We start from the raw sequence: 288358 nt of genomic DNA, 5'->3' as shown, positions 1-288358 counted from the left end.
TCCTCCTAACTCAGGAGAAGCTAACGTTCCCCCTATCACTGCCAACCCAGGAGTCCAGGTGGACACACACAATTTTTCCCTGATGGACTTTTTCCACTTAATTTTTGCCGAGGACATGCTTGAATCAATTGTGGTCCAGTCCAACCTATATGCCTAACAATTTATTGCAAGCAACCCAACGTCCTATTATGCCCGTCCCTACGAGTGGAGAGCCCTAACAGTGGAGGAGTTTAAAAAAATGTTGGGCCTCACATTCTGAATGGGACTAAACAGAAAAAATGAAATACGTTCATATTGGTCATCCCGTCCCATCTATCACATGCCCATCTTTTCCTCAATAATGCCCCGGACCAGATATCTCATGATTATGCGATTCCTACACTTTAACGACAATACCCAGTGCCTTCCCAGAAATGACCCAAATTTTGATAAACTTTACAAAATTCAGCCGCTAATAAATTATTTTTCTGAGATCTTCCCCCAGTTGCTTACCCCAGACCAACACATATGTGTGGATGAGTCCCTGATCAAATTTTCTGGCAGGCTGGGCCTAAAACAATTGTTCATGGGGGGTGTCGACTTCAACGACCAGATGCTCGAACCCTACCTTTTCACAAGAAGAACATACCAGTGGTATAAAAAAATGTCAATTTATTTATTTAATTTGGCCATGTACAACACGTATGTAATCTATCGAAAATCCACAGAAAGACCCATACCCTTCCTTGGCTACCAGGAGGAAATCGCCACTACCCTTATATAGCCAAACGGCCCACCAAAAAACATTTGATCCGATGTAATTAGCAGACTCTCTGAATGCCACCTTCCTGATAAAATCCCTCCCAGACCAACAGGCCAAAAACATCAGAAAAAATGTCGGGTATGCAGCAAACAAGGATTGAGAAGAGACACCACTTATCATTGTGCCCAATGCCCTTCCCAACCAGGCCTCTGCATAGGTGTCTGCTTCCGCCGTTACCATACTTCAGTGAATTATTAGTGAAGTATGGTAACCATAACCCTCACTTCCTGCCATTTACCTTCACACCCCTTATGCCTCTGCTTTCTCTGTAACTGACCCTGGCTTGTTATTCGACCATGCTTCTGCCTACTGATTCTGTACATACCTCTGCCTGATCTGGAACTGACTCTGGACTGTTTGACCATGCCTCTTGCCTGCCTCTTGGACTGATCTTGTACCCTCCCAGTGGACTAGTGGGATTCATAACATGTTGGGCCTCTGTATGTGGCCAGGCTGTGTAAAAGTCTCACACATTTGGTATTGCCATACTCAGGAGGAGTAGCAGAACGTATTTTGGGGTGTCATTTTTGCTATGTACATGCTATGTGTTGGAAATATCTTATAAATGGACAACTTTGCGTAAAAAAAATGCGTTTTCATTTTTTTCCACATTTTCCCCAAACTTCTGGAAAAAAATCAACCATTCAAAAGACTCATTATGCCTCATAGATTATACGTTGGGGTGTTAGGTTTACAAAATGGGGTCACTTTGTGAGCGTTTCCGGTGTCGTGGTGTTCCAGGGCCTTCAAAAATGTAATAGGTGGTTGAGAAATGAGATGCGTAATTTATGCTCCTAAAACGCCTGATGGTGCTATTTCAATATTGGGCCTCTGTATGTGGCCAGGCTGTGTAAAAGTCTCACACATTTGGTATTGCCATACTCAGGAGGAGTAGCAGAATGTATTTTGGGGTGTCATTTTTGCTATGTACATGCTATGTGTTGGAAATATCTTATAAATGGACAACTTTGCGTAAAAAAATGAATTTTCATTTTTTTTCCACATTTTCCCAAACCTTCTGGAAAAAAAATGAACCATTCAAAAGACTCATTATGCCTCATAGATTATAAGTATGTGGCCAGCCTGTGTAAAAGTCTCACACATGTGGTATCGTAATACTCAGAAGGAGTAGCAGAATGTATTTTGGGGCATCATTTGTGGTATACACATTCCATGTGAGAGAAATAACCTATTACATTGAAAATTTTGTGAAAAAAAAAATCTTCATTTTGCAAAGAATTGTGGGAAAAAAATGACAACATCAAAAACCTCACCATGCATCTTAGGAAATACCTTGGAATGTCTACTTTCAAAAAAGGGGTCATTTGGGGGGTATTTGTACTTTCCTGGCTTGTTCTGGTTGCAAGAAATGAGATAGGCCACCAGTACATCAGGTGTGATCAATTTTTTATGATTCGCACCACAGCTTGTGGACTCTCTAACTTTCACAAAGACCAAATAATATCCACTAATTTGGGTTATTTTTACCAAAGATATGTAGCAGTATAAATTGTGGGCAAAATTTATGAAGAAAATTCATAATTTGCAAAATTTTATCACATAAACTAAGAAAATGCGTTTTTTTTCCAAATTTTCTGTCTTTTTTAATTTATAGCGCAAAAAATAAAAAACTCAGAGGTGGTCAAATACCTCCAAAAGAAAGCTCTATTTGTGGGAAAAAAAGGACACAAAATTAATTTGGGTACAGTGTTACATGACTGAGTAATTGTCATTCAAAGTGTGAGAGCACCGAAAGCTGAAAATTGGTCTAGGCAGGAAGGGTGTTTAAGTGCCCAGTAAGCAAGTGGTTAAGGAATCCCAGTAGATCTGTAAAGATACAGATGACTTATTAACAATACCATAAGCCAAGAGGCCAAGCAATATTTTCTGTTTTGAAGGAAAAAGGTTGAACCAATAAGGATTAACCTTCCATAAAGTGCAAATCTGTGTTGAATTTAAAATGAACTGAAGAACCAATAGGGAATGAACCGATAATACTCTTGCTGCATAGGTCACTTCAGATATAACAGGTAGCTTCACAGAGGTGACTAATGCCAAGACTATTCTAGACAAGGTCCCATTGGCGCTAGAGAAACAAGAAAACATTTTATCATTAGGATTTTCCAGATATCCATAAGACCAATCTCCTGAATAGAGCCAGCAAAGGAAATGCATACAGAAGTCACTAGGGCCATAGCCAAATACATTTTTTCCAAAGAAGGGTCAAGGTAGTTATTAAAATCTCCTTTTTATCAACTAGGGGACATCAGTTTTGTCAGAGGTAAAATGTAGTAGTTCTTTAAGTACTGAGTAATTTGGGGGTGGTATATATATATATATATATTAGCTAATACATATGATTTTCTATACATTGTGCAATATAAAAAGATATAGCGACCTTTCTTTTCCATTTGTACTTGTCTGCAAGAGAAATCAACATCATTTGCTATCATTATAGATACACATCTAGAATATGTAATATAAATAGAATGGTATTGCCTACTATATTGTAGTCACTTCAAACTGTTTAATTTATGTATATTTAAATGGGTTTCCTGTAGGCAGATAATAGACTGAGAAAATTGTTTCAATGTAGTAAACATTACTTGTCTCTTTAGTGGCTCTAAACCCTCTAACATTTCAAAATACCAAAACTTGCTTTAAAGTTGACATATTTCTATATTATCAAGTTTTAGAGCCATAACACTGGATCAAGTAATCCCTGCAATTAAAGTGTCATGGTTATGCAATAGAGTTCGTCTGCTTACCTGTCTCCATGTGTTCATTTCTAAAGACCAGCTGACCCTCACCTAACTGCTTTTTTAATCCATCCTCTGGCATGGCTCCACCCTAGCACCTATCAGAGAACTCTATATTAACCTGTGCACTGCAGGCCAGCCCTGCTGATCAACCTTTGTGTGTTAGCTTCCGTGTGCTCTGCTGTTATTCCGTTACCGACTTTGGCATGTCCTTGACCATCCCTGTTTTCCTGTGATCCTGACCTTTTGGCGTGTCCCTGACTATTCCTGTCTGCTTGTGGCCCCGACCTTGGCTTTGTCCCTCACCATCCCTATCCTCCTGTTGTCTACTGTGGGTGTGAGCTGGGGCACCCTGGGGGTCGCGACCTGGAGCCAGTTGCAGCCAAGTCCATCCTCACCACTCGAGGCTCTGGTGAACACCTGCTGAAATCTTACGCTCTAACCCCGGTGGGATCCATCTTGGTGTTCTGGCGGCCCTGCCTTCCTATCACCTTGACCCCCATCCGCAGCAGTCAGCCGTAGGGTCCACGACCTTGCGGTGCACTCCTAATCCCTACGGTGTGCATCTGTCACCTGGCCTCAAGGTGACCTGACAGTTTGATCAGCCATGGACCCGGCTGACGTTGCAGGGCATAGTGCGGAGACTCGAGACCCAGGAATCTAATCAGACTCAGGTGATGCGATTCCTTCAAGATCTGGCTTCCCGCTTTGAGCAGCTACAGGCTTCCTTGGGAACCCCGAACCTGCAGCCTCAAGTAGAGTAAGCAACTGAACCCATCGCACCAGTCGCATCCACGCATGCAATATTACTGCCAGCTCCGTCCCGTTTCTCTGGGGACTCCAAGGCCTGCAGGGGCTTCCTCAGCCAATGCACCATTCATTTTGAGCTCCAGCCTCAAAACTTTCTGTCTGATCGGGCAAAGGTAGCCTATATCATTTCCCTCCTCTCTGGTGAAGCTTTAGCCTGGGCTGCTCCCCTGTGGGAAAAAAATGATCCGGTGGCTAGTGCCCTTTTACGCCTTCGTCAAGAATCTTGTTCTGTGGGACAATATGCACTTCAGTTCCGTATCCTCACAGCTGAATTGAGCTGGAACAATGAGGGTCATTTTCGTGACTGCTGCTCACTTCGTCCGGGAAACGCTCGGGTAATACATTTGGAAGGTGGAGTATTGGACACAGAAACATCACCTTCTCGTCTTCTTCTTCCGGTGTTCCTCCATGTAGGCACTTCTCCCCAATCGGTCCTAGCATATCTGGACTCCGGAGCTGCCGGCAATTTTATGGACTGGAGAACTGCCTCTTCTATGAAGCTTACCCTTTCTCCCCTCGCTACGCCACTGGTAGTCTCGGCAATTGATGGCACTGTGCTCCCAGGGGGTCCTATCCATTTCCAGACGCTACCTATTAGGATGTCGGTAGAGATACTCCACCAGGAGTGGATCTCCTTCCTCATCCTTCCCAAGGCCTCTACCCCCATTGTATTGGGCCTTCCTTGGCTACAGCTCCACTCGCCACATGTGGACTGGGTCTCTGGGCAGATCCTGGCTTGGGGTTCTTCGTGTTTCTCATCCTGTCTTCTCAAGGTGAGCCCCAAGGGGAAACTTCCCATTGCTACCACATCCGTATCGTCTAATCTTCCCACGAAATACAGCGATTTCCGGGATTTGTTCTGTAAGAAGTCTGCTGAGGTGCTTCCTCCCCATAGATCTTTTGACTGTGCTATTGACCTTGTCCCTGGAGCAACCCTGCCCAGGGGTCGTACCTACCCTCTGTCCATTCCAGAGACCCAGGCCATGACTGAGTGTGTCGCCGAGAATCTGGAGAGAGGTTTCATCCGGAAATCCTCATCGCCTGCAGGAGCAGGGTTCTTTTTCGTTGCCAAAAAGGATGGTACCCTCAGACCCTGCATCGACTATAGAGGTTTAAACGCAGTGACTATTAAAAACCGATACCCCTTACCTCTGAGCTATTCGACAGGTTGAAAGGGGCTTCCATTTTCACTAAGCTGGATCTCAGAGGTGCATACAATCTCATTCGAATATGGGAAGGTGACGAATGGAAGACTGCGTTTAACACTAGGGACGGGCATTACAAATACCTAGTTATGCCTTTTGGTTTGTGTAATGCTCCAGCTGTGTTCCAGAACTTCGTCAATGAAATATTCAGGGACCTACTGTACCAGTTTGTTGTCATCTATCTGGATGATATTCTCATCTTTTCCGAAAATCTGCCTGCTCACAGAAACCATGTACACACCATACTTCAGCGCCTTAGAGAGAACAATCTCTATGCCAAGATGGAGAAATGTTCCTTTGAATGTTCCGAGGTCCTGTTTCTGGGATGTTTTGTTTCTAGTGCAGGTCTTCGCATGGATCCCAGAAAGGTCTCAGCCATTACCAACTGGCCCCTTCCCGCTAGCCTCAAGGCCATACAGTGCTTTCTTGGCTTCACAAATTATTATAGGCAGTTCATAAGGAATTACTCTTCCATTGCCTCGCCTATTATCGCTTTGACCAAGAAGGGTGCAAATGCCAAAGACTGGCCTCCCGAGGCTGTCTCTGCGTTTCACGATCTGAAACAGGCCTTTGTCTCTGGACCTCTCTTGAGGAGACCAAATCTTGAGGACCCTTTTTTATTGAAGTAGACGCTTCTTCGATGGGGGTGGGAGCTGTGCTTCTTCAGGACTTTGAGAAGAAACGTCAACCATGTGCTTTCTTCTACAAAACATTTTCTCAGTCAGAGAGAAATTATGCCATTGGTGATTGGGAACTTCTTGGAGAAGTGGCGTCATCTCTTGGAAGGTTCCCCTCACTCCATAATGATCTTTACTGATCATAAGAATCTACAGTACCTACAGAATGCTAAACGTCTGAACCCCAGACAGGCCAGGTGGAGTCTCTTCTTTTCCAGTTTTAAATTCACGATTACGTACAAACCTGGTTCCTGCAACAGTCGAGCTGATAAGCTCTCTAGGTCATTTGACACTTTGGACGAAGAGTCCAACCCTGATCCTGAGCCGATCATTCCTACTTCATGCATTGTTGCCCATTCTACCACCCTGGAATCTAAAATTCCTCCTGGTAAGACCTTTGTTCCCACGGAGCTAAGAACTAAGATCCTTTGTTGGGGACATGATTCCAAGGTGGCAGGTCATGCTGGGTTCCTCTGATCCTTCCTGCTCATCAGTCGTCAATACTGGTGGTCTAATCTCTGCTCGGATGTTAAAGACTATGTTAAGGCTTGTCACGTCTGTGCTTAGTCTAAATCTTCCACTCAAGCCCCTGCTGGTCTTCTCATGCCCTTGCCCATTCCTAAGGAGCCCTGGTCTCATATCACCATGGATTTTTTTCACTGATCTTCCACTGTCGCAGAATAATATGGCCATTTGGGTAGTAATCGATCGGTTCTCCAAGATGGCTCATTTTGTTCCTCTTCCTGGTCTCCCTTCTGCCCCTGCCTTGGTTCCCATTTTTGTATGAGAGATTTTCCGCCGTCATGGTGTTCATTCTCATGTCGTTTCGGACAGGGGTGTGCAGTTTACTTCTCGTTTTTGGAGAGCCTTTTGCAAATCCCTCGACATTATCTTGGATTTGACCTCTTCTTATCATCCCCAATCCAATGGCCAGACTGAGAGAGTTAATCAGGAGTTGGAGGTCTTTCTCCGTGCCTTGGTCTCTGCCCATCATGATGATTGGGCATCACTATTACCGTGGGCTGAGTTCTCCCACAATAATCATGTTAACGTCAGTTCTCAGAAAACACCCTTTGTCACTGTTTATGGAAGACATCCTCAGCTTCCTCTTCCTATGACTTGTTCTTCTGACATTCCAGCTTTGGCTACTGTTCAGGAATCATTCAATTCCATGTGGGCTGACGTTCATGATTCCCTCCAGAAAGCTGCCAACAAATTCAAGAGTTTTGCTGACCGTCGCAGGCGTAAGCCACCTTCTCTTCAGCCAGGAGACAAAGTCTGGCTCTCCACCAGGAACATCAAACTCAGGGTTCCTTCCCTCAAATTTGCCCCAAGATTCATTGGTCCATACACCATAATTTCTAAACTGAATCCGGTTTGTTTCAAGCTCCAGATTCCCTAAAGCCTCAAAATCTCTAACTCCTTCCATGTTGCCCTTCTAAAGCCTTTAGTCCTCAATAAGTTCTCTCGTCCTCTCTCTACTGTAGCACCGGTCTCTGAGGATGATCAGGAGTATGAGGTTAGCCAAATTTTGGATTCCCGACTCTGTAGAGGCATTCTCCAGTACCTCATGCACTGGAAAGGTTTTGGTCCTGAGGAGAGGTCGTGGATATCAGCTTCCAAGGTCTTTGCACCTCGTCTGTTGAGGAAGTTTCATTTGAAGTTCCCCTCTAAACCTGGTCCCAGGCGGGGAAGGGGGAGGCCTCGTAAGAGGGGGGGTACTGTCATGGTTATGCAATAGAGTTCGTCTGCTTACCTGTCTCCATGGGTTCATTTCTAGAGATCAGCCGACCCTCACCTGACTGCTTTTATAATCCATCCTCTGGCATGGCTCCACCCTAGCTCTTATCAGAGAACTCTATATAAACCTGTGCACTGCAGGCCAGCCCTGCTGATCAACCTTTGTGTGTTAGCTTCCTGTTACCTGCCGTGTGCTCTGCTGTTATTCCGTTACCGACTTTGGCATGTCCTTGACCATCCCTGTTTGCCTGTGATCCTGACCTTTTGGCGTGTCCCTGACTATTCCTGTCTGCTTGTGGCCCCGACCTTGGCTTTGTCCCTCACCAACCCTATCCTCCTGTTGCCTACTGTGGGTGTGAGCTGGGGGACCCTGGGGGTTGCGACCTGGAGTCAGTTGCAGCCAAGTCCATCCTCACCACTCGAGGCTCTGGTGAACACCTGCTGGCTCTTAGACTCCGCGCCCCAGGAAATCTTACGCTCTAACCCCAGTGGGATCCATCTTGGTGTTCTGGCGGCCCTGCCTTCCTATCACCTTGACTCCCCATCCGCAGCAGTCAGCCATAGGGTCCACAACCTTGCGGTGCACTCCTAATCCCTACGGTGTGCATCTGTCACCTGGCCTCAAGGTGACCTGACATAGAGGATATAAGATGGAAAATAGTCCCATCCAATATCCATTTTAATAATACCATCAGGTCAAGATCTCTAAAAGGTTTTTTTGTAAGAAAAAGATTTCTATATTAATTTTAATTCTCTGGTGAGCGCACCCCCTCCCCCCCCCAAAAAAAAATACATCCCAAAACTTGTATAAAACCCAGATAGACCCCTAAAAAAATTGCCACTCTCCTCAATAGCCAAGTTCCAAAGGCTCCCGTACAGAGAAACATCACAATATACACCTGATGCAGTTAAAAACAAATATTAAGAACTATTCAAAAATAATTCTCCAAAAAATTTACATCTGCTTATGTGCATTCCGAAAGGAAAAAAAAATTGCAAACATTTCCCGAAGGAACAACATATAGAGTCCATTCTGTATTTTTTTTTCACTGAACTCTCTACCCCAGCTCTATATAAGGAGGAAAAAAAATAAATTCCAAACTGGCCACCTCCCATCTAGCAAAACAAGAGAAAAAAAAAGTAAGGAAGAGGGAGATTGTCTAATTTTATTTATAATGTCTGTCCAGCCATTCAATAGCTGCTTGTGGTTTATCAAAAAAATGTGCAACTTCATTTGCCATCACTCTAAGTTCAGCAGGGTATAACATTGAATATGGCAGCTGCAAGATCTGCAGTCTTTTTTTTACATTTTGAAATTTAACATGCTGTTTTTGTACTTCTTGAAAAAAAATCCGGAAAGAAAATAACTTTAGTTCCATTAAAGAGAACTTCCTTCAATATTCTGGCTCTTCTGAGAATAAAATAATAAAAATAAAACTCTATCTCATTGATTAAGCAGTTGTATTAGAAATGGCAGTGGTTGAGCTCCTGCTGGCAAAGGCCTACTGGGTACACGGTGTGCTCTTTCAACCAAAAATGACATAGACAGATATTCTTTCCCAACTTTCTCTCATAACCATGTTTCCGCAAATTCTGTATTTTTTGCACCCTCAGAATACTCTGGGAGGCCTACCAGCCTAATGTTATTACGCCAGAGGCGGTTTTCAAGATCTTCTAACTTGCGAGCATAAATGTCCGATTTTTTCATTGTCTCTTTAATATCCATGCCCAATGGCTGTGTAGTGTCCTCTAATTCTTCCACATGACCTTCCAAAGCAGACTTTCATTCCCTTATCTTCTGTACATCTGGCCATAGTTTCTGTTTATTTGCTAGGCATTTTGCTTGTTACAGATACCTGTCAGTCGTGATGCTGTATTTCTAGTATTGTAATAGTTTTGTATGTTCAGCATTTTTTGTTCAGTAAAAGCACATTTACACACTGCAGAGGTCTCAGCTTCCTTGCTTGTACTGCAAGGAAACCTTGCTAGATAGACACAAGCAAAACAATTACCTACAAATCAGTTTTTCCAACCGCAATAACCTCAGGCAGAAGAGTATCGGAGCTCCAGGTCCTTGGAGATATCGTATTCTTCCCGGACAGAATAGAGTTGCAACCTGTAAATCTTTTCGTGCCAAACGTGGCGACTATTTTTCATATAACTTTCCAGAGGATCAGTCAGAAAAATTACATCAGCTGGACGTTTTCAGAATTTAAAAAAATGTATCTGTCTATAACTGCTTCTTTCAGGTCATCTGTTTTTGATTCCAGCTGGGAAACATTGAGGGAAAGAAGCTACTGTAAGGATTCTAGCAAGCTGGATTGATGAACTCATTTTGAGAGCATACAGAGAGAGGGGTTGTGTGTCTCCTTCAGCGGTGACTGTGCACTCTACCAGGAGCGGTGGTGGCCTCATGAGCAGCCAATTCGAGAGTGCCTACAGAGACCATTCTTAGAGTGGTGTCAGGGTCATCCCAGCATACCCTTTTTAAGGTGTTATAGAGTATACCCGGGTGCCTCATTGACTTCAAACTTGGGAAATTAAAAATTTAATTGGCAAGCAGAACCCACTGTCAGCTACTTATTTATTACAGGTATGCTGCCATGTTGGCATCAAGAATATGGAAAATTGTATAAAATACTTAGCTTAATTTTCCTTTACTAATGTCAAACCATGGCAGCAAACATGCCCACCCGGTTTTGGTATGTAGCTTGTTGCAAAGAATAGGGGGGCCTAACTATTCATGCCATGGTTTGGCATCAGGAAAGAAAAATTACGGTAAGTATTTAATACAATTTTCCGTTATTTAGACCAATTCTTTTTTGCACTGCAGCATCTGTTCATTCAACTCAGGTGCCGATATTTAGTTCCAACAGATTTTTCCATATTTGATAATGAAAAAATATTTTATAGACAGCCTTTAGTAGACGCAGATCTTAACTTTTCCTGTAGAAAATGTCACGTCTAAGTAAAAAAAACTACATCCATATGATCTGCAGTATTTCTAAAAGTAGAACATTGTTTGACCTTACATATGCCACATGACTGGTATGTTTGAGTGGTCTTAAAATATAATTTCCCAACCATTTGGTTGGTTTGTACACTACATCTTCTTGGCAGTCAGTATTATGCCTTAGAGCAGTTGTATTGTGTAGTCTACATTCAACACATCCAGAATTGTTATTTGTTATAATAAATTGTTATTAGAAATTTGTATTGGACTTTATCTTCTAAAGGGTACCTAGTCACATTTCTGTTTTCTCTATGTACTACAGTTATGCCTGGATAAAACAATGGGGGGAATTCAATAAAGCTGCTGCACCACTTTTTTTTACATTAATCCCTCATGTTTATGTATTGAATCAAATTCATAAGCATTTGCAACACTTTTGTTTCCGACTCGTGCACCAAATTCAGAAAGTTCTAAAAATTGCCACTTTTTCGCATTGAATGCCCCAAATGTAAAATTGGGGCTAATTAGGACTAACTCTCTTGTGGCATACAGAAAGAAAAAGTGTCACAGATATTTTGCAAGCGTTTCTCTCATGCATTCTAAAAGTGGCCCAGCATGAGCCAAATTCAAGTACAAATTCTAGACAGGTACATGAATTTGTTGCATTCTCCACTTCTCCACTTGTGCAAAATCTGTCTGTGCCAGTCTTTATGAATTTCAGGGAGTGAATAATTGTGAGTATATTTAAGGATTAACGCAGAACTTTACCCATAACAACTTGATAAAAAATAATGTTATTTAGTAAGGAACATACGGTCAATCATTGTGCTACAAAAATTAGCGTGTGCTGTGAATTGCCTCCAGCATTGCTCCTGTTTCTTCTTGCTGACCAGCTTTAAATCTTTAGGCTGTCAGCAGACCAGCCTCTAATCGCTCAGATTTTCAGCACAATCCCTGAAATTGCAAAAATGTAGAGCGACTGTGCATGTGTTGAGCAGGGTGAGATAGTGTGTTACTAGATTTAAAACAGTAAAGGCACTGATTTTAAACATTTTATATAGCTATGCCTGAAATGAAGCCAGTCTGAAGTCATCTAGCAGGACTTCATTTTCTGACTAAAGTTCCACTTTAAGTGCATTTTATTTGAAGTGGAACTATACCCACCAATTTTAACTATTCCCTAAAACAGTTACATTCAAAGCATGTCTCTGATGATAACTGCCACAGCTACTGATGTGCTTATGTCATCTCTGAGCTAAATTTTTAAACTCCTGATTGTTTGGTGTCTTAGCTGTCCACATGTGCACCACCTTTGCAACTGCGGATCTAAACAGAAGCTAAGACAGCGCCATCTTCAGCTGCTGTCAGAGAAGTGCCCGTAACAGACATGTGACTGGGTGCCCTGCGGTGCGCCGGTGTGCGCCGGTGCATGCTTGTGCACGCTGGTGTGTGGGTGAGCGCATGTGCGTGCGCCTGTGTGGGCACGCGCGGGTGCATGGCGCTTGGCGCCAAACGGCCTATTTAGGTGTCTTCCGCAGTGTGCTTGGTGCTGTCCGATCTGCAGCTCCCAGTATCCTTGTACCGCGATCGCGCTTGGAATTCCTGACCTCCTGACTACCCGGCTTGCCCCTTGGATCGTCCTGTCTGCTGCCTGCCCTTGACCTCGGCCTGTCTGTGACACTGAATCTACCTGCTCCTTTGTACCGCGCTGCCCGTGGGGGCCTCTTCTCCTTCATCCAACCCGCCAGGCTCTCATACCAGTCTGTGCTCCCGTGCTTCCTGTCCATATTACCAGGGGCCGCAAATCAGACACGTAAGGGAGACCTTCCCCTGCTATCTCGGGCTCACCTGTCAGGTACGTAAAGTCTGACAGCTGCAAAGGGTAGGAGGGTTTATTTCCACTTTACCAATCCCAACCAACAACCACCCCAAAACTCACTAGGAATGATCTCCTTAAGACCCTCTATCTCTGCTTTCCCCAGTTCTTAGTTATGTTTCTTGCCCACAACCAGTGACGTCCAGCTAAATTTTGAGATCACATCTCTGAATGTGCAACAGATAGTGACCGGAAATATTGTCTTTCCCCTCCTGCGCTGTAGTGAATGGCTATTATGGGTGTTGGTAGTTCTCTTTCGTCACCCAATGTATGCTACATGCTCACACATAGGTGTCTTGTAGTAATACATAACATGTACTTATCTTATAAGTGTTTGGTGTATTTTAACCTATAGCAACATCTAAGCAATAAGCCTTCAGTAGCTTAGAGTCGGTGGATTTATGTAATGAACTTGATTTTGACTGACTGTGCTTTGTGACAGATTAAAGAAAACCATTTGGCCTTATCCTTGATGCATTTCTAATTCCTGGAAAATGTTGTTCTGAAGGGATTTAACAGTACAGTTTCCTGTTTAGTTTCTATATTGTTTCTAAATGTTCTTTTGTGTTTCTCAGGGGACCATCTTTCTCACTAATGAAGACTGTCACTTGTTTGACCTCATCTGCACTTGTCTTAATTCTGTTACTAATCTAACATCATTAACTTTACTCAATATACCACTTCTGTTTTACATAGCCAGATCCTTGACCTTGTCAGTCAAATGACAGTGCGCATCTCTTGTAAAGAGTTTGCATTCTTATTGTGTTTCTGGCCCACAAATATCTTTGGTTGCTGATTATCAATTCTACATTTGGAATGTCTGTGTAAATACCTGAAAATCACTAGTAAACAAAAAAAAAACATACACAGCCCAGTCAATGTAAGAGATTCTTCGTCCAGTTTGAGCACTACTTGCAACAATCAATTTATTGATTGTGAGAAGGCATATGAGTGATAATGAATGCTTCTGACTGTTGGAAATGTTCAATATCACAGAAAGATTTTCGGACTTGTTGTATGGAATGGAACACATAATTGACCATGTGTGTTCAACTAACACAGATCTGTTGAGTAGAGAAGAAGATTGTGGTGATTCCCAACTATAGTCAGCATGCAAGGAATCCTAATAAACTATGTATAAAATATTTAGTTCAAAACAGAGGTCTCTGATTTAATATGTTTATATAGGGAGAGAAAGATATGTCAATGTCAGGTCTCACTTTCTGCGCTGTATAGTCCCTACTCTAATCTTCAGAAGTATATATAATGCAACAAAAACACGTCAGGTTAAGTCCTTATAAGTGTATGCAATCAATACAGCAAACACACAAAATGGCAAATGCTAAATTAGTTTATAACCATTGGATACCTGATAAGAGGGGCTGCTTTTTTTTGCCCATTATCTTTTTCACAAACCAATATGTTTGCTTGCAAATATTACAGTATTTTGTTTAAATAAAAAAGGCCCCCTTTTTTTTTTTCTATTAATACAGGCAGTCCCAAGGTTGCAAACAAGATAGGGTCTGTAGGTTTGTTCTTAAGTTGAATTTGTATGTAAGTTGGAACGGGTACATATTGTTAGCATAACTCCAGCCAAAGAAAATAAAGAGGAACTGCAGTCTGCTCACATAATTTGTAAGAAAAACATCTTTGCCATTCTGAAGCTTCCCTCCAACTTCTTTGCATATAATTTTATATATATACTGTGATTCTGTACTTGCCAAATATGCTGCAGAAATCTCTCTCCACTGAGTCTGGCTGCAATCATTTTAACTGTGGGCAGCTGAAGCTGCTGCCTGTTAACTTCCTGGATTTACACACAGGGGCACACCTCTAGCTCTTAAGCTCTGATTGGCCCTCTTATGACTCACCCCCCTCCCCCCTCCCTTCCTGGCAAAGTCTCACGAGAGTGAGAGAGCTGTGCATGATGTCAAACGCCTAGGCATTTTTCCAGGCAGGAAACAGGAAGTGTGCTGTATAATGTATTTACTAGCAGAAAAAAAAATGTTTTACTATCCAAAGTTAAAACAACAAGGGCAGATGATTTAATAGCTGGAAAGATGAAAAAATTACTGAAGTTCCGCTTTAAGCATTTTGGATAGGATAGGGAAGGGTTAACACCCCTGTAACATTTGTTTTGCTGTCTGTGCCCCTGTTCAGAAGATTTCAGCTCACTTTCTGCCCCTGTGACAATTGGATTTTGAAAATTTTGGGTTGTTGTGGAAATAAACATTGGTGATAAAGCTTCAGTGGAGACACCTTTTTCCCCATGATAACTCTAAGCCCCTGTACACATGGTCGGACATTCCGATCACCAAATCCGTCAGATAATTTCAGACGGATTTAGTCCGGAACTGGTGTTGCCTACACACGGTCGGACAAAGTACGATGGGACTAGAAAAGGGAAGTTCAGCACCACGTGTGGCACCCTTTGGGCTCCTTCTGCTGATCTCATGTTTATCGCGTGTTAGTAGAAGTTTGGTTAGATACGATTCACACTTTCCAGATTTGTGCTTCAAATTGTTACTGCTCTACAGTTTGTGCTTGCGGGTGCGCATTTGTTGGTCATTGCAAACTATATCTTGATATAGTACGCTTTGATTTTCAGTGCTTATTGTCCGCTCGTTTCTGGTTTTCAGTTCGTTCTTTCAGGCCTTTCTGTTTATCTGTGCTTTCTGTTAGTCCGTTCTGACCAGCCGACCATTTTGAAGCCATGTTTTGTGTACCTACTTGTCGTAGAGTTCGTGCTGTGCAGGGGCTTGGTGTTGGGCTTTTAGCTTTGACACAAGCCCAGTCCATGAACAGGGCGAGGAGGAGTTCATGGAGCAAGAATTGGTTGCTCCAGCGTGACCAATTCTCGCACATGCCTTTGCTTTGTGAGATCCGGGAGAATAATCCTGATGATTTCAGGAATTATCTCGGGATGACGGACCCCATTTTTCACTGTCTGTTGGCTTTGCTGTCCCCTTATATCAGTAGACAGGATACCTGCATGCGGCAATCCATCACTCTGGAGCAGAGGCTAGTTGCCACGTTGCGGTACTAGATGACATGGAGAAGCCTTCAGGACCTCAAGTTCTCCACAGGCATCTTCCCCCAGGCTCTGGGGATCATTATTCCAGAGACCTGTTCTGCCATCATACAGGTCCTGCAGAAAGTAAGATTTTTTCTTTAACATCACATTCTATGTATTTAAGGTTTTCTAATGTATTGTATTTCTTTCATTATTCCCTAATTACCATGATTGTAATATGCTATGTCCCTTTGTCCTCATGTATGCTGGAAGCTTTTAAAGTTCCTTTTTTTGTTCTTCATGCATATTTGACTTCACTAACCTCCCCAGCATGCTCTTCTTGGCCCATACACCTCTAGCTTAGTCGCTTAGCAATTTCTTTTGTCAGCTCCAAAGTATTGCTTTACCCTAAACAGTAAACACCCCCTAAAATGTGTACAAATGTTAAAATGTTATGTGTGTGTTTAAATTAATGCACAGTGCCGGAGTTTTTTTTTTTGGTGGGCCAAACTCATTAGGAACCCCCCTCCCCCAACTGCTAGGTCAGCTGATAGCAATCCTCTATCTGCTGACTTTGTCAAACCTAATACACACTATACCTTCCTCTTTTGTGGTCAGATTTATGGATGAATTCACCACAGCATGTAGTGCAAGGGCTTGCCTCAATACTTTCAAATGCTACTGTTTTAAGTTTTTTTCTCCTATTATTATCTTGATAGGTAATAGCAGAATGTAAAAATGTGCTTCCATTCGTTCTTTTTTGTTTGTTTTTTGTATTATGACACTTCTTACCTGTCCGGTGGGCTGCCAATAGTGTAAATAAGGAGGGTCTGGCCAAAGTATCACACATTATTTATGCATTCAGCTCTCAATGAAGTGGAGAGGGTTACCTGTCCAAAACACCCCCCCCCCCTAATTTTTTGCAATGGCCCACCAGATGGGGGGGAACGGGGGGGGGGTGAGGAATCTTATAAGGGGACCTTATACTTTTGGCTTTAAATACTCATTTCAAAAAATGTTATACTGATCTTGGGCAAAAATATTTGTGTCTAATCTGCTTGCAATGTTGATGTGCAAAATTCCTATTTTTTTTTCTTGTTTGACTCCACAGTTTCCTTCAATGCCACAGGAATGGCAGACTGTGGCCTCCCACTTTGCCACCCGTTGGAACTTTCCCAATTGTGGAGGTGCAATTGATGGGAAACACGTCCGCATCATCCCATCCCCAACTCGGGGTCCTACTATTATAATTACAAGGGGTTTAATAGTATCGTGATGTTGGCAGTGGTGTCAGCGACATATGACTTCCTGTATGTGGACGTGGGGAAAAATTGCCGGATGTTGGATGGTGGAGTGATCGCACAGATGGAGTTCTACTGGCGTCTCCAGAGTGGCAGTCTGGGCTTGCCACCTCCAGAGGAGAATGTGGAAGGACTCCCCTTCATGTTAGTGGCAGATGAAGCATTTTCTCTGGCAAACCAGCTGATGCGGCCTTTCCCGATGAGGACCCTCACCCCGGATCAGAGGATCTTTAATTTTCAGCTGGCAAGAGCCAGAAGAGTCGTGGAGAACACTTTTGGAATACTGGCCAGCCGGCATTTTTGACGCCAATCCACATGGCAGAATATAAACTCAATCATATTGTGCTTGCCTGCTGTGTTCTGCACAATTTTTGAAAAAAAACATTCAGCTAACTATGTGGTCTCAGTTGGCCCAGATGCAGACTTGCCTGAAAATGACAATCTCACGTCCCTTGAAGCCGCTCGTCCTGGCTTGCCCCCCCAAAGCGTCCGTGGGGTCAGAACCAAATACATGGAGTACTTTGTGGGTAGGGGGGCCATTGATATGCCAGACAATTCCTGAGAGGCATTTTTTTTAATAAATTATTCTTTGAAACTACAATAATCTTTGTTTTCATTTACTGCTTGGCTTGGTTTTAGGTGTCTCATAGGTATTTTTGCTGTTTTTTTTGGGCCTTTTTCTACAACAGGGCAAACCCAAGTTCTGAGAGAGATGAGGTGACAGTCTCTTCTTCAGATAATCTTATTATGTTGTGGGTCTGCTACACACACACCTTGTTTTTGTTGATAATGTATGTAGTGCATTACTGACAAAAATATTGCTCATTTTCAGCACCATGGCCGAAATATGTGGGGTCAGGAAAATGGTGTGATTGGGGAAATGTAAACATCACTGTGGGTGTTATTTACTAAAGGCACATCCACTATGCACTACAAGTGCACTGCAAAAGTGCACCTGAAACTGCACTTGGAGTGCAAAGTGGATTTGCCTTTAGTAAATAACACCCATTGCTACAGAAAACAACAACTTTACTCCAAATACTGCTTTTGCGCATGGAAAAAGGAAGCCACACATTGTTGATAATTTCACTTTTTAATCAAAGCACATTCACATGTGCATTTAGAAAAGGGTTTTACAACAAACCAACATATTGGGTGTATAGAAAACATTATTTTCGGTAACATTTTTGTAACTTGGCGTTTTTGTGTAAACAGGCATGTATCAAAGCCACACATTGTTCATAATTAAACTTTTTACTCAAAGCACATTCACATTTGCGTTTATAAAAGGGCTTTACAACAAACCAACATATTTGCTGTATATAACATTATTTTTGGTAACATTAATATAACTTGCCGTTTTTTGTGTAAACAGGCATGTATCAAAGCATAACATACAGAACACAGGAACTTACAAAGTTCAACTTTGAAAAGTGAAGAAAATATCAGACATGAGAATGTACAAACTGTGTTGATATTGCCTTCATCACATGGGGTGTCACCCCTGTAAAAGCCAAATTTGGAAGATGCACACAAATTGTGACTCCAACTGTGCATGATTCCATGCTTAATGACAACATGTGCTATCTCCCATCATGGGGGATCAATGTACGTATTTTGGGGGTACAACCCCTTAAACTCAGCAACTTTAGTAGCAAGGAAGGGGTTGCACTAACAAAACGCATACATTTATCCCCCATGATGGGAGATAGCACATGTTGATACACTGTGTGTATCTTCCAAATTTGGATTTTCTAAAAATATAAAAGTGTTTTTTTTTAATTGAAAATGGATTCTAGCTAGTTTTGGGTGTTTCAGATTCTCCCTACAACATCATTGATGTTTTTCTTGATATTATCTAAATTGCGATTGCACCCCATTATCTCCCCAATGATGATCTGGGCACTTTCACTGGTAAAATGCGATTCTTCTTCCACAACATCCACATCACCTAAAAATAAACCAAAAAAAAAACACTGTGTATTATAAATATGCAGGCATACATTGATTACCTTACCTGAAGCTGTGGTCTCAGACACTCACCTGTTGTGGTGCCAATTTCTACAATTTCTACAATCTCTGCTTCCTCCTCCTCCTCTGCTTCTGGTGTTGGTATTTTCCCTTCTTTGGGAGGTGTGGGGTCCCTGGCGTCCTCAGACATCCCGAGTCTTCTCTCCCATATGAGAATGTAAAAAAGGAATATTTAGCACACAGATATTTGAGGCCAGAAATAGAAATATGAAACATTGCTTGAAAGTGTCGTACAATTGTGTTTTTTGGCAGAGTTCAAAGCTGAAAACATTATTTTTGACATTTTCCAAAGCTGGAATACTTACCTGTTTTGTGAACAAATGTAGTCAAGTGCAACTTGCCAAAACATTGTCTTTTGAGTGGGTTAATGAACGATGTTTATTACTAACGATTGAACCCATGAACAGGAAAGTGGCCATTTTAAACTGGACAACATTAAATCAAAGCCCATGGAGCAGTATGCAAGCAATAATAATAATATGAACACACGACAACTACTTAATTTTTTGAAGAACTCACTTAATCCTTCTGTACTGATCGTGCTCCCTCAGTTTCATGTCTGACCAGCGTTTCCTCAGTTGATCCTTGGATCGTCTTGCAGATAGAATGGATGGGTTTACTGACCACAGCTTCCTCCCCCTGTTCATCGACAAGTACAGGGAGCTGCCCTGTCTGTGGCAAGCTAAACATCCCCACTGCAGCAACAAATTAAAGAGGCAGGCAGCGATGGAGAAACTGCTGGAGTTGGTGAAGCCGGTGGTCCCCGGGGCAGACATCAACTATTTAAGAACGAAAATCGGTGGCCTGAGGAGTATATATCTGAGGGAGCGCAAGAAGGTGCAGAAGTCCATGAAATATGGAGCTGCAACAGATGAAGTTTATGTCCCCAGGCTGTGGTACTATGAGAGGCTGAATTTTCTGGCAGAACAGAGTGAGGTCAGGGAATCACTCTCCACTCTTCCTTCCACGCTTTCTTCTACGCTTTATTCCACCCCTGCTGAGGCTTCCGATGCCCAACCTGGGCCTTCCAGCCAGGAAGAAGTGGAGGAGCCCAGCTTGAGCCAGGTATAGTATTGCTCTACATATTTTTAGAGTAAAAATTAATGATGTTAACTTGATTTTTGCTCACTAATTGCTGATTTTATAAAGTGTTTTACATATCAATAGACAGTAGTGGTCAAAATATTTGGGCCAAGAAAGAAAAATGCTGGGCTCAGAATGATAGTCTTTTCTATTTTTGTTAACAATTTGCAAGAGCTGAAAATTGTGTGTTTGATGAACCAAAAACTAAAACTATGTCCCTTTTTCATACACAGGAAGACCTCAGTCAGGAGGAGGGTGTGGAATGCGGCAGCCAGGAGGTGGCTGTGGAATGTGGTAGCCAGGAGGAGGCAGGGGTAAGTGGCAGCCAAGAGGTGGGCAGGCCTAGGAGCCTGACTCAATCACAAGTCCCTCCCCTCCACCTTTCACCCAAAAGGGCTAGAAAGGGGGGAATGTGGAGGAGTCGGCGCTCAAGCTAATTGGGGAGGCTTCTGCAGCCCTCAAAGCCACCCCCACATATCAAGAGGCCTTTGCCGCCTTGGCTGTGTGCAAACTGGACCAAATGGAGGAGGGGCAATGCCTCATGTGTGAGGAAATAATTTTCAAACTTTAAATAAGGGGTTGAAGGGCCAAATGACACAAAAAATGCACTTGTGTGACTTGAACCATGCTCCTCCTCCTCTTTCTGCCACACCTCCAGCACCACAGCCACAGCCTGGAAGGAAGCGTGGAAGGAATACCAGAGAGTGATGGCCTGGGTTCAGTCTGGTCTGACAATAGATGAAGGCTCTTGTATGACCACAGCCTAGGGACATAGATGTCATCTGCTGCTGTTCCTGATTTCTTGGACTTCTGGACCAGACTGTTCTCCCTTAGATATGTACTCCTCAGGCCACCAATTTTTGCCTTTAAATAATTGATGTGTGCCCTGGGGACCAAAGGCTTCGCCAATTTCCCCAGTTTCTCCAGCGTTGCCTCCCTCTTTATTTGTTTATGACACCTAAATAAAGGTTTTTTTTGGTTCAAGAAATACTTGCCTATGTGTTTTACTTCAAAAAGGACAGTTTATTTGTGAGTAGGCAGGTACATTTAAAAAATACCAAGTCATATTAACAAGGGGTACTAAACAACCTCCTAGAGATGAAAAAAAAAAAACAATAAAATAAAAAGTTAATAATGATGTTTTGGTAAGTTGACACAAAACACACCAAAAAAATTACGAAGATGAGCACAATGTCAAAAAAAGGAGATCTTGATTAAAAAACCAACCACAAAATTTAAACAAAAAAAAATTTAAAAATGATTCGGGAGATCTGATGAATAAAAATATTCTATTCATGAAATCAGGAAAAAGAATAAAGAAATATGTTTTGGAGAAGTGTGTGTGAATATGAGCAGCAAAACAACTTCATTCTTCTAGCATTATAAAGAAAAAGAGAATGTGCGGCATTAAACAATTTTTAACATTGCAGCGTGACGAATGTGCTATATCGATTACAAACGCTAGTTTTACCTGACCGAGCGCGTCCGTCTCAGAATTTATTCTGAGCATGCATGGCACTTTGTCCGTCGGACTAGGCTACAGACAACTGGAATTGGCACGCATCGGATCATGTTGTCGTAAAATTTTAGTCCAGCTCTCAAACTTTGTTGGTCGGACATTCCTACAGAAAATGTCCGATGGAGCCACGTGTACAAGGCATAACAGGAATGAATTTCCCTTCCTAGGGGTAGATTTCCTCTCACTTCCTGTTGTCTCCCTCCATTTTTAGGTATGAGTCATATGTAAGTCGGATTTTTGTAAAGCGGGGACTAATTGAAGACAACTCATGTGGACTCACAAAGTGATAACCTGTACTATACGTTTTGTGAACTGACACATAGAAAATAACACATACTTTATTTATATTATGTGCATGCAGTATATTTAACTGATCAGTATGACGAACCATTAACCTTTATGTAAAAAAATGTTTTTTATGGTAATGATTACAACATAATGTAAAGTAAGAAAATATCATATGTGTTATGGTTTGCAGAATTGATCCCAATGTGCTTTTTTCTGAACAGGAGCTATAAAACTATAGGTGCCATGCAGAATGTGTACTAGCAGTATAAATAGCTAGGCAACCACAGTCTCAACAGCTACTTATACCTGCATAATGCAATTCCACAGAGGCATTCAGTTCTTTAAAGTGTTGTTGTGTTTACTATGCAGTTAGTCTAATGGCCTTCCAGAAGGGAAATTGATCAATTTCAAACAATCAAACACTTGGAAGGTCTTCTTTTCATCAATCTTGCATATCTGTCCTTCAATGCAGGTCGATTAGTTCATACAAGCTCTCAGCTGCCGGTGTCTTATGGATGTAGCTTATCTTTGGAATCTCAGAGTACAACAGAAAAGCATGTAAACCCAGAAATTAGAGCTGCTGCTTTTACTGTGGTATATGTTTGCCAACACCCTCTGCTGTGAATGTTTATGTTCCATACTAAGAATATGCTGGGATCTTTTTAGGCATAGATGGTCAAATGAAATAAAAAAAAAAGATTTAAAAATAACACCCAATATTTGTGATAATACGTGACTTTAACACAGAAATATTAGCCAGTCAGTGAGAATTGAATTCCTTCCCTTGTCAGCAATACTGAGAAACAATTGCCCTGGCATTCATGTCTGATGACATCACAAAGCTGGGTCTGCTTACTAGCTGTACAGCAGAGGCAGCCTGGCAGAGGGGCTTTGCAGTGTGATAGTGACATTGCTATATTGACATAGACATTGCTAGCTGACAAGTGGCATATAAGCAGCATGGCAATCCACATTTTTTAATGCCTTGTAGTCACATTCTCCACTACAACCACATTTTGTAGCTTTGTGAGATATTTATTTTATTTTTTGTTCTCCCCGCCTCAAAAGCCACATTTTCCCTACAACATACAGCATTATTTTCTGCTTGTCTGCCTTTTAACAGCAGGGTGCATGCAATGCAGTAGAAAGGCAGTGCATTGTTTAGGCACTCAATCTACTTTCATACCTGCCAGAAACAAACTGGGAGCACCTATAAGCAACCATCTGATATCACTCTGCTGGAACTAACCCTCACTCTAGAGCAGAGGAGCAATAATTTTACATTAGACTGGAGGTATCCAGGATAGGACATTCAACTGTTGGACTTCATTACTATAATGGGCTCTTTAAAGCCTAAAGTCTAGTATACACTATTTTTTTAGTTTTTTTGTTTTTTTTAATTCAATAATTCATACAGAAACCCCCCCTGCTGTTCTATTGTGTTCTGACAAGGGGACCGGTCCCCCTGCCAGAGTACTCCAGCCAGCACTCTCAGCCATTGGCTGGAAGCACTAATCAGGAGCCGATAGGCAGACATTTTTTGGTCATGGCCCTTCGACAGAAGCCCAGCTAAACTGTTATAACAACTTGCAATACACACGGGCCAAATCTTGGTTGGTTTCTATTGAACCAGTCGATGCTACACGACATTCAGCCTGTGTGCACTAGGCTTAAAGTAGAACTATAGGCAAAGGTTTTTTTTTTCATTTTGGATAGAACAAGGGAGGGTTATAACCTGTCAGATTTGTTTTCGCCATCTGTGTCCTATGGCAGAGATTTTTTTTCACTTCCTGTCCCATAGCCGAACAGGAAGTGAGAACAAAATCCCTGCAAAGTAAGGGGAATTCCTTGGGGACCCCTAGGTCACCAGAACTAGTGTCCCCATTGGAAGTTTTCCCCTCTATTACTTTTCTGGGGACAACCCAAAATTTTGGATTTTCTTTTACTTTCGATGATTATCTTAAACGGGACAAATAGAAAAGGTGACTCCCCTTAATGGGGGCACAGACAGCAGTAAAAAATGCCAAGCATTCTAATCCATCTCTACCCTATCCAAAACTAAAAAAAAAAAAAAAGTTTTACCTTTAGTTACACTTTAAGTTTAGTTAAAAAAAAAAATCTCCAAAGAGCCTATATCTTTCATCACTCCATGCACATACCTCCTCTTTACTGACATAGTAGGTTTAAAATGCCCAAGCTTGTCCAAAAATGTATCAAGGTATAAAAACCCTCTATTTTTGTCTAATGTAAAACACTGAGTATAAAATGCATGTGATTCATAGATTACCAGTAGGAATGAGCCGAACACCCCCCGGTTCGGTTCGCACCAGAACTTGCGAACGACCCCCGCGTTCGGTACGAACGTTAGAACCCCATTGAAGTCTATGGGACTCGAACGTTCGAATTGGAAAGTGCTAATTTTAACGGCTAATATGCAAGATAGTATGCTAAAAAGGGTTTGGCGATCTGCCTCCTGCCTCAGGGGACATGGGTCACTGCAAAAAAAAGTTTTAAAAACTACCGTTTTGGCGGGAGCACTGATTTTAATGACGATTAAAGTGAAAAAAAAAAGTGAAATATTCCTTTAAATATGGTGCCTGGGGGGTGTCTATAGTATGCCTGTGAAGTGCCACGTGTTTCCCGTGTTTAGAACAGTCCCTGCACAAAATGACATTAAACGGAAATAACACCATTTAAAACTGCTTGCGGTTTTAATGTTATATCTGGTTCCTGCAATATGGTTGAAAATCATTCAGAAAAATGGCATGGGTAGCCCTCCCTGCCCATTACCAGCCTATTTGGGTCTTGTACGCACATTAAGGGGAACCCTGTACCCATATTAAAAAAAAGGAAATGCGTGTGGCCCCCAGGCCCTATATACTCAGAACAGCAGTATACAGGCGGTGCAAACAAGACAGGGACTGTGTAGGTTTGTTGTGTTAAGTTGAATCTGTTTGTCATTTTCAACCGGTACATTTTTAAAGTGTAGCTCCAGTCAAAAAAAATATCTTTAAGCTTTTTGGAAAACATAGGGAAGGGTTATCACCCCTGTATAATTTGTTTTGTCGTCCATCTTTTTTCATCTCACTTGCTGTTGTCTCCTTCCGTTTGCAAGTAGGAGATGTTTGTAAATTGGATGTTTGAAAGTAGGGGCCTGCCCTATATGCTCTGCAGAAATGGCGGAACAAGGTGTTGGTTTTGCAACAACATTGTAAGCCCTCAAAGTGACTCTTGGTGGCCGCTGGAGCGCCCTGCTGTGAACGATTATATCAAGAATTGTAATTACATGCCATTGTTGAACAGTGGTAGAAAAATTGACCTTTGGTGGTTGTGGTGCTGGTGCCACAACACTATAAGTCCTCACAGTTACTCTGGGTGGGCACAGGAAGGGGCCCTCCTGTGAAATATTATATCAAGAATTGTAATTACATGTCCCTGTTAAACAGGGGCAGAAAAATTGGGCCTTAGGCACTGGTGCCATCACACTGCAACCTCTGCCATACACTCTAGTTTTTTTGCAGGAATTAGCCCTGCTGCAAAGCATTGCATCAAAAATTTTACTTAAACGCCCCTGTTAAACAGGGGCAGAAAAATTGGGCCTTAGGCACTGGTGCCATCACACTGCAACCTCTGCCATACACTCTAGTTTTTTTGCAGGAATTAGCCCTGCTGCAAAGCATTGCATCAAAAATTTTACTTAAACGCCCCTGTTAAACAGGGGCAGAAAAATTGGGCCTTAGGCACTGGTGCCATCACACTGCAACCTCTGCCATACACTCTAGTTTTTTTGCAGGAATTAGCCCTGCTGCAAAGCATTGCATCAAAAATTTTACTTAAACGCCCCTGTTAAACAGGGGCAGAAAAATTGGGCCTTAGGCACTGGTGCCATCACACTGCAACCTCTGCCATACACTCTAGTTTTTTTGCAGGAATTAGCCCTGCTGCAAAGCATTGCATCAAAAATTTTACTTAAACGCCCCTGTTAAACAGGGGCAGAAAAATTGGGCCTTAGGCACTGGTGCCATCACACTGCAACCTCTGCCATACACTCTAGTTTTTTTGCAGGAATTAGCCCTGCTGCAAAGCATTGCATCAAAAATTTTACTTAAACGCCCCTGTTAAACAGGGGCAGAAAAATTGGGCCTTAGGCACTGGTGCCATCACACTGCAACCTCTGCCATACACTCTAGTTTTTTTGCAGGAATTAGCCCTGCTGCAAAGCATTGCATCAAAAATTTTACTTAAACGCCCCTGTTAAACAGGGGCAGAAAAATTGGGCCTTAGGCACTGGTGCCATCACACTGCAACCTCTGCCATACACTCTATTTTTTTTGCAGGAATTAGCCCTGCTGCAAAGCATTGCATCAAAAATTTTACTTAAACGCCCCTGTTAAACAGGGGCAGAAAAATTGGGCCTTAGGCACTGGTGCCATCACACTGCAACCTCTGCCATACACTCTAGTGTTTTTGCAGGAATTAGCCCTGCTGCAAAGCATTGCATCAAAAATTTTACTTAAACGCCCCTGTTAAACAGGGGCAGAAAAATTGGGCCTTAGGCACTGGTGCCATCACACTGCAACCTCTGCCATATACTCTAGTTTTTTTGCAGGAATTAGCCCTGCTGCAAAGCATTGCATCAAAAATTTTACTTAAACGCCCCTGTTAAACAGGGGCAGAAAAATTGGGCTGCTAGCATCACCCAGAACCAAAAATGTTCTTCCAACATATCAGCGGAGGAGGAAGAGGATAGACAATCAACATAACAGGACAGTCACTCAGCATCAGCATAGGCAGTCTTGAAGGGATGTGGTATTTCAAAAAAAATTATTCGGTTACATCAGCTTCAGGTGCTTGGTAGCTGTGGGTGATCCAAGACTGATTCATCTTGATGAAGGTCAGTCGATCAACTGATTCGGTGGACAGGCGCACCCTGTGATCGGTAACGAAGCCACCAGCAGCACTGAAGGTGCGTTCCGAAAGAACGCTGGATGCAGGACAGGCCAGTAGCTCAATTGCATACTGTGCAAGCTCTGGCCAGTGATCCATCCTCAAGACCCAGTAAGCCAGAGGATTTTCAGTGGGAAAGGTGTCCAAGTCTGACCTTGCCCCTAGGTATTCCTGCACCATGTAAATTAGACGCTGGCGATGGGTGCTGGAACCAATCATACCTTGGGGCTGCGGACTAAAAAATTGTCTGAAAGCATCAGTCAGACGGCCACCTTCTCCACCGCTCCTTCTGACTGATGCCTCAGCAACACGTTGTCCAGGACCAGGAGTTTGTGACCTCCCAGTCTCTGGGAACGCGTTGCACAGAGCTTTCTGCAAGGCCTCCCGGAGATGTCTCATCCTCTGCTCCCTCTGCGATGGCAAGATAAGGTCGGCAACCTTACCCTTGTACCGTGGATCAAGGAGAGTGGCCAGCCAGTAATGGTCCCTCTCCTTGATCCGAAGAATACGAGGATCCTTCCGCAGGCTTTGCAGGATCAGGGAGGCCATGCAGCGTAGGTTAGCTGAGGCATTCGGTCCGGAGTCCTCTGGGTCACTAAGGACAACATGATCCGCAGCTACCTCCTCCCAGCCACGTACAAGTCCACGTGTTTCTTGGGACTGTAAATCATCCCTATAAGACTGCTGCTGCTGATGCTGAGTGCCAGCCTCCACCTCCATGCTGACACAATCATCCTCCTCCTCCTCTTCCTCCTCCTCACCCTCTTCCTGTGTGATGGGTGGCACAGCAGGAACACTGTCTGGATAAAGGGGGCCTTGAGAGGCAAGGAAGTCCTCCTCTTCCTGCCTCTGTTCTGCCTCAAGTGCCCTGTCCATTATTCCACGCAGCGTATGCTCCAAGAGGTGGACAAGAGGTATAGTGTCACTGATGCATGCACTGTCACTGCTCACCATCCTTGTGGCCTCCTCAAACGGTGACAGGACAGTGCATGCATCCCTGATCATGCCCCACTGGCGTGGTGAGAAAAAACCAAGCTCTCCTGACCCTGTCCTGGTGCCGTAGTCGCACAGGTACTCATTGATGGCCCTCTGCTGCGTGTGCAGCCGCTGCAGCATGGCCAATGTTGAGTTCCATCTGGTGGGCATGTCACATATAAGGCGGTTCTTGGGCAGGTTCAACTCCTTTTGGAGCTCAGCCAGCCGAGCACAGGCATTAAATGATCGGCGGAAATGCACACAGACTCTCCTGGCCTGTTTCAGGACATCCTGTAAGCCGGGGTACCTGCCCAAGAACCGCTGCACCACCAGGTTAAGGACGTGAGCTACACAGGGCACATGGGTCAGTTGGCCCTGTCGGAGGGCGGAGAGGAGGTTGGTGCCATTGTCGCAAACCACCATTCCTGGCTTAAGCTGGCGTGGCGTCAACCACCTCTCGGCCTGCCCCTGCAGAGCTGACAAAACATCCGCCCCAGTGTGGCTCCTGTCCCCCAAACAAACCAGCGCAAGCACGGCATGGCATCGTTTTGCCTGCGTACTTGCGTAGCCCCTGCAACGCCTACGGAGCACCGCTGGTTCTGAGGACAGAGCACTGGAAGAGGCCATGGAGGAAGAAGAAGAGGAGGGGGTGGAGGAGAGAGGTGTGTCACAACCAATAGTAGCATTTTGGAGGCGTGGTGGCGGAACAACCTCCAATACTACTGCACCTTGTCCTGCATCCTTCCCAGCAGCCAGAAGAGTGACCCAATGGGCCGTGAAAGACAGGTAACGTCCCTGTCCATGCCTGCTGGACCATGAGTCAGCGGTAATATGCACCTTACCGCTGACCGCCCTGTCCAGCGAGGCAAGGACATTGCCTTCCACATGCCGGTAGAGAGCCGGAATTGCCTTCCGTGAGAAAAAGTGGCGTTTGGGGACCTGCCACTGAGGAACCGCACATTGTACAAACTCACGGAAGGGGGCCGAGTCTACCAACTGAAAAGGCAGCAGTTGAAGTGCTAGCAATTTAGCCAAGCTAGCATTCAACCGCTGGGCATGTGGATGGCTGGGAGTAAATTTCTTCCGCCGGTCCAGCAGCTGGGGCAGGGACATTTGTCTGCTATAATCGGACGTGGATGTACCACTAGCAGAGTTCCCGGAAGCACTTGGCTGTGACACACCTAATTCTACACCTTCATTCCTCTCAGAGCAGGTTTCAGAGAGGACTGAAGGTCTAGTGGGGTTGGAGATGCCAGCTGATGAGGAGCAAGGAGAGGTCCGCTTTGTTCTTTGGTGTGGGTCTTTGAGGTATGCTTGCCAACGAGCTGCATGGCAGGTCAACATATGTCTGGTCAAGCATGTGGTGCCCAAGCGGCTGATTTTTTGGCCACGTGAGATACGCTTGAGACATATGTTGCAAATAGCAGCAGTGCGATCTGATGCACTCGTCTCAAAAAAGGCCCACACCAAAGAACTTTTAGAATAACGCGCAGAGGAAGCGCTCTGCGCAGAGGAAGCGCTCTGCGCAGGCGGAGCTCTGCGGTGTGATTCAGTCGGTGTGCTGCCCCTAAGCTGGCCCCCGGAGGGCATCCTGCCTCGTTGGACATGTGCCTCCTCCTCCTCCTCCTCCTCCTCCCTCCTTCCAGGCACCCACGTGGAGTCAGTGCCCTCATCATCCCCTCCCTCTTCATCGCTGTAGCAAACCTGGCAGTATGCAGCAGCTTGTGGAACATGACTGCCAGATTGCTGTCCTTCTTGAGCATCCCCTCTCTCTGTGCTCACGCTACTGCCTTCCTCTAGCTGAGTGTCATCATCAGAGCCCACCAAACACTGGGCATCCTCCTGGAGCATGTACCCAACACTGTGCTCAAAGAGTTCAGGAGACTCCTCAGGAGGACGTGGTGGGTCTAGGGAAGGAGTCACTGATGATGACATTGAGAGGAGGGACGACGATGTGTTGGCAGCTGCTTTTCTACTACCCTGAGACTGGGTGAGAGAGGATGAGGAGGATGAAGAGGGCTTGGTCATCCACTCTACCAAGTCGTTGGCATGTTGCGGTTCAACATGTCCAGCTGCAGAAAAGAAGGACAAGCATGTCCCATGGCCACGTGCTGATGACAATGCACCGCGTCCCCGACCAGCACTGTTGTCTCTAGACACAGAGCCTGCTTGCCCTCTTTTATCGGCTCGCGCCTGTCTGCCTCTCCTTGCTGGCCTTCCAGACATGGTAATGGCCTGAAGGGAGTTGGGTAAAACAGTAGTTGGGTAGTTTATATTGTGCTGGAGGCACACAACACCCACTAACTCCTGCAGATGCCTTTTTTATAGAACAGCAGAGTTAAAGGGGTATATACAGATGTATACTGTGCTGTGCTGGAAGCACACACAACTTCCAATAACTCCAGCAGATGTCAATCGGGCCCAAATAGAGAACAGCTATGTAGGTGGATAATAGCGGTATGTACTGGGTACAGAGCAGGCACACAGCACGCACTATCTCCTGAGTGACACTGCTGACTGCAAGCTCTATTGTTAAAGATGGACCACTAGCTATATAGGTGAGGTGAATATCACGGTGTATACTGCGGTCAGGGCACGCAGACAATAACCAGAAAACAGCAGAGTTAAAGGGGTATATACAGATGTATACTGTGCTGTGCTGGAAGCACACACAACTTCTAATAACTCCAGCAGATGTCAATCGGGCCCAAATAGAGAACAGCTATGTAGGTGGATAATAGCGGTATGTACTGGGTACAGAGCAGGCACACAGCACGCACTATCTCCTGAGTGACACTGCTGACTGCAAGCTCTATTGTTAAAGATGGACCACTAGCTATATAGGTGAGGTGAATATCACGGTGTATACTGCGGTCAGGGCACGCAGACAATAACAAGAAAACAGCAGAGTTAAAGGGGTATATACAGATGTATACTGTGCTGTCCTGGAAGCACACACAACTTCCAATAACTCCAGCAGATGTCAATCGGGCCCAAATAGAGAACAGCTATGTAGGTGGATAATAGCGGTATGTACTGGGTACAGAGCAGGCACACAGCACGCACTATCTCCTGAGTGACACTGCTGACTGCAAGCTCTATTGTTAAAGATGGACCACTAGCTATATAGGTGAGGTGAATATCACGGTGTATACTGCGGTCAGGGCACGCAGACAATAACAAGAAAACAGCAGAGTTAAAGGGGTATATACAGATGTATACTGTGCTGTGCTGGAGGCACACACAACTTCCAATAACTCCAGCAAATGACAATCGGGCTCAAATAGAGAACAGCTATGTAGGTGTATATAGTGGTATGTACTGGGTACAGAGCACGCAGACAGCACGCACTAACACTACTGACTGCAAGCTCTATTATTAAAGCTAGATCACTAGCTATATAGGTGAGGTGAATATAGTGGTGTATACTGCGGTCAGGGCACAGACAGTAACCACTACACAAGAGCAAAATAGTAAATCAGCCAAAAACGATTGGTGTGTAACTGTGTTGAAGGTACACAGAACAACCACTGCTTCAGATGCTAACAAACACTACACGAGGCCGCCTGAAAGGCAGCTTTATATAGTGTGGGGCGTGCACTACACAGTCTGAGCTATGATTGGCCACAGGCAGGATGCCTGTGGCCAACCATTGCTCTTCCCGCTACTGGCGCTGCGATTGGCCAAGCATGCGGGGTCACAGTGCATGCTTGGCCAATCGTGAGACAGCAATGCATTGCGCCATCGCAGTGCATTGTGGGCCACACGAATTTTGCCGCGAACGGCCCAAACGTTCGGAATTCGGCGAACGCACGAACGACCGATGTTCGAGTCGAACATGCGTTCGACTCGAACACGAAGCTCATCCCTAATTACCAGTTTTAAGATAAACAAGCTGATATCAAAGGTCTGCTAAATGTTATCAGTTTAGTCAATCTATTCACTGTTCCTCGTCTTTTTATTACCAGTTTATGTACTCTTTTCTGCAGGAAGAGTCCGTAAAAATGCCCAGTGATTATCCACAATAGAATCCAATACCATGAGCCTGGTGAACAAGATGGGTGAACTAGAGATACTGTTGTACAAGGAGGATTTGGATTTTGCGGGAATTTCAGAGACCTGGTTCAACAGCGCTCATGATTGGCTGGTAACCATTCAAGGGTATACCCTTTATAGCAGGGATAGAGGGTAAAAAAGGGGGAGGGGTATGCATATATATATATATATATCAAGAATAATGTACAAGTGAATGTGAGAGATGACATCACTAAGGGAGATAGAGAGGAGTTGGAATCCTTATGGGTAGAGCTCCAAAGGGATGAAGCTAAGGGGAAAATATTACTGGAAGTATGCTATAGGCCCCCTAACCTGAGGGAGGAAGGGGAGATGGATCTCCTAACACAAGTTGGATTAGCAGCAAGGATGGGACGTGTTATCATAATGGGGGATTTTAATTATCCAGACATAGACTGGGCGGAGGGGAACCACGCATTCGTCTAAGGCTCACAAGTTCCTAAATGCCTTGCAGGACAATTTCATGGTTCAGATGGTAGACGCGTCAACTAGAAATAACGCATTACATTATGTATTACACAAATGTGGAAATAAGGGACAATTTAGGAAACAGCATCACAGGTCAATTGGCTTCAGTATAAATCACACAAATAGGAAACATAAGGTGAATACAAAGACACTGAATTGGAAAAAAAACTCTCAGGAACAAAGAACACGGAGGAGAGATGGGTTTGCTTTAAGAGCATATCAAATAAGGGCATTAGCCAATGTATCCCATTGGGTAATTCATTTAAAAGAGCGAACAAAAGTCATGGATGGCTTAACTCCAATGTAAAAATGCATATAAAAGCAAAGGAGAAGGCCTTCAAAAAAAATACAAAGTTGAGGGATCATCATCAGCATTCAGACTTAATAAAGAATGCATCAAGAAATGTAAGGGTGCAAAATTAGGGCGGCTAAGATAGAACCCAAAAGACACATAGTGGATGAGAGCAAAAAAAAATCCCAATCCCAAGTATGTAAACAGTAAAAAAGGAGGACAGACCATATTAGCCCCATAAAGAATGAGGAAGGACATCTGGTTACAAAGGATGGGGAGATGGTGAAGGTATTGAATTTATTCTTCTCCTCATCTTCACAAGAGAATCGGGGGGCTTCCGTAACCAAAACTGCATTGTTTATCCATATGACACATTACAGGATGCACTTCCATGGTTAACAGAGGACAGAATTAAAATTAGACTTGGGAAACTTAAAGTGGAAGCAAACCCATCGATTTAAACAGTTACATTCCCGGCATGCCGGGAATGCTAACTGCACATTGGCTATGCTCTCAACCAAACTGTCAAACCATATAATGGCTGGTGTCATAACGGATCACATGTGCAGTACTGCGGCAGTTGAAGATTAAACAGAGGCAAATATGGCAGCTTCCTTGGCTGAAAGCGATAGGGGAGTTTACTTCCACTGTAACATTAATAAATCACCAGAACCAGATGGCTTGCATCCGAGGGTACTTAGGGAACTCAGTCAAATAATTGACAGACCATTGTGCCTACTTTTTACTGACAGTCTACTGACTGGAACGGTACCAGATGATCCCATGATTAAGTCAATTCTATGACGAAACATGTCGGGCATGGCTACAGAGTGATCATTGAGGTAGACACGGAACACTGACCAACATACATAGAGTGGATACTGACGGGGGCTGGGACGAGGAGTGGTGAGCCTTACAGCTGCTATCTTGCTATTTCCTAAGTCCTGGGTCTGCTGCGGCTATCCATTATCCAGCTACTTTGGTCTTGGAGTGCTGTGCAATTTGTTTATGGTGTGCCTTTGATATTCCATATGTGAGTGCAATACAGTGAAATTTTATGAGATTAAAGTGTGTGAAAGTTTTACACTATCGGAGGCTGTGTTTTTTTCATTTACATGTGGAGTGTGTAAAGAGGATTAATTGGAAGCTGTGCATTTGCCTCTGACTGACACCTGAAGATCTGTCACTCTTCATCCCTGTGAAAAATGGGTTTAAGCCTCTATAGCCAAACACGGCAGTGTGAGGCATAAACAGCTGTGTGTGAAGAGGATTAATCAGGAGTTGTTTATTTGCCTCTGACTGACACCTGAAGATCTTTCACTCTTCATCCCTGTGAAAAGAGGGTTTAAGCGTCTATAGCCAAACACTGCAGTGTGAAGCATAATCAGCCGGTGAGTGTGTGCACATAAGGGGATTGAAGTCACAGTCACTCATTAATTGATTTACTGGTCACTATCTAATGAACGTTGGACTCTTTGTGTTTTAAAACTGGACACTTTATTTATTTATTTACTTATTCATAGAATTTATTGCAACTATTCACTTCACAGGGTGTTGCTATTATAGTTTAAAGTGGTAACAATCAATGTTATTTATGTTATGTGTATACTTTATTGGATACATTTGAGTTGAGATTGTGTATTATTAGCATATTCACTGAGTATTTAGCGCCGCTCATTCTACACTGATTGAAGAAAAGTCAAAGTAGCACCAATATTTAAAAAGGGCCCAAAATACATACCTGGGAATTATAGACCAGTTAGCCGGACATCAATAGTATGCAAGCTCTTGGAGGGGATGATAAGGGACTATATACAAGATTATAGTAACAAGAACGGTATCACTAGCAGTAATCAGCATGGATTCATGAAGAATCATTCTTGCCAAACCAATTAACCTTCTATGAGGAGGTGAGTTGCCATCTAGATAAAGGAAGGCCCGTAGACGTGGTGTATCTGGATTTTGCAAAAGAATTTGACACAGTTCCCCATGAATGTTTACTGTACAAAATAAGGTCCATTGGCATGGACCATAGGGTGAGTACATGGATTGAAAACTGGCTACAAGGGCGAGTTCAGAGGGTGGGGATAAATGGGGAGTACCCAGAATGGTCAGAGGTGGGTAGAGGGGTCCGCCAGTGTTCTGTGCTGGGACCAATCCTATTTATTTTGTTCATAAACAACCTGGAGGATGGGGTTAATAGTTCAATCTCTGTATTTGCGGACGATACTAAGCTAAGCAGGGCAATAACTTCTCAGGATGTGGAAACCTTGCAAAAATATCTGAACAAATTAATGGGGTGGGCAACTACATGGCAAATAAAGTTTAATGTAGAAAAATGTAAAATAATGCATTTGGGTGGCAAAAATATGAATGCAATCTATACACTGGGGGGGAAACCTATGAGGGAATCTAGGATGGAAAAGGACCTGGGGATCCTAGTATATGATAGGCTCAGCAATAGCAGGCAATGCCAAACTGCTACTAACAAAGCAAACAGAATATTTTCATGCATTAAAAAGGGTATCAACTCCAGAGATAAAACAATAATTCTCCTGCTCTTCAAGACTCTGGTCCGGTCGCACCTAGAGGGCAAGTCCAGTTCTGGGCACCAGTCCTCAGGAAGGATGTGCTGGAAATGGAGTGAGTACAAAGAAGGGCAACTAAGTTAATAAAGGGTCTGGAGAATATTAGTTATGATGAAAGGTTGCGAGCACTGAACTTATTCTCTCTGGAGAAGAGACGCTTGAGAGGGGATATGATTTCAATGTATAAATACTGTACTGGTGACCCCACAATAAGGATAAAACTTTTTCGTAGAAGGGAGTTTAACAAGACACGTGGCCACTCATTAAAATTAGAAGAAAAGAGGTTTAGCCTTAAACTACGTAGAGGGTTCTTTACTGTAAGAGAGGCAAGGATGTGGAATTCCCTTCCACAGGCAGTGGTCTGTGGAGCATCGATAGTTTTAAAAAAAATATTAGATAAGCACCTGAATGACCGCAACATACAGGGATATACAATGTAATGCTGACATATAATCACACACACATAGGTTGTGATTATATGTCAGTTTTGTGTCTTTTTTCAACCTCACCTACTATGTAACTATGAACTAAAAGGCAACATGTGTCAATTAAAGCCAAAGTGTTGCATGTTGTATGGGAATACGCAATTTTTTTGGCTGACAAGACAGAGTTTATTGTGGCTACAGAACTTCAGTAGAGTAGAAGAATTACTTGTCTGTAACCAACATGTCACAGATCACACCATAATATCTGTATTGTTAATGTGTGTTTCAGTTGCATCACTTAATTAGCTTTTTCTCTGCTGTCTTCTGTCATTTCTCTTCTTTTTTTTTTCTTTTTTTTTTTTTAAAGAATGAACGAATGGATGTAGCAAAGAGTTATCCGCTCAATAAGGTCCTTTAAACCCCAATCTGCTAATAGTGGCCACTTTTTTAATATAAAGCTGGCTACCCTTCCCAGTCAAAATCTGTGTTGAACAAGGATGGTGGAAAATGTGGTCATCATTATATTGCTTCTTATGTGACCTGATAATGTGGAATTTTGGTATTGCTGCATACCCTGGATACGTTAGATGTGCCTAGAAGTATAAACATAGGGCCAAAGACTACCAAAGCCTGGCTTGGATACCTGTTCTGTATTGTGGCCATAGGTATAGATTTCAGGCCAGGATGAGGAGGTATGTAGAGTTAATAGAAAACTATAGAAAAAAACTCTTAAAGTTTTCTTCTTCCAGGCCTTATTCCCTAATGCACTTGGCACAATACTAAGCACTAATGCAACCATTATAAAGTCTCTCAACAATGAAGAGGTTTACTAAAACTGAACACACCACAGGCTACTAGCATTTACGTGAAATGTTTGCCAAAAGAATCATCATCATTAATATGGATGCCAAGCAGTTCCAGCCAAGTCATGATGCTTTCAGTGTGCAGCTGTTTCAGATCACCCAGCTGGTCAGATGTTTTCCAGGCTAATGACTTGGCTTCGGTTAGGAAAAGTAAGACTTCTGTACTAGAAGTAAAATGGATTCATCTACACTTTATGTCATAAAAGATAAGAAGGATGTGAGTTGTTGAAAGTCATTTGCTATTTACTCAAAACACTGTCAGTTATGGTTGTAGAGATTGCTAGCAGCCCCATGAACAAAGTATGACAGGAAGCTAAAAGAACTAGAATGGGCAGCAATATTTTCACCATGGTGGCAGGCAGATGCTCTTGTAGGAAACATTGACTGGCTATCTCAGAAGAACTGTTCTAACTCCTTCTTGGAAATAAGTGGCCCCAACATTTTCTGCCAGTGCCCTTTCAATAGTAAGGACCTTACTATACTGATTAAAATTTTAATTATCTGGAGCAATTAATTCTCTCCAGGATATGCTGCCCTGGGGATGGTTGGCTCAACCTCCAATATTAAAGGGCTTAAAGTATATCTAAACCGAAGAACAAAAATGTAATATATTGCAGCTTACCAGTTGTTAGCTGCTGTGAATGCATTAATTTCCTTTTTTCATGCTAAGTATTTTTTTCTGCAAGTACAGAAAAATATCTCTTCATTCTGAGAGAAATCAAGTGTCTTTGTAACTTACTGTGAGGTTACTGTCATGATCAGCAGATGTAAATAAAGAAAAAAAGTTTCTTAAAAACAACTAAAGCATCCACCTATTCTAAGAATTGGAAGCTACAACATAATATATGTTGGTTCTTTGGTTTAGATACATTCCAAGGCTACATATAAACATAAGACAGTGCTAAGCAGACTTGTGGCTGAAATGCATACTATTTGTAATTGTCTGATTGTGGAGGTATAGACTCCACAGAGAGAGAGAGATATCATTTTGCCCCTGTACAAATCATTAGTAAGATCTCATCTGGAATTTGCAGTTCAGTTTTGGGCACCAGTTCTCAAAAAGGGTATCGGGGAACTGGAGAAAGTGCAGAGAAGGGCAACCAAACTGATAAGAGGCATTGAGGAGCTCAGCTATGAGGAAAGATTAGAGGAACTGAATGAATTCTCTCTTGAGAAGAGGAGATTAAGGGGGATATGATCAACATGTATAAATACATAAGTGGTCCATATAGTGAACTTGGTATTGAGTTATTCACATTAAGGTCCTCACAGAGGGCAAGGGGGCACTCTTTATGTCTGGATGAAAGGAGATTTATTCTCTAAATACGGAAAGACTTACTGTGAAAATGTGGAAGAGCTGGTCCTGGCCAGCTCAGTAGACTACTTTAAAAAAAAACCTGGATTATTTTCTATATGTTCATAATATAACTGGATACTAACATTTATAGGTAAAGTTGATCCAGGGAACATCCCATTGCCTCTTGGGGGATCGGGAAGGAATTTTTTCCCCTACTGGAGTAAATTGGAGCATGCTTTGCTGGGGTTTTTTTTTTTTGCCGTCCTCTGGATCAACTGTGGGTATGGGATTGTGTATATAGGATTGTAAAAAATGTTTTTGTTTGTTTGTTTGTTTGTTTATTTTCCCCTTTTTATTTGTTGAACTGGATTGACCGGTGTCTTTTTTCAACCAGACTAACCATGTAACTATCTTAAGGTGGAAAAGCAGTCATGTGAAAAAAAAGAAAAGAATTACAACAGAAAAAAATTCAGTTCCACTTTTTCTATTTATGTTATGTTACAAGGACTGCCTTAGTATCAATTCAAAAACAACAACTTCTCCTGCGCTCTGGTGTCTTGGTCTTTGAAGTGTGATATCGACAGTTTAGGATGGTATATTCAAAAGGTCTTGCAGCCCACCTTTAGAACATTGGGTGTTCAGATACTGGAGAGAAACAACACAAAAGAGGGGAAGGCGCACTGACCTAGTGCATTACCATAAAAAGAGCTTTATTTAAAGACAAAACAAATAGCAAAATGGCTACTCACAAACGAGTATTGATCAAAGGCAAAATCAATACAAATGGATCCATCGCACCGAACGGTGCAGTTTTCGTTGAGGTATTTACCAATTCATCTGACATCTGATCTGGATTCGCCAATGTTCAGTGCGATGGATCCATTTGTATTGATTTTGCCTTTGATCAATACTCGTTTGTGAGTAGCCATTTTGCTATTTGTTTTGTCTTTAAATAAAGCTCTTTTTATAGTAATGCACTAGGTCAGTGCGCCTTCCCCTCTTTTGTGTTGTTTCTCTTTAGTATCAATTCACCCAGTCTTTCAAATTTTTCTTGATGAACAACCAAACAATTTAAAGGGCTTTGAAAACCTTTTCCATATTTCACCTGTAGACCAAATAAAGCTCTCCATATAAGGGCTAATTTATGTCAGCCTCAACCAAGGGGCAAACTGACATTTGGGGGTTTCTGCAGAAAGGAAATATGGTATTATGAGCATACTGTACTGGATATCCAGAGCATAACTGAACTGTTACTCACTTTGGGTATTAGATGTGCAGAAAAGGAGATGAGAGCATATCTAATACCTAAGGAGAGTTATGGAAATTAGGTGGAGTTGAAAATGAACCATGCCATTACCTTGAGGCATTGGCATTTAGGAGGTTAAACTAGGCAGACAGAAAATGAGATATCACCTCCTCACTGCCTGTCAAATGCCTCTGAAAAGTGACCTGAACATTGATCACTTTTCAGTGGAGTGACAGTGCCCGCCTTTGGATTTACACTGGTATGCTGTGCTTTGGCAGCAGTTTACTTGCAGTTTTCCTGCATGTTACCCCTGGTTTTAGCTGCGGTCCCATAGACTTCTATTAGGTTGAACATTTTTGCAGGGTTTTCTGAAAGCGCACCAAAGATGCAGCGTGCAGGACTTTTGGTGCCCTTTCAGAAAATGCGGCAAAAATGTGCCACCTAATAGTCTATGGGACCGCAGCTACAATTGGGGCTAACATGCAGGAAAACTGCGAATATACCACCACTGTCACCAAAACACAGCATACCAGTGTGAACCCACTTAAAAGCACATAGAACAAAGTACCGTTAAAGGCTGCAGAAATGACCCTGCAAAAACGTGCAACCTAATAGAAGTCTATGGGACCTCGGCCAAAACTGGGGGGTAACATGCAGGAAAACTGTGAGTCTCAGTTAAAGAAGGGTTTTGCTGGGGGACAACATAGGAAAGAGGGGGAGGTAGAGAGATTTGGGAAAGAGATGGCAGAAAGGGAGGGAAGGAGGAGGTAGAGAGTACGGTCACAGCGCTCAACAGCTCACTCATTTCAGTCCCAGGGGGCTCAGTCAGTGGCTTCATATTTCGGCTGTTTGATTTAAACTTTCCCACCCACACATCCTCTTCACATACACAGTGCACAGGCTGCACAGAGGGAGGGGCGAGGCACAGGGAGGGAGAGCAGATCCAGTATCTCACATTCATGTGGAGTGGGGGAATGTGCTGTCTGGGCTTAGTGAGAATGAAAACAGACACTCCTGTGACAGATGCAGCTAACATCCCTATATTTACAGAAGGATGGTAACATTGATAGAGTCTCTACTGACCCTGTGCCCCTGCTTCCTATTTAAAGGTGTCACCCTTCTTGTGGCCGTCACCCGGGTGCAGTCTGCACCCCCACACACCCATAGTGACACAACTGTCAGTTCATACAGTATAAGCTTGACCTGGAGTTAAGGTTCATGATCCTTTCAAGTAATGTAGTAAAGGCAGTGCATGTTTAAAATCTCTATTAGCAACCAAAGATTATACATGTCTCCAGAAGGTGGCAGGAGACTGTCACCAAGGTGCAGGCTTGCAAAGCCCATGGCCTTTAGCAGGGCTCCTGATGATGGTGATGGTTTTAACTTTAGAACAACTTCTAGTCTGATGCCCTGTTTGTCTTATTGGTGAAAGTTGACAGAATCTGAGGCAGAATGGTAGTCAGGTTTAGGCTAGGGTCAATATAGTGGGCAATTAAACATAGTCAGTGAACCAGTGCTGCAAGAGAAGAAAGTATAGAAAGAGCAGATAGGTTTAGTGGTCTCCCTGACCTCTAAGAGCCCGATGGTGACTCCCAGAGTCAAGGAGAGCTGACATTCCTCCTCAGGGTGCAGGTTACTAGGCATGGTGGGTGTAGTGCAGGTTGGAAAGATGGGCACCAGTCACTTTTAAAAATGAACAAAGAGAGCTTTTATTTCTCTTAACAGGAACAGGGGAGAAAGGGTTAGGGCACAGGACACCCTTAGTCAAATGCAATAGCAACTTGGCAAACTCCACAAACAAAAATAGAACCAGGCAGACAGCAATACAGAAAAAGGGTCTTTAAGCTGAATGCAGCGATCTGTATCTTGTAGCAACTGCTGTCTCCTATGACAACAACTTCACTCCACAGCTTCAACCACGCTATCAGCTGGGTTCCTTGGACTCTCAGCTACCCGCTGGATTCTTCAGGCTTGATTCACAATTACCCACTGTACTTATTTTCAAGTCTCTGCTGAAGTTTTTCCACTTACTTCACCATCCCCAGCTAGTGAAGTGTCTGCTCTGGTCTTCCCTTTGACACCTGCCTCCGGCAACAGGAGTGGTTGACTTCTGGCAACTTCTTCTTCTATGCCTCCTGGCAATGATCAGACTCCCCTCGGGCTGAGCCCCTTTACATGTGGCTAGGCCTCATGCTTCAGGCCTACACCTCTGCTGCTGCTCCACACACAACCACCTAGGCAGCAGTCCTGGTGGAAAGAACCTCCAATCACCTGACTCTCTCCAAATAAATAGACTATCCCAGCAGCCATAGTGGCCAAAGAAACTCCTGCTGATTGGCTGAGAAAAGCATATTCAATCATAACTTGAATTCACTGTAATTTATTATTCTAATGCAAAAGGCAGCAGTGCCATCTATTGACAGAAGAGAAAAATCACAGTTAAACTCAAGCTTAGGGGAAAACCATTTGATTAAGACTACAAATTAGTTAGGCTTAGTTACCACCTAGCACAACTAAATTTACTAGCAGCCCTGTTTAGGACAAGGGTGCTACATAAGATAAAAACCTAAAGGCCAGACAGGTTAGGAATCAAGCAAGCTCAAAAGACAAAAACAAACATAGCAACATAGAGGGCTGGAAAGTGATGTCAGATTGTACTAACACAATTAAACTAAAGCTGTTAATTTTATTACATCAATGGAATTTTATTAAAAATCTTTTTGTTTTGAGAATGTTTATTCAATTTTCAAATCTTTATGGGGTCAAATAGACATTCGCTATTTACTGAAATTGCATTCATTCCAAAATCAAATTTTTAAAGCAAACTAAATGTGGAGGTACATGTACTTTCAAATGAAATTTATGCAGTCACCATATGTACAAAGAATATTTTGTAAGAATATTTGTAGGATCGTTTGTTAAAAATATCTACTAAAGTAAAGTCAGCTTAAAGCGGTGTTTCAGCTGTAAAAAGATTTTTTTTAAAGTCAGCAGCTAAAAAAAAAGTAGCTGCTTACTTTTAATAAGGAGACTTACTTTTCCAAGGCGCCCGCGATGACGGCCCCTCGAGGCCGACATGACCCTTGGCTCTCGGGTCCCAGCGCCGCCATTCGTACTAAGGGAAACAGGCAGTGGAGCCTTGCAGCTTCACTGCCCGTTTCCTACTGCGCATGCGCGAGTCGTGCAGCGCTTTGTGAATGGGACGCGCTGTGTTAGGGAACACACAGTTCCCAGAACACAGCACGCCCATTACCCAGAAGACCGAAGATCACCAAGGAGCAAGAAGAAGGCAGATTAGGAAGACTGCCTAGCAACAGGCATTTCTGACCAGGTAAAAACATTTTTTTTTCATATGTTTTTTTTTACGTTTTTTAAATAATATTAATGCTCTTTTTTTTTCAGGGTGGCCCTCTACTTTAAAGGCTAAGTTCAGCTCTTTTTTTTTTTTTTTCAGAATTCCAGCTTCCCTATGTACCAATATATAATGAATGTACCTTGGTTTCAGAAAAATAAAAGCTTTCTTTGATTTTGAGAACAAGGCCTTACGTTAGCTCTTTTTTTTCCCCCAAAGTTTTTTTATTTAAAGACGTACTCAGATTTACAGAATTGTCATACAAAGGATAAATGAACAGAAAGCATTATTAATTATAGATATGACAGTTGCAGTTAATGCATACAAGCATAAACAATCATAGTAGTTACCGAACCTGAGATCCAGTGGGAGATTAAGTATCAGGTAAGACACAAGGGTCATCTATAGTAGGGCATCGTTTAATAGACATATGCATTTGTTTTTGTCCGAATGCATTTTCGTCCGAATTTCAGGTATTTTTGTTGACAAACGATAACGAAAGCACAGAATCCAAAAAACGAAAGATCTGACATAAATAAATGCTTTATTTAAATTTTCCTTGTTACAACAGTTCGATATAGAATAGTAAATTCAACGTGACTCTGACAATAACAATTTGTGTCTATTGAACCTGTGATTGATTGTCTATATAGAGAAAAGATTCGACAGCGAGAAAATGTTCGACATAGAGAGAAAAAATTCGACAGAGAGAAACGATTCTGGAATTGGGCGGGGGAAGTAAAATAAAAATAAGGATGATGATGAATGTTATTGGCTGATTGTAACCAAAGAGGAGGAGCAGTAAAATAGCTAGAACTAAGTACACACGTACAGCCAACTTACTTTCACTTACGATTGCTAGCAGAGAGAGACACAGATACTGAATCATTTCAGAAGACAGTCAATCTTAGCTGGTCCATTTGGTGAAGCAAGCTACAGTTCAACTTAGCTTTTTCCTAATAATCTGCTGCTATTGTGTTAGTGTGAGAACCTTATAGTGATACTAGTGTTGCTGCTAGTGTTGTGATAGCCTCAGAGGCTGCCTGTGTTGTGGGGGGGGATTTATTATTATAGAATCTTGTTACCTGTCTGATCAGTGATCGCTATCACCAGTCCACCAGTTTCTGTTTGAACGAGTAAATAATATATACAGAAACACTTGTAGATGGCCCAGGAACGTCCTCCAATGCCTCCATGTCGTTCTCACAATGGGTTGCCGCCATATTCGTTATTATCAGTCACCTACTATCTGACACCTGACACTGTGAGACTTAGACCATTCATTCAACATGAACGGTGGAGATTCGACAAAGCAACGAAAAACACACGTTTATAATAATATTCAATGGAGCATCGAAACTGTACGACGCTGCAATCGTACATTTCCGTGGTCAAAAGCTCCGCCTATAGGCTATATAGAGTTTAGCAGCTCCGTCGAATCTTCTTTATACATTCGACAGACACCATAAGCCGTCAAAGACAGATTTGACAATAATTCATGTGGATTTTCGGACGAATGCAATTTTTGAATGAAAAACAAAATAAATAAAAACGAATTTCGGGAGTAACTAAATAAATTTATTTTTTGGTAGAAAACTAAATTCCGAAACAAAATCTTTCTCTCTGCACATGTCTATTGTTTAATACAATAACAAGTCCACTGCCTGGTGCTGAGAAAAATTAAGGCAGACTTTGTATACTTAGTTGAATATTTACATGTTTGTATGACAAATATATCACTAACCAGGCGGTAATAGGTATTGGTACGGGGGTCTAGTAATTGAACTAAGGTAGTTAGAGAGGTAAAACAATAGGGGGAGGGGGGAAAGGAAGGCAGGAGTAGGGGGGGTGAGGGTGAAAGGCATATGGGAGAAGGGGAGGAGAGGTACTCTTCTCCTCAGTCTCTGCTAAAGGTCGAATATTGACTGCATAACTGTGCAGTTGGAAAACCTGAGCTCCTAGTTGAACACATCGACAGGGGTCCCCCCCAAACTCATCCCTTGAGTAGGGGTGTGAGCCCTCATGTCTAGTGGTAAAAAAGAGGGGGCTGGGTATGAAATGCAGTGATGCCCTATACACATGACCGGTTTTCCGGTCGGAATAAACTCTGAAGGTTTTTCCGATGGAGTTCTGCTGAAACTGTCTTGCTTGTACACGATCACACCAAAGTCCGATCATCAAGAATGCAGTGACATAAGGCCCGTATGATGGGACTAGAAAAAGGAAGTTCAATACCCAGTGTGCCACCCTTTGGGCTCCTTCTGCTAATCTCATGTTAGTTGAAGTTTGAGACGATTTGCGCTTTTTAGACTCCAGTTTTTTCAGATCGTTTTACTGCTGTTCAGTTTGTGCTTGTGGGTTTGTATCCGGTCTTCAGTGTGTGCAGTCAGTTCGTATCTGTTTTTCAGTGTGTTCTTGTGCGCTTGTTGCTGATTTGCAGCTCGCTCTTCACAGGCCTTGCAATTCTTCAGTGCGTTATGTTAAGTTCGTTCTGACCAGCCGACCGTTTTGAAACCATGATGCGGGTACGTACTCGTCGTACTGTTTAAGGTGTATGGGGGCCTGGCATTGGGGTTTATACTTTGACCCAAGCCCAGTCCATGAATAAGGTGAAGAGGAGTTCATGGAGCAAGAATTGGTTACTCCAGCGTGCCATCACTCCAGAGCAGAGGCTAGTCATCACATTGCAGTACTTGGTGACTGGGTGAAGCCTGCAGGGCCTCAAGTTCTCAACAGGCATCTTCCCCCAGGCTCTGGGGATCATTATCCCAGAGACCTGTTCTGCTATCATTCAGGTCCTGCAGAAGGACTATATTAGGATAAATTTTCTCCTTTAACATCACATTATATGTATTTAATGTTTGCTAATGTATTTTATTTATTTCATCATTCCTTAATTACTATGATTGGAATATGCTGTGAATGTCCCCTTTATCCTCATGCATGCTGGAAGCTTTTAATGCTCCCTGTTTGGCTTACATGCATATTTGCCTTCATTAACCTCCCCAGCATGCTATCCTGGGCCCATACACACCTATAGCCTAGGCACTTAACAATGTATTTTGTTAGCTCCATTGTAGTGCTTTACCCTAAACACTCCCTAAAATTTGTCCAAATGTTATTTGTGTCCTTAAATTAATTTATATCCCCCCCCCCCCCCCCCAAAAAAAAATGTGTACAAATGTTATGTGTCCTTAAATTCAGAGTGCTGGAGGCTTTTTTTTTCTCTTGGCTCCCAAAGTCACCTCAACCCCCCCCCCCCCCCCCCATACAATTTTATTAATGGGCCATCAGAGGGGGTGAGGAATCTGATAAGTGGGCCTCATATTTTTGTCTTTAAATACTCCTGGAGAAAAAATAAAAAGGAAGGAAGGCAGGCCTCCACATAGTGCAGATGAATCCAACATTTAATCATGTATTTAAAAAAAGAAGAATAAAAAAGTACAAACGTTACAACAGATGTGTGCAAATAGTGATCACAAAGCCGATAACAAGCGTGGTGTGTAGAGCTGAGCAAGCTATGTACACGACAAGTTTCGTACAAAAGTACTTCAACTGGGCCATAAATCTGCTGACATACGCCATGCAATATTTATAATGATCGATACAAACATCACATGTTCAATTACAATTTGAGAAGGAACAGCTGTTATTATAATTTTATTATTAGTATAATAATATTAGGATTATCATGTACTCTCTTATTCATCAAAAACTCCAAGTCCTTCAGGACTAGGTCTCGAAAGACTTTAATTGAAGGTGCTGTAGAACTTGAAGGATTAAAAAGAGAGGGATTAGATAGGCCGGGATGAACCATGCCAAAATTCAAACCCTTTGGACCTTAAATTCCAGGTCATTGATAAATTCGTCCCTCATTGGAGAGGGGAGTCCTGTCTGAGAGGTGTTTCACAATTAGAGACGTTCTGGATCCATCAACTCAAATGTTACTCCCCTGAATATTGACTGGAATATTAATGCCTTCATCAATAGTCAAGCTTAGTTCCTGGCTTCATTTTTACTGGCCATATTTTTATATTGATATTTTTTACATCAATAGCACTGTGTGTCTCTATACATTTGTATTTATATTATTAGATACCATGCTATGAACAGTGTGTTTACTTCTGTATGTTTCGAGACTGTTTTTAAAACTTCACAACTTATTCACAAGCTTTTTTATTAATGGTTCACACTGTATAATTATTTATTTTAGTATAGTTCATTTCTCCCTATTTGTTAGATACCATGGTGAGCTGTCTGCGCTCCTTGAGCGATAATGTCTGTCATGGGAATAGATGAGTGTGTTCCCCTGCTATTGTGCTATACCGGACTTCGTTGCCTGGTGACACGGGGGATGAAGGTGGATGACACTCCCCGGACATGTGATATTGGACACGTGACTTTGGAGTAGCCGTTGATTGGTTTACCATCATGGTGACCCAGGTTGCCAGGTTATATTGTGTCTGATTACAGACCGCACATTTCGGTCACATAACACCTTTGAGCTTCCTGAAGGGGAGGCGCTAACTAGTCACCATACGTTAGCCAGCCTATCACATCATCCCAATTTTGACTCATACATTAGTGTATCAATGAGAGGCTTGAAAAGCAAGCCATGCTCTGTATTACTGTGATAGTCACGGCGCATGATGACGATTGTTGTTATCGGTTTTGTGATTATTATTTGTACACATCTGTTGCAATGTTTGTACTTTTTTATTCTTCTTTTTTTAAATAAAATTTGTGGAGGCCTTCTTTCCTTTCTTTTTTTTTCTCCATGATCCATATTGTTCCCCAGATGTAAAGAGCATCATATATACCAGGAACATTGCCATTGTAGACGAGGTTTACATGTCACCCTCGGCTTGACGTAAGCAGATGTATGCACATACCAGTCCACGTGTGGGAGTTAGGGTTGGAGATCGAGTTCCTGACTGCTGTCCATGTTTGTTTGACCCACCGCTGCTGGCGTGTGTGTCCACAGTTTAGGGTAAGAGTACCCATCCCCTGCCCTTGGTGTTGGAGACACGTCCCTGGGTGCCATGTGTGAGCATCACTTTGCATGAATTGGCTTCATTTTTTCATCTGATGAATTTTAATATTCTGGGATCATGTTTAAGGGATTGAACATGGCATTTTTTATTATTCATTGACTTTTAGGTCGGTACTTACTTTTCCTGCATACATTATGTTTCTTTGCATGGATCATTCTATGTGCAATTTCAGATGCAATATTTTCTATACACCTTGAGTCAGCCCATTTTATCTGTATAGTTTTATTATTTTGAATGTTTTTCTTCATTTTCAGGATTATTTCATGAATTTGCACCCAGCACTTTATTACATCACATTCAAAAATATTACTAGGTATTCATAATATCTGAACCTTGTTCTAAATGCTGTTTTACACTTGTCCCCCTTCCGGATGCGGACAAGATTTTAGGCTCTGCGTAGGTCTAGTTTAGTGAAGATATGAGCTGTACGAAACCTCTGGAAGAGTTTGGGGACCAGAGAGAGTGGGTAGCAATTCTTAATGGTGATTTTATTTAGTTCCCGGTAATCCGCACATGGTCTTAAGCCGTGTACACACGGGCGGACTGTCTGGCCAACTAAGTCCGTCAGACAATCCGACGGACAGTCCATCCTACTTTCGAATGAACGGACTTGACCACACCCGATGAACAGACAGTTCGTCGAAAGCTTGCGCGATGACGTGTACAGCACGTACGACGGGACTAGAAATAGGACGTCCAATACACAGCAATGCAACCTTTCGCCGTGTAAATCCTTTCTGAGCATGCGCCATACTTAGTCCGTCCAACTAGCCTACTCACGAGCGGACTGTCCGCTGAAACCAAAGTTGGACGGACAATATTACGGAAATTCCGAAATACTTAGTCCGCCAGACTGCACGCTGAAAAAGTCCGCTGAAGCCCACACACGAGTGGACTTTCCGCTGAAATGTGTTTCGGCGGACTAAGTTGGACAGACAGTCCGCCCGTGTGTACGCGGCTTAAATGTCTTATCTTTCTTTTCAATAAAGAAAATGCCAGCGCCAGCAGGAGAGGAGGAAGGGCAGATAAATCCTTTTTCTAGCTTCTCATCCCTGTACTGCCGCAATGTTTCAAGTTCAGTTTCAGAAAGGGGGAATATCCAGCCAAAAGATAACTCAGCCCACGAAAGCAGTTCACTTGGACAGTCATAGGGACAGGGTGGTGGAAGGACATCTGCCTTCTTCTCGTCGAAGATGCCTAGGAATTCCAGGTAGGCTGCTGGTATATTGTGGTCCACACTGGTTGTTGGTAGAACTGTCAGGCAGCTAGTAAAGTCTCTGGATTCAGGAACAAGGCAATGCTGCCAGCAGTAGGAAGAAGTGAAGAATGCTTCCTCTTTGGACCAATCAATCTGACGGTTGTGCGCCTGTAGTCCTGGAATCCCCAGGATGACAGGGAACATAGGTGAGCTCAGGACATCGAAATGTATAAAATCCCTGTGACCTGAGTCGGTGGAGGTAAAGATAGGTGCCATTTCTTGCATAACAATTCTGGAACTAGGCATTGAGCCATCAGCCAGTTGGACTGTCAGTCTTTGCTTCTTGCTCTGGAGAGGAATAGCAAGTCTTTTTTAGCCAAGGTCAGATCCAAGAAATAGCTACATGTCCCAGAGTCAAGTATTGTCTGAAGCTGGAATTCCTCTCCCGCCACCTGTAGTGAGACAGGGAGAACAATATGAGTTGGGAAAGACCCTGAAATATGGAAGCAGACTGGTGTGCATGAGATTGACTTACTAGGTCTTATGGGGCAGTTTCGTATGAAATGTCCAATACCCCCGCAATACAGGCAAAGGTTCACCTGTCGACGACAAAGTTTCTCACCTGGAGTCAATACTGGATGGACCACGCCAGTCTGCATGGGCTCAGCTTCAGGTACAGGTACAATAGGAGGCATGGGTGCTGGTGTAGGTGGAGCTTTAGGCAGCACCCAGGTGGGACGAAAGATTTCAGCACATTCAGACCGGCGTTCCTGCAGGAGTCTGTCTAGCTGAATAGCCAATTCGATGAGGCCTTCTAGAGTTGAGGGGGTTTTCACTCTGGCTAACTCAGCTTTGAGGGTTTCAGACAATCCCAGCCGATACTGGTATTTCAAGGCTGCCTCATTCTATCCTGTGTCTGCGGACCACTTGAGGAATTCCACTGTGTAATCTTCCACAGGGCGCTGACCCTGCTGTAGAGTATGCAGAGTAGCTTCAGCAGTGGCCATACACTGGGGGCCGTCATATAATTGTGACATGGTTTCAAAAAAAAAGGTCCACAGAATTAATGCCTGGACTCTTCTGCTCCAATAAGCCATGGACCCATGCTTGAGGTTTATCTGTCAGTAAGGAAATGATGAACCCTACTTTCACTGTTTCAATAGAAAAAGTCCACAGTTGCAGGGCCAAGTACAGGAGACAAGTGTTTTTAAAGGATCTGAATTTCTTTAGATCTCCAGAAAATCATTCCGGTGTTGGCACTCGTGGTTCTGAAACGGGTAACACCACAGTAGTCATGTTGCGTTCTTGTGCAGGAGCAGCAGCAGAAGAAATAGTGGAGGATAGGCTTTCGTCTGTGGAAGCAGGTGTCACTGACAGGTGTGGCAGACAGCCCTCTAATTGGAAATTACCTTCCTGAAGTCTTCGGACAGCCTTAATGAGTGTGGTGACTTGTTGACATAAGGCTTCCAATGTGGAGAGACCTCCTTCGTCCTCTGACATGGCTGGTTTATACTGTCAGAACTTGGTATGAGGCCAAGATGCTGGGAGGGCTACCCTTGCAGCGGAGTGCAGAACACTCCCGGAGGTGGCACAGGGGGTGTGGTGCCAACAGAAACACGGGTTGTCTGGTTGCTGACACTGGTTGCCAGGAACTATACTGCAGGGAAGGCATTCTTGAATGGTCCAGGAGGTGCGGACCAATGGAGCAGACCAGATAGCCAAATAGGGAGCCAGGCCAGGGGTCATTCACAGTAAGACAGTCCAGGATAAGTGTAAACAGGAACCAGCTGGGTTTATGCACAGAAAACAGGTAAGGTAAAGTCTGTAAGTCAGGCTGGGATCAGATGCAGGGAGCAAGCAGGAACAAATCAGGATACAAGCCAAGAGGTCAAGCCGGGAGATCAAGATGAGCAGGTCAAGACAAGCCTGGTCGGTACACAGGAAGTCTGATGAGCAGGATAAACAAGGCACAGGAACACAGAGGAAATCCAACCATAAGCCAGCACTGCACCATTGTCAGCAGCAGGTTTAAATAGGCAGTGGAACTGCTATCACGCTATGCATGTGCCGCCCCACATGGGCGTTCACCTGTTCATGCGCTGCGCGTCCTTGTGTGTTAATTTGCGCCGGTGTGCCTGTTACCAGGATATCCATCATGAAAGGATATGTGACCTGTGGGAACAGCATAGAGCATGGGCGGATGTCAGCATCTTTAAACTGGATCAACATGTGCCTGTTTATTGCTACCTCTATGTGAGTTTTAATTGTACTCAGCCCTCAAATTTTCCACTTGCTTATACATGGAAAATGAGGGTGCAGGGGGGCGAGTACCACCGGTAGGCAGAGTTGAATGGGAGCCCTTCTCCCAGCGATAGCCCAGGGGAAGAGAGAGGAGAGCAGCCGGATCATCAGAGAGTGAGGACATCGTTGTAACAGCTTTCACAAATGTTCCCCGCAATCGCGGTCACACAGCCCCGCCTCCTAGCCCGGGTACTTTGATAGATAAATCACACGTCCCAGCATTGGATGGGTGATCTATATCAAAGTACCCAGGCTAGGAGGCGGGGCTGTATGTGATTGCGAGCTGTGGGAACACTCAGCAAATCAAATGAAAACTGATGATCACGGGTAGGCTGCATTGATGAACACAGATAGGCTGCATTGTTGGGCACAGGTGAGGCCGAATTGATAGACACATGTAGACTGCATTGTTGGGCACAGGTAGGCTGCATTGTTGGGCACAGGTGAGACTGCTTTGATGGACACAGGTAGGCTGCATTGTTTGGCACAGGTGAGGTTGCACTGATTGTCATTTCATGAGATAATTTATGAGGGCGTGTTTAGGGGCAAAATTAGGTGCGGGGCAGGGTAGGGGTTGGGTGGCGAGTAACCCTAAGGCCTGGTTAGTAGTTTAGGACTTGGATTTTTTTTTTCAAGTATTTTTTTTCAACATTTTCAACTTACAAAGGTGAATGAATGTCAGGTGACATACATTTGAGCAGTGGGTAGTAACATATATGATTACAGCTAACAGAGATGTACATCTATGAAGTATTGTCATAGTTTCAGATATCATAAGCAGTGCAAGAGGATCCACTTCTCTCTACTAGTCACCCCTTTGGGAACTTACTGTGACTAGAGGAGGAGCGCATTTCTCTCCCAAGACTGTTCTTCTAGTGTAGCAGTATAACAAAGGTTTAACAAGGCATTTCTATTACTAAAATTAATTGCTTAATGGAGTCATTTTCAGTCATATTTGGTTTTCTGGGTTTTGTGGCAGTTTATCCATGGCTGCCAGTGAGTTCAAAATGAAGTGTGTTTTGTTTTCCTTCTATGTGTGCCAGCATACTCTCATAGGTAAAATGTGTGGATAGTGTCCGTATCGCTTCTATCACTTTAGGGGGTTCTTGGGATCTCCAGAGTCTAAGCCCTTGTACACACGGTCGGAGAATCTGTCGGAATGAGTCTTATCGGACCGTGTCGTCAGATAATCCGACTGTGTGTGGTATGCATCGGACTGATTCCGTCCGAATTTCCGTCCGACCCAATTTTCCAACATGTTGGAAATATTTCCCGACCAACTGGGCCGGACGGACCTAATCCGATCATGTGTAGAGCATTTTGATCGGACCAAGTGCCACGCATGCTCAGATCAAATTCCTACATCAAAGCTATTGGCTACTAGCTGGAATGTAGTCCCATCGTAACGAAATTACGTCATCACGTTCTGAAAGATCGGATTTTTCGCCAACTTGGCCCAACCATGTGTATGCAACAGTTTCGGACACAATCCGTCGGACTAAATCCGACGGGCAAAATCCGACGGATTTGGTTGGCAAAATCTCCGACCGTGTGTACGTGGTCTAAGAATCACTAACTTGGCTGCTAGGAATAAGTGAGTGGTAAATTTTCTGAGCGGTGGTGGAATCTTATCAATTCCCATGTTTAAGAGTGCTAGCGAGGGGGAGTGTTGGATTTTTAGTCCTGTCACATGGTGGAGAATGGTGACAGCATAATGGAGATGTAGAAGGTTTAAACTTGGCTATCCTGTATGGTGTCAGGTACCATCTCTGTATGATTTTGTGGGAGGGTTCCCACAGATTGGTGCATTTGGTAGCAGTGTGGGTGTACTGCATTGCTTTGAGCCATTGTTTATCTGAGAAGGATTGTTTTAAATCTCTTTCCCATGCTATCATAGAATTTGCTTTCTTAAATATGGATTTGTCATTGAGAAATTGGTAGAACAGTGAAATGCCTCCTTTACGGTATTCTTTACCAGTGAGGTATATTGTTTGTTGTTGAGATAGGATATTACTCGGGTGTGGGTAAATTGTTCAAAAGTGGGTAGGCCATATTCCTTTTGTAAATCTTGGAACTGTTTTGCTATCTTATTCAAATATAAATCTGATATCCAATTTATTCCTCTCTTCTTCCAGTTCCTTAAATTGAATTCAGGGATAATCAGTGTCAGGGTGGATAAGGGTATAGGAAAAGGAATGGTGGAAGATGACTTGGATTTGAAAGTTGCCATGGTCTTCCATGCATTTAAGGATGCTATTATTGGTAAAGGTAAATTCAGTTTATTGTTTTTAAGTTGGGTGTGAGCTAGTATATAGTGATACAGGTTCCCTTCTGGTATTAGAGCCTGCTCAATGCTGCCCCATAGTGTTGTAGGATGAGTAGAGAACCATTCTATTTAGCTGCTAGGTGATAGTCTGCTAGATCTGGTAAGCCTACTCCCCCTACGTTTTTTGTCTTTTTAAGTTTAGAGAAAGCACTTCTAGCTTTCTTGCCTTCCCAAAGATATCTGGAGAGTATAGTTTGTAAGTTTTGGAAGAATTTTCTAGTGACTGGTATGGGTTCAATGCGGTATGTGTATAAGAGTTGGGGTAAAGTTAGCATTTTGAAGGCTGCTAATCTATGTGCCCATGACAGAATGTGTTTGCTTAAGTTTTGAAGTCCTTGTTTAAGATTGTATTCTAGTGGTTGGTAGTTTGCCTGGAATAGAAGTTCAGGTCATGCAGTAAGTTTAATTCCTAAATAGGTGATATTGTGATCATTCCACACATATGGGAAATTGTTTTTCATGTCTAGTCTGTCATGAGGTCTTACACCTAGATCTAGGATATAAGATTTGGATTCATTTACCTTGTAGTATGACACCATTCCGTACTTTTGCAGGAGATTAGTCACTTTGCTCAGAGAAGAAACCGGTTGTGTTAGCATTAAAATTACATAATCTGAAAACAGTTTTATGGTACTGGCACTGGCGGCTAGTGGTTCAATTAATAAATTAAAAATGAGAGGGGACAATGGACAACCTTGGCGTGTACCATTTGTTATTGAAAAGGGTTTAGACAGCATGCCCGGCGTAAACACCCGTGCAGAAGGGGAAGTGTAGAGGGCTATAATTGCTGATAGCAGCTGTCCTTTAAATCAAAATTTTCAAATGTTTTTGTGAGATAAATCCAATGTACTCTGTCGAACGCCTTCTACGCATCCAATGCAAAAAGCAGAGAAGGCGTTCAACGTTGTTTAGCAAGATGGATTATATCAATCGGTCATCTAGTGGCGTCAGATGTTTGTCTGCCTTTGGTAAATCCAGATTGATCCGGGTCAATTCTGGTGGGTAGAATATCCATTAGTCTTAGTGCTATTAGTTTGGCGTAAATTTTAAGGTCATTGTTTAGTAGGGATATTGGCCTAAAGTTTTGTCTTGCCTGGTTAAGGCAGAGTGACTATTAATGCTTCCAGCATCTCAGAGGGGAAGGAAGCAGAAGCAGCAGCTTTCTCTGAGTAGATAGGGGCCTAGAATTAGTTTAAATTTTTTATAGTATTTCCCCTTAAGCCCGTCTGGCTCTGGGGATTTGTTGTTAGAGAGAGTGTCTATGACCTTCACGATTTCTGTTAGGAAAAAGGGGGTATTCAACTGTTGAAGTTGTGAGGAGGAGATTTGGGGCAGGCAAATGTCTGATAGAAAATTCATTATGTCCAAATGAGAAGGTTGTGTAGTGTTACCGTCTCATAATGTTCGCTAAATGGATCTGCAATGCTTTGGGATCAATTATTCGTTGTTTAGATTTAGGGTCAATGAGGTGGGATATTTTAGTTTTAAATCGTTGGCCCTGTAGCCTGCGAGCCAGTGCTTTTCCTGCTTTGTTGTTGGATAAATAGAAGGACATTTTCAATCTCCTTTCGTTTTGTTCAAAGTATCTGAGAAGTTCTATTCTAAGGTCATCTCTTAGGGTATTGAGTTTTGTACTCATTAAAGGGGTAGGATTCTTTTTGTTTTGATATTCTAGGAGGTTGATTTCTGTAAGTAAGGTATCAAGTTTAATCTGGGTATCAAGTTTCTGCTGCCTCTGCTTCTTAAGCTTCGTACCTAATTGTATAAACATTCCTCTGATGTATGTTTTATGGGCATTCCATAGTTTGAACGGGTTTTCTGTAGAGAAGGAGTTTATCTGGAAGTACTCAGACAAGTGGCCTTCCAAAGTTTTTTGGTAGATGGATTTTGTATTACCTAGGGGTTGGTGCACCATACATAGGCATTATTATTGGGGTATGTGTCTCGCAGAGTTAGTAGGACGGATGCATGGTCCGACCTTGTTATGTTGTTTATTTTGATGTGAAGTACCTTTGGGAGAAGCCACCTCTGTTAGAAACAGACCAATCCTTGTATACGTGCAATGTCTATGAGAATAAAAAGTAAAATCCTTTTCGTCAGCATGGGTACATCCCCATACGCCATACAGTTCCAGGGAGTTTAAAAAGGGAGCCATAGCGGATGTCTTTTTAGAGAGTTTCGATGTGGAGTTCATTCAGGGGTCTGGAGTAATGTTAAAGTCTTCACATATTATGAGGGGGCCTTGTTGAATCTTAATTTTTTTCATCAAATTATTCAGAAATCTGATTTGGTGTTTGTTAGGAACGTAAATGTTCACTAGCGTATATTTAGTAGTATTAATGTCACATAATATTATGAGATATCATCCCGAAGGGTCAGAGATTTCTGAATGAAGTTGAAATGATATAGAGTCTTTGACTGCTACGAAGACTCTCCTTTTTTGCCTTCATATTGGAGAAAAAGTATTTTTGAAAATTTTTAAGAGAACATTTGGGAGGAGCATTCTGGTGGAAATGAGTCTCTTGTACACATAAAATGTCACAGGGGAGGAATCGGCTTCTCTCCACAGAGATGTTTTTTTGGCTGGGTGGTTTAAGCCATGTGCATTAACAGATAGTATTTTAAATGGCATTGTTCATTGTGAGGGTTTCATTGAGTGACAGATATTGGTTATACTTACAATTGAAGTGGAGATCATGTATCTCCATTATAACAACCCTGCGGTGGTATATTGTGATTTCAAGGGTTGTTAAGGTGCGCTTTGGGTTTGTCCTCTGTCGCTGGTGTAGCTCGGTGATCTTGTGGATTAGGTAGCTGGTCTTTAGTTTTCTGCAGCGGCGAGTATGGTCGGTTAAGATGTATGTGAGGTAGTCTCTAAAGGTAGTTGTTGATCCAGAGAAGTTAATAAAATAACAAGACAAAATAAACACAAACATAAAAAGAAAAACGGTTGACAGCTTTAAATGAGAATCCGTTAAGGGATTCTTGCACAATGTGCACTGTTCATTGTGATTGAGGGGAGATGGAAGAATTTCAATGTTCTAGTTTTCCTGGGGGGTAGGTGGGTTAATATTAATGCATTCTGTTGAGGAGCGTTCATTTGGGTGTTTGGCTCTTTGGCTCTTCCAGGGTGGATATTGTGGTAGTAGAACCATTGTGTGTAATGGAAAGAGTGGCTGGGTATTTCCATTTATGCATAATATGGTGGTTGCGTAGTGCTTTGGTGATAGTGGCTAGATTGCGGCGCCGTTGGAGAGTCTGCCTAGATAGGTCAGGGAGTAGCTGTATGGAGGACTTATTGGTCCGGGCGTTGCTCATATTTGCAAAAGGTTTCTAGAATGCATTTTTTAGCCCTGTAGAAGTGTAGTCTCAGCAACACGTCCCTTGGAACATCATCTGCTAGGAATGATGGCTTGGGAACTGTATGTATTCTATCAATCGTGAGCTCCAATGCTGACATATTTGATGAGATAGCGGAAAATAACTCTTGGACATATTGCGGAAGCTGTGCTGGTGGTATTGATTCCGGAATACCCCTTATCTTTAGATTATTTCTCCTGGATGTATCTTCAAGATCTGCTCATTTATTTTTGATCCTGGAGATGTCATCGCTGTGGGCCTCATGTGCATCCACCATTTCATTAAAGGAGCTGGTGTATTCCCTCATGATGTGTTCCACCTGGTTTACCCTCTATCCTATTATTTGGACCTCTGCTTGGCATTTGTTTACAGTATGGAGCATGTCGTTGGGAATGGAGGATCTGAGGGGCATTAACATGTCCTTTGGTACTGTGTCAGACACTGGTTGTCATGTGGTTGGGAATCCTGCAGTAGGGTCTGGTGCTGCAGGTGTACTGGGCCTTTGCGAGGAACTATTGGCACTCAACTCCATTTCCTGATTATGCAGGCCATCTTGTGGTGATTCTGTGCATTGCCTGCTTTTAGCAGGGCTTCTAGTAGTGGGGGTGGAGGATGCTGAGGAGGATCCACTGTGGGGGTTCTCTTCCCCATTATCCCTTCGGTCTGATGACGGGACTGTCACTGAGGCTTTGCCGTTCTGTTCTTTCATACAGGCTCCGCCTCCATTTTTTGTGGCCACGTTGATTGTGTGAAGTATCCCGGCAGTTTGTGGAGCTGTGGCGGCGGTTCTTTCTGTCTTCTGGGCATCCCTGGTGTGTCTCTGGGTTGTGCTAGAGTGGATGCTGTCCGCTGGACTGTCGCTCGGCTCCGATGGCTGTTGATTCCCCCGGGAGTGTGGCAGAGCTCTTAGGCTAAGCAGCCATCTTCGGGCTTGGACACCACGACCCTCCCTCAGGACTTGAAATTTTGAGCCCTGATTGTACTTATACTCTCTTAAATGCTTACAGTCTACGCTCAGTGGTGCCTGTTTTTCACTTCTTTTTCACATGTTTGGAGTCTGCTTCCACTTCCCTTACAAGGCTGGCCCTGGTGCAGTGGACTGTTTATTCTCTTCTACACAGAGTTGTTAGCTCAAAGGACTATTCTGATGGACTTTTGTCTTTATTTATTGTATATACTTATCTCGTTGCGCCGCTACTCAATATTTGTGCTTTGTCCGTGAGCGGACACCCATTCTGAGGGATGTTCCTGTACATCCACTCAAAATGATGAAAGGCTGACCCAGTCATTTATGTGCAGTGGCCAGGTGGGAAGAAGTTAAAGCCACACAGAAACATAAAATTTCAATCTCTTTGTGGATGAGGTGAGAGATAAGAATATTGAGATTGCTGGGCCAGAAATTATATTACAAAAGTATTCTATTTATTATGAAAATTAAAATTCCACCCAAAAAGGTGAGCTTAGCCTGTAAGCTAAGACAGCACACTATACTTGACTGGTAGAGAAAAGGTCTCTAAGCAGTTGCAATGAAACAGTAGACGCAATACAGTTGTGGCAAGTTAGATACAAGTGTCAAAACATCCATATCATACACAGGAAAATGTAAAGTGTGTGGATGTGGCTCTGGTATAACTGTGTTTCACATCCCAGCCATTTAATAATGGAGCAGATACTTTCCAGACTGGCACCTGCTCATACATGGGCTAGTTGTAATTTAACCACTTCCCTCCCTTAGGACATACCCGTACATCATCAGGTTGTTACAGCCGCAGCCATCATCTCAGTATCATAATTTGGGGCCAGCAATGGGATTTCCTGTAGAAGTGATCCAAGTGTCTCTACAGCCACCTGATCAGTTCTACGGGGTTGCGGAAGGGGTTTCCCCTCCTGCCGTTGCCTGCCATTGTTCCCAGGTTCTCCAGTGTGATTGGGGAGCTGAGACTTGTCCCTGCACATGTTATCCCAAGGGATGTTGTTTATCCCTAGTGATAGCCAAAAAATTGCTAAAAAATAAATTACCTTTGTACACGAGCAACCGCGAACGCCTACGTAGGTCCTGCATGCATATGTAAACACTAATTGCACCACACATTTGAGGTATCATTTCAAACATCGGAATGAGAGCAATAATTCTAATACCAGACCTCCTGTTTAACTCTAAACTATTAAGCTGTTAGGGGTTTTTAAAGCATGGATAATTTAATGTACCATAGTTTGCTGCTATTCCACTCAGCATAACATCTTTTATATTTGACTAGAAGCGTAGGTATTGTATTGTGCGCTTGGTGCACTAAAATTAATTAAACAGTAATTTTTCCTGAATATTTGTGTTTTAAAAATGTCTGTGAAAATATTGTGTGATGTAAAAAAATGCAACAATCACCATTTTAGTCCTGAGGGCCTCTGCTTACAAAATATATAATGTTTGGAGATTCTAAGTAATTTCCTATGCAATTTTTTACATGTATGTGAGAAATGTCAGAATTTGCTGGGTTTTGAAGTGCTTAACCACTTGCCGACTGCCTCACGCAGACATACTGCAGCAGAATGGCACAGGCAGGCAAAGTAACGTATGGGTACGTTACTTGCTTACCACAGGCGGAGGGGCGCATCGCCCGGTGCCCAAGGCAGTCGGTGTCATCCTGGGAGCGATCCATGCTGAGGGGGAGGCCACTGATTCGTGCACCCCCTTGCGATCGTTCCCAGCAAATTGAATCCTTCCTCTGCTCCTGTAAACAGGGGCAGAGGAAGTGATGTAATCTCCCCTCGTGTCGGTCTTTTCGTCCAGCACCGAGGAGAAAAGACATCAATGTGAGTTTGCATCAACACTACACTTACAGTAGAACACATAGGCAGACTTTTCACCCCCAATCACCCCCCCTGCACCCCCTGTCACAGTGACACCAATAGCAGTTGTTGTTTTTGTTTTTTTTTACTGATTACTGCATTGGTGTAATTTGTGACTGTTATAAGTGGTAGGGAAGTTCGTTTTAGGCCCCTTTAGGTCTAGGGTACCCCCATAACCCCCCAAAAAAGGTTTAACCCCTTGATCCCCCCCGTCGCCAGTGTCACTAAGCAATCGTTTTTTCGATGTTTTTGATCACCCCCGTCACTGTATTAGTGTCACAGGTGACGCTAGTTAGGCAGGTAAGTATTTAGGTTTGCTGTCAGCTTTTTATAGCATCCGGTACCCCCCTACACTATCTCATAAAGGTTTTAACCCCCTGATTGTTTTTTATAGTGTCAGGGCACCCGCTGTTTATTACCTAATAAAGGTTTAACCCCCTGATCACCCGGAGGGTGATATAAGTTAGGTTTTAGTGTCAGTTAGGGTCTGCGTCGCCCCAGGCGGCGTCAGGTTAGTGCCAGTACTGCTAACACCCACGCATGCAGCATACACCTCCCTTAGTGGTATAGTATCTGAACGGATCAATATCTGATCTGATCTATAGGGTCTTAGGGTTCCCAAAAATGCAGTGTTAGTGGGATCAGCCCAGATACCTTGTAGCACCTGTGTTTTGCCCCTCCACCTAGCCCAGCCCACTCAAGTGCAGTATCGATTGATCACTCTCACACTTACAAAACACTAAACACATAACTGCAGTGTTCGCAGAGTCAGGCCTGATCCCTGCGATTGCTAACAGTTTTTTTGGTAGCGTTTTGATACAATCGCTGACAGCCTAGAAGCTTTTTTACCTCACTAGTGTATCATTAAATTTAGAGCCCAAAATGGCAAATCGAAGGTACACTAGTTAAGAGGCCTACAGGTTTCTGAGCATGACAGATAGTGAAGAAGAAGAAGCCACTCATCTGTCAGATTCAGGCTTAGAATATGATTCTGTAGATGACAGCAGCTCCATGACAGATAGCTCTGACAACGGAGTTGTGCTCCCTGCCAAGGTCAGGCGTACCAGGCGCTGATCTTCTTCTGTTGTTGAGGTGCAAGAACCGCAAGTCCCTCATAGGGAGCAGAGAAATACTACTGCCACTCATCCTTCTGGTGAACTGGCAAGCACCAGTGGCCTAGTACACCCTGGTCATAGTCAAGCCAGTACTGCAGTATCACGTGGTGATGTGGCAAGTCCCATAAGTGCAGTTCAAGCTGGTGAGGTGGCAAGCATAAGTAGTGTCCCGCTGCCACCAAGAAGACCAACACAGGCCTGTTTCTGCCCATAGTGCCCTTCCTGCTGAATTCTCCAATCCTAATTGGGAAGCCACCACTTCAGCAGCACCTGTACTCCCCCCCCCCCCCCCATTCACTAGCCAACCCGGAATTCAGGTGGAAACAGTTTATTTTCCGTCACTTTTTTTTTATTCACAGTTTTTCACCAAAGATGTCTATAGATCTATTGTGGAACAAAGCAATTTGTACGCTGGTTAATACATCGCCACTATTCCCCAGTCCTTCCTTGCCATAGATTGGAAACCAATTACGGTTTCCGAATTTAAGCTCTTTCTGGGCCTATCCCTCCTCATGGGCATAACCAAAAAGAGTGAGTTGCGGTCATATTGGTCCACTGACTCAATTCACCATTCTGCCTCCATGACCAGGGCACGATACAAGCAGATTTTGCGGTTCATGCATTTCAACAACAATGAACTCTGTCGTCCTCGTGGAGACCCTGGATACGATCAGCTCTACAAAATTCACCCCTCGTAAACCACTTCAACCAACGTTCTTCGGACTTGTTTACTCCCCATCAATTTGTCTGCGTTGATGAGTCCCTGATTACGTTTTTTGGCCACTTGTCATTCAAACAATACCTTCCCAACAAGGGTACCAGACAGGCTATACATGTAGTTTTATGGTTTACGAGGGCAAAGATAGTCACGTAAAGCTGACAAACTGCCCTGACTACATAGGAAGCGCTGGCAAGATTGTGTGGAACTTGGTGTCAACCTTATTCGGAAAGAGGTACCACTTGTACATGGACAATTATTACACGAACGTGCCACTTTTTAGTCACTTGTTTGATCAGCATTTTGGAGCATGTGGCACCATGTGATCTAATCGCCGGGGCTTTCCCCATCTGCTTGTAGATTCCCGACTGGGGGAGAGAGCCTGCTTGAAGTGCAATAACTTGCTTGCTATGAAGTGTAGGGATAATAAGAATGTTTTCGTTCTTATCTCCCTTCATGCAGGCACGACAGTCCAAATTACTACGGTGACTTGTGTTGTGGAGAAACCCCTCTGTGTCCACGAATATAATCTTAACATGGGAGGGGTGGACCTCAACGACCAGTTTTTGGCGGCGTACCTAGTTGCCCATAATGCCAGACGCTGGTACAAGAAAGTGTCTGTTTATTTATTTCAATTGGTTCTGCTGAATGCTCATGTGCTACACAGAGCTTCAGGATGGACTTAATCCTTCCTTAAATTCCAGGAAGAGATCGTCAGAGCCCTTCTGTTTCCAGACGGTACTCCACCTCACCATTCCAATCCAAATGCAGTAAGCCATCTGCATGAGAGGCATTTTCCTTATGTCCTCCCAAATACCCCTACCCAACGAGCCCCCCAAAGAAGATGTCGTGCAGCAAGCTCGGATATAGGCGTGACACCCGTTATTATTGTCCCCGCTGTCCTGACAATCCTGGTCTTTGCATTGGTGAATGTTTTGAACGCTACCATACACTAGTTGGTTATTATCATAGGGTACAGCACTGCACAGACTAGGCACACTTTCACAGGGTCTCCCAAGATGTCATCGCATTTTGAGAGACCCCAACCTGGAACTGTTACAACAGTTACAGTTACAAAAAAAGTGTAAAAAAAACAGAAAAAAATATATAAAAAAAAAAAAAAATAGTTGTCATTTTATTGTTCTCTCACTCTGTTGTTCTGCTCTTTTTTTACTGTATTCTATTCTGCAATGTTTTATTGTTATTATGTTTTATCATGTTTTCTTTTCAGGTATGCATTTTTTTTATACTTTACTGTTTACTGTGTTTTATTGTTAGCCATTTTTTTGTTTTCAGGTACGCCATTCAGCTGCAGCGCGGATTTATTTATCTTGATAGCAACAGCCTTTGCTCCCACGATACATAAAGCCATCACTCCAGCACTGTCGGAGGTTATTTCACCACCACAGTTAAAAAAAGAGCATATATGCCGAAGCATGGGGGGAGCAGGGGTGGAGAAGCGATTTGCTCCTACCTTTTGGGGCGGATGCCCCCATGCTTCGGCATATATATATTTTAGGCACAAATTGCATTAAAAAATTTTTTATATTTTACTATGTCTTATGCCGCATATACACAATCGGAATTCCGGCCAGAAAAAGACCGATGAGAGCTTTTCATCGGAAAATGTGACCGCGTGTATGCTCCATCGGAATTTAGCTGTCCGAATTTTCGCCAGGCAAAAATTGATAGCATTATCTGAATTTTCCCGACCGAAAAACGTTCTATTGGAAATTCCGATCATGTGTATGCAATTCCGACTCACACATGCTCAGATTCAACTACAAGACGGAAGCTATTGGCTACTGGCTATTGAACTTCCTTTTTCTAGTCCCGTCGTATGTGATGTACGTCACCGCTTTTTAAACTATCGGAATTTGGTGTGACGGTGTGTAGGCAAGACAGCTTGAGTGGAATTCCGTCTGGAAAACCATCAGAGCTTTTTCCAACGAGAATTCCGATCGTGTGTATGTGGCATTACTGTTATACTGTAATGTTACTTTGTTTTATTATTAACCATCATTTGCTTAGCAGGTATGCCATTCAGTTGCAGTGTGGATTTATTTATCTTGACAGCAACAGCATTTGCTCTCACGATACAACACCACCACCATTAAAAAAAGAGCATACAATATATACCCAACAAGGACCAGCAACGTACTGGTATGTTGCTGGATTTTGAGTGGTTATACCAGACAACAGGGAACCTGAGAATGCAGCCGGTGGCTTGGCCATCTGACCATAGAGCTAATCAGAGACCAAAATGGCTCCAATCATCTCTATGGCCTATGAAACCGGAAGCTACGAGCATTTCATGATTTAGATTTCTCTGGATGTAAACAGCGCCATTGGGAGATTGGGAAAGCATTTGATCACATTGATCTTGTTGTGGTCAAATGCTTTGAGGGCAGAGGGGAGATCTAGGGTCTAATAGACCCCATTTTTTTCAAAAAAAGAGTACCTGTCACTACCTATTGCTATCATAGGGGATATTTACATTCTCGGAGATAACGATAAAAATGGTAAAAAAAAATAAGAAAGGAACAGTTTAAAAATAAGATTAAAAAAAGCACCCCTGTCCCCCTGCTCTCACACAAAGGTGAACGCAAACGTCAGTCTGGCGTCAAATGTAAACAGCAATTGCACCATGCATGTGAGGTATCACCACAAAGGTCAGATTGAGGGCAATAATTTTAGCAGTAACCTCCTCTGTAAATCTAAGGTAAAGTAGTAACCTGTAAAGGCTTTTAAAGGCTTTTAAAAATGTATGTAGTTTGTCACCACTGCACGTTTGTGCGCAATTTTAAACCATGTCGTGCTTGGTATCCATGTACTCAGCCTAAGATCATCTTTTTTTATTTCATCAAACATTTGGGCAATATAGTGTGCTTTAGTGCATTAAAATGTAAAAAAATTTGTTTTTTCCCCTAAAAATGTGCTGGAAAAAAATAAAATGAAACACCCACCGTTTTTAATCTGTAGGGCCTTTGCTTTAAAAAAAATATATAATGTTTGGGGGTTCAAAGTAATTTTCTTGCAAAAATAAATGTTTTTTCATTTAAACAAAAAGTGTCAGAGGGGTTTTGTCTTTAAGTGGTTAGAAGAGTGGGTGATGTGTGACATAAGCTTCTAAATGTTGTACACAAAACGCCAGGACAGTTCAAAACCTCCCCCCCCCCCCAAATGACCCCATTTTGGAAAGTAGACAACCCAAGCTATTTGCTCTGGAGTCCATGGAATATTTTATATTGTGACATAAGCTGCAGTAAAAAGACAAATCTATTTTTTATTTTTGCACAAAGTTGTCACTAAATGATATATTGCTCAAACATGCCATGGACATATGTGAAATTACACCCCAAAATACATTCTGTTGCTTCTCCTGAGTATGGGAATACCACATGTGTGAGACTTTTTAGGAGCCTAGCCGTGTACAGGACCTCAAAAACCAAGCACCGCCTTCAGGCTGTCTAAGGGTGTAAATTTTTTATTTCAATCCTCACTGCCTATCACAGTTTCGGGGGCCATGAAATGAACAGATGGCACAACCCCCCCCCCCCCCCCCATCCAAAGTAGACACCCCAAGCTATTTGCTGAGAGGTATGGTGAATATTTTGCAGACCTCACTTTTTGTCACAAAGTTTTGAAAACTGAAAAAAGAAAAAAATATATATTTCCTTTCTTCATTTTCAAAAACAAATGAGAGCTGCAAAATACTCACCATGCCTCTCAGAAAATAGCTTGGGGTGTCTACTTTCCAAAATGGGATCATTTTGGGGGGTTTTCCCCATCTGGGCATTTTATTGCCTTCAAAACTGTGATATGTAGTGAGGAGTGAAATAAACACCCTTAGAAATTTACACCCTTAGAAATCCTGAAGGCGGTGCTTGGTTTTCGGGGGCCCCGTATTTTGGGGTGTAATTCCGCATATGACCATGGCATGTGAAAGCAATATATCATTTATTGGCAACTTTGTACATTTTTTTATTTTTGTCATTATTCAATCACTTGGGACAAAAAAATGAAATATTCAATGGATTCACAAAAATTATTTACATTTAAAAACTATCTAAAGCAAGACAATATGATGTGATATTCACAGGGCTTGCATGAAAGCAGTGTGTACAGCAAGCTTTTGGAAAGTTAGCAAACTTCAAGTAGCTTTGTTGAAAGGGCGTTTGTTTTAGTTTGAGAATAATAAACATAGATGTTAATAGAAGTGCTGACTACCACGCTCAACAATCTGCTAGCAGGCTTCAGCAGGCTGTTGAATAACAGGCTTTCACATTGTGCTGAAGCTTACTGAAGCCTGTGAGCAGCTTATTTAAAAGTGACAGTCAGCACACCTATTAAGATCTGTCTTAACATTTCTAAACTGAAGTTGAATGATACTTTAAGAGCCCTTTCACACTGAGCCGTACTGGGCGTTAGCGGTAAAGCGTTGCTAGTTTTAGCGGCACTTTACCGTTGTTTTGCATTACACACAGAGTAATATATTTCAAGCATTTCTTTCTTTTAATTTGGATGATTATGGCATAGTTAGTGAAAACCCCAAATTCGGTATCTCGGAAAACTATAATATTACATAAGACCAATAAAAAAAAGGATTTTTAATACAGAAATGTTTGGCTTACTGAAAAGTATATCCATGTACAGTATAATATTCACTCAATACTTAGTCGAGGCTCCTTTTGCATGAATTACTGCATCAATGTGGAGTGGAATGGAGACGATCAGCCTGTGGCACTTATGAGTTGTTATGGAAGCCAATGTTTCTTTGATGGCGGCCTTCAGCTTGTCTGTATTGTTGGATCTGGTGTCTTTCATCTTTTTCTTGACAATAATCCACTGGTTATCTATGGGGTTTAGGTCAAGCGAGTTTGCTGGCCAATCAAGCACAGTTATAGTCCAAAGTCAGCGCAGCCCTCTACCAGGAAATTTCAAAGAACTTCATGCTTTTCCTCTGCTGATGGAAGATGCTGATTTAATTTTCCAGCAAGACATGGCACCTGTCCACACTGGCAAAAGTACCAATACCTGGTTTAATGATCACTGTGCTTAATTGGCCAGCAAACTCGCTTGACCCAAACCCCATAGATAATCTGTGGAGTATTATCAAGAGGAAGATGAGAGACACCAGACCCAAAAATGCAGCTGACACCTCAGCAGTGCAACGTGCTGATCGACTCCATGCCATGCCACATTTCATAGTTTCATAGTTAGTAAGGTTGAATAAAGACACCAGTCCATCCAGTTCAACCCAAGTGTCAACAATTGTCCCTATCCCTGTACTGTACACACTCACATTGGTCCCTACCCACAATCCAAGGTCCCTATTCATATACTAGGGCCAATTTTGGACAGAAACCAATTAACCTACCTGCATGTCTTTGGTCTGTGGGAGGAAACCGGAGTACCCGGAGGAAACCCACGCAGGCACAGGGAGAACATGCAAACTCCAGGCAGGTAGTGTCCTGGTTGGGATTCGAACCAGCGACCCTTCTTACTGCTAGGTGAGAGTGCTAGCCACTACACCACTGTGCCGCACAAATCCAACATTGATGCAACAAATAATGCAAAATGAGCCCCGACCAAGTATTGAATGCATACTATACAGTACATGGACATACTTTTCAGTAAGCCAACATTTCTGTACTAAAAATACTTTTTTTTTATTGGTCTTAAGTGATATTTTAATTTTATGAGATACTGAATTTGGGGTTTTTACTAGCTGTAAGCCATAATCATTAAAATTTAAATAAAGAAATGCTTGAAATATATCACTGTGTATAAAGCATTTATATAAAATATGTGAGTTTCACTTTTTGAATTGATATACTAAAATAAAATAAAAATTTGATGATATTCTAATTTTATGAGATGCACCTGTAACCATGGAACAAGGATGGAGGGAAAAAAAAAACAGCAAATACATTGAAATGGCCTACTTTAATAATTGCACAACAGAAATGGGTTAGGATCTGCAGTAAAGTGGCTTAAAATCAATAATATCTATGTAACTGACAGGTTCTGTAATGTTTTTCTTAATAAAGTTTTTATTTTTTATTAATAAAATTTGTTTCACTTTAGATATAGAACAGGAATGACATTCACATGTTCCTTTCAACAAAATATTAAAAACTCATTTCATATAGTATCAAGAAAATAGTTCTAGTTTAGTTTTCCAACATCTCTATCGAAAATAAAACAAGATGTTCTTGTCAAAGGACTTTTTCATAGTAAAAAATATAATCTTATTAAAAATGCTTGGTAATTACAGCACTTTCTTCATACAAACATAAATTATGTCATAAACAAACAGGTTTTAAGGAAATTACTAATCAGGAAAGAATTCTAATAAATCAATCAACATTAAAGTTTGCTCTTCATCAGCTAAATTCATGGTATCTAGACTTATTTACATTTTAAACTGGCTCACCTGGCTGAGCAGTGCTATTCAGTCAATTATCATAATGTCTACTGACATAGCAGAAGTTGCTGATTTAATTATGTTATGGACGGTGAATAAAAAGTCAGCGCAAGAGATGAATTCTAATAAAAAAGGTGAAACCACATATGTACCACAATAACCTCCAGATTTTTTATTATGGCAAAACAGTCAATTGCAGTTGGGATAAATCCATTAACTAAAAATGCATTCTAGTGATTTTAATTGCTGCCATTGGTCTTTGCCTCTGCCCCTCTATGACAGCCTTGTTGCAGGAACTTAATTTCTTAATTATTCTTGACCTAAACTGGACTATTGACAACTTTTGAGCTCCTTTTCTGCAGTTTTGGTGATCAAATTTTTTCTTCTCTTATGCAAGTAGAAATGAGTGATCTTGTTATCATTAAAAATGGTACATTAGTGATATTATTAGTAATATATGAAGTTAGTTATCACATGGGAGAGCATGTTCTCGTAAACATAAAAAGTCTTTATTATTAAGGCAAACAAAAACAAAGCTCCTAGCAGCATACTTAAAATAGCTTGACTTCAACAACACAAAAGTCCACTTGACTTCAGTACAAATGAAACATAGCACATGCAAAATTCATAAGGGATTTACCTAAACTTAAGAAAGTCCAGATTCAATCATTTAGACAGACAAGTGTCTTCTCTCCAAACTCCTACTACCCCGCACCCTGCACTGGGAGCTTCCTGTCTTAAGTGCTGCTTCCAGAAGGTTACCTTAGCCCTTTTGAGTCCCAGTAATCAGGAGTGGAGGTTCTTCCCACCTGAATATCTCTCTGAACCCCCAAAATTCTGGATCCCAAATAGGAAATTGCGAACGTGGAGAGAACTGTAAGTCAGTCCTTTCCTTTATGATTGAATTGTTTCAGGGGGTGCATGCGTGGCGCAATGCTGGACGGAAGCTTGTAGCTGGAGCTCTGAGGGCAGCATAAACTTTCCTAACTTCCCCAGGGCCATATCGCCTTGGATTTCTAACTTTTTTCACCCCTGGGGAAACAGTTGGTACATGCCAGCACCCAAGAATCGCCATAAGAAGACAGCTCAGTGATCCCTCACAACCTATCTTCTCCGGGTTTGGAAGCAAAGTAAGATGTCCCAAGATGGTGCCCCACCACCGCATGCTCAGGCCGACACTCACTGTACTATGTGCCTCACCGACACGCTCCTTGGGAGGCAAAAGCAGAGCTGGTTGATAGTTTGTCTGCCATGTATGAGAAACTAGCAGAGAAGTTTCAAAATGAACTGCACAAATCCAACACCCTACACCCTAACACAGGAGCTGGTGACTTTGGGAGGCAGAACAGATCTGCTTGAAACCAAGCACGATGAGCTGCAGTTAGCATACACCGATCTCCAAAAAGATCATGAGGCCCTTTCTGATACCGTCACCCAGCTTCAAGCACATTTGGAAGATTTGGACAACAGAAACAGGTGCAACAACCCTAGGGTGCGTGGGGTCCCAGAGATGGTCACACCTACCCCCAGCTGTTCAGAGACTTTTTCAGTCCTGCTTCCTAACACCCCGGTCCCCTCTTTTGCTTGGGACAGGATTTATAGGGCACTGCTTCCCAAACCACCTGATGACAAGCCTCTGAGGGATATTGTGTTATGCCTTAGGGACTATGTTATAATTGAGGAGATACTCAGGGCCTCTCGCAATACTTCTAATATACATCTTAATAGGACCAAGATAAAAATATATCCAGACATATCTCCTGCTACCCTTGATAAGCATTGTAAGATGAAAAAAAAAGCCACCGTGCTTCAAGCTGCAAGGAATCGTTATCAATGGGGATTCCCCTTTAAATGGCAGTTCCCTCCTAATTCTACCATGTACACAGTTACCACACACCCAGATGGGAAGGAGCTGCTCATCAAGCTGGGACTATTGGCCCCAGAAACATTGCCAGGGATGCCATCTACTCCCCACCTGTTACTTATAAGTAGGCCCCGCGTAGATCCAATTTTGTGAAGATAGTGGCAGATCTGAGTATCTGGAATAGTTCTGACACCAGGGGTAAAGGGTAATGATACTTGACCGTGATTTTGTTCAGTTCACGGTAGTCCACACATGGACGAAAGAAATGGTCCCTTTTTTCTACAAATGAAAATCCCTGCTCCAGCTGGAGATGTGGAGGGACGAATAAAACCTTTCCTCAGGCTGTCATCAATGTACTCCTTTAGAGCAGAAAGTTCAAGTTCTGTAAGAGGAAAGTTTCGCCAAAATGATAGTTCAGCTCCAGGAAGAAGCTCGGGCAGTTGTATGATCTGTGAGAGGGTAGAGTCTCAGCTCCTTTTTACTAAAAATGTCCAGAAAATAACGGTAAACTGCAGGAACCGATAAACATGCCTCAGTATCAGAGTCAATACACAGCAAAGTAGGCGGATGAATAGATGGTGAAACAGTGTCGCTGGCAGTAAGGTGATGAAAATGAGATTCCTCCCATGCCTCAGTTTATGCGGGGGTTGTGCGCCTGTAGCCAAGGCATACCCAAGAGGACAGGGAACAGAGGTGCAGCTATGGCATCCAGGCTTAAAAATTCTTTATATATTCCATATATAGTGGCAGGTAACGGAACAGTTTCTTAAGTAACAGGGCCAGATTTAATGCATGACCCATCTGCCAGATGAATAGATAATCCATGAGGCTTTGCTTGTAGGGAAATCTTGTGTTGTGTTGTGAATCAGATCAATGAAGGCTCGAGAATCAAATATAGCGGGTGCCTGGATGACCCCTTCAGGAAACTGCAATGAGATAAGGATAGCCAGGTGAGAAGCGTTGTTCGATAGTGACAACTGATTTTCAGAAAAGACAGTCAGACACTTTACGGCTCTTGGATGTATAGGTCCTAACATAGTGGACACTTACAGTATAGACACAGATTGTTCTGGCATTGATGCTGGCCTTCCTCAGGAGAGAGGGAAGGGTGAAGCACGCCGAGCTGCATAGGTTCTGATGTATCGGGAGCAGGTGTGACTGGGGCTGATGGTGCTGGGCCCAGAGAACTAGCAACACGTGGCATCATCCAGAAAGGACCAGAAATTTTCTCTGACCTGCATCAATGGATCTGATCCACTAAGTTTATTAATGCTTCCAGAGAGTTTGGCACCCCCATTCAAGGCAGAGCATCTCTTAACAGCTCAGAGAGGCCCAACTGGAACTGGTCGTGGAGGGCGGCATCATTCCAATTGGTATCAGCATACCAGTATCTAAAGTCTGTTAGATAGTCCTCTGCCGATATGCGGCCTTGTTGGAGCACATGGGGAGCAGCCTCTGCAGTTGTAGTATGCTGGGGTTCCTCATACAACTGTGCCATGGCATCAAAGAATATGTTCAGGGTTGACAGGGATGCATTTTTTCTGTTCAAGCAAGTGATGGGCCCAAGACTGGGGTTCACCTTGCAGTAGGGAAATGACTTACCCCACCTTGGTAGCTTCAAGTGAGAAGGTTTGGGGCTGTAATGCAAAGTACAGTTCACAGGCACTACAAAATTTACTGCAATTGCCTGAAAATCTTTCTGGAGTCAGAACTCTAGGTTCTGGCGGTAACATCACCACAGCAGGAGAAATCCAGTAATCCAGTAATTACAGTTGGTGTATTGTGTCATCTGCACAATGTACACCTAAAGCTACTCCAATTGCTGGTGTTCTGCTAATTCTATCCGCAGGCAGCTGTAGCAATTACAGTCGGTGTAATGCGTCATCTGCACAGTTTGTACCTAAAGCTACCCCAATTGCTGGTGTTCTGCTGATCCTATACCGCAGGCAGCTCCAGTAATTACAGTTGGTGTATTGTGTCACCTGCTCAGTGTGCACCTAAAGCTACCCCAATTGCTGGTGTTCTCATAGTAATAATACTACAGGCAGGCAGTTGATTCTGCTAGGTTGGAAGGCTGGAAGGAGGAGTCTGAGGGCTTTAAATCCCTCCTCCTCCATCAGAGCCTTCGTCGGCTCATTTCTGGGTTGATGCACGTCACTTCCAGCCGCAGTTTGGTGTCGGTTCCTCTCCCGGGCACCATCGAGGGACCACTCGCTCATTCCCCCTGTCAGCCCCGGGGTTCTACCGGCCTGGGGGGGGCAGTCAGCCGCTTCTCCCGGCATCCATGCGGGGGGGCCATCCATCATTCCACCCTCCACCTCCTCATGCACTTCCGTGCGGCCCGCCCGCTTCTCCCAGCGCTCGTGCCGGGGGGGAGCGGGGGGGCCATCCATTATTCCTCCCTCCACCTACTCATGCCGTTCCGTGCGGCCCGCCCGCTTTTCCCGGCGCTCGTGCCGGGGGGGAGCGGGGGGCCGTCCATCACTCATATCGGGGGGGGCGTCTTTCATTCCTCCCTCCACGTCCTTACAGTTTCGATGGCGCCCGCCCGCTTCTCCCGGCGCTCGTGCCGGGGGGAAGGGGGGGCGTATTTCATTCCTCCCTCCACTTCCTTATGCACTTCCGTGCGGCCCGCCCGCTTCTCCCGGCGCTCGTGCCGGGGGAGCGGGGGGGCATCCATCTTACCTTCCTCCACCTCCTCATGCAGTTCCGTGTGGCCCGCCCGCTTCTCCTGGCACTCATGGGGGGGGCGGGGGGCCATCCATTCCATCCTCCACCTTTTCACTCAGCTCTTTCTGGCCAGCGTGCGGCCTGCCCATTTCTCCCGGCACTCATGGGGGGATTGGGGGGCGTCTGTCCTTCCAACCTCCACCTCACAGTCTCCCCACAGCCATTCCTGGCCAGCGTGCAGCAGCCCCTCTCTCCCGGAGCTCATGCGGGGGGGTCCGACTTTCTCCGCAAATTTCATATATATATTTAAATCTGCGATTTTCCTCATGGTGGGGGGGAGGGGGAGGTGATCGGCCACCGTCGGCTCCCCCTCTCCCCTCACATGTGCGGAGTGCCAGCTGATTCTCTTGGTGGGGGGTAGAGTGAGGTGATCGGCCGCCAACGGCTCCCCCTCTCCCCTCGCATGTGCCGTGCTCCCGCCGTTTCTCCCAGTGTGGGGGGGGTGGGCCGCCCGACAGCTCCTCTCTCCCCATGCACTTTGCCTGCCCCTGGGGGCCTCCGGCCGATTCTGGGGGGGAGGGGGGGATCAGCATCTGTCCCCACATCCATGCCGCACACCTGGTGGGGAGTCAGTGTTCTGTCCCCTCCTGCTCCTCTCCTCTGGCTCCACCAGGAGGGGGGGCGACGGTGCTCTGGGGGTGAACGGTCACTGACGCCTCTACTGCTGTGACAGAGGATGTCAGATCACCCACAGCTATTATTGCTACGACAGGTCTGCCAGGGTTGCTGCTGTCTTGTGAATCTTGCTTCTTTGGTCTATGTGTCGATCGCAGCCTCGTTCTGTCCAGGTTTTGGTCGTAAGCATTTTCTGTCCAGCATGATCTGTCAAAGCGTTTTCTGTTCTACATTTCGGTCAGTATTTTCGGTCACAGCGTTTCTGTCCAGCATTTTCTGTCATAGCGTTTTCTGTCCAGCGTTTTCTGTCATTGTGTTTCTGTCCAGCTTTCAGTCATAGCGTCACCCCACACCCACCGCTTGCCAGCCAGTTCACCTCCCGGGAACTCTGGCCATGCTCCATGGAGGGGATGCCCTCACGCTTCATCACGGCGTTCGGCCCCAGGTTTCTGTCTCTGCGTTCTTCCGTCGTTCGGGCCAGCATTTCTGTCTTATCGTTTGTCCAGCATTTCCGTCTTATCGTTCGGTCCAGCATTTCCGTCTTATCGTTCGGTCCAGCATTTCCGTCATATCGTTTGGTCTAGCATTTCCGTCATATCGTTCGGTCCAGCATTTCCGTCAGATCGTTCGGTCCAGTTTTTCTGTCATATCGTTCAGTCCAGCTTTCGTTCGGTCCAGCTTTTCTGTCATATTGTTCGGTCCAGCCTTTTCCGGCATAGCGTTCTGTCCTGCTTTTCCTTCATAGCATTTCTGTCATAGCGTTTCTGTCCGGCATTTCTGTCGTAGCGTTCTGTCCGGCATTTCTGTCGTAGCGTTCTGTCCGGCATTTCTGTCGTAGCGTTCTGTCCGGCATTTCTGTCGGATCCATACGGGCTGGGGTTCGTTTCATTTTGTTTGTCGTCCCATTTTCTCTCCCGTATAACACACGTCATACGATGCACGCTCATTTCTTTGCACTTGTATGTCTACCCACCACGGTTTGTGGGTACACTAGGCCGCAGGGTTGTTTGCTACCTGTCTGCTTTCTGTCATGGAGTTTTGTACGTAGCTTTACTGTTAGCCGGGGCTCATATCCTGGTCTGTCACGCCTACGGACCATACGGGCTGAGGTTTAGTTTTAATTGATTGCCATTCCGCAATCTTCTCGCCCCCATACCATAAGTCATACGTTGCTTGCTTTTCATCACACTTTGTATGTCTACCCACCACGGTCTGTGGGTACGCTAGCCCTGAGGGTTGTTTGCTATCTGTCTTTCTTGTTCTGTCATAGCTTTTCCATTCATAACTTATTGTCGTTCGTAGTGTATGTTAGCTGGGGGCTCACTTTCAGGGTCTGTCACGTCTACGGACCCTTACGGGCTGAGGTTTCGTTATTGACTGTCGTCCCACAATTTTCCCGCCCGTATACCGTACGTCATACGTTGCACGCTTATTTCTTCACTCTTGTAAGTCTACCCACCACGGTCTGTGGGTACACCAGCCCGGAGGGTTTGTTTGCTATCTGTCTCTGTTGTTCTGTCTGAGCTTTTCGTTCGTAATTTTCATGTCATAGCTTTATGTTCGTAGTATGTCTGTTAGCTAGGGCTCACATTCAGGGCCCGTCACGTCTACGGACCCATACGGTCTGAGGTTTCGTTTTTTAATTGATTGTCGTCCCACAATCTTCTCGCCCGTATACCATACGTCATACGTGCACGTTCACCATACCTTTACTACTACCCACCATGGTCTGTGGGTACCTCAGCCCTGAGTGTTCGTTTTTAATTACCTGTCTTGGCGCTGCAGGTTGCTCGGGCTCGCTCACTACATACACTAGGGTTGTGTCAGCATTAGGTTCACATTCACGCGCTGTTGGTCTTGTCATTTCTGCACTTACATCCTCATGCTTGTCAGGTACGTAGGGGTATTGTTGTTGTGTGTGTTGGTTGTCTGTTCTCTTTTCGCTTGTTGTGTTTCTCTGTTTGGGGCTTGGGGTGGGTTGCGGAGCAGGCCGGTGCACATGCATCCCTCCACCGTCACATGGGGGTTCAGTGCTTGGTAGCACCCCATGTTTAGGGGTGGGGCCATTCCAAACTCTTAGCTCAGTTTATCGCCAAGGTACCCCTTTCCCGGCCTCTGCTGGGGGGGGGCAGTGTTCAGGTAGTTATCCCCAACTCTGTTCAACCTCTTCCATCCTCCAGTGCGGTGCATGTTTCGTGCAGGATTCTTCAACCCAGTTCCTGCGGTTTCTCCATGCGCTCTTATTTGTTAGTCAGGATGGGGGGTTCATAGCCCGTTAGGCTTGCACTGAGGTTTCAGCTGCAGCTCCTGTTCTTCTCAGTGCGCCTTCAGATGATGTTGGTATTTTTTCACAGTGGCTTGTAGAACTGGGGGCAGTGTGGTCTCGGGCATCAATCTAGCCATGGTTCTTATCCAGATTGTGCAGTGGGCTTCTCACAAGGCGGGATGGTCTCATAGGTTCATGTTTATGGCTTTTGCTGGGTATTGCATCGGCAATTTGGCCTCTGTTGCCAATTCTATGAAGTATCTATCAGGTGACCAGTGTTCAGGACCTATACACTCCTGTCAATATGTCCATTTTTACGGCTTACCCTATCTATCCGTCAAGGGAGGGAAGTCAGGGTTGTTCTCTTTGGCACGGCTACCAGTTGCCGGCCAGGTTTAGGTGGTGTTTCAGACTTCCTGGGTCCTTCCCTTGGCAGTTCCCAGTTAGTGCTCTAGGTAGTTTCTCTCTTACCACTCACAATTTCCCCTTCATTGGTATAGATGGGTAAGCTAGGGGTTTGTGGTCATATTCCTGTACCTTAGCCTTGGTGTCGGGTAAGTAAGTTGGCCTTCTCTGCATCGTTCCTTGGGTCTGCACTTTCTCCATCCTCTCACTACAAACAGTTTGTTCTCACGTCCAGGTTACTTGCCAAACCAGGCTGGTATCCTAACCCCTTTCTGTTATTCATTGGGTTCCTGGGCAATCTTTTGTAGGTCCCGCAGGGGGTCCTTTCTTTACATCAGGTTCATGGGGCGCTGGAGATCCTCCATGTTAGCAGCGACATACGTAACCCCCCTTTTCTGTAGCCAGCTGGGCATTCGCATTTTCCGCACTAAACGGTTGTTGCGGGCCATCTTTGTAGCTTTCACAACACACCTACTTTGTGTCTTTTTGCCCTCTTTTAGGCATACTGTCGAGCCAGGCCAAGGCACACCTCAGGCCTTGGTAGTTAGGGTAATCGTATTTCCGAATGAAGACTCTGACTACAAGTTGGAAGGCTGGCCGCAGGCTAGCCTGAATTTGTAGGAGGAGTCTGAGGGCTTTAAATCCCTCCTCCTCCATCAGAGCCTTCGTCGGCTCATTTCTGGGTTCCCACCCACCCGTTCCCCCATTGCTTTCATCATTTCATTTACATTTAATACAACTTCATTCAGGGTATGCCCTCTTTTAGGCATACTGTCCAGCCAGGCCAAGGCACACCTCATGCCTTGGTAGTTAGGGTAATCGTATTTTCGAATGAAGACTCTGACTACAACTGCAGTATAATCAGTATACATGTCCCAGCTTTATGCAGCTACATCTCCCTGCAGGCCGTTAGTATGTCTGGAAAGCCAACAAGAAGAGGCAGACAGTCTTGAGCCAATAAAAGAGGGCAAGCAGGCTCTGTGTCTAGAGGCAACAGTGTTGGTTGTGGATGCGGTGCATCCTCATCAGCACGTGGCCATGGGACACTCTTGTCCTTATTTTCGGCAGCTGGACGTGTAGAGCCGCAACTTGCCGAAGACTTGGTAGAGTGGATGACCAAGCCCTCCTCATCCTCTCTCACCCAGACTCAGGGTACTGGCAAAGCTGCTGCCAATGCGGCCTCTTCCCTTGTTTCAATGGCATTAGTCACTCCTTCCCTAGCCCCACCATGTCCTCCTGAGGAGTCCCCCGAACTGTTTGAGCACAGTGTTGGGTACATGCTCCAGGAGGATGTGCAGCGTTTTTAAGGCTCTGATGATGATACCCAGCTAGAGGAAGGCAGTAGCGTGAGCCCAGAGAGAGGGGATGCCCAAGAAAGACAGCAATCTGGCAGTCATGTTCCAGCAGCTGCAGCATACTGCCAGGTTTGCTCCAGTGATGAGGAGGGAGGGGAAGATGAGGTCACTGACTCCACGTGGGTGCCTGATAGGAGAGAGGAGGAGGAGGCACATCTCCAATGAGGCAGGATGCCCTCCAGTGGCCAGCTTAAGGGCAGCACACCGACTGATTCACACCGCAGAGCTCCGACTGTGCAGGGCGCTGCCTCTGCGCGTTATTCCAAAAGTTCTTTGTGTGGGCCTTTTTTGAGACGAGTGCATCAGATCGCACCACTACTATTTGCAACATATGTCTCAAGCGTATCTCGCGTGGCCAAAACATCAGCCACTTGGGCACCACATGCTTGACCAGACATATGTCGTCCTGCCATGCAGTTCTTTGGCAAGCATACCTAAAAGACCCACACCAAAGATCAAAGTGGACCTCTCTTTGCTACTCATCAGCTGGGATCTTCAACCCCACTATACCTTCAGTCCTCTCTGAAATCTGCACTGAGAGGAATGAAGGTGTAGAATTAGGTGTGCCACAGCCAAGTACTTGTGGGCAATCTGCTAGCAGTACACCGATGTCCGATTGTACCAGGCAAATATCCCTGCCCCAGCTGCTGCACCGCCGAAAGAATTTCACTCCCAGCTATCCACATGCCCAGCATTTGAATGCTAGCTTGGCTAAATTGCTAGCACTTCAACTGCTGCTTTTTCGGTTGGTAGACTCTGCCCCCTTCCATGAGTTTGTGCAGTGTGCGGTTCCTCAGTGGCAGGTTCCCAAATGCCACTTTTTCTCATGGAAGGAGATTCCGGCTCTCTACCGGCATGTGGAAGGCAATGTCCATGCCTCGCTGGACAGGGCGGTCAGCGGTAAGGTGCATATTACCGCTGACTCATGGTCCAACAGGCATGGACAGGGACGTTGCCTATCTTTCACAGCACATTGGGTGACTCTTCTGGCAGCTGGGAAGGATGCAGGACAAGGTGCAGTATTGTTGGAGGTTGTTCCGCCACCACGCCTCCAAAATGCTACTACTGGTGATTGTGCCACACCTCTCTCCTCCACCCCCTCCTCTTCTTCTTCCTCCATAGCCTCTTCCTGTGCTTTGTCCTCGGAACCAGTGGTGCTTCGTAGGCGTTCAAGGGGCTACGCAAATAAGCAGGCAAAAAAGATGCCATGCTTGCGCTGGTGTGCTTGGGGGACAGGAGCCACACTGGGGTAGATCACGTCACGCCACGTCAACTTAAGCCAGGAATGGTGGTTTGCGACAATGGAACCAACCTCCTCTCCACCCTCCGACAGGGACAACTGACCCATGTGCCCTGTGTGGCTCACATCCTTAACTTGGTGGTGCTGCGGATCTTGAGCAGGTACTCAGGCTTACAGGATGTCCTGAGGCAGGCCAAGAAAGTCTGTGTGCATTTCTGCCTGTCATATAATGCCGATGCTCATCTGGCTGACCTCCAAAAGGAATTGAACTTGCCCAAGAACTGCCTAATCTGTGACATGCCCACCAGGTGTGTCAGAGAAGTTACCTGGTTGGTCATGGGGCTGGGCGTGCTGGTGTGCGGCGATGTGCGACGGTGCGTGCTGGTGCGTGTGTTCCTGTGCGCGCTGTGGTGTGCACCCCTGCGGGCCCTGGTGCGCGCCAGTGTGCGCCTGTGCGCGCTCCTGCTGGCGCCGGTGCGCGCTGTTGTGTGCACTCCTGGTGGCACTGGTGTGCGTGCTGGCGCTCGGGCGCGCGTGCGTGCGCATGTGGGTGCACGTGCGCTTATGCACGCGCGTGCACGGTGTCTGGCGCCAATCGGCCTATTTAGGTCTGCCGCATATTCCACTCAAGTGCTGCCTGATCATCAGCTCCCCCAGTCCCTGCTTCATTGCCTGTATCCGCGTTCCTGTATCCCCGATCTCCCGACGACCCGGCTTTCTCTTGGACACCCCTGATCTCCGCCTACACCTGACCTCGGCCTGTTCTGACCTTGCTCCTGCCTGTTCCTATTGTACCTTTGCTGCCCGCCTGTTGCCGAATCCTGCCTGTACCCGGTCCTGCCTGCTCAGCTCCTGCTCCGCACCCCAATTGCCTGTGTTTCTGCCTGCTCACCTGCTGCTTCGGAGTTTCTCCTGCTTCCAGCTCCTGGGCCCTCATCACAGGCTCTCATACCACTCCGCACTTCCAGCCACCTGTCTACTCTACCAGGGATTGTAAGTCAGACACATACGGGAGACCACCCTCTGCCCAAGCGGACTCGCCGGTCTGGTAAGTGGAAGCCTGACAGTATCAGGCAGCCATGACCGAGTCCGGGCAGGGGGCCTCCCCCATGGATGAACTATGCAGACATTTGGCTGGTCTGACTCAAGCCATAAAGAACCTCCAGGAAGGTTATTCAAGTTTGGAGGAACAAGTTCAAGCCTTATCCTCTTCATCTAATCCCCAAGGAACATCTTCAGCCGGCCTTTCACCCGCACCCTCCGTAGTGATGCTTCCTCCAGAGCCACGAGTACCTACGCCCGAGAGATTTACCGGAGATCGCAGCAAGTACCGTGCATTCCGCAATTCCTGCGAGCTTTATTTCGCACTGCAACCTCGGACATTCTCTCTTGAAGCAACTAAGGTGGGCTTTGTGATATCCCTGTTGTCCGGCGAGCCACAGACCTGGGCTCACCGCCTACTGGAGCAGAAATCTGGGTCAATGGATAGTCTTGATAACTTCTTCCTGGCGGTTTCCCAGCTATATGAGGACCCCCAATTGACTGCAACTGCAGAAGCCGCACTGCACTCTCTCCAACAAGGTCGCAGAGCGGCCAAGGACTATGCGGTTGAGTTCCGCCGCTGGAGTTCCGACACGGATTGGAACGACGCGCCCTGTGCCACCAATTCCGGATGGGACTATCTGACCCACTCAAGGATGAGTTGGCACGAGTGGGGATACCACAAACCTTGGATGAGCTTATCAATCTCTCGATCCAGATTGATCGTTGCTTAAGGGAGCGTCGGTTGGAGAGATCTTCCAGCCATTTCCGTCCCACTTGGATGCTCCCCAAGGTTCCAAGTTCTGCTGGTCAATTTCCTCCCACCTCTACTGCTCCAGCTCAAGAAGCTCCCGAACCAATGCAGCTTGGTTTGCTCTGGCCCTCGCTGACCCCTGAAGAAAAACAGCGCAGACGTACCCACAACCTGAGGTTGTTGTAGGGAAATTCAGCTTCTAGGACCACCCAGATAGGTTCAGGTAATGCAGGAAGACTTCCGTAGACCCCCAGGCCCGGAGATATCAATAAGTGAAACAGGAAACTGGTTTGCTATGTTCACTTGTAATACCTGTTTATTCAATACCAGATACCGGCTTATATGTTGTCTAGGGATAACAAGGGAGGAGTTTCTGAAGTGTTACACGTATACAGAAGAAATAGCTTCAGTCAATATTTTACTTATTAGCTGATGCCATGAGCCAAATTTTTACATCATCTTTACTACAAAATATATGTATTCTTGAACAGATGTCGTTATCTTATCTAAAACAAACGTAAGCCTGAGCTAAATCAAACTCCACAGTCTTTATATATATATGTCAAAATGACCTCGAGAACATTTCTATAGATAACACTAGAAACATGTGTGAGTTTCAACTTAAACTCATATCTGAATTCAAGAGTGGTCATGTAACACATAAAATCTAATACAAAATGGAGTCTATCTTGCTATCGTTCCTTACAGTTCCCCTCTTTGAGACATTTATATGACTCACTACCTTTCACAGTTATGTAATCTTTCTTCTATCATAATACATACTAAGATAAACTCTATTTGCAGCAGCAGGATCAGGGGTTCGGGATGCCTTAACAATTATGCACATTATAAGCTTATAACAGGCATATAGGAACAAAACAAAAAGAATAATCATAGTTATAGTTATGGCAGCACTTTTTAACCATGTAAGTATTCCTATTCCAGAACTTAGGTTTGCAAAAGGATCCCATGTCTTAGCAATGTTTCTAGCTTCATCTTGTAATTTGCTTACTTCTTTCCGGTGTTGTGCAATTATATCATAGTAATCCGGTACCTCAATACTTGTGTTATGAAACCAGGTACAACACTCATAATCTTCTGTGTTTTCACATATCCCTGTTAAAGCAGCACTCATGCTTTCTATGGCTAACTCGTGTAGTTCTAATTGTTTTCTAATTGCCCTAGTTTCTATATTTAAATTAGTAATATCCTCAGAATTCTTTTCCATTACTTCATCAATGATTCCAGTGTATTTATTCAACCTTTTCATGAAGTCTATTCCCCACCCAGTCCATGAGGGGAACCAAGCCCATGCCATATCTTTTTCAAGAAATAACTCCCTTTTATTGCGGTGTTTGAGGGGGTACCTAGGATGCATGCTTGCTTCAAGGAGGTGTCTTCCCTTGCTATCTCCTACTACACCCATGATGGGGACTAGGGCTGCGAGATAACACCATCCTTGGGGTTCAGTGGGGATCCAAGGGTGACAGATTTTTCCACAACAAATATAAATACTGTTCCCTAGAGCTAAAGATCGTTTGTTGAATATTGTCATCATTTCATCAGAAAGACTGGAAAAGGTTAAACTCGACAATAATTGTCCTACTGTGGAACCGGAACTGGAGCTAAGAAAGTTTATCAGAGTGGTGTTTAGGTCAGATTCTGAAGTGTGAAAGAAAGGACTTTCAATTGATGTCATTGAAAAGTTAATGTTAGCTTGTTGGCAAACTTCAGCTCCGTTTGTGGAGTTTCCCAACCTAAAACACCAGTCTGGGAAATGACTTCTACCAATAATCTGGAAAGTAAGGGTATTATTTGAAAGCATTCTTGTGACAGTTGTAAGAACGACAGGAGGAGTGCCATTAAGGAGAGGGGTGAAGTTTAGAGGTACGGCCATTAAGGGGATCCTAGCCGTGCTAGGATGGAGTTTACTACATATCCAACATTTTTCAAATCCAGACTTCTGGGCGTAGCTACATTTAAACTTCAATAATAACATTTTATCGGTAAAACTTTCTGAGTATTCATTTCTCTTGTGTCTGTCATGTGTGTTATTCATATTATTCTGTTGTAGAGTGTTAGAGGCTCCACAAATACTCTTTATGGGTCCCAAATCTTCAGGATGATAAATACAGTTAGTTATCAGCAAAGTTGGCAGGAACACAATCAGGGCAGCCCAGCATAAGAGGCACAAGGCCTTCCCAGAAGTCAGTGGTGAAATAAGCAAAGTCATCTTGTTCAGAGTCTTGACTATCTGCTTCACTTCTCTGTGCTTTATCTTTGTCTTTGCCTTGCTTCTTAGGCTCCTGGTTGACCTTCTTTACACGACTTGCATGAATCCAGGCCTGTTGTCCCTCTACCAGAATAGCTGTGCGGGTAACTGCGATCACTGTGGTTGGGGGTCCAAAGGGATACTCCTGTTTCTTGGTGCGTTTCAATTGCTGGACCACCACGGTGTCACCCACCTGAAAAGGGTGTGTAGGTTCCTGTGAAGAAGAAGGAGAGGTGCGAGCAACGTTCCTTTCAACTTGATCCAAAGTTTCAATAAGTTTTTTTACATATTCTTCCTGAATAAGATCTAGGTCCCCTCTTTCTATCATAAGTGGCTGTCTGGCCCATGGGGTGGGGAATGGCCTACCCATTAAGACTTCAAAAGGAGAGTATCCTGTCTTTTTAGAGGGTGTCATTCTTATCTCGGCTAGTACAGCTGGGAGGACCTTCTTCCAATTTGCATACGTACCTCCAGTGGCCTTCCTGATCTTATCCTTAATGGTTCTGTTCATCCTTTCCACTATACCTGAACTCTGGGGGTGGTAAGGAATATGAAATTTCCATTCTATTTTCAGTGTTTTTACCAGGTCTTGACAAACTTTGGCCACAAATGCAGGACCATTGTCAGAATTGATCTGTAGTGGGCAACCCCACCTTGGAATAATTTCTTGTATCAGAATCCTCACTACTGTTTGTGCATCTTCCTTTGTAGTTACAAATATCTCCAACCATCTCGAAAATACGTCCAAAATAACGAGCAAGAATTCTTGTCTTTTACCTAGTTTGGGCATGTGTGTGAAATCTATCTGCAGGTGAGTGAATGGTGTAGATGGATATATCAGATGTTCATGTTTTACTTTGTGAGGGTTCCTAGGGTTATTCCGAATGCATGTGATGCATCTGGAAACATATGCCTTTACAAGAGAGGGAAGACCTGGAATGTAAAAATCCTTATCCAAAAGTTCACATGTGACTTTCCACCCTCTGTGACCTATCCCATGGTATTGTGAAATAAAAATGGGTGCGCTGGCTACAGGGATACATGGTCTCCCCTCTTGGCAGACAAGGTCAGTTTCTGGGCTTGTCTGCACACCTATTGAGTTCCATTGCTGGATGTCTTGGTCTGTGGCATATGCTTGGAGATCACGCAATGTTTGATCCAAAAGAGGAATTTCTGGTGAGAGTAATGGCATTTGTGTGTTTGCAGGCTGTGTGAATGCTGCTTCTCTTGCTGCTTTGTCAACTAAGGCGTTGCCTTTGGCTATGGCATCCTGTTGCCCTGTATGTGCCCTACAGTGTAATATAGCTATGGACCTTGGCAATTGTATAGCTTCTAGCAAACTTGTGACAAGCGTGGAGTGTGAGATGGATTTACCATCTGCTGCTATGTAGCCCCGCCTTTTCCATATAACTCCAAAATCGTGTGCAACGCCGTAAGCGTACTTGGAGTCTGTGTAAATGTTGACATCCTGCCCTTCAAAAAGCTGACAAGCTCTAGTAAGAGCTATAAGTTCTGCAGCTTGTGCTGATTGGAATGGGACAGGGTTTGCTTCCAGTATTTTATCAGGCAGCTGAACAACAGCATACCCTGCATGGTATGTATTATCATTTGGTCTTGAACAAGACCCATCCACGAAGACATTCTGTGCTCCAAGGAGAGCAGTGGAAGACATGTCTGGTCTCGGGGATGTGTCTTGGTGGATGAGGTCCATGCATTCATGTTGAGGCACTACCTCATCTTCTTCACCTTTCAAGCCTAGCAAGGCATTTAGGATTGGAACTGGGCCAGAAGTGGGAGAGGCATATTTTATCTCAAGTTTTGGGTTAGAAAGTAAAATGACTTCATAACCGCTCAGCCTCTGGGCTGACATGTGCTGGGTATGGATGTTTTTTAGTAGGATGGATACATTGTGAGTGGTATGCAGTGTGGTGGCATGTCCTAGAGTGAATGATGTAGCCAATTCCACGACCATCGCACACGACGCAAGAGCTCTGAGACATGCGGGCATGCCCTGTACCGGCATAGGCACAACCTTTGAAAAAAACGCAATAGGGCGGAGTTTGCCCCCATGCTCCTGGGCCAGGACCCCCGCCATAGTTTTACAATTGTCCCTTGCAAACAAGTGAAACATTTTCCCATATTCAGGTAGTCCAAGTCCAGGAGCTGTGACCATTGCAGTTTTAAGATACACAAAAGCATTGTACATTTCATCATTCCATTTCACACAATCTGGCATGTCAGTACCTGTGGCTTGCCTCAGGAGATTATCATAGTAGGAACAATCAGGTATCCATTGGCGGCAGTAAGCAATCATACCAAGAAAGGATAGCATGTCCTTCTTAGTAAGTGGGCGGGGCAGACCCACAAGAGCCTCAGCTCTCTTGTGACTGATTTTCCTTTCTCCTTTGGAGAGGACAAAACCAAGGTATTCAACAGTTTCCTGACACCATTGTAGTTTTTTCTTAGAAACCTTGTGACCATTGTCTGCTAACCAATTTAACAGATCTAAACCATCATTTTTACATGCTTTCTGGCTTGGACTACACAACAACAAATCATCAACATATTGAAGTAGGACGGAACCATGGCGGGGTGCCCAGGACCGCAGGGTTGCTTGGAGGGCCACTGTATATACTACAGGGGAGTCTACATATCCCATTGGCATTCGACACCACGTCATTTGCCTTTTTCTGAAACTGAACGAGAAAATAGGTTGTGTCTCTTCGTCAACAGAAACTGAAAAAAATGCATTACAAAGGTCAATGACCGAAAAATACTCTGCATCGGATGGTATGGAGGTTAGGAGTGATGGCACGTCAGGCACTATGGGAGCAATGGGTACCACTAGGTTGTTTATAGCTCTGAGGTCTTGTACAAACCTGTAAGAGCCATCCGGCTTCTTTACTGGGTTAATGGGGGTGTTGTATGGTGAGAGTATCTCTTTAAGAATTCCTTGCTGCAGGAACCTTTCTACCATTGGAGCAACTCCTTCCTCTTTTTCTTTTGAAATGGGGTATTGTTTGTGATAAACCGGCTGTGCCCACGATTTTAAAGTTACCTTGTATGGGGTACAAGAAATAAGACCTACATCCAAGGAGCTTTTAGACCATACCGGATCATCTGGTGGAGGGAGATCACTATCCTCAGTGTAATATATTGGTATTACCTTGGAGTGTACGAAGACCCCTCCTTCAGTGGTCATTTTCAGTGTTATACCCAATCTTCCCATCAAATCTCTTCCCAAGAGGTTCACGGGACAGTTTGGTATAATCCTGAAACAATGATGCAAGACTGTTGCACCTTCCCCTTCACCATCACTTACTGGTAAAGGCGGTGTTTTGTATGTTTTGGTAAGTATCCCATTAATTCCCATAGAAGGTTCAGCAATTTTGGTCTCACCTCTGTAGTAGTCCTCACTGAGGGTGCTCCGAGTCGCTCCTGAATCGGTTAAAAACGGAACAGGCCTATATTTAACATATAAGGTCACAATTGGTTGCTCATTGTAAGAGTGTGAGATCAAGGGAAATGCTGGGATACTACCTTCTGGGCAGCTTCATTTCAGTTGCTGTTGATTCCACTGTATAGGGAATCGGGGACCCTGTTGTTTTGGGGCAACTTGATTCTGTTGGCTAGATTGGGGTCCCTGTGTATGCATTTGATCTTGATCTTGAGTATTCGGGTCATTCCATTCATAAGGACATTGATTTCTCCAGTGCCCCTCCTGTCCACAGTTAAAACAACATGTGCGTGACTGCTGGGGGGGTTTGGAAAAACCATGCCCTTTCCCTCTTATTTTTCCTCTTCCTCTGCCTCTACCTCTATTTCCACTGTCCCATTGTCCACCATTAACTTGGGGAGGCTGGGCTTGCACTCCACCCTGATAATGGGTACTCACTGCTTTCTCTTTTATTACATCGAAACACCCTGCTGCTTCTTTCTGTATTAAAGTTTCCTGAAATTGGTCAATCGTCTGAGTGGTCCATTCCGATATCATCTGTTTGACCACCAAGGCGAACTGGGGTTTTAGATTATTCATATAAGTTTGAATGAACAAAGCTCCCACATCAGTAGTTGTAGCTAATCCAGCTTCTGTTGTCCAATTTTCATGAAACCTTTTCCAGAACGCAACTACAGTCTCTCCTGACTTTTGTTTGCATGCTATGGCAGTAGGGAGGGAACTTTTGTTTTTAAATACTCTCATCATTTCAGTCTCTAATTCCGTCCACATGGTGTTCCTACCTGGTACTGTGTTTAACCCATATGTTCCCGCATTTCTAGTGTCAATAGTGTTTATAGTTGCAACATTTGCCCAGTTCCAGGAACTGGTGTGTCCTATGATGCCATCAATGATAAGACGCATATCTTCCTGTGTGTAATTTCTACCCTTACAGGCCTTTTTTTAAGTAAGTTAAAGTACCTCCTGCAGAGGCGGTGGGTTTGGGGCAATGTTTTACTAACCTGTCAATGTCCTCAATGTCCATTGCCTTTTTCAATATTTCATTTCCAATGGTCATGAAAGGCGCTTGGAGATTAGGGTTACAATATACAGCTCCACTCTTTGTTTTAGGGGGACTGAATATTCTATCCCTATCAGCGTTTTCCTGTTCTTCCTCCTGCTCTTGGCCAGGTGGTGAAACTACCTCTCCTATAGCTCCCTGATCTTCTGGTTCAGCTACCTGGACTTGGGCTCCCGCTTCTCTCCTCTGTGGGTGCTGTCTATCTTGTTGTGGAGCAGGAACGATCTGCTGTTGTGGTTGTGGAGCGGGAGGGACCTGCCGTTGTCTGGTTGCATAATGTCCAGCCAGAAGATCAATATCTTCCTTTGCTAAACTTGGATAGACATGTACATATGCGGGTGGAGGATGACTGACTATTGGCAGGGATGGGGCTGTTGGGGCAGGAAAAACTCTCTTTTTATCGGCTTCTTCTCTATGTTTCTGGTCATAATCTTCCTTACTTAGACATTTGGTGGGCTTTTTCTGTTTCTTATTTTCCCTCTCAAACCAATATGGGGCGTATTTTAACCAGTTCTCCCCTCCCTTTTCCATATAATCCATATCCCATTGGGGATCCCCAGGGTACCAAGGGAAAGTTCTCTTATCTCCTAAACACAATCCTTTAATCATATCCATATGAAAATTATCATTGTTACCATTCCGGGAAAAGGGGTCTACACTGTGCATGGTTTCGGTCCATCCCGCTAAATTTGAAACCCATGGGACTATAAATTCATAATTCGTACCACAAACTCTGGCTACAAAATCTTTACATGTTTCTCCTGGGTTGGGAAGAGGGGGAGGATCTTCTTTACCTTGTTTCTGACCCATATTGACAGTGGGAGCCGACTGTTTTACCACGCAGCCTTCTGACCCACACAACAGATAATCTTATAGTTTTTAAGCAATAGAAAGAATAAGCAAAAGATTTTGGGGTCACCGGAGTCTATTTCCTCATTAACCTTCTCATATTTCTTCCCAAAAGAAATGTATCTATATATGTGTATGCAGTACTGCTTATCTTTGTGGATTTCCCAAAAACCCTCCAATATTAACCTCTGGCATGATCCTATCCCCTACTAATTTACGGGTCTAGAAAAACATTAAATCAGAGCTGGGGTAAGGAATATTTTGTCAATAAAGACAAATTAAAAACTTACCCTTAAGCTGATGTTTGCTTAATGTTTTCTAATCCCGGACGAGCCCCCAGTTGTAGGGAAATTCAGCTTCTAGGACCACCCAGATAGGTTCAGGTAATGCAGGAAGACTTCCGTAGACCCCCAGGCCCGGAGATATCAATAAGTGAAACAGGAAACTGGTTTGCTATGTTCACTTGTAATACCTGTTTATTCAATACCAGATACCGGCTTATATGTTGTCTAGGGATAACAAGGGAGGAGTTTCTGAAGTGTTACACGTATACAGAAGAAATAGCTTCAGTCAATATTTTACTTATTAGCTGATGCCATGAGCCAAATTTTTACATCATCTTTACTACAAAATATATGTATTCTTGAACAGATGTCGTTATCTTATCTAAAACAAACGTAAGCCTGAGCTAAATCAAACTCCACAGTCTTTATATATATATGTCAAAATGACCTCGAGAACATTTCTATAGATAACACTAGAAACATGTGTGAGTTTCAACTTAAACTCATATCTGAATTCAAGAGTGGTCATGTAACACATAAAATCTAATACAAAATGGAGTCTATCTTGCTATCGTTCCTTACAGTTGTCAGGGCCTGCCCCAACAAGACACGTAAGTGTGTAACCACTTCTTCCATGTGTGCATCTGTTCTGCATAAACCCAGTTCTCACCTTGCTCTTCTCATCACATTACAGCTTCCAGGAGGGAATATTCCAGTGTCAGCTATCATTGACTCCGGAGCATGCAGCTGTTTTATCAATCAGACCTTCGCTGCCAACCATCATATCCCGCTTCAACCCAAGGCCCAGGGGCTTGCTGTACACCTTGCAGATGGCTCTGCCCTTAGTTCCGGTCCAATCACACAAGAGACCGTCCCTTTGTTGGATACTATGAGCACCTGTCACCAGGAGCATCTACGTCTGGATGCCATCTCTTCCCCCCTTTTTCCCATCATCCTGGGAATGCCTTGGCTGCAGACCCACAATCCCAGCATAAACTGGACCACAGGAGAAGTCAAATTCCTTTTGGAGTATTGCCAGCAACACTGCTTAGGCTGACCATCCGATGATCCCTCTCAACTTCTCTGTTTGGATGTTGATCCAGAACTACGTCAGTCCATCCCCGAACCTTATAGAGACTTTCTAGACGTATTCAGCAAGAGAGGAGCAGAGACACTTCCCCCTCACAGGCCTTATGACTGCCCTATAGAACTGTTACCAGGCACCGAAGTTCCTTTCGGGAGAATTTTCCCACTAACGGAGCAGGAGCTAGATACGCTGAAAGACTATATCGATGAAAACCTGAAAAAGGGGTTTATCCATCCTTCCACCTCCCCAGCCGGTGCTGGTATTTTCTTTGTCGAAAAAAAAGACCATTCCCTGCGTCCTTGCATCGACTATCGGGAGTTGAACAAGATAACTATTAAAAACCGTTATCCCTTACCCCTAGTACCCGAATTATTTCAAAGGCTTGGGACCGCAGTCATCTTCACCAAATTAGATCTTCGCGGAGCTTACAATTTAATCCGTATCCGAGAAGGAGATGAGTGGAAGACGGCTTTCCATGTCATGCCCTTCGGATTGTGTAACGCCCCTGCAACCTTTCAACATTTTGTCAACAACATTTTTCGTGACTACCTGGACTTATATGTAATCGTGTACCTGAACAATATCCTAACCTTCTCCTCGTCATTAGATGATCACCGTAGACACGTCCGTAATGTTTTAACCCGACTCAGGATACACGGGCTTTATGCAAAACTCTAAAAATGTGAGTTTGAACTCCAGTCTATCCAATTCTTGGGCTTGGTCATATCGGTCGAGGGCATCAAAATGGATCCCCAAAGGGTGTCTGCCATCCTGGACTGGCCTGCGCCTGTGGATAAGAAGGGGGTACAGCGCTTCATTGGCTTCTCTAACTTTTACCGGAAGTTCATCAGAGGCTTTTCTGCAATTATTGCCCCCATTACCGAACTGACCAGGCAGGGTACCCAATTCTCTTGGACCCCCAAGGCCCAGGCGGCCTTTGAAAAACTTAAGGCGTTGTTTACTTCAGCCACTATTCTGAAACATCCAGATCCAGCTATGCCCTTCGTCCTTGAGGTTGATGCTTCAGAAATCGCTGTTGGGGCAGTGCTCTCTCAGCGGCAGGGTGCCAAGGCCCTCCTCTATCTGGTAGCGTTGATGAAGTCACGGCCGATCACAGATGGTCACCCCCCACTGTGCACGGCGCATGCGCGCGATCGTGAGCGCGCTACTCGTGCATGTCGGTGGCGGCGTGTTCCCCGGGAACACTGCTCGTCACCGACGCTGGTAAACAGCCATTGGCCGGCTGTTTACCCACGTGATCGGCTTTGATCCTTTCACAGCCGATCACTAAAATGTAAACAAACCGCGGTAACGAAATGTTACCGGGTTCTTCTCCTCACACACCGATCATGTGTGAGGAGGAGATTGCGGTAACATCTCGTTACCGCCTATAGTGTACACCAATCATACTGATTGCGCCCCCCCAATAAAGAGGACCTGTCACCACCCCTCATAGTACCTGTCAATCACAGTCCATCAGAGTACCTGTCACAGTCCATCAGAGTATTTGAGTACCTGACACAGGCCATCAGAGTACCCGAGTACCTGTCACAGTCCATCAGAAGACCCGAGTACCTGTCACGGTCCATCAGAGTACCCGAGTACCTGTCACGGCTCATCAGAGTACCCGAGTACCTGTCACAGCCCATCAGAGTACCCGAGTACCTGTCACGGTCCATCAGGGTACCCAGGTACATGTCACGGTCCATCAGGGTACCCGAGTACCTGTCACGGTCCATCAGGGTACCCGAGTACCTGTCACGGTCCATCAGAGTACCCGAGTACCCGTCACAGTTCATCTGAGTACCCGAGTACCTGTCACAGTTCATCTGAGTACCTGTCCCAGTCCATCTGAGTACCCGTCACAGTTCATCTGAGTACCTGTAACAGTTCATCTTAGTACCCGAGTACCTGTCACAGTCCATATGAGTACCCAAATACCTGTCACCAGGCCATCAGAGTACCTGAGTACCTGTCACCAGGCCATCAGAGTACCCGAGTACCTGTCATCAGGCCATCAGAGTACCCGAGTACCTGTCACCAGGCCATCAGAGTACCCGAGTAACTATTTCCAGCCCATCAGAGTACCCGAGTGCCTATTTGCAGCCCATGTCTGATAGAATATATACGTTGGGGTGTTTGCTTTCCAAAATGGGGTCATTTTGTGGGTAATTTCACTGTCCTGGTGGTCCAGGTGTGATGGGTAGGAATGAAATGAGATGTGTCATTTATGGTTCGGTTCGCACCAGAACTTTCGAACGGACCCCAAATTCGTACGAACTTTAGAACCCCATTGAAGTCTATGGGACTCGAACATTCGAAATTAAAAGTGCTAATTTTAACGGCTAATATGCAAGATACTGTCCTAAAAAGGGTTTGGGGACCTGGCTCCTGCCCCAGGGGACATGGGTCAATGCCTAAAATGTTTTTAAAAATGGCCGTTTTGGCGGGAGCACTGATTTTAATGACGATTAAAGTGAAAAAAAAAAGTGAAATATTCCTTTAAATATCGTGCATGGGGGGTGTCTGTAGTATGCCTGTGAAGTGCCACGTGTTTCCCGTGTTTAGAACAGTCCCTGCACAAAATGACATTAAACGGAAATAACATCATTTAAAACTGCTTGCGGTTTTAATGTTATATCTGGTTCCTGCAATATGGTTGAAAATCATTGAGAAAAATGGCATGGGTAGCCCTCCCTTCCCATTACCAGCCCCTTTGGGTCTTGTACGCATATTAAGGGGAACCCCGTACCCATATTAAAAAAAGGAAATGCGTGTGGCCCCCAGGCCCTATATACTCAGAACAGCAGTATACAGGCAGTGCAAACAAGACAGGGACTGTGTAGGTTTGTTGTGTTAAGTTGAATCTGTTTGTAATTTTCAACTGGTACATTTTTAAAGTGTAGCTCCAGTAAAAAAAAATATTTTTAAGCTTTTTGGAAAACATAGGGAAGGGTTATCACCCCTGTATAATTTGTTTTGTCGTACATCTTTTTTCATCTCACTTGCTGTTGTCTCCTTCCGTTTGCAAGTAGGAGATGTTTGTAAGTTGGATGTTTGAAAGTAGGGGCCTGCCCTATATGCTCTGCAGAAATGGCGGAACAAGGTGTTGGTTTTGCCACAACATTGTAAGCCCTCAAAGTGACTCTTGGGGGGCGCTGGAGCACCCTGCTGTGAACGATTATATCAAGAATTGTAATTACATGCCATTGTTGAACAGTGGTAGAAAAATTGACCTTTGGTGGTTGAGGTGGTGGTGCCACAACACTATAAGTCCTCACAGTTACTCTGGGTGGGCAGAGGAACGGGCCCTCCTGTGAAATATTATATCAAGAATTGTAATTACATGTCCCTGTTAAACAGGGGCAGAAAAATTGGGCCTTAGGCACTGGTGCTGGTGCCACGACACTGCAACCTCTGCCATATACTCTAGTTTTATTGCAGGAATTAGCCCTGCTGCAAAGCATTGCATCAAAAATTGTAATTAAATGCCCCTGTTAAACGGGCAGAAAAATTGGGCTGATGGCATCACCCAGAACCAGAAATGTTCTTCCAACATATCAGCAGGGGAGGAAGAGGATAGACAATCAACATAACAGGACAGTCACTCAGCATCAGCATAGGTAGTCTTGAAGGGATGTGATATTAAAAAAATATTTTTTTCGGTTACATCAGCTTCAGGTGCTTGGTAGCTGTGGGTGATCCAAGACTGATTCATCTTGATGAAGGTCAGTCGATCAACTGATTCGGTGGACAGGCGCACCCTGTGATCGGTAACAAAGCCACCAGCAGCACTGAAGGTGCGTTCCGAAAGAACGCTGGATGCAGGACAGGCCAGTAGCTCAATTGCATACTGTGCAAGCTCTGGCCAGTGATCCATCCTCAAGACCCAGTAAGCTAGAGGATTCTCGGTGGGAAAGGTGTCCAAGTCTGACCTTGCCCCTAGGTATTCCTGCACCATGTAAATCAGACGCTGGCGATGGTTGCTGGAACCGATCATACCTTGGGGCTGCGGACTAAAAAATTGTCTGAAAGCATCAGTCAGACGGCCACCTTCTCCACCGCTCCTTCTGACCGATGCCTCAGCAACACGTTGTCCAGGACAAGGAGTTTGTAACCTCCCAGTCTCTGGGAACTAATTGCACAGACCTTTCTGCAAGGCCTCCCGGAGATGTCTCATCCTCTGCTCCCTCTGCGATGGCAAGTTAAGGTTGGCAACCTTACCCTTGTACCGTGGATCAAGGAGAGTGGCCAGTCAGTAATGGTCCCTCTCCTTGATCCGAAGAATACGAGGATCCTTCTGCAGGCTTTGCAGGATCAGGGAGGCCATGCAGTGTAGGTTAGCTGAGGCATTTGGTCCGGAGTCCTCTGGGTCACTAAGGACAACATGATCCGCAGCTACCTCCTCCCAGCCACGTACAAGTCCACGGGTTTCTTGGGACTGTAAATCATCCCTACAAGACTGCTGCTGCTGCTGAGTGCCAGCCTCCACCTCCATGCTGACACAATCATCCTCCTCCTCCTCTTCCTCATCCTCTTCCTGTGTGATGGGTGGCACAGCAGGAACACTGTCTGGATAAAGGGGGCCTTGAGAGGCAAGGAAGTCCTCCTCTTCCTGCCTCTGTTCTGCCTCAAGTGCCCTGTCCATTATTCCACGCAGCGTATGCTCCAAGAGGTGGACAAGAGGTACAGTGTCACTGATGCATGCACTGTCACTGCTCACCATCCTTGTGGCCTCCTCAAATGGTGACAGGACAGTGCATGCATCCCTGATCATGCTCCAATGGCGTGGTGAGAAAAAACCAAGCTCCCCTGACCCTGTCCTGGTGCCGTAGTCGCACAGGTACTCATTGATGGCCCTTTGCTGCGTGTGCAGCCGCTGCAGCATGGCCAACGTTGAGTTCCATCTGGTGGGCATGTCACATATAAGGCGGTTCTTGGGCAGGTTCAACTCCTTTTGGAGCTCAGCCAGCCGAGCACAGGCATTAAATGATCGGCGGAAATGCACACAGACTTTCCTGGTCTGCTTCAGGACCGCTGCTTCAGGACCTGCCCAAGAACCGCTGCACCACCAGGTTAAGGACGTGAGCTACACAGGGCACATGGGTCAGTTGTCCCTGTCGGAGGGCGGAGAGGAGGTTGGTGCCATTGCCGCAAACCACCATTCCTGGCTTAAGCTGGCGTGGCGTCAACCACCTCTCGGCCTGCCCCTGCAGAGCTGACAAAACATCCGCCCCAGTGTGGCTCCTGTCCCCCAAACAAACCAGCGCAAGCACGGCATGGCATCGTTTTGCCTGCGTACTTGCGTAGTCCCTGGAACGCCTACGGAGCACCGCTGGTTCTGAGGACAGAGCACTGGATGAGGCCATGGAGGAAGAAGAAGAGGAGGGGGTGGAGGAGAGAGGTATGTCACAACCAATAGTAGCATTTTGGAGGCGTGGTGGCGGAACAACCTCCAACACTACTGCACCTTGTCCTGCATCCTTCCCAGCTGCCAGAAGAGTGACCCAATGGGCCTTGAAAGACAGGTAACGTCCCTGTCCATGCCTGCTGGACCATGAGTCAGCGGTAATATGCACCTTACCGCTGACCGCCCTGTCCAGCGAGGCAAGGACTTTGCCTTCCACATGCCGGTAGAGAGCCGAAATCGCCTTCCGTGAGAAAAAGTGGCGTTTGGGGACCTGCCACTGAGGAATCGCACATTGTACAAACTCACGGAAGGGGGCCGAGTCTACCAACTGAAAAGGCAGCAGTTGAAGTGCTAGCAATTTAGCCAAGCTAGCATTCAACTGCTGAGCATGTGGATGGCTGGGAGTGAACTTCTTTCGCCGGTCCAGCAGCTGGGGCAGGGACATTTGCCTGCTATAATCGGACGTGGGTGTACTGCTAGCAGAGTGCCCGGAAGCACTTGGCTGTGACACACCTATTTCTACACCTTCATTCCTCTCAGAGCAGGTTTCAGAGAGGACTGAAGGTCTAGTGGGGTTGGAGATGCCAGCTGATGAGGAGCAAGGAGAGGTCCGCTTTGTTCTTTGCTGTGGGTCTTTGAGGTACGCTTGCCAACGAGCTGCATGGCAGGTCAACATATGTCTGGTCAAGCATGTGGTGCCCAAGCGGCTGATGTTTTGGCCACACGAGATACGCTTGAGACATATGTTGCAAATAGCAGTGGTGCGATCTGATGCACTCGTCTCAAAAAAGGCCCACACCAAAGAACTTTTAGAATAACGCGCAGAGGCAGCGCCCTGCACAGGCGGAGCTCTGCGGTGTGATTCAGTCGGTGTGCTGCCCCTAAGCTGGCCCCCGGAGGGCATCCTGCCTCGTTGGACATGTGCCTCCTCCTCCTCCTCCTCTCTCCTACCAGGCACCCACGTGGAGTCAGTGCCCTCATCATCCCCTCCCTCTTCATCGCTGTAGCAAACCTGGCAGTATGCTGCAGCTTGTGGAACATGACTGCCAGATTGCTGTCCTTCTTGAGCATCCCCTCCCTCTGCATTCACGCTACTGCCTTCCTCTAGCTGAGTGTCATCATCAGAGCCTACAAAACACTGGGCATCCTCCTGGAGCATGTACCCAACACTGTGCTCAAAGAGTTCAGGAGACTCCTCAGGAGGACGTGGTGGGTCTAGGGAAGGAGTCACTGATGATGACATTGAAAGGAGGGAAGACGATGCATTGGCAGCTGCTTTGCTAGTACCCTGAGACTGGGTGAGAGAGGATGAGGAGGATGAAGAGGGCTTGGTCATTCACTCTACCAGGTCGTTGGCATGTTGCGGCTCAACATGTCCAGCTGCCGAAAAGAAGGACAAGCGTGTCCCATGGCCATGTGCTGATGACAATGCACCGCGTCCACGACCAGCACTGTTGTCTCTAGACACAGAGCCTGCTTGCCCTCTTTTATCGGCTCGCGCCTGCCTGCCTCTCCTTGCTGGCCTTCCAGACATGGTAATGGCCTGAAGGGACTTGAGTAAAACAGCAGTTGGGTAGTGTATATTGTGCTGGAGGCACACAACACCCACTAACTCCTGCAGATGCCTTTATTATAGAACACCAGCAATAAAGGGTAGATAAAGGGGTATACTGTACTGGAGGCACACAAAACCCACTAAGCCCGGCAAATGGCTCTATTAGAGAACAGCAATAAAGGGTAGATACAGGTGTATATTGTGCTGGAGGCACACAACACCCACTAACTCCTGCATATGCCTTTATTATAGAACACCAGAGATAAAGGGGAATACTGTACTGGAGGCACACAACACCCACTAAGCCCTGCAGATGGCTCTATTAGAGAACAGCAATAAAGGGTAGATACAGGTGTATATTGTGCTGGAGGCACACAACACCCACTAACTCCTGCATATGCCTTTATTATAGAACACCAGAGATAAAGGGGAATACTGTACTGGAGGCACACAACACCCACTAAGCCCTGCAGATGGCTCTATTAGAGAACAGCAATAAAGGGTAGATACAGGTGTATATTGTGCTGGAGGCACACAACACCCACTAACTCCTGCAGATGCCTTTATTATAGAACACCAGAGATAAAGGGGTATACTGTACTGGAGGCACACAACACCCACTAAGCCCTGCAGATGGCTCTATTAGAGAACAGCAATAAAGGGTAGATACAGGTGTATATTGTGCTGGAGGCACACAACACCCACTAACTCCTGCAGATGCCTTTATTATAGAACACCAGCAATAAAGGGTAAATACAGAGGTATACTGTGCTGTGCTGGAGGCACACACAACTTCCAATAACTCCTGCAGATGGCAGATGGCTCAAATAGAGAAGAGCTATGTAGGTGGATATAGCGGTGTGTACTGGGTACAGAGCACGCAGACAGCACGCACAAGCTCCTAACACTGACTGCAAGCTCTATTATAAAAGATAGATATATCGCTAGCTATATAGGTGAGGTGAATATAGCGGTGTATACTGCGGTCAGGGCACGCAGACAACAACCACTACAGAAGAGCAAGATCGAAAAATCGGCCGATAGCGATCGGTGTATACTGTGTTTAAGGTACACAGAACACCCACTAATTGCTTCAGACGCCAACACACTACACAAGGCCGCCGCGCTGGCGGCCTTATATAGTGTGGGGCATGTACTACACAGCCTGAGCTATGATTGGCCACAGGCATCCTGCCTGTGGCCAATCATGGCTCTCCTCGCTGCCGGCGCTGTGATTGGCCAAGCATGCGGGGTCACAGTGCATGCTTGGCCAATCATGAGCCAGCAATGCACTGCGCCATCGCAGTGCATTGTGGGCCGTGAGCGCCACATGAATTTGGAGCGAACGGCCCATAACGTTCGGAATTCGCCGAACGGGTGAACAGCCGATGTTCGAGTCGAACGTATGTTCGACTCGAACACGAAGCTCATCCCTAGCAATGACGTATCTTTCTGTATAAAATATCAACACTGCCCACAAATAAAGCAGAATTTAGAAGTAGCCTGAGCTGAACGTATCTCAGAGAGTGTTTACTTCTAATGTGCATGCACATTTATACTTTTTAATTGGAAATAGCAGCAGATAACCTTGAACTAGTTTGTAGTTCTTATCCATTTCAACAAAATCACCAGGCCCTTCTTTCGGACCAGCCACAGATACAAACGAGTCTGACCTCCAGAAAGGAGCTGTAACAGACAGATACACCCGCATAGCCCGGACCACGTCCAGAGAATGTAAAGCAACCTCTTTAGGATGTGACGGCCGAGGACATAAGGACGGAAGCACAATGTCCTCATTTAGATGAAAAGCCGAAACAACCTTTGGAAGAAACTAAGGCTGCGGAGACTTGCAAGACAAGGCTGCCAACTCAGAAACCGTCCTGGCATGTAATAGCCACTAGAAAGACTACTTTCTGAAAGATAGAGTCAATAAGGGAATCTCCCTAATGTTCTCAAATGGCGGTTTCTGAAGCACCGAGAGTACCAGATTCAAATTCCATGGAGGCAGCAGTGGTCGAACCGGAGGGGCCACATGTCAAACCCCCTGAACAAACATACTCACCAATGAATGAGCCGCCAAAGGTTGCTGAAAAAGGACAGCCAAAGCCGATACCTGCCCCTTAATGGTGCTTAATGCAAGTTTCTGATCCACTCCTCGCTGCAAAAACAGGAGGATCCTGGAAACTAAATATGTACGCGGACGCCACCTCATCTCCTCACACATGGAGATGTAAGCCTTCCATGTACGATGATAAATCTTCTGAGAAGAGGACTTCCGTGCCCTCAGCATAGTGGAGATCACCGAATCCGATAGTCCTCGGTCACTTAGCACATGGCTTTCAACAGCCATGCCGTTAAAACTAGTGAGGGTAAAGCAGGATGAAGTATTGGACCTTGCGACAAAAGGACCTCCCGCATCGGCAACTGCCAGGGAACATCCCCCACCATTCTATGTCGGCGTACCAAGGACGTCAAGGCCAATCTGGGGCAATCAGAATTACCAGAATCCCCTCGGCCTCCACTCTAGGTAGCAGACGGGGTAGAAGTTTTAGTGGGGGAAGGCATAAATCAGCTGATAATGCCCCCATGGAGCCACCAATGTGTCTGACACGTCCGCCCAGGGGTCTCTTGTCCTGGTACCTTCCGATTGAGCCGAGAGGCCAAGAGATCCACATCTGGTGTGCCCCACCTAAGGCAAATGACACGAAATACATCCGGATGCAGCGACCATTCCCCTTGGTCCAGCATCTGACGACATAGGTAGTTCGCCTGCCAGTTTTCTACGCCCAGAATGTACACGGACAAAAGAGCCGGCATGCGCGCTCTGCCCAATGCAGGATGTGAGCGACCTCCAGTGCTGTAGCCGAGCTCCTTGTTCCTCCTTGATGGTTGACATATGCCACTGCGGTGATGTTGTCCGACTGGATCCTGACTGGATGCCCCTGCGGCCCCTGCACCCTCTTTGACCATGTGGAGAGGCACTGCCTGATCGCGTGAAGCTGCAGCACATTGATTGGCAGGCGGGATTCTTCCTGTGTCCAGCGACCCTGGCCAACTGTATGCCCCAAACTCCCCACCCCAGCCATTTAGACTGGCGTCCGTTGTGATCACCGTCCAATGGAGAGGAAGGAAATCTCTGACTAGCTGACTCACCCGAATTTGACAATCCAGGGATGTCGGAGATTTGTCCCATCTGGACAGGATCTCTTTCTGCAAGACTCGAATGTGGAATTGAACATACAGTTCTGCCTCAAAGTGGCTACCACGAGACCCAGAACTCGCATGCAAAAACGCAGTGACGACCACCTGCGGGACATCAACAACTTTACTGCAGATTGAAGAGTCTGCAGCTTGTCTGAGGGGAGAAAGACTCTTGCCTCTGAGGAGTCCAGAATCAAGCCCAGGTACTCCAGGCATTGAGTCGGCACCAACACTGACTTCTGGAGGTTCAACCCCCAATCAAACTCCCAGAGAGTTTGTATGATGATTGCCACATCCTCCCTTAATTCTGAAGCAGAAGCTGCTCTCAGGAGGAGGTCATCCAGGTAACCCACGATTGCGATCCCTCGTTGTCTTAGCAACGCCAGAATTGGGGCTAGCACCTTGGTGAAGACCCTTGGCGTCGTCGCTAGGCCAAAAGGGAGAGCTACAAATTGATAGTGCTCATCCCTGACTCATAGAATCATAGAAACCTCTGATGCCTGCCGCAAATTGGCGACATGCAAGTATGCGTCCTTGATGTCCAAAGACGCCAAGAAATCCCCCTGGTGGAGTGCAGTGACCATGGAGCGAACTGATTTCATCCTGAACCTTTGCACTTTCACAAATCCGTTGAGGGCCTTGAGATCCAAGGCCGGACGGACCCCTTCCTTCTTTGGGACTACGAACAGATTGGAGTAGAATCCCCGAAACCTTTCCGGCGTCGGTACAATTACTATCACCCCGTGCTGCAGCAGGTCCTGTACTGCCCCAAACAGGGCCTCCCGACGAGCCGGAAGATGAAGGTTGGAAGAAAAAAATCTGTTTGGCGGACAAGAAAGAAACTATCTTGTAATCAGATGAAACCAGTTCGCAGGCCCACTGGTCAGATAGAAGGGAGGTCCACCAAGCTGCAAACTCCCGAAGGCGATCCTCCACCTGAGAGAGTTGGGCGGGGGCAAACCTTCATGCGGCAACAGATTTTCTTGCAGGCTTGTTTGGCTTGCGAAACCAGGATCGCTTTTGTCCCTCAGCAGGCGCTTTGTCAAACTGGGAGTGCTTACTTGCCGACCCGGGCGGACGAATAATCTGCTTCTGAACGGGAAAGAAGGGCCCTTGCCTACGGCGTGGCTCCTTACCCTTTCTGTATTGTGGGAGCAAAGTACTCTTCCCCCAGTAACATTCTTAATAATGTCATCCAGTGAGGCTCCAAATAGCCTTTCCCCCTGGAAGGGCAAATCTGCCAGCGCTTTCTTAGAAGTCGGGTTCGCAGACCAGCATTTAAGCCAAATCAGGCTTTGTAGCACCACTGCTAATACAGAGATCCTCTAGAAAGCATAGGGGCTGTATCTAGGGCCGCATCACAGACATATATCACGCCCTGCACCAACTGGTCTGCCAGTTCCACGCAGATCAGGGAAACCTGTTGCTTCTCCAACTCGTGGTGCAATAATTTAGCCCATTCAGTAAGCGTCTGCGACACCAGGGCCGTGGCTAACACTGGCAGCAATGCTGACCCCACAACCATAAAGATGGACCGGGCAACCGCCTCAGCCCTTTTGTCGGCTGGGTCCTTGAAGGCAGGAGTCCCTTCCACCGAAATCGTGGTTACCTTATTTAACCACTTGCTTACTGGGCACTTAAACCCCCCTCAGTCCCAGACCAATTTTCAGCTTTCAGCGCTGATGCACTTTGAATGACAATTGCGCAGGCATACAACACTGTACCCAAATGAAATTTTTATCATTTTTTTCCCACAAATAGAGCTTTCTTTTGGTGGTATTTAGTTACAGCTCGGAGTTTTATTTTTTGCTAAACAAACAAAAAAAGATGCAAAAAAAAAAAAATCATGTTTAATAGTTTGTTATAAAATTTTGCGAACGGGTCATTTTTCTCCTTCATTGAAGTGCGCTGATTAGGCGGCACTGATAGGCTGCACTGGTGGGCACTGATGGGCTGCATTGGTGGGCACTGATAGGCTGCATTGGTGGGCACTGATAGGCTGCACTGGTGGGCACTGATAGGCATAGTTAAGGCGGCACTAATAGGCACAGATAAGGCGGCAAAGATGGGCACAGATGGGTGGCACGGATGGGCACTGATAGGTACCACTGATAGATGGGACTGATGGGCACTGATGGGCGGCACTGGTAGATGACACTGATGGGCACGGATAAGTGGCACTGGGGTGCAGCACCTTTGAGGCAGATTGTGGGCACTGTGGGTGGCACTGTGGGCACTGCTGGGTGGCACTGACAGGGGCACTTTTAAAACATTTGGCACTGCAGGGGGCAGGTGGGCACTGGCAGGGGGCAGGTGAGCACTAGCACGGCTGGCCGTGATCGGGACAGACTCCGTTATATCACATGATCAGCTGTCATTGGCTGACAGCTGATCACGTGATAAGGGGTCGGGATCGACCCCTTGCACGGATCGGTGATCAGGCGAGTCTCATGGACTCGCCGATCACAGGCCGCTCGTGCACGGGATGACGTCAATAGACGTAGTCCCGGCAAAGGAGATCCGTCATTTGGCTATAGCGCGGATCTCAAGTGGTTAACCTGGATACCGGTGGGTCAATAACCGGAGATGTCTATTTTTTCAGGAGACTCTCCTCAAAGGGGTAACGCACCGACATCCGTCTCGGGACTGAAAAAGCACGCTGCAGGCTTTCCCACTTGTAAATAAACGTATCAAAATAAGTTATGTAGGGAAACACCTTAGCAGTGCGGACCGGCTTGTGGTACCGAAAAGGGGCCGACACCTCTGCAGATGCCCCTGCCGTATCCTCTATCTTTAGGGTATCCAGCACCGCTGTGATAAGTGCTCCTACTAGCGCTTTTTCCTGCGCTGACCCGGAAGCATCCTTGCTGTCCGAACGGGCCTGGTCCGCATCCTCTGAGACATCAGAAAAGGGGCCACCTGTCAGAGCGGGGCCCGAGTCTGAATCAGAGCTTTCCCCAGAAGACGGTGGGGGCGTTTTTCACCCCCCTTGCGCCCGCACGCAGCTTCCACCCTGGCAACAAAGGACTCCAGGACCGCTGACAAAGCATCCATAGGCAGCGCAGGTACAGATGAGCCAGTTGCAATAACAGGGATGTCTGGGGAAGAAGTGCCAGCTTCTGACACCATGCTGACCCACTCTCGCCTGTCACCGCTTAGGGACCTAAGGCAAGCCACAACAAAATCCCACCCTCCCAGCTGCCACAGACTGAGGGGCCCCCTGCAGGACTCATCACCCTGACTTAGGTACTGCGCTGTGCTGCCGCCATCTGCTCTCCCCTGTGCCAGCCATGAGGTGTTCTGTGTCAGTTTCGCACTGTTCCAGACAAATGGCCACCCAGCGCTAGAGTGAAACAAAGCTGGGGCTACTAGAAAATGGGTGCCGGCCGCCTCAGTAAAAAAACACTGAAAGCACCGGGAAAATGTCCGCCGGACTTCAAGAAAATGGCCACGCCCCCCCAGAAAATGGTCGCGGTTGGCGCAGCGGCCAGATACCACATGGCAAACACACAGACATGCAAAAAATGGCCTAAAAAAGGTAGAAAACAAGTGGACTACCAACCACCCAGCGCAGCGCCCTGCCAGGACTCAGAGACCCCCCAGAGGCCCCCCGGCCAGGTACGTGCCCCGCACACCCTATGCCCAATAGGGTGTGCGGTCCATAGCATGGGGAGGAGGGGAAGGGACAGGGAGAGAAGAAAGGGAGAGTGAAAGACCCCCTAGTTGACCTTCCAGGGAATGCCCAGCTGCTCCATCCTGCCGAGACAGGTGGAACCGTACTTAGTCCTCTTGCAGGGACTGCTGAATGCATTCCACAGACAGACCCATGACCTGAGCAGTACAGGGTGGCTGTCGGCACTGTGACTCAGACAGCAGTAGCCTGGTCATGTGTGCCCGGAGCCTATAGCTCACTGGCCGCCCCTGGACCAGACAGGGCATGCCGTGGCCAACCCAGCGTGTAGCTAGGGTCTGCTCATGCTCAATGGCCAGGCTGGGGAGATTACCAGGATCTATATTATCCAGCCTGTCACCCAGCCTGGCTGTTGATTGTAGATCACAGGAATAAAAAAGCAGAAAAAAAAATAAAAAAATCCCGAGGACCAATGGTCCCCACAGGGAGCCAGGTCCTTCTCCTACACTAGGCAGAAAGAAACTGAGCTGCTGGAAGCAGAGTGAGGGGTTATAGGCAGTAGGACCGCCCCCTGGGTGGTACGGTGCAGTTTTGCTGTTTTTACATGTTCTGCCTAGTCCTCTCCTGAAAGTGGCGATATAACCCTAAGGTCAAGATTAAAGGTGCTGTGTCTGTCAATGAACAAAACAGAAAACGTTTTTTTTTTCTTTTAACAGGAATTCCAACTTTATTTGTTGGGTGCCTAAGCATTTGAGCATTGTCTGCCGAATAACAGCTCTTATTCACAGAGGATATACTGCGTTAATTGCTAGTATACCGTACTTAGTGAATTTCCTCCACCATAGGATAAAGTGTAAAAACTTTCTTAGGAAAAAAATAACATTTATCTGGGAGATCTTCTCAGATACAAAAAAGCCTTTTCCGACAATAAATGGACAGGAAAAAGTATGCAGTTTGAGGAGGCGAACCCACTCAGTTAAGGGAGTATAAATGTGGAGTGGACCATTTAGCAAGACATTGAAACCAGCTGGTTCTCCCACATTTGTCACCTCAGAAGAGGAGTCATCAGCCTCACCACGGTCCCCTGAGGGGATTCGTCTACTCCCGCCCCTAGTTCCGCAGTTTGAGGGTCTTGGGCAATGAAAGAGAACCTGTGTGATTAAAAGTTGCTAAATCTTTTTTTTTTTTAAACCCATCATGGCTGAGGGAAAAAAGAACCTTTGGTAAAATACACAGGGGCTGCAGTGTTGAAAACAATTGCAAACATTTCATGTCACTGATAGACATGTGCATTTAATTTCGTTCCAAATCGAAATTCGGACAAATTTTCATTATTCGGACATTCGGATGCCTCCTAATTACCAAATTACAATGCTAACGAATTCAAACGAAATTTGAATCAAATTTGAAAAATTACATTTTGCGACCCGAATTTGGGGCCACGTATCTCGGGGCCACTTATAGCTAGAAACCCCAAATTTGGTATGCAAACACAGTAGAACTAGCACTACAACATCTCCAATTTGGGGTTTCTATCTCCAAGTAACCCTGAGTTACGGGGCTCCAAAGTCATTTCGCAAAATGTCAAGCACTTTTCTGCAGCAGAGAATTACATTTTGCGACCCGACTTTGGGGCCCCGTAACTCGGGGTCACTTGGAGATAGAAACCCCAGATGTTGTAGTGCTAGTTCTACTGTGTTTGCATACCAAATTTGGGGTTCCTAGCTATAAGTGGCCCCGAGATACGTGGCCCCAAAGTCGGGTCGCAAAATGTCATTCTCTTCTGCAGAAAATTACTTGACATATTGTCCATATCTCGGGGTCACTTGGTGCTAGGAACCAACTTGTGGCAGGTGACGTGGCAAGTGGACAATCCACAACTTGGTCATGTGGCACTCATGGCAGGTCACCTGGCACTAGTGGCCGGACACGTGGCACTCGTGGCAGGTGTCATGGCAAGTGGACAATACACAACTTGTGGCAGGTGACATGGCAAGTGGACAATGACATACAGCATATGTACTTGCCTTGTGATCAACATCTGTGACTTCTTCAATTGGGTATGCTGACAACTTCATCGATGTGATAAATATAAATGAAATAAGATGTGTGTGTTTTTTTGCACTGGTACACTGCAAGTATGTGAAGTTGATGTGACAGATGTATATAAGTAACTAACCATCTTCCAAAATTTCTAATTCAAATAGAAAAGATTAGAAAAAAATATAATTTAATAGAATAAAATAGAAAGAATATACAACCATCTTCTGAAATTCAAATTTCAAATAGAATAAATTTGATTTTCCAATAGTATGAATTCAAATTTTTTAATTAATTAATTTTAAATTTGGATAGAAAAGATTATAATAAAATAGAAAATAGACTAGAAAAATGATAGAACAGAACAGACTAGAATATATTATATTTTATTCTGTTCTGTTCTATTGTTTTTCTAGTCTATTCTTTTATATTCTATTAAAATCTTTTCTATTAAAATCAAAATCATTATATACTAAATTCGAATTTTGGAAGATAGTGGTTTTATAATATATATATATTTTTTTTTTTCCGACATTCAAATTTCGTATAGAATGAATTCGAATTTGAATAGAAAAGATTAGAATAGAAATAGAGAAAAGACTAGAAAAACAATAGAACAGAATAGAATATATTATATTTTATTCTATTCTGTTCTATTGTTTTTCTAGTCTATTCTTTTATATTCTATTAAAATCTTTTCTATTAAAGTCGAAATCATTATATACTAAATGTGAATTTCGGAAGATGGTTTTATATATATATATATATATATATATATATATATATATATAATATAGAAAAGATTTTAATAGAATATAAAAGAATAGACTAGAAAAACAATAGAACAGAACAGAATAAAATATAATATATTCTATTCTATCGTTTTTCTAGTCTATTTTCTATTTTATTATAATCTTTTCTATCCAAATTTAAAATTAATTTAAAAATTTGATTTCATACTATTCGAAATTCAAATTTATTCTATTCAAATTCGAATTTCAGAAGATGGTTGTATATTCTTTCTATTTTATTCTATTAAATTATATGTTTTTTCTATTCTGTTCTAATCTTTTCTATTTGAATTTGAAATTTTGGAAGATGGTTAGTTACTTATACTTACTTTTATATATCTGTCACATCATCTTTTCATACTTACAGTGTACCAGTGCAAAAAAAACACACACATCTTATTTAATTTATATTCATGGTATCAATGAAGTTGTCAGCATGCCTGATTGAAGAAGTCACGGATTATCGATCGCAAGGCAAATGCATATGCTGTATGTAATTGTCCACTTGCCACAAGTTGTGTATTGTATTTTTCCACTTGCCACGTCACCTGCCACAAGTTGTGTATTATCCACTTGCCACGTCACCTGCCACAAGTTGTGTATTGTCCACTTGCCACGACACATGCCACAAGTGCCACGTGACCTGCCACGAGTGCCACGTGACCTGACACGAGTGCCATGTGACCGGCCATGAGTGCCACGTGACCAAGTTGTGGATTGTCCACTTGCCACGTCACCTGCCACCAAGTGACCCCAGATATGGGCAAAATGTCAAGTACTTTTCTGCAGCAGAGAATTACATTTTGCGACCCGAATTTGGGGCCACATATCTCGGGGTCAATTATAGCTAGAAACACCAAATTTGGTATGCAAACACAATAGAACCAGCACTACAACATCACCAATTTGGGGTTTCTAGCACGAAGTGACCCCGAGATACATGGCCCTAAATTCGGATCGCAAAATATTTTCGAATCCGATTGAAATTGTCTCGAATGCGGTTGAAAGCATTTCGAATCATGTTGAAATCATTTCAAATTTGGTAGAAATATTTTCGAATTTGGTTGAAATATTTTCGAATGCGACTGATTTTTCGAATTCGTCAGAAAGCGAATTTAAAGAGGAGCTGCACCTAAAAAAAAATATTAAAAGCCAGCAGCTACTAATATTGCAGCTGCTGACTTTTAATAAAATCACACTTACCTGTCCCAGGGTCCAGCGATGTCGGCGGCAGATGACGAGCGATCGCTCGTCTCACTGCTGCCACCGCCGCCATCCTCTGTCAGGGAATCGGGAAGGGAAGCATGACGGCTTCACTGCCCAGTTCCCTACTGCGCATGCGCGAGTCGCTCTGCGCGTCTCTTATGGTTCCCCGCTGTGTCTCTGGGAACTGTGTGTTTCCCAGAACACAACAGGGGGGGGGCGGGGTGTCTGCGGGGGTCTGCGGCGGCCTGGCCGGAAGTGGGTGCAGTTACCTGGATTATCCAGGTAACTGCACCCCCCTCCCCCCTGAAAGGTGCCGATTGTGGCACCGGAGGGGGGGAGGGATCAGATGAGTGGAACTTCCCATTTAGGGTGAAGAACCGCTTTAACGAATATAACTAAACGAAATTAATTCATTAACGAATTAAAACAAAACGAAACTAAACAAATTTTTTCCTTTTGCACATGTCTAGTCCCTGATGCTCACTCTAACCAGCCACTCCTTCTCTGGGGAGGATCCCATCTGCAGAGATGAGTAGGCTTACCAGAGCTATAGGGGGATTCCTTTAGCTCTATTTCTGGGGGTGTTTTAACCCCCCCTTCTGACCTTAGCCCAATGAACAAAGCAGAGGTACCATCAGAAGAAATCACATGCACTGCTTGAGCAATAGTTCAGCTTCAACACCGCTATAAAGGCTGAGCCTGATGCAGCAGTAAATGTGTCAGAGGAAAAAACCTGTGTCACCAAAATCTTAAATGCACCGTTGCCCTTGTGTCCCTCCATAGTTTTTACAAAATACAAATGGAGGCTCAATGAACAGATTTTACGGTGAGTACAAAAATCCTATTATCTCTTTTGTTCATTGACTGACACAGCACCTTAATCTTGACCTTAGGGACGTCCCCAAGCAGTGTCAAAAACGAGGGGTGGGAACAGAAAGAACAAACCCCACCCATAACAAAAAGAACTCCTCCTCAGAGGAGTCGCAACCTCAAAAGGCCACCTGCAAAACCTTTGCGGCCGAAGCACGCATCCGAAGATGCGCCCACATCGAGCTTGTAAAATTTTGTGAAAGTGCGAATGGAAGAGACCAAGTCGCCTCCTTACGCACCTGGGAAACGGACGCTTGATGTCGGAAAGCCCAGGAGGCACCAATTGCCCTGTTAGAATGTGCCGTGACAGGAAAGGGAGGCACCCTTTCCTGTCCACCGAGAAATGGTGGCAGACGAGACCGTTAGGTCCTTCTTTGGACCAGCCACCGATACAGAGTCTGACCTCCGGAAAAGAGTCGTAGCAGAGAGATACACTTGCAGAGCCCAGACCCCATCCATAGAATGTAAAGCGACTTCCTTGGAATGCGATGGCAGAGGACATAAAGATAGGAGCACAATGTCCTCATTTAGATGAAAGGCAGAAACAACCTTTGGAAGAAACGAAGGCTGCGGACACAGCACCGCCTTATCCTTGTGGAGGATCAAGTAGGGAGACTTGCATGACAAGGCCTCCAACTCAGAAACCTGCCTTGTAGACGTAATAGCCACTAGAAAGACCACTTTCTGAGAGAGCATGAATAAAGGGATCTCCCTAATGTTTTCAAATGGCGGTTTCTGAAGCACAGAGAGCACCAGATTCAGATCCCACGGGGCAGTGGCGGCACACCGGAGGGGCCACATGCCGAACCCCCTGAACAAACTTACGCACCAATGAGTGAGTCGCCAACGGTCGCTGAAAAAAAAAACTGCCAAAGCTGATTTCTGCCCCTTAATGGTGCTTAATGCAAGTTTCTGATCCTCCCCTCGCTGCAAAAACAGCAGGATCCTGGAAACTGAATATGTACGCGGCCGCTACCCCATCTCCTCACACATGAAGATGTAGGCCTTCCACGTGGGATGATAAATCTTCCAGGAAGAAGACTTCCGCACCCTCAGCATAGTGGAAATTACCGAAGCCGACAGTCCTCGGTCCCTCAGCACCTGGCTTTCAACAGCCATGTCATTAAAACCAGCGATGGTAAAGCAGGATGAAGTATTGGACCTTGCGACAGCAGGTCCTTCCGCATCGGCGACCATCTGCCACCATTCGTACTATGTCGGTGTACCAAAGACGTTGAGGCCAATCTGGGGTAATCAGAATCACCAGAATCCCGTCGGCCTCCACTCTGTGTAGCAGACGAGGGAGGAAAGGTATAAATCAGCCGATAATGCCCCCCATGGGGCCACCAACGCATTCTCCCAGGGATCTTTTGACCTGGCCACAAACCTCTGTACCTTCCGATTGAGCCAAGAGGCTAGAAGAGCCACATCCAGCATGCCCCACCTTAGGCAAATGAGCCGAAACACTTTGGGTGCAGCGACCATTCCCCCTGGTCCAGCAACTGACTGAGGTAGTCCGTTTTCTACACCCAGAATGTATACGACTGACAGAGCCAGCACGCACCGCTCTGCCCACTGTAGGATGTGAGAGACCTCCCCCCAGTGCTACAGCTGAGCTCCTTGATGATTGACATACGCCACCGCCGTGGTGTTGTCCGACTGGATCTTGACCGGACACCCCTGCGACCATGTGGAGAGGCACCATCTGATCCCCCGAAGCTCCAACACATTGATCGGCAGGCAGGATTCTTCCTGCGTCCAGCGACCCTGGGCCGACTGGATGCCCTAAACTCCCCCCCAGCCGGTCAGGCTGGTGTCCGTCGTGATCACCGTCCAATGAAGAGGAAGGAACGACTTCCCGGACTTGGGATTTGTCCCATTTGGACAGGATCTCTTTCTGCAAGACTCAAGTGTGGAATTGAGCATACCGTACCGCCTCGAAAGCGGCTACCATGAGGCCCAGAACTTGCATGCAAAAACGCGACGACCACATGCGGGACATCAATAACTGCACCACGGAGTCAATCAACCCCAAGTACTCCAGGCGCAGTTGGCACCAACACCAACTTCTGGAGGTTCAACACCCAACCAAACTCCCGGAGTCTGTATGGTGATCGTCACATCCTCCCTTAATTTGGAGGCAGAAGCTGCTCTCAGGAGGAGGTCGTCCAGGTAACCCACGATCGCGATTCCTCTGTCTCAGAAACGCCAGAATTGGGGCCAGCACCTTGGTGAAGACCCTTGGCGCCGTCGCTAGGCCAAAGGGAAGAGCTAAAAATTGGTAGTGCTCGTCCCCGACCGCAAATCACAGAAAACTCTGGTGTCTGACGAATATGGGGACAAGCAAGTATGCGTTCTTGATGTCCAAAGTCGCCAAGAAATCCCCTTGATGAAGTGCAGCGACCACGGAACGAACCAATTCCATCCTGAAATTTCGCACCTTCACGAAGCAATTGAGGGCTTTGAGATCCAGAACCGGACGGATCCCTTCCTTCTTTGGTACTACAAACAGATTGGAGTAGAATCCCTGAAACCTTTCCGACGTCGGTACAAGCACTATCACCCCCCACAGTAGTAAGTCCTGTATTTCCCCAAACAGGGCCTCCCTGACAGGCTGGAAGAAGATGAAGGTTGGAGGGAAAAAATCTGTCTGGCGGACAAGAAATTATCTTGTAGCCTGACAAAACTAGTTCGCAGACCCACTGGTCAGAAAGGAGAGAGGTCAACTGGACTGCAAACTCCCAAAGGCAACCCCCCACCCGAGAGTAGGGCAGGGGGCGAACCTTAATGAGGCAGCTGATTTGCTTGCAGGTTTGTTCGGCTTGCGAAACCAGGGGCGCTTTTGTTCCTAAGCGGGCACCTTGTCGGACTGGGAAGGCATAACTGCTGACCCGGACGGACGAAAAAGCCGATTCTGAGCGGAAAAAGCTTTCTGGACTGCAGGAGCAAAGTACTCTTTCCCCCTGCAACATTCTTAATAATGCTATCCAGCGAAGTGCCAAATAGCCTTTCACCTTGGGAGGGCAAATCCGCCAGTGCTTTCTTAGATGCCTGGTCCGCAGACCAGCATTTAAACCAAATCAAGCGACGCAGCACCACTGGTACGCATCACAGACATACTTAAGGCTGTGCACCAACTGGTCTGCCAGTTCCACAGACTGGGGAAACCTGTTCCTTACGCAACTCGCTATGCAACAACTTAGCGCATTCAGTAAGCGTTTCTGACACCAGGGCCGTGGCTAACACTGGCCGAAATGCTGACCCCACCACCATAAACATGGACCGGACAACTGCCTCGGCCCTTCTATCGGCAGGGTCCTTGAAAGAGGGGGACATTTCCATCGGAATCTGGGTCACATTATTTAAACTGGATACCGGGGGGGGGTCAACAACTGGAGATGTCAATTTTTTCAAGAAACTCTCCTTAAAAGGGTAATGCAGCGCCATTCGTCTCGGGACTGAACAGGCTCGCTGCGGGCTTTCCCACTCCTTGTAAATAAAATTATCAAAATAAGTTAAATAAGGAAACCCCTTAGCAGTGCGGGCCGGCTTGTGGGACCAAAATGGGACGACACCTCTGCAGATGCCCCCGCCTTATCCTCTATCTTTAAGCTATCCCGTACCGCTGTCATAAGTGCTCCTACTAGCGCTTTTTCCTACACTGACACGGATGCGGAGTCTTCCTCCTCACTGTCCGAATGGTCCTGGTCTGCATTCTCTGAAACGTCAGAACAGGGCCGTCTGCCCCAGCAGGACCCGAGTCTGAATCAGAGCTCTCCCCAGAAGACCGGGGGGGGGGGCATTTTTTACCCTCCTTGCACCTGCACAGCGCTTCTATCCCGGCAACAAATGATACCAGGACTGCCGACAGAGCATCCATAGGAACCGCAGGTGCAGGGGAACAGGTTGCTATAACAGGGGTGTCTGGAGAAGAAGCGCCAGCCTCTGACACCATGCTGACCCACTCTCACCTGCCACCCTTAGGGACCTAAGGCAAGCAACAAAAAAAGTCCACCCTCCCAGCTGCCACAGACTGAGGGGGCCCACCGCAGGACTCACCACCCTGACCCAGGTGCTGCCGCCATCCGCTCTCCCCTCTGCCTGCCACGAGGTGGTGTCCTGTGTCCGTTTTCACGCTGTACCAGTCTAAACCAGCCTCCCAGCGCTAGGGTATAGGGTGACAGAAAATGGCCGCCGGCTGCCTCAGCTAAGGCATCTGAAAACGCTGAGAAAATGTCTGCCGGACTCCAAGAAAATGGCCACGGTTACAAAGAAAAGGGGAATTTTGGCACTTTAAATGAAGTTCTAGACCAGGTGGGAACATAAAAGGAAATGCATGTTTATGAACACGAAATGTGCTGTGATAAAATATATGCATTCTGGAACCGTACATAATGATACATGCATGTCATGGACACTAGGCACACATATTCATATCAACTTGGAAACTCATGGTAATATGTCAATATGTCAAATACATACCGAGCATGGACATCAAGAGTACAAAGTAATATCAACTTAGAATACATGGCAGCATGAACATGTAATGAACAGTTCCCATAATCACATACATATATACACACATAACATTCCTTGGAGCGGCTCTGTGCATGACAAACATGAAGTAAAAAATGTAACCGAATAGTTACGTTTTCTGATGTGAGAAAATGCTGGCATCCAGGATTGCCCGACGCGTTTCGTGTTAGTACACTCGTCAGGGGCGGATGCTCTCAACTAAAAGAAGAAATAATAAATTAATTAAATAAAAAAAATAATAATATAAGTCTAAAGCGACAATGGATATAACAGGAAAGGACATGTAAGCCAGTCCCCCCCCCTCCTTTTTTTTTTGCATTTCAAATGGGATGGAGGTTCTGGACTCAGTTGGTAGTTTTCCCCTGCTACCTGTGTGGGTGGTCCGGGTTCCCCCTTTTTGTGGCATTGCATCCCATCTGGGTCCCTGGTCTATACTCTGGACATGTTTATCATGTCCATGAGTTGAGCGGCAGTTGTTTTTGTAGTTTGGTGGGGACTATATATGGTCTGGTACCGGAAGCCTCCTTTTGTTGTCATACCCGGAAGCTGCGATGCGCCCTGTGGATCCTCCCTCCTGACCCTCCCCTCCACCCTTATTGGGTGTGGGGTTGTTCAGGGGGGGGTGGGCGGGCCTCCATGTCGCATCAACGACACGTGTCCCGCGTCTGACATCATTTTGGAGCCATGATGCGTCTTTCCATACCAGCTCTCACAGCACATTGAGGTTAGCGCCTTTCGTGGGAGGGTTTACCGCCCTGATCGGAGCCCCTCCTTGCATGTGATTAGCCAGGCGGGAGTCCACGTGCAACTATGCGTGCAGGGGTATATTACGTCCGTCCGCACACGCTTTCTTTTGTCCTAATATGAGTACGCCATATAGGTCAGGGACCTGCCTGTCCCTTGACGCTCTACATCCAGGTAATTCTGGGAGTGTTCAGATATGCTACTGGACACTACCTAAAGTGACCTTACTATTTAAAACATACCCCATTTGTTTATTTAGATTTTATGGCGCTCCAATTACTCGACTATTACTTCAACGTTTAACCATGTGTGGCTAATTGCCCTTTGGATAAGTTTTATGCTTGTGTCCTGGCATACACGTGGACTTATCACCTCAGCTTCCAGGACGGACACCCTCTAGTTGGCCCCGGTTTATCATTCCATCTATCCCCACCAACTTTACATGTAAGTATTTCAGGACTGGCTTACATGTCCTTTCCTGTTATATCCATTGTCACTTTAGACTTATATATATATATATATATATATATATATATTATTTTTTTAATTTATCTTTTTTTAGTTGAGAGCATCCGCCTCTGATGAGTACTAACACGAAATGCGTCGGACAATCCTGGATGCCAACATATTCTCACATCAGCAAACTTAACTATTGGTTCAAAAGTAACTTTGGGTTACATTTTCCTCTTCATGTTTGTCATGCACAGTGTCGCTCCAAGGAATGTTATGTGTGTCTGTATATGTATGTGCTCATGGGAACTGTTCATTACATGTTCATACTGCCATGTATTCTAAGTTGATATTACTTTGTACTCTTGATGTCCATGCTCTGTATGTATTTGACATATTACCATGAGTTTCCAAGTTGATATGTGTCCATGACATGCATGTATCATTATGTACGTTCCCAGAATGCAGATATTTTATCACAGCACATTTCGTGTTAATAAACATGCGTTTCCTTTTACATTCCCACCTGGTCTAGAACTTCATTTAAAGTCCCAAAATTCCCCTTTTCTTCTTATATGTACCAGGGATGGAGGCACACAGCCTGTGCCTCATTTAAAGTCCCACCCGTGTTTATACACAGCTCCCCCCCCACTTTTTTTTTTTTTTTTTGCGGTTACAATAAAATGGCCACGGTTACAAGAAAATGGTTCCTGTTGCAACCATCCCCCCCCCCACATGGTGGCACAGACACCCAAAACAGCACCAAAAACAGGGGAAAAAAAAAATGAGCGGACCGCCAACCACCCAGCGCAGCCCCCCCAACAGGACCCAGAGACCCATCACCGGAACAGTAAGGGGTGGGTGTCAGCCACGGCACACTCGGACTCGGACAGCAGTAGCCCGGTCATATGTGTGCCCCCCCCCCCCCCCCGCAGCATATAGCTCCCCAGCCGCCCTTGGACCAGAACGGGGCCTGACGCGGCCAACCCAGTGCGTAGCTAAGGCCTGCACACGCTCCATGGCCAGCCTATCAGGATCTATATTATCCAGCCTGTCACCCAGCCCGGCTGTTGATTGTAGATCACAGGAACCAAAACAGCAAAAAAAAAAAAAAAAAAATTACAAGGACCATTGTCTCCCCCCCCCCCCCCACAGGAAGCCAGGTCCTTCTAGACTAAGCAGAACAAAACTGAGCTGCTGGGAGCAGAGTGAGGGGTTAAAGCCAGTAGGACCACCCCCTGGGCGGTACTGTGCTTTTATTTTATATGTTCTGCCTAGTCCTCTCCTAATGGTGGCGATATAACCCTAAGATTAAGGTGCTGTGTCTGTCAATGAATGAAAGAGAAAAAAAATAAAACAAACACTGTTGGATTCCCTCCATACCAGGCACTTTAGAGCCGATAAGGATTTCAAGGAGAACCTCACACCACATAAAATAAAAAATAGGATTTTTTTTTGTACTCCACGTAAAATCCCTTTCTCTGAAGTTCATTGACGGACACAGCAGCTCTTCTTGACCTTAGGGTTATATCGCCCCTTTAGGAGAGGACTAGGCAGAAAATGTTAAAAACCACAAAAACTTGGACAGTACCGGCCGGGGGGGGGGGGGGGGGGGTGGTGGGCCTGCTGGCTATAACCCCTCACACTGCATCCAGCAACTCAGTTTGTAAAAAGCAGTACAAACAATAGGAGGGTGGGTGCTGTGTTCGTCAATGAACTTCAGAGAAAAGGATATAAGGCTGAGTACAAAAATCCTATTTTCTCTATCGTTCATTGACAGACACAGGAGCTCTTCTTGACTTTAGGGACATCCCCAAGCAGTGTCAAAGAAACAAGGGGTGGGAACAGCAAACAATAATAACTCCACCCATAACAACCAGAGCTCCTCAACGGAGGAGTTGCAACCTTAAACAGTCACCTGCAAAATGTTGTGGTTGAAGCAAGCATCCGAAGATGCGCTCTCACTAAATTTTACAAGGTTGATGTAAATGTGAACGGATGACCAGGTTGCCGCCTTACACACCTGGGAAACAGACGCTTGATGTTGGAAAGCCCAGGAGGCCCCAATTGCCCTGGTAGAATGTGCCGTGACAGGAAAGGGAGGCGACCATCCCCTTATGGCATAAGCCTGAACTACAATCTATTTGATCCGCCGAGAGATGGTGGCCGATGAAACCGCCAGTCCCTTCTTCGGACCAGCCACCGATACAGTGAGTCCGATCTCTGAACAGGAGCCGTAGCAGACAGATACACCCGCAGAGCCCGGGCCATGTCCGAGTAATGCAAAGCCACCCCTTTGGGGTGTGACGGTGGAGGACATAGGGACGGAAGCACAATGCCCTCATTTAGATGAAAGGCTGACACAACCTTTGGAAGAAACGAAGGCTGCGGATGCAGCACCGCCTTATCTTTGTGGAGGATCAAGTAGGGAGACTTGCAAGACAAGGCCGCCAACTCAGAAACCCTCCTGGCAGATGCAATGACCACTAAAAAGACTACTTTCTGAGAGAGTGGCAATAAGGGAATCTCCCTAATGTTTTCAAACGGCGTTTTCTGAAGCACCAAAGAGCACCAGATTCAAATCCCATGGAGGTAGCGGAGGTCAAACCGGAGTGGCCACACGTCGAACCCCCTGAACAAACGTACTCCCCAATGAGTGAGTCGCCAAGGGACGCTGTATAGGACAGCCAAAGCTGATATCTGCCCCTTAATGGTGCTTAATGCAAGTTTCTGATCCACTCCTCGCTGCAAAAACAGCAGGATCCTGGAAACTGAATCTGTACGTGGATGTCACCCCATCTCCTCACACATGGAGATGTAGCCCTTCCACGTACGATGATAAATCTTCCAAGAAGATGACTTCCGTGCCCTCAACATAGTGAAAATTACCGAATCCGACAGAACTCTGTCCCTTAGCACCTGGATTTCAACAGCCATGCCGTTAAAGCCAGTGATGGTAAAGCAGGATGAAGTATTGGACCTTGAGACAGAAGGTCCTCTCGTATCCATAGTCGCCAAGGAACATCCGCCACCATTCATAGCAGGTCGGTGTAGCAAGGAGTCGAGGCCAATCTAGGGCAATCAGAATTACCAAAATCCCCTCAGCCTCCACTCTGCGAAGCAGACGTGGTAGAAGTTTAAGTGGGGGAAAAGCAGAAATTAGTCGATAATGCCCCCATGGAGCCACCAACGCGTCTGCCACTTCCGCCCAGGGACGATTTGACCTGGCCACAAACCTCTGTACCTTCCGATTGAGTCGAGTAGCCAAGTGAACCACATCTGGCGTGCCCACCTTAGGCAAAGGAGCCAAAATACATCCGGATGTAGCGACCATTTCCATTGGTCCAGCATCTGACGACTTAGGTAGTCCGCTTGCCAGTTTTCTATGCCTGGAATGTACATGGACGACAGAGCTGGCACGCGCTGCTCTGCCCACCGCAGGATGTGAGCAACCTCCAGTGCTGCATTCAAGCTCCTTGTTCCTCGATGGTTGACATACACCACCGCCGTGGCGTTGTCCGACTGGATCCTGACCAGACACCTCTGCAGCCTCTGTGATCATGTGGAGAGGCACCGCCTGATTGCCCGAAGTTCCAGCACGTTGATCGGCAGGAGGGATTCTTCCTGGGTCCACCGACCTTGGTCTGAATGTATACCCCAAATTCCCCCCCAACCGGTCAGGCTGGCGTCCATCGTGATCACCGTCCAACGAAGAGGAAGGAGCGACTTCCCGGACCGAGGTGCTGGTGACCTCAGCCACCAGAGCAGGGAGTCCATGATTAGCTGGCTCACTCGAATTTGACAATCCAGGGACAACTGAGATTTGTCCCATCTTGACAGGATCTCCTTTTGGAAGACTCGAGTGAGGAATTGAGCATATGGTACTGCCTCAAAAGTGGCTACCATGAGACCCAGGACTCGCATGCAAAAAAACACAGCCATGATCACCTGCGGAACACCAACTTCACAGCTTTGCAGCTTGAACAGTCTGCAGCTTGTCCGAAAGAAGAAAGACTCTCACCTCCGAGAAGTCCAGGAGCAGGCCCAGGTACTCCAGTCGGCACCAAAAGTGACTTCTGTAGGTTCAGTACCCAACCAAACTCTCAGGCCGCGTACACACGCGGGGACTGTTCGGCCAACTTTGTCCGTCAAACAGTCCGCTCAAAATTAGCATGGACGGACATGGCCACACACGACGTACGAACAGTTTGCTGAAACCGTGCGCGATGACGTGAACGGCACGTACGACGGGACGAAAAATACGATGTCCTATACACTGCATTATAACTTTCGGCGTGTAAATCCTTTCTGAGCATGCGCGGAACTTAGTTTGTCGAACAAGCTTACACACGAGGGAACTGTTCGCTGAAACAAGGTTTCAGCGGACAGTTTTTCGGAAATTCCGAAAAACCTTGTTCAGCGGACTGTTCGCTGAAACTGTCCGCTGAACGCCCACACACAGACGGACTGTCCGCCGAAACACTGTTCAGCGGACAAAGTTGGCCGAACAGTCCCCACCTGTGTACGCGGCCTCAGAGTTTGCATGGTGATTGCCACATCCTCCCTTAATTCTGAGGCGGAAGCTGCCCTCAGAAGGAGGTCATCCAGGTAACCCACGATTGCGATCCCTCGCTGCCTTAGCAAAGCCAAAATTGGGGCTAGCACCTTGATGAATGCCTTCGGTGCCGACGCCAGGCCAAAAGGGAGAGCAACAAATTGGTAGTACCTGTCCCCGATCGCAAATCGCAGAAACCTCTGATGCTTGATGCATATGGGGACATGCAATTATGCGTCCTTGATGTCCAGGGATGACAGAAAATCCCCCTGGAGTGCAGCCACCACTGAACGAACCGATTCCATCCTGAACCTTTGTACTTTCACAAAGCTGTTGAGGGTCCAGGAACGGATGGACCCCTTCCTTCCATTGCAATAATTCCGACGACAGATTGGAGTAGCATCCCTGAAACCTTTCTGGTGTCAGGTACTATCTCCCCGCGCAGCAGCAGGTCCTGTACCTCCCAAAACAGGGCCTCCCAATGAGCTGGAAGAAGATGAAGGGTTAGAGGGAAAAAAATATGTTAGGCGGACAAGAAAAACTATCTTGTACCCTGAAGAAACCACTTCGCAGACCCACTGGTCGTAAAGTAGGGGGGTTCACCGGGCTGCAAACTCCCGAAGGTGACCCCCCCCCACCCGAGAGTCGGGCGGGGGCAAACCTTCATGCGGTAAGAGATTTGCTTGCAAGCTTGTTTGGCTTGCAAATCCAGGGATGCTTTTGTCCCTCAGCAGGCACCTTGTCAGACTGGGAGTGCTTACCTGCCGACCCGGGCGGACCAAAAATTCACTTCTGAGAGGAAAAGGAGGGCCCTTTCCTTCAGCGTGGCGCCTTCCCTTTTCTGGACTGTGGGAGTAACGTAGTCTTACCCCCAGTAACATTCTTAATGTCATCCAGCGAGGCTCCAAACAGCCTCTCTCCCTAAAAGGGCAAGTCCGCCAGTACTTTCTTAGATGCCTGGTCTGCAGACCAGCATTTCAGCCAAATCAGGCGACATAGCACTACTGCTGATACTGAGGCTCTAGAGAGCAAGGGGGCCGCATCAGACATACTTAAGGCCCTTCACCAACGGGTCGGCCAGCTCCACGCAGACTGGGGAAGCCTGTTGCTTCTCCAATTCATGGTGCAACAATTTAGCCCATTCAGTAAGCGTCTGCAACACCAGGGCCGTGGCTAACACTGGCCACAATGCTGATCCCACCACCGTAAACATGGACCGGGCAACCATCTCGGCCCTTCTGACAGCAGGGTCCTTGAAAGCAGGAGTTCCTTCCACCGGAATCGTGGTTACCTTATTTAACCTGGATACCGGGGGGGTCAATAATCGGAGATGTGCATTTTTTCAGGAGACATTCCTCAAAGGGGTAAAGCCCCGCCATCCGTTTCGGGACTGAAAAGGCCCGCTGCGGTTTTCCTCACTCCTTGTAAATAGACGTATCAAAATAAGTTGGGTAAGGAAACACTTTAGTCATGCGGGCCGGCTTGTAGGACCCGAAAGGGACCGACACCTCTGTAGATGCCCCCGCTGTATCCTCCATTTTTAGGGTATCCCGCACCGCTGTAATAAGTGCTCCTACAAGCGCCTTTTCCTGCGCTGACCCAGACACGGAATCATCCTCACTGTCCGAATGGTCCTGGTTTGCATCCTCTGATACATCAGAACAAGGGCCACCTGTCACAGTGGGGCCTGAGTCTGAATCAGAGCTTTCCCCAGAAGACGATGGGGGGAGGGGGTGTTTTTTACCCACCTTGCGCCTGCACGCCCCTTCCTTCCTGGCAACGAAGGCCTCCAGGACTGCAGACAGAGCGTCCATAGGCACTGCAGTTGCAGGGGAACCAGTTGCAATAACAGGGATGTCTGGGGAAGAACGCCATGCTGAACCACACTCGCCTGTGACCACTTAGGGACCTAAGGCAAGTCACACAAAAAGTCCAACCTCCTAGCTGCCCCACCAACCCCCCCCCCCCCCCCCCCCAGGCAGGACTCACCACCCTGACCCAGGTACAGCGCTGCTGCTGTCCGCTCTACCGTGTCATCCACGAGGTGTCTCTGTGGAAAGCATGCTGTTCTAGAAGTAAATAAGCACCCAGTGCTAAAGGCAAAACTACCTGAGGCTACTAGAAAATGGACATTGGTTGCCTCAGCAAAAGCGTCTGAGGGCGCCAAAAAAATGGCCGTCAAACTACTAGAAAATGGCTGAATGGCTACAAAAAATTGGGCGTGGCCCCAGGAAAATGGCCGTGGAGCACGCGACGGCCTCCTCACGTCTCCCACAGCACAAACACCCCACCGTAGCCCAGAAACAGGGAAGAAGATGGGCGGCCCCCAACACCCAGCGCAGCCCCCTGCCAGGACTTAGGCCCCCCGGCCAGGTATGTGCACCGCACCCCCTATGCCCAAACAGCAGCCCACAGCATAGGGAGGAGGGAAGGGACAGGGAGAGAAGAAAGGGAAAGTGAGAGACCCCCCTAGTCTACCTCCCAGGGAATGCCCAGCTGCTCCATCCCGCTGAGACAGGTGGAACCATACTTACCCCTCCTGCAGGTACTGCTGGATGCATTCCACAGACAGACCCATCACCCAAGCAGTACGGGGTTGCTGCCGGCCACGGTACACTGACACAGACAGCAGTAGCCCGGTCATATAGCTCACCGGCCGCCCCTGGATTAGGCGAGGCATGTCGTGGCAAACCCAGCACATAGCTGGGGCCTGCTCATGCTCAATGGCCAGGCTGGGGAGACTACAAGGATCTACAATTATGCAGCATGTCACCCAGCCCAGCTGTCGATTGTAGATCACAGGAATCAAAAATGCAGAAAAAATAAAAAAAATTCCTAGGACCAATGGTCCCACCGGTAGCCAGGTCCTTCTACACTAGGCAGAAAAAAAATGGAGCTGCTGGATGCAGTGTGAGGGGTAATAGCCAGTAGGACCACCCCTTGGGCGATACTGTGCAAGTGTTGCTGTTTTTAACACTTTCTGCCTAGTCCTCTCCTAAAGGGGCGATATAACCCTAAGGTCAAGAAAAGTTACTGTGTACGTCAATGAACGATAGAAAAAATTGCCATGATGTTCCTTCCCAAAATCCATTTCAGACGATTATCCATGGAAAAGGTGGACTCCCACTTCTGAACCATACCAGGCTACATGCCCTCAACATGGGATGCCCTTTCCCCCAAAGCACCTTGTCCTCATTTTGAAGACAAGGGCCTCTTTCCCCACAACCCTGGCCTGGTGGTTGTGGGAGTGCGGGGTTGACTTATCGGAATCTGGAAGACCCCAGAGCCCCCCCATGTGAACAAGTATGTGGTACTTGTTCACATGGGGGGGTTCCGGCTCTGTAAAGAATAAATTTACCTTTTTGAAAATGTTACACCCGTATTCAGGGTGTACCATGTTACTGTTGCAGCAGCCCTCCCCAATGTGACAGCGAGTAGAGATCTCAATTTTTTTTTTTAAACACAGCCGTCACTAGCTCATCCATGTCTTTGTGGACTTTGCTTTGTGCACTGGTCCAAATAGTTTGGTGGAGAGGGGATTATGGTGTGGGGTTGTATTTCAGGGGTGGGCTTGGACCCTTAGTTTCAGTGAAAGGAGCTCTTGCACAGAGTCCTAAACCTCAACTCAATAGAACACCTTTGGGATGAATTAAAGAGAAGACTGCAAGCCAGAAGATTGATCAATCATTCCCATAGACACACTCCTAAACCTTGAGAACAGCCTTTCCTGGTAGAGTTCAAGCAGTTACAGCTGAAAAGGGTGGGCCAACTCAATATTGATCCCTACGGACCAAGACTGGGATGCCATTAAAGGTAATGTGTGTGTAAAAGCCCCAATACTTTTGACAATATAGTGTATGCAGTAAGAAAAAAAACATTTAGCAGAAGAATAACTCATTGTTGTGATGTTGCTGCTCCATCAGAGTCCAATCACAGCCTGGATGGGTTACCCAGGTTGTATTTGCTTAACTGCAGACACACATCTAGCTGGTAGGGCTATGTATATCTCAGGACAGGATGAGCAAAAATACAAATTCCTTTATCTCATTTATTTATTTTTATAGACTACAGCTTTAAAGTTATCGGTAAACCATTTCATGTCTCTCCCTCTGAAAATGAATTTAAAGCATTAATAGTATGGAGTGAGAAAAGTCTCAGTATAATCCAGGTATTTGCTCCCACTTCTAGCGACAGAGCGCTTCAGAAGCCGCGGCGAACTATGCCATGACCGGCCCCTCCTCCGCCCCCTCACTGTTTTCTGGGAGACACACAGGTCCCTGAAGACAGCAGGGACCATTCAGAACACGCAGTGCTACTTCCACATGTGCAGTAAGAAACAGGCTGTGAAGCCGCAAGGCTTCACTTCCTGATTCCCTTACTGAAGATCTCAGCCCCTCCACTTGGAGCAGAGGAATGGGTCAGCTTCGGGTGAGGACATCACGGGCGCCCTGGACAGGTAAATGCCCTTATTTTAAATGTCAGCAGCTATATTATTTGTAGCTGCAGACTTATTTTTTGCAGGCAGAACTCCGCTTTAAACTTCTTGTTTATGTTTTAGAATGTACTGTAGCATACTGATTGTGGTCATGAAAATATTTATAAAAAAAAAAGAAAAAAAAAAAGAAAAAGTATTCTTCAGGTGCAGTTCCATTCTACAATTGAGACTATAATGCACTCAAAATAGCTGAACTAATGTAAGGACTACAAAGTAAATATTTTCATAAAAGTACCAGATAATGATGTGACTGTTTTCCAATCTAAATATAGCTTCAGCAGTTTCAGTGGTGATTCAAACAAATGTTTCTGAATTATAGGAGAAAACAATTTGCTGCAAATCGGAAGGTAGGTACATCTACCTTATAGTGCAGATGTGCTTTCATTTTGTCATATATATTTTAGGCTCAAGAGAAACAATGAGATAGAATGTAGGATTAGTTTGCAACAGCGAAAGAATTATAGAAGCAGTACAGAACTGAAAAAGATATAAAGCATAGAAGGAAATAGTGAAGAAAAGGTAAGACTGCACAAATGTAAAGACTAAGGGATTAACAAAAAAAGTTTAATATGTTTCTAATGGGCCAATGTATTAAACACTACAGATTTATGTTTTTGTATACAAAATAAGGATATGGCCCTATGCATCAATTTAGGCTACAGTAGGGAACATTTTTTTTTTTTTTAATCGGGCTCAACTAAAATTTGTTTTATTGCATGGTATCAAATTTTTAATCTCACATAAAATTAACAGAAATGCAGGTGCCTTCATACTATGTGGAGTAAACAAATTTGCTTTTGATTAAACTAATGTGTTCCAAATGTAATACCATGAGCTCTTTGAAAAGGGATAAGTCACCTCTTAAGGCAGCCACATGCTTGATGAGATTGAGAAATTATACAAAAATATTTGGCACAATTTCAACATACAGGATGTACAAGGCAGCCGAGCAATTTGTAGAACTAAACATCCTAAGGTCTGTAGATCGGACTTGTGCTGCACTATCAGGGAAAAGGAGCTTGCTCAACATGTTCAGAATAAGAATTTTGTATTCATTGCTGAGAGAAAACTTCTCTTGGAGTGAGGGACACAAGAAGTGTTTCACCTTTGGATTATACTGCTGCCTACAGGAGAATTGGACACTGGCAAACTGTAGGCCAGTCTAACATTTTCCCTCATACTACTAACATTTCTCAGTAGCAAAGTAGTTCAAGAGAGGAAAAAGCAAAAACAAAAAAAAAAAAAAAACACGAAACCACCACACAGAACTGGGGACTACCTGCAGCTCAAAGAACTGCCTGAAAAACCTTATATATGAAGTTTGCAGGTAAAGCCACTGGTGGAACTTGGAAAACATTTGTACAGATGACAAGGTGGCAGCCTTGAAAAATCTGAGAAACAGTTGCTTGATGTCAAAGACCAAAAGCACTCAAATCTAGTTGACGGTCTGAGCCACCTGCTGTTCATGAAGGAGAAACCGATGCACCCTTATGGGGTTCATTTGAGATCATCTTCTCTAAGCAGTGGCGAAGAGTAGTTTTTGTGAACTGAGGCTAAGCAGAGGAACAGGAGTGTTTCCTGGTTTAGGTTTGGTTTAGTTGATAACCCAACTTAGGAAGAAGGAAGTACTGAAACTTACCACCATCAAGCTATCCTGTTCAGACACCAACATCAGAGAGAGAACAGAGGTTTCTAAGGGGTGCAAATGACAGTTTCTGAGATTTAGATCACATGAAAACTCTGTACAAAAGGTCTTAATCAAGGGGTGAGAAGCCAATGGTTTCTGAAAAAAAAAAAAAAGGACAGAAACCTGACACTTAATAGTGTCGAGAGACAAATGCTGGTCTAAACACAGCCAAAGGATAGAAAGGAAATGCTCCCATGGAGAAAATTCTAGGTTGGAAGTGCCTAGACTCTCACCAAGTAAAGAATGCCAACCACATCGGATGACGGACCTTGCGGGAGGTAGCATTCCTAGCCTTTAGCATCAGAGGAATCAGATTCTGAGAAGCCTTGTCTCGCAAAATCTGGACTAAAACAACCAAAGGTCCTGGAAAACTTCTGGATGTAGGGTCCACTCCCCCAAGTCCGGGCACTGTTGACTGTGTAGAAAATATGCAGGCAGATTTCCTCATAGTATGTACATGGCAGACAAGGCAGGAGGAACGTGAAATTCTGCCCAGGAAAGGATCCATGGTGAGATTTTAACCCCAGATAGACCACTGTGACGTTGACCAACAACCTGATCGTATGGCTTAGAATGATCCAATGCTCCAGAGACATCCAAATCAACCAGAGTTTCAGAGTGTTGATCATGAGACAAGACTCCAATTTCAACAAGGTCCCTATACCAACAGGCTGGCACCCAACAGGATTCCTCAGCCATCAAGCCAGAGACAATGTGGTCCTAGATATCAAACATATCAGTCTGGCTTGGACTTATCAGACAATCACAGAATTTTCTGTTGTAGAGTTCTGGAGCAAACTGGTCAAATTGGATTGCCTCAGGACTCCTGAACTGGACAGCCATGAGTCTGAAGTTTCTTCTGTGGAAGAAACAAACACTCTGTCCTGAGCTGTGTCTAGGGCTAGACCCATATTTCTCTTAATTAGTTGGTTACAGCATCGATTTCTGAGGGTTCAGGAAGCATCCAAACCACTGCAGTGGCTGAAAGGTTAACAAATGCCACCACCCCCTCCCCTTGTGGGTGGACTGGGAGCAAAACTGTGGGGGGGGGGGGGGGGATGCTTCAATACGCAGGGTGCAGTAGCAGAGAAGCAAAAGGGATGTTAAAGAGTTAGAAGACTTTCTTGACCTTTTCCTTAGGCTTCTTGAGGAAGACCGGTTCTCTTGACACCAGTAGTAACCCTGGTAATGGCACTAGTAGTTCTGGAAAATTATTCCTCTAAGGCCACTTTAAGGTGGAACACTGCTGGATACAAAATGAGGGTTGACCACTTTTGTATAAAATCCTTCCCAAATTGACATAATGCTAATAAGGGCTTAGGGGAGTAAACAACTTGTTAGGGTGTTTCCAAGGTCTGTAGCGACATTGGAGTAGTGGGTGCAATAGGAAAATCTTTGCTTACTTAGGGGCTCTAAAAAGGACAACACTAAAAATAGCACTGAAAGATAGATCTTCAGGAGGAAAGCTCATCAGTCAAGACTGGAGAGACTTAGAATCAGCACCTGATGGCTCAGAAGTCACCAATACCATGCATAAAATGGGCCATAGAAATTTTAGGAATGTAGGAAAAACCGCTTTAAAAGGGCAGGGGAACCAGGCCCTGACCAAACTAGGAGGCAATGACAGAATAGAGAGTTTAGGTGCAGAGAGCAACAGGATTTTAGGCTGCAGACATCAGCAAGTATAGTGCAAGGAGCACCAGAGTCAATATGAGCGTTGAGCTGGGACATCGGTTACAGTGGAAGCCACCCCTGGTTTCTAGAATCATGTTGTGACTGCATGACAGCAAGGCTACGTAAGGCTCAGGCAAAAGCAAGGGCGCAAGCACTCATGAAACCCAGAAAGCTAGTAGCAGGTGAGAGTTGGGTGGCTTTAGGTGATGAAAGACACTGTTTTTAAGGTGTAATGTAACTGCTCAGAAAGCAGATCTTAAAATGGAAACGAAAACTTTTTAACAAAGTATGAGCAGGCAGTCTATTATCACAGAATAGACATGCAATGACCCTTCTGAAATAAAATACACCTACCTGCCTTCTCGCAGCCTGCAACCTAAGCTGTGCATGCGCAGCTCAGGTTACATGCCAGGTGGGTGCCAGGAGGACAGACTCTTGCACATGAGGAACTCAAGGTTTCTTCCAAACTACCTTGGTATCATCCAGTCCAGTGGGTTCCAGATGCGGAACTCCAAGAGCCAGGTTGAGGACAGCCATACCAGATGGCTGCAATGTAAAAAACTAGCAGCTTTGTAGAGAAGAGTGCTGAAGAAGAATAATCTTGACTAAGAAAAAAAGGTTCTAATAAAATTAAATTAGTCCTTCGCACATCAGAGCTGAGAGATATCCACAGCCTACAGTTTTTTTTTTTTTGCAGGTCTCCAATTCTCCTGTAAGCAGCAACATACCTAAAAGGTGAGACTTCCTGTGTGCCTCAGACAAGAATATCAGTGTTCAGCTTAATTGAATTTGGGTATATTCAAGGGTATGATCACCAGCAAAATTAAAATGATATCCTATTGTTTAGATCACTTCCTTTGTTCCTCTACCAATCAGATGAAACAGAATACAACAAATATATAATAATGTATTTTTTAGTCTTAGTTATTTATTCCGTTTTTGAGGGACTGACTTTTAGATACAATTTTCATGTTACCTACATACAGTAAATACCTTTCAGTAAAAAAAATCCTATATACACTCTTTTCATATGCTTAGGAACCTGTGCCTTAAGCCACCATGCCTCATGCTGCAGTGGTCACCAAGTTTTAGAAAACTTGTGGTCTTTATGCAGGCTAGGGCACAGTTCAATAATTACTGTATGCATTCTTGTCATGTCTCTAGGAACTGATGTCATAGGCTACTGTGCATTGTGTGCAATGGTAACCAAATTCTGGAAAGCTTGTAGTCTTAAAATCACAGTTCAGACTTTTTGTTGTATATAAGTGATGGTCAAGCTTTACAGGCATGGTAGAAGAATTGTTTGCATCGGCTTGGGTATTATAAATGTAATTTTCAATGTCTGGGTAACTGAAAATCATGATCAGCCATTTTGGCACAAAGCATGTTCATATAGAGTAATCAGTTGGCACCTCTGTTGTGAAAGTAATCTCCAGATGAATATATGTTAGAAATGCCGCTCTCATTTTACAATATACCACCAAATTAGAATTGAAAAAGTAATTACAACAGGGTGTATGTTGCTTTGTTAGAGATTATTTTTTTCCTTTTGTGTCTATAAAGTATTTTGTAATGACAAGTAAAGCTCATTACACGTGCTAAAATCTGATTGTAAAATCCCCTTTAGCGCTACCAACAAGTTTGTAAGCCAAAAGCCTGCCTGACTTGATACAAATTAACTGGATAAATTATGTTCTCATTATTACAAAGATTTGGTAAATCTAAAGTTGATTGTACAAAGATTGTATGGCCATGTTATGTGTGTGGTTACCCTAAAATGAACAGATTATATTCAAGTGTGTGTATATGAGGGAATAGTAATTTTATTAAAGCTAAATGCAAATGAAATGAAGCTGCAGCAATAGGGAATTACATATGAAAAACAGTTTTTCAACAGCAGCTTGTAGTGACCAGAGTTGAGAAACTAATCTAATTCTCCAATTGCTACTGCAGAAAGAAAGAAACAGGTAGTTATTAAAGGCAATGTCTGTAAAAGCAGAAGATATTCAAGCAGGGTGGGAAAGTTTAGGCCATGGCTACTGAGGTAGACCAATTATTGCCTTATTGCCAACTCCAGTAAGTCATGGAATGTGTGATAAAAACCTCTCCTTTCACAATGTGCTACCAATTAAGGGCTTTTTACAATTGAAGGACAGTATATAAAATATGTATAGTGTTTCCCACCCTGGCAGAGAGATATGAATTATAAAAGCACAGTGGAGAGAAAACAGAGCTGAAGAAAGAAGAGGCAGCAGAGAGAGACAGAAGAGAGAATACAGAGCTACAGAAGTGTTTATTGAGCATGCTACAGAGGTAAGCAGAGTACACAAGATGAAATCAAAACCACCATCAACCTCCCGACTTTGTTAGAAAATTAATTTTTAATTGTGCCGCAATCAAACTAGACTTAATTTTACATTTCTAATGATGTAAAAACTTAACTAATAGAAAATATACATGACCATTTTTTTTCTCCTACATAGATAAACAGAATCTATGAACTTCAACCAAATACATTTCAGGGAAAAAAATGTACTTGTCCGAAAGAGAACCAAACAAACAGCTCACTGAAGGGATAAGCCAATTTGCTGGATTCTAGCTAGTAGATTCTGAGCCATGTCTATAAGTCAGGTCTGTTTAAACATACAAAATAGTTTGAAGTTCTTTATTAAAACAGAATATTACAATGTAAGGTAAATTAAGACTAAAGGCACATAAACTTTGGTCCCACCTGGATGCCAGTTTTTTTTTTTTTTTTTCAAAAAACTGCCACTAGTTTCTTATCTTTGTCAAAAAGGCGCTCCCTGCCATAAAGTACATGCACCAGTTTCTGAAATCACTTGACCAGTCTGCACATGCTCAGAAATCCACAACCATATTTCGAATAGAATTACAAACAGCAGATGGCATATATAGAGTTAAATGCACATCAGTCATGTCAACTTCAAAAACTACAGAAAATATTCAGCCACAAAGAAGACGTTACTTTAGTTCTAACATTTAAATGATACGATTCACAAGAGTACAAAAAGATTAAGAGTCTACATTGTTTCTGAAACAGGACCAGGACTTCTAAGGATCATCTCCTTGCCTTTTACAAAAAAAAAAAAAATATGCTATTTGCTACTAAGAGACATCAAAAATAGACCATGTCTAAAGGCAAACACCAACAAGAAAATAAAAACAGTACGTTTTCCTCCCATTAAATGATTTGTTTTTAAAGTGAAAGAAATGTTGATGTGGGCACAGTAAAGAGAGAACATGACTGATGCTTGTGTTGAAGTTCTGAGCAGGAGGAACCAAAGCTTAACCTCTTTACATGTCTCCTGGTGCAAAATTCTATAGTTCACATGAAACAATGTGCCCGTGATCATCTGCCTGCATTCTAAATGATAAAAAGTTGGGAAAGGAAAAAAAAAAAAAAACCTTACTATTTAAGGCACATGTCCATGGATTAAGAAAAACTGAAAAAAAAAACAAACATAAATGTAACCAGAAAATGTCTTCATAGTCACATTTGAAAACCTGCAGCCAAAATGTATAACTGCAGTTTAAATCAATTAATGTGATGAACCAAGGAATGATAACTGAGTGAAAAAAAAAACAAGCCAAACTCTGGTCCCCACTTTCCTGAACAGTCTGTTGGTGGCAACACATGTAACAATGCGATTAACCCAGATGCTCTGCTTTTTGTGTTTTTCTTTGTTTTGTTTTTTTAGATTGTTGACTTGGAAAAAGAAACTCTCAGATGGTGATTATCGCCAATGTTGTAGTTGTGGAGGTCGATCAATGCCTGTATAGCTTCTTCCACTGTAGACATCTGAAGAAGAGCCATTTTATGGTCTCTAAAGAGATTGTGGGGGAAAACGAAAAGCTTGGTTACTATGATAAAAAAATAATTCACAGAGGCTGCAAAAAATAAGGCCCCTTATCACATATGCCCATGCAGTAATCAGCATATTTCTTAAAGCGGAGTTCCACCCAAAAGTGGTGGAACTTCCGCTTTAAGCACTTCTCGCCCACTTACATGCCAAGTGGGGGGGTGGAATGGGTGACTAGTTGAGTGCGACTTCCTGTTCTGCTTCGAGCCGCCTCGTCCCCCTAGGCGGCCCCTCCCTCTCAGCAATCTTCTGGCACATCACAGGTCCCAGAAGATTGCCTGTCCACTCGAAGAGCGTGCCCAGTCATGAAGCTGCAAGTTGTCACAGCCTGATGCCCACAGTTTCAATTGGGGAAGGAGGGGAGGGGGAGAGCAGTGAAGCTCCATGCATGTGGCCGCATCGCTGGACCGTGGGACAGACGAGTGTCTGCTTATTAAAAGTCAGCAGCTACAAAAAAAGGTAGCTCTTGACCTTTAATAAACAAAAAAAAAAAAAAGCCTAGAACTCCGCTTTAAAGAGGAGCTTCAGTCTCCGGTGTAAAAATTAAAAGTCAGCAGCTACAAAAACTGTAGCTGCTGACTTAATAAACAGGCACTTTTACAGTGCATCCGGAAAGTATTCACAGCGCATCACTTTTTCCACATTTTGTTATGTCCCAGCCTTATTCCCAAATAGATTAAATTCATTATTCTCCTCAAAATTCTACAAACAATACCACACGACGATAATGTGAAAAGAAGTTTAAAATCTTTGAAAATATATATTATATATAAAAGAATCACATGTACATAAGTATTTGCAGCCTTTGCTCAATACTTTGCTGAAGCACCTTTGGCACCAATTACAGTCTCAAGTCCTTTTGAGTATGATGCTACAAGCTTGGCACACTTATTTTTGGGCAGTTTCTCCCACTCTTCTTTCAGGACCTCTCAAATGCCTAAACATTTCTGCAGCATGATGCTGCCACCACCATTCTTCACTGTAATGATGGTATTGGCCAGGTGGCGACTGGTGCCTGTTTCCTACAAACATGACACTTGCCATTCCGGCCAGAGTTCGGTCTTTGTTTTATTAGACCAGAGAATTTTGTTTCTCATGTCCTTCAGGTGCCTTTTATCAAACTCCACACGGAGTAAGGAGTGGCTCCCGTCTGGCCACACCATACGGGCCTGATTGGTGGCGTACTGCAGAGATGGTTTTTCTGGAAGGTTCTCCTCTCGCCACAGAGAAAAACTGGAGATCTGTCAGAGTGACCATCAGGTTTATGGTCAACAATTCCTTGGACTTCCTGGCTTGGTTTGTGCTCTGACCTGCACTGGTAACTGTAGGACCTTTTATAGATAGGTGTGTGCCTTTCCAAATCATGTCCAATCAACTGAATTTACCACAGGTGGACTCCAATCAAGCTGCAGAAACATCTCAAGGATGATCAGTGGAAACACTATGCACCTGAGCTCAATCTTTAGTGCCATGGAAAAGGCTGTGAATAGTTATGTACATGTCATTTTCTTTTATATTTTTAATAAATTTGCAAAGATTTCAAACCTTTCACATCATTATGTGGTATTGGATCTGGGATTTTGAGGAAAATAATGAATTTAATTCATTTTGGAATAAGTCTGTAACAGAACAAAATGTGGAAAAACAAATGCAATAAAATATTGTGTCCTACTTTAGAACAATATAATATGCCAATGAACAAGAATGTAAACTATCCACACATGAAGAGGAACCTTGGATGTGTATGCAAAATTTAAAAAGTCAGTAGCAACAAGTACTGATGTTTTTGGACCAAGCAAACCTCATCCTCGCCTAGGCGAGGAATAAGGCTGTGGGAGCAAGTACCTATGGAAAAAATGCACTCTTACCAGAAAAATCTAAGTGTGTGAAAGTGAGGGCCAAGAACATGCAATCTTAAAAAAGGTCCACTTTAACCACTCCCATACCGCAAGAGAATGCCAGCACTCTCCTACATGATTTTATTTTTTATTTACATTTTTTTTTTTTTTTTTATTTTTTTTTTAGGGGTGCACCGAATGGAAATTTCGGTGCTGAATCCAAAACCGAAAATGCAGGATGGACTTTGCCGAAAAACCAAAAATTCGAGTTTTTAAAAAATATTTACATATAATTGTATGATATTCTACTTTTTAATAGCATCAATTTAAACATGACATTTTTGGGCATTATTGGCACCTTTAGTCCAAGGAAGTAGAACTGCACGAGTCTGGCTAAAATGAGAATCACAATTTTTTTGCCTAGAATAAAGATCACGATTCTCGCGTAACATCTTTCACAATATACAAAAAAATTGGGCTAAGTTTACGATTTCTTATTTTTTCAAAATTCATTGAAGTGTATTTTCCCCCCCCCCCCAAAAAATGGCATTTGAATGACTGCTGCGCAAATACAGTGTGACATTAAATCTTGCAACCACCATTTTATTCTCTAGTGTTTCTGCTTAAAAAAAAAAAAAATAATATATAAATATATCTATCTTATGTTTGGGGGTTCCCAAGTAATTTTCTAACAAAAAATACAGATTTTACCTTTGTAAGAAAAAGGTTTCGTTTTTAAATGTCCCTCATCTACACACAAAAGTTACAATGTTTATAGTTATCTACTAGCATGGACAATGTTGTGAAAATCTTGGCAGGATGCCTGTTTTTTTGTCTTTCGACAGCCGAGTGAACAGAGAAATCTCTACACTTGTTACATGAATGAATCGTGGAATTCTGCAGAGATCGTGAGGGGAGTTGAATCAAGATCAAGATTTCTTAACAATTAATTGTGCAGCTCTACAAGGAGGGTGAAGAAAAATGCAGTCTGCAGTCTCTAACCATCTCTTGCATCATGCCTGCAATCTCTTACTAAAAAGTAATGCTTATTAGGGGTGCAACGGATCAAAAAACTCACGGATCGGATCGTTCCTCGAATCGGATAATTTTTCGGATCAGCAAATAGTAATTGAATTTGCAAAAATCTGTGAAAATTCCACCACCATATAGTCCCCACTGTAATATCAACAATCTCCCCCACTGTAATATTGGCTGAGTATGACTGGGTACGGCTGGGTTATGGCAGAGTATTGCCAGGGTTTTGCAGAGTATTGGCTGGGTATTGGCTGGGTATTGGCAGAGTATTGGCTGGGTATTGGCAGAGTATTGGCTGGGTATTGGCAGAGTATTGGCTGGGTATTGCAGAGTATTGGCTGGGTATTGCAGAGTATTGGCTGGGTATTGCAGAGTATTGGCTGGGTATTGCAGAGTATTGGCTGTCACAGAGCAGCGCTGTGGGCACTACAGATGTAGCCCACAGCACTGCTGACACAGATCTCTCCCTTCCACTGTACAGATTAGTACAGAGAGAGGAGTTTGTTTACAAGTGATTGCTCTGTCATTTGATGGAGCGATCACAGTGTAAACTGCCTGGGTGTAGAAAGATGGCCGCCGCTTCGGAGCTAGGCCGAAGCCGCGGCCTTTGCTAAGGCCGAGACAGGGTAGTGCTCTGCGGATTGCAGCATGTGCCGATCCGTTGCACCCCTAATGCTTATAGTATTAGCAAAAATTTCCATTCGGTGCACCTCTAGCAGACATGATACAGGAGATGGTCAGAGACTGCAGTGCTTGTCACATGCAGCCTGCCTGTGCCCGGATCAGAGCTGCATCTCCATGTGTCACTGAGCTGGATCTGAATTGCCCGGGCTGCAGTAACAATGTCCCACCTCCTGTGATCACGTCACACAGATTCAATGTTCCACCACTGGATCAGTGGGCCTTCTATCACAGGAATTGGACATTGTTAGCGAGACCTGTGCAATTCAGCTCCGTGACATACGGAGATCGCCGCTCTGTGAGAAGGAGGAGGGAGGGAATGACTTGGGCATGCCAGGGGGACACCCCTGCACTGGACGGCACCCGGTCGGACCATTTTTTTTCAATTTCCATTATCAAATTTTTTCCCCCTTTTGGCCACATGCCAAATATATATATATATATATATATATATATATATATATATATATATATATATATATATATATATATATATTTTTTTTTTTTTAGCAGAGACCCTAGGTAATAAAATGGAGGTCATTTATAATATATATATATATATATATATATATATATATATATATATAAAAACACGTCACACAATCTCTGAACTTCCCAATTCTCTTGAATTACATTCAAACTATTGGATAGACCTAGCTGAATATGTGCATACGTGTGATATTTCATAAAACAATTAAAATAAATACTGGCACGTACATTTAAAAAACAAAACAAACAAAAAACACTTACTGAAAAAATTTGAATGCTTTGACAGTTCCTCCTGTGTTAGTGAACAGCGTGCGCAAGTCTTCCTCAGTAATCGTTGTCCTGAAATGAGAACGTTAGGAAAGAACACTTTAAAAGTATATGTATGTTAATTGTTTATTTTTAGCCGTTTATAAAATGCAAGGTGAGCAAATGGAAGACAATTCTAAATCAAACCCATATTTGGTGTGGCTACCCTTCGGTTTCCAACCAGCATCAATTCTTACACTTGCACAATATCAGGCATTTTGTAGGATTAGAATCATAAGATTAACCAATTATACCAAGCGTGTGCTATTCATCAATTTCATATGTAGATTGAAACAGTCATTAACTGAAACACCTGTGTAAGTGACTTAAAACTGGACGAGGAACAGTCAAACTCTGCTACTAAAAAGTGGGGTTGTGGAAGACAGATGTCACCGGCCATACACAATGGTAAGACTGAGGACAGCAACAAGGCATAAAAGATAGATGTACAGCACTAGCAAGTTCTCTACCAGGTAAAGATTTTAAAGCAGACGGGTTTCAAGATGTGCTGTTCAAGCACTTTTGAAGAACCACAAAGAATAGGGCATCGTTAAGGACTGCAGACACAGTGGTCAGCCAAGGAAACAATGCAGATGAAAGACACTACTAGGAATTGGGGTGCAGAAAAATGGCAGCAGGTGCTCTGGACTAATGTGTCAATTTTAAATATTTGGCTGTGGCAGAAGGCAATTTGTTCACTAAGGGGCTGGAGAGCGGTGCAGGAATGTCTGCAGACAAAGGTGAAGCATGGTGAAGGTCCCTTGCAAGATGAAGGCTGCATTTCTGCAAATGGAGTTGCAGATTTGGTCAGGATCAATGGTGTCCTAAATGCTGAGAAATACTGACAGATACATATTCATCATGCCATACCATAAGGGAGGTGTGTGACAGGCCCCAAATCTATTCTGCAGCAGGACAATGACCCCAAATATACAGCCAATGTCATTAAGAACTATCTTCGGCGTAAAGAACAAGGAGTCCGGAAGTGATGGTTTGACCCCTACACAGCCCCGACCTCAACATCAAGTCTGTCTGGGATTACATGAACAGACAGGAAGATTTGAGGCAGCTATGTGTAGTTAGCCCTCCAAGATTGTTGGGACAACCTACCTTCAAAAGGCTTTGTGCAAGTGTACCTAGAAAAATTAATGCTGTTTTGAAGGAGAAGGGTGGTCGCAAGAACTGATTGGATTTGGGTTTCTGTTCTGTTGATTTACTTTCCATTTTGTTATTTGACAAAAAATAAATAAAACTATTAACACTTCTATTTTTGAAAGAATTCCTAATTTACAGTGTTTTCTCAGACCTGGCTAAAAATTTTCACAGTAGTACATAGTAAGGCCACTTTCACACTGAGGCACTTTACAGGCGCTATAACACTAAAAATATCTCCTATCACTCCAGTGTGAAAGCACTGGAGCGGTGCGCTTGCAGGACGTTAAAAAAAAACAAAACAAAAAATAAAATAAAAAGAAGTCCTGCAAGTCGCATCTTTGCAGTGCTTTAGGAGAGGTATACACACCGGTCCTAAAGCACCCCTGCCCATTGAAATCAATGGGCAGTGTCGCTGAAGCGCCAGCAAAGCACCTTAGGAGTGGCGCTCTGCGGGCACTTTTAAGCCTTTTCCTTACACTAGATGGGGGTTAAAAGCTCCCCCACTAGCGGCTGAAAAGTGCCGCCAAAAATAGCGGCTCTTTACCGCCGACACCCCCAACATCCCAGTGTGAAAGTGCCCCAAATTAAAATACTACATGTATGATGGTGCAGATCTGGGGTTGTGTTGTGTTTAGGACCTAAAATCTCAAAGTTAAGCCTTGGCCATCTCCCTATGAGTCAATGGTCAGAATCAGGAGCTTCTACTGGCCACAGAGGTCCTGGCATTGGACAGTTGAATCATAAGGAGCAGTGCTAAGGCCCATATATCACACTAGCGATCCAGTCACTAGGGAGAATTCACCAGCCATAGATTAATTGTAAAAGGCAGGATTGACACAGACCTGCTTTGTATGTGTGGTTTACAAGCAGCAAAACCTGAGTATCTCAGAAGAGAGTTGATTCTCTAGCCAGCATGGAGGTGACATCTGCAAGCAGGTGAGTGTTTTCTCTCCCTTTTGTGCTCTCTAAAGCAAGCCTTGTGCTGGCAAGGTCTTGCCAGCTACAGGATCACCAGTGTGGCAGTCCCTACTCAGCCTTTACTCTCAACCTGGAAAGATGTTAAGGTACCTGAAAGATACCATTAATGTTAGCTTTAGTAAAACACAAAAGGTTCACTTTAAGCACACTTTAAAATGAAAAGGTAAAACTTGGGCAGACTGGCAAAGGGTTAAAACCACCATCAGGTTTTTATTGGCTTTATTCTAAACACCATTTTAACTGACAATAAAAAAGGGCGGTAAATCCAAAAATTTGAGAGTGGAAATCTTCCAATGAAGGACACTTGTTTCTGTGACAACTAAGTGGGGATTTCCCTCACATTGGAAAGCTTGCCATACATTGGAAACCTAATTGTAATTGTACATATGTTGACAATCAAAATGTGCACTTATCTCTACTTCTATACAAAATACAAGAGCCAGTGTATACTACTTGATTAAAAAGAAACATGCATAAAATTCCATAAATTTTTTTTTTTAAAAATCGGGTAATTGAGTGTTTTATGTAAAGTTAAGCAAAGTGCAGTGATAGATAAGTGCCACTACTCACGGAATGTTAGACAAATGAAGGGTTGCAGAGGGTGGAAATATATTCTGAAAGTTTTTAGAGCCAGGCTTCTTAAAACGATGTAGAGGGGAGTTGGCAAAGTCTTTTGTTAGCCCTTGATCATCAAGCCCTTCTCGAGGTAGCTGGACTGTTTGATGCTTAGACAATGTAACCCTGATAATTTTTCCATACATTTTCTGGCCATTGAGGTGGCTCATGGCTGTAAAACAAGCAGCATAGTTAGTAATGCATTTGTAAAATAACATTTTGGATATCATTGCATCCATTCCAAGCTATACATATATTGCAAAGCAGGAAACCCAATCATTCTTAAATTAAACCGATTTACTCACTAAATTACTTCCTAATTTCACATAAGACGAAATGTAATTTAAGAACTGTTATTAATCCAATTACAATCTGGAAGTGTGTCATCCAGTTTAAGTAAACAAGTATTATCCTGGGAGAAACGCAATTACCACGATTTGGATTTTACGTTGCAAAAACAGAACAAAACAATGACTAATTAAATTAGTGAGTTATAAACACAAAGTTAATTTGTGCTTTAACTCAAGGCACTAAAAATCCAAAACTCCAACAATACTACCTAATAACCACAACTAATCTAGTGAGAATGCTCGACTATTGAGAACATCTGTAACACAGTCTAACACAAGCTGGTATGTGGCAATGAGCCTTAAAGTGGAACAAAAGTGCTTTAGAATGCTAACAGGTAGGCTTTTATTGCAGCAGAGACTTGGTGTGTGTTTTTTTGCCATAAAAGCTTCTGCCTTACCCGTTAGCAATTTTCCTTTTTGGTGTACACTCTGTGTATGCCTTTGGTGCTGGGATGTGTGGCAGACATGTCATGCGTTGGCCAATCAAGATGCCTAAAGACATCTGGGCAAAGATGTCAGCAGTGGGGATAGAGCAATGAGGGAGATCACAGATGCCGCAGGTTAGTGTGCCATGAGATAAAAGTACAGTGTGCAACGGAAGAGTGCCCACCCACCCCAATGTTGACTTTAGTCCTGCTATAAAGCATAAGTTCTCACACTAAAATAAATAAATGTGCGTAAAAAAAAAAAATTTGCATTTATTTTTCTCTCAGGAGCAGAGGCGTGCACTCGTGATCAGCAGATTGTAGCTGCAAAGTCAGGCTCCTTTCAAACACTGCCTACTGCTTTCTGCCCATATCTCTGTTTAACCGATCAAGGACTGCCTCACGCCGATATACGTCAGCAGAATGGCATGGCTGGGCACAATGTCGTACCTGTACGTTGCCTTTAAGTGCCCTGCCATGGGTCGCGCATGTGTCACCGGCGGCACACTCACGACCCGGTCCTGATCTCCGTGACCGTGGGACCCGCAGACCTGATCGCCGCCGGTGTCTCACGATCGGGTCACAGAACTGAAGAACGAGGAGAGGTAAGTGTAAACAAACCTCTCCTTGTGCTTCCTACTGAGCCCGTCACTGATCGTCCATTCCCTGTTATAGGGAAAGACGCCAAGCCACGCCCCCTACAGTTAAAAAAAAAAAACAAACAGGCACACACTTAACCCCTACACTGCCCCCTAGTGGTTAACCCCTTCACTGCCAGTGACATTTTTACAGTAATCAGTGCATTTTTAATCACATTGATTGCTGTATTAATGCCAATGGTCCCAAAAATGTGTCTGCCATAATGTCGCAGTCACAAAAAAAATAAAATAATAAAAAATAAAAAAAATCGCTGATCGCCACCATTACTAGTAAAAATAAAATAAAATTATTAATAAAAATTACATAAAACTATTTGTAGACGCTATAACTTTTGCCCAAAACCAAAAAATAATGTTTTTTTTACCAAAAATATGTAGAAGAATAAGTATCGGCCTAAACTGAGGAAAAAAAAGTTATTTTTTTATATATTTTTGGGGGATGTTTCTTATACCAAAAAGTAAAAAATAGGATTTTTTTGTACTCGCCGTAAAATCCCTTTCTCTGTAATTCACCGACCGACACAGCTCCTCTCTGTAACAAATGGGTTGTTAGCCTTATCACTAGGAGAATACTAGGCATAGTTGTAACACAACACTCAGAACTCTTAGTTCCGCCCAGGGGGTGGTCCCTTGGGCTACAACCCTCCACCCTTCCATGCAGTCATCAGTACGTCAACAAGCAGTATAACGTAAAGATAAAAAGGAGGGGCGGGTGCTGTGTCGGACAGTGAATTACAGAGAAAGGGATTTTATGGGGAGTACAAAAAATCATATTTTCTCTTATATTCACCGACCGACACAGCTCCTCTCTGTAACAAATGGGACGTCCCCAACCAGTGCCAAACGAGGGGTGGGAAAACAGCATAAAACATCCACCATGGCAAGTGGGAACTAGTGAAACTTTACCCACAAAAAAAAAAAAAACAACAGTGCGTGGAAAACCACCACAAAAAAACAGGGTATCCTCAACAGGAGTGATCACCCAAGACCGAACCAAACTGCGGAAGTAATGCAACAGTGCATTAACATAACAGTACTGAGTTTTTATCGAAAAACCAGGAAAAACAAAATATATATTGCATATTCAATTGCAACTACACGGCCACCTGCAAAACTTTGCGGCCAAAACAGGCATCAGCTGATGCACCGACGTCTACCTTGTAGAACTTTGTAAACGTGTGGACAGCCGACCAGGTCGCCGCTTTATACACCTGAGCGGCAGACGTTTGGTGTTGGGAGGCCCAAGACATTCAGAATTGCCCCTGTGGAGTGGGCCATGACCGGAAAGGGGGGCACCTGCCCCTTCAAGGCGTAGGCTTGTACTACTCTGTCTGATCCACCTGGAAATGGTGGCCGACGAGACCGCCATGCCTTTCTTTGGACCGGCCACAGACACAAACAGTGAGTCCGACTTCCGAAAAGTCGAGACCACTTTCGGTAGAAAAGACGGTTGCGGACGCAACACCACCTTATCCTTGTGGATAACCAGATAGGGCGACTTGCAAGACAAGGCCGCCAGTTCTGAAACCCTCCTGGCCGATGTGATGGCCACTGGGAAGACCACTTTCTGGGAAAGAGTCAACAGGGGAATCTCCCTGATGTTTTCAAATGGCGGTTTTTGAAGCGCGAGAACACCAGGTTCAGATCCCAAGGGAGTAAAAGTGGACGCACCTGAGGGACTACATGTTGTACCCCTGAACGAAGGTACTCACTAAGGAGTGAGATGCCAAAGGTCACTGAAAAAAGACAGTCAAGGCTGAAATTTGCCCTTTAATGGTGCTTAATGCCAATTTCTGGTCTACTGCGCGGATGCCATCCTTTCTCTTCACACATGGAGATGTAGGCCGTCCAAGTACGATGGTATATCTCCCAAGAAGAAGATTTCTGTGCTCTCAACATAGTTGGGAACACCTGGCTCTCAATAGCAATGCCGTTAAATCCAGCGATGGTAAAGCAGGATGGAGAATCGACCTTGAGACAGAAGTTCCTCTCGCAGCGGCAGTCGCCCGGGAGCGTCTGCCACCAGACGCACCAGGTCTGCGCACCAGGGACGATGAGGCCAATTTTGGGCAACCAGTATCACAGGAATCCCCTCGGCTCCCACTCTACGAAGCAGACATGGTAACAGTTTCAGTGGAGGAAAGGCGTAGATCAGCTGGTACTGATCCCACAGAGCCACGAGTGCGTCTGACGCGCCAGCCCATGGATCTCGTCCTGGACACGAATCTTGGCACCTTCTGATTGATACAGGAGGCCAGCAGAGCCACGTCTGGTGTGCCCCACCTCAGGCACAGCAACCTGAATGTCTCCGGATGCAATGCCTATTCTCCTGGGTCCAGCATCTGTCGACTCAAATAGTCCACCTGCCAGTTCTCCACTCCGGGATGTAAATGGCCGACAGGGCCGGTACGTGTTGCTCTGCCCACCGAAGCATGTGAGCGACCTCCCGTGCAGCGGCTGAGCTTCCTGTTCCCCCCTTGGTGATTGACGTATGCCACAGCCGTGGCGTTGTCTGACTGGATCCTGATCGGACGCCCTTGCAGTCTCATCGACTATGCGGAGAGGCACAGCCTGATCACTCTCAATTCGAGCAGATTGATCAGCAACTTGGATTCTTCCGTCGACCAGAGGCAGAGTTGACTGAACCCCCCATCACTCCACCCCAGTGGGATAGACTGGCGCCCGTTGTGATCACTGTCCATTTCAGAGGGAGGAAAGATTTTCCGGACTGAATCACCGGGGTCCTCAACCACCAGATCAGCGAGTCTCTGACCGGCTGGCTCACCTGGATCTGTCGATCCAGGGACAACTGAGATTTGTCCCATTTTGTCAAAATCTCCTTCTGCAGGACTCTGGTGTGGAACTGGGTATAAGGTACTGCCTTGAAGGAGGCTACCATGAGTCCCAGTACTCGCATGCAAAAGCGGAGCGATGACTACTTCCGGATCCTCAGCAGTTTTACCGCGGATCTGAGAGTCTGCAATTTGTCCAAAGAGAAACACTCTCGCTTCCCTGGAGTCCAGCAGCAAGCCTAGATACTCCAGACGCTGGGTCGGCACCAGCGCCGACTTCTTTAGGTTCAACAGCCACCCAAATTCTTGCAGGGTCTGCATGGTGATCGCTACATCCTCCTCTAATTCTGAGGCAGAAGATGCCTTCAGGAGGAGATTGTCTAGGTATCCCACGTTGCTGTAGAAACACAAAAACTGGAGCCAATACCTTGGTAAAGACTCGGGGGGCTGAAGCCAGACCAAAGGGAAGAGCCACAAACTGGTAGTGGGCTTCCCCGACTGCAAACCGCAGAAACTTTTGATGCCGGAGGCATACGGGTATGTGCAAGTACGCATCTTGGGATGTCTAAGCACGCCAGGGAGTCCCCTCGATGGAGTGCAGCGACTATTGAGCGAACCAATTCCATTCTGAACCTCTGCACTTTTACAAAGTGATTGAGGGCTTTTAGGTCCAAGATCGGACGTACCCATTCCTTCGTGGGAACCCAGGAACTGATGCAATCAACCCGCTATTCAGCAAATCCCTTACAGCCCCCAAGAGGGACTCCCGACAAGCCGGGGATACGGGTATGCTGGAGGGGAAGAATCTGTTTTGCGGCCAAGAGAGAAAATATCTCGTAGCCTGTGGAAATCAGATCGCAGACCCATTGGTCGGATAACCGGGAGGACCACCGGGCTGCAAACTACCGAAGGCGACCCCCCACCCGAGACATGGGCAGGGGCAAGCCTTCATGCGGTAGCACTTTTATTCGCAGGCTTGTTAAGCTTGCGGTTTCAGGGATGTTTTTTGGGCTGTGGACATTTCGTTGAAGCTCCGGGCGGACAAAAAAGCAGTTTGAGAGAGGAAAAAGAGGGCCCTTGCCTACGGCGTGGCTCCTTAGCCTTCCTGGCCTGTGGGAGTAAGGTACTCTTACCACCGGTGGCATTTTTAATAATGTCATCTAATGAGGCTCCAAAGAGCCAGTCGCCAAGGAAGGGAAGATCTGTCGGGGCTTTTTTGGATGCTTAGTCAGCAGACCAGCATTTTAGCCAAATTAGGCGCTTCAGCACCACAGCTGACACTGAAGCCCTGGATAGCAGAGGGAGAGTATGCAGGGCCATGTCACAGATATACTTAAGGCCTTGCACTAGTTGGTCTGCTAGTTCCACGCAGACAGGGGAAGCCTGTTGCTCTCCCAATTCGTGGGGCAAAAATTTTGCCCACTCAGTCAGTGTCTGCAACACAAGTGCGGATGCCAGTACTGGTCACACGGTTGACCCCACAACCATAAACAAGGAACGAGCCACTGCCTCGGCCTTTCTGTCCGTGGGATCCTTGAATGCAGGAGTCCCCTCAACCAGGATCATGGTTACTTTATTTAACCTGGATACTGGGGGGGTCTACGACCGGAGGAGCCGACCATTTTTTGAGAAGGCTTTCCTCAAAAGGGTAACGCACCGCCATGTATTTGGGGACCGAAGAAGTCCGTTGCGGGCAACCCCATTCCTTGTAAATGAACTTGTCAAAATAAGTCAGATACAGGAACACCTTAGGCGAACGTGCTAGATTGTGGGACCCAGAAGGGGCCGGTACATCAGCAGAGGGTTCCGCTGGCTCCCGAATCTTCAGGGTATCACGCACAGCTGTGATAAGTGCTCCAACAATCGCTTTGTCGCACCCTGACGGTGACTTATCCTCACTGTCCGAACGGTCCTGGTCAGCGTCGTCTGACAAGACAGAGCAAGGGCCATCAGCCTCAGCAGGACCCGAGTCTGCATCAGAGCTCTCCCCAGAGGATGGGGGGCCCTCTTTTAACGCACTTTTCTTCCCACGCACCGCCCCCATCTTGGCAACGAACGAATTGAGGACTGCCATCAGGGTGTCCATGGGCATTGCGCAATCCGCAGGTGACCCAGTTGCAATTGCCGCTTACTGAGGGGCTCTTTCCCGCTGGACTCACCACCTTGAGGAGTTCTGCGCTGTTCACAAGTAGTGCCTGTAGACCCTGAGTGTTCCCAAGTGCAGAGGAAACAAAAGCTGTGTCGTTGGCAGCCGTCAGAATGAGCGCTAAAACGTTCTAAAAAACATGCTCAGGCTTCAATAAAATGGCCACCCAGCATCCAGTACACAGACAGGAAACACAGGGAAAATAGCTGTGAGAGCACACGAGCCATGCTGCTGCTAGAGAACACTGAAAAAACTTGTCCAGGCTTCCAGAAAATGGCCAGTGTCCTGAATAGGAGATCACATGGAAAACGGCCACCTGAAGCCCAGAAAGACATGCTGCCCTCGCCCACACCTAAAATGGCCACCAGCAGCTCCATGAGGTACAGAAAGAATGAATGTGACAGACACAGCACCGCATCAGACCACAGCAGACCCTCACAGGGACCTTCCGGGTGCTTAACACACAGAACACCTCTAGCCAGCCAGCCCCCTATCTTAGGTGAGAGCCCCAAGAGATCCCCTGTATATGCACACATACACCACTCAGCAGCCACATGCAACATCACCCCTGAATCGACCTCCCAGGGAATGCCCAGCCGATCAGCCCCGCCGAGGCAGGGAGAGCTGTACTTACCAGTCCTGAAGAGCTGGGAGACATTCCATTGCAGAAATAGTCATCAGTAGCCCGGTCATATGTACGCCCCGGAGCATAAAAGCTCACCGACCACCTCTGGAGCTGAGGTTTCGTTGTGGCCTGCCGAGCCGTAGCTGCGACCTGCACACGCTCGATGGCCGGACTGGGGAGACTACAAGGATAAGGGTATCCAGCCTGTCACCCAGCCGGCTGTTGACAGCTGATCACAGGATCATTCATCTTGCACAAAAAGCCAAGCTTCTGCATAAAAATAGCACAGGTCCTTCTACACTAGGCAAAATAAAACTGATGACTGCATGGCAGGGTAGAGGGTTGTAGCCCAAGGGACCGCCCCCCTGGGCGTAACTAAGAGTTCTGAGTGTTATGTTACAACTATGCCTAGTATTCTCCTAGTGATAAGGCTAACAACCCATTTTTTTACAGTGGGGAGCTGTGTCGGTCGGTGAATATAAGAGAAATTGCATTTATTTCAAAATTGTCGCTCTATTTTTGTTTATAGCGCAAAAAATAAAAATAAAACGCAGAGGTGATAAAATACCACCAAAAGAAAGCTCTATTTGTGGGGAAAAAAAAGGACGCTAATTTTGTTTGGGAGCCACGTTGCACGGCCACGCAATTGTCAGTTAAAGTGGCACAGTGCCGAATCGCAAAAAGGGGCTTGGTCCTTCAGCTGGAAAATGATAGCTTAACCACTTCAATATCAGACACTATCCCCCCTTCCTGCCCAGTTCAATTTTCAGCTCTGTCGCACTTTGAATGACAATTGTGCGGTCATACTACACTGTACCCAAAATATATTTTTTATCATTTTGTTATCACAAATAGAGCTTTCTTTTGGTGGTATTTGATCACTGCTTGGGTATTTATTTTTTGTGCAACAAATAAAAAAAAAAAATAAAGACCGAAAGTTTTGAAAATTTGTTTCCGTAATAAAAGTTTGTAAATAATTAAGTTTTCTCCTTCACTGACAGCACTCATAGATGGCACTGATAGGCATCACTGATAAAGTAGACATCTGGCAGGCATTAGTAATGGGCACAGCATGGCACCATTTATGGGCACAGATTGGCATATTTTTGGCACTGTATGGCATCCCTGGTGGCCATGGGTGGAATTACCTAGTCAACCATCTATGGTGGCTATCCAGTGTGGGCATCCGCTGGGGGGGTTTGCGCTGATAATCAGTGTAGACCCCCCCGTCAGGAGAGCCGCCAATTTGGTCAGACGATCAGAGGCTCTTTACCAAGATTGGTGTAGCGGTGTACCCCCCCATAACACGTCCAGTCAGGATAATTGAACCACCGCCCGGCCATCATTTTGCTATAGGCCATGCGGAAAGTGGTTAAGGAAGTGTCAATGAACTAGGAAAGTGCTCACTAGTGCCCATGAAGTTCATTGAGAACTACAAGCCGTCTGCCACGATGGCAGATGGGACTTGTAGTTTGTCAATTCACAGATTACTGTAAAAGAATGACATGGCTGTGTGGGTGGTAGACAGCAATATGGTTATTAAATTGCGACAGTGGGTGCAGGGAGAAGAACCCCTGCCTGCTGTCATGGGGAGGATCGGGAGGTGCATAGTAACAGGTTACACGTTACTAAAGGTGAACTTGGTCTTTAACCACTTGCTGACCATAGGCTGTCATGACGTGCTTGGTGGGCCATGGTTATAATCGGGATGACGCCTGCAGCTACAGGCATCATCCCAGAATAAAAAAATGTACGTTGGCAGTTGCCTTTATTGTAGAAGTGATCTGTCCGATCACGGAGCCTGGGAGTGCTCCGACCTGTGCCAACGACTGCACAGAACAAAGAGCAGCAGACCTTGCTCCTCCCTTTGTCACTTTGGAAACCAGAAGCAATGGGATTTGGTCACTTCCGGTTTTGACTCAGTTTATCTGGCCACTAGCGGCCGGGAAAGCAGCCTCAGACCGATCTGTCTATAATGCATTGGAGGCCAGAGGCTATAAAGGAGGACCTGTCATGGCACATGCTGTCACAACGAAAATATAATCGTATAAAGGCTAAACATTTTTTTTTTTTTTTTTAGACTGATCCTCATTTTTATTGCCATGTCCCTCCCTCCCCCCCATTAAGGGTATTAACCCTCTCTATTTTTTCTGTTTACCTTTATAATTGAAAATTAAAGTAAAAGAAAATTCACAATTTTCAAATTCCCCAGAAAAGTTATACAGGAGCAAGCTTCCAATGGGGATGCTAGTTCTGGTGACCTGGAGGTCCCTAAGGAATTCCCCTAATTTGCAGAGATTTCCTCTCACTTCCTGTTTGGTAATGGGGCAGGAAGTGAAGGGAAATACTCAAAAACGGGACAGAGCTGGCAAAGAAAAAAAATAAAAAGGAGTTCTAATCCTCCCTTACTCTATCCAAAAGGAAAAAAAATCTAAATATAAAATAAAATAACAATTTTGCCTATAGTTCTACTTCAAAAAAATAAATAAATAAAAATAAATAAAAAATAAAATATATACATGTAGTTCCGGTTATAAAACATATCCAATAAACCGCATTTCTTAAAATTAGGCCAAAATGTATTTTGCTCAATGTTTTTGGTAAAAAGAAAAGAAAAAAGAAAAAAACAAAAACAATAAGTGTATATTAATTGGGTTGTGTGAGAGTTATAGCCGCTACAAAACTATGGTATATAAACACACACACATATTATATATATAAAAAATGACAAAAACAACAGTCTGGCGCCAGAAAAATGTGACATATGTTGCACTGGGAGCAGCTGTGTGGGTGAGCTTTACTTGTGAATACAAGTAAAAACATTCAAAAGGCACCTACAATTGGAAACGCTGATCGGGACAGTCTTGAAAGGACAATCAAACAACTCAATGAGATAAAATCATGTGCCAATTTAATAATGACATATACTTAAATGAACAGTTATTTAAAACTGCAGGGTACAGGGAGTCGCAGAAGTGGCATGCTTTCAATCTGGTGATTTACATGTACTTGATCCAGTCTGCCCGTGCCACCCTGCCGCAGGAGATGTACTGTGACCAGGTGGCAATTAAACCACAAGGCTCCACTCATAAAACATCAGCAGTACCACTTGTATAAAAAAAAATTTAATGTACTGTGCAAAAGTTTTAAGCAGCTGTTAAATAATGTAAAGAAAGAATTCTTTCAAAAATATATATTTGAATTGTGAGAACAGAAGAATCAATATCTGGGGTGACTATCCTTTGGCTTCAAACCAGCAGCAATTGTTCACACACACAGTGTATGCGCATACAGTTTGTGAAGGAATGTGGCAGGTAGGTTGTTCCAAATATCTTGGAGAACTAACCACAGATCTGTGAATGTAGGCTGCCTCAGATCCTTTTGTCTCTTCATGTAATCCCAAACAGACTGGATAATGTTAAGATCAGGGCTCGGTGGGACCAAAGCATCACTTCCAGGACTCCTTGTTCTGTATGCTGAAGATAGTTCTTAAAGACATCCGCTATATGTTTGGGATCGTTGTCCTCCCGCGGAATAAATTTGGGGCCAATCGCATGCCCTCCCATATGGTATTGCATGATGGATACATATCTGCCTGTATTTCTCAGCGCTGAGGACCCCACTGATTGGGCAATGCTGAGGACCATAGGCACAGTGGCCAGCCAAGAAAACTTACTGGAGCAGATGAAAGGCACAACATGCTTACTTCCTGTCGAGCAGTGCCTGTAGGACCCAGGTACAACCATCTATTGTCTGAAGAAGCCTGACCTGAAGTGGTGCTCATGGAAGAATTTTGGCCAAAAAGTCTCGACTCCAATATGGATACAAGGCTATTGCAAACAAGTGACCAAGGCGCGGGACCATGGATTCTAAAAATAGGATTTTTGTACTCACAGTAAAATCCTTTTCTCTGAAGTTCATTGACGGATTCAGCACCTTTAATCTTGACACCTTAGGGTTATATTGCCACCTTCAGGAGAGGACTAGGCAGAACATGTAAAAACAGCAAAACTGCACCGTACCGCCCAGGGGGCGGTCCTACTGGCTATAACCCTTCACTCTGTACTGCTTTTTGATGAACTGAGCTGCTGGAAGCAAGCATAAATAATAGGAGGGGTGGGTGCTGTGTCTGTCAATGAAAAGGATTTTATGATGAGTACAAAAATTGTATTTTCTCTTTCGATCATTGACGGACACAACACCTTTAATTTTGACCTTAGGAACGTCCCCAAGCAGTGTAAAAAAAACAAGGGGTGGGAACAGCAAAAAAATAACTCCACCCTTAACCAGAACTCCTCAACGGAGCAGTTGTAACCTTAAACAACCGCCTGCAAAACCTTGCAGCCAAAGCAAGTGTCTGAAGATGCGCTCACATCAACTTTGTAAAATTTTCTGAAAGTGTAAACGGACAACCAGGTCGCTGTCTTACACACCTGGGAAACGGATGCTTGATGTCGGAAAGCCCAGGAGGCACCAATTGGTCGAATGCGCCATGACAGGAAAGGGGGGCTCCTGCCCCCTTAAGGCATAAGCCTGAACCATGAGCTTTCTGATCCACGAGAAATGGTGGCCGACGAGACCGCTAGGACCTTCTTCGGACCAGCCACCGATACAAACCGCAAATCCGACCTCCAGAAAAGAGCCGTAGCAGACAGATACACCCGCAGAGCCCGGACCACATCCAAGGAATGATAAGCAACCTCTTTGTGCTTCCGTCCCTATGTCCTCGGCCGTCACATCCCAATGTCCTCATTTAGATGAAAGGCCGAAACAACCTTTGGAAGAAATGAAGGCAGCGGACGCAGCACCGCTTTATCCTTGTGGAGGATCAAGTAGGGAGACTTGCATGACAAGGCCGCCAACTCAGAAACCATCCTGGCAGATGTAATAGGCACTAGAAAGACTACTTTCTGAGAGAGTGTCAATAAGGGGATCTCACTAATATTTTCAAACAGCGGTTTCTGAAGCACAGAGAGCACCTGATTCAAATTCCACTGAGGAAGCGGTGGTCGAACCGGAGGGGTCACATGTCGAACCCCTTGAACAAACGTACTCACCAATGAATAAGTCGCCAAAGGTCGCTGCAAAAAAAAAAAAAAAGACAGCCAAAGCTGATACCTGCCCCTTGATGGTGCTTAATGCAATTTTCTGATCCACTTGTCGCTGCAAAAACAGCAGGATCCTGGAAACTGAATATGCATGTGGACACCACCCCATCTCCTCACACAAGGAGATGAAGGCCTTTCACATACGATAATAAATCTTCAGAGAAGATGACTTCCGTGCCCTCAGCATAGTGGAGATTACCAAATCAGACAGACCTTGGTCTCTTAACACCTGGCTTTCAAACAGCCATGCCGTTAAAACCAGCGATGGTAAAGCAGGATGAAGTATTGGACCTTGAGACAGGAGGTTCTCTTGCATTGGCAGCCACCAAGGAAAATCCGCCACCATTCTTATGATGTCAGCATACCAAGGACGTTGAGGCCAATCTGGGGTAATCAGAATCACTGGCATCCCCTCGGACTCCACTCTGCGTAGCAGACGTGGTAGAAGTTTGAGTGGGGGGGCATAAATGAGCCGATAATGCCCCCATGGAGCCACCAACGTGTCTGCCCAGGGATCTTTTGACCTGGCCACAAACCTCTGTACCTACCGATTGAGTTGAGAAGCCAAGAGATCCACATCTGGTGTGCCCCACCTTAGGCAAAGGAGCCATAATACCTCTGGATGCAGTGACCATTCTCTATGGTCCAGCAGCTGATGACTTAGGTAGTCCGCCTGCCTGTTTTCTACGGCCGACAGGGCCAGTACGCACGGCTCTTCCCACTGCAGGATGTGAGCGACTTCCAATGCTGAAGCCGATCTCCTTGTCCCTCCTTGATGGTTGGCATAAGCCACCACCATGGTTTTGTCAGACTGGATCTTGACGGGACGCCTCTGCAGCTTCTGTGACCATGTGGAGAGACACCGCCTGATTGCCCGAAGCTCCAGCAAATTGATCAGCAGGCAGTATTCTTCTTGCATCCAGTGACTCTGGGCCGACTGTACACCCCAAACTCCTCCCCAGCCGGTCAGGCTGGCGTCTGTTGTGATCACCGTCCAATGAAGAGGAAGGAATGACTTCCCGGACCAAAGGGACAGAGACCTCAGCCACCAGAGAAGAGAGACTCCCGGACTAGCTGGCTCACCTGAATTTGACAATCCAGGGATGACGGAAATTTGTCCCATTTGGACAGGATCTCTTCCTGCAAGACTCGAGTGTGGAATTGAACATACGGTACCTCCTCGAAAGTGGCTACCATGAGACACAGAACTCGCATGCAAAAAATGCAGCGACGACCACCTGCAGGACACCAACTTCACAGTGGTGTAGTGGTTAGCACTCTCACCTACCAGTAAGAAGGGTCGCTGGTTCAAATCCCAACCACGACACTACCTGCCTGGAGTTTGCATGTTCTCCCTGTGCCTGCGTGCGTTTCCTCTGGGTACTCCGGTTTCCTCCCACACTCCAAAGACATGCAGGTAGGTTAATTGGCTTCTGTCCAAAATTGCCCCTAGTATATGAATGGGAACCTTGGATTGTGGGCTCCTTGAGGGTAGGGACCGATGTGAGTGTGCAATGTACAGGGATAGGAACAATTGTAGACACTCACAGGTTGAACTGGAAGGACTGGCGTCTTTATTCAACCTTAATAACTATGAAACTATAACTATGAAACTATATAGGGACATGCAAGTATGCATCCTTGATGTCCAAGGGCGGCAGGAAATCTCCCTGATGGAACACAGTGACCGCGGAGCGAATGGATTCCATCCTGAACCTTTGTACTGTCACAAAGCCGTTGAGGACCTTGAGATCCAGGACGGGATGGACCCCTTCCTTCTTTAGGACTACAAACAGTTTGGAATAGAATCCCTGAAACCTTTCCGGCATCGGCACAGGTACTATCACCCCGCACAACAGCAGGTCCTGTACAGGGCTTCCCAATGAGCCGGAAGATGAAGGTTGGAGGGAAAAAAAAAATCTGTTTGGTAGACAAGAAACTATCTTGTATCTTGATTAAACCAGTTCGCAGACCAATTGGTCGGAAAGTAGGGAGGTTCCCCGAGCTGCAAACTCCTGAAAGCCTACATGATTTGCCCCCGCCCGACTCTAGGGTGGGGGCAAACCTTCATGCGGCAATAGATTTGCTTGCAGGTTTGTTTGGCTTGTGAAACCAGGGACGCTTTTGTCCCTCAGTGGGCACCTTGTCAGACTGGGAACGCTTACCTGCCGACCCGAGCATATGAAAGATTTGCTTCTGAGTGGAAAAGGAGGGCCCTTGCCTACGGCGTGGCTCCTTACCCTTCCTGGACTGTGGGAGCAACGCACTTTCTCCCCCAGTAACATTCTTAATAATGTTATCCAGCGAGGTTCCAAATAGCCTCTCCCCCTGGAAGGGTAAATCTGCCAGTGCCGTCTTAGATGCCTGGTCCACAGACCAGCATTTAAGCCAAATCAGGCGACGTAGCATCACAGCTGATGATGAGGCTCTAGAAAGCAAGGGCGCCATATCTAAGGCCGCATCACAGAAATGCTTCAGGCCCTGCACCAACTGGTCTGCCAGTTCCACACAGACCAGGGAAACCTGTTGCTTCTCCAACTCAAGGTGTAACAACTTAGCCCGCTCAGTAAGCGTCTGCGACACCAGGGCCATGGCTAACACTGTCCGCAATGCTGACCCCATCACCATAAGCAAGGACTGGGCAACTGCCTCAGCTCTTCTGTCTGCCTCAGCAAAGAATGTCAGAGTGCCGGGAAAATGGTCACCGGACTTCCAGAAAATGGATGATTAAGAAAAAACTGGCTGTGGGTACAGAAAAATGGCCGCGGTTCGTGCTGTGGCCGGCCCACATGGCATTTACACAAATACACCTTCATGGCCTAAAAATGGGGAAAACAACGAGCGGACCACCAACTGCCAGTGCAGCCCCCTGCCAGAACTCTGAGCACCCCCCCCCCCCACCCAGGCCAGGTACGTGCATCACACCCCCAATGCCCAGTCACACAGCAGCCCACAGCATGGGGAGGAGGGAAAGGGACAGGGAGAGAAGAAAGGGAGAAGGAGAAACCCCCAAGTCGAGTTTCCAGGGAATGTTCAGCTGCTCCATCTTGCAGAGACAGGTGAAACCATACTTACCCCAGAGACTGCTGCACGCATTCCATGGACAGACCCATCACCCGTGCAGTACGGGGTAGTTGTCGGCCACGGCACACTGTGACACAGACAGCAGTGATCCAGTCATGTGTGCCCCAGAGCATATAGCTCACCGGCCGCCCCTGGATCAGACGGGGCATGTCGTGACCAACCCAGCGCGTAGTTAAGTTCTGCTCACGCTCGATGGCCAGGCTGGGGAGACTACCAGGACCTATATTTTCCAGCCTGTCACCCAAGGCTGGGTGACAGGCTGGAAAATATAGGTCCTGGTGATTGTAGATCACAAGAATCAAAAAGCGGAAAAAATAAAAAACAAAATTCCCAGGACCAATGGTCCCCACCGGGAGCTATGTCCTTCTACACTAGGCTGAAGCAGAGTGAGGAGTTAATAGCCAGTAGGACCGCCCCCTGGGGAGCCAGAACAGAATGCAAGCAGGCAAGCGCCCTGACGACCAGTATGGGATGCAACTGTCCCCACACCGAGGAGCTTGGTTCAAGGCATAGATGGGAATGTAAAAGGCCAGATGATGGCCCAAAAAAGTGCTGGACAGCAATGGCGGTGGAGATCTTGATCATCAAGACACCTGGATATGAGGCTGAAAGTCAGGGGTACACACCAGCTGAGAAGCCGAACCTCAAGCCAGGGCTGTGGTGTAGCCTCTCACACACACTGTGCAGACCTGTGTAGACCCTGTGCAAGGAATAGCAGTGGGTAGGTGTATGTTTCAGTGTCCCGCCCTGGGAATACTGGAAATTCAATGACAGTTGCTAATTCTCTGTAACCTTTTTACTGCTACTTCAAGAGTTGACAGTTGCTCATCCTTCGAAAACACTTCATTTGCATGAATAATTCCTTCCAGCAGTCCACTGTGAGTGCTTGAGTTCCTGTCTAATGGCACTTTTTTTTGGTTTATGGAAACAAGGGTAAGCGACTTAACTATGCACAAAAACATAGGCACTGGGGTGATAGCAGCAGGTGCTCTGGACTGATGAGTCAAAATCTGAAACATCTGCTGTAGCAGGAAGCAGTTTGTTCGCCAAAGGGCTGTAGTACAATAATGAGTGTCTGCAGCCAACAATGAAGCGTGGTGGAAGTCTGTTGCAAGTTTGGGACTGCATTTCTGCAAATGGAGTTGGAGGATCAATGGTGTCTATAGGATACCATCACGGAGCGTGTCATTGGCCCCAAATCAAATTTGCAGTAGGACAACAACCCCAAACGTACAGTCAATGTCATTAAGAAATATCTACAGCATAAGGAAGAACAAGAAGTCCTGGAAGTCATGGTTTGGTTCCTATAAAGATCTGACCTCAACATCATTGAGCCTGTCTGGAATTACATGAAGAGACAGAAAGATCTGAGCAACCTAAATCCACAGAAGATCTGTGGTTCGTTCTCCAAAATGTTTCGAACAACCAACCTGCCCAATTCCTTTCAAAAGCTTGCGCATGTGTAACTACAAGAATTGATGCTGGTTTAAAAGCTAAAAATCAGTAACCCCAAATATCAATTTTATTTAGATTTCTTGTCTGTTTATTTACTTTCCATGTTGTTAACTGATGAAAATAAACTAAACACACTATTTCTGAACGTATTCCTAATTTTCAGCATTTTTTCAAACCTGCCTACATTTTTTGCACAGTAAATCTACATAAAAACAGAATGCAATGACCTGCAAATCTCGAACCCATATTTTAACAACCAAAAATAGAAACCATATCAAAATGTTTAAACTGAGAAAATGTACCATTTTAAGAAAAAATAAATAAGGTAATTTTGAAATTGATGACAGCAACGTCTCAAAAAGTTGGGACAGTAAGACTGGGCTTGCAATAGTAAGATTTTGACCGGCTCTCTATGGAGCCAGTTCACATATCTCCGCAGCAGGTCCGGTGGGTTTTGCAGAAAAATGCTGTGCCTCTTTTGGTTCGTTTCAGGTGCGAATTCAGCATAAAAATTTGGGCTGAAATTGGACCTGAAACTGAACCAGCACGCACTGGTCCCCTGCTGTGAGACAGATCCGTCTTGGGTGTGAACCGAGCCTTAGTGTAACTAACAAGGAAGCACTGGAAGAACATTTTTCAACTAATTCGTTTAATTCATAACAGATCAGCAACATGACTGGGTACAAAAAGAGCATCTTCGAGAGTCAGTATTTAAGAAGTAAAGATGGGCAGTTTTATCAACCCGTGAAAAGCTGTGTTTAAAAATTGCCAAACAATTTCAAAATAACGTTCCCCTATGTAAAATTGCAAAGCCTTTAAATATATAATCGTATACAATACATAATGTCATCAAAAGATTCAGAGAATCTGGAGAAATCCTTGTGCTCAAAGAACAAGGCCGAAACACAATACTCAGTTGTCCATGATCTTCTGGCCCTCAGACGGCACTGCATTAAAAACAGGCTTAATTATGTGATGGACACCACTGCATGGGCTAAGAAATACTTCCAAAAGTCACTGTCTTCCAAAAATGCAAGTTAACATGATCCAGAGATGGTGCGGTCTTCTCTGGGCCAAAGCACATTTAAAATGGTCTATTGCAAAGTGGAAAACTGTTCTGTGGTCAGGCAAATCGAAAATTTGACAACCTTTTTGGCAAACATGGGTCACATCCTCCGGACTAAAGAAGTGAGAGTCCAGGATCTGCCCCCCCCCCCCCTTGTTTCAGCGGTTGTAAACCCCCCTTGGTCATTTTTACCTACATATACTATATCAACAAGGTGCTTTGGGATGCGCATGTTGATGGGGACAAGGGCCTCCTCCCCAATGCGTGCATGTCCCCCCTCCCCCTTTTCTGGCCTGCCAGGCTGCATGCTCGGATAAGGGTCTGGCATGGATTTTGGAGGGACTCCACATTATTATTCTTAAAATTTCCGGTGTTCTGTGGTGCCCCCCCCCCCCCCCCCCGTTGAAAAGTCCCAGTGCGTGCGCAAAACGGAAGGGCACTCCAGCTGCTGTCACCATAGCACATGTACATCCAAGGAGGCTATTTTCGCCAGGAGATACCATTTCACAGGCATAATTGAAGGCTATGCAAAGAGCTGACACCGTAGCTGTTGCAGGGCGGTTTTGTCTGTGTTGCAACCCGCCCTTAGACACAGGCAAAACTTGCCGTTCAACAAACCGTCAAAAATGGTATCTCCCATCGAAAAAAGCCTCCTACGATGTGTGCATGCGCTATGGTGACGTCACGCCACCTGAACGTGAAACCAGCTGGAGTGCTGTTCCGTTCAAGCACTTTTCGACGGAAGGCACAAATTGACAGAACACCGGTAATTTTTTTTGGCATTCAGCTGTCAGCGAGGAAAAGTTCAATGGGTATAAATACTTTTTCAGGGCACTGTATATTTTTCCTTTCATTTCTATTTCAAACTGAATAGGTGGATTTCCAAGGTGAGGGTTTACGTATACTTTAATGAAAAAGGCCAGCAATGTAATACATTGAGAAAATGCAACAAATTTCTTACCCAGCTGTGACTGGTTTCCATCAGCCATCTGTATAAGCGCACTGTCTTTCTTATTGTACAGAATCTTCACACGCTGCACATCTCCATAAACACCTTTACATCAGATTCAAAGCAAAATGTAAAAAAAAAAAAAAACAAACAAAAAAACAAAAACGTAAACTGAGGTCTAATGAACTTCAATAAGATTTTAAGATCAAATGAAACAAAACACCAAAAGTACCATTCAACCAGTCCTGACATTCACAAGAATGAAAAGAAGATTTTGAACAGTGAACTTTGGATAAGAATATATTTGATATACCCTCAAAGCTATGTGAATGACAACAAAATTAAAGACCATGCAAAATAAATTCACATGCATTAAAATAACGTGTCTATAGTGATTTTTTTTTTTTTAAATAAAAGGGAAATAAGGAAAAAAATAAAAATAATTTAAAAAAAAAGCAGAAAATAAAGTACTATTTAACTTTACGCCAAAGTGCTAACTACAAATAAAAAATAAAAAAAAAGAGTGAAAAAAATAATTAAATTAATAATAAAAGTATAGTGCTAACAATAACATACCGAAGAGGGTAAACAGACTTTGGGGCGAAACCATCTTTAGAAGGAGAGAAGAGCAAGCAGCGTAAGACAAGAAGAGAGAAGAGTCGAGGAAGAGCGGAGATGAACAGATCATCCATAACGAAGGGTGGTTCCCGTAGAATGGTGAAGGTGGTCATGGATCATGGTTCAAGGCAGTTAATTGGGGCAAGTTGGTCCGAAGAACATATTGTTCAAGCAAAGAAGCATGAACATAGGGTTTGAAGAGGGGAGGGTGAAAACAGACACAGAACATGGGAAGACGTTTGACAGCAGTGTTTAGAAAACATTGAGGAATAGGAAGAACATCACACACAGGGAGGACACAAATATAAGGAGTAAGGGGGAGGGTAGGAGATGATGCAGAACAAAATAAAAAAAGAAGTGGGGAGAAAATAAAATAAAGGTCAGTACAAAGGAAATGCAGGAGTTTGGTCAGAAAAAAAAAAAATGGTTGGCTTATGTACTGTGCAAGAAGAACTAAAATGTAGTCATCCAAGACAAGTATGGGAAAACACATTCATCAGAATACAAGGTAGTCATTTGTTTTGACACAGGGAAGGCACGTAGCAGAAACAGTTTTAGATTTCAGTGCATAAAGCACACTTGGATTTGAAATGCTAAGGAAACATTATATGGATGGCTGGCCAATCTTTTAAACATGCAGATGGTACAGACGAATGTGTGACCAATGATTACCATACTCAGCACAGAAATGGCCTGCAGATTCTGGACTAAAGGCAGAGAAAATGTGATTCCGCAGGTAAACACATACCTAGTCATCAGGGTGTTCTATACCATGATGCTGATCAATGAAGCAATGTTTGCATACTCCTGACAGTGATTACCGATGCCTCACACAAGCAAACGTTTTTTTGTATGAAGTTTCTGACCTAAGAGCTGCTACATAGCAACAAGTCACAATTTCCTTTTGGCTAGCAATGGAGGTACTAACTGGTTGCTAGAGGGAAAAAGTTGTTAGAAACTTCATGTGGTATGCCTAATATTGCATTGTATTAAGAATCTCCTTGGTTGTGAGGGTAATCTAGTCAGAGACCCAGTTTGCCTGCCTTCAGTCTAGATGGCAAAGAAAAAAAAAAGACAAAAAAAAAAAAATGCCATCAAGATATCCTGGCAATCAAACTTCCCACATTTCATACCAGAATACATATCACCCAAAAAGAAATGAAGGAATAGAGCAAATGGCAGTATAGGGATAGGAAAAGACAGGTTTCAGAGGAAAGATACAGCATTAGAATAGATGACAGAATGCCCAGTTACTGCAAAGAATAAGAGATTACTAAGACAGGAAGAGAGCTTCATCAAAATCTTTGGTAGGACCTTGAAAGAAAAACGTATTAGAGTAGTTGATACAAATAGAGATTTGTATAAATAAAATAGAAAAGCAAAAATTGAGTGTGAAACAAAACCGCCAAAAAAAAAAAAAAAAAGGAGAAATTGATGCTGACCAATTCAAGTATGTAAGGTAATCACATAAAGCTATACAGATGGAGTGAAATGAATTGCAGTACATTGTCTAAAACTTAAAGACAACTGCAGGTCACTGGAGATAACAAAAACACAGAGTAGATATGTAACATTTCTGGAAATTTTAAAGCCAGGAGAAAACATTTTTTTCCCCTTCAAAAAAAAGAAAAGAAAAATTTGAAAAAAAAAAATGAAATAAAATTCAGTGTGGATTCGTTTTGATTTTCAGGCGTCAATGTATCTATAAATGAAGGTATTGTGTATTTTTGGGAAGCCGTGGTTTGTAGCACTTCCTTACTTGAAGATGCTGCTATAGAAACACTTTGTGATGATCCAGAAGCAGCAGAAAGTGTTTCTAGAATGAAAACTCTGGAGGGAAAAGCTACTACTGCACTTTCATTACGGTCCTCATCATTTCATAATGTATTTTTTAAATCTCTTTAGAGCACTCATGGCATGCCACAATGTGTTTTGTCACCATAGTAGCAATTAGAAAACAATATTTGTAAATTGCAGCATTGCTTTCAGCAGAAACTATAGATGTTAATCTCTCCATTTTACTGGGAGGAGGAAAATAAAAACCAATTCACTGACCAAACTATAGGGAAACATGCTGTGATGGTGTAGAACATTAATAAATAATTTAAACACTAAAATTAAGAATGTTTTTTACCCTCTTACCTGTCAATTAAGGCCTGAGAGGACAGAAGATAGCATATATTGTATCCCATCACCCACCCAACTGTAGCCACACAGGCAAACTAAACTGGAGCTTTTCCCCTAGAGTGCCCCCTAGCGGCAGATATGCATATTTCTCGTTTGAGAACTGCATTGGTCAGTAAAGGGTTACTTGAATTGTGTTTCAGGGTTTGCTCATCTTCAGCTGAGAGAACTTGCAATCATTTAAGACTTTATATAATGTCTCAAGCCCCATACTCACTCAATTTTTCTGCCGATTTTTGTCTTCAGATTTACCAAAACCATGTAGCGCAAGGGCCTGCCTGATTGCATACACATTGAAAAGCCTAAGGTTTGACCTCATATTACATGGTTTTGGTAAATTTCCTTGGTAAAGGAAAAACTCAGCAGAAAAACTGATATTGTGTATGGGGCTTCAGAAATTGTTCATGAAGGTCTTCATGTTGTAAAGTTTGAATACTGTGTCACAGATATATTATTTATCATTGTAAAAGAACATATGCCACACTCTTTCACATTTTTCCAGAAAAAAAAAAAGTTTTCTCCCAATTTTTCAGTTTTCCAGACCTTCCCATCTCTAGTACCCACCCAGAGAGCTGGGCCGAAAAATATTTTCTATAGACTTCCAAAAAGTTCACACCTTTTTGATACAAAAGAGACAATATGCAAAATAGGTTCTAAAAATTCTTTCAAAGGAGCCTTTAAACTGGTTACAGTTGGTGAAGCTTTTAGAATTATACTAATAATTTGCTTTTAGTAAATAAAAATGTCTTCTTGTTTATGCACTATATATTTTGATATTTAAAGGATCCACCAACTTAAAGCAGAGTTCCACCCATTTAAAAGTCAAAGTGTAGCTGCCAACTTAATAATCAGACACTCACCTGTCCCACGGTCCAGCGATGCAGGCGCAGAAAGCTTCGCTCCTCTCCCCCTCCTCTCTGTGGGGCCGGCATTCTGTGGGTACCCAGGCAATCTTCTGGGACCTGTGACGTGTTGCAGAAGATTGCAGGGGGAGAGGGGGGTGGGGGGCTGGGTGATCTTACTTCCGGCGGCAGGGAAGGAAGTGGGAGCTGGGTGCCTGTAAAAACAGGGTACCCGCTCCTTCCCCAAAAAAATGACATGCCAAATGTGGCATGTCAGGGGGGCACCAGCACTTACAAAGCGGAAGTTCCAATTTTGGGTGAAACGCTGCTTCAAGGCTGGGTTCACACTATTGCGAATTGAATATGGGTTTCCCCGCATCAAATTTGCATGTCAAGAGATTGTGACCGGCTTTCTATGGAGACGGCTCACACAACTCCAGAGCGAATTGAACAGGAGTCCTGTGCGTCTTCTGATCCATTTCAGGTCCAAATTCAGCCAAAAAATATGGGCTGGAATTTGAAATTGCACCTGAAACTGTGAATGGGGACGCACTGGAACCCTGCTGTGAGCCGCTCAGTGCCGCAGTGTGAACCCAGCATCAGTATATGCAACAGTCCTATGCTTCACTTAGCTATACCAATCATGTGCCTATTTCTGTCAAGCAAAGCAGCTGTGTCCAGAAAATTTCCCACTAGCCCAAAGACAACTCACAGTAATACCGAGGGACCAGAAGAGCAAATGTCCAAGCCAATATTACTTGCTGACCCATTTAGATGCATTTCAGGAATCTGCTAAATCTTTTACCACTAAAAAAAAACAAAAGAGCACTCAAGAATAATTCTGGGCATGATTTAGCATAGTTACACTGGTCCAATCTAAAAACACAAGGGTCACTTGCTCAGCACTGTTGTAATTCACAGAACCGTTTTTGCTTTCCTTTTTGCTTTAATGAATACAAGGTGTTTTCTGATTGGAGGGAGAAAGGGGGGATGAGGGTAGAGGGATATCACAATCTCAACCTTGTCCAATAAGAGAATGTTGACTACTATAGTGATTGTCAGCTTCCACAGAAATCACTCAAGGTATGATAAAAGCAGAAGTACATTGGTTGAAGCTGGACTAATGTAGCTATGCAATAATAAAAAAAAAAATCATATCTAGAATTCAGGTACAAACTCGTTTTCAGTGCACCATGGTATTTGCAAACTTACAGAAATGTGCTGATAAGTGCACTACTAATATTCCACATACAGTATGGAGAAAAAAAAAAAAATATTATTTATATATTTATATATATATATATATATATATATATATATATATATATATATATATATATATATATATATATATATATATATATATATATATATATATACACATACACACACACAACAGTTTTTGTGTGTGTCAATCCCTGGTCTAATTCTGGGTAGGAAATGACAGATTAAGCACTGAAGATGAGACAACGCTTACATCTAAAAAGAGACGCACAATGAAGAAGTGATCAGGGAAGTTTCTATTCTACCACAATGCTGTTAGGGCAGCAGAGCAGTAAATTCATGGGTCAAGTTTTAATCCTTTAGCATACCAGTATCACTGCATTGGTTTAGCACTGCCTTGCTGTGTACCATAATTGATTAGGTAAAGATTTTTTATTTTATTTTTTTCTGTATAGCTACGTTGACCCAGCTTGGGCCAATGTAAGTAAGCATATGCCATACCTAGCCCACCCCTGTAAGAAAAATGCAAGCTGTTCCCTGAATGGCCAACATGCTGAGCAAGTGACCCCATGTTCACTACACAGCGGAGCAACCACTCAGCACTGGAAGTGGAAGACAGTGAGTATCACTGTAGTACTGCTGGCTACTAGAGTGATTCTCTGCTTCTAAAATGGATTGATCAGATATGGCATATGCATATATATTGTGATCTAGCAGACCAATGTCATCATACAAAAAAAAAAAATTTTTTTAAAATACCTGGAATTCAGTTTTAAAGCAGAACTAACATTTCCTTTTTAAAACTGTGCCATGGCAAGCCATTTATTGCAGAAGAGACATGCAATGTCTCTTTAGCAATACAATACACCTACCTGCCTGCTGAGTCTTCTTTGGAAAGCAGGAAGTCGGGTATATATCGTCATGAGGGATTTAAAGTGGTTGTAAACCCATTACAACCACTTTAACCTATAGGTAAGGCTAAATTAAGGCTTACCTGTAGGTGCAAGAAATATCTCCCAAATCTAAAAGGTTTAGGAGATATTTGCAGAAATAGCAGCACCGATGTCTACGGTTGGACACAGGCGCACTGAGCGTGCGGTTTCTAACGGTGATCATGCCATTAGTGGCGGCACCAGCGCAGAAGTGACATCATCGCTGCTCCGGCGCTGTGATTACCCAGAAGACGCGCCAAGTCAACATGTCAACAACGGAGACAGTGAACGAGGGTCGCTTCGATCTCAGGTAAGTAATTCATAATGAGCTAGTATGCATCTCAGATGGCGTTGCTGTGATTTCACTTGACAAAGCAACTACATAGGCTACAGTCACACCAGCCTCCTGCACTGGGAGCAATTATAAGTGAAATCTAAACAAACTTTATGCTTCCCAAACACTTTCTCCTACATTTAAATATAATTGCTTTTAATGTGTTTTTACATGCTTTAACACACACACAGAGTATCTAATCTGCCCCTGGATTTACAGAATTCTATGGTCTCTAAACATAGTTAAACTGAATGCATCTAGATGCAAATTGTGATAAAAAAATTTAAAAACTTATAGGCGTTTAGAAATGGTTATAGCTACATATTGAGGTTGAAAAATGTTCATTCAATTCAAACAAAAATCGCTTCTAAACTCATGTATATTATTGCCATTGCAAATTAGGCCTTGGTCATAAAATCTGCCTCCCGTTATCAAGGGGAAGAGACTATCACACGGTGTGCAAACACTGTGGAGCTGTGCTGGAATTTTTTTTTCTTCTAAAATGCTTCTTAGCGGTGTTATTCCAGTGGCTGTTACAATGCATAATCTCAAAAAGTCATTATTTCCCTTATCTCTTTTTAAAAATGTTCACCTAAACTGTTTTGGCTCCTCAGCTATAGATATATATAATCTGCAATAACCACCATCTGTAAACATTTAAGGCTGATCTGACCAACCATATTTCATTTAGGAGAACCACGCTAGTTAAGTAATCAGTTTTCATTTTCTCCCCACATTCCACACAGGGTAACCAGATTGGCATGGTTTAAGGATTTAAAAATAAATTTGAAAACATGTGTTGAAAATAAAACAAAAGGAAAAAAAGGAAGATAGGATAAAGTGAAGTGTGTCATGTATTTGTTTTAAAACAGATTTGCTCCACTGACCTCTTCATTCAGATTGCTAACAAGAAGAACAGTATTTGCACTCGTTGAAACACCATGGATACCAACACGGCTTGCAGCAGCAGCAGCCGCAGCAGCTGCAGCATTTGGTATCCCCAATGGACTTAATGCACCAGGAACAGCTGCAAAAGGAAACACAAAAATACATTAAGGGAAAAAAAACATAGTGAACCTCACCTATAACAATGTCTGATGGAAGAACAGTTTATGGTCAGGGAAACAACTTCTTTCTTCGTTCAATGCCATTTTTAAAAGGAAAGGTATAGTGCATTTTAAGGGAGCACATATTTCAAGTTTTGAGAGGTTTACCTTAAATTTTTGATGGGATTTAATATCACAAATCCTTTCAAAATTTGTTATTGTATTATATGTGGAGATTGCAAATTAGCCACTTAGATTAGCTACTACAATGGCTTAACAGCTATTGAGATAAATGGCCACAAAGGGAGTGCAAGGTTGTCAATGAGTCAGCTGACTTGTGAGAAGGAACAGTAATCTGTAGCACTAGGCAAAGGAGAAAACAAAGCCAAAGCATGAAATAAGCAAATATGGCTACCCCAATCTATATACTATAAGCAACAAGGGGGGAATTTTAGGACTTTAAACTATACTTTATACTATACTTAGACACTTGATGCAAAAGAAAGTGTTTTTAAAAGAGGAACACGTATAGTTTTGATTATTTTCATCCAGCTGTTCTGACACAAGACTGCTCGAATGCTTTTTTAATTTTTTTGCATGAACTCCAAAATAATCACAAGGAAAAATCAGCAACAGGATCAAAAGTTAGGCCCCAAGTCAATCAGATTTTTTTAGATTCAAAATAGGATTTGCATTCCCATATATAGCTATGTAAATGTAGGTAAAAAGGAGCACCTGATATGCAGTCAATGAAAGTTGGAAGGTGAATTTCTAATCAGTTAATGACATGTTTCAGAAGAACAAAGACTCCCCCTTCCTTCCAATCAGTGACAGCTGATTTGATCACTTGTTGCTACTTTCAATAAAAAAATTACAAATTCAACTTCAGACTTGTATTTTACTGTATATCGGGTGCTCTTTTTTACCAATCTTTACAAGAACATGCGGAAACTACCTTGAGGCCGCAATCTAGAGGTAGCAGCCCAAGCCCCCAAAAAAGGGCACACCGCCAGCTTCTTTTTAAGTTGGGCAGAAATCATTGGAAAATAACTTTTCCAACAACTCCCCCATCATCACTTTGCAATCTGTGAACTGATCTGGGGATTTCATTAACAATGTAATGACACTGACAGCGGTTCGCAGAAGGCAGTGTGAACCGCTTGCAGGAGAGATGCAATGCGGGAAGCAGCGCTGTAATCGTAATGGTTCCCGCATTGCATAAGTGTGAACCTAGGCTAAATCTGCTCTTAAGAGCAAAGCTAAATACCACATGTGCCTTCTAGACAATAAAAGACAAAGAAAGGAATAGGATCTTTTAGTATCAGAATGTTTAACTTCCATTGCGAACATAACATTAGCAGCTGCATACAGACTTCTAGTCGAGCAAGAAGGTCACTCCAAAAATGTCAGCAAATTCACCAATGAAAGTACTATAAGCTACAAAATAGCTCTCCGTTTCTTTATTACTGCAGAGAAAAATTGTAGTCATAGCCAGTTCCAACATATGCATATCTGTAAGACAGCTATAAATATGTTTGGAAGTGATGGGGAGTAGGTATCTTCAGCTGGTTGGATGGGTAGGTTTAGGCTATCCATAAAAGCTATTTTATTTTTTTCGTTCAGGCCCACAGCATGGATGGGGAAGCTACATGGAGTGATGTTGTATTCAGCCAACCACAACATTCACTGACTGAATACCCAAACAGTGACTGCTTTTAAATTGCACTTTGTTTAGAGGGTGGTGACACATGCAATGGCTCAAATTCCAGCCAATTCAACAGCAATGGGCTGAAATTAGATTCAAGTAGGGCCAGCTTTAAGCCAGATCTACAGCTTTGAGTTTTGACGGATGTATTTTGTAATGAATGTTATAATGCAAGTTAAAACGTGTGTCAATGCACCTCAACGTTCACGTCCTATGTTAAGGAAATGAGACGTGTTTATTGTGTTTCTATTTATTACAATTGAAAAACATCAGGACAAAAAAAAAAAAAAAAAGCAACAATATGCGAAAGGTGTAAAATAGGCAACAATCACTGCATGTCATTTATTCTTTGCTCTCTTATAAAGTGTGTAATGTTCTCTGCCTCCTTAAAGTGAACCTATAACCAAGCTAAAAAAATACTAGCTTGGTCTTTACAACCCCCAGTTGTCTCCATCCTGAAATAAATTATATATATATATATATATATATATATATATATATATATTACACACACACACACACACACACACACATATACAGTTTCGCTCATAGGTTAACATACCCTGGCAGTTTCTTTGCCAATTCTTTTGCTTTCCCCATGACTCGGAATCCAGAAACAATGGTGCAGAACTGGGTAAAAGATGCAAGGGTCTGCCAGGAGTCCAGAAACTCCTTGACCTTTTATACACACACTTATTACAAGCAAACAGAACACAGGTGAGGACGGTTACCTTTAATAGCCATTCAAACCCCTTTGTGTCAACTTGTGTGCATGTTATCACGCCAAAATCATCGGAGTATGTAAACTTTTGATCAGGGTCATTTGGGTAGTTTCTGTTGCCATGATTTAAAAAGAGTAAACACAGTTGACTGATAATAAATGGCTTCAGCCAAACACCAACCATGAGTGAAAGAAAAGTTTGTGTGTTATCTTTCATATTCTCTGAAAAATGGGCAAAAAAAAAAAAAAATCTAATTCTGCCAGGGTATGTATATATAAATAATGGATAAATAAAAAAAATAAAATAAAATTAAAACGCTGCCATGACAAATCTTATATTAACCGGTTCCCGACCGGCTCCTGTAAATATATGTCGGCAGAATGGCACGGCTGGCCAAAGTAACGTACCCGTACGTTACTTTGAATTTCCCACCGTGCGCCCGCCGAGGGCTCTGTGACCGTGGTCGCGGGTCCTGCTGACTTGATCGCTGCGGGGATACCCGCAATCGTGTCACCAAACTCAAGAACGGGGAGATGCCAATGTAAACAGCATCTCACCGTTCTGCCTAGTGACAGCACACGGATAGCCTACTCCCTGTCATTGGGAGCAGCGATCAGTGTGGCGTCACACAGCCACGCTCCCATACAGTGAGAAACACGCCCCTAGGATCACTTAACCCACAACACTGCTACCTAGTGGTTAACCCCTTTCACTGCCAGTGACATTTTTACAGTAATCAAAGCAATGTTATAACATTGATCGCCGTATTAATGCCAATGGTCCCAAAAATGTGTCAAAATTGTCGATGTGTCTGCCAAAACGTTGCAGTCACGATAAAAAAAAAAAAAAAAAAAAAAAACGCTGATCGCTGCCATTACTAGTAAAAAAAAAAAAAAAAAATATAAAAATGCAATAAAACTATCTCCTATCTTGTAGACCCTATAACTTTTGTTTGGGAGCCACGTCACATGACCACGCAATTGTCAGTTAAATGGACACAGTGCCGGATCGCAAAAAAACACTCTGGGGTCAGGAAGAGGGTAAATCCTTCCAGGGCTGAAGTGGTTAAAGAAAACACCATACTTAAAAGTGGTTCTAAACCTCAGACAATAAATATGAACAAAGCATAACCCTCTATAGTGTGCTACTTGTCTCAGTCCAGAGCACTAAGACCCCTTTCACATTGGGGTGTTTTTCAGGAGCTTTAGAGTTAAAAAAAAGCAATTGTAAAGTGCTTGAAAGAAGCCTCATCTGCAATCCCAATGTGAAAGCCTGAGTGCTTTCACACTGAGGCACTGCGCTGGCAGGGTGTCAAAAAGAGTCCTGCAATCAGCTTCTTTGCATCACTTTTGGAGCGGTGAATATACCGCTCCTAAAGCACCCCTTTCCATTGAAATCAATGGGAAGCGCCTGCAAAGCGCTTTTGGCAGCGAAGCTTTGTGGGCGCTTTTAACCCTTTATTTGGCCACTAGCAGGGGTTAAAGGCACCCCACTAGCGTTCAAAAAACGCTAGTAAAGCGCCCCTAGTTTAAGCGGTCTTTACAAGTGTTTTTCGGGCGCTGACAGCGTGAAAGGGCTCTTAAAGTACTTGGGCTTTCACATTGGGATTGCAGATAAGGCTTCTTTCAAGCACTTAACAGACGCTTTTTTTAACGCTAAAGCGCCTGAAAAACGCTCAGCTCTCATTTATCAAAACAGGAACCGCTGTGCATGACTTCTCTCTTCACTTTGTTCAGTTAAGCTTTGGAAATGAAAGTTAGACGCTGACTGGCTGTCATGCTCAAGTGCTCCAAATTCTAGTTCCAGTTTTGATTAATTCCCCACATAAATTATGAAAATGCAGAGATAACAAAAAGTGAATTGCTGGTTAAACACACACGCAGCAAATTCATACATTTTTTTTTTTATTATTAACTTGATTAGGAAAAAAAACAAAAAAACATGGTTATATCCCTGGTTCAAACAATCAGCTCAAAGGCTGTTAAATATTGCTTCAGCAGATATACAAGCTTCTACATTCTGGTCCTGACATTCATATGGTTACTTAAGGAGGGAGGAGGTTTAGGGGTTTTCAAGTGGATAAATATCAACTTCTGGGCCTGAAACAGTGCTTTTGATCTGCTGCATAGAGGGATAACATATTGAGACTTTTTAGGATAGGGGTCTAAAACGCAGGTGTAATAGCAAGTACTAGATCATCCCGTAAAATTATTTCACACACTTTTAACCTGTTTTCTACTGAAAAATAAAGGATAGGATCAAGGCAAAAACTGTTTATATTATTATATTTATATGACAGAGATGTTACATTGCTTTGGTGCTAGAAAACTGCCTTGAGTACAGGCAAAGTTACAGAAAGGTAAACAATTTAGAGAAATTAGTGCATACAAGCCACTGTATAAACTCAATTGTCACAAGGTAATCAGATGTGAGTATTCCCAGATGCACTGAGTCACTCACATCCTTCTCATTATTTATGTAAGCAGCTATCACCACCACCATATTAGGAGAACACTGCAGGAGCCTCAGACAGAGCTCCAGCAATGCCTTAAACAGAAAAGCACATTCTGTGGGAATATGGAACTCATAAGCACCTGCTTATTAAAATGAACCATATTTTTATCAGAGCTGCTGTGGGATACTAGAAATAGGATCATGTATACCTAGAAGTGAGGTTTCCTTTGCGAATGCTGCAGCAATAGCTGGGTCTAATGCAGGTTGCCCATCTCCTGATGGCAGGTCTGGACGAGTATAATCCCGACTTTTGTCATTATTATATTTTACGTTTAGGTTTACCAGTTTTGAAAAGTCAATCCGAAGGGTGCAGCACGCATTGTAGATATTTTGGCCATCTAGTGCCTAATAAATAGGGAAAAAATATATATATGAATAACAGCAAAACCAAGAAACAAACTTTATGCACAAACCTTAGTGATTCTAAAAGCCCACTTTAAAAAAAATAACAAACATTGCATACTTGCCTGCTTTGTGCAATGGTTTTTCACAGAGCAGCCCTGGATCCTCCTTTTCTCGGGCCCCCTCCGGCGCTCCTGTCACCTCCCCTCTGCAGCTTGCTATAGGGTCACTTGTGTCCATAAGACACACAGTGTGGCTCAGCCCCTCCCCACTGGTTGCGATTGACTTCGGGCTCCACAAAAACCAATTTAAAGAAGTGAGATCTTTCATTCTATGATTAGTGTAGGGCTCACTGAAAATGGGGTACTTTGACGCAGTAGTGGGCTTAAGCACTGTATGGCCATATGGTGTGACCAAATTCCCATATTTGCTTATTATGTTCATGGTGCTTTAAATAGCCTTGTAGGATTTAAATTACATTTTTGTACGTGTGCGCTATAATCTTTTCTTCTGTTTGTATGATCTTAAAGCAGCACCATCTTTAATGTGATTCATAGTTAGGGTGTGCCCCCCAAGTTTTTGTTCGATTTTAAGAATAGCACAGGTTTCTCCTTAAGCATTCTATAACCACTTCACAGCCACCCTATAGCAGTTTTACTGTTATAGGATGGCCGCTGTGCGCCGGATCACGTATACACACACGCGCGATTGTGCACTTCTGGCTAGTGGGCACAAATGCACACTGCCAGAGGCTCGCTCCTGCAGTGATTATGCACAGTGGGAGACAATCAGCGGGTACTGCAGACTCTATGACCACCAGCACCCTTTGATCATTACAGAGGCAGAACGGCAGTCTGCCTATGTAAACAAGGCAGATTGCCATTCTGACAGTAGGGAAGGCATGGATTATGGTGTACACAAACACTGGCTAGGAACAAAAAATAAAAATGCAGAGGTAATCAAATAAATACCACCAAAATAAATCTTTATTTGTGTGTGTGTGTGTGTGTGTGGGGGGGGGGGGGGGGGGGGGGGGGGGCGGACCAACTTTATATGGGTACAGTGTTGCACGACTGCGCAATTGTCACTTAAAGTAACGCAGTGCTGTATCGCAAAAAATGGCCTGGTCATGGAGGGGGTAAATCTTCTGGAGCTAAAGTGGTTAAACCAGGTTGGGTGCACTTTAAATATTTTGCTGGAAATGTTTTACTTACCAGTTTTGCTTGTTGTGCATTAGCTGGGTCTCCGTATTGTAGTAGGGCTTGAAACTGATTGTTTTTCGTAAAAGTAATTATCTTCAAAACAGTACCAAACTTTGAAAATATCTGAGTCAAAAATAAGAGCAAAAATGTATTTATTTTTTTTTTAATAAACCACAAAAATAAAAATAGTAAAATTCCATAAAGCTTAAACTATGACTTAGGGCATTTATACACTGGGGCTGGCATCGGCAGTAAAGCGATGCCATTTTTAGCGGCACTTTGCCGGTGCTGCTCATTGATTTCAATGGGCAGGGGCGCTTTAGGAGCAGTGTATACACCGCTCCTAAAGTGCCTCAAAGATGCTGCTTACAGGACTTTTTTTTTTTTAGCGTCCTGCCAGTGCACCACTCCAGTGTGAGAGCTCTGAAAGGCTCTGAAGTGTTAACTAAAGACTGTGAATGTAATTACTGAGACAAACTATTACTACAATCGCAAAGTACATACAGTATCTCACAAAAGTGAGCGCACCGTCACATTTTTGTAAATCTTTTATTATACCTTTTCATGTGACAACACTGAAGAAATTACACTTTGCTACAATGTAAAGTAGCGAATGTACAGCTTGTATAAATAGTGTAAATTTGCTGTCCCCTCAAAATAAATCACACAGCCAATAATGTCTAAACTGCTGTCAACAAAAGTGAGTACACCCTTAAGTGAAAATGTCCAAATTAGGCCCAATTAGCCATCTTTCCCCAGTGTCATGTGACTCAGTGTTACAAGGTCTCAGGTGTGAATAGGGAGCAGGTGTGTTAAATTTGGTGTTATCGCTCTCACTCTCTCATACTGGTCACTGGAGGTTCAACACGGCACCTCATGTCAAAGAACTCTCTGAGGATGTGAAAAAAGAACGGTTGCTCTAAATAAAGATGGCCTAGGCTATAAGACTGGCAATTCCCTGAAACTGAGCTGCAGTATGGTGGCCAAGACCATACAGCGGTTTAACAGGACAGGTTCCACTCAGAAGAGGCCTTGTCATGGTCGACCAAAGAAGTTGAGTGCACGTGATCAGTGTCATATCCAGAGGTTGTCTTTGGTAAATAGACGTATGAGTGCTGCCAGCATTGCTGCAGAGGTTGAAGGGGTGGGGGGGGTTAACGCCTCTTAGTGTATCAAATTGGTCTGCATGGCTGTCGTCCCAGAAGAAAGCCTCTTCTAAAGATGATACACAAAGCCCACAGTTTGCTGAAGACAAGCAGACCGAGGAGATGGATTACTGGAACTATGTCCTGTGGTCTAATGAAACCAAGATAAATTTGGTTCAGATGGGGGTTAAACGTGTGTGTGGTGGCAATCAGGTGAGCAGTAAAATTACAAGCGTACAGTCAAGCATGGTGGTGGGAGTGTCATGGTCTGGGGCTGCTGGCACTAGGGAGATACAGTTCATTGAGGGAACCATGAATGCCAACATGTACATACTTAAGCAGAGCATGATCACCTCCCTTCGGAGACTGTGCCGCAGGGCAGTGTTCCAACATGACAATGACCTCAAACACACCTCCAAGACAACCACTGCCTTGCTAAAGAAGCTGAAGGTAAAGGTGATGGACTGGCCAAACAGGTCTCTTGACCTAGACCCTATTGAGCATCTGTGGGGTACTCTCAACCAGAAGATGGAGGAGCGCAAGGTCTCTAACATTCACCAACTCCGTAATGTCATCATGGAAGAAGACTGGAGTGGAAGAGGACTCCAGTGGCAACCTGTGAAGCTCTGGTGAACTCCATGCCCAAGAGGGTTAAGGCAGTGCTGGAAAATAATGGTGGCCACACAAAATATTGACACTTTGGGCCCAATTTGGACATTTTCACTTAGGAGTGTACTCACTTTTGTTGCCAGCGGTTTAGAAATGAATGGCTGTGTTGAGTTATTTTGAGGGGAGAGCAAATTTACAGTTACACAAGCTGTACACTCACTATTTTACATTGTAGCAAAGTGTAATTTCTTCAGCGTTGTCACATGAAAAGACATAATAAAATATTTACAAAAATATGAGGGGTGTACTCGCTTTTGTGAGATACTGTATGTTTTTTTAGAAATGCCCAGATGAAGTTAGGATTAATGGATACACAAGCATCATAAACTTGATCTGGTAGTTGAAGGATTAACTTGGTGGGTTCAGTGGAAAGACTGGAGCCCCATCAGGAATGAGTCACTCCAGTCTTTCCACTGCACTTAACTCAAGTTAACCCTTCAGCTACAGACCAAGTTTATGATGTTTGTGCATCACTTAACCCTAATTAAATCTACACATTTCTAAAAGACTTATGTACTGTATATGCGCTTTGTTAATATAGTAATAGTTTTATTATCTCTGCAGTTTCACTACAGGCTGTTAGCAGCCAGTGTTTTTTGCTTAGCTGCTACACAAGCCTCCTACAGCAATCCTAAGTGCTAGTGATTTTACTTATGGTCTTCTGTAAATGTTATTAGTACACTCTATATAAGTTGTTTAGTACTTTAGCTTTACTGGCCCGTTAGGATTCACTTTCACCTACCTGATGAAGGACGTCAAGGGTAACAGGGTAGTACATGTTGTCAATAATTATTCTTAGGACAGGACTCTGTGCTGAGGAAACGGTGGTCTCACTTCCTGCAGTAGTACCCACAGCAGAATTTGTAGTCTGAACTGCAGATACAGCCTGAAGCACTGCTTGAGCACGCTAAAACAAAAACAAAAACACTCACAGAACTTCCAAAACAGTAGTAGCAGAGAGAAAAACGTACTGCATGCGTATAGAAATAAAGATGAACGACTGTAAGCTCTGTCACACAGAAACTGTTAAAATTCTCAGTTTCCAAATGCTTCAAATTTAACTATGCAGAAAAAAGTCAGGACTAAATAAAAATCACTGCAGGTTTTCACATTTTGCTTCCTTCCGGCATCCACAGTAGTACAGTTGACAGCTGTCCTGTCCTGTTTGTTGCACTGTGACCTTAAAATTGGCTGATTCATGAAAACCAGAGAAAAACCCATGTCATTCTGTTCAGAAAATTGCCTGTTTCACTTTCACAGCACAATCTGGTTGTTATGAGTGACAGCTCCACTTTTGTGCCACTTTCTATAACAGCTCCAAAGGGCAGAAGCCTCAAAACAAAAACTACCCTACAAAGCAACGTTTTTTCATGTCTATTAGCATTAAATTGACAGGTAGCATCTAATATACATGTAGGAAATTCCATGTATGGACAATATCAGGTATTTTTTTATTCTGATTATTAATAGATCCCTTTATACTTTTAAGAGGAATATCGGTGTGTTTTAAGAAGCACAAATTTTGAGTTGTATAGATCTCCACATAACAGTAATATGTTGCAGTTTTTCAAAATTTTATTGCAGGGCTAGTTTAATCCCTTCATGACCAGAGTCAAAACAAACCTCAACACCCAAGCCCAATCTTGCCATTCTGACATGTGTTAAATAAAAAAAGTGTACATATGGGGGGGCATGGCCAGCTGCAGAGCGAGATGGATGTGTGAGCTGAGCGCCTCTCCTCACGGACAAACAGTGGCTAATAGTGACTTTCCAGAGGGGGTTTTCACCCCAAAATGGAGCGATCTACACACCATCGGTGACCATGGCCAGGAAAACAAAAGACCTCAGGAAGCCCCAGAAACTGACGGATTTTGTTTCATGGCAGACATACAAGATGGCACCGGCCATTCATCCACCCAGGCCCACAACACACTCCACACCCATCCTAACTCTGCATCTGTCAGCAAAAATAAAGGGTCCCCAGACAGCCAGCAATCCTACTCTAATACTCCTCAGTCTGCAAGCCCAGCTAAAGCCAAAGTCCGGATGGATGGCTCTGGATGCAGCCGCACAGCCAACCCCAGCACTGACTCTGGGGAGGACACTAGAGAGCTGCCTGACAGCAGAGGTTTTGCCAACGAATAATCAGCCAGTTATGGAGACAGTGCTAAAGGACAAGTTACTGTCCATAAGGAGTTCAATCCAAACTGACATGATGTCCTGCATGCAAAAGTTCAATAAGGAGGTACAGGCTGTAGAATTCAGGATGGGGCACATTGAAAACAAGATGGGGGAGTTTGCAGATACTGTGAACAATTTGGTAGATGCCCATGATGAAAAAGGAGGTAATAGAAGGGCTCAAAACTAAAATGGCCGACACCCTATTTCCATCTGGAGAGCTAACCCGCTTCTTTTACAGGAAAAAACTACTAAAACTATTTTGGAACAACATTTAATGTAATATTTTAGCGATAATGTGAATTCTGTGGATGATAAGTTTACATTGTGGAATGCCCAGAAGGCATTCATGAGGGGTATCTTTATTATATTGGGGGCAAGGAGGAAGAGGCAGCAACAAAAACAAATACAGGACCTCACAAACAAAATTCACAACTTAGAAATCAGTAATAAACAAAAACCCGCACCCTCAAGTTCTAAACAATTATCCCAACACTGGTATGATCTTCGATTGTTGCCATTAGGAAATTTTGAAAAGTCTACTAGACATCTAAATATGAACTATTATGTAAATGGTAACAGGGCGGGGAAATTCCTAGAACAGCACTTACAGGGCTGCAGGTACAAAACCAAGATATTATACATCCAACACCCAATCACTAAAGATAAACATCAACACCCACAAAAAATTGCCAACACATTTTGCAATTATTATGGATCTCTGTACAACTTGGCAGATCCAAATACCATTCAACCAACCCCAGAGGCTATATACAGGGCCTTTCTGAAGAAAGTGTCTATTCCCCAATTAAACCCAACACAACTACAGCACTTAAAGCGGGAGTCCACCAGGACTCCGCGTTTTTTTTTTTTTTTTTAAAGCCAGCAGCTACAAATACTGCAGCTGCTGACTTTTAAAATAGTGACACTTACCTGTCCAGCGCGCCCGCGATGTCGGCACCCGAAGCCGATCTCTAGATCGTCTGTAAGGTGCTGCCGCCGCCATCTTGGGTATGGGAATCAGGAAATGGAGCCTTTCGGCTTCATTTCCCGGTTCCCTACTGCGCATGCGCGAATCGTGCTACGCAATAAGGACGGTCCCCGCTGCCTCTGGGATCTGTGTGTTTCCCAGCAGGCAGCGGGGCACTTGCGGAAAGGGGCGGGCACTTGCGGAAAGGGGCGTAATCTACGCCCCTTTCCGCAGAGAGCTATCCCGGAAGTGGGTGCAGAATACCTGTACTGTACAGGTATCTGCACCCCCCTCCCCCCTGAAAGGTGCCAATTGTGGCGCCGGAGGGGGGAGGGTTTCCGATGAGCGGAGGTCCACTTTAGGGTGGACCTCCGCTTTAATTGTCCCTTCACAAACCAGGAAGTGTCTCATGCTATAGATACGCTACCACTAAACAAGTCCCCAGGCCCTCTTGGGATACAAAGAATATTACAAAACATTCAAGAACATCCTCACACCCCACCTAACCAATATTTTCAACGCTGCAGCTGCCTCTTCCTCCTTCCCATCATAAATGTTGAAAGCACTTGTAATCACCCTGCCCAAACCAGGGAAGGAACCATCTCTTCCACAGAATTTCAGGCCGATATCATTACTTAACCACCTGAAACTATATGCCAAACTGATCGCACTAAGGCTGATAAATATACATCTGGATTTACAAAAGGACGTCAAACCACGTCAAACCACTGACGTCACTAGGCGCCCAACTAATATAATCCAGCATGCAAATCTGAAGGGAACGCCTTCTCTGCTCCTAGCTTTGGATGCAGAGAAGGCGTTCAATCAGATACATTGGAGATATCTTGCCAGGGTATTGAAGAAGTTTGGATTCCAAGGTACCATATTTTCTGCAATTATGGCATTATATTCCAAGCCCTCTACCCAGGTTTACACCTTGGAGGCACTTTCCAGTCCATTTAATATTACAAATGGAACTCGCCAGGGGTGCCCACTTTCACCGTTAATTTTCAACCTTATCATGGATCCTCATGGAGTTACATACGCAATCACCCTCAAATTACAGGACATAGGTTTAACAACTCAGTACACACCATCAGTCTATTTGTTGATGATGTTATACTCATGATCACAGACGTAGACACCTCATTATCCTCGCTACATCAAACACTCAAAATGTTCAACGGTATATGCTACTACAAAGTAAACAACACTAATTCATACATCCTTGGCATCAATATACCTCCTAAAACTAGGCAAAAAATTTAACAATTATACCCATACATGTGGAACACCACTGCTATAAATTACTTATGCATCACCTTAACACCTAAGACAGAGAAATTCTTAAAAGCAAATTATTTCATATTCTTAGACAAATTACACTCCAAACTCCAAGATCTAGTAAAAACAGAATTATCCTGGTCCGGGAGACTGGCAGCCTTTAAAATGGTATTGCTACCACAATTTCTATACCCATATAGGACCATCCCTATCCCAGTGCCCATCATCTTCTTTACTAAAGCCCAATCTATGATCAACAGATATCTTTGGCAAGGAAAGAGGGCGAGGTGTGCATTCTCCAAACTAATCAATACTAGGAAGGCAGGAGGAGTGGGCTTAGTAGTACTTAAAGACTACTACATTGCCTCAATATTTGCGCAAATGAAAACATGGTTCCCCCAAAGCCCCAATACCAGATGGAAAGAAATGGAAAATATACAACTTAAAGGTGGCGATCTTTATCACTTTCTTCTTACTAGCCAACAATACACCCTTAGATACTAGGGATGCACCGAATGGGTTTTTTGGTGCCGAAACAGATACCAAAAATGAAAAATACACTAGGCCGAAAACCGAAACCGATGCCGAAACAGCACCGATACCGAAAATTACTGTTTTTAAAAAATATTTTTATACAGGAGGTGGTCAGAGACTGGGGACATGGTACAGGAGGTGGTCAGAGACAGGGGACGCGGTGCAGGAGGTGGTCAGAGACTGGCGCCACGGTACAGGAGGTGGTCAGAGACTGCATGCATGGTACAGGAGATGGTCAGAGACAGGGGACGCGGTGCAGGAGATGGTCAGAGACAGGGGACGCGGTGCAGGAGGTGGTCAGAGACTGGCGACGCGGTGCAGGAGGTGGTCAGAGACTGGCGACGCAGTGCAGGAGGTGGTCAGAGACTGGCGACGCGGTGCAGGAGGTGGTCAGAGACTGGCGACGCGGTGCAGGAGGTGGTCAGAGACTGGCGACGCGGTGCAGGAGGTGGTCAGAGACTGGCGACGCGGTGCAGGAGGTGGTCAGAGACTGGCGACGCGGTGCAGGAGGTGGTCAGAGACTGGCGACGCGGTGCAGGAGGTGGTCAGAGACTGGCGACGCGGTGCAGGAGGTGGTCAGAGACTGGCGACGCGGTGCAGGAGGTGGTCAGAGACTGGCGACACGGTACAGGAGGTGGTCAGAGACTGGCGACACGGTACAGGAGGTGGTCAGAGACTGGCGACACGGTACAGGAGGTGGTCAGAGACTGGCGACACGGTACAGGAGGTGGTCAGAGACTGCATGCATGGTACAGGAGATGGTCAGAGACAGGGGACGCGGTGCAGGAGATGGTCAGAGACAGGGGACGCGGTGCAGGAGATGGTCAGAGACAGGGGACGCGGTGCAGGAGATGGTCAGAGACAGGGGACGCGGTGCAGGAGATGGTCAGAGACAGGGGACGCGGTGCAGGAGATGGTCAGACTGGGGACACGGTACAGGAGATGGTCAGACTGGGGACACGGTACAGGAGATGGTCAGACCGGGGACACGGTACAGGAGATGGTCAGACCGGGGACACGGTACAGGAGATGGTCAGACCGGGGACACGGTACAGGAGATGGTCAGACTGGGGACTGGGGACACTGTACAGGAGATGGTCAGACTGGGGACACTGTACAGGAGATGGTCAGACTGGGGACGCGGTACAGAAGATGGTCAGACTGGGGACGCGGTACAGGAGATGGTCAGACTGGGGACACGGTATAGGAGATGGTCAGAGACAGAGGATGTGGTACAGGAGATGGTCAGAGACTGGGGACATGATTCAGAAGATGGTCAGTGCCTCATTGCAGCCAGTGTGTCCCATTGCAGCCAGTGTGCCCCATTGCAGCCAGTGTGCCCCATTGCAGCCAGTGTGCCCCATTGCAGCCAGTGTGCCCCATTGCAGCCAGTGTGCCCCATTGCAGCCAGTGGCAGCCAGTGTGCCGCATTGCAGCCAGTGGCAGTCAGTGTGCCCCATGGCAGCCAGTGTGCCCTATTGCAGCCAGCCTGTGCAGGGAAGAGAGCCGCCTCCGCCGCCGCCTGTTTGATCACAGCGCCGGGAACATCACAGCTTTCATTTCAATAGCTGTGTGTTCCCGGTCGCGCGCCGTCACACACAGCCCCTCCCCCTTGTCCGGGCACTTTGATAGACAGATCATCCGTCCAATCCTGCGGATGATCTGTCTATCTAAGTGCCCAGACAAGGGGGAGGGGCTGTGTGTGACGGCGCGCGGCCGGGAACACACAGCTATTGTACTACTAAAAATAATACGAAAAACACCAGAGCAAAATGTAATAATGCATTAAAGTGTTTGTACACCAATGCCAGAAGTCTGCCAAGCAAAATAGGTGAGTTGGAAGCTGTGGTGCATGAGGAGAGCTATGATGTAATCGGCATTGCTGAAACTTGGCTTCAATCCTCACATGACTGGGCTATTAATATTCCTGGCTATGCACTCTTTCGGAGAGACAGGGTAAAAAGGAAAGGTGGCGGGGTCTGTCTCTATGTGAGAAGTGATCTCAAAGCAAGTGTTAAAGAGGACCTGGTGGATGGAGAGTGTGATGAGTCCGAAGGTGGAACTGCATTTAGATGGGTGTAGTTCAAAGTTAATCGTTGGAGTTTGTTATAGACCACCCAATGTGAATGAGGAGGTGGAGACTCAGCTCCTTGCACAGATGGAAAGGGCTGCAAGGGCTGGGACAGTGATAATAATGGGGGATTTTAACTACCCAGAAATTGACTGGAGTAATGGCACTGCTGGGACAGTTAAAGGGCAAAAAATGATAAACCTATTACAGGACAATTTTATGGTCCAGTTTATTGAGGCCCCAACTAGGAATGAAGCTCTGTTGGACCTGGTAATCTCAAACCATGCGGAGCTTATTACTAATGTCCAGATAAAGGAACACCTGGGTAGCAGTGATCATAACATGATTTCCTTTGATGTTAGCGCTAAACAAGAAATACATACGGGTAAGATAAAAACACTTAACTTCAAGAGAGCTAATTTTCCAAGGATGAGGGATACTCTCCAGGACTTAGACTGGGAGAGAATATTCGCTTCAATGGGCACAGAACAGAAATGGGAATTCTTCAAAAAGACTGTTGGGGACCTCACTGCAAAGTATATTCCCATGGGCAATAAGTTTAAAAGGCTAAAAACAAAACCTATGTGGCTCACGGCCAAAGTTAAAAAAGCTATAAACTGTAAGAGAAGAGCTTTTAAAAAATATAAAAATGAAGGATCACTAGTGTCATTTAAATGTTACAAAGAAATTAACAGAATATGTAAAAAGGAAATCAAGGATGCAAAAATTCTAAACGAACGACAGATTGCAAAAGATAGTAGGATAAACCCCAAAAAATTCTTCAAATATATTAATAGTAAAAAGGTCAAGTCTGAGCATGTAGGCCCTTTACAAAACAATCTAGAGTTGGTGACTGGGGACAAAGAGAAGGCTAATTTATTAAACACTTTCTTCAGCTCTGTGTACACAAAAGAGCATGGGGGAGCGCATGTCCATAATGGGGGTGATAGTGACACAGCCCCAAATGATCCACAATGGCTCAAAAGTTATATGGTCCAGAAATACTTAGACAGAATAAAGGTGGATAAAGCACCTGGCCCTGATGGCATCCACCCACGGATTCTAAAAGAATTGAGCTCTGTAATTTCAGAGCCATTGTATCTAATTTTTAGGGACTCATTAATGACGGGAATAGTCCCACTGGATTGGCGCAGGGCGAACGTGGTGCCTATATTTAAAAAGGGATCAAAGTCTTTACCAAGTAACTATAGACCTGTTAGCTTAACTTCTATAGCTGGGAAGATACTGGAGCGTTTAATAAAAGACCACATCGACGAGTTCTTGCTGAACAAAAACACTTTTAGCAACAGACAACATGGATTCATGAAAGACAGAAGTTGTCAGACAAATCTGATTTCTTTTTATGAGGAGGTAAGTAAAACCTTGGACAGAGGGTTGGCGGTGGACGTGGTATACTTGGATTTTGCAAAAGCATTCGATACAGTTCCCCACACACGGCTCATGTGTAAGGTAAAGTCTACAGGTTTGGAAATATCAGTTTGTAAATGGATAGAAAACTGGCTAGAAGACAGAATTCAGAGAGTAGTGGTTAATGACTCTTACTCTGAATGGTCTAAGGTTATCAGTGGTGTACCCCAAGGTTCAGTGTTGGGACCCTTAGTTTTTAACATCTTTATAAATGATATTGGGTCTGGGATCAAAAGTAATATTTCTGTCTTTGCAGATGACACCAAGCTATGCAGTGGAATAACGTCCTTACAGGATGTCTCCAATTTACAAGCCGACCTCAATACACTGTCTAATTGGGCAACTATGTGGCAGATGAGGTTTAATGTTGATAAATGTAAAGTTATGCACTTGGGGCCTAAGAATATGCATGCATCATACATGCTAGGGGGAGTACAACTGGGGGAATCCATAGTGGAGAAGCATCTGGGGGTTTTGGTAGACCATAAGCTCAATAACAACATGCAATGCCAAGCTGCTGTTTACAAAGCGAGCAAAGTCCTTTCTTGTATTAAGAGAGGTATGGACTCCAGAGAAAGAGATATAATTTTGCCCCTGTTCAAATCATTAGTAAGACCTCACCTGGAATATGCCGTTCAGTTTTGGGCACCAGTTCTCAAAAGGATATCGGGGAACTGGAGAAAGTGCAGAGAAGGGCAACCAAACTGATAAGAGGCATGGAGGAACTCGGCTATGAGGAGAGATTAGAGGAACTAAATTTATTCACTCTTGATAAGAGGAGATTAAGGGGGGATATGATCAACATGTTCAAATACATTAGGGGTCCATATAGTGAACTTGGTGTTGAGTTGTTCTCTGTACGGTCAACCCAGAGGACACGGGGGCACTCTTTACGTCTAGAGGAAAAGAGATTTCATCTTCAAGTACGGAAAGGTTTCTTCACAGTTAGAGCTGTGAAAATGTGGAATAGACTCCCTGCAGAGGTGGTTCTGGCCAGTTCAGTAGATTGCTTTAAGAAAGGCCTGGATACTTTCCTGATGGTACATAATATAACCAGGTACTAACATAGGTAAAGTTGATCCAGGGAAAATCCGATCGCCTATTGGGGGATCAGGAAGGAATTTTTTTCCCCTGCTGTAGCAAATTGGAGCATGCTCTGCTGGGTTTTTTTTCTGCCTTCCTCTGGATCAATTGTGGGCATAAAATTGGGTATCTGGATTGTACGATTATTTTTTTTATTTTATTTATTTGTTTTTAAGGTTGAACTGGATGGACTTGTGTCTTTTTTCAACCTGACTAACTATGTAACTATGTTCCCGGCGCTGTGATCAAACAGGCGGCGGAGGCGGCTCTCCTGCGCTATACACCCCCTTGATGGGTGGCACCAGGGGCGGGGGGCAGAGCCCCGCCCCCGCCCAGGCCACGCCCCATTTTCGACCGTTTTTCTCTTTTGGCAAATTGCCGAAAAGGGCATTTTCGGCCGATATGTTTCGGCGGCCGAAATTTCGGTGCATCACTATTAGATACACATCACTTTCTCCCACCATCACAGCATCACTTTATGCCTGGAGAGCTTTGTTAAACACTAATCTCAGGACTCCATTACCTCTACGCTATCAATGCCTACCTATCGCTTGACACACATCATACCTGACTTAAACGTCTCAAGCTGGGTGGAAAAAGGGAGAGAAAAAAAAATTGAAGATATGATAGGGCCAACCCAAAAAACCTTCAGGTCCTTACAAATAGAATACAACCTAGATAACTGAGAATATTACACATACCATAGAATTACACATCTACTACGCTCCAACCTGAAAACAAATAATTGAGATGCCATGGAGAGTACTCCAATACTACACAAACCTACCACAAAGATTAAAGGTATATCTTTGTTCTATAATATACTGAAAAATAAGGATATACCCTTGAAAACCACTCATGTGATTGCCTGGGAGAAGGACTTTGATACCTCTTATGCCCCGTACACACGAGCGGACTTTTCAACATCCAAAGTCCGAAGGACCGAGTCCGTCAGACTATCCGATCGTGTGTGGGCTGCAACGGACTTTTGATTCGCCAAAGTCTGACGGACTTTAGAAATGAAGCATGCTTCAAATTTTCCCGAAGGAACTCCGCCGGACCCGGTCCCCTTCGAAAACTCCGCTCGTGTGTATGCTACTCCAACGGACTAAAACCGACGCTAGGGCAGCTATTGGCTACTGGCTATGAACTTCCTTATTCGAGTCGGGTCGTACGTCATCACGTTCGAATCCGTCGGAGTTTAGTGTGATCGTGTGTGGCCAAGTCCGTTCGGCCGAAAAGTCTGTCAGAACTCCGTCGGAACTCCTTTGGAAGTCTGTCGGACATAAGTCCTCTCGTGTGTACGGGGCATTACTCCCAGAACAATGGCAAAAGGCTGTTCACATCACGTAAGCTGCGACAGTGTAAACTTATGGGAATTATCACAGAAAATCCTCTTCAGATGGTATCCGACACCCCATAGAATAGCTAAATTCTGACTACAAAGTTCCAATACCTGCTGGAGGAACTGTGGTGCTGTGGGAACATTATACCATATACTCTGGTCTTGCCCTACTATAGGAAAGGAGTATATGGAATAATTTCACAAGTATGGAATATTAAGGTACCCACATCGCCGGGAAATGCAATTTTATCCTTAGAATTCCACCAGAATGCAGGACCTTAGCCGTGCACATTCTTCTGAGTGCACGATTAACGATAATGTTCCATTGGAGAGAACAAACCCCGTCTCTACATGAAGTAATAAATACGACTAACACTCACGCAGAGTACGAGATCTTATATGCATCAAACAATTGCAGTAAAGCCCAAAAAAAAAAAAATGGGAAAAATGGGTGGATTGGTAAACAATGAAACATAAGACCAAAATGTATCACTGCTAAACCATACTGTACTATCAAAGGGAAGTAACTGATTGCTTTTCTTATTTTTTTTCCCTAATTTTATACTTTTAAAGTTCTTACTTTTTTCTTTTGAACACCAATGTCTTTTTCATAGACTACTTAGTCTAACACAAGACGTTATCTAACAATGAAAACAATACAAGATCCCCCAAAAGGACTGGGGGTCACCGCTCTCCTCCTGAGTGCAGTGTGTTCCCAGTTGGGGTGCCTGGGTGGGGGAGTGGTGTTCCCCACTCTTGATCAAACAAGATAAACTTTATATAATCACATTTTTTACCTTGGTTTACATGTCTATTGTATACAGATTTTGTTATAGAATAATCCTCAAGACTGTGTAATAAGCTGAAGAAGTGCATGTCTGAGTGACTATTTTTCTACATGTCTTTTCACTTATGTTTTGTGAAATATTCAATAAAAATATTGATAAAAAAAAGGAGGAGTACATAACACAACTACTACGTGTATCCAAGTGGATTATACCTTGTTTTTTTATGACAGATTAGGCTTTGATTTTGTGCAAATGGATCTCTCTTGATTTTTTTTTTTAAAGATTAAAAAAAAAAAAAAAAAAAAAAAAGCTTGCCCAAATTAGTAAAATGGTAAAAAAATATATATATTTCCATGCTATTACCATGTACAGTCAGGGGAAAAAAAGTATTTGATCCCCTGCTGAATTTTTATGTTTGCCCCCCTGACAAATGATTAAAGTCCTTAACATTTTTTAATCCATCCCCACTCTCAAAGCCCCCCCACAGATGTCACTCAATTGGCTAACCTCCCTGTCATCTTCTCAATTAGAATCTCTTAACCACTTACAGACCGGACCATTTTGCTGGTCAAAGACCAGACCACTTTTTGCGATTCGGCACTGCATCGCTTTAACTGACAATTGCGCTGTCGTGCGACGTGGCTCCCAAACAAAATTGACGTCCTTTTTTTCCCCACAAATAGAGCTTTATTTTGGTGGTATTTGATCACCCCTGCGGTTTTTATTTTTTGCGCTATAAACAAAAATAGAGCGACAATTTTGAAAAAAACGCATTATTTTTTACTTTTTGTTATAATAAATATCCTCCAAAAATATATAAAAAAAACATTTTTTTCCCTCAGTTTAGGCCGATACGTATTCTTCTACATATTTTTGGTAAGCGATTATTGATTGGTTTGCGCAAAAGTTATAGCGTTTACAAAATAGGGATAGTTTTATAGCATTTTTATTAATAATTTTTTATTATTATTTTTTTTTTACTAGTAATGGCGGCGATTTACTGCTAGATGCTATTAACACTATGCCCTTATTTTTACCCCAGCATTAACTCCTATGTTTAATAGAATTCTTAACAGTGATTCTAACAGACACCTTTCACACCGGGGTGTTTTTCGGGTGCTTTTCGGCTAAAAATAGCACCTGTAAAGTGCCTGCAAAACGGCTCCCCTGCAGTCTGTGTGGAAGCCTGAGTGCTTTCACACTGAGGAACCACTTCCACCACCTCCACCACTCCTGCCCATTGAAATGAATGGGCACCGCTGCCGAAGCGCCTGCAATGCGACTTTTGGCAGCAGCGCTTCACGGGCACATTTAACCCCTTCCTCGGCCGCTAGCTGGATTATAAGCGCCCCACTAGCAGCCGAATAGCGGCACTAAAATGACGGTAAAGCGCCGCTAAAACTAGCAGCGTTTTACCGTCAACTCGTAGTTCTGAGCCGATTCCCCACCGTTCTCAAGATCACTGAAACTCCACAAGGTGAGATCTTGCATAGAGCCCCAGACCGAAGGAGATTGACAGTTCTTTTGCGTTTCTTCCATTTGCAAATAATTGCACCATCTGTTGTCACCCTCTCACCAAGCTGCTTGGAGATTTAGCCCCATTCCAGCCGCATGGAGGTCTACAATCTTGTCCCGACATCCTTGGACAGCTCTTCGGTCTTGGCCATTGTGGAGAGATTGGAATCCGATTGATTGCTTCTGTGGACAGGTGTCTTTTATACAGGCAACAAGCTGAGATTAGGAGCACTCCCTTTAAGAGAGTGCTCCTAAACTCAGCTCGTTACCTGTATAGAAGACACCTGGGAGCTAAAAATATTGCTGAATAAGCAAGCCCACGTTCACACTAGCATGATCTTAGACATCGCATGTAATCCGTACCTGCACTGCAGGTGCCGATCACATGTGATATCTGTGAGATGCGAGTTCAGCCATACAGTTGTATGGCTGAACTTGCATTAAATTTGCAGGAAAAAAGTGCAGGGACTTTTTTTCCTCCCGCACTACAATCAGATCGCATGGGTGTTCTTACCTATGGGTTCCGATTCCTGTGCATGATCACAGTTTGCACTGCGATCTGTGAACTGATACGGGGGTGTCATTAACATAACATTGACACCCTTGTAGGTTCGCAGAAGGCAGTGTGAACTGCCTGTGGGAGAGAGGCGATGCAGGAACTAGCGCTGTAATCGCACTGGTTCCTGCTGCATCAGTACTTATCTTACTCATCAAAATGCAAATCAATTTATAACTTTTTTTAAATGCTTTTTTTGGATTTTTTGGTTGTTATTATCACTGTCAAAATAAACCTACCATTAAAATTATAGACTGATAATTTCTTTGTCAGTGGGCAAATGTACGAAACCAGCAGGGGATTAAATATTTTTTCCCCTTACTGTACCACCACAAAAAAAATAAAAAAATAAAATCTACTAAAAATCTCCCAAACCTTTATTTCTTAGACAAAATACACTAACGCTACCATTAACTGACACAGACACAGACCTCCATTCACACCGGTGCGACTTGTTTCACCCCATTGTCAGCAACGGAACGGTTCAAATTGGGGAAACTGTCACACCGATTTGAAAAAGTAGTTCCTGCACTATTTTTGCCCATTACAGGTGTGACTTACATAAACATCTGTGCATGAAGTCACACAGATGTCAGCCAAGTCACACAGAGATACGGCTTTGAAATTGTGCAATTTTAAGTGAAGTTGCATGATTTCAAAGCCGCATTCAGTGTGAACCTAGGCTTAATGACACTTACGGACAGTGACAATTACTCTGACATTAACTGATATTTACACCGCCACCAACACTCCCACCTACACTCATTAAGCTAGGTAAAGCATTAAACTAGTTTGTTTTTTTGAACACACTTTTCCAGCAGGGAGGAATTGATATATTGCATCTTTTCCTCCACTAGCAGAGAAGTCTGTTCTCTCTCCTCTTCAGAGAAGGCACAGGCACTGGGTGCAGAATGAATGATCACTGTGATAGCCAAATCAGAGGCTCAGGATTCAGTTCCCCCTGGGTTCTGATCATTAAAGTGGATGTAAAACCAATGTAATTCTTTCTAAACTACTGCCATAGGGGTTATCTATAAGGATAAACATGCCTCCTGCATGTATCCCTACCTGTCAAATGTCTCCCCTCTGTCTGTTACGAGACCCAAAAAACTGCAGATCCTGTGGGTGGGTCAGTTGTCTGGAGCTCGGCGGGTGGAGTCATGATGTCAGTAGATTCCCCGCCCACCTCTACATTCCCCTTGTCAATATTCATTTTATCCTGTGTATTTCTTACACTGAACTTCTGCTATGATCTCTAACATCCAGTGAAAAGACAGGAAAGTCCCCACATGACTTCAGCATGACAAATCATGCTGAGGTGTGGAACATCCAATCCTGGCAGAGCAGCAGGAGTGGGAGGGGATTAGAAAAATAAGGCATGTCTTAGGCTAGTGCACGAGATATGTAAATCACCCATCACTCGCAGCAAAGGGGAGGATTTGACAACATTTTTCTCCGTTTGTCAAGATTTATCTCACTGAACAATAAGAGGATTGCTCAGAGCTGGATTAACTCTTTGTGGCAAGACTGGGCTCAAATGATAGGAAACCTTATACCCTACATTATGACATTTTTTTTTTTTCAGGTTTACATTCACTTTAACTAGTAGAGAGCCGAGGCTGTCACCAACATTCAAATAATCTTAGTGCAGGGAGCACATGATAAACCGCACTCCCAGCACAAACACAAGAATACACATAGGCCCAGGCTTAAAGCCCTCTTCCTGGACACCGCATATATGTGTTACGCTGTCGTAAAGGGGCTAAACCTGCCCCGTTGGGCCACGCTGGGCCTGTCTCCTGTACGGTTATTAACCACTTGCCGACCAGCCGCTGCAGTTTTAATGCGGCAGAATGGCATGGATGGGCGAAACTACGTTATGCTATGACGCTTCTCCCTGTGGCCACAAGGGGTACGCGTGCATCCGATGCTTGCCCCCAGAGCCGATGAGAGTGCCCGGCGGGTGCGATGACCGACAGGCACCCACGATCACTCGTGACACAGCTAGGACATACTAGCCCATTATTTGGCACTTATCTGCAAACAAAGCCTGCGATGTCCCCGCTGGTGGAAGCATCCATCTTCGACCCTCTTCCTTCCGGGGCCGCGGACTCCGGCTCTGTAACTGGCAGGAGCTTTGTGATGTCACGCTTGCGGGAGCCGGCAGTCACGGCACGCGCTGGGGAAGAATTGGCATGGAGGGCCGTTCCTTGACTGCACATAAGCCAATGTCATCGGCACACTACAAGGTAAATTATCTCCTAAATGGCACATGTTTAGGAGATCTTTTCAGTACATATAGGTAAGCCTTATTATAGGATTACCTATATGTAAAAAATTTCAGGGGGGGGGGGGGGGGGTTACAACCACTTCAAGTATACACAATTTATGCATATCCTATTTTTATAATGCTTTTATTCAGACTGCAAGCCCATTCACCCTCATCTTTCATTCTGTCAGAGAAAAACCCACAGAAATTCGGTTCATTGTAATAGGTTATCATCTTGTTGATGGTTTTGCTACAACGCTTTTTCTCTATGCGTGTTAAGCTCAGGTGTTTTTAGGTCATTATCTAAAAGAATGACCATGAATATTTTCTGCAAGATCACCTTTTGACATAAATCATTACAACATAAATACCTGGTTGAGTGCGCTGTCTGTCTTGAGCTCTTTATGGTTCGAGTACTGAATATAAATCGGTTGATTACGTAGATGTGGTGTCATTGATGTATAATAATTAACCATGGTGGCAGCTGCTTCTTCAGTAGCCAGTTCCAAAAACGCCTACAGTACATCAAGATATTACATTTACAAGAATGCACACAACTAAAATGTCATTCCTACCTTCTTTAGTCATACAAAGTCTTGCCGTTTGTTTTGTTAAACCACAGTTAAATAACCCCTGTGCTAGCACTGTATTACATATTATCTAGAATGCTATCCTATTTGGCATCTAAAATAGGAGACAAATACGTAAAGTTGATGTTTATATAAATTGTCGCTGCTCGCATTATTGATATAAGTCACTACTGATGACCGAAACTAGACAGAGGTTAGCACAAGCTCTGAAGAAGATAAAAAAAAATGTTCTGAGAATGTTAGTACTGTGCAAATGTCTCCAGCTGACAGTTATCTGCATTTCACCATTTAAACTTAGCCATCATAGCAAAATATCACTAATACGCCTAACATTGACCTTCTACTCAAACATTTTCACTGAACAGGTTTTGTTGTCAGAAGAATGTGCCTTCTGCAAAAATCACATGTATATTAACACACAACTAGATGCAAATTTGGCAGCTTTAGATTTGTGTCTGTTGAAAATCCCATTTTTTCCCCCGACATTGATCTTGATCCAGCAGTAGATAGCTCTCTTCTCATGGACAGAGAGGCAGCAATGGGAGCAGGGCCCATTCGTGCTATGTGTTTCAGGGCCAGTTTGGGAGTGTGCACGCAAGAGTGCCCCCACAGCACGTGGCTTGCTATGGGGCCACTTGACTGGAAAGACAGCACCAGCGGGGGATCAAAACCATTGCATAGAACAGGTAACTAACATGTTGGTTATTTAAAAAAAAATAAAAAATAAAATGAAAAGCTTTACTATCATTTTAAAAGAAGAAGCTTGGGAGCGCAACATAATGTGTGTTACATTGCAGGAATACATATGTAGAGTATCTCACAAAAGTGAGTACTCCCCCTCACATTTTTGTAAATATTTTATTATATCTTTTCATGTGACTACACTGAAGAAATTACACTTTGCTACAATGTAAAGTAGTGAGTGTACAGCTTGCATAACAGTGTAAATTTGCTGTCCCCTCAAAATAACTCAACACAACACATAGCCATTAATGTCTAATCCACTGGCAACAAAAGTGAGTAAAAATGTCCAAACTGGGCCATGGAGTACACCAGAGCGTCACAGGTTACCACCGGAGTCCTCTTCCTCTCCTCCATGAAGACATCACAGAGCTGGTGGATGTTAGAGACCTTGCACTCCTCCACGTTCTGTTTGAGCATGCCCCACAGATGCTCAATAGAGTTTAGGTCAGAAGACATGCTTGGCAGTCCATCATTTTTACTCTCAGCTTCTTTAGCAAGGCAGTAGTCATCTTGGAGGTGTGTTTGGGGTCATTATGTTGGAATACTGCCCTGTGGCCAAGTCTCCGCAGGGAGGGGGGTCATGCTCTGCTTCAGTATGTCACAGCACATGTTCATGGTTCCCTCAATGAACAGTAGCTTCCCCGGGCCGGCAGCACTCATGCAGCCCCAGACCATGACAATCCCACCACCATACTTGACTATAGGCAAGACAAACTTGTCTTTGTACTCCTCACTTGGTTGCCACCACACAAGCTTGACATGAACCAAATAGGTTTATCTTGGTCTCATCAGACCACAGGACATGGTTCCAGTAATGCATGTCATCAGTTGAAAATGTGTTCAGCAAACTGTTTGTGGGCTTTGTGTATCATCTTCAAGAGGCTTCCTTCTGTGACAACAGCCATGCAGACCAATTTGATGCACTTACAGGTGCTGAACCCCCCCGCAACCCCTTCAACCTCTGCAGCAATGCTGGCAGCACTCATACATCTATTTCCCAAAGACAACCTCTAGATATGACGCTGAGCACATGCACGCAACTTCTTTGGTCGATCATGGCAAGGCCTGTTCTGAGTGGAATCTGTCCCGTTAAACCGCTATATGATCTCAGCCACTGTGCTGCAGCTCAGTTTCAGGGTCTTGACAATCTTCTTATAGCCTAGTCCATCTTTATGTAGAGCAACAATTCTTTTTTTCAAATCCTCAGAGTTCTTTGCCATGAGGTGCCATGTTGAACTTCCAGTGACCAGCATGAGAGAGTGAGAGCGATAACACCAACTTTAACGCAGTGCTTCTCATTCACACCCGAGACCTTGTTACACTGGCGAGTCACATAACACCGGGGGGGGGGGGGGTGGCTAATTGGGCCCAATTTGGACATTTTCACTTAGGCGTGTACTCACTTTTGTCGCCTGCAGTTTAGACATTAATGGCTCTGTGTTGATTTATTCTGAAGGGACAGCAAATTTACACTGTTATACAAGCTGTACACTCACTACTTTACATTGTAGCAAAGTGTAATTTCTTCAGTCTTGTCACATGAAAGATATAATAAAATATTTACAAAAATATGAGGGGTGTACTCACTTGCGAGATACTGTAGTACTTTAGTGAGCAATAAAATGCTTGTGAAAAGTACAGAGATGTGGACAAGCCCCTACAAAAGTATGAATACATTTTTCAAATTGCTTTTACATGTTGGCATTTAAAGGGGGGGGGGGGGGGGGGGAAATGAATCAGCAATCCAAACATATTTCTGCCCTTTAGTATGATACACAGTTATCGAACACAACAGACATAATTTAAGATAAAGTTGTCTCATCTCATGGGGCACAATTTTGTTTTTCTTTATATTCAATTTATTTGGCAAAATACACATTCCATGACTAATGAAAATGTACTTGATGTTCTGCACTGGCTTTAAAAGTTGTCACAAAGAAAGGAATGATGTCCTACTCTTTCACCAGCAGGGATTTAAAGTCCATGTTCTTGTGTGATTCATTTATGACACAAGGAGGCAGTTAGTCCAATGTAGGAGCCATCGTGGTGGATTTAGAATGTTAAAAAAAAAAAAAAATGGACGTCAGGGATCTGTTTTCTTTCATTCAACCCACTGGGTAAGAAAGAAGGAAAAAAAAAAAAAAAAAAAACCTGTGTGTACCCAGATTAAACGTGTGGGAAAAAAAAAAAGGAACCATTGTAATAATTTTGCAATCTCAGGGAACCCCTGCTAAAGTGTACTATATCTAGAACGTATGATCCATTAGTGTGATGGTCAGTGGGAAGAAAGCTCCTTACAATTCTGGGAATAAAAACCCCTGTACTAAATGAGCAATATCAGTGGGAACTTATCGGAGAGGCAGAAAATCCTCATTGCTTAAGGAACCCTTAGCAACCTCTGGAGGAACCCTGGTTGAGAAACCCTGCTCTAAATGGTTATTAGCCAACTTGGAAAAATCACAAGCATATTATGAAATATGTAAAGAAATAAAAAACTAGAAGAGCTGGGGAGATAATTTTACAGACACAAAATACATAAATATACCTGATTCTTTCCTTTCAGCATCAGGATGTTTGTCACTTTCCCAAAGGGCAATCCCAGAGCAATAACTTCAGTTTCTGTAACTTCTCCAGGAAGTTTTCGAATATGGAGCACCCGGGATGGTGTGCTCTCCATTTTATCATCACCTTTGAACTTTTTGTTATCATTACCATTGGCTACAAGGAAAAAAATTAAATTGAGTCAAAAATCTGCACAATTCCTAAACTTCATAAGCCTTGCTATGGTGTCTGATTGCCTTACAGGCCTCAATAAAATAATCAAGAAATTACATTTATGATCTTATTTATAATGTTCCCATTTCACCTCACTTTTAAATGAAAGTCAGATAAAAAATAAAAATAAAAAAGATATAAAGAAATGCTTTCTGACCAATTTTTAAACTGAAAGTAGTATTAAACCTAAATGCATTTATTATATTGGCGCTTACCAATTGTTAGTTTTCTTTTGAAGTCTTTATTTTCATCTGGTGATCTGGCCAGTAAGTGTTATTTTTCAAATGAACAAGCTCTCTTTCAGATGCATCAGTTACAAAGGGAAGAGAAAAACCATTTAAAAGAGAAGTATGGGATTAGGGAAAAAAATAAACAAAACAATCATGCTTACCTAGATGGCTGGAGCACCAATCCCAGCTGCATCTGCCCCCCCCCCCCCCCCATCACCTGTAAAACTGAGTGCTCTTCAGGCTGCAAATAGCCAGTGACTGACAGTCTCTGGCTCTCTGCCCCCCCCCCCCCTACAAATCCAAGCTTCTGGGCAAATCCCGATCCTGGTCTGGATCTCACCAGAGCCTGGACTGGGTCTGTGATGTCAGTCGACAGTGTGCTTTAGTCCGCTGTTGGCTGAAGACAGGACACAGAAGCAAAGAACTATCTGCACCCCTGTGCTCCGTAGGTGCAGTATTATCCAAAAAAGCTTTGGCTATACGTCTTCTTTAACCAGGCAAAAGTGCTTACAATGATCAGTTAAAAAAAAAACTAAATAAATAAATAAATGTTGCTGTAACCGATTATAAACTGAGCTGGAATGTGTCTTCAACGTGTTTGTGTATCTAATTCTGCTAGAACACTCCCCTACTCCCACACTGACATTGCTGCTGTGCTCCCTTCTGCTGCTTCATTCAGAGCATGGGCATTCTAGTACAGAAGGGGTGTTACTGACCAGATCACCAGGAGAAAAAAAAAAAGCCTAAAAAAACTCCTAGAAAATTGTGTCCCTACCTACCTGTTTGCGGTCTTTTCCAGTGTGGTGAACGGCGCTGCGCAGCTCAGTTTACAGTGACAGGTCGGTCTCGGAGGAGTTCCGAGATGACTAGCTCCCACGCATGCAGGAGTGGTCAAATCCGGCTGCTTTTTTTTTTTGTTTACATTTTATGTGATGTGTACAAAGTGACAATTTAACACTTATATCACTGCACAGCAGCACAGTGACACGAAGAGGCATCCAGAGAAATACAATGCAAACATGTTGCCTAATATTGCACAACACTGGAACACAGAAAAACAGTGAGTTCTGGCGTAAACATGACAAACCTAAAACTTGTGTGCTGTGCGTCATTGCAGTTACCTTATCCTTGAGGAAAAATGCAGGCAACTGCAAATTGTGTGAAAGGGTCCTTAAAAAATGAGCTTCAGGTTAAGTGAAAAGTTAAAATCGGCACAAAAAAAAAAAAAAAAAAATGTAGCTGCAGATTTTTAATAAACAGTCACTCACCTGTCCCATGATCCAGCGGTGTGCTCACCCCAGCGGTTTTTCCCCTGTATCTTCTCTCGCCAGCATCTTTACTAAGGCCTTTGGCTTCAGCCAGGTGACCACTGCTTGAAATGGAAGGGATTGTAGTAGTCTTCCATAACCTGGTAATGTTTAATTTAGCAGCATAAAGTAAGTGGATGACAATTTTTTTCTATGTCAATATGTAAATAGGACTAGTGCAGAGGACAAGGACCAGGGTGTCCCAGTAATGGAGGAGATTAAAGCTAATACTTGGTTCCAAAAGGAACTGAAGGATTTGCAGAACCAAAAGGGTATGTGCAATGGAGCCTATACTGCCAAAATTTCTCCAGCAAGATAACGGGTGAGCTGGGTAAATTTTAGATAAGGTGTGAAATGCCATCTGTGGATGGTTTTCTGGTAGGATTCCCAGTGGTTGGTACAGTGAGATGCTTTAAAGCGGTAGTAAACCCTACTATATGTTTTAATCAAAGACCATATTTGTAATCAGCGAGACAATTTGCATCTATATATCTAGACGGTTTTATCTAAAAAGTTGTTCTTACTGTATATTCCGAGTTGTTGCCATGTCGTTTTTCTGGCACTAACTCAGCGCCATCTCAGATGTGGGTCTTCCTTGTTTTCTCCTATTGACATTTCCGCCCACAGTTCGCGCTGCGCTCTGTAATCCCGCGCGTGCGCATTACGGGCACAATATCTAAGCCTCGTTTTCTCCTTCAGCCCGTGACGTAGGAGTCACGTGGTAATCAGGATCCTCTGATAGAAAAAAAAATAGATGAGGCATGATCGCGGGATGTCGGGGCTGACGTCTACAACAGGAAATGACGCAGCCCCGACAGAAACAAGAATCATTCCGGCCGGGCTCGGGCTGCCGGATTTCTCAGGTATTACCACGCATGCGCGGTGACGTAACTGGTCGGAAATACAGCGATTGTACAGGAAGGAAGCAGGTAGGGAAAAAATTATTAATGCTAATCGATTGTGGATGACTGGATGGAAATATAACTGTAAAGTGACATTTTTGGGTATACAACCACTTTAAAGGTTTCTGTGAATGCTCATAGCCACTGGTCTTGAGTGAAAGGAACATTCAATTCTGCAGCCCATTTGTTTAAGGAATGTACTTGAGAGCAGGGTCAGTAGTTGCTAAGACAAGAGTACATCAGGGAAATACCTCTGCTAGGGCATTGGGTACAAAAGTAATACTGGTATATTGGTGCGGGAATACTTATTATGTAGGGTATTTTAGATGTGCTCAGAAAGTGAGAGAGTCGCGAACATGTGAAAGTTTCCGAGAGTTTGAAAGCTTTGGGAGTTTGAATTTATCTTGGAAAGCTTCAAATGTATGCAAACCGTGGTTTATCATGTCACCAATGGTTAGGATACCAGTGGAGTGCCACTGGGAGAGATTCAAATCGGGGATGCAGGAAGAGAAGGCTCTTAGTGATCTACTAGGGGAGTTTTCTCCAGGCCAACAGCGAGGCAGCGATCATAGGCTTGATTTTCAGAAGGGTTGGGGAGTATCCAGACGTCGTTAGAGGAAGTCTGTTAGGGTAGCAGGCTGTGGATATGACGTTTCCATGGTGGATCATATTTTTTTCAGGCATAGAATGCCACCAAAAGTAAAGTTGGTCTAATATTTATGCGTAGTAGTAATTGCCAATATGGGGCAATCCCACTCCGCCTTTCCTTTGGGGCCTAGGGAGTATGTAGCCAGCACATCTGGGTGGTTTAGCTTCCCAGATACATTTAGTTGGCTCTGGATCAAGGTCAGGAGGGAGCGAGGAATAGGCAGAATGAGTGTTCTAAATAAGTAGAGAAGCTTAGGCAGTGTAATCATTTTGAAGGTAGGGATACGACCTAGTGTAGAAAGGCCTATGCTGCTTAGCGATTTCAGTAGGGTGGGTACATTTCAAGAGGTTTGGTAATTTAAGTCAGCCGTTTTGGTTTGGGGGCAATCTGAACTCCCAAGTATGGGATAGATGTACTCGCCCACATGTAGGGTGTGTTGGATTTCTTCCGGGCAGCAATTTGTGGAGGGAGATGTATGGGGAGGACTACGGATTTAGTGGTATTGAGTTTGTAATCAGATCCAGAGTGGTGAAGGGTGTCTTGTATTGCCTGCAGGGGCTGGATGGGGTTAGTGACCATCAAGACCATGTCGGCTGCAAATTTTATGTTCTGTGCCATTGCAGGGAATGTCTGATATTTGTGGATCGGATCTAATTTTAGAGGCCAAAGGTTCCAATCAGTAGGGCAAAGATGAGTGGTGAGAGGGAGCATCCCTGTCATGTATGGTTAGAAATCTTGAAAGGGGTGGATAAAGTCCCTCCGGTGAGTACTGTAGCTGATGGGTTGGATTTTAAGCATAGGATTACATTTTGGTACCACCCCTTAATACCAAATGTAGTCAGTACCACTTGAAGGAATGTCCAGTGGACTCTATCAAACTTCTTCTCTGCATCAAGGGATAGTAGTAGACAAGGTGTTTGATTATGTACAGCATGGTGGATGAGGTTGAGCACCCTTCTGATGGCGTCTGGGGCCTGCCTACCTGGGACAAACCCAACCTGATCTGGGTGTACCAGCTCAGGGAGAAACACATTCAGTCTGTTGGCAATAGCTTTAGCAAGTAGCTTGATGTCCGTATTCAGGAGAGATATTGCTCTATAGACAACAGAGGCATCTTTCCCAGGCTTTGGGATGGTGGTTATGATAGAGCGTAACATATCTGTAGGCAAGGAGCCAGAAGCATTGAAGGGGGTCTGTTAGGTTAGGGACTAAGATGTCGGCAAATTTTTTGTAAAACATTAGTAAAACCATCCTCTCCTGGGGACCTGTGCAGAGGGAGAGCCTGAATTGCTCTCAGGATTTCCTCCATAGTAAATGGTTTAGAAATGCATTTGAATTGGGTCTCTGAAATCGTAGGTAAATTGATAGGGGTGAGAGAGCTACGCATTTGCTCTATAGTTGGTTTGGGAGTGGGAGAGTCCTTTTTGGAGGTTATAGAGGGATGCATAAAAGTCACTAAACACATTAGCAATTTCCTGAGGGTTGGTTAAAAGTTGCTTCGAAGTCAGGTGGTGGAAGGAAATAATTTTGGCTTTTGTACATTGGGCCTTAACTTGTTTTGCTAAAAGTGACCCAGCTTTATTGCCTAATGCATAAAAATTGGCCTGGGAGAATTTGAAGTTATGCTCAAATTTGTGGAGCAGAAGGGTGCGTATTTTCTGTCTTGGCTCTAAGGAGCTTGATGGCTTGCGCGTGAGAGGAAGATTTGTTTCATTTTTCTATACAGGATATTTGGGACATAACTTCCTCGGAGGTAAGCTTTGTAAATTGACCAGAGCGTAAATTTGTCAGTATCAGGCAGTTCGTTAAGTTCAAAGAAAGATTGGTGTGTGGTCTCCATTTTCCATTTGACTATAGAATCATCTAACAGGAAGGGGTCTAGCCTCCATAGTCTCAGTGGTCCAGGTCATAGGTCGCCTAGGGTTATTTAGATAGGGGCATGATCTGACCATGAAATGAGACCAATCTCAGACTTCATGACGTTTTGAAGGGTCCATTTATCCACCAGGAAGGAATCAATGTGTGAATAAGATAGCTGTGATTGGGAAAAGTACATATAGTCACATTCTGAGCCATGTTGTGCTCACCATACGTTGAAGAGGTCTAGGACATGGAGCAGGGGGTTCAAAGCCGGCCAGTGTTGCCCCTTTTTTTAGTGGAGGTGTCCATCGAGGGATCGCCAAATATACTGAGGTCATCACCCATAACTAAATTTCCTTGTCAAAGGTTATTAAACTTTTTGTAGAGGCATCGGAAAAAGCAGAGTTGTCTGGAGTTTGGGCCGTATATGTTGACCAGGGTGTAGGTGGTTTGAGCAATGGATGGTACAGATGAGTATTAGGTATCAGCCCCTGCGGATCGGCATAGGGGTGGTGGAACTGAAGAGCACCTCGGGCAGCTGTCAACACTCCATTCTTCTTCCTGGGGCCCAAGGCGAGATAGACAGTGGCATACCCCCTTGAGTCTGATCTTAGGGGTTTTTGATTGTGCAAAGTGTGCCTCCTGTACAAATACAATGTCGCCATTTTGTTTGGTCACTTTCCTTTGTAGATTAGTCCGTTTGTGCAGTCTGTTTAGGCCCTTTACATTTAGGGAAGTCAGTTTTATCAGCATTTTAAGGCAGTTGGTAATGTCTCTTTTTGGCAAGTCAAAGATGTTAGGTGTGGGAAAGCACTTGCCAAGAGCGATTATTCGCAGAGGAGTGTGGTCTTGGGTGATCCAATAAAGCTGGTCAGTAAAACGGCGAGTTGATGTAGTAATTCCAAAATATTAATTGGGAGGCTGGTGTGCAGGTTCAATGTGCAGCATTACTGCTGATAATCTCCAGCAGTAGATCAGGGGGGGATTTCCTCCAGTGGATTGAAAGAGGCAGTGATCTGCTGCAACCTGGCTATTTAACAAAATTAATGAACTGTGGGTGTGTTAATCAGCATGCTCGTAGTTCATTCACACTGGCTATAGCTCTGCAATGATAGCCCATGCAGAGGTACTGTTAACAGAGCTGTAGGCAGTGTGTGTAGGAGCCTGACATTGCACTCATGATCTAATCACGGGTGCAATGCTTTCTAGGCTCCTGTTTTAAAAAGTAATCAATGCATTTTTTTTCCTGCAAAAACATGTGCTGCATGTAAATGAATTAATTAATTTGTAAAGGTGAACTTAGCCTTGAATTGTTACGTTACTTGTACTTCAATGTCTACCAGGTCTAGTGCTTTGCAGCTCAATCATAATCTGGCATATACACACCAAGTTTAAATTGGAGTTTTGCCATAAAAGTTTGTGTCTGCCTTTATCTCAGTGCAAGCCATTATAGGGAAAGGCATCAGCCTTGGGGTAACACAAATGTTATTTTAATGACGCTACAGTGTCTATGAGCTGTTGCTATATATTCACTTTCTGCTATGAAAAATGGTGAGTGAAGCAGTTTTCTGGAAGGTATAATTTCAGTTATCAGTCAACATATGATCATTCTTTAACCCAGGCAAATTTTTGTAATTCTGAAGCACTGACCAAAGGCATCTGTACTTTTTCTAAATTGGTAGTTTAGAAAATGTAGTCACGTCTCTAAAAATGGAAGGTTAGAACAAAACTTTGTGGGAAAGGGATAGGATTCAAAGAGGCACTTCAATTTTCATAACATATCAATAAAGAGTTTTTGTTCTTTCAGAGCAGAAATCTTTTGTTTTGTTTGTAAAACATTTAGGTCTTTCTTCATGGGCATTTCTGCACCTGTTTTACTGTCTTCTCCCAGTAGAAAATGACCTTGGAATAAGTGAGGAACGTACCACTGAATAGATTCTTTACAATGTCATAATCATCTGCAATAATTCCACGCTGTATGTCTGAATCCCATTTACTAGCGAACAAAAGGCTCTACAACATTCCGAACAGCTTTACTTTTAAAGTGTCCTAAATGTAAGCTTTTACAAAACTGCTATTCAGATCCAGCATGATCAAGAAAAGAAGCTCCCGTTTGGAGGGCCAGATGATAGCAGTTTCAAGGTAGATTAAAATAAGTACATGAACATTACAAAAATTTAAAAACTGGATGCTTTTAATCACCCATACAGTTCAGACATATGGAATCAATAATGGCACATTTAGATGATGGGGGTGTTGGTGAAAAAATTAAACAAATATGTCCTAATCTAAACAGGCATTTATACTCTTTGGCACTAATGAAATGTATTTAGAAGCAGGAATAAATTGAAAGTAAAAAAGGGAGGCATTCAGATGGGAATTTAGAAGCAAATACCCAAGTGGACAGCCTCTGGTGAATGCAGTTGTCAAGATATAAATTTCAATAGGATGAAACACTAGAAACCATTAAGTTTCCATCTTATGCTGGAAAATGCTTGCTTTAAACAATGTCAGGAATGTTAAAAAATGTGTTGGGAGGAATAACAACATTTGGTACTGCAATGATTTTGATTCATACTGGTTCCAAACAAGGTCTTGCAACACAGATTTTTGTTTAGAAACACAAGCTGTAGGCCTGCTTGAGACAATCTTTGATACTACCAGCATGCCTCACTTTTGCAGCAAAACAGTACCTGTCAGCATTATGATAAATATAGTGGGGTGGAACCAGGGTCTTCCGATCAATTACAAAAATGTTTTAGTCAGAACAAAAAGGGGGGGAAAAAAAATTGTTACTTTAAAAAAAAAAAAAAAATAATGGTGTCTGTGCATCCCTACTTTATTTCCAATGATGCCAGGAAATCTCCCTGCAACCACTGACTGTACCAATTCTATCTGAAACTTCTGCAGATTCAAATAAACATTTGAAAGCAAAGAACTAAAGGGTGGGGGCAAGCAGCATATACAGTTGTGCTCATAAGTTTATACCCTGGCAGAATTTATGATTTCTTGGCCATTTTTCAGAGGATATGAATAACACAAAAACGTTTCTTTCACTCACGGTCAGTGTTTGCCCATTTACTATCAATCAACTGTGTTTACCATTTTTAAATCATAATAAAAACAGAAAGTACCAACATGACCCTGATCAAAAGTTTACATACCCCAGTTAATACTGTGTTTTGCCCCCTTTAACATCAATTAAGTATTTTCTGGCATTTTTGGGTGAGGCTCTTTATCTTCTCAGCTGGTAAAGCTGCCCATTCCTCTTGGCAAAAAGAGCCCCCAGTTCTTGTAAATTCTTGGGCTGTCTTGCATGAATGAACTGCCCATTGAGATGGCCACTCCAGAATCTTGCCTTTATTCTGCTGTAGCCAATGACAGGTCAACTTGGCCTTGTGTTTTGGATCATTGTCATGTTGAGGTGTCCAAGTACGCCCCATGTGCAGCTTCCTGGCTGATGAATGCAAATGTTCCTCCAGTATTTTTTGATAACATACTGCATTCATCTTGCCATAAATTTTGATCAAATTTCCTGTGCCACAGTAGGAACAGTAGGAATGGTGTAACAATAGCCATCGGAAATTATACGGTAACCCGCAGCATACTGCGGCCAAAAGCCAAAACCTCAGCTGCTCGAACATCCACCTGATTAAATTGTGTGAACGTATGCACTGAAGACCAGGTAGCAGCCTTACAAATCGGAGTCACAGATACCCGATGGCGAAAAGCCCAGGAGTTTCCTACACCCCTATTAGAATGAGCTCTCACTCTAAAAAGGGAGGAACTTTATGTTTCAGATATGGTTGAATGAGCAATTGATGGATGGTAAAAGGAAACAAAAAACAAAACGAGTCTGATCCTCGAATCTCCGCAGATCTAGACAGATAAACCTTGATTGCCCGAACAATGTCAAAAGAATGCAGTCGTCTTCTCTTCTCTGAACAAGGCCGAGAGGAAAAAAAAAAGTGGCATAATAATATCCCCATTTAAATAAAAGGCCACTTTTGGTAAAAAGGATGGAACAGGTCGTGACACGACGGTCATGGTGAAGGATCAAGTACGGTTCCCTGCATGAAAGGGCCACCAACTCCGACACCCTTTAATCCGAGGTGATGACCATCATCAAGGCTAGCTTGTGTCACATCAAGTCTAAAGGAATTTCCTTAATAGGTTCAAATTATTGTTTCTGTAACACAGACAGCACCAAGTTAAAGTCCCAAGGACACACAGGTGACCTAATAGGGGAAGCAAGCGAGTTGCCCCTTGCATAAAAGGTTTGGATCAGTGAATGGGAGGCTAAAGGCCTTTGGAGGAATACTGATAGGACCGAAACCTGACCTGAGTGTATTCAAAGCCAATTTGATTTCCACAGCTGACTGTAGAAACAAGAGAATTCTCCCAATCAAATATTTCCAAGGATGCCATTTTCTGGCTTCACACCAAGCAATATAAGTCTTCCAGATGTTATGATAAATCTTCCTAGTGACATCTTTTCTAGGATTCACTAGAGTAGACGCCACTGGTCCCGAGATGCCACGTTCCTTTAACAAGGATAACCAATAGCAATGCCATCAAATTTAGAGACTGTAAATTGGGGTGGAATACAGGACCTTGAGACAGTAGATCGGGGCCACGTGGAAGTGTCCATGGCCTGTCTATCGTCAGTTTCACAATCTCCGGGAACCAGGGCCTTCTGGGCCAGGCTGGTGCCACCAGAATGACTGGAACCCCCTCTATCTGAATCCTGCGCAACAAACGTAGAGGAGTGGGATCGGAGGGAAAGCATAAAACCAGGGCGTACTAGCTCCATGGAACTATCACAGCATCTGGTCCAATTTCCAGAGGATCACTTGTTCGAGACACAAACTGCTGTAGTGTGGTGTTGAACTTGGATGCCAGTAGGTCAATCTCTGGCCATCCCAAAAGGTTGGAAAATTTCCTGGAACACCTCTGGGTGTAGAGACCATTCCCCTGGGCAGATCTGCTGGCGGCTGAGATAATCTGCCTTCCACTTCTCTACATCCAGGATATGGACTGCCGATATCATTGGCACATGTCCCTCTGTCCTGGCTAGTATGTAGTTCACCTCCTTCAGAGCTGAACGACTCGTGGTACCACCTTGGTGGTTTATATAGGCCACTGCGTGGCATTGTCAGACTGAACCCTGATGGGGCAGTCCTGAAGCTCCACCATCCAGGACCGTAGGGGCCAGATGTACTGCCCGTAATTCTAGGACGTTGATGGGCAGGGTCTGCTCTGTCCCTGACCATTTACATTGAGCTGTGAGCCCGTCTAGGGTTGCTTCCCATCCTGAGTGACTGGCATCAGTAGTCAGTACTCTTCAAGTTACTGGGAGAAGAGAGAAAGGATTTACCATTTCGCAGGTTCTAATCCTGCAACCATCAGTTTAGGCTTAAGCATGCCTGAGGAGCTAAGCACGCTGGATAATCCAGGGCTTTTCTTCCTCTGTTCCAAGCCGACATGATGTCTTGTGGTAAAGGCCTGGAATAGAACTGGGCATAGGGCACTGCCTCAAAGGAAAATACCATCCTCCCTAGAAGACTCATACAGAGCCTAATGGAGGGTTGCCCGGTGCCCCCTTATCTGACAAACCTGATCCTTCAGGGCACAGATTCTTATGGGTGGCAAGAATACTCTTACCTGGACCTCGTTTAGAATCAGACCTAAATATCAGTCTTTGAGTTGGTCTCAAGGCTGACGTTTTTGTATTTATGATCCAGCCTGTTACAAATACCTCACTGTGTATATTATGCTCTGTTCTAGAGCCTGTACTGAGTGAACTCTGAGCAGGAGGTCATCCAGATACCCAAGCAGCAGAATCCCTTGGGCCCTTAAAAGACCCGGTACTGGTGCTAGGACCTTTGTGAACACCCAGGGAGCTGTAGCAAGCCCGAAGGGTAGAGCCACAAACTGAAAGTGACGTTCCTCTACTGCAAAATGTAGGAACCTCTGAAGAGGTTGAAAGATAGGTACGTGCAAGTACGTGTCCTTTATATCGATGGAAGCTAAAAAAAGTCTCCCCTCTGGAGTGGAAGTTACTGAGCAGATAGAATCTATCCAAAAGGACTGTATCAATAGATACTTGTTCGGGGACCTTAGGTCCAAAATGGGCCTTGTGTCCCTGTTTGGTTTCTGAACCGTAAACAGATTTGTGTAAAACCCTGTGCCCCTTTCGAATACAGGAACCTCTACAATCACTCCTTGATGCCCTAGATGATGTAGTGCCTGAAACAATACGTTTATTTTTGGAGGATCTGAGGCAACGCTGGATCTTAGAAACCTCTGAGGGGGAACCACCCTGTAACTCCAGTTTGTAACCGCGACATATAATCCTGAATTGTTTTCCAAATGTCCGCAAAGTGCAGCAGCCTTCCCCCAACCCGAAGGAGTGGGGGCGGCACCTCAAAAAGGAGAGCTTGGTGATGGGTTTAGAAAAATTTTGGACCAGGGCCTTTTCTGGCCCTAGCCTTGCGGCTTGCCCCTGGCCCTAACACCTTGTTGGCGGCGGAACCATCCTGATGCCGAGATATTTGAGGAAGCAGTCCCTGGGTTTTTTAAACAAGGGACGTTTTCTGCTTTTCTTCACAAGTACTAGAGAACGCTTCCCTCTGCAAATCATTTGGATATATTTGTCCAAGTGAGCACCGAATAAAAGTTCACCATGAAATGGGAAACCTGACAATAACTTTTTACAAGGAAGCTCGGCTGACCAGTTCTTAAGCCATAAAAGTCTGCACATATGTACAGACAAGAAAGCCAGATGAGAAACCTGCTATACTGAACCCTTTAAAGAACCAACAGCAAAACACAGCGCTCGGGAATATCTGTCTTACTTTCAGATCATCCTCCTGGTTAGGCCTATCTGGCCATTTGACTTGATCCTTTACAGACTGGCAAATACCAATTGCTGCAACAGCTGGCTGAATAGCTAACTGGCCAAAGAAAAGGAAGCCTTCAATAATAAATTCAATATCTTGTTAACAGGGCCTTTCAAGCCCTGTGTGTTATCTACCAGACAAGTTAAAGAGGAAGTAAACCCTAATGGGTTTACTTCCTCTTTCATTCCCTGCAAAGGCAAAGCATAATGGACTGCTATGCATCGCATAGTAGTCCATTATGTGTCACTTACCTGACACAGGAGCCAGCGAAGTCACCGCTGTCCCCTGTAGTCCGGCGCATCCATCTTCTCGGTGGGGTCTCGCAGCTCCGCCGCTGTCATTCGGCGAAGCCGCGATGACGTCACTCTCGCGCATGCTCACGGGAGCCGACACGTGCTGCATCTTCGTTGTTGACGATGCCGTGCACCGTAGACAGCGGTGCCTGTCTTCGGGCAAATATCTCCTAAACTGTATAGGTTTAGGAGATATTTCTTGGACCTACAGGTAAGCCTTAATCTAGGCTTACCTGTAGGTCAAAGTGTGTTGTAAGGGTTTACAACCACTTTAAGTTCTTGTTTAAAGGAAGAGACTGCTGCATCTATGGCTGGCATGCTCCATTTTTTAACAAAATTTCCATCCATGGGATATATATACAATTCTTTTTTTTTTTTAATTGAAAACTTATTTTTTATTTTTTAGAAGGCAAAAAAGTAATGTCAGGATGTTCCCAATCAGCATACACTGCATTCCAACAGAGATACGCTACATGTGTAGCAACAGAAGGTGTAGCGGAAAAGGTCTTAGAGATCCCAAAGAGGACCAGGGGGGCTCAGTCCACCTTAAGAGGCAACTTAAAGGCAAAACTAACAATTTCGTTCAGACTTAAGATCAAAAGCCTCTGTGACAGAGGCAGACAGACCGGATATCTTCTTGTCCAGATTGCTCAGAAGCAGACTCATCTGCCGGGCACTTCATCGAATCCTGAGCTTTCCCCATCCTCAACCCATTCCTGCTTCAGTCTAGGAGACTCTGGGAAGCAGCATCTGTCACACTTTCTGCCACACTGCGGGATGGAGGCAATCATGCCAGCAATTCTCTAATCCGGCTAGGGCTAAGGACAGTTAATCCTTCGTGATAAAGGGTGAAGCAGCAGTGTTGACTGCAGGCACAATACCAGAAAGGCGCAGCAGCTCTGATCTGATTAATCTACCAGCATGTCTTTGGAGTCTGGGAGGAAACCGGAGTACCCAGAGGAAACCCATGCAGGCACACGCAGAACATGCAAACTCCAGATGGTGTCGTGGTTGGGATTTGAACCAGCGACCTTAATGCTGCTAGGTGAGAGTGCTACCACTACACCACTGTGCTGCCCTGAACGACTGCAACATACAGGGCTACACAATGTAATACTGACATTTAATCACACAGATAGGTTGGACTTGATAGACTGGTCTCTTTTTACAACCTCACCTACTACGTAACTGTACCTTTGAGCCATGATATTATGACTCAATTATCTGTAATCTGTCCCCCGTCAAACCCAACTCAAGCAAGAGCTCAACAAGCTTCTCAAGATCCAACACTTGTAGCAACACCATGTCCAGCCAGAAAAATTGTTGGATGGATGAGTCCTTTAAGGCATCCACTGAGGAACTACAGGCACATGGAAAATCTGCCAGGTATCTGCCCAACATAGTATCCCCGATATCAGGATTCAACGGGCCCAGACCATAAATGACACACTCTTACAGCCATAATCGCAGGCTGTAGGGCTCCTCACAAGAGCAAAATGAAGCTTAACCACTTTGCTGGTCAAAGACCAGACCACTTTTTGCGATTCGGCACTGCGTCGCTTTAACTGACAATTGCGCAGTTATGCGACGTGGCTCCCAAAAAAAATTGACGCCCTTTTTTTGCCACAAATAGAGCTTTCCTTTGGTGGTATTTGTTCACCTCTGCTGTTTTTTTTTTTTGCGCTATAAACAAAAAAAAGAGTGCCAATTTTGAAAAAAAAAGTGCATTATTTTTTACTTTTTGTTATAATAAATATCCCCCAAAAATATATAAAAAAAAAAAAAATTTTTCCCTCAGTTTAGGCCGATACGCATTCTTCTACATATTTTTGGTAAAAAAAAAAATTGCAATAAGCGATTATTGATTGGTTTGCGCAAAAGTTATAGCGTTTACAAAATAGGGGATAGTTTTATGCCATTTTTATTAATTTTTTTTACTAGTAATGGCGGCGATCAGCGATTTTTATTGTGACTGCGACATTATGGCGGACACATCGGACATTTTTGGGACCATTGTCATTTATACAGCAATCACTGCTATATAAATGCAGTGATTCCTGTGTATATGACGCTGGCAGTGAAGGGGTTAACCAGTGGGTGGCAGTGTAGGGGTTAAGTGTTCCTAGGGGTGTGTTACTAACTGTGGGGGGCTGAGCTTTAACTTAGTGAACACTGATCTCTGCTCCAAACACATGGAGCAGAGATCAGCGTCACTAGTTGCTAGGCAGAATGGGGAAATGCTGTTTACAGCGGCATTTCCTCGTTCAGCCGCCTAGTGAGACGATCGCGGGTATGCCTGCGGCGATCGAGTCCGCGGGACCCGTGACCGGACCCACAGGGGGTCCCGACCAGCACACGAGCGTGCCGCCAGTGGCACGCTCGCGATTGCAGGGCGGCATTAGAGATTGGACGTACCTGTACACCAATATGCCTGCCCGTGCCATTCTGCCGACGTACATCGGCGTGCGCTGGTCGGGAACCGGTTAAATAAGAGCTAAATAAATTAGCATAGAGAGTGCAGACTTAGGGAAGCAAATAAACTTTTAATAAAAATAAAGCCAAATGGCCACTCACATGACTCAAAAGATAAGGAAACCTAAAAACCCATCCACAGTGAGGCGGCTACTCCACACCAAGAGCAATGCCACCATCTGCTGCAGGGGATCACCACTACCATACAACAGATTCTTCTGGATCACACACACTATAGCCAAGCACCGCTGAGGGGACTTTTGCATCACACACTCTACCCAGTGCCCCATTTGTAAAGCCCGCTATGTTTATTTGTTGCCAGTTCAAGATTGCCCTGATCTTCTGAGGAGCTACAGCAACAGAAGAGAGACATTTTGTCCAACCCCTTATGATTCTGAACCTTCTTTAGAGGTTACCTGCTTAAGATGCTGGAAGGCATTACTTATATTTTATTCTGAGCTTTTGTTATGGACTCAATATTCATAGTATTTTTTATTTTATTTTTGCAGATGCAATGTAAACAGTATATCCAAATTTAGCTCCAGAGCAATTTTTTCTTTGTCGCATACATGTAAAAATACAAATTTCTGGCAGTAAAAATTACATAAACCATCAGAACATTATATATTTTCTGAAAGCAGAGGGCCTGTAGAATAACACCATATAATACCTATTTTTGGTTAAAGTATAAAAGATGAGGTTGCATCGAGTAAATAGATACCTAACATTCCAAGTTTTAAAATTGTGTGCGCCCGTGATATCGCTCAAAACTATGGTGCCCAAAAATCACCATAAGCAACGCTTTAAAAGCCATTAATGCTCATCAATTTAGCATTAACTAGGAGCTCTTGTGCTAGAATTATTGTTCTCACGCCCACGGCGATATGTCATATGTGTGGTGCGACCTCAATTTATTTATTTTTTAATTAATATATTTAATTTTTTTACTTTTTAAATGTAATTTAATGTGATTGCTATCACAATGGGTTAATAAACCCTTATGTCATAGCATTGGGCAGGTGACAAGTACTCTTTTTGGAGACATTAGTCTCCCCTGCCTTTCATACCATGTAACCAAGCACAGTTAAAACTTGGTTAATGGTGTCCTCTGGCTGTACTGGCCAGAAAAGTGTGCATATGAAACCCAGAGTGACATCACTTCCAGTTTCATTGTTCACAGGTGAGATTCAGGCATGGATTTGCCTCTGTCTCACTGCAATCTCTCTCCCAAAGCCAGCAGATGTGTTCCTGGGTGTCAGTAAGAACAGGACAGCCTGGGAACCACAGGAGGAGGGTGGGCCGAAGCACAGAGCAGCCTGTGATCAAAGGTTTACTCTGTGGACATACTTGGTACATCAAAAAAGCTGAACTGGATATTCTAAACACACGATTGTTGCTTTACTTGCTTTTAAATAAAGTCTCTAGATGCCTGTCTGAAGCATCTTTAAATGCAGGGACCTCGTCCACTGGAACTCGCGAGGGCGTTACTGAGATAGTAAACTGCTGGATCCACCACAGAATGACTCCATTTCTTAATAAACTCACTTCCCATGGTGTATTATTGAGCCAATCACTGGTGGAAGGAATATTTTGTCGGGGCAAGCCCAATATGCGTACAAGTACATCATTTAAATGAGAATGTACAGGAAAACAACAATGCTGATCCAAATCCTGCAACCTTTGGGGCAAAGGATTTAGAAAAGACCCAGGAAGCGGTAGCTTCAAACTGGTCCAACCACTTCCTCAAGAAAACCACAAAGGCCTGTTTGATACGAGATAAAATCTGACCCTGGGATTCCTTAGATGTGGAAACTTCTGCACCCCCATCCCCTAGAAAATTTGCTTATCTCTCCACCTTTTCTTTGGCAGGTTCCTCCTCCGTTAAAAACCAAGGGGAGAAGGGAAGCATTTCTGCTCGCAACGACAATGGTCCAAAGCAAAAAAAAAAGATTCCACAGAGCTGGTGTTGCAATCAACCAATAGCAGATGAGAATTCCTCCCTTGATACAAACCAATGGAGGAAGGTGCCCCCCCCAGAGGTAGTGGAAAGACCAGACAAGTAGAGTCATAGCCGCTTGGAACTAGCTAACCTCCAGGGGATATATTGCAAAGAAAGTGGAGACATGGCCTGCCAACAACCTGTATTGAACTTTTGCAGAACTAGCAGTCCATGTCAGCCAAGAGTACACAGTGCAATTAGCACCAGTGTGGTGGTACCCTGCCACTAATCCGCCTCCCCCACAAAAGTAACAGCTAACTGTAAACAGCACAAAGCTACTTGCTACGACCCATAGCTTTTGCCTCTTTGTTGTGTGCGGGGTGCCTGTTGTGAATGTCCTGCGTCCACTTGGAAAAACTAAGATGGCATCCCTCTTGGCACTCAGAGCCTCACAGGCTGTACAAAGCGATATGACTTCAGGCAGCCACGCAGTGAAAAACACAATATAAAAATAAAGAGTTATAAAAGATAACTTAACTCAAAGATAGACAAACCAGGTAGGGGACTTCTCTAGGGCACAAGAATTAAATTACCCGCAGTAAAGATACCAGAGTACTTACCAATCCATGCCGCAAACAATTTTTTTTTAATAAAGGGTATTGTTTATTATTTCAAATACAAGCATCTAACAAATACAATAAGTAATTAGTTACTAAAAGAGCCTGTGTCTTAAATAGCATCAGCTGTACCATTATCACAGAGTAAAACCTTGTTACAGACATTTTAGTTTGTAAGGTACAAAAATAACTTATTACAGAAAGAGATCATACTCTTCAAAAATCCAGACTGGTCAGACTGTAAGAAGGGATTGAATCCAAAGACTTTAAATCTTATCAAAGCTTTTTGGAGAACCCTTAACAATAAGACCTCATGCACACTGGACATTTTTACAGCTGCCGTTTTTGGCTTCAGACATTTTTCTAGTCATTAGAATTTCCAGCATGTTATCCTATGTGTCCATGCACACATAGGTTGTTAACTGGTTTTGGCTGGGGCATTTTTTGGCTATAAAAAAAACAAGTGGGTTCTGAGAGGAGTTTTTTCAGCTGTAAAAATGCTGTAACGTCAAAAAACTGTGATAAACACTCAAAAAAGCGGCTCACCAGCATTTAACATTTTTGATCATATTGGAAAAAAAAAAAAAAAAAAAAAAAAGGAAGGCTTAAAGATGCTAAAAACCGCTATTGAAAACATGCTGGAAAAAAAATCTGAAACCTCACTGCAAAGCTACTGTCGTTTTTATGACGTCCAGTGTGCATGAATACAATAAGAGAGTTGATATAATGGGAGAGCTGCATTAATCAGTTTGCATAGAAATAAATTATCCAACGTTATTTTTTTTTTTAAATAACCGGGAATCTATCAACTCTAACAGGCACATTTTAGAACACAAAACATTCTGGTGACTTAGGGCTGATTCAGTAAAAACACATATTTGTGACCAAAACAGTTTCATTGGTGGCATGGTGGATTTGATTTAAATCATTAGTAAAAAGGCTCAATTTAAATCATAATTTTTAAAGAGTAACTGTCATCTCTGTTCTGCAGCAGCTCCTCCTTCGACCGCTGTTGACTCACCGCCAGTCCCATTCCCTTTAACCACGTCCATACTGGGCACTTATTATACACCTTCCTGCGCAGACCATTTTTCAGCTTTCAGTGCTGTCGCACTTTGGGTACAGTGTACCATGACTGCAATTTTCATTCAAACAAAATTTGTATAATTTTGTTCCCACAAATAGAGCTTTCTTTTGGTGGTATTTGATCAATTTTTTTTTTTTTTTTTTTTGTTACAAAACTTTGTAAATAAGTACGTTTTCTCCTTCACTGATGGGGCTGCACTGACTGGCACCAATGAGGTGGCACTGTAGATGCCAATCAGTGCCAAACAATGCCTGCCAATCAGTGATACCAATTGTGGGCGCTGATTGGCATCCATTGTGGGCACTGGTTGTCTAGGGTGGCATCCCTGGTGGTCCTAGTGGTGTCCCTGGTGGTCCAGTGTGGGCATCCTCGGGTGGGGGCTGTGCTGATAATCGATCAGCACAGACCCCCTGTCAGAGAAAGCAGCTGATCGGCTCTCCTTTATTCGCGTCTGACAGACACGAGTGAGGAAAAGCCGATCACCAGCTCTACCTGTTTACACTGTGATCAGCCGTGATTGGACGTGGCTGATCACGTGGTAAAGTGTCTCCGTCAGAGACTCTTTACCTAGATTGGTGTTGCGGGGTGTCAGACTGACACACCGCAACTAGGATGGGTGCGCAGCCAAATGTGGCATGTCAGCGGGTCACCTGCACTTAAAGCAGAAGTTCCATTTTTGGGTAGAATTCCGCTTTAAATAGAAAACTATTTTGTTTTACTAAAATAAATCAGATTTAAATGCAATTTTTTTTAAATTTAGATAATTTAGATCACGTTGAGAGCTATTGTATTCTGATAGCAGGAGGTTTCCAGGCCATCGGAATAGAATGATCACTGCTTGCAGATATAGCTGAAAAAAAATCCAACAGGCTGGTTGTACTAAAGTGGATCATCTTCAGTACAACCAGCTTGTACAAACATGGATCAAAATTCAGCAAGTTCATGCTGAGTGTGCCAAATATCGATCTGCCTATGCTGGCTTAAGTCTACTTTTAGACGAGATGACCAATATCATATAGGCTTCCACAACCTCATCACAATCATCTTCAGACAACTGAAGGATCATCTCATGCCACTTCAAACATCTCAAACTCAGGGAGGAGATGACAATATATTATTTAGTAGTTATTCAATTTGGACCCAAGACGACAGTAGGAGCTTTTCCAAGAGGGTTTGCCGAAGCAACCCAATTGGCTGTTGTCAACGTGTTGTAAATAAAAGACAGAAATAAAGACAAAAAGAAAAGGTTTGGCGGGAACATCAAATTCTGCATGAATTACAGAGAAATCCTTTATTTTACCATCATGGAACAGTTAATGCAGGAATTTGAGGTCTTTGAAGGACCAAAATTCTGCACTGGGTACTGTAAGGAACTCAGTAAAGAATTATCCCAGGAGGAGGTCCATACAGCAAATATTACCCATCTGCGGACCAGTGCCACAAAGGCCTTCAGAGACTTGACTATCCAGCAGTAACGTGTTTAGCACCCTGCCGGTCCCCAGGACAATTTATCATTGCACAGGGGGCTCGTTTCACAGAGTCCAGTGCTGGCCGGCAACATTACAGGCCATCTCCACACGTCTAGGGGCCATACTTCAGAGCAGAATCCATAGGCAATGGATCTGTAAAAGCCAGTCTCCTAATTTCAGATGGAATCTTGAGAAGCTAGCTTTTTTATACAAAGTCTGCACAGACACGACCATCACCTAAGACACTGTCAAAAAACTAAAGCTAAGCCCAGCTGGGAGTTATGCCTGGGAACCGAAAAAAAGTCTATAACAAGAAGCACAATTTAAAAAAAAAAAAATAAAAACTAGCAGAAATATGGTTAAACTTTGGGAAAAGGCATCAAACCTCCTAGAACTCTAGAAAAAAAACTGAAGTAGGATGGTTAGGGGCAGGGTTATATGGCGGCTGGCCTTACATTTTTTCTGTTTCTGCCAGGGTCCTACAGACAATAGCATATAACCCCCCCCCCCCCCCCAACCCCTCCAAAAAAAAAAAAAAAAAAAGTCTGCAGGTCCTGCCTCCCTCAATGGACGATAAGTTCCCTTTAAAAAAAAAAAAGGGCATAATTTTTCCTTTACACTGATCACCTAACCCTTCAGCTAAAATATGCAGTTCAATTTGCTTAGAAATGTAATACAAGTCATTTTGTTATATATTTAAAAAAAAAAATTATATATAAAAAAAGTCTACTGTGTGGAAAAAAAAGTTGTACTTACCAGTCACAACTATGCTGTTTAAGTTAGCGCTTGGACCATTAAGAACACTTCCTGACAGCAGTTCGTCAGAACCCCTCTATACATATAAAAAAAAAATATATATATATAAACTCAAAATGGAGCAAATTACCTAAAAGTATGGCAGTTACACTAATCATATTTTTTTTTATAAAGCTACACAGTTACCTTTCAATTTTCTTGAAAAGTTAAATTCACAAAAAAAAAAAAAAACACAAACACAAACACACACACACACACACACACACACACACACACACGGAATGCATGTAAATCAGGCAAGTCAATTGTCAGCTTTCAGGTGGAAGCGAGCTGGTGGTTGTATGGCCGCCGAATCGCTTCTATGGATTCCCCCCCCCCCCCCGAAACTATCTGCACTCCATTAGCTTTAGTGCAGTGGAAATGTCAGAGATCCAATAGAACCTATGTGATACCAGTAAAGTGAAAAAAGTTGCATACACCCACTTAAAACCCCCTCTCATTCATGCCAAAGAGGATTTGTCTGGAGGTATGGGGAACTTAGGAGCTAAGTTTGTGGCGTAACTGGGATCCTGGTTTGGGCTTTGCTTTAGAGATTGAACCCTGGAGTAATGAATGACACTCTTCTTGGCTGCAGAGGATGAGCGATTGCTTCAAGGTTGAGGCCTAGGCTGCTTCTGCTGGGATAGAAGAGGTTGTCCAAGGCAGCTCCAAAGAGATGTCATCTCTGCAAGGGCATATGCACTAAATGTTTTTTTTAATATGCCAACTACACAACCAACATTTTAAACAAAGCATTTTTTTCACGTTAAAGGACAAGAGACTTCTAAGGGAAATAGGATGGGAGACTGACCCGTCCAGACAGCACTGCAGAGCTGTCTGTATAAACTAATTATACTAACTATTCCACAAACATCATGGCCATGGCAGTTGCAATGCAGCAGCTGCCAGAAAAAATAGGGTTTGCAGTACAGTACTCACTCTGTGTATAAATATATATATATATATATATATATATATATATATATATATAATCAGAATGCCCTTGTGGCCTACAATAGGCTGCACCACAAGCACACTTTCAGTGAGGATAGAGAAGCATATGAATAACATCTGGAAGGGGTACAGAAAACAGAGTCTCTAACCATTTTCTTTTAAAACATAAGAGAGACCCCAAACTACTAAAATTTTATATATAGATAAGGTGAATAGACATTGGAGGGGGACCAATCTGAGGAGGGAGGTTTCACGTAATGAAACCCACTGGATTTTTTAATTGGAGACACTTACCCCTAAAGAGATGAACACTGAAAGAGATGTAAATTGTTTTGTTGAAAAGTATTGGCTTGTAGGGGGTGTAAATAGTTTTTTTTTTGTTATATTCTACATCAGTTACATTTTACCCGCTTCAATACAAGGCACTTTTAACCTCTTCTTTCCCAGGCCAATTTTCAGCTTTCAGCGCTGTCGCACTTTGAATGACAATTGTGTGGTCACGTAACACTGTACCCAAATTTAATTTTTTTTCACACAAGTATAACTTTCTTTTGTTGGTATTTAATCATCACGGAGTTATTTTTTGCTTAAAAAAAAAAATAAAAATAATAATGTCTGTCAGGAAAATTTTGTAAATAAGTAATTTTTCTCCTTCACGGATGCGTGCTGATGTGCAAAGATGAGACTGCACGGATATGTAGCGCACACATAGGTGGCACTGAAAGACAGCACTGATGGGCACTATTTGGCATCACTGATGGGAACTGTTGGGTCTGCACGGATGATCTGTGCCCCGATTATCTGTACAAGTCTCCCTTGGGAGAAGATGCCATTGGTCGGCTCTCCCCTCCTCACACTATCAGGCAATGAGAGCCAATAAACAGCATTTTCTGTTTTACATGGGACCAGCTGTGATTGGACACAGAGATCGTAGCTGCACCATGGCCCAGTGACAAAGCTTGCCTGCAATTGCATCGCTACACGCCCCCGTGGTCGCACAAGCACGGCGAGTGTGGGGCGTCGTCATACAACGTCATCACAGAACATCAGAGCATCCCGCCCCTGTCGTTTGTCTATATGGCGGGCAGGAGGTAGTTAACCAATTTTTAAAATAAAGGCTTTTTTAACAGAATTTTATGGTTAATTATCCATTTGTAATCAGTTTTTATTATTATTATTTTTTTTATTAATAAACATTGAGTTTTTTTGTATTGTATCCACTAGGGGGTGATATTCCTTATTTTCCCATGGGATGACACCAACCATGTGCATTTTGTTTTTTATTTAATAAAATCTATGTAGTTTAACCACTTCAGCCCCGGACCAATAAACACCTTAAGGACCAGAGGTCTTTTTCCAATTTCGCACTGCGCTGCTTTAACTGGTAATTGCGCGGTCATGCAATATTGCACCCAAACGAAATTTGCGTCCTTTTCTTCCCACAAATAGAGCTTTCTTTTGATGGTATTTGATTGCCTCTGCGATTTTTATTTTTTGCGATATAAATGGAAAAAGAGCGAAAATTTTGAAAAAAAAAGATTTTCTTATTTTTGTTAGAAGAAAAATCGAATAAACTAAATTTTAGTCATACATTGAGGGCAAAATTTATTCAGCCACATGTCTTTAGTAAAACAAATGTCAATAAGCGTATATTTTTTGGTTTGCGCAAAAGTTATAGCGTCTACAAACTAGAGTACATTTTCTGGAATTTACACAGCTTTTAATTTATGACTGCCTATCTCATTTCTTGAGGTGCTAAAATGGCAGGGCAGTACAAACCCCCCCCCCCCCCCCCAAATGACCCCATTTTGGAATGTAGACACCCCAAGGAAATTGCTGATGGGTATATTGAGCCCATTGAATTTTTTTTTTTTTTGTCCTAAGGGATTGAATGACAAAAAAAAAAAATTTTTTACAAAAAGTTGTCACTAAATGATATATTGCTCACACATGTCATGGTTATATGTGGAATTGCACCCCAAAATATATTCCGCTACTTCTCCCGAGTATGGGGATACCACATGTGTGGGACTTTTTGGGAGTCTATTCGCGCACGGCACCCCGAAAACCAATCACCACCTTCAGGATTTCTAAGGGTGCCAATTTTTGATTTCACTCCTCACTACCCATCACAGTTTCGAAGGCCATAAAATGCCAAAATAGCACAAAACCCCCCAAAATTACCCCATTTTGGAAAGTAGACACCCCAAGCTATTTACTGAGAGGCATGTTGAGTCCATGGAATATTTTATATTTTGCCACAAGTTGCGGGAATATTACAAACTTTATTTTTTTTGTACAAAGTTGTCACTAAATGATATATTGCTCACACATGCTATGGGCATATGTGAAATGACACCCCAAAATACATTCTGCTGCTTCTCCTGAGTACAGGGATACCACATGTGTGGGACTTTTTGGGAGCCTAGCCGCGTACGGGACCCCGAAATCCAAGTACCGCCTTCAGGATTTCTAAGGGCATACATTTTTTTATTTTACTCCTCACTACCTATCACAGTTTTGAAGGCCATAAAATGCCAAGATGGCACAAAACCCCCCCAAATGACCCCATTTTGGAAAGTAGACACCCCAAGCTATTTGCTGAGGGCCATGTTGAGACCATTGAATATTTTTTTTTTGTCCCAAGGGATTGAATAATGACAAAAAATAAAAAATAATTTTTTTTTTACAAAAAGTTGTCACTAAATGATATATTGCTCACACATGCCATGGTTATATGTGGAATTGCACCCCAAAATATATTCCGCTACTTCTCCCGAGTACGGGGATACCACATGTGGGGGACTTTTTGGGAGCCTAGCCACGTACGGGACCCCGAAAACCAAGCACTGCCTTCCGGATTTAAATATAAAATGCTACCAAAAAAACTGTTAGCGATCGCAGGGATCAGGACTGACTCTGCGATCGCTGCAGTTATGTGTTTAGTGTTTTGTAAGTGACAGTGATCGATCGATACTGCACTTGGGTGGGCTGGGCAGAGGGGCAAAACGCAGGTGCTAGCAGGTATCTGGGCTGATCCCGCTAACAATGCGTTTTTTTGGAACCCTAAACTGCTGGGGACGCTAGTATAGATCTGATCAGATCAGATATTGATCTGTTCAGATTCTATACCACTACGGGAGATGTATGCTTTGTGTGTGGGTGTTAGCGGTACTGGCACTAACCTAGCGCTGCCTGGGGCGACGCAGACCCTGACCCTAAAACCTAATTGATATCACCCGCCGGGTGATCAGGGGGTTAAACCTTTATTGGGTAATAAATGGTGGGTGCCCTGATGCTATAAAAAAAACAAACTAACCAGAGTCACCCGTAACACTTATACGGTGATCAGTGGTGAAAGGGTTAACTAGGGGCAATCAGGGGGTTCAAATTTTTATTAGGTAGTATATGGGGGTCCCTGGCGCTATATAAAAACCTGACGGGGAACCCAAATAACTAACTGGCTAACCAGCGTCACCAGTGACACTTCTACTGTGATCGCTGGTGAAAGGGTTAACTAGGGGCAATCAGGGGGTTAAAACCATTATTGGGTAGTATATCGGGGTACCTAGCGCTATAAAAACCTGGCGGTGAACCTAAAAAAATAACTAGCTACCTAGCGACAGTAGCGACACTAATGCAGCGATCAGAAAAATGATCGCTTAGTGACACTGGCAAAAGGGGGTGAAAGGGTTAACTAGCGGCAATCAGGGGGTTAAAACCATTATTGGGTAGTATATCGGGGTACCTAGCGCTATAAAAACCAGGCGGTGAACCTAAAAAAATAACTAGCTACCTAGCGACACATGCAGCGATCAGAAAAATGATCGCTTAGTGACACTGGCAAAAGGGGGTGAAAGGGTTAACTCTAGGGGCAATCAGGGGGTTAAATCTTTATTGGGGGTGATAGGGGGCTACCCTGGACCTAACACTAACTGTCCTGACAGTTTTTACTGTCACAACTGACACTGAATGCAGTGATCAGTAAAGAAATGATCACTGCAATCAGTGACACTGTGACTGGGGGGGGGGGGGGGTTTGTGTGCCTGTGTGTACCTACATGTCAGTGTAGTGTTGGTGCACACTTACTTTGTGTCTTCTCCTCGTAGTCCGGTCAAAAAGACCGCCCCGAGGAGAATGACATCACTTCCTCCTTCCTGTGTAAACAATACACAGTGGGAGGAAGCTTCTCATTGGCCAGGAGCGATCCAGAGGGGGTGGCCGAAAACCAACGGCCATCCCCTCATCACGGATCGCTCCTGGAGCGAACCGGACCGTCGTATCCAGCGGGAGGGGGTCCGATCGGAAACCCCCACCCGCTGGAAGGCAGGCACGTACATGTACGTGCTTGTGCCTGCCTGTGCCATTGTAATGACGTACATTGGCAATACAGCGGTCCTTAAGTGGTTAATCAGGTAATTAAGACTGGCCCCTGTTACAGTATACATATCATAGGCAAGATGGCATCCCATAGCTTCCTGAAGATGCCTGGTAATTGGGTAAAACACATTGAGGAGGATTATAGGACATCCAGTTTTGTCATTTCCTCGCAGGCTAGTTTCCGATATACAGAATGTCTGGAAATATCAGGTGCATTGAAAAAGTTTTGGTAGTCTCAGGGATGCTAGACTGGTACCAGCACCTGTGGAACCTGCAGGCTCCTGCATCTTTTAACTGGCATGCATCATAACCTAGGTGAGAATTAAGGACCTGGACTTTAACCACTTGCCACACGCCATAAAGCAAAATGGCGTCAGCAAAGTGGTTGTGTTATCCTGACTGGATGTCAAATGACATGGTCATCACGACAATCATTGTTGCGGTGTGTCAGTCTGACATACTGCAACTCCGATCTAGGTAAAGAGTCTGTCAAAGATGGTCCAATCACAGCTGATCACGATGTAAACCGAAAGAGACCTTTATCGGCTTTTCCTCTCTCGTGTGACAAATGTGAGTAGAAGACAGCCGATCGGCTGCTCCTCTGACAGGGGGGTCTGTGCTGATTGTTTATCAGCGCAGCCAATCCCTCGGATGCCCACCCAGGACCACCAGGGATGGCCACCACTGATAAGCATCACGTATGGAATCCCTGGCGGCCATGGGTGCCCACACATTATGCCAATCAGTGCCCATCAGCAATACCTGCCAGTGCCTCCTAATCAGCGATACTAATCAGTGCCACCTATCACTGCCCGCCTATCAGTGCCACCCATCACGAGTGCCCACCTATGAGTGCCCAGTGCTGCATATCAGTGCCTATCTATCCGTGCCCATCAGTGCTACCTCATTTGTGCGCGGCAGTGCAGTCTCGGTGAAAGCCGAAAATGTACTTATTTACAAAATTTTATAACAGAAATGGAGAAAACCCTTTTTTTTTTTCAAAATGTTTGCGGTTTTTATTTTTTTCTAAAAAATAATAATAATAAAAAAGACCAGAGATGATCAAATACCACCAAAAGAAAGCTCTATTTGTGGGAAGAAAATGACAAAAAAATTGTTTTTTGTACAGCGTAGCATGACAACGCAATTGTCATTTAAACAGTGACAGCGCTGAAAGCTGAAAACTGTCATGAGCAGCTCTCGAAAGCTGTGCACTAATGAATAGATTATTGGACGACCGATTCAAATGCGCTTCTTTTCGTCCGATATTTTGATTGTGTGTACGGGCTTAAAAGAAGAGTTCCAGCCTAGGTGAAAAAAATAAAAATAAAAGTCAGCAGCTACAAATACTGTAGCTGCCGACTTAATATTAGGGCACTTACCTGTCCAGGGTGCCCAGAATGTTGTCGCTCCAGAAGATCTTCGGATCAACTGTCACCATTCCGGGTAAGGGAACATGGTAGTGAAGCCTTTTGGCTTCACAGCGAGTTCCCTACTGTGCATGCACGAAGCGCACTGCACTTTCTAATTGCCCTGGGGGCGGGCAAAGGAGTAGAGGGGCCAAACTTCTGGGAGATCGGGCCGTGGCCTGTCCCTGGAAGTGGGGAAGGAGACCTGTCAAAAACAGGTCCCCCATTTCCCCATGAAAGGTGCCAAATGTGGCACCCAATATGGTGGGGGGGGGGGGGGGCGGCATGTAAGCGAGAGTTCCACTTTTGGTTGGAACTCCACTTTAAGTTGTATTAACTAGTAATAGAAAGTTCCTAGTGTTTTCTACCATTGTTGGCCATGCATGTTACAATCTGATTGTACAAACTGCTTTTAATTCATCATCAGCCATGTAGTGCGGGGGCATACCTTATTAATTCACACTAAATTCAAACAAATTGGCCCTAGCACTGCAAAGCTAAATGTCAATCTAAAGTAGGTTGGTACCATCAGACATGTGGATAGCTTTAGGTCAACTCAAACAGGCAAAAACCCTTTCATTCGTTTAATTTTCCACATACATCCAAAAGTTTTTACAGTCAATATAAAATTTGGGGGAAAAAAAAATAAAAATTAAATCATACCTTAACACCAACCGCAACATCAGTAACAATGCTGTAAAAGAAATAAAACATTTTATGAATACTAAGTCATACTTTAAAAAATAAAAAAATAAAGTGATGTACCAAAACACCAAGACATCACTAAACAAACAAGGATTAAAATAGATAATGCACGGTGTTAATGTTAATGGAATAAAGAAGGAAAAAAAAAAACGCCAGAAACCTGTACCAGAGCCAAGCTAGTAAAACAGAAACCAGCAGGAAAAGAGGGCATTCAGAATCTGATTAATATAAGCTGGAATGACAAACCTAAGCCAAGTTTGGCACCAAAATTACCAAACAAAAATCACATTCCAGCAAGTATGTGCAATTTATGTCTCTGTTTAGGACAGTGAACTACACATGAACTAGCAAACATATGCAAAGCCTATGTGCCTCCAGTCTCCTTCCAGATTTAATTTGCCTATGTATTCAAATATCTTTTTTACAGAGTAAGTTTATCTTCCAACAGAAAATATAAGCAGTGAAACTGGAACCAAAACTGACCCTGTGGGTATAATAAAATGCCTAAACTGATCAAATTGGCAAAAAAAAACTGACAGCATGAGCTATCAAGAGGTACCTTTACTTATAGGATTTTTATCTGCAGTACATCCAACCCAGATATGCAAACAGTACAGTATGCAAGTTGCTTTTATCAACTGATCTTTTCAGATGCATGCTCAGGTACTGCCACCCCAAACCTGGATTTACAACATGGAAAAGCACGCAGCAAGGGAGTTCAGATGTTAACATTTTTAGTGGCTGTAAACAGGTTAGGGACCCACTTGGTAGACAGGCTAGGATTACAGCCTCTACGGCTACCTTCACACTGAGTCACTTTACAGTCGCTACAGCGCTAAAAATAGCGTCTGTATAGCAACTCTTGTGTGTCTCCAGTGTGAAGCGCTTGCAGGACGGTACAAAAAGTCCTGCAAGCTCCTAAAGCGCCCTTTCCCATTGAAAACAATGGGGCAGCAACGTTAAACCACTGGCATAGCACAGCTGCAGTGGCACTATGCGGGCAGTTTTAAGCCTTTTTTGGCAGCTAGCGGGGGGTTAAAACCGCCCGATAGCAGCCGAATATCGCCACTAAAACAACGGTAAATTGGTGCTAAATATAGCGCCGCTTTACTGCCGATGCCCACAATGCCCCAATCTGAAAGTAGCCCAAGTCAACAATGGTTGCTCCCATATTGTTATCCTTGTAGGATTGTTTTAATATGATGGCTTCTCTTCACACATCTTGTATTTTACAGTGGTTACCATTTTAAAAGTGAGCAACTAGGTCAGCAATTAATGAATGCTTACTGCTACTTTACCACAAAAAAGTGCAATGATAAAAAAAAAAAAAAAAAGTAATAGTCCAGAAACTGAATATTTTTGTGAGGATGATGTGGTCTGTTTGGAGGGACACTGCACCATGCCATAGTAGATGGCGCCCTCGGACTAAGTCGTAAATGACGAAACGCGTCAGGGCGTAACACACACCGGAAGTGACGTGTGCGTTCCATACACTCAGTCGTGAACAACCAAGGTACCAGGAAGCGAATCTAGTGCACAGAGCGGACGTCCGCGGTTACCTAAGGGGGTTCACCACGAGGAATAAGGCACAGCACACATACTCAATTGCGATTGTTTTTACTATATTTGGTACGCATATTTATTTATATGTGGGGCTCTAATAAAGGTGTTTAAACAATATTACGCTATGTTGGTATGATCTTGTTTCCTTTATGAAAAACATCGGACCTCCCCATTATGGTGACATCTAGCGACCAAGGAATATAATTGTTTGTTATACTGAAGGCTCATATACTCTTGATTTTCTGGTGAGTGCACCCCCAAGGGGGGCTCTTATTTTGAGAGCACGAAAGGTGGAACGTGAGGTGGAAGGTGGTCTCTATCTTTCTTCTTATCACGAGCTGGACTGTATCACCACTATTTCATGAGCACAAATGAATGGCATCTGAACAAGATTCTGCACGTTTTGAGCGCTGCTATATATAATTAGTGGACTCTTGTTTTAAGATTTTAGCTTTTTATATATATAATTTGATATGCTTTTATGTTTTAAATAAGCAGCAGCTATTATTATTATTTTTCTGATTAATTTGGATTATTAAATTTTTGGGGATCATAATCATTGGTCCAGGGGTTTAGTGGTGTTAAACTCTCTTAAATTATATCCCATCCTGAAACGCTGAGCAGTGTGCAATTGTAGTTGGGGACGGAAAATTTTCAATATAAATATTTTAGGAAACTGTCAGTACAGGTAAATTTTGGCAGGGTATGCTTCAGGCTAGGCCTGCTTGTTTTGATTTGGGGGGGCAGGAAGTGGTTAGTGCAGCAGTGGGTGTGGCCAACTGTGCTTTAGTTCTGAGGCGCCTCCTTTGCTTCCAGGAAGAATGATCTGGAAGAGAGGCGCCGGGAGACATGGAGAATGAAGTACTAGGCAGCAGCAGGGACCCCACCCCCATCTGGGAGCTTCATCTTTACAAGGTCATGGATGAAGTGTTCTTGAACAGAGGGGCTGGAGAAGCTGCCGGAACGCATGTCCAGTTAAAGTTCTCCATGATGGACTCGGGGCAGGAGAAGGACGGTGAGTGGACCACAGTGGAGTTCTGGATGAGGTATGCCAGGGGGGAGCTGGGTGCGAGACCAGAGGACAAACTGTGAGAAGTGTGTCAAATCGCTGCAGCCTGAGGATGCAGGATTTGCAGGCTGGACTAGCTGGGAGCAGTAGTCCACCAATCAGCACGTTACTAAATTACTAGGCCGCCGAGGAGAGGTACTGCAGACCTCTGGCCTAGTAACAGTGCGACCAATTCTAGCCAACTGAGACTGTTCAGTGGTCTCTTGTCAAAAGAGGATGAGGTTACAGGAAGAATGATGATCTACAGTGAAAGTTTGTGCAGGAGGGTGGAGGTCCTGGGAGCAACAGTCTGCAGGAGATACGCAGAGGAGGTAGAAATAATCTGCATGGTGTTATGCACGAGAAGCGTCTGTAGATATTATGTGTACATCAGTATCTCACGGCTCAACCTTTTTTTCTAATTCTTAAATATGATGGCAAAGCAATTGCTCTATAGGCATCCCATATTTCTTATCCTCTAACCAACAAAACAGCGCAAAATGACTGTTCATTGTCTCAGAAGTGGTAGATGGAGGTCTGGCAGCAGGGTAACATGGTTTATGTTAGTTACTAGTAGCAACCAAGTGCGACAAGTCTTTTTTTTTATTCTTTAAAATAAATTCATCTCAGGAGTGTGAAATTTACCAGATTCAACCACTAACAGCATACATATACAGTATATCTCGTCTGTATGTTATTCGCAGAGAGATTGTGCTCCCTAACCATATAGCTGGTTATTTACGTTTACCACTGCATATAGATATTGCTTTTATTTTTAAACTTTACACATCAACTAAATTGTGTACCATACTTTAACCACTTCCCGACCAGCGCACGACGATGTACGTCGACAGAATGGCACGGGCAGGCATATTGGCGTACAGGTACGTCCAATATTCAATGCTGCCCTGCCATCGGGAGCGCGCCGGCGGCGGCATGCTCCCGCGCTGGTCGGGACCCCCGTGAGTCCGGTCGCGGGACCCGCTGACTCGATCATCTCACGGAGCAGCCGAATGGAGGAAATGCCGAGTAAACAGCATTTCTCCATTCTGCCTAGCAACTAGTGACGCTGATCTCTGCTCCATGTGATTGGAGCAGAGATCAGTGTTCACTAAATGAAAGCCCAACCCCCCTACAGTTAGTAACACACCCCTAGGAACACTTAACCCCTACACTGCCACCCACTGGTTAACCCCTTCACTGCCAGTGTCATTTACACAGGAATCACTGCATTTATATAGCAGTGATTACTGTATAAATGACAATGGTCCCAAAAATGTGTCAAAAATGTCCGATGGGTCCCACATAATGTCGCAGTCACAATAAAAAAAAAAAAAAAAAAAAAAAAAAAAAATCGCTGATCGCCGCCATTACTAGTAAAAAAAATAATAATTTTTTATTAATAAAAATGCCATAAAACTATCCCTATTTTGTAAACGCTATAACTTTTGCGCAAAAAAAATCAATAATCGCTTATTGTGATTTTTTACCAAAAATATGTAGAAGAATACGTATCGGCCTAAACTGAGGGAAAAAAATGTTTTTTTTTATATATTTTGGGGGATATTTATTATAACAAAAAGTAAAAAATAATGCGTTTTTTTCAAAATTGTCGCTCTATTTTTGTTTATAGCGCAAAAAATAAAAACCGCAGGGGTGATCAAATACCACCAAAAGAAAGCTCTATTTGTGGGAAAAAAAGGACGTCAATTTTGTTTGGGAGCCACGTCGTACGACCGCGCAATTGTCAGTTAAAGCGACGCAGTGCCGAATCGCAAAAAGTGGTCTGGTCTTTGACCAGCAAAATGGTCCGGTCTGTAAGTGGTTAAAGTGGTTGTAAAACCCTTATAAAACACACTTTTTGCTACAGGTAAGCTTATAATAAGGCTTACCTGTAGCTACCCTGGACATCTCCTAAACCTGCACAGTTTAGGAGATATCTCCTGTATTTACATGTGCTAACGTCATCGGCACATGCGCACTGAAGCAACGGCACGCTGTGTCCCGGACTCTTCCGTCGCCTCAGACGCAAGTGTGTGACGTAGGGTGCGGATGGTGCCTGTGCATGCGCGGAGAACCCCACCATAATTAGTGGTGAGGTCTCGCTGCGCACGCGCACAACCGCATCTCGTCCAGCGGCGATCACAGAGCGCCGCTGGCACAGGAAATGCTCCCTCCAGTGGATGATGTTGGTACTGTGAGAGCTGACAAGGGAACAAATAAATTATATGCCTCTGTGCCGGGAAGCCTGTATGTCCCCGGGCGGCTCTCCCTGGACAAGGGTGGACATAGCAGAAAGCTCCGGGAGACCTATGTAAGGGAAAGAGGGGAAAAAAAGAACAAGAAAAAAAATAATTAATTACATGCTTAACTGTTGAAACCTATTTTACTTATTCAAATTTTAATAACTCTGGTCTGGTTAATAACTCTGGTCAATGCTTGATAGTAACTTTGCCAAACAGTGACTTGGTATACTTAACCTTAGCACCCCACCATACCCATCTATGGTGCCGTTTACTCACCACTGTTCTTGTTCTTTTTTTCCCCATATCATTTATTTGTCTCCCTTTGTCAGCTCCCACAGTAGCAACATTCTCCGCTGGAGGGAGCATTTCCTGTGATCGCCGCCGGACGAGATGCGGTTGCGCGCATGTGTGGCGAGACCTCACCACTAACTATGGTGGGGTTCTCTCCATGCATGCGCAGGCACCTTCCGCACCCTACATCACGCACTTGCGTCGGAGGAAGAGTCCGGGACACAGCGTGTCTTCCGGAACGCCGAAGGGATGACGGGAGAGCCGCGTCCTATTGGCTCAGGCAGTCCCCCAATGTGGGATGCCTTTGGGCGGAGTTTCTATACACCTGAGGACAATTACCTATTACACAGGTAAGCATATAAAACAGACCACACGCTGGAATCCATTAGCCGATTCCTGGCGAGTGCATTGTGATCCACACATCGGGACGGATGGGTGAGAGTTGCTAAGAGCTTACCGTATATACTCGAGTATAGGTCGATCCGAATATAAGCCGAGGCCCCTAATTTACCACAAAAAAACTGGGAAAACGTATTGACTCGTGTATAAGCCGAGGGTGAGACATCCCTGTGTCCCGTCCATCCCTGTGTCCCCTCCATCCCTGCCTACCTGTGCCAATCTGCAGCCTCTCCTCCTCGTCTGACAGACGGCGGCCATTCCACTGTTCAAAAGCCGCGCCTCTCTGTCTGTGATAGGCGGAACACTCAATTTCCCAGCAGTCAGTGTTCCGCCTATCATGGACATCCTCTCATCCTCGTCCGTAGTATGAGAATGAGCGGATGTCCGTGATAGGCGGAACACTGACTGCTGGGAAATTGAGTGTTCCGCCTATCACAGACAGGGAGGCGCAGCTTTTGAATAGTGGAATGGCCGCCGTCTGTCTACCTGATCTCCGTGACTCGAGTATAAGCCGAGGGGGGCACTTTCAGCCTAAAAAAAGGGGCTGAAAATCTCGGCTTATACTCGAGTATATACGGTAGGCTATTTTTATTCAACAACATATCAATTGACATTTTAATGAAATATTTTTTATTACAATTTAGATGCCACTGCTATTTTGGTTGTAATCACTACAGAGGCTCTGCATATTTCTTCTGGGTTTAGATCGTATGCATAGCACGCTGTATCACCAGGTAACTCTTTATGGTAGACAGGACAAGTTAATATTTCAATGTCCCATTTAGATTCTTTTGAATATTCGTATCTTCTTGTACTCTCCCCTTTTCCTTTTGAAAACCATTAGCATTATCCAATATAATTATTTCACGTGATTCATTTTATCACTATATTTATATCACTCACTCATTAGCACTATACTGTTATTTAGTGATTTTGCATCCACACACTAGCATTACAATTTGTATTGGTTTGTCACATATCTTCACATCACACCATTTTATTATATCTTTGTTTATTTGAAATTTTTATTATATTTTTATTTTAATCACATGATTACTATTAAAACACAGATGAACTCACATGTACACTTTGTTTCACCATTTAATAATTGGGTAGCACTAGCCCCATTATCACTGCTATTTATCAAACATATAATTATTTCATTAATTTATGTATACAATCATTTTGTTGTACAATAAAATACTTGAATCGCATACAGTACATAGTTAAAGAGAAATAAAATTATAAAAAATAATAAATTCAAAAATACTAGTCAGAGGCAGATGGAGTGTCCTAAAGAATGATTTTAGGGACTTGGGTCCTAAATTGAGGAAAAGGACCTCAGAGGTAGTATTTTCAGGAATACTACCAGTACATCGAGCCACACCAGAAAGGAAGAGGGAGATTAGGGAAGTAAACAAGTGGCTCAAAAGCTGGTGTATTAAGGAGGGGTTTGGGTTCCTGGAGGACTGGGACGACTTCTCAGTCGATAACCGGTACTATAGAAGGGACGGACTGCACCTAAATGAGGGTGCAGATCAGCTGGGATTAAGGATGGCCAAAAAGTTAGACGGGTTTTTAAACTAGGCGATGGGGGAGGGGATAGAGATAGTCAGCGTGGAGCATATTCCAGAGGGTAATATTAGGGGCATTAGTGGTAGGGTAACCAAAGCACATAAACCCAAGGTAAATATAGTAGAAAGTCCTAGTTGTAATCTTGGAACACCCAATAGGATAGTATGTGACCGGTCAAAATATATTAATGCATTAAAATGTTTTTTCACCAATGCCAGAAGTCTACCAAGCAAAATAGGCGAGTTATAAGCTCTGGTGCATCAGGAGATCTATGATGTAATCGGTATTGCTGAAACTTGGCTTCATTCCTCACATGACTGGGCTATTAATATTCCTGGCTATGCATGCTTTCGGAAAGACAGAGTAAGAAGGAAAGGTGGAGGGGTCTGTCTGTACGTGAGAAGTGATCTCAAAGCGAGTGAGAAAGAGGACCTGGTGGATGGAGAGTGTGATGAGTCTGAAGCATTATGGATGGAACTGCATACAGATGTGCGTAGTTCAAAGTTAATCATTGGAGTTTGTTATAGACCACCCAATGTTAATGAGGAGGTGGAGACTCAGCTCCTTGCACAGATAGAAAGGGCTGCAAGGGCTGGGACAGTGATAATGGGTAGGGATGCACCGAAATTTCGGCCGCCGAAACATATCGGCCGAAAATGGCCCTTTCGGCAAAAAGCCGAAAGAGAATTTCCGCCGATACTGGTGCCGAAAATGGGGCGGGGCGTGGCCCCGCCCCCGGTGCCGCCCATCACGGGGGTGTCATTCTGTCTTTAGCTCTCCTCCTCCCCTCCCTCCTCACCCATGCTGCAGTCAGCCTGTGGGGTCTCGCTCTAAAGTCCCCCTCTCCACAGCGGTGGCTGCATATGTCTCCTCAGCCGTTGTGTAAATCGGCTGTGCAGGAGCTGGGCACGATGTTTACTGTGAAAGTGAAAGCAAAGGAGAAGCGTCTAGCAGTGTGTGATGTGCTCTCTGCCTCCCCCTAGAGTGCAGTACCCAGCATGGAGATTAATGTAAAGAGCTGCAGCTGCCAATTAAAAAAAAAAAAAAGACTGTCTATATATATATATGTTTGTATGCCTGTGTGTTGTATGCGCATATTATATATATATATATATATAAAAAAATGTGTGTGTGATATGTGTGTGTGTTTCTGTGTGTGCGCGCGCGCATGTATGTGTTATATGTGTGTTGTATGTTTATATATGTATATGTTTATATGCACTGGTGAGGCACAGGCAGGCTACATGGCGGGCACTGGTAGGCTGCTGGGCACAGTGAGGCTGCATTGATCTCCTGTAGCATGTCTGCAGTCTCCGACCAGCTCCTGTAGCATGCCCGCAGTCTCCGACCAGCTCCTGTAGCATGCCCGCAGTCTCCGACCAGCTCCTGTAGCATGCCCGCAGTCTCCGACCAGCTCCTGTAGCATATCTGCAGTCTCTGACCACCTCCTGTACCATGTCCCCAGTCTCTGACCACCTCCTGTATAAATATATTTTTTAGAAACCGTCATTTTCGGTATCGGTGCTGTTTCGGTATCGGTTTTCGGCCTAGTGTATTTTTCATTTTCGGTATCGGTTTCGGCACCAAAAAACCCATTCGGTGCATCCCTAATGGGGGATTTTAACTACCCAGAAATTGACTGGGATAATGGCACTGCTGGGACAGTTAAAGGGCAAAATTTTTCAAACCTATTACAGGACAATTTTATGGTCCAGTTTATTGAGGTCCCAACTAGGAATGATGCTCTGTTGGACCTGGTAATCTCAAACCATGCAGAACATATTACTAATGTTCAGCTAAAGGAATACCTGGGTAGCAGTGACCATAACATGATTTCATTTGATCTTAGCTATAAGCAAAAATCACATACGGGAAAGATAAAAAAACATTTAATTTCAAGAGAGCAAATTTTCCAAGGATGAGGGCTGCTCTCCAGATTAATAGAGAAGGGCTATGAGGTTGAGTCGTTGAATCAGATAATGCACCAAATAGGAGAGATCGATCGTTCTATCTTGCTAACTGTAGGCCCAAACAACAATAAGAAAAAAGAGGGAGAGACCGGTTATACCCTTCATTACCACATTTTCAACTCAACACTACCTCATTAAAAAATTGCTTTGCAAACATTGGCATCTGTTGGGGAATGATAGGATCATTAAAACTTTTTTACCGGCTAAACCTCAGGTGGTGTTTAGGGGAGCACCTTCGCTCCGAGATAGAATTGCTCCAAATGCTGTAGATCCGCCCACTAAAAAGATATCTTTTTTCCAGAATATGTCAGGATATCATCAGTGTCGCAAATGCCAAATTTGCGCACTAAACAAAAATAAACAGAGGAAAACTGAATCTTTCATTTCTACAAGTACATCTAGGGAACACATAATCGAACCGTTCATTACATGTAGCTCCACGGGGGTGGTGTATCTCTTACAATGTCCCTGTGGGTTCCAATATATAGGTAGGACCAAACGCACCATGCAGGTGCATTTGGGTGAACATCTAACCAATATAAGAAACGGGTTCAGATTTCACTCAGTGTCAAAACATTATGCTATTCATCATAATCGCAACCCAGCTAACACGTTGTTCTTGGGAATAGATAAATACAGTGCTCATTGGAGGGGAAGCTCTCTGGTAAGAGAATTATCCAAGTTAGAAATGACTTGGATACATAGGGTACGTTGTTATACTACTTATGGCCTTAATGTGGAAGTGGATGTTAACACTTTTATTGATAATAGTTAGATGGCAGGTGATGAGATAAGCTGTGAACCCACTGTGAGTTTCTCTATGACCAAGTAACGTGAATTTTGCTCTCCATTTATTTTTTTCCATTTTATTTTTTTATTTTTTTTACTATTTTTTCTAATAAAATGAATTTTCTCTCGAGGTGTCTTTAGAGAGCCCCACTATTATGATGGCAGATTAATGTTTGTTATTATTATTTGTGGGGTGGCAATTTACATAAATAGCCCACCAATAAACAATCTTAAAAGAAAGGTTTCTGACATACCATATATGATCCATTTGAATTAAATGGGGTCCTTATATATTTTCTATATTTTTTATAGGTTCCCCTCAGAAACGTGAAAAATAGTGGCTGGTAATCCTATAGGTAGAAATAATAATGTAAGGGAATTAAACCCTTTTTTTCCTTTTTTATAAAATTTTTTATATTTTTTAGATATATATATTTTTGTCTTTTAAAATAATTTTAATTCTACTTTTTATTTTTTGGATAATTTATATATTATCTTTTTTGTCTCAAATTAATTAATTCTTTTCCCTTGCTCCGATATGCCTATTGATTTGAATGTGCTGACCGCAAGGTCAATGCATATCCTGGCGTTCGGTTTGATATAAAGTCATTTTTGCCCAGATCTAATATGGTTACTTTTAGATTTAATATGGCCGACGTTGTTTACAATATAGCTGATCACATGCGGCGGAAGTGATCTCATTACTGCTGATCACATGTGGCGGAAGTGATCTAATTTCCGCCCACATTATAGGGAATTTTGCCCTCAACTGACATGGTCAATGGAAGCTCAGAGCGGGGCGGAGTTAATTGTACACAGTGCTATTTAATGCGGTGAGTCAGTACGCCGACTGTGCCCCTGGAAGACGTTACCTATAACGAAACGGCGTAGGGAGGAGCGACGTACTGACGTCACCGCGATCTACGCTGGACCCGGAAGCGATGGGCAGCGTTACTAAGCTGGCCGGCGAATTTGTTTGTTTTACAAAGCAAAGTTTTTTCTACTTGATGCAAGTGCAATCTTTTTTATTATATTAAATTTCGTGACTATATCACACTATGGCGATTCCTTTCGTTATATGTGCTGGGCAATGAGCGGTGTGGCCGTAGGATTTTTCTAACCATTGGAATAAGCGGTGTGGCCGTAGGATTCTTCTAACCACTTGAACCAAGCGCTTAAAGAGGATACACCCTCCATGCAGTCCTGACTCGGAGGAAGCGTTTTTGATTTGGCGATATCTGGTCTCTGAGATGGGATCAGTGTAGCTGGTAAGCGGCAGTAGTTTTGGTGGTGGAAGTCCTCTCTTTTCCTGCAAACTCTGATGACTCTTTTCCTATATCGGTGTGGTGTGTTTAAAACACGTTGGAGATTACAAGCAAAACATTTTTTGTTGATGGGATGATGGACTAACATTTGAACGTTAGTATATGCATTTTCCTGTCTGCACTTTGTTAATATTTTTGATTTCATGCTTTATTTATTCACTTATTTGCTTCACATAGCACTTATTGGATCAGTATAGCGCAGCTTATTTGGGAATAATTATTTGAATTGTGGGTATCTCACGGTTAAAGCTGCTGCTGCGTTTATAATTCATAATTTTTTGTAATTATTGTTTTTATTACTTCACATTAAGTTTACACCGGAACAGCACTGTATTTTTTAGGTTTTACTAACTTATTAAATACTTTCTTCAGCTCTGTGTATACAAAGGAGCATGGGGGAGCTCATGTCCATAATGGGGGTGGTAGTGACGCAGCCCCAAATCCACAATGGCTCAAAAGTGATATGGTCAAGAGATATTTGGACAGAATGAAGGTGGATAAAGCACCAGGACTAGAGGTCGACCGATATATCGGCCGATATTTGCCGTTTTTTAAATAATCGGCATCGGCCGATTGTGCTGATAAAAAGCCGATTTAGAACTACAGCGGGACTTTGAAACCACTTCTGTATAGAAGTCAGTGCAAGTTGACTGAGTCATCATAGCAACCCTTTCCTCCTCTCTGGGCAGGCTGCCAAGAAAAGAACAGAAAGATACAATGTTTACACTTGAATGAATGAAGTCATCTCTGTGTGTAGAAGTTCTCAGTTTAACCATTTAAAGACTAAATCTTTTCTGACACTTGTTGCTTCCAAGTAAAAATCCTGTATTTTCTGCCAGAAAATCACTTAGACCCCCCAAAAATGATATATATTTTTTTTAGCAGAGATCCTAGGGAATAAAATAGCGGTTGTTGCAATATTTTATGTCACACGGCATTTGCACAGAGGTCTTTCAAATGCATTTTTTTGGAAAAAAAATACACCATTTAAAAAATAAAAATAAAATAAAAACAGTAAAGTTAGCCCATTTTTTATTTTTTGTCCAAAAGTTTTGACTACCCGTTTTTATTTAGAGCCCGTTCACACTGAGACAGCACGACTTGCAGCGCGACTGCCTCAGGCGACCGGGATCCGACTTTAGAGGCGGCTTGCGAAATGACTTCTGTATAGAAGTCAATGCAAGTCGCCCCAAAAGTCGTACAGGAACCTTTTTCTAAGTCAGAGCGACTTGAGTCGCTCCGATTAGAACGGTTCCATTGCATAGAGCGGGACGCGACTTGTCAGGCGGCTAAGTCGCCTGACGGGTCGCCCCTGTGTGAACCGACCCTTAATATATAGGTGTTTTTTTTTTTTTTTTTTAGCTAAATCATACATACAAGTAAACTGATTGGAGGTTTGTTTTGTTTAATAAATGCTTAAGTGTAAGAAATTTTCTGTATCACTTATGAAGACTGCTTTCACACTGGAGCGGGCAGGCGTTGATGGTAAAACGCAAGTTTTAGCGGCTCTTTACCATCATTTTAGCGGTGCTATTTGGCTGCTAGTGGGGCACATATAACCCAGCTAGCGGCCAAGGAAGAGGTTAAATGCGCCCATGAAGCATCGCTGCCAAATCGCATTGCATGCGCTTCGGCAGTGGTGCCCATTCATATCAATGGGCAGGAGTGGTGGAGGAGCGATATACACCACTCCAAACGTGCTGCTTGCAGGACTTTTTTTTTTTTTTAAGATCCTGCCAGCGCATCGCCTCAGTGTGAAAGCACTCTGTCTTTCACGCAGACTGCAGGGGAGCCATTTTGCAGGCACTTTACAGGCGCTATTTTTAGCCCAAAAGCGCCTTAAAAAACGCCCCAGTGGGAAAGGTGTGTTAGATCAAGCGGAATTAAAAATAAATAAATAAAATAAAATCGGCCTAACATATCGGCCCAAAAAAAAAATCGGCATCATATATCGGCTATCGGCCGCCATGATTTCTAAATATCGGCATCGGCCAGAGAAAAACCCATATCGGTCGACCTCTAACCAGGACCTGATGGCATCCACCCACGGATCCTAAAAGAATTGAGCTCTGTAATTTCAAAGCCATTGTATCTAATTTTTAGGGACTCATTAATGACAACAATAGTACCACTGGATTGGCGCAGGGCCAATGTGGTGCCTATATTTAAAAAGGGAACAAAGTCTTTACCAAGTAACTATAGACCCGTTAGTTTAACATCTATAGTTGGGAAGATACTGGAGGGATTAATAAAAGACCACATAGACGAGTTCTTGCAGGAAAAAAATATTTTAAACAACAGACAGCATGGATTCATGAAAGACAGAAGTTGTCAGACAAACCTTATTTCTTTTTATGAGGTGGTAAGTAAAACCTTGGACAGAGGGGTGGCGGTGGACGTGATATACTTGGATTTTGCAAAAGCGTTCGATACAGTTCCGCACACACGGCTCATGTGTAAGGTAAAGTCTACAGGTTTGGAAATATCAGTTTGTAAATGGACAGAAAACTGGCTAAAAGACAGAATTCAGAGAGTAGTGGTTAATGATTCTTTCTTTGAATGGTCTAAGGTTATCAGTGGTGTACCCCAAGGTTCAGTGCTGGGACCCTTACTTTTTAATATCTTTATAAATGATATTGGGTCTGGGATCAAAAGTAACATTTCCGTCTTTGCAGATGACACCAAGCTATGCAGTGGAATAACGTCTCCAATTTACAAGCCGACCTCAATGCTCCGTCTAATTGGGCGACCATATGGCAGATGAGGTTTAATGTTGAGAAATGTAAAGTTATGTACTTGGGGGCTAAGAATATGCATGCATCATACATGCTAGGGGGAGTACAACTGGGGGCATCCATAGTGGAGAAGGATCTGGGGGTTTTGGTAGATCATAAGCCCAAACTGTGGTTTCCAAAGCGAGCAAAGTCCTTTCCTGTATTAAGAGAGGTATAGACTCCAGAGAGAGAGATATCATTTTGCCCCTGTTCAAATCATTAGTAAGACCTCATTTGGAATATGCAGTTCAGTTTTGGGTACCAGTTCTCAAAAAGGATATCGGGGAACTGGAGAAAGTGCAGAGAAGGGCAACCAAACCGATAAGAGGCATGGAGGAGCTCAGCTATGAGGAAAGATTAGAGGAACTGAATTTATTCACTCTTGATAAGAGGAGATTAAGGGGGGATATGATCAACATGTACAAATATATAAGGGGTCCATATAGTGAACTTGGTGTCGAGTTATTTACTTTACAGTCAACAAAGAGGACAAGGGGGCACTCTTTACGTCTAGAGGAAAAGAGATTTCATCTCCAAATACGGAAAGGTTTCTTCACAGTAAGAGCTGTGAAAATGTGGAATAGACTCCCTGCAGAGGTGGTTCTGGCCAGCTCAGTGGATTGCTTTAAAAAAGGCCTGGATTATTTCCTAAGTGTACATAATATAACTGGGTACTAACATTTATAGGTAAAGTTGATCCGGGGAAAATCCAATTGCCTCTCGGGGGATCAGGAAGGAATTTTTTCCCCTGCTTTAGCAAATTGGATCATGCTCTGCTGGGGTTTTTTGCCTTCCTCTGGATCAACTGTGGGTACAGAATTGAGTATATGGGATTGTATGATATTATATTTTTTTTTTTGTGGTTGAACTGGATGGACGTGTGTCTTTTTTCAACCTGACTAACTATGTAACTATATAAATTCCTCTGCTCTCTCTGTGAGGCTTGCCTCCCCGCCCCCCCCCCCCCCGGTTTGTTGTGAATTATATTTTTAGATATACTAACAGTGCGTTGTTTCCAGATGCTGCCGCCCTAATGCTATCCTTTCCTGTGGTGGCCCTAACCTACTGTCACCTCTTGTAAGCCTGTGATCCTTGGTCTTGGGTTTTAAGGAAAGTCTCTGGTTTGAGCGAAATTATCTGGTGGAAAGGGTAAATACAATAATTTGATGCTGTAATATATCGGTATTGAAAACTAAACACAAATTGATTTTATGAAATGTTGAATTTTGTCCCTTTGCTATACTTACAGAAATGTGAGAAACCCCCTGAAGAAGACCGTAATTTCTCAAGGTCGAAATGCATTGGGGTATTTCCATATCAAATGGTCATATAATCTAGATGTTGTGGAATATTGTTTAAATCTACTATAAATCGTTTTGTGAATAGAATTTTATAAAAATGATGAAGGCGATTTCCCCTACCAATTTTTTCGCATTATGTACACCAGAGCTCACATTTTAAACTTTTGTACTCCTATGAAGTTCGATTACTGTTTTTGATAATAAAATCAATGTTTACGAAAGCATCCCTTTCTCATCGCTACTAAAAAAGTCCCATGGGGAATTTTTTTCAATCCTTCCAAATATTTGTTACAGGGTGTGCAGCTAGCGCAGACTTCCATGTGTGTGCCCTTCCTTGTTAGAGCCTTCTGAGATTCTACCTCCTGACTGGCTAGTTGACTTTGACAGCAGTGCAAGCCAATCTGGGAAGAGGGGTGCAGGACCGGGTTGGAGCTCCCTGTCTGAATGGACACATGGGGCAACCAAGTCAAGTCACAGCTCCCTAGCAAGCTGCTTGCTGTGGGGGCACTGAACAGGAGGGAGGGGACAGAAGCACTGAAGAGGGACCTAAGAGGAGGATCCGGGCTTCTCTGTGCAAATTCACTGCACATAGCAGGTAAGTATAACTTTTTTTCCCCTATATAAATAACCAAGGTTTTACAATAACTAAGGCCCCTTTCACAATGGGGCGGGAGCGGCGCCGGCAGTAAAGCAGCGCTATTTTTAGCGCTGCTTTACCGTCGTTTTAGCAGCGGTATTCGGCCACTTGCAGTTTTAACTCCCGCTAGCAGCCGAAAAAGGTTTTAAAACAACCCACAAAGCACCGCTGCCCAATCGATTTCAATGCTAGCAGCAAAGATGCTGCTAGCAGAACTTTTTTCACAGTCTTGCTAGCGCACCGATCCAGTGTGAAAGGGGCCCTTTTTTTTCAGGCGCTATTTTTAGTCAATGTAGCGCCTGAAAACGGACTCAGTGTGAAAGGGGCCCAAGTGGTTGCAACAAGTGCAGTAATTGCAAATTAAATCAGATTTGCTATACCTGAGACAATGATCACTAGGAATAATAGTAAAGCCTTGTACGCATAATAAGAATATTGGACGAATGATCGTTTGTCTTCAATATGAGACTAGCATCATACAAAAACAAAGAGGTTGCTTAAAGTGGTGTGGGGTTCAACCCTAAAGTGGAACTTCCGCTCATCAGAACCCTCCCCCCCTCCAGTGTCACAGTTGGCACCTTTCAGGGGGAGGGGGGTGCAGATACCTGTCTAAGACAGGTATTTGCACTCACTTCCGGGCATAGACTCCCACAGCGGTTTCCTGTCCCGCCGCACTGTCTGCTGGGACACACACGGGTCCCCAGAGACAACGCAGACCATTCCTATTGCGCTGCGCGACTCGCGCATGCGCAGTAGCGAACCGCGAAGTGAAGCTGCAATGCTTCACTTCCTGATTCCCTCACCTAGAATGGCAGCGGCAGCAGCTGAGAGATCGATCGGTCTCAGCTGCCGACATCGCTGGACCCTGGGACAGGTGAGTGTCCATTTATTAAAAGTCAGCAGCTGTAGTATTTATAGCTGCTGGCTTTTAATATTTTTTTTGTAGGTGGAATCCCTCTTTAACTTACGAAAATTCTTGTATGACAGAATACAAACTTCAGAAGTGATGTGATGTATTTTTCCGTTTCTGAGCAGCATAGTCCTGCTCTTCTGACTTTTCTGGAGGAAAACTGTACTGATTAACCACTTCAGCCCCGGAAGGATTTACCCCCTTAATGACCAGGCCATTTTTTTGCAATATGGCACTGCGTCACTTTAACTGACAATTGCGCGGTCGTGCGTCTCCGTAACCAAACAAAACCAACGTCCTTTTTTCCCCCATAACTAGAGCTTTCTTTTGGTGGTATTTGACCACCCCTGCGTTTTATTTTTTACGTTATAAACAAACCAAAAAAAAAAAAAAAAAATTTTTTAGACTAATTTATTCATCAATTTAAGTCAATTTGTGTTCTGCTACATATTTTTCGTAAATAAAATCCCAATGGTCTCTGGGTATCAACAGCTAGCTCACTTATTTCATAACCCTCTATTTCCAACCTGGTATGGACATCAGAGCCTTCACCTTCAACCTAAGACATTTTTTGACACTTTTTTGGGAACCAGTGACATTACTACAGTAATCAGTGCTAAAAATGTTTGCAAAAAAGGGGAAGTTGCACTATATAAATTGACCTATGGGGGCAAATACCTAATTAATTTATGCACTCAAAAACTTAGTGTATGTGAAAACAAATAACTGAGGATATGTGAAAAAACACAATAATCCACTGCCACAATGAATGTGCACAAATGTGCCAGTGAGATAATTTGAGTAACAATGTGACTGGAATAGAATAATATACATATAGTGTCAGTTAGCCAACTTAGTGGTAATCATAAGTGCTATACCAAAAACGTAATAGAATAATGGAAATAAGTCCATGTGTGATGATGAATATACAAGATCAAAAACACATATCCTCTCTCTCCCCCCTGTACTAATCTGTACAGTGGAGGGGAGAGATCCAGAGATGGAAGCAGCCATCCCTGCAGTACCCGCCAATACTCTAGCCAATACCCTTCTTGACAATACTCAGCAATACCCTGCCTGTAAATTTTTCAAATAAAACTGTTTTTTGAGAATCGTGATCTTCATTCTAAGGAAAAGAATCGCGATTCTCATTTTTACAAGAATCGTGCAGCTCTAGTGTCCACTTCTCGTCCACTGCACTGTGGGTTCAGAAGAAGCTTCTCTTAGTTCCCCCCACTAAATCTCCATCTGGCTACAACACCATCTTTCCTAATCACAGTCAATGCAACAGTTAAAGTCTGGAGCTCGATCCATCAACAAAGGGAATGTCAACAGACATTTCCCCCCCCCCCCCCCCAATCAGCACTTGAAATTATATGTAATGACATGTCACTTTCTTCATGGATAACTGCTAATGCCACCACAATTGGGAATATCCTAAACAGTGGATCCTTAGGCTTGGTTCACACAGGGGCGACTTGACCAGGCGACTTCGCCGCCTGACAAGTCGCGCCCCGTTCTGTACTACGGAACCGTTCTAATAGGAGCGACTCAAGTCACTCCGACTTAGAAAAAAGGTTCCTGTACTACTTTTTCGGCGACTTCGGGCGACTTGCATTGACTTCTATACAGAAGTCGTTTTGCAAGTCGCCGCTCAGGTCGCGGCGCTGCAAGTCGTGCCGCGTACTGTGTGAACCGAGCCTCACGTACCTTCCAAGACCTACATGAAAAATTCAACATCCCTAACAATAACTTCTAAATACCTAAGAATACGTTATGCAATGGCTTTTATCGTTTGGTTAGACCAACCTCTCATGACAGACATCAAAGTCTATGAAATCCTTATCAAGGGATCCTCATTCTTCTACAAAGTGATTAACAACACACAGAACAAGAAAATTACCAGTTGGAAAAGTGGGAACAGACTCTAACCTTCTCTGCAAACTTAACAACGTGGTACCAAGTATCATGCCTCCCCTTGAAGGTCTATAAGTGCCGATCACACTGCGAAACGGCACAAAACTGCTCCACGTATCATACCAAACACTGGCTAAACTAGCCCGTTTTTCACCCTCCCAATCACCTGCTTGCTGGAGGAAATGGGGCAACGTTGAATCGAATATCCACATCTGGTTGTCCTGACCCAAAAACTCTCCCCTTTATGGCACTTTGTTCAAACCCTCTTCACCAACCTTACAAGGCAACTTCACAAATATCACACCCCAACTGGCTCTCCTAGGACTGGGGCTGGAAGCTTGGGACATTCAAATTCCATGTCACCCTCACCCACATCCTAATCGCAGCAAGACTTTCGATAGCGAGAAACTGGAACAGCGAGTCTTTACCCCCTCATTCTTCAGAGCCTTCAGCATCAACACCTACAATGGGAGCTCATGTTTGCCAAAGCAAACCTAAACCTAAATTTCAAAAGGACTGGGCTCCCTGGCTCAAATACAATCAACTGGATATTACCTCCTTACTCTACTTCATACCATCTCATTAACACAGATTACTCCACATTCCTACGCTCGCCCTCTAGATCATCCTCACCTGTAACCAAAGCGACCCACTTTTCATCTACTAGTACCATTACCTCCTCCCCATCTGGAATGGGCTTACAATTAGCTACATGTAGATCTATGGAACCTTTATTCAATAGGGCATATTAGACTTCATGTCATCATTGTTCACTTTCTTATGCAACACAATGATACAGCTTTACAACTAAACTGTATATATATATACTTTGAAATTCTTCTCCCACCGCCGATAAAAATTATCTTGCAGTGAATCCGACACAGAGACCACTTTTATCTGAAACCAGACCTCTCACTGAAGAGGATACCAGGGTTATGGCAGCTAGCTGCTGCCATAACGATATCCCTCTTCAAAGTGCCGACATATATCCTCCTGAGCCAGTCCGGAAGTGCTTAAAATTTTTAGCGAACCTGTGAAAAATGTGCTAGTGTGTCAACAACCTGCTCTAAAGTGGCTGTAAACCTCTGAAATGAAAAATGAACAGAGCATATCCTTCTATAGTGTATGCTTCAATCCAAAGTAACAAGTGCATTAACAAGCAATGCAAACACTACAGAATCTCAGGAGACTGCCCCCTCTCCAGCAGGTGATTGACAGCCTCTACTGTGCATGGTTTCTTAGGAGACTGTGTAGAGGGGAGTGTATCCAGAGTACACTCTGCTCTCCATTCTATGCTGCGAGGTGTGTGATGCCAGATCCATGCTCCCTGCCTGCTGGAGCTCTCAAAATAGTCTGTGTGCCCAAAAGTCTGTGTGCTTTAGAACAGTGTTTCTCAACCTTCTACAGTGAAGTACCCCTGCAGGTCTAAGAAAAAAAAAAAAAATCCTAAAGGGTGTCATGGACTGCACATAACTGGGTGCAGGAAGCAATGGTGCAGGAAGCAATGGTGACTTAAGGTATGAAGCTACATGTATTCATTTTTTTCTAGTAAGGTTTAATATCACTTTACATGCACCTTGTAAAATTAAAAACAAATATTCTCTTATGTACTTAGTGCTATGAGGTAATGCTGCACCCTATAACTAATATTCAAAAATAATGCAAGAAACCCAAAATCAAAAATGATAAAACTGCTTTAATCAAATATAAGAACAAAAATGGTTATGTTTAACCGCCTAAGGACCGCCTCACGCTGATGTACGTCGGCAGAATGGCACGGCTGGGCCCAAGCACGTACAGGTATGTTGACCTTTAAGTACCCAGCTGTGGGTCGTGAGCTCACCGCCGTTCTCGCGACCCGGTCCTGAGCTCCATGACCGTGGCCGCGGGACCCGCGCACCCAATCTCTGCTGGTGTCCCGCGATCGGGGCACAGAGCTGAAGAACGAGGAGAGGTAAGTGTAAACAAATCTCTCCTTGCGCTTCCTACTGAGGCGGTCACTGATCAGCTGTTCCCTATTATAGGGAAGTGAGGTCAGACACCTAGCCATGTCCCCCTACAGAAAAAAAAAAAAAAAAAAAAAAAAAAAAAACACACACACACACTGCCCCCTAGTGGTTAACCCCTTCACTGCCAATGAAATTTTTACAGTAATCAGTGCATTTTTAATTGCACTGATTGCTGTATTAATGCCAATGGTCCCAAAAAACGTGTCAAAATTGTCTGACGTGTCCGCCATAATTTCGCAGTCACAATAAAAATCACTGATCGTCCGCCATTACTAGTAAAAAATAAAATTATTAATAAAAATGACATAAAACTATCCCCTATTTTTGTATAACTTGAGCAAACCAATCAATAAACAGTTATTGCAATTTTTTTTTACCAAAAATATGTAGAAGAATACGTATCGGCCTAAACTGAGGAAAAAAAATGTTTTTTTTATATATTTTTGGGGGATATTTATTATAGCAAAATGTAAAAAAAAGTTTTGTTTTTTTTCAAAATTGGCACTCTTTTTGTTTATAGCGCAAAAAAATAAACACCGCAGGGATCAAATGCCACCAAAACAAAGCTTTATTTGTGGGAAAAAAGGACGTCAATTTTGTTTTGGAGCCACGTTGCATGACAGCGCAATTGACACACACACACACTAATTATATATATATATATACATATATATATATATATATATATATATATATATATATATATATATATACACACACACACACACACACACACACCATAACTACACTGGCAGGCATTATGACATCATAGGATGCTGGCCTCGCCCTACGTCTTTCATCTGTACAGGGCACAGAAAAATGATTTATGTTGTAATAAGACGCTGAGCCAAATCTCCCAATTTCTTCCTGCACAGCTCTCAGAGAAAGAGCCACTTCATGACATCATTGGCAAAATGTGCTATCTTATGGGAATAACCCGTAACATTAATACCAAAGGTTTGTCCTAATAGCCATAGCTAATAGTTCCATCATGAGGGCAAATTTTTACTATCACCAAACATACAACAGTGCAGGTGTATTTACCAATTTAGGGTTTTTAAAGAGGAAGTAAACCCTGACGACTTTACTTCCTCTTTCATTCCCTGCAAAGGTAAAGCATAATGGACTACTATGCATCGCATACTAGTCCATTATGTGTCACTTACCTGACACAGGAGCCAGCGATGTCACCGCTGTCCCCTGTAGTCCGGCGCATCCATCTTCTCGGTGGGTCTTGCTGCTCCGCCGCTGTCATTCAGCGAAGCGCATGCGCACGGGAGCCGCCACGCACGGCATATTCGCCGTTGACGGTGCAGAGCTCAGTGCGCCTGTTCGCCGTAGACAGAGGTGCCCGTCTTTCAGCAAATATCTCCTACACCGTGTAGGTTTAGGAGATATTTCTTGGACCTAAAGGTAAGCCTTAATCTAGGCTTACCTGTAGGTCAAAGTGTGTTGTAAGGGTTTACAACCACTTTAAGAAGCAGTTTTAATTGTTTTGGCTGGTTATGGAGATGTAGTTTTTAATTTATAAATAGGTGCATCTATCAAGCAAATAGTGGGTAACTTAAGCAAAAAATAAAACTCCTAGTGGGCACCTCTACCTGCAGCAACTTTCAATGACCCCCATTCAGATAGGGCAAAGCTATGGCACTTAATAGTGTTGGATACTGCCTGCCCCTGTCTTTGTAAGGGGTCAATAAGAACGCACTTTTGGGGGCAGGAGGGCACAGCAAGCTCTAACACATCCAAGAAAGTGCTTGATGGAATATCCAATAGCCTATGCTTTCTAAACCTGGAAGAAAGCTTGTGGTAGGCACCAGTAATGCAGGTTTCAAACAAAATCTTTTAGCTTTCTCACTTTCATTCTTGGCGTACAAACATCAAACACCCCTTGCTAATAGTTCACCCTTAACCACTTCAGCCCCGGAGGATTTTACCCCCTTCCTTACCAGAGCACTTTTTGCAATTTGGCACTGCGTCACTGTAATTGACAATTGCGCGGCCATGCGACGTGGCACCCAAACAAAATTGACGTCCTTTTTATCCCCACAAATAGAGCTTTATTTTGATGGTATAGCGATTATTGATTGGTTTGTGCAAAAGTTATAGCATCTACAAAATAGGGAATAGATTTATGGCATTTTTTTTTTTTAATAGTAATGGCGGCGATCTGTGATTTTTTTCGTGACTGCAACATTATGCCAGACACATCAGACACTTGACACATTTTTTGGGACCATACACATTTAAAATTGCACGATTACTGTGTAAATGTGACTGGCAAGGGACAGGGTTAACACTATGGAGCGCTGCAGGGGTTAATATGTTCCCTACGGGAGTTATTCTAACTGTGGGGGGAGGGGACTCACAAGGGGAGGAGACCGATCTGTGTTCCTCTGTACTGGGAACACACCATCAGTCTCCTCTCCACTGACAGGAGATGGATCTGTGTGTTTACATACACAGATCCACGGCCCTGCTGTGTTCCCGGGTGCCTGGTGGACATCCCGGCCACCAGGCACACACACCGGGTCACGAGTGATGCCGCGGGTGCGCGCGCGCGCCCCCTAGGAAGCCGGGAATTAGAGGATGCCATATGACGCCCACCCAGGATGGGAGATCCCATCTGTGGGTGTCATGTCAATAGGCCGGGGTTGAAGTGGTTTTAAAGACTACGTTTTTTACCTCCAAGCACTTTATGCATGAAGGTAAAAAAAAAAAAACCTGTGTGCAGCAGCTCTCCCAAATATCTACTTGAGCCCCATTGCGATCCAGCGATGTACACAAGAGCCTCGGCTCTCCGGGGGACTCTTCCTCCTCATTGGCTAAGACAGCAATCACAGCCAGTGAGCCAATAAGAAAGGGGGTGGGCAAGGCCAAACCACAGCTCTGTGTTGGGGGCAAGCCGTTTTCTTTTGGGGCACTTGCTAGTAGGGAGGGGCCAGAAGCACAAACAGGGGACCAGAGAAGAGGGCAATCAATGCTGCTCTGTGCAAAACCATTGCATGGAGCAAGTATGTATAACATGTTAAAAAAAAAAAAAAAAAAAAACACACACACACACACACACACACACACACACCTTGCCTTAATATTACTTTAATTATTGTGACTACTTGTAGCATTGTAAAATCTTTACCTGAAATATCATGATTAAGATTTAGAAATAGCCAACCACACTACATAGACAGGTCAAAACAACTTAATTTAGACAATTCAAGTATCTCAGTGTGCTGTAATAAGGTTTGTTTATGACTAGCCATACTTTTATTAATTACAGTGTTCAAGTAATCAACCAGTATCATTGCTGAAAGCAGTAATATAGTCACTTCTGGGAATCAGATGTAAAACTATTTTTTTAATGGAGGACTTTTGTGAGGCCTAATCTCATTCAGCCATTGTTTTGTCTGTCTCCCCACCAGAAGGCTTATGGTAATTATCTCCATCATGCTGCATTTATGAAGGCTGATGCAACGGTCACAATGAGCAGGGTGTCCCTCCTCCCTTCCACCATGAGACAGAGCCATGTAATGTGCTGACTGCTCTCACTGGATCAATGCCAAGACACAAAGGACTGATTCCATATGGTTACAACTTCCACCCAAAGACGGTCCTCAAATCAAAGCTTTCTATTTCTTCTTCTTCTTCCTGTTCCTATCTACTACAATGTGCTAAAGGCAAAAACAAGCCAAACTACACTTAGTGATAGACAAAACTGTAATGACATTAAAAACATGTTTTGCCTTAAAGAAAGCCAGTGTTACTAATTGTGTGGATGAAATCACTAAAGCTGTAGAGATTAAACTATGACTCAACTGTGTCAAAGCAGACCTGAATAGAAAGAGGTCTTTAGAAGTTACAATCAATAACTAACCCTTTGAATAGTAAGGCCTTTTTTACATCTGTGCATATTAGGGTGAATTCACACTGCTCTGTTGGAAAAAAATAAAAATAAATAAAAAAAAAGTGTTAAACATCTATATGCGTTTTTCATACATTTCCCATGCATTTTTTGGTTGGTATGCACCTGTGAAACATGGACATGTAACCCAAAAAACGCAATAAAAATTCAACTATGGTGTCTTGTCAATTTGACACATTTCCCATTCATTTCAAAGGGAAGCTGTTTTGAATGCACCAAAGATGCTGCATGCAGGACTTTTCACAACGCACCGTACCCGTAGAGCAGTGGTGTTAAGACCCCCATGGAATTTCAAGAGCAATCTTTTTAGCGAGTTTTGACAAGGTAAAAGCAAAAACATATTGTGAAAAGGCCCTTTGGCATGTTTTGGGGCGCATCATGCTGTTAACATTGCACCTTACACAGTGCTCATTTTGCTGGAAGACACAGCAAGCGGACTTTTCCCAATGCTACACCAGGCACGCAACTTAAAACATGAAGAAATGAACAGGTCAGATCCTAACAGTGTGCTGTACATGGAAAGAATATTCACTACAAGTTAAATGAGCAAGGAAAAAATAAAATTCCCCAAAATGGTGGTATTTGATCACTGCTGCAGTTTATTTTATGTGCTATAAACAAAAAACAAAACAAAAAAGCATTATTTTTTACATTTTGCTGCAATATCACCCAAAAATATATAAAGAAACTTTTTTTTCCTAAGGCTCGGTTCACACAGGGGCAACACGACTTTGAGGCAACTTGGACATGACTTGACCGGACGCGACTTACAACACTACTTTAAGTCGCCCCTGGCCAGGCAACTTGCCGTGGCCAATCAGAGAATGAGCTCTCAGGGGGGGGGGGGGGGGGGGGGGACTCCTTTTGAGAGCTGATAATTCTCTGAGAGTCGCCTCTGTATAGACGGGGATCCGACTTGGAGGCGACCTCCATTGAAATCAATGGGTACCAGTCGCCTACAAGTCGGATTAAAGTAGTACAGGAACCTTTTCTGAAGTCGGAGCGACTTCAGTAGTGTAACCTGAGGTGACTTGGGGCGACTTGAAGTCGGATCTGAGTCGCCCCTGTGTGAACCGGCACTCAGTTAAGGCCGATACGTATCCTACATATTTTTGGTAAAAAATAAAAATTCCCAATAAGCGTTTATTGATTGGTTTGCACAAAAGTTATAGCGTTTACAAAAAAGGGGATAGTTTTAAGGCATTTTTATTAATTTTTTTTTTTTTTTTTTACTAGTAATGGCGGCGATCAGTGATTTTTATCGTGACTGTGACATTATGACAGACACATCGGACATTTTTGGGATCACTGTCATTTATATAGCAAACGGTGCTATACAAATGCACCAATTCCTGTGTAAATGACACTGGCAGTGAAGGGGTTAACCACTAGGTGGCAGTGTAGGGGTTAAGTGTGTCCTGGGGCATGGCTACGTTTTTTGGTACTCAGATACAAATTACAGATTCTCATTTCCAGCATTTAGGGAGATAAAGAGGTGGAGGAGTAGGGAGGGGGTCTCCATCTATCAGTGTGCTGTTTAATATTACCATCTGGATGAGACCAAGTGATGAAGAAACACAGCACTCCCAACACAGTATTGTTGGCCCCACAACTATGATGACCATGCTGTCATCCTACGTTGTCGTCCTCCTCCAATCCTGACAACTGAGCCACAAGGTATCAGTTGTAAGTATCAGTGCATTTTCACTTGTACTGATGCTTGTGTAAATGCCTAGTATAGGCATCAGTGCAACCCTAGTGGAGGGCAAAGTAGATCAACACGCCCTAAAATGCTGCTTTTTGGACAGACTCCAGAGGACTAGTTCTCTTTAACAAAGCAGCACAGACCACAGGAGAGCAAGTATTTGCAAGCTTTTATTCACTGGTTTAATTTAGTGACAGTGACTTTAATGTGGGCAGAGGTTAATAAGGGGCCCATGTATAAAAGTGTACCAACATGCCAGACCTGGACAGTAGAGCTACACAATATTGGTAGTTAAAAAGATTATGATCTTGATTCAAACCCCCTCACAATCTCAATGCAGAATTTCCAGATTCATTCATGTAACAAGTGTAGGGAGTTTTCTGCTCACTCAGCTGTCTAAGGAACAAATGCCTGACAAGTTTTTCACAACATTGTCCCTGCTGGTAAATAACTATAAACATGGCAACTTTTCATTCTTAAACTGGCCATACACCTATAGATTATCTGCAGATTTTCTATGGTTAGATGGAAAAAGTGCAACAGATTTCTCCATGTTCGCTAAATTGTGTGGATGGGGGGAATCTCCCACTTTTTCCATCCAACCATAGAAAATCTGCAGATAATCTATAGGTGTATGGCCAGCTTTAGAGCGCTTTCACACTAAGGTGCTTTACAGGTGCTACATCAGTAAAAATAGCACCTGTACAGAGCCTCTCCAGTGTGAAAGCCCTCGGTGCGCTTGCAGGACGTTAAAAAAAGTTCTGCAAGCTGCATCCTGAAATGGAACTTGAGCTGAATGTATTTTTTTTACTAATATGGATTTGATAAAAAAAAAAAAGAAATTGTGCCACAAAACTGCAGTTTAACTACCTCCATTTTAGTTTCCAGGGTCCCTGCTTTCAGAAAATATACCCGTATGTTTAGGGGTTTATCTAATCTTCAGGTCTAAAATGTGCATTTTATACGTGTGCAAAACGGTTTTGGCAGTAGTGGGGTGAAAGCTGGCTTTGTTCTGGGTGAGATTTTTCCAGGCCTGCCACATGTAGTTACAGTATAAAATGCAGAGCTAAAGCAGCACTCACTGGTCTTACCGAGGACATAAATCAAAGCAAGTGTATTTTATTGCTAACATATTGCTAAAGCCCAGTCCATCTTTCTCAAGTCTTGATATAAACTACTGTTACTTTGACTTATCTCTGCTGCAAGACCCATGAGTGCCTTTATACCAGTTTTGGGTTTGTATGGAATTCTTTGTGGGTGAGCACCAGGACATTATATACACAGTTTATGCCTCACATACAAAAACAATGTTCGAGAGGCACTTGTATAGACAAAAAATAAATCACAGCCCATATTCTTAAAGTTCTATTCACATACGCATAATATAGCATGCCTGTTCTATCTAATAAGAATGACGATATGTGCTTTCATTGCATGGGCGAGAAGTCGCTAACTTGGCAAAATGCAAGTAAACCAAACGATGCTTGTCGACACAACACATGAAAAAAAACACACACTTCAGCAGGCCCAATTCTTACAGGACGCACCTACAATTAGTACTCTTGTTGCTTAAATGAGTAGACGGGTAGCTGGAGCAGCAGATCATGGGGAAATTATTGTGGCAGTTTTCCTCAGGGCATTAAAGAGGAAGTAAACCCTGATGAGTTTACTTCCTCTTTCATTCCCTGCAAAGGTAAAGCATAATGGACTACTATGCATCGCATAGTAGCCCATTATGTGTCACTTACCTGACACAGGAGCCAGCGATGTCACCGCTGTCCCCTGTAGTCCGGCGCATCCATCTTCTCGGTGGGGTCTCGCAGCTCCGCCGCTGTCATTTGGTGAAGCCACGATGATGTCACTCCCGCGCATGCGCACGGGAGCCGAGACGCGCGGCATCTTCGTCATCGACGATGCCACGCTCAGTGCGCCTGCGCGCCGCTGTCTACGTCTTCGGGCAAATATCTCCTAAACCGTATAGGTTTGGGAGATATTTCTTGGACCTACAGGTAAGCCTTAATCTAGGCTTACCTGTGGGTCAAAGTGGTTTGTAAGGGTTTACAATCACTTTAAAGAAAAGTTGTGACAGAGGGCAAAACAAACGTTAATGCCTGAACACAATTTTCTCATGTCTTAGTAAAACTGTACTTGTACTCTGAGCCAATCTGTGGATAGTGAAGGAAAGGAAAAAAAAGAGCAACATAGACCTGAAGTGTGCCGGGTTCACGAGGTTAGTATGCCTAAAAGGGGGCATGCCCAAGTATGAAATGGAATGAAATGAAGAAGAAAAGAAAAAGAGCATGGGTGGGACACGAGAGCCAGCGACCATGAGGGGAGGAGGCAAAGGAGGGCAGGATTTATGCAGCCTGACCTGCGGTCAGCTTTACACATATCATCGCAACTCTTGTGCATCCACGTGGCTTCCCCCACCAAGAAAAACTGGACTCTTTTGGCGGTAAATGGGAAAGGATATCTCTTGATTTTTTATTTATTTTTGAATAAAAAAAAAAAAAAAAAAAACTGGCCCAAAATAGTATATATATATATATATATATATATATATATATATATATATATATATATATACACACACATACATACATATATACACACACACACACACACACACACATACATACACACACACACACACTTTTTTTTTTTTTTTTTTTAAAGTTAGCTGTATATTTCTTGCTATTACCATAACTTACTGACAAACTTAGCAATGTTACCGATACCGCTTCAAGGGGTTTTACTCAGGTATCCCCCCAGTACCGTTCTTTAGAGTGGATGGGCAGCTTTCATGTAACAACAACACTAGCCGCACAGCAGGAGGGGACATCGTGACCCACTCCCCCCCGCAGCCCCTCCAGCTGGGTCTCCTGTCCCACCGGGAGGCCTGAGTAACCAGCCAGCATGTCCGCCGGCTGGCTGAAGACCCGAACAAACTCGGATCTTGTAACCCAGAAGTGATGTCATGAAATCACTTCCGGATTACTGGCATCCTAAAAGGCACCAGTTTAAAAAAATATTACTTAATACTTTCAAGTGCATTTTTTTGCTTTCATTTTTATTTACATCTTTCTCCCTGCAAGTAGAGATATTACAATATACAGATGCACAGTGACTAATCACTGACAGCCAATCAGAGGCTCTCACAGAATTTAGGTGACCCGGAATCGGAAGTCCCAGGTCCCATTCGTTAGTACGGGACCTGGGGCTCCTGGTGAAAGACCAGTCTCTGCGACTGGAGTGCGCTGTGTGGCGTGCTGCCAGCACAAATACTGATATGCATATATGCATTTGCGACTAGAATTAGCGACCTGGCGCAGCACAGCTGGGGGTATCCTGTCTCCTTGGACCCCCCCCCCCGGCATGATCGCGTCGGGTCGTTCCGCCGCCAGCTGGTAATTGAGGCCGCGGCTTTAAGACCTTATACGGTCCTATGATTCCTTCTGGAATCTGGCGCCCTCTTGTGGTGGCCGTTGGTATGACAACCAGCAATGCTAATGGAGCTTTCCCTGCCTGTTTTTTTTATTGCCAGCCTATCTCCTTCCCTTTATTTAGAACCCCTAAACACACACACATATATTTTTTTTTTATACTAACACCCTAGAGAATAAAATGGTGGTCGTTGCAATACTGTCTGTCACGCCGCATCTGCGCAGCGGACTTACAAGCGCACTTTTTTGGGGGAAAATTTAATAAAAAAAATAAGACAACAGTAAAGTTAGCCCAATTTTTTTTTATATTGTGAAAGATAATGTTACGCCGAGTAAATTGATACCCAACATGTCACGCTTCAAAATTGCACCCGCTCATGGAATGGCGACAAACTTTTACCCTTTAAAATCTCCATGGTGACGTTTAAAAAAATTCTACAGGTTGCACCTTTTGAGTTACAGAGGAGGTCTAAGGCTAGAATTATTGCTCTACCGATCACGGCGATACCTCACATGTGTGGTTTGAACATCGCACGTTTAAAATTCATTTTTATTTTCTTACTTTAACTTTTATTATTGTTCTTTTAAAAAAAATTATTTGTGTCACTTTTTTTTTCCTATTACAAGGAATGTAAACATCCCTTGTAATAGAAAAAAGCATGACAGGTCCTCTTATATATATATATATATATATATATATATATATATATATATATATATATATATATATATATATATATATATATATATATATATATATATATGAGATCTGGGGTCAGAGAGACCTCATCTCATATTTACACTAAAATGCAATAAAAAAAAAAAAAAAAAAAAGTAATTTGAAAATAAATAAATTAAATAAAATGTCCCTCTAAGAGCAATGACTTGGAGACAGGTGGGGGGGCTGCGCTATCTTCCCCTCACTCGTCTCCATGTCAGAACAGGTCCGGATCGCCGTTACGACCTGGCTCCTAACTTTTTTTAGCTGGCTCCTAGATTCCAAGCAAATTTGTCAAGCCCTGATATATGCGGCCTAACAGCTAAAGGCCCACTTCCATGAGGCTGTATAAGTGTACCGTAGCTGGGGACGGGTTAAAGCAGACCTTAGCCCTCCTAAAATGCACATTGCTGTATAGTATGCTGTTCCAAAGTCATCCACCATTTTCTTTAATACATTTATTTATTTTTTTAAACTTCTCTTTTACACTTCTGGGTCCCTCAAGGCAGTGGTCATGCAGCCCCAATCATACCAATTCAAATTCTGAACAGAGGGTAGGGGGAGGTACACTTTAAGACAAAGTACTTATTCCATTTGCCCCTTTGCCTCAACCTATTCTAACCTCCCTCTCCCTGCACAGATACATACTTCCCTCGTTCTGACAGCTGCGGTAGCCCCACCTCCCTTCATCTCCTATAGAAGTGTACATAGCTCCCAAACAGAAGGCAGAGGTGCAGACTAAACAATCTAGGAGGATCGGTTTCCATTACTGGCATGGTCAGATTAAAACCTAAAGACCCCTTTCACACCAGGGTGTTTTGCAGGCGCTATAGCATTAGAAATAGCACCTGCAATCTGCCGTAAAGAAGCTGCACCATTGTGTGTATTGTGAAAGCCTGAGGGCTTTCAAACGACAGCGGTGCGCTGGCAGGACGTCAGAAAAAAGTCCTGCCAGCAGCTTCTTTGGAGCGGTGAAGGAGCGGTGTGTTTACCGCTCCTCCACCGCTGCTCCCCATTGAAATCAATGGGGCAGCGCTGTAATAGCAGCGTTTTGCCGGCAGATTTAACCCTTTCTCGGCCGCTAGCGGGGGGGTAAAGGCACCCCACTAGCGGCCGAAATGCGCCACAAATCCGCCGGTAAAACGGCAGCGTTTTACCGCCGACGCAATGGGCGGTATGGTGTGAAAGGGGTCAAAAGGAGGTAGACTAGCAAGGTCATCAAGTATTTCATAGCAAAGGAGGCAATAGAAAAGGACTACATTCGTAAACAAATTAATACATGATAAAGGCACAGGACATTGAGTTTTGGGGTAACAACTTTGTTGTCCTTTAAATGCAGCCAGTCCATGCATTATTATGAATTTTAGTTATCCTAGCGCCGACTTATTTTCTGTAAAACAGGCGAACTGCATAGTGGTGCGAATAGGCATACAGAATACACATATGTATATACAATGGGATGCAGGTGAATTTCCATACCAAAACATTTACTTGATAAATAAAACAAATTACAGACAATGAGATACATTCAACATGTATTCACATGCTGAATCACAGGCCATATAAAAGCAGGAGTATTTAGCAAGAGGCCTGGACATTCTCACAATATGTGCTGATTGATTACCCACTCACGCCAAAGAAAAATCATGCTACGCATGCTTATTACGATCGCAACACAAAAACAATCCTATAAGGACACCACATGTAATACAATTTGATCAGAACAATCACATTTCGCCTCATCCAATCAATATTCTTTTTGACCTCAGAAAGATTCCAGACATCACACTAAAAAAAAAAAAACACAACCACACACAATGCAATCATCAAATGGGTGAAAAGAAATAAAGGCATAGGCGCATTTATTGTGTATACAGCATTTGCTGTATAACCGCAATAATTCAGTTTCTATTCTTGAGTGTTGTAACCCATAACAACCAGTCACCAGTAGGCCTCATTTATTCAGCATATAAACCAGGCTCTCAACCTTTTAACCCTAGAGGAACCCCAAAAGTTATTTTCAGGTCTTGAGGAACCCTTTATCAGGGGTCAATAGGAACAATGCCCCTAATACTGGTGGCTAAAAGGAAGAATGCCCCACTTAAAGTGGCATTTAGATTGCCACCTTTAAAGATAGCTAAAAAGATATTTGGTGTCATACTGCTGGCTTTGCTAAGTGATGCTGAACCTTGAACTCTGTAGGCATTATCAAAAAGGTTGTTCATCGGCCAGAGCTCAAGGAACCCCTAGCAACCTCTGGAGGAACCCTGGTTGAGAATGGCTGATATAAACTATAAAAAGATCATGCAGCAGTCTGGACAAATCAATGACAGGCTGACAGTCAACATGGCTGTACATACATCCCAGCATTTATATCCATACAGGTAATAGGCAGCCTTGGACAAACACATCGTCTACATCCTGGGCCACTCATCCATTCCTGTACAGATGTAAATGCCTAGATGTGCATACCGCTGTGGCATCAGTCAGCCTGTCATTCATTTGTTCACACGGCTGTACATAAACACCTGTGATCTCCAGACAGCCATGTGAGATCTTAAAGTATTTGTGAACAAAGATCTCTGAAATCATATATAGAGAAAAAAAAGCAGCATTTGGAAACTAGTTATTTTTAACCAAAACAAATGATTTACTTCATTTTCATGTTTTTTTTTTCCGGTGGTCATGTGACACACCAGTTTCCCAACTTCCATTCCCTCATAACAGGGGTAGTAAAAGAATACTGTATTGTAGGGTATCTTAAGAGGCCTGTTCACTCAAACGTGCACTAAAATGCATGGAGGTGCTTGAAAAATGGTGTTTATTTTTATGCGTGGTGATGCATGTTTTTAGGCACACAGGAGGGCCGGTTTAAAAAAAAAAAAAAAAAAAAAAAATTAAAAGTCAGCAGCTGCAAATACTGTAGCTGCTGACTTTTAATAAGCACACTTACCTGTCCAGGGCGCCCGCGATGTCGGCCGCCTGAGGCTGACCCGTCCCTCAGCGCCGCCATTTTGGCTAAGGGAAACAGGCAGTGGAGCCTTGCGGCTTCACTGCCCGTTTACTAATGCGCGAGTCGCGCAGCGCTTTGTGAATGGGACACACAGTTCCTAGAACACAGCGCGACCCATTACCCAGAAGACGCCGCACTGAGGAGAGAAGACAGAAGATTTCCGCGGAGGAGGAAGAGGCAGATTAAGACGATGTGCCTAGCAACAGGCATTTCTGGTAAGTTTAAAAAAAAAAATCATTTTTTCTAAATTCGTTCTAATTTTTAATGTACTTTTTTTTCAGGGTGGCCCTCCACTTTAAAGGCTAAGCTGGCCTTTTAAGAAAAAAATTTTGCGGGTCAAGCAGCTCATCATCGGTAGGCCGGCCAGCTGAATCTGGAAAAGCCGTCACCCTACTGATGGTGTCACACCTAAACATGGCAGTACAAAAACTGAGCACAGGGAAAACAGAAGAGGATCTCAGAAAGACAACACTGAAACTGATAAGTGCAGAAGACAAATCCCAGTAAGCATGAGTTGGGGGGGTTCTGAGAACTGGCTTATAACAAGCATGTCTATACTTATTATACAATGGTTTTGCACAGAGTAGTCCAGCCTCTCTTCTTTTGGGGTCCTCTGTCAGGGCTTTAGGCTCCTCTTTATTGAGTGCCCACACAGAAAGCTACTTTTCCTGGGAGCAACCACGCAGGCTCGCTCCCGAGTGCTGCTGCGTCCATTGACACAGACAGCAAGACTCGGACACTCCCCCTTCACAAGATTTGTGTGACAGCAGTGGGAGCCAATGGAAACAACAGCTTTGGCACCTGACATCGCTGGCCTGCAGGACAGGTGTCAGCCAGCAGCTGCAGTAGGTGTAGCTGCTTTTTTTGGGGGGGCGGACCTCCACTTTAAGGTGAAAAACCTTGAAGCTTTAGAACCCCTTTAAGGGCCAGTTCTCGCCACTCCGGATTTTTTTTTATGCATTTCTGGATGCATTCCAGGTGCTTTTTTCCATACTGGGGGTCCGATGCATTTTTGATGTGTCCTGGTATATTTTTGATGCGTCTTACCATATTCCAGTACAGTCCAGGAAAAAGGCAGCATTTTCTACTTTTTTCCCCCGGAACGCACTGGTATGAACTATGCCGTTGGAAACCATATAACCACCTTTCATATTTGTTTTTGATGCAGCAAACAAAAACGCACTGGATTGCATACGTTGTGAACTGGCTCTAAGACCAAATCTCTTTTGGCCTAGAGAGAGTGCATCTGCCACAGATTTTGCCAAACGGTCTTGCGTGCATTCTAAAAATGGCGCAGCGGGCATCAAATTTTAAGAAGGCGCGTGATGTGCCGCTATTAGAATGCTTGGGCGAGTATGTAAGAATTCCATAGTTTCTGCCTACATTTTAGTTGGGGTCCCGCCATTGCGGTGACGTGAACAATACACAGCGACGTGCTGGCGTGGCGCCATTGTTTCCGGCACCACTGGCCAAAAATAACGCACGGGGGACATCTGGGCCCTCGTGGTTTGCTGGGCAATCTATACAAATGAATAAGTTGCGTGAATCTGGGGCAGATCGATCTGGCACAAACAGGCCCTTAGGAGTGGCACCGGACTGTAATAATCATTTAGAAACCATGGTGGTATAAAAGGCCTTCTGATTGGTTTGCTATGGGTTACTGAAGTGTGAATAAAGCAGTATGCTTACAGAAAAGGGCCCAGTCATCCAGCTCCTGACAGCTGCACCTGCTTCCACTGAGGCCCAGGGAGCTCCGAGAACAAAGATGACGTGCGGGTAGGTGATGTGAGGGGGGGCTCCGTTCTATGGAGACCACCATTCCCTTCTGAGGACAGGCAGGGGCCCTTCGGACATGGAGGCCTCCCCGCAGCCTCCGTCCCTGCGCGCCTTCCCGTCCCCGCTCCACACACACACAAGCAGGCCACGGCTCAGGTGGCCGTCCCGAGAATGTCACTTCCCGCCTCTGTGAGGGGCAACCCTCTGGACACCACAGCACCGTCTACGGCCACTCTGCCGCTTTCATTCCACCCATTCACCCCACACCCAGCCCCGACACCTACCCGTCCATGGCCGTGCAGCTCACACACTCCTTTATGTTCTCTTGTAAAACACCTCCGCCGCTCCGCTCACACAAACAAAATGGCGCCACCCGACAAGCCGGAAATTGCCGAGTTCTGGGCGAGCCGCGCGACGACACTTTACGGAAATAGCCGAGCTCGGCGCGCCAACAGAGACTGTGTCAGGCTTCTGCTCCGAGTCATGAGAGAAAGGAAAACAAATGGCGCTCTGACTCCAGGGAGTGGTGTCTGGAGATTACCCAGCCAGGCTTGGGTCACAGGGTGGCCGCATGTCTTCTACACAAAATAATAAAGAAACACTTGGGACGAGTTACTAAAACTGGAGCCCTCAGGATCTGGTGAAGCTGTGTGGCATGGCAGCCAATCAGCTTCTATAGTCAGTGTGTTCAATAAAGCTTTGACAATAAAACCTACAAGCTGATTGGTTTCTATGCAGATTGCGCCAGATTTTTCACTCTACAGCTTTACTAAATCCCTTTCATTTGCTTTACTCTTTACAGCTTTTTCACTGTCTTTTATTTAAAGTGGTGTTGCACATAAAAAAAAAAAAACATTCATCAAAATTCCTAAAAAAGCAAAAATGTAAAAAAAAAAAATTTGGATTTTTTTTTTAACTCGCCTCTAAATGCCTATTGCTAGGGGGTCCCTCGTAGTCTGCCTCCTTCAGTGCCTGGGCTCCTGAAGTCACTTCCCCTTGGCACAGGAAAGGCTCAGCTCTGCCCCCTTCCTCCAGTCAGTGATCTGGGACACGTGACAGGTCCCAGATGATTGCGCGGCCAATCACGGCGCGCGGCGCGGCTCGCACATGAGCAGTGGGTGCCCGGCTGTGAAGTCACAGCCGGGTACCCACAGTTAGAATGCCGGCGCCGCCGAGCGGAGGGGGGGAGGAGCAGGGCTTCGTTCCCCCGCATCGCTGGACCCTGCGAGAGTTAAGTGTCCGATTATTAAAAGTCAGCAGCAGAAGCAGTATTTGTAGCTGCTGAATTTTAATTTTAGGGGAACTCTTTAAATACATTTCAAAAAGACACTTTTTGCTTTAATAAATATCTCCAAAAATGTATAAAAAAAACAATTTTTTCCCTCAGTTTAGGCCGATACGTATTCTTCTACATATTTTTGGTAAAAAAAAACGCAATAAGCGTTTATTGATTGGTTTGCACAAAAGTTATAGCGTTTACAAAATAGGGGATAGCTTTATGGCATTTTTATTAATAATTTTTTTTTTTTACTAGTAATGGCAGCGATCAGCAATTTTTATTGTGACTGCGACATTATAGCGGACACATCGGACATTTTTGACACATTTTTGGGACCATTGTCATTTATACAGCAATCAGTGCTATACAAATGCACTGATTCCTGTGTAAATGACACTGGCAGTGAAGGGGTTAACTACTAGGTGGCAGTGTAGGGGTTAATTGTGTCCTAGGGGCGTGTTGCTAACTGGGGGGGCGTGGCTGTGCTTTACACATCACTGATCTCTGCTCCAATCACAGGGAACAGAGATCAGTGACACTGTTGCTAGGCAGAACAGGGAGATGCTTGTTTACTTTAGCATCTCCCCGTTCTTCCTCCCTGTGAGACCATCGCGGGTATCCTCAATCGAGTCCGCCGTACCTGCAATCGGACTCACGGAGGTGGCGGCGGCATGCACGCAATAGCACAACGGCAAATTTAAAGGGACGTACCTGTACTCCCATTTGCCTATCCGTGCCATTCTGCCGACGTACATCGGCGTGCACCGGTCGGGAGGTGGTTAATTACTTGTGGGTTATTTATTTTTTGCAAAAAAAAAAAGAAAAAATTGAAAGTTTATTTTTTATTTTTTTTCTGTCAGTAAATTTTGTAACTAAGTAATTTTTCGCCTTCACTGATGTGCGCTGATGAGGCAGCACTGACGGGCATTGAAAGGCTGAACTGCTGGGCACTGAGGTGGCACTTATGGGCACTGATTAGGTGACACTGATGAGGAGGCACTAATATGCCACACTTATGGGCACTGATATGTGGCACTGGTGGGCACTGATAGGCGGCACTGGTGGGCACTGATAGGCGGCACTGGTGGGCACTGATAGGCGGTACTGATGGGCATTGATGGGTGTCACTGATGGGCGACACTGATGGACATTGATTGACAGCAGTGATGGGCATTGATGGGCAGCACTGATAGGCAGCACTGACTGGAATCACTAATGGGCACTGATTGGTGGCACTTGCGGGCAGTGGTGGGCACTTATTGCTGCCACTGGTGGGCACTGATCGCTGGCTTTGGTGGGCACTGATTTATGACACTGTTTTTCACTATTGTAATCAGGGCACTGATGTTCAGTGCTCCGATTACCGTATTTATCGGCGTATAACACGCACTTTTTCCCCCTTAAAATCAGAGGAAAGTCGTGGGACTGCGAGCCGAGCCAAGCCGAATACACAGTAGAGTCGGCTCGGTCTTTTTTGGCAGCGCTTGCTCCAGAAACAGCAGGGAGGCTGGACTACGAGCGGAGCCGAGCAGAAGGCTCTGTCTTTTTTCTGCGCCGCTCGGTCTTTTTCGGCGGCGCTCGCTCGGTCTGTCTCGGCGGCGGGATATTTAAACATGGGCAAGGCTGCAAATGGCGATGGGCGAGCTGGAAATGACACTGGCAAGCTGCAAATGACACTCTGCAAGGCTGCAAACAGCGGTGGGCAAGCTGCAAAGGACACTGATCATTCTGCAATTATGGACAAGGCTGCAGATGCACACTGATGAGGCTGCATTGACGGGCATTTAAATGTACGTTTTTTTTCCCTTAAACTTCCCTCCTAAAACTTTTTTCCTTAAAATGCCCTCCTAAACTTGGGGTGCGTGTTATACGCCGGTGCGTGTTATACCCCGATAAATACAGTACATTCCTAAATGTCCCCCTGCGTGGAGATGCCTGACTCTGTCAGGGTGAGGTGAGGAGAGCTGATTACCAGCAATTCCTTGTTTACATGTGACTGGCTGTGATTTGGGCACAGCCGGTCACATGGTTAAAGAGCCACGGACGTGGTTCTTTCAACAGATCAGGGTCGCACCATGTCTTAGCAACACGGAGCGGTCTTTTGCCAGAAGTGGAAGCAAATACCTGGATTAGACAGGTATCTGCTCCCCCTCCCCCATAAAAGGTGCCAAATGTGACAGTGGAGGGGGGAGGAACCGGATCAGCAGAAGTAGAACTCCGCTTTAATCAACCACAGAACTTATGTAATTAATATGTGTTTGGTTTTAAAGGGATGAGGTGGCAACCCTAGGCTGAACTCGCATTGCACAGACATCGCATGTGATCAGCACAGCAGCGCGAGTGCGAATCACATGTTCGCAATAGTTTGAACCCAGGCTGAATGAACACTATAAGAACACATCAAATCTCAAAGGGGAAAAATATCTTGCTGGATATCTAGACTGGTATGGACTAGGTAATGTGTTAGGAATGAAAGTATGACACATTATTTGATGGAAATGAAAATTATCAACCTATAAAGGGCTGAATTCAAAGACACTATGGAAATCAAAGTGAAAAAATAATGCAGCAGGCTACATTTTGCTGAAATTTCATTGCAGAAACAAAAAATGGTACTCAGTAGTTCGTATGGCCCCCACATGCTTGTATGCATGCCTGACAACCTCGGGGCATGCTCCTAATGAGACAACAGATGGTGTCCTGGGGTAATTCCTCCCAGACCTCGACCAAGCATCACTGAGCTCCTGAACAGACTGAGGTGCAACCTGGTGGTGTCGGACCGAACAAAATATAATGTCCCAGAGGTGTTCTATTGGATTTAGGTTAGGTGAGCGTGGGAGCCATTCAATGGTATCAATTCCTTCATCCTCCAGGAACTGGCTGCATACTCTCGCCACATGAGGTCAGGCATTATCGTGCACCAAGAGGAACCCAGGACCCACTTCATCAGCGTAGGGCCTGACAATGGGTCCAAGGATTTCATCCTGATACCTAATAGCAGTCAAGGTGCCATTGTCTAACCTGTAGAGGTCTGGGCCGGGATCTGGGGGCCCCCTTATTAAAGGGGGCTCCCGGATTCTGATAAGCCACCCGCCCGCAGACCCCGACAACCAATGGCCAGGGTTGTCGGAAGAGGCCCTTGTCCTCATCAACATGGGGACAAGGTGCTTTGGGGTGGGGGGGCCGCGTGGCCCCCCCTTCCCCAAGGCATCCCCCCATGTTGAGGGCACGTGGCCTGGTACGGCTCAGGAGGGGGGGTGCTCAGATAAGGGTCTGGTATGGATCTGGGGGGACCCCCCACGCTGTTTTTTCGGCGTAGGGGGTTCCCCTTAGAATCTATACCAGACCTAAGGGCCTGGTATGCTCTCGGAGGGGGAACCCATGCCGAATTTTTTTTATGGCGTGGAGTTCCCTCTTCAGAGCTCATTCTCTGATTGGCCACGGCAAAAGTTGCCTGGCCTGGGGCGACTTAAAGTCGTGTTGTAAGTCGCCCCAGGTCGTGTCTAAGTCATGTTCAAGTCTTCTCCAAGTTGCCTCACAAAGTCATCCTAGAAGTCGTGTCGCCCCTGTGTGAACCGGCTCTTAGAGTTGCTTCACCTCAAACCAAAGTGCTGCCAGAAGAGCCACCCCTCCATTGTCATTCCCCTGGCCAGCTATCCACCTCCAACAGAGCGCCCTTGCCTCCTCTCTATGGATCAATGGAAGAAGTTGGTCTGGTCACGTGGATGACCTGATGCGTGCGCATGGCATGAAAGATGGCGAAATGATGCAGTATGGGAACGAGACAAGCTGATGGAGGCAGTGTGATGCTTTGGGCAATGTTTTGATGGAAAACTTTAAAACCTGCCATTCATGTGCCTGTTACTTTGCAGTCCACTTAAATAGATATGCACCAGGGGCGGCCCATTTATTTAGGGCGCATGGGTGCCGCCCCCCATCCATGTGTTTTGCCCCGATGCAGGATGCCAGATGCATGGATTCCAATGGTGGGGGGAGGTTACTGAAGCACGTGATTAGAGCCAGAGGCTTTAAAAGGCTTCAGAATAGAGTGGGCAAACCAAGCCCACCCAGGTGTGTTACAATAGCGAATTAATATTCGCTATTGAAACACTGATCCTCCTCCCGGCCAATCAGGAAGCGGGTCCTGAGACCCATCACTCGATTGGCTGAAAGGACAGGCCATCGGATTGGATGCCTAGGAGAAGGGAGGAGACGCACTGCGTAACCCGCCATGATGCAGAGGAAGAGAAGATCCGATGGAAGCCACAAGCCATCGCCCGACCACAACCTAGATGGGTTAAGTGCTGGGCTGGATGACTGACTGTGGGGGGGGGGGGGGGCTAGTACAGGTGACCCCACCGACTGACTGCGGATGGTGCCGCCAGCTGACCAATCGATCCGGGGGTTGGTTGTTTGCTGCCCCCCCAAAAAAAAAACACCAGCCACCACTGACCTGCACTTATGGTGTAAAAAGAAGTATAATAAAAAGAGGTATTCCTGCTCCAACTCAAATAGTTAGAGCACACGTACTGCTGCACACACTGAGGGAAATGTCTGAACCCAAAGAAGAATAGGAGGTAGAAGAGTAGTGGTGCGCTGTACATAAAACATAAAAAGCTAAAGGTACTAGTAAACTGAGATCACAGGAAAATATGGTATACAAGGCAGATGCTGGCAATCACCAGACTAACAGCGTGTGCAAAGTGCCAAAAAAGCCAAAATGTGGGCTAATAGTAAACAAATGATAAAATCAAACTAGGTGTGCAAAACAAGTGCTAACAATTACCAGTCTTAGGCACGTGAAACAAAGTGCATATCTCCCAAGTGAAAACCAATAATAGGTTAATAAAGAAGGAATATCAAATCATACATGTATTGTACATAAAAATAAATAAAAGTTCATATAAAAGCATATATCAAAGTGTCCATAAATGCTTCCTTTAACAAAGGTGTATATATAGTGCAAAATATAGTGGTTCTGTAAACCCAAAAAATAAAGTGCTGGTGCTGGTAAACCAAATTCTGTAAAGTGCTGATAGTGGTGAATGACCTGTGAGATCCTTCGTGCTGATTAGATATATGGGTGTTCCCTTACCTTACTGCTGTAAGGTAACAGCATGAAAATAGGTGTCTTTTGGATCCTTGGTGACCATCCTAGTGTGGTAGCCCAGGTTCTTGTTAGTATAGATATCCTGCCTACAGTCAGCGTTAGCTTCCCCTTTAAGAATGACCTTAAGGTATCTGGGATGAATGGGTCTCACCAGTGTACCATAGGTGGAGATTAAGAACAGGAGGGATGCCCCATAGTGTAGTATATTAAAACGTATTTATTTGATTAAAATAAAGATAGACAAGTACTCACATCAACATAAATACAATCAGGCAATGCAATAATGAGCAGAGAGCTCGATCAGCGTCACTTCCTGTATCACAGTCCCAGTAATTCCTTATCCTAACTTATAAAGGTTCTTGTGTGTCTATCCAATTTTTTATGACAGAACAAACTTTCAATATATATATATATATATATATATATATATATATATATACAGTGAGGGAAAAAAGTATTTGATCCCATGCTGATTTTGTGCGTTTGCCCACTGACATAAAATTGTTCAGTCTATAATTTGAATGGTCGGTTTATTATAACAACGAGACAGAAAAACAACAAAAATTTGCAGAAAAACGCATTAAAAAAAAATTTATTTGCATTTTAATGAGTGAAATAAGTATTTGACTCCTTTGCAAAACATGACTTTAGTACTTGGTGGCAAAACCCTTATTGGCAATCACAGAATTAAGACTTTTCTTGTAGTTGGCCACCAGGTTTGCACATATCTCAGAAGGGATTTTGTCCTGCTCCTCTTTGCAGATCCTCTCCAAGTCATTAGGGTTCGAGGCTGACGTTTGGTAACTCAAACCTTCAGCTCCCACCACATGTTTTCCATGGGATTAAGGTCTGAAGACTGGCTAGGCCACTCCGGGACCATAATGTGCTTCTTCTTCAGCCACTCCTTTGTTGCCTAGGCCATGTGTTTTGGGTCATTGTCATGCTGGAATATCCATTTATTTTCAATGCCCTGGCTGAGGGAAGGATGTTCTCATCCGAGATTTGATGGTACATGGCCCCATCCATTGTCCCTTTGATGTGGTGAAGTTTTCCTGTCCCCTTAGCAGAAAAATACCCCCAAAGCATAATGTTAACACCTCTGTGTTTGATGGTGGGGATGGTTTTCTTGGGATCATAGGCAGCATTCCTCTTCCTGCAAACATAGCGAGTTGAGTTGATGCCAAAGAGCTTGATTTTTGTCTCATCTGAACACTTTTATGCAGTTCTCTGAATCATTCAGATGTTCATTAGCAAACTTCAGATGGACCTGTACATGTGCTTTCTTGAGCGGGGGGACCTTGGGGGTGCTGCAGGATTTCATTCCTTCACAGCGTATTGTGTTACCAATTGTTTTCCTGGTGACTATGGTCCCAGCTGCCTTGAGATCATTGACAAGATTCTCCCGGGTGTAGTTCTGGGCTGATTCCTCCCCGTTCATTGAAACTCCACTAGATGAGATGTTGCATGGAGCCCCAGACCCAGGGAGATTGACAGTTCTTTTGTGTTTCTTCCATTTGCAAATAATCACACCAACTGTTGTCACCCTCGTACCAAGCTGCTTGGCGATAATCTTGTAGCCCATTCCGGCCTTGAGCAGGTCTACAATCTTGTCCCTGACATCCTTGGATAGCTCTTTGGTCTTGGCCATGGTGGAGAGATTGGAATCTGATTAATTGCTTCTGTGGACAGGTGTCTTTTATGCAGGTAACAATTTGAGATTAGAAGAACTCCCTTTGAGAGAGTGCTCCTAATCTCCGTCCGTTACTTGTATAGAAGACACCTGGGAGCCAGGAATCTTGCTGATTGATTGGGGATCAAATACTTATTTTACTCATTAAAATGCAAATCAATTTATTATTTTTTATGCATTTTTCTGGATATTTTTGTTGTTATTCTGTCTCTCACTGTTAAAATAAATCGACCATTAAAATTATAGACTGATCATTTCTTTGTCAGTGGCCAAACGTACAAAATCAGCAGGGGATCAAATACTTTTTTCCCTCACTGTATACAGTGTATATACACCATATTACCAAAAGTATTTGGAAGCCTGCCTTTACACGCACATGAACTTTAATGGCATCCGAGTCTTAAGCCTTGTATACACAATCTGATTGTTGACAGGGGATTGTCTGTTGACAGACCGTTGTCCTAAAATCGGACCATTAGTATGCTCCTTCTGTCAACTGTTGTCCAACGGCTTGTAAATTTTCGGTCAGTCTGTTGTCTGATTTTCGTATTTCGTCAATACACAAGTCCATCACACAAAAGTCGAAAGTACAAACACACATGACCAAAAGCAAGGAATGAGTCAGAAGTGGTTGGTCTTGTAAACTATTGTTCATAATGGAGAATTAAAATTCATGCGGTTATTTAGCTGCTGTGCAAAATGCTACTGTGCAAACTACGCAGACAAATTAATTGCTGTGCATGCAATTCATTTGTCTGCGTAGTTTGCACAGTAGCATTTTGCACAGCAGCTAAATAATCACATGCACAGCGAATTATTTATTTATGTAGTTTGCACAGTAGCAGTTTTGCACAGCAGCTAAATAATTGCATGAGACAAAAGACATGAGACATATTGATTAGCCTGATGAAAGAGCGCGGTCGTCTTGCAATCTCAACCCGCACGCTCAAGAAACGCGTCACATATTTATGACGTCACAGCTCCGCGCCCTGGCCGTCTCTGCTTCCCAAGCCTCGTTTTGAGTTTACATACTCTGCGTCCACCACAAGCCGGCATTTCTCTAACATCAGTAGTGGACAACGCTGAGAGGAACAGGAAGGACAACAGATGTGGACCGGATCACTGGCTGACGTCCCTAATCAGATACACCAGATGACCCCTCTTGTGATAAATGCCTGCTTTTAACCTACTAAATGTGACTGCAAATTTTACTACTGTCAATTTGTAAATAACGTTTTTGGAAAAATCTGCACCCAGAGGCGCCCCTCTCTTCTTCTCTTCTTATCTTAAATAATTGCATGCACAGCAGCAATTTGTATTAGGATTCACCATTAGTATTGATATAATTATTGATTTATTGCACTTTATCTATGAAGTAGAATACATATCAAACAAGGATTTTCCATCTTTGTAGTAATATATGGTATATAGTTTGTGCTGATCACCTTTTTTATTTAATATTTGTATATAGCCAATATGTATATGTGTACATTAGCTGTCTGTATATGTTCTTTATACAAGTAGCTTGAGAGAATTCTATCAATGTTTTCTAAAATCTTTGTATGACTTGGTATTCTAAAGATAAAGCTAAATATAAAGCAGATATGAACATTCTTGTTTGCTCCTGTTTTTGGACATTTCTTTCTTTTTGGATAAAATCTATTTCTCTTCTTTCAACAGGGAGGCACCAAAAAAGAAGGCTACAGCCAAGCCACCACAAGGGACAAAGGGAGGCTACCCCCGCTCGGGCCCCAACAGGGGAGGCAACAAGGCCATCTTCCCCACAAAAAACAACTTCAACGTCAACTTCAAACACACTCATCTAAATGATTGGAGCCACCGACAGGGGTGTTTCTAGGTGGGCCAAAGGCCAGGGGCTTAGGGCGGAACTTAAGGGGTGAAGAACACTTTCTGGTTGCTGCCTGGCTCATCAGTGCCCATTAAGGCAGCCTTGTCACATGACCTGGGTTTGCATCTTGAGGAGGAGAGTTGGGAAACACTGCCCTAACTAAAGTGAATTGTAATGTTTCTGTGTTTTTAAGAATATAAAACCCCAAATTTGAAGGTGTCCCCAAATTGGGTCTTAACATTTTTATTTCCCTCATGATCCAATGCCTAAAATGTGTGTATTTCCATACATCTAGTTTGCTAAAGCCCCAAAACACATAGTGTCAACATGTGCTAGCTACCATTACTGGGTATCAATGAACGTGCTTTTGGGTGCAACCCCTTCCTGGTAACTAAAGTAGCTCAGAACACATCCATTGATACCTCGCGATGGGAGATAGCACATGTTGACACACTGTGTTTTGTGGGTTTAGAAAAAATTATGTTTGTAACTACACACATTTTTCACTATGGGATCATAAGGGACATTTAATTGTTATGCCTCTATGTTTACGTGGCTTCAAATTTGGGCTTTTAGAGGGGTGAGCTCACCCCATCTGAGGAAGGCAACATCCACACAGTCTTGTGATACTAATGCCTCATTTGGCCTTCACTTTATCAAACTCGAACTTTGTAAGTTCCTGAGTTTGGGATGTGTATCTAATATTTTAGAACATGCCTGTTTAGCCACAGAAAAGGAGAAATAATGCAAAACATACATATTATACACCAGGATGCTGGTTTGTTTTAAAACCTTAAAACACACATGTGAATGCGCTTGGAGTAAAATGTTTTTTTACTAAACATTGTGTGGCTTATTATTTCAATGCTCAATACCAATGTATTTGGTAAGTTGTTGTAGTTACAGTGACAATGTGCTCTTAAATGTGGTCAACTCCTGCAATTTATAGGCCCCAAAAAAATTAAAGATGTTGAAAAGGCATAATGTTTTTGAACTTCATGCATTAGATCCATTAAGAACAAAAGCATTGTGTGTGTGTGTGTGTGTGTAGCAGACCCACAGCACACCATAATAGTTAGCTGAAGAAGACATTGTCACCTCATGTAGCAAATAAGGTACATTTGCACTATTGTAGCCAAAATAAAGCCCATTTGTGAACATATTAGACAGATAAGAAACACAGACAACAGTAGTTCAAATGAAATATGAGTTTATGATCTCTAAAAAAAGATTAGACATGATCAGCTACAATTTGCTGCCAAGCCACTGCCCCTCTACTCACAAAATAATCAAGGCATTTCTGCTGTAAATCTCTGGCAATTTTTGAGGGCAATCCAGTAGACATGGGCGCCGTCAAAACACTTGTTTTGTTACATTCCGTATTTTTGAAATTCGTGTACGAAATTCAATTCAGATTTGTACGAAATACGAATTTTCATTAGATTCGTAAACTTTTCGTAAAAATAATGAAAGTTCGTTATGATGAATTTATCATTATGAGGGGTTCCCACTATCCATGTGCTGTGCTGACTTCCTCTGATTGGTGAACAAAACACCAGTCATGTTTCTGTTAATTTGGATCTGATATTCGTTAACGAAATTTCGTATTTTGTATGAAATTCGTAAGCATAGAAATTCCCATAGGGTTTCCACCATCCCTGTGCTGAATTCCCAGGTCTGTACACCTGCTGTGTGTCCGTTATGAGGGGTTCCCACCATCCCTGTGCTGAGTTCCCGGGTCTGAGTGTACACCCGCTGTGCCCATTAGGAGGGGTTCCCACCATCCCTGTGCTGTGCTGACTTCCTCTGGTGAACTAAACACCAGTCATGTTTCTGTTAATTTGGATCTGAAATTCGTTAACGAAATTTCATATTTTGTATGAAATTCGTAAGCATAGAAATTCCCATAGGGTTCCCACCATCCCTGTGCTGACTTCCTGGGGTCTTAACTTTTCGTAACAATTATGAATTTTCGTTATGATAAATTTACCATTATGAGGGGTTCCCAACATCCTGCAATCAGGCTTCCGCCCGGGTCATGGAACAGAAACAGCACTCCTTAAGATTTGAGACGACGCCCTCGAAGCAGCAGATGTGTCTCCTCGTACTGCTAGACCTAAGTGCAGCGTTTGATACAGTAGATCACAATACTCTACTCGTCCGCCTCACAGAAGTAGCCGGAGTCCAAGACATAGATCTCCAATGGTTTGCGTCCTTCCTAGGAAATCTGTCACAGACAGTGAAACTAGGAAAATTCCTCTCCGAAACTCGGGCAGTCACCTGCGGAGTCCCTCAAGGCTCTCCTTTGTCACCTGTTCTCTTCAACATTTACATTCGCCCACTCCTTCAAATCATCAGATGCTCAGATCTCTGCTTCCATTCTTACGCTGATGACACGCAACTTTATTTCCGGATCAATGGAAAAAAAGATCACCAACAACAACTTGAAAACTGCCTCAAATCAATAGAGGACTGGATGACCACTAACTCCCTCCAGCTGAACGAATCAAAGACAGAGCATCTTATCTTACACCCAAATCATAAGGCTGCAACCAAAACCTCCTGGTCTCCACCAACCGTCTTTGGGCAGACTATCTCCCCAAAGACCAAAGCCAAGAGTCTCGGGTTATTTTAGACGCACAAATGTCAATGGATGTGCAAATAGGAGCAGTAGTCAGTGGATCTCACCATCTGCTGTGCATGCTTTGCAGACCCATCTCTTTTATCCCAAAGAATGACAAAGCAGTGGTAGTTGGAACAATCATTAATTCATGACTGGACTACGCAAACTCGCTTTACATAGGATCACCACAATATCAACTTGCGCGATTAGAACTGATCCAAAACACGGCAGCAAGGCTGATAACAGGAAAAAAAACCTGGAAATCCATCTCTCCTTCGCTGAGGAGCTTACATTGGCTAACCGTAAAAAATCGGATCACGTTCAAGACCCTTTGCCTCACCCACAAATGCGTGCATAGAGAAGCTCCGCAATACCTAATGGAAAAAATAAAGCATTACACACCAAACCGCAGTCTTCGATTAGCCAACAAAAACCTCCTCCTCATGCCCAAAGCCCGGTATAAATCCAAGGGGGATCGGAGATTCGCTGTCCAAGGTCCTCGGCTATGGAATGCTCTACCAATCAACCTCCGCCTGGAAGAAAATCACCTGAATTTTAGGAAAAAAATTAAGACCTTCCTCTTTTAGCAGATGATCAAAGCTTGCCACAGCGCCTAGAGGCGATTCGGTTTGCATTGTGCGCTATACAAGTATTTCATTAATTCATCCCTGTCCTGGGGTGACTTCCTGGGTTTTTAACTTTTAGGTTCGTTAACTTTTCATTAATTATGAATTTTCGTTATGAATTTTGATCCGAAATTTGTAAATGAAATTTTGTATTTCATACGAAATTCGTATGCATAAAAATTCATATTTTGGATTTGTACGAATGTATGAATTTCCAGAAATTCGTACAAATTTTAGTTTCGTACAAAACGAATCGCACATGTCTACAATCCAGCACAGGCATTTTCAATAGCCATCAACACGCCCACAGATGGACAAACTGCAGCCTCTTCAGCTGAGTTTGCCACTGCAGGGTCCGCGTCACTTGGCAGAGAGGCTAGGTAGCTGGTAGCATTCCTCCTTAAAAAAAATATTTAGGATACAGCAGCACAGGACAACATGGTTTATTTAGTAGAGTGCCAGGTTAATTTGAGTCAAAAACAGCCTGAAACTCGAAAAGATGCCAAAGGAGTTTTCGACCACCCTTCTGGTACGAGAGAGCGTGTAATTGAATATTCTCTGCTCTGGGGTGAGGTTCCTCATAGGAAACGGATTCAGAAGATGTTCCCCCAGAGCTAAGGCCTCATCTGCAACAAAAACAAAATTGAGGCCCTCAACATTCTCCTCAGCAGGTGGCAAGTTTAAGGTGCCATTCTGGAGCCACTTGTAGAACTCTGCATAATCACTCCTTCATCAGAGTTGCAGATATTCTTCCCAACATCTAGATACAAAAACTCATAGCTGGCAGACAGTACAGCTAACATGACTGTGCTGCAAATGCCCTTATAATTAAAATAATATGAGCCAGAGTTGGGTGGTGGGACAATCTGGACATGCTTGCCATCAATAACACCACCACAGTTGGGAAAATCCCACTGATGCTGGAACTTGGCTGCAACGCTCTGCCATTGCTCTGGGTTGGAAGTAAACTGTGGATTAAATAAAGAAAAAAAAAGAAATTCCTACCTCTGTACATACCATTACAAGCAGATTTGACACAAACATGCTTAGCCAACATAAGAATAAAACTTAAGGTGGGGGGTATTGGGTAGATGTTTTGGACAGGTAACCCTCTCCATTTCCATGAGAGCTGTTTGCATAAATAATCTGTGATACTTTGGCCAGCCCCACCTTACTTACACTATTGGCAGCCAGTGGACAGGTAAGAAGTGTCATAATCTAAAAATCTGGATACACACTGTCCAAATTGCAGCACATTTTGACATTTTTAAAAACCTATCAATATAATAGAAGACAAAAAACTTTCTAGGTTACAATTTGTAGGTAATCAGGCAGGTCCTTGCACTATATGGTTTGGTGAATTTATACAGAAATATGAACACAAAAGAGGGATAGTGTGTATGGGTTTTGCAAAGTCAGCAGACTTTATTTGTATCTGTTGACTTAGCATTTTTCTTTTCTTACATCAGGGGACACAGAGAGAGCCATAGTAATAACTATGTGGGTTATATCGGCGTATCAGGTGCTGGACACTGGCATGCCCCTTAAGACGTGAACTTCCCCCATATAACCCCCATGCGTCTCTGCCACTAACGCCTCACAGAGATGGAAAACCCCTGGTGAGTACATCTGCAAAAGATGGGTATGTTGAAAGGTGGTGACTCCAGCACCGCCCAGTAACCTGAATGGAGAGCACTACAACTTAGAACCACTATGGGTGAATGTAGTGCAAGCTACCAATCAGGTGAATCTGGGGGCTGGAAGCACAATCAAATGAATGAACTGAAGCCCCGCTAATGAGTCTGATAAACACGCTATGAATGAATGAATGAATGAAATACTTGTATAGCGCACAATGCGAACTGAATCGCCTCTAGGCGCTATGGCGAGCTTTGATCATCTGCTAAAAGAGGAAGGTCTTGAGTTTTTTCCTAAAAGCCAGGTGATTTTCTTCCTGGCGGATGTTGATTGGTAGAGCATTCCATAGCCGAGGCCCTTGGACAGCGAATCTCCGATCACCCTTGGATTTATACCGGGCTTTGGGCACGAGGAGGAGGTTTTTGTTGGCTGATCGAAGACTGCGGTTTGGTATGTAATGATTTATTTTCTCCATTAGGTATTGCGGAGTTTCTCTATGCACGCATTTGTGGGTGAGGCAAAGGGTCTTGAACGTGATCCGATTTTTTACGGTTAGCCAATGTAAGCTCCTCAGCGAAGGAGAGATGGATTCCCAGGTTTTTTTTCCTGTTATCAGCCTTGCCGCCATGTTTTGGATCAGTTGTAATCGCGCAAGTTGATATTGTGGTAATCCTATGTAAAGCGAGTTTGCGTAGTCCAGTCGTGAATTAATGATTGTTCCAACTACCACTGCTTTGTCATTCTTTGGGATAAAAGGGATGAGTCTGCGAAGCATGCGCAGCAGATGGTGAGATCGACTGACTACAGATCCTATTTGCGCATCCATTGACATTTGTGCGTCTAAAATAACCCCGAGACTCTTCGCTTTGGTCTTTGGGGAGATAGTCTGCCCAAAGACGGTTGGTGGAGACCAGGAGGTTTTGGTTGCGGGCTTATGATTTGGGTGTAAAATAAGAAGCTCTGTCTTTGATTCGTTCAGCTGGAGGGAGTTGGTGGTCATCCAGTCCTCTATTGATTTGAGGCAGTTTTCAAGTTGTTGTTGGTGATCTTTTTTTCCATTGATCCGGAAATAAAGTTGCGTGTCATCAGCATAAGAGTGGAAGCAGAGATCTTAGTTACATAGTTACATAGTTAGTAAGGTTGAATAAAGACATCAGTCCATCCAGTTCAACCTGAGTGTCTACAATTGTCCCTATCCCTTTACATTGCACACTCACATTGGTCCCTACCCTCAAGGAGCCACAATCCAAGATCCCCAGTTGTATACTAGGGCCAATTTTAGACAGAAGCCAATTAACCTACCTGCATGTCTTTGGAGTGTGGGAGGAAACCAGAGTACCCGGAGGAAACCCACGCAGGCACAGGGAGAACATGCAAACTCCAGGCAGGTAGTGTCATGGTTGGGATTTGAACCAGTGACCTTTTTTACTGCTAGGCGAGAGTGCTAACCACTACACCACTGTGCCGCCCTAAATCTGAGCATCTGATGATTTGAAGGAGTGGGCGAATGTAAATGTTGAAGAGAACGGGTGACAACGGAGAGCCTTGAGGGACTCCGCAGGTGACTGCCCGAGTTTCGGAGAGGAATGTTCCTAGTTTCACTGTCTGTGACCGATTTCCTAGGAAGGACGCGAACCTTTGGAGATCTATGTCTTGGACTCCGGCTACTTCTGTGAGTCGGACGAGTAGAGTATTGTGATCTACTGTATCAAATGCTGCACTTAGGTCTAGCAGTACGAGGAGACAGGGCTCTCCGTCATCTGCTGCTTCGAGGGCGTCATCCCAAATCTTGAGGAGAGCTGTTTCTGTTCCATGACCCGGGCGGAAGCCTGATTGCAGCGGGTCCAGCAGTTTGTGAGTATCCAGGTGAAGTTGTAGCTGATGTACTACAGCTTTCTCCATGATCTTAGAAATGGTGTTGAGGCTTGTAATTGGCCTACGGTTGTTTGGATCCTGAGGGTCCAGGTTTGGTTTCTTGAGTAGAGGTTTGACGATGCCTTGTTTGAGGATGCTGGGAACAATCCCTTCGTGGAATGATCGGTTTATGAGGTGGGTTATGGTTGGAGCCACGATGTTGGAGCATTCTTTCAGTAGTTTTGTGGGGATGATGTCAATAGGTGAGGTACTGTCACGCAGTTTATTAATGATGTTTTTTGCGGTGTCTACGGTAATTGGGGATAGTGAAAATTTTGGCGGTTGCGGTATGTTGGTGCAGACATCCTCTTTATGTATTTGCTGGCTGAGGTTGAATGTTGTCTTCTGACAAATTGTTTCCCTGATGGTTTTGACTTTATCGATGAAAAAACCCGACAGTTTGTCACAGTAATCCTGGGATTCGCTTTCTGGGGGTTCTAGGCACACCGGATTCATTGATTGATTAACCAGTTTAAGCAGTTCCCGTGGTTGGTTTGCGGCCGTTGAGATTGTATATGAGAAGTGGTCCTTTTTGGCATTGAAGATTGCTTTCCGATAATTCTCTGTGAGACCTTTGTAGTTAAATAGGTTTTCCTCGGTGGGATTTCTTCTCCATGTTCTTTCCGCACTTCTGCGTTCTTGCTTTAGTACGGAGAGGGAGCTATTAAACCATCCAGCATTTTTCTTCCTGATGAGTGCCCTGCGTTTTGGTGCTACCGAGTCTGCTGATTGCAGTAATGCCTTGTTCAGGGAGTTGAGTGTTTCCTCTGTAGAGTGGTTTAAGGTTATTGTAGATATCTTTTTGGACAGAGTGGTTTTGAAGGCTTCGGAGTACAGTTTTTTATGCGATCTGGTCCAGTGCGTTGTTACAGGTTTCCGTTTTGCGTTGGTGATGTTGGTAGCGATTTTGAATTTGATGGCGTGGTGATCCGTCCATGGCAGAGTTATGTTGTCGCATATGTTGACGTCGATGTTCTGTTTGAAAATGAGGTCCAGGGTGTGTCCTGACCCATGCGTGGGAGTCTTTATCAGTTGCTGTAAACCCAGTTCTTCTAGTTGATTGATGCAGGCAGTCGCGATGGGGTCTTTAGGCTCGTTTGCCCAAAGGTTGAAATCTCCGAGTGCCAGGAAATTTTTGAATTTTAGGGTGTGCATTGCAAAGGATTCCGTGAGGGGTGAAAGAAGATTGGACTTTGGTCCCGGTGGTCTGTAGCACAGTAGAATATGAGTGGTGTCATGGGGTGTTGGTTGAAGATGTAGCGTCAGGGTTTCCATAAAAGGCACTGGGTTCTGAGATGATGGTTTAGTGAGATCCAGGTGACCTTTAAAGATCACTGCTAGGCCTCCTCCTTTTTTCCCTATCCGGTGTTCGGTTAGGATCCTGTAGTTTTCCGGCACCAATTCGGTGAGGATGGTGTTGCAGTCAGAGGTTAACCAGCTTTCGGTGATGAAGAGGCAGTCTACATCGTTCTCGATGATGAAGTCGTGTACTTCCAGTCTATGTTTGACTGCAGACCTGGCGTTAATCAAGGCGCAATCTAATTGTAGTGGTCGAGTAGATGTCTTCCTGTGGTTGGGAACTGCTTGTCGTCCGGTTTTTAATAGTTGTTCTCTTTGAAGTATTTTTTGTATGGAAGATGGCAATGTGGTGTTGATGTTCCTTAGTCTGTGCAGAACTTCAGCTGAGTAATTGAAGTAGCACATGGTTTGTGGATGCTGTTGATGGTACTATGGGCCTAAGATGATGATCCTGATCAGGGTATTGATCCTGAGGTGGGGCTAGGTATCAGACTTGCCGCCGTGCTTGAGGCTATTAGCGCGCAAGTTGATCAGGGGATGCCTATATGGATGCGGAAGGAGTTGTTGTATTCTGTTGCTGGCTGTTCCAGCTACCTTTACTTAAGGTGAAGGTCTCCGCTCAGAAAAGAAGTCTGGCTGTGATCTGGAATAGTCGCCCTAGGATAGCGTAAAAAATGGAAGGAGGCCGGAGGTAGGGGTATGCTAACCTATGATTGTTCCTGATTGTTCCAGAGGAAGGCGAAAAACCCCCTGACAGTAGCAGCCAAACGCACCAGTGGGGCAAAAATTCCTTCCTGACCCCCGTAGGCGGTCGGATGGAGTCCCTGGAACAATCACTGGGGGGGGGGGAGTGGAGGTGCGAGCTTACCTGGCTGCGGTGGTCCCTGTTAAACACTCTAGTTCCGGTGAATCTGGCTTACTGTCAGCCTGACGTTTCTGGAAAGCTGTCTGGTTGCCCCTTGCAGTGGGATCTTTAAAATGGAGGGGAGGATGGAGGTAGGATAGAGGTTAGAGACTCCTGTCTTAACTCCTGTTTTCAACTCCTGGTTGTTAACTCTCCACTTTAGTTCAAAAAATCCACTTGTGTTCACAAAATCCACATGCAAGACACCATTAGGGAGCAAGCTCCTGGAGGAGTTTGTATAATTACCTTTTATACACCTGTGCACAATTAACCCCTCCCCTAAATTGGCAGGAAGAAAGAGGGAAAAAAAATGCTGTTTAAAAAGTGTCAGAAAAAAGGTCTTTTAAAAACTGCTAGCAAATGTATCAAATAAAGGAGGGGAGAAAATAAAACACCCCCAAAAACAACACTTGCAAGCAGAAGCAGTCAAGCAGAAGCAGTCAAAGCACAACTCCTGGTTGTTAACTCTCCACTTTAGTTCAAAAAATCCACTTGTGTTCACAAAATCCACATGCAAGACACCATCAGGGTCCACAGGTAAAGGTAGATACCCATAAAACCTGAACATGGAGATGGTGAGTACTGGGAGATGATAGCCTGCAATCTACTAGAGGTATGTGTAATTGGACACCATATAGGGAGATAATAAATCCACTGCTGGCTCTGCTCGTGTGAAAAGTGAACTTAGCAATAGCATCTGAGACTAGTGGCACAACTTGTACATAACATCAAAAACCATGAGCTGTGACAAATCTGAAAAAGCAATATACATCTGATCCAGCCAGTGTTCCCACTGTGTCCCATAAACTTCTGGGTATCTAATGGACACTGCCGATGTGATTGATCTGTTTATATATGAGTTACTCACTGTTCCATTTCTTTCCAACAGCTCTGGTAAGATGTTCGTATGTTCAGGATGAAGTTTCGGGGGCGGAACAAAACATGTAGATCTGTATAGGAGCAGAACCCCCTCACCTCCTGATGTACTGCACCTCGCATCATCTCTCTACCTTACTTTGTCCACTAGACTGACTTATTAGAGGCTACAGGTCACTGTGCTATAGGACTATTTTCTGTTATCTTAACCTGCTGTCCTGCGTCTGCTATGTGCTTCATTGGACACACTTTATTTCCCTACATGGGGCATTAGAGGTCTGAATCAGCTATCGGGGACACTGTATATCCGCCTCATCCACACAGGATATCTGTGAGGTTTTTCATGGCACCTGTCTGCTGAATGACTCAAGCTACTGGCGAACCCTTTTTTCAGTGACCCAATTCCTGAAATATTTGGTCTCCCTATAAACGGATTTGACCCCTTATAAATCTTTGGCAAGTGATAGAAGATTGCTATGATGGGCTGCTGGGGAATCAACATCTCAGCCTCTTTGGGGCTGAATACTCCACTCTGAATACCCCATATTACCATGTCTGTCAAAATCTTTTTATAGTTCCTAGTAGGATCTCTGTTCAAAGCAAGATAGGTATCACCATTGGACAACTGGCGTATTGTCTCTTCTGTGTAGTCACTTGACCCAATATGCATTACCGGGTCCCCTTTATCTGAGTTCTTGATAATAATAGACTTGTCACCCTACAAGGCTTTTAAATGTACTCTTCCTTTACATATAAGTTGTAATTTCTAATAAAAGGAGATGAAGTAATTTTATGAGCAAGCTTAGTTAAATCTTGTTCTACAAAGTTCTGAAATTTATCCATTTCACCTCCACTGGAATTTATCAAGTAAAACTCTGATCTTAGTTTGAAGGGGACTTTACCACACAGCATCCAATTGCCATCAGGAGCCATGGATGAACCACCCACCAAAGTCAAATCATCCAGATCACTGATAGCACAAAAATCATAAAAATCAACTTTCACATGATCATCCTCAACCTACTGTTCAGGAATATCAGATAAATCGCATGAACACCAAAATAGTACATTTCTAACAAATTTATTTATGTCCAGTATTGTATCAAATGAATTAAAATGTCAAGCAGGGCAAAAATTCAAAGCTTTAGATAATACAGATATCCTATCAACTGAAAACTCCCGTTACATTGATCCAACATACCTGTCCCCAAAGGAAGTAGTGGCTGATATCATCAGAATCCCCCCATCCCATTTTTCCTCCTCCATCTGGTCTTCTTCCACTTCTGTTTTGTCTCCTCACCCTGCCTCTGTATGTGCACCCTTTTTAGAGAAATCAGATCTTGCTTCATTCCCGCTTAATCTTCATGCTTCTTAGCTTAGCCAAACCTACCCCGTGAGTGCTTCCTTTTCCAATTATTGACATTATCAGAGTCATAATCCAATTTGTCCTGGGCCATCTTCTCTCATTTGCTATCAGTAATTTCCTTTTCCATACAATCAAGTTTGTCATTCAACTGCTTATCTAGTTGAGCAAACCTCTGATATAACTAAGAGGCCTCCTGTTCAAAACGAATGTCCTCGCTACAGATACGTTGTAACCATAAGAACTGTCAGGGGTACTCTGTATAATATGTTTAGGATGTGCTAAACACACTTGTAACAGACTGTTGCCTTACATAGGTTTCTTAAATAGTTATTTTGTTTTTCTGTCTACTATTGTTTGTTTGTGTTTTTGTTTTCTATTTATTGTTTTCCTTATTTTTGCTTAATACATTTAATTAACTCTTTTGATATTCAGCATTGCTGCTGAGCTAGAGGCGTTTTACTAAAGTGGTGGTGTTTTGTTTGATTCATTTATTTACTTATTTATATAGATATATAGGTATATCTATCTATCTATCTATCTATCTATCTATCTATCTATCTATCTATATATATAATAGGGACAGACAGGAAGCTGTGTGTGGCAGTGAGGCCGCGTACACACGGGCGGACTGTTTGCCCAACTTTGTCCGCTGAACAGTGTTTGGGCGGACAGTCCGCTCGTGTGTGGGCTTTCAGCGGACAGTTTCAGCGGACAGTTTGACGAACAAGGTTTTTCGGAAATTCCGTAAAACTGTCCGCTGAAACCTTGTTTGAGCGAACAGTCCGCCCGTGTGTAGGCTTGTTCGTCAAACTAAGTTCCGCGCATGCTCAGAAAGGATTTACACGCCGAAAGTTATAATGCAGTGTATAGGACGTCGTATTTTTCGTCCCGTCGTACGTGCCGTTCACGTCATCGCGCACGATTTCAGCAAACTGTTCGTTCGTCGTGTGTGGGCATGTCCGTCCATGCTAATTTTGAGCGGACTGTTTGCCGAAACTGTTTGACGGACAAAGTTGGGCGAACAGTCCCCGCGTGTGTACGCGGCCTGAGGGACAGTCAGTTTAATCAGTAGCTGTTACTATTAGGTTACTTTTCAGGACTGGTATGGTAATAGGGTTGTACACGTATAATATTCTTTCTTCCAAATATAGAAAGAATATTATACTTGACTGCTGCCCTTCTGCTGCAGTAGTCCTTTATGAGTATAGGGACTGAGGTACAGTCTGCTAATCGCAACATACCAGTTGCACAAAGGTCCTTCTAAGGACTGGTAAGGTATAGCGTACTAGAGTATATAGGGTTGAGTGAGGTACAGTCTGCTAATCCTTAAGGACTGGTATAGGCCCACAATATAAAGGGTTGAGGTGCACTACTGCTGACTGCTGCCCTATTCTGCAGCAGTCCTTTATAAGTATAGGGACTGAGGTACAGTCTGCTAATCACAACCTACTAGTTGCACAAAGGTCCTTCTAATGACTGGTAAGGTATAGCATACTAGAGTATATAGGGTTGAGTGAGGTACAGTCTGCTAATCCTTAAGGACTGGTATAGGTCCACAATATATAGGGTTGAGGTGCACTACTGCTGACTGCTGCCCAATTCTGCAGCAGTCCTTTATCAGTCTAGGGACTGAGGTACAGTCTGCTAATCACAACCTACTAGTTCCACAAAGGTCCTTATAAGGACTGGTAAGGTATAGCGTACTAAAGTATATAGGGTTGAGTGAGGTACAGTCTGCTAATCTTTAAGGACTGGTATAGGTCCACAATATATAGGGTTGAGGTGCACTACTGCTGACTGCTGCCCAATTCTGCAGCAGTCCTTTATCAGTCTAGGGACTGAGGTACAGTCTGCTAATCGCAACCTACTAGTTGCACAAAGGTCCTTCTAAGGACTGGTAAGGTATAGCGTACTATACATCAGCAGCGTGACATACAGCAATGACACCTGCACCGTGATAGAGTGATCTGACACCAGCACCGTGATAGAGAGCACTGACATCAGCAGCGTGACATACAACAATGACACCTGCACCGTGATAGAGTGATCTGACACCAGCACCGTGATAGAGAGCACTGACATCAGCAGCGTGACATACAGCAATGACACCTGCACCGTGATAGAGTGATCTGACACCAGCACCGTGATAGAGAGCACTGACATCAGCAGCGTGACATACAGCAATGACACCTGCACCGTGATAGAGTGATCTGACACCAGCACCGTGATAGAGAGCACTGACATCAGCAGTGTGACATACAGCAATGACACCTGCACCGTGATAGAGTGATCTGACACCAGCACCGTGATAGAGAGCACTGACATCAGCAGCGTGACATACAGCAATGACACCTGCACCGTGATAGAGTGATCTGACACCAGCACCGTGATAGAGAGCACTGACATCAGCAGCGTGACATACAGCAATGACACCTGCACCGTGATAGAGTGATCTGACACCAGCACCGTGATAGAGAGCACTGACATCAGCAGCGTGACATACAGCAATGACACCTGCACCGTGATAGAGTGATCTGACACCAGCACCGTGATAGAGAGCACTGACATCAGCAGCGTGACATACAGCAATGACACCTGCACCGTGATAGAGTGATCTGACACCAGCACCGTGATAGAGAGCACTGACATCAGCAGCGTGCTATACAGCACTGACACCTGCACTGTAAGCAGCCCCAGGAGGAAGTCAGCATAGCACAGGGATGGTGGGAGCCCCTCATAATGAGCATAGCACAGGGATGGTGGGAGCCCCTCAAAATATGCACAGCAGAGGTACAGCCCCAGGAGTAAGTCAGCATAGCACAGGGATGGTGGGAGCCCCTCATAATAAGCAGCCCCAGGAGGAAGTCAGCACAGTACAGGGATGGTGGGAGCCCCTCATAATATGCACAGCAGAGGTACAGCCCCAGGAGGAAGTCAGCACAGCACAGGGATGGTGGGAGCCCCTCATAATAAGCAGCCCCAGGAGGAAGTCAGCACAGCACAGGGATGGTGAACTTTACAAACCTACAGGTCATATTTGCAGCCACAAAATAATTACTAGCTGTGCACACATAGTCCCACCACATGGCCAATGACATAACACATGTATGAGGTGAATCTGGGGTCGACAACTACAAGCATTATTTTTTTTATATGTGAAATTCTGAAAATTCAGGACTCTTGAGACAATGGAGGCGAGGGAAGGTCAGGGTAGGCAAAGAAGAGGGTGCAGGAGATGATGATCATCACCAGCACCAGGATATAGAGCACTGACACCTGCACCGTGATAGAGAGCACTGACATCAGCAGCGTGACATAAATCACTGACACCAGCACCGTGACATACCAGTCCTTAAGGATTAGCAGACTGTACCTCACTCAACCCTATATACTGTAGTACGCTATACCTTACCAGTCCTTAGAAGGACCTTTGTGCAACTAGTAGGTTGTGATTAGCAGACTGTACCTCAGTCCCTATACTCATAAAGGACTGCTGCGAAATAGGGCAGCAGTCAGCAGTAGTGCACCTCAACCCTATATATTGTGGACCTATACCAGTCCTTAAGGATTAGCAGACTGTACCTCACTCAACCCTATATACTCACTCTATCACGGTGCAGGTGTCATTGCTGTATGTCACGCTGCTGATGTCAGTGCTCTCTATCACGGTGCTGGTGTCAGATCACTCTATCACGGCGCAGGTGTCATTGCTGTATGTCACGCTGCTGATGTCAGTGCTCTCTATCACTGTGCGGTTGATCATCTCCTGCAACCTCTTCTTTGCCTACCCTGACCTTCCCTCTCCTCCATTGCCTTCATGCGTTCCACAGTCCTGAATTGTCACAATTTCACATATAAAAAAAGAATGCTTGTAGTTGTCGATCCCAGATTCACCTCATACATGTGTTATGTCATTGGCCATGTGGTGGGACTATGTGTGCACAGCTAGTAATTATTTTGTGGCTGCAAATTTGACCTGTAGGTTTGTAAAGTTCGCCTCCCATTGAAGTCAATGGGGCCCGCCGTGAACGTTACGCGTTCGTGAAACGTCCCGTCAGAAGTTCATCCATCACTAGTAAACAGTACAAAATAATCACAGAAGGGCATGAATACAATCACATGTATAACCTGAGAGGTCGTGCCACCTACAACATGTCAAAACATGCATACATTACAATGTGTACATCTACTGCTAGGGCAGTAAGAGCCATAAAGGTAGTGAACATGAGAAACCAGTATTCTGCCATGAGCTGCACCCATAAAAAAATACAAAAGGTAAAAAAGATGAAAAAAATGCAAAGAAAAAAAGAGTCCAACAGAAAACCCATGCCACCCACCCCACTCGGCCATCCCAAACATAGCGAGCCTTGGATCCCTAAACCTTGAAAGCCTCCCTGTCAAAAAAAATAAACTGTCAGTGGAGGTCAGAACTGTTCCTTGGCTGCACCATTAACCGGTGAGGGGGTAATGTGTAATCCAGTGGGGCTCTCAACAGAAACCATGATTGATATAAAGATGTCCTGTTCCAGGATACAGAACCACCGTTGATGTAGGGGAAGTCAAATGCCACCTAGCCTCTCTGCAGATCGGGAGGTACAATATTCAGGCCAGGTAAAGGATAACTCTGGCTGCAGTGGTAAAGTGCTCCCTGCTAATGTGCAGGAGGGGTATCAGGGAATTATTAGACCAGACTGTGTGGACTGCACAGAGGAAACCCAAAACGCATGTAAGTGAAATAACAAATGTGTTTATTATAAATGACAAGAAAGTGAAAACAAACAGTGCACTACCAACCACAAACAACAAGTAATATATACAATAAATGGGAAATACTAGAGTCGTCATACAAAAGCCAGGCCGAGGTCATACACCGGGGAATCAGTAGATGGGTAAGGAAGGGGAATCAGCAGGAGAGGGAAAGGACGGATGGATGGGCTGCAGAGCAGGGATCTTAGGTAACAGGAGACAAGAGGGACAGGTCCAGGATGGGCTGAGGATCAGGAGGGAACAGGTCAGGTAGATACAGGCTCATGGTCCAAGTTCAGGCAACAAGGTCAGGGCATATGGAGAGAGCGATACCAAGGCAAGCATGTGAGGGCTTGCCGGGTATTTATAAGACTACCAATGATTACCCTCATGTAACAGCTGAGCGCAGAAGGTGCTGTCTGCTCCACACTGCTGGCGTACACCCGCTGGTGGGCACCGGTACTACAGCCCAAGGATCCAACAGTGCCACCAGGAGGTAGGTCCTCTTATTACAGGCCCTGGGTGTTAGAAAACACCCGCTGGTGGACACTGGTACTGCAATCCAAGAGACCAACAGCGGCACCAATGGGTGGACCTTTTCATGACAGTAACCCCCCCTCAAAGGCGCAGCCTCCAGATGCTCCAACTAGGTGTAATTATCCAAAGTTAATGGCCTCAAGCCGCACAACGGATGAAGGCACGTCAAGCTGGGTACCGGGTACTTCAAACCGGGCAGCAGGCACATGATGGCTGACAGCGGGCACATCAGGGCAGACAGCGGGCACATTAGGGTAGACAGCAGGCTCCGGGTCGTCGAGCTGGCCAGCAATCTCTGGGTCGTCGAGCTGGCCAGCAATCTCCGGGTCATCGAGCTGGCCAGCAATCTCCGGGTCCTTAGGCCGAACAGCAAGTACTGTAAGGGCAAGCTGGATCACAGGCACTGGCTCAGCAAGCTGAGTAACAGGCCCCAGCCCAGCGGGCTGGGTGATGGGCCCCGGCTCAGTGAGCTGGACACCAGGCACTGGTCCGGCAAACCGAATAACGGGCACAAGCTTAACAGGTCAGGTAATGGACACTGGTTCCGAAGACTGGGTAGCGGGCGCTGACTCCGCAGACTGGGTAACGAGCACCGACTCCGCAGACTGGGTAACGGGCACCGAAACTTCAGGCTGAGACACGGGCACTTCAGACTGGAACACCAATATCCAAACATCAGGCTGGGAAGTTGGAACATCAGACTGGAAATCCGGCACAACAGACTGGGAGGCAGAGACATCGAACTGGAAGGCTGGCACATCAGACTGGGAAGCAGAGACATCGAACTGGAAGGCTGGCACATCAGACTGGAAAGCTGGCACATCAGGCTGGCAAGCCAGAACATCAGACTGGCAAGCAGAGACATCAATCTGGGAAGCTGGCACATCAGGCTGGGAAGCTGGAACATCAGGCTGGGAAGCCGGAACATCAGGCTGGGAAGCCAGAACATCAAACTGGAAGGCTGGCACATCAGGCTGGGAAGTAGAGACATCAATCTGTGAAGATGTCTGGCACATCAGGCTGGGAAGCTGGCACATCAGACTGGGAGGCAGAGACATCGAACTGGAAGGCTGGCACATCAGGCTGGGAAGCAGAGACATCAATCTGGGAAGCTGGCACATCAGGCTGGGAAGCTGGAACATCAGGCTGGGAAGCCGGAACATCAGGCTGGGAAGCCAGAACATCAAACTGGAAGGCTGGCACATCAGGCTGGGAAGTAGAGACATCAATCTGTGAAGATGTCTGGCACATCAGGCTGGGAAGCTGGCACATCAGACTGGGAGGCAGAGACATCGAACTGGAAGGCTGGCACATCAGGCTGGGAAGCAGAGACATCAATCTGGGAAGCCGGCACATCAGACTAGAAAGCCGGCACATCAGACTGGGAAGCCGGCACATCAGACTGGGAAGCCGGAACATCAGGCTGGGAAGCAGAGACATCAATCTGGAAATCTGGCACATCAAGCTGGGAAGCTGGTACAGCAGACTGGGAAGCCAACACATCAGACTGGAAGGCAGGCAGCAGGAAATCAGACTGGAGGGCTGGCACGTCAGACTGGAAGGCAGGCTGCAGGACATCAGACTTGAAGGCTAGCAGGTTGGACTGGAAGGCAGGCAGCAGGACATCAGACTGGAAGGCTGGCACGTTGGACTGGAAGGCAGGCAGCAGGACATCAGACTGGAAGGCTGGCATGTTGGACTGGAAGGCAGGCAGTAGGAACATCAGACTGGGAGGCTGGCACGTTGGACTGGAAGGCAGGCAGCAGGACATCAGACTGGAAGGCTGGCACGTTGGACTGGAAGGCAGGCAGCAGGACATCAGACTGGAAGGCTGGCACGTTGGACTGGAAGGCAGGCAGCAGGACATCAGACTGGAAGGCTGTCACTTTGGACTGGAAGGTAGGCAGCAGGACATCAGACTGGAAGGCTGGCACTTTGGACTGGAAGGCAGGTGACAGGACATCAGACTGGAAGGCTGGCACTTTGGACTGGAGGGCAGGCACTAGGACATCTGGCTGGGTAGCTGGAACTGGGACGTCCGGCTGGGTAGCTGGAACTGGGACGTCCGGCTGGGTAGCTGGAACTGGGACGTCAGGCTGCGTAGCTGGAACTGGGACGTCAGGCTGGAACTGGGACGTCAGGCTTAGGTGGGCCACTGGGTACAACTGGCATGCATGCAGGCTGGACCGGGTTGGTTGTTGCGAAGGAGGGTTGGGTTACTGGCAGCATTGTGCGGATCGGAAAGAACTTTAATTTCTTTTTTGAGTTGGCCAATGCAGCTTTGTATGTAGGTGCAGGGCTGTAAGAAAAGAAAGCATCTGGGCAAAAGGAAGACCAAGGAACAGTGGCAGGAGGAGGGTTTTGTGGGATTGTTTCAGGTGGAGGAGAAGAGGCAGGTGGATTGAAGGCAGGATAGGTGCTACACTTGGTGACAGGATAGTAGTATTTGGTAGGAAGTGGAGTAGACTGGGCTGTAGTTGAGGTTGCCATAGGCAATGGGGAGATAGATACTTGGGAAGGCAGGTGATTAATGACAGGGCTGGAATGTTGTGGCTTAGCTAAATGCAGGAGATCTGACTATGCCTGTAGCACAGGCTGAACAGACACTGATTCACACACAGCCTGACTAACCAGAGATTGCACTGAATTGATGCAATCAGACAACACCTGCTGTGGACAAGAGGAATAACATTCCATGAAAAAGGCTGGATCATCTTCTAACAACCATACCAGAGATTCAACTTGGTCCGAATTGAAGGGGGGAGAAAAGTCATCACTTCCTTCGCGATAACATGACAGGGCTGGCTTTGCACATAATTGGATTAAGGGCTTAACATCCTCAAATGACATGTAGCCCTGATCCACCAGGGAATGAGCTGATCGGATGGTTTCCATCAGCTGGTCACTAGTCCACCTTTTTAGAAGCTGGCGACAATATTCACCATCCTCTTCTGCCAGCAGAGAATAATACGTGATTTAATTGAAATTCATATTGGCAGACTAACAGGTCAGGATGGTTCCTCAATGCAGCCACGTCTGGTCAGGGATGGCCTTGGTATACTATCAGGGAATTATTAGACCAGACTGTGTGGACTGCACAGAGGAAACCCAAAACGCATGTAAGTGAAATAACAAAAGTGTTTATTATAAATGACAAGAAAGTGAAAACAAACAGTGCACTACCAACCACAAACAACAAGTAATATATACAATAAATGGGAAATACCAGAGTCGTCAACAAAAGCCAGGCCGAGGTCATACACCGGGGAATCAGTAGATGGGTAAGGAAGGGGAATCAGCAGGAGAGGGAGAGGACAGATGGATGGGTTGCAGAGCAGGGATCTTAGGTAACAGGAGACAAGAGGGACAGGTCCAGGATGGGCTCAGGATCAGGAGGGAACAGGTCAGGTAGATACAGGCTCAAGGTCCAAGTTCAGGCAACAAGGTCAGGGCACATGGAGAGAGCGATACCAAGGCAAGCATGTGAGGGCTTGCCGGGTATTTATAAGACTACCAATGATTACCCTCACGTAACAGATGAGCGCAGAAGGTGCTGTCTGCTCCACACTGCCAGAGTACACCCGCTGGTGGGCACCGGTACTACAGCCCAAGGATCCAACAGTGCCACTAGGAGGTAGGTTCTCTTATTACAGGCCCTGGGTGTTATAAGACACCCGCTGGTGGACACTGGTACTGCAATCCAAGAGACCAACAGCGCCACCAATGGGTGGACCTTTTCATGACAAGGGGGACCAGGATTATCATGGGGCAGAAAGGCAACATGGCGAAAGAGACAGATACAAATATTGTAGCCTAGGCACAAATGTGTAGAAGTCCCCAGATTTGTAGTAATGGGTCAGAAGGCAATTTCAAGGAGCTAATGCTGCTGTCAGTCACCCCTGCGTCTGGGCAGATTTCCATAATGGTCATTCAGCCATGCCATGGATTCCTTGGGGCTGGTGTAGAAGTGGGCCTTACCATCATGAATGACACGCAGCTTGGTCGGGAAAGGCATAGCATATGGCAAGCCTTCAGCACACAGGCGGGACTTCACTGCTGCAAAGGAGATGTGTTGGCGCTGGACTTCGGCTGAGAAATCATGATAGACCGAGATGGTATTGCCATTAAACTTAAGTGGTCCTTTTTCTCTTGCCAGGCGTAGAATTGCCACCTTGTCCTGGAAGTTAAGGATCCGTGCAATAAGGGAGCATGGGGGAGCTCCCGCTGATGGAGGACAAGTGGGAGTATGGTGTGCACGTTCGATGACATATGAGAATGAGGGCGCATCAGTACCAAAGATGTCCTGCAGCCAGGAGTACAGAAATGTTTCTATTCATTCAGGGAACCCGACAAAATGGAGATTGTTCCTGAGCGAACGATTCTCCAGATCATCAATTTTGGCATGAAGGGTAGCTATTTCACTGGTACTATCATGCATATTAACTTGCAAGGGGTGCACAGAGTCTTCTAGGGAACCGATACGTTCCTCCATGTCCCTGGTTCTATCACGTAGGTTCTGGACATTCTGCTACAGGAGTCCATACGAATAGACTATGTAGATAGCGAGGCCTTACAGTCCTGTATAGCCAGCATGATAATGGATAGTGTAGGCTCATTAGGAGAAAAATGTATGTCCTGGCTGCCTTCATCATGTTACTGGAAGTCCTGGGACAATAGGGGATCTACTTGGGTATGAAAGATAGCAGGAGTTGAGACACTCACCTCTGTAGCAGAGCTCCGATCAGCAGAAGAGGATGCCTGCAGCGTGTCTGCCTGCCCTGCATGTGTCCCGGCGCCATCCTGCCTCTGGAACAGAGCGAGTTGTTCCACCATGGATGGGGGCCAGGGCATCCTGTATTTCACCATGTATGCTAGCCTGATGGGTTCCCACAGCTGTGGGGAAGGATTTGGCACCTTCAGTGAGGAGATAGGAACAGGATAAGGGTAGGATGGTTGTTGAGAGCTGGAGCAGTGTTTCTATGTGGCCGCTCGCTCCACCATCAAGCCACGCCCCCACTTATTTATATATTTGGTTAAATGTATTGCAGTCTTTGACTGTGCCTTAGATGTTAAGGCTCCATTCCCCTAGTACAACTCCAAAGTAGCAAGGTTTCCAGTGCTACTTTGGAGCACGACTTTGATGCGTCTTTCATTGTGGCTTTGATCAGACTTTACACTCAATGGATCCAAGTCACATCAAAAGTCACACCAAAGTAGCGCAGGTACCATTTCAAAATCGCTGCAACTTTAAGTTGCACTGATCTTTCTGGGTGAAATTGAAAAGAATGGCTGAGACTTGTCATGTTCAAAGTTGCTTGACAAGTCGCACTAGTGTGAATGGAGTCTTAATGGGGTATTTATTATAAAAAGTTTAATTGTTTTTGTGTATTTATGTTTTGTCTATATGACCGTCTGATTTGGATTGTATGCTTGTCTGTGTTTGACTTGTTGGGGTTTGATGGGGTCAATACCCTGCTGAACCTGATCAGGGGCTGAAGTGATGAGAAGGCTTCCCTTGCGGGTGAGTGCAGAGCACCCTTGAAGGTTGACCCAAGGAGAAGCACGGGTTGCAAGCTTCGGAGTTGCTTGGGGATCAGAGTAGATGAGGCACCAGAAGGAGAATTAACCATGCAGCAGTTTCAGCAAGACACAAGACTTTCTATATTGGCAGGTAAAGTCTTGACCATGCAGAGGTGCCAATAATGCCGCGTACACACGAGCGGACTTTTCAACATCCAAAGTCCGACGGACTGAGTCCGTCAGACTACTCGATCGTGTGTGGGCTGCAACGGACTTTTGATTCACCAAAGTCTGACGGACTTTAGAATATGGAACATGCTTCAAATTTTTCCGACGGAACTCCGTCGGACCCAGTTCCGATGTAGAAGTCCGCTCGTCTGTATGCTGTTTCCGACAGACCTAAAACGACGCATGCTCTGAAGCAAGTACGAGACGGAAGTGCTCGGTCTTGTAAAACTCCAGTTCGTATTGGAAGTAGCACATTCATCATGCTGCAAATTCTGTGCTCGTTTAAATGTAGCGCATCTTCTTTCTAATGCTAGAAGAACGAAGTCTTTATTTATAATGCTAGAAGAACGAAGTTGCTTTGCTGCTCATATTCACTCACAGAGTTCTCACAAAACACATTTCTGTCTTATTTCTCCTCATCTCATGAATGATCTTGTTTTTATTTTAAAGCCCCATCTCATTAATAATGTTTTTTTTTTTTTCCTCCATATTTTTCGTATAATTCTTTACCAATTTTTTTCTTGTGATCTCCATATTTAATTATTCTGTCAAGTTAACACCAAAAACCTTTTTTTTTTTTTTTTTTTTTTTTTTGTGTTTTTCATTACCACAATAACCTTTTTATTTTTATTCTGGTGACAAGTTACCACAATAACATTTTTATTTTTTTTGTAACCTCAAGGAGGTTAGTGTCCCTTGTTAATTTCACATTGTCTTTTAGAAATGTATTTGACCAAAAAACACATAGGCAATTATATTTTCAAGCAAAAATATCCATTTATTCTGGTTCAACAAAAAAAAATGAAGGCAACACTGGAGAAACTTGTGACATTTGTGTAGCCTTTTGGCCCCAGGGCAAACATTAAACTCTGTGGAAAAGAAAATTCAAATATTCAGAAATACAATATGGTCCCAGAATCCCAGACATCAAGAGCATCAGCAGATGGTATATATGTCCCCAGGCTGTGGTACAACAGGCTGCGTCTTTGGTCAGACCAGAGTGAAGCCAGGTCAGCACCTTCTTCTCTTCGCTCCACCCTTCACTGCACCCTTCCCTGCAGACTTCCCTGTAGCCTTCCTGGGAGGCTGTGTCTCCGGTGGTGTACTTGTGGCAGGAGGAGGAGGAGGAGGAGGAACAGGAGGAACTTGCTCCACAATATCGCTGGTGGCAGTTAATTCACCACTCAGCCCCTTCTGCAAGGCCAAGAAAATGAGTCTCTCACACTGGAGGCTTTGGCCCATCTCCAATTGCTGCAGACGGCTGGCGATGTAGCAGCCATAGGCCTCTTCAGCTTCAGGGGGGCTCTTTAACACATTAGTAGCCTCTCGAATTAGGCGCAGGGATTCCTCCTGTGTTACTGTCATTTTCTTTGGCCTTTTTGCTGGAAGACGGAGGGGAGGCACCTGTGATTGTGTCAGTCTTCTACTGGGCCCGGCCACCTCCTGGCTGACAGTGGGCCCGGCCACCTCCTGGCTGACAGTGGGCCCAGCCTCCTCCTGCCTGCCACTTTCCACACCTTCCTCCTGGCTGAGCTCATCCTGTGTATAA

The 288358-nt window shown here is 44.2% G+C and overlaps 2 protein-coding genes across 2 annotated transcripts; both read right to left on the bottom strand.

Annotated features, from left to right (window-relative positions):
* Positions 1 to 80604: 80604 nt before the first annotated feature.
* LOC143928169 (uncharacterized) lies at positions 80605 to 89251 on the bottom strand. The gene is made up of 2 exons (XM_077452869.1): positions 85534 to 89251; positions 80605 to 83729 (listed from the first exon to the last, which is right to left on the bottom strand). The coding sequence occupies exon 1, from the start codon at positions 87800 to 87802 to the stop codon at positions 86861 to 86863; it is 942 nt and encodes a 313-aa protein (XP_077308995.1). The 5' UTR covers positions 87803 to 89251; the 3' UTR covers positions 80605 to 83729; positions 85534 to 86860.
* Positions 89252 to 128331: 39080 nt separating this feature from the next.
* On the bottom strand, positions 128332 to 255038 carry PTBP2 (polypyrimidine tract binding protein 2). Its single transcript, XM_077452868.1, has 14 exons — positions 254889 to 255038; positions 219232 to 219262; positions 211787 to 211862; positions 191074 to 191246; positions 187566 to 187709; positions 171916 to 172080; positions 169372 to 169482; positions 167965 to 168160; positions 162716 to 162855; positions 156271 to 156304; positions 155707 to 155799; positions 136991 to 137207; positions 134243 to 134320; positions 128332 to 129902 (listed from the first exon to the last, which is right to left on the bottom strand). The coding sequence occupies exons 1-14, from the start codon at positions 254894 to 254896 to the stop codon at positions 129773 to 129775; spliced, it is 1596 nt and encodes a 531-aa protein (XP_077308994.1). The 5' UTR covers positions 254897 to 255038; the 3' UTR covers positions 128332 to 129772.
* Between the last annotated feature and the right edge of the window lie 33320 nt (positions 255039 to 288358).

This window comes from Lithobates pipiens, unplaced genomic scaffold (genome assembly GCF_037356315.1).
Source record: "Lithobates pipiens isolate NorthernLeopardFrog02 unplaced genomic scaffold, aLitPip1_a1.2 Scaffold_23, whole genome shotgun sequence".
Lineage (NCBI taxonomy): Eukaryota > Metazoa > Chordata > Amphibia > Anura > Ranidae > Lithobates > Lithobates pipiens.
This window is presented reverse-complemented; position numbering and strand designations above follow the sequence as displayed.

Excerpts from the sequence above, each read along its gene's own strand:
- PTBP2 (XM_077452868.1), bottom strand. Across the intron at positions 191,247-211,786 it reads AAACAGCATAGTTGTGACTG|CCAATGGTAATGATAACAAA; the intron begins GTAAGTACAACT and ends TTTTCCTTGTAG. Across the intron at positions 169,483-171,915 it reads CCCTTGACGTCCTTCATCAG|ATATTTTCAAAGTTTGGTAC; the intron begins GTAGGTGAAAGT and ends TTTTTGACTCAG.
- LOC143928169 (XM_077452869.1), bottom strand. The coding sequence starts at position 87,802 with ATGGGTCAGAAACAAGGTAAAGAAGATCCTCCCCCTCTTCCCAACCCA.